General features: G+C 40.1%; 1 protein-coding gene across 6 annotated transcripts; it reads right to left on the reverse strand.

Annotated features, from left to right (window-relative positions):
- Window positions 1-33,595: 33,595 nt before the first annotated feature.
- Window positions 33,596-217,361, reverse strand: LOC126279088 (coiled-coil domain-containing protein 186-like). Of its 6 annotated transcripts, none has more exons than XM_049979547.1 (15): window positions 217,027-217,315; window positions 216,340-216,892; window positions 210,678-210,885; window positions 186,247-186,459; window positions 185,126-185,245; window positions 183,774-183,909; window positions 161,386-161,540; window positions 139,616-139,758; window positions 136,869-137,049; window positions 131,253-131,492; window positions 128,930-129,091; window positions 119,593-119,865; window positions 82,221-82,256; window positions 80,629-80,778; window positions 33,596-38,813 (listed from the first exon to the last, which is right to left on the reverse strand). In XM_049979547.1, the coding sequence occupies exons 1-15, from the start codon at window positions 217,049-217,051 to the stop codon at window positions 38,742-38,744; spliced, it is 2,667 nt and encodes an 888-aa protein (XP_049835504.1). In that variant the 5' UTR covers window positions 217,052-217,315; the 3' UTR covers window positions 33,596-38,741. The 6 variants fall into 6 exon arrangements, with proteins under 6 accessions (XP_049835504.1, XP_049835505.1, XP_049835502.1 ...); XM_049979548.1 differs by having other exon boundaries at window positions 216,340-216,790; window positions 216,893-217,315; XM_049979545.1 differs by having other exon boundaries at window positions 216,340-217,345.
- Window positions 217,362-288,358: the final 70,997 nt, after the last annotated feature.

Here is a 288,358-nt window from a genome sequence, read left to right on the forward strand (position 1 = left end):
CATATCACAAAGCACAATACCCACTTAAGAACAGCTATATCTGCAGAAGACAGGCTCACTGTAACACTCCGATTCCTTGCTAGAGGAGAGAGTTACTCTAGCTTACAGTACAGCTCTCGATTACCACAGTGCACACTAACGAAAATAATACATGAAACGTGTGCAGGAATTTATAAAACACTAAAGGACCAATGTCTGAAGGTAAATAAATATTCAATAAAGTATGAAGCCGATGAGGCGTTTTACCACATGAAGCAACTTTACTTGCATAAATAAAAGAAATAATATGTCGATACGTATTTTTGCTTTCTCGTGGGAGTAGCTTGTGCGGAGGCCATTAATTTTCCTTCTTAATGTCTGCTGCCGTGCAACCAGGCCGTGTCTCATGGCTAATGAGCTCCGCAATATTTTTATAGCTCTCCACTCTTCTTAATCTATTTTAGTTTTCAGGGTGCCTCACATTGTGAAGCGCCTCATCAGCTTCATACATCTCTATTACTTTTGTAGTTAACAGTACACACCAATTGTATTTACCGGCCATGTTTATAAACACACTACAGATTGCAGAACGCTGCAGCGTTGCTAGTGCTCCATGTGGTAACCTGTCACATTGCAGTGAACAGAAGACAAACGACTTTTATTATCAAATCTAGAGCGAGGCCCTAGATTTAATCAAATTTATTTGACGACTGGCGAGATTTGACAAAGTGCCCTTTTACACCATCAAACAAATATTTGACATATCAACTTTGACAAAGAAATTTTATGGTGTAATAACGGCCTGTTCACTGCAATGTGACAGGTTTCCACATGGAGCGCTAGCATCGCTGGAGCGTTCTGTCATCTGTAGTGCGTTTATAAATATGGCCGGTAAATACAAATGGTGTGTACCGTCAACTACAAAATTAATAGAGATGTATGAAGCTGATGAGGCACTTCACAACGTGAGGCACCCTCAAAACTAAAATAGGTTAAGAAGACTGGAGGGTTATAAAAATATTGTGGAGGTCATTAGCCATGAGATACGGCCTGGATGCACGGCAGCAGACATTAAGAAGAAAATTAATGGCCTCTGCACAAGTTACTCCCACGAGAAACAAAAGTACTTATCAACATATTAATTTCTTTTTATTTATGCAAGTAAAGTTGCTTCATGTGGTAAAACGCCTCATCGGCTTCATACTTTATTGAATATTTATTTACCTTCAGACATTGGTCCTTTAGTGTTTTATAAATTCCTGCACACGTTTCATGTATTATTTTCGTTAGTGTGCACTGTGGTATTCGAGTGCTGTACTGTAAGCTAGAGTAACTCTCTCCTGTAGCAAGGAATCGGAGTGTTACAGTGAGCCTGTCTTCTGCAGATACAGCAGTTCTTTAGTGAGTATTGTGCTTTGTGATATGAGGATACACTTCACTGAGCACATACTGAAATGTATGCTCATCCATTATTAAGTAATTTATGTACGACTTCGCGTCCTCCACTACAATGTCACGTAACGAGTTTTGTTGAATGCTTTTATCGTCTCGTCGTAAAACCCATGGCTTCATCCAGGTACTTTCCCTTCCCCCCCCCCCCCCCCCACTTCTCTTTCACATGTGCACACAGTGCAATTGTGGTACAAGCAACTGCCGCTGTTAATAACAAGTTATTGTTGCCAGCCATCTTGAACTTCGACGAAAAATATGATGACAGTGTAATACCCCTTTCTAGCACCACGTCAAAGATCTTTGTCAAATAAATTTGACGAATATTTCATTATATCATTGATCAAATCTTTGACAAAGAAATTTGATAGTGTACTACCGGCCTTAGCAGTCTGAAACAGCAAATTCAGCGATACTGCACTGACTAATGTAGCAAAGGGTGAGGCAAATTTCCACACTGACAGTGACAGCAATCAGTAGCTGCCTGCATATTTACAAGTGCACAACTGGTCATTTTTGTAATAGAATCATCGCAGCTCAGTCTGGGCGACAGGCTCTGCCGAACAAAGATGACACATGGATCTGCCAGAAAAAGTAACTAGTTTGAAGGCACAGTAGGGCAACAACTCTGCAGACTAAGTCCCTCTCCAGGGTTAGTGACATGTTGCGGCTGGTCACACCAGGTCATGTCCAGAAGCGTGACCAACTCCTGCCAAGGGGGCAGTGATTCACTTCCCATACACACCATCCACCAACATTGGACGGGCGTCTCAACAGGATGGGCATCCCCTGTGGTGATGCCACTGGACGGCTCCATGGGCCATAGAGGACACAACAGCCACAACACTGCTGGCGTGGGGTCTGCACAGCTGGCTTGCTTAATGAGGCAACCGGCCTTGTGAAGTACCGTGTCCAGGCAGCCAGCACAGTAGAATTCTGAGCCGTGCTGCGGCTTGCGTTGGTGCTGTTTGAAGATTTCCTACCTCTGTTGGAGGCCAGACCGTATTCTTTAGTTGGCATGTTTACGATTGTTTGTCTTCTTCTCGTCTTGACTGGCGCCACTCGTTTCGCAAGCGTTGCCTGTCCGCTAGTGGCAAAGCGATGGTTATCGACATGTAGTAACTGTTACCCTATCTTTGGGACGACGTCGTCGTTTCCGTGTCGTGTAAGGTGGCAGTTCGGATGGGGACTCAGGAGGAGCCAGGTCCACATAGTGCGAGGACACGGCGGGACTGCTGGCAGTGCGCTTCGACTGCCAGATGAATGACTGTGGTCATGAGGGTGCACGAGCTTGTCGTAAACCAGATCCTGCAGGATTTAAGATGATTGCATTTCAATTCAAGTAGAGAATCCTCCACCATTGTGACATCTTGCAATTCTCCAGTGACTTGAGTTCGTGTTGCTGCTCGTAGTATCGCTGAGGTGAAGAGCAGCGAGTGGAGTGCTTGGCGAAAGCGGTTCTGATTAGCTTTCCTCGACTTCTTATTACTATTTACTGCGTCCAGCTTGTTACAATTTGTTAAGTTCAACCAGCGGTATTTTTCCTGCCTGGTGGTCGCTAACGGCCCATTTACCTGCCCTGGGGGTTAGTGTATGTAACGGCAGTGTACGATTCCTCGTCTTGCCGCTACTGTCCGGTAATGCGTGTAGTTCTGACAGCTTTCTTCATTGTAGGCCGTTTCTTATACTCTGGTGGTAGTGATTCCTTTTTCGTTCCGGGCGCTCTAAGCACAGTATTCTGGGGGCGTAATGCAGTCTGCCGGTTCTGGCTTTGGCATGTTGTTCCATTCTTGCATTTGGTTATTGAACGTCAGGTAGCTTCAGCAAGATTGTCAGTAGTAATTCGTTAGACTGCCATTAGTCTGAGTTACCATCTTGTGAAGTGAATGCAACTCTTGACGGCCTATCTCATCGCTCGCGAAAGTGTTGTCGGACCTTCTCAGAGGTTGATTCCTGGAGCACAGTCTCCTTAAAACCATATTTACTGCCATTCCTGGCGTCTGATACCTTCCACTGTGTTTGTGGCCACTCACTTTTAAAATTTTAATACCTGTAAATTGTAGTTGCAGCGAGTTCTTAAACATTCTTAATATATTGGCATTCTTGGCGTGAAAGCCCTTCAGCCGTGATCACAGTGGCTTCTTTTTTTAAACATTATCTGTAACTGTATTTTATGGTGATTTGCTAAATCGTAACGAAATGCAAACACTATTATTTACACAGTTGTTTATTCCTTCATCAATAACGTGTGGTATTTTTTTATTTATTGTTGAGTTTGGAATTACTGTTTTAAAAATAAATGAGTGTTACTGTAAAAGGCAACCAACTGCTTACGTCCCCGTCCACAATCGTAACCGAATCCTGCCTTCCCTTGATAACCAGGTTTCAAATTCATCTGCCAGCCAGCGACTGACCCAGTGTATCAAGCACCGCAGATGTGTCTTGCAGCTGCCTTTCTTTGGAGCTCCTTAGGCTCCCACCTCGCTTCAGCACCTGCTCACACCAACCTGGCGCGTAGCCATCTCAACCTCGGCCAGGCAGCGCAGTTTTCGGTCAGAGTTTGAGGCGTCGTCTTCACACAACAAGGCATCTGGACCATAACCTAAGGTCTCAACAAGGTAAAATGAGTGATGAACTAACTGGTTATGTTTTGGACAGTGTAATAGACAAGCGGGCTGTGATTGTCACTTTATCTGGAAGTTAAGCTTGTTTAGGCTGGGCGAGCCAACTGATATATCCGAATTTAAAGGTAGCGGTAGTGAACAGTGTTTCGCACTGTAAGGCGTACGCTGTTTAACTTACTTGGGAATTCTACACCATTCACAGAGACCGTGCCTTTAACCTGTTAAACGTACATGTCGTCGATGTCGACATATTACAAGAGAGTGTTGGTGACTCGTGATATGACGTAAAGATTATTTTATAGTCATCTTCTGAAACTCTAATTTTATTTTGTTGTTGTATTATTGTGTGTAATAGAGAGTATCGGCATCACAGTGGCAGAGTCAGAGACGAAAGGTTTACCAGAGGCAGAAGCAGTACGGATATTGTTAGAAAAGTTAGCACAGCTGGCAGCAGACATAGTGCAGCTATATGGGTAGTTGGCAGTTAAAGACAAACAATTAGCAGTGCTTTGGGTACCACAGTATGAGGTGAATCCAGCTACTGCAGGATTGATTGTTCCCTATTCTGCAAAATCATCTAAGGATGTACGAACGTTCCTGGAGGACATTAAAACCTCAGCGGATATAGGTGGTTGGTCTGAAAGTCAGTTGTTGTGGGTAGTAAAACTACGACTGATGGGAGACGCAAAAACATACATGAGGTGTATAGAAGCATTGAAGAATGCACTAAGCTTTGAACAATTAGAGAAAGGACTTTTGAAAAGGTAATAGAAACAGAATAGTGTGAGATATTTTCGGGGATGGTTGACCCCTAGTGTAAAGAGGCATGGGGAAACTGAAGAAAATTTTGCGGACAGGATAAGGAAATGAATGAATACATGTACTAATTAGGACAGAGTGATGGAGCAAACGTAGTTCTGTTGCTGGAAGCTGAGAAATGCTTTTCTGCGTGGATTGCCATCGAATATGTCAAGGAGAGTCTAACAGCAGAATACAGATCCTTTGGTGCATCTGTACGAGCTCTTTCCATGTATTCATTACGTCAGTTAACACTACATTTAAGCCTTGGGCGTGCATATTTCACGCATTCGTATGGTAGCTTTGAACCTCTGGGTCTCGGTAACGGATAGTGATATCGAAAGTAGTTTGAAGGTTCCCTGAGATCATCATCTTAAGAGCATTTGGTAAAACTTTTTCGATGATATGCCATAAATAGCAATGATAGAAATGGCCATCCCTGCAACTCATAATTTTGTTAGCTAGAACTCACAGCTTTTCGGGTGTACCTTGATAACGGATATTGATTTTCAAAAACGGGAAAATAGCATTTCTAGATAAATGTCTAAGGAATGTACAGTAAAAATTTGAGCCATTCGCTGTTGTCAATTATTTAGATAATTGCGGATCACGGTGCAAAAGCGGCTCAAGACCGGTTATTGCTGTTTCCCACATAAATAGGGTAACTTTGAACCTATGGATCTCGAAAAAATCTATAGGTCAGTACAGTTTTGACAGTTTATTTACGTACTCCAACACACAAAGTTTCCAGACAATATCATCTTAAGGACATGTGCCTAATATTCGACGACCTACCAAAAACAGAAATTATCGAAGTGCTCATCCAAGAATTGGTAATTTTCTTATCCAAAAATGATGATTTTTTGGGGTTTTCTCAAGATTCACCCATGAACAAATGACAGTTTTATAAGCCGTCCTAAGTCCACCCCAGACTACACTTAATGCAAAAGAGTAAACCGATCTGCTCGAGCTGCATAAACTGGAGAAAGTTATTATATTTAAATTTTGAGCCTGTACTGCTGTATAGCTACAGTACGCCCGTTCTTGTGTTAGGTATAAAAATGGTCGCTGGCAAAGGTCTTTCCAAAACACTTGACCTTTTACATCTGTGATCAATAGAACCCAATGTCTCTTTTCCATGAGTCAGAAACTTCCGCTGTACTGTTCATCTAAGCTCATGTGAAAGGCCTACTAGCTTTCAAAGCACATTACTTATCTGTTTGTATCACAGCAACCAGACAAGGTACAGAGGCGCACAATATAATCTGCTGATGTACCTGCTGTCGAGGATGGATCCAGAGAAGAACACAATGAGATAGAGTCGAAGAAAAAGCAAGAACATGTGGTTGAGCGTGTAGACAAAGTGCCATATGCATTAAGGTCAAGAAGATGAGGGGTGTTCGCCAGGGATTCTTTTGTTTATGTGTCTGAGTATGTATAGGATTGTAGTGAATAAGCAATGTTAGTATGAAGATTTTCTTCTGTTTTGTTGCTTTTTGTGAGTAGACTCGCAAGTGGCAGCAGTTATCGGAGGAAGAAAGAAAGGGATATTTGTCCCTGTCCTCTGGCTGAAATACGGCAAGGGCAAGATTGGACTTAATACGGGTCTTAGCAGTAATTACATTTTGTCACCTGGACCAGGACTGCTGGTCCGGTGGCAATGGGATGTAAGAATCACCAGCCATCAGTAGGCGTTGAAGGTGGTTTTTAACTCATGGAAAATACAGAATGAGGTGAGGAGGTTGGAAGAACATTTAATGTTCTTCAGCAAAGACCAAGAGTGTGGGGATACTCAAGGAAGTTAACAAATGGGGATAAACTGCGTACATCCTACGAGCAACTAAAAAAACAAATGACACAAATAGTGGAAGTTGTGTCACATACATAGCGGAAGGAAAGATCATTGGATGAGTGGAGAGTAAAATTCTGAAAACGTGCTTGGAACAGTAGATAAAGGTGATAGGGGATTAAACAAAACTATGGCAGTAGTAAAAAATTGGCAGAGGGAAGTAAGTTATTGGAAGAATGGCATGCTACACAGATAGCGAATTTGGAGGGTGAAGTGCTTAACAACACAAGGTTATTATGAAAATTAACGAGCAAAGTAATGGATTACACTAGAGCATCAGAGGGCGTGATTTTGGAATGCCAGAAACACAGAAGTATTCGACAAGGGAATTATAGTGACAAGACTGTTACAAGCGTCAGCAGATATCATACGGAATGCATGAGGGATAGTGTCAAACTTGCAAGAAGCGTTGCATTTCATGTTGTGTTGACAACTAGGTGCTAATCTTTCGTCGCCTGAACAGTACTTGTTGGGCTTACAGAAAGTACGGAGGAAACTGCTGCCTGAGTTGAGGTTAATCATGGACCCCACGGACAAAATCTGACCTCCTACTACCACGCATCATCAGTAGAAGCGAAAACTAACAGAGTGTGATTGTATATTTTAATTCGATTCCTAGTAGGAGGAAGACATACCATTCACACATACCCAGTGAAGAGGGGAGTTCTTGCAAATATCTTACAGATGAGGATCAATAGGATATTATTAACTGCAGGAGATGGTAGTCAACATGCGTAGTGATGGAGGAGGGGTTGCATCAATTTCATAGGGGGAAGGTCATAGTGTGTCCAACCAGGGAAGTACAAACCAGCCAAAGCACATGTGCAGTACAGTTGTTCTTAGCCAGACAGAAGGGACTAGATTGTCTGAGCAATATCAGGAACCCAGAATGCATTTCCAGCTTACAGGTTTTCATTGGATTTATTCTACTTGCAATGATTTAGAAATAATGGTCAGTTGTTCAAGCAGGGGAGGCTTATGTAGGCCAGGCAGACTGAACTAGAGGGAAGTGGGTTGTTGATCAGTGGGACTACATGCAACTTAATTGGTCCTCTTTTCCATCTACCAGTCATAACTACAGGAATCTCCCAAGCGAACCAAAGCTGTATTGTTCAAATGTACCTATGGAGTTATTGCCAGCACCAAATATAAAATTTCTAAATCAAATTCTAGAACCTGACCTTATTTGTTCCCTTGCTGCACAGGAAGGGCGCATTTCAACCAAGCAGTTAATGCAGTGTATAGAGCAGTTCAGAGGACTATAATGTGTAAGAGTGATGTTGAGTACCGCAATACCACTTGCCAGTGTGCGCCAACTTTGCTGCGTGCAGATTTCATTCTTTCAAGGCGGAGAGCCAATCATTAGCATAAACCACCAATAGTCCAGGTTCCAGTAGAGTGTAAGAGAGAGTGAGAGTGAAACATGGTAGTGTAAATGTAGAATACATGTAAATTTGGGGCAAAGAGGGAAGGAAGCCACAGGACATTCTGTGAAGATTGAGTTGCTGGAAGCACAAAACAAATGTAAGAAGTAGACATAAGTAAAAAAAGTAAGTAAGGTTAGATGCCTTATCTAACTCGTATGGGCAGGTCAAAATTGTTTAATTACAAAATTTCTATGTATTCCGTACAAACATGTAGTCTGATATGAAAATGGTTTTAAGACCGACCTTAGAAACAGAGTCTTGTTCATAGAGAGGGGTAATGTAACATAACGACCATGTATGGGCATATTAGTTTTTGCCCGAGCAGTGTATTGCAGCACTGCTGACAGCGAGCGAGTGCATGATGTTGTCACTGTAATACTTCAACAAGGTCAACACAATGTCATGAGGCAGGTTAGCTTTCTGGAACTCAGTGGTACTGCACTGATTTGTGCAGCACGGGGCAAGGCAATTTACACCCTGGCAGTGGCAGAAGTGTGCTAAGATAGTTGACTGGTTGTAGGGCAGATGAACAAATGCACCACTGATGACTATAAGTACTGGTCATATTGGTTATATAATTATTCTGAATCTCGCAGCCCACCCAGCATGAAAGGCCTGCGCTGGACGACGTTGCCAAATGGACGAGATGTGGCTCAAATTCAAAGATATAGTAGCAACAGCAATTGAGATATTCATACCTCATAAATTGGTAAGAGATGGAACGGATCCCCCGTGGTACACAAAAAAGGTCCGAACGCTGTTGCAGAGGCAACGGAAAAAGCATGCAAAGTTCAGAAGAACGCGAAATCCCGAAGATGGGCTAAAATTTACAGACGCGCGAAATTTGGCACGTACTTCGATGCGAAATGCCTTTAATAGGTTCCACAACGAAACATTGTCTCGAAATTTGGTAGAAAATCCGAAGAAATTCTGGTCGTATGTAAAGTACACAAGCGGCAAGACGCAATCAATACCTTCGCTGCGCAGTGCCGATGGTACTGTTATCGACGACTGTGCCGCTAAAGCGGAGTTATTGAACGCAGTTTTCCTAAATTCCTTCACCAGGGAAGACGAATGGAATATTCCAGAATTTGAAACACGAACATCTGCTAGCATGAGTTTCTTAGAAGTAGATACCTTAGGGGTTGCGAAGCAACTCAAATCGCTTGATACGGGCAAGTCTTCAGGTCCAGATTGTATACCGATTAGGTTCCTTTCAGATTACGCTGATACTATGGCTCCCTACTTAGCACTCATATACAACCGCTCGCTCACCGATAGATCTGTACCTACAGATTGGAAAATTGCGCAGGTCGCACCAGTGTTCAAGAAGGGTAGTAGGAGTAATCCATTTAACTACAGACCTATATCATTGACGTCGGGTTGCAGTAGGGTTTTGGAGCATATACTGTATTCAAACATTATGAATCACCTCGAAGGGAACGATCTATTGACACGTAATCAGCATGGCTTCAGAAAACATCGCTCTTGTGCAACGCAGCTAGCTCTTTATTCGCACGAAGTAATGGCCGCTATCGACAGGGGATCTCAAGTTGATTCCGTATTTCTAGATTTCCGGAAAGCTTTTGACACCGTTCCTCATAAGCGACTTCTAATCAAGCTGCGGAGCTATGGGGTATCGTCTCAGTTGTGCGACTGGATTCGTGATTTCCTGTCAGGAAGGTCGCAGTTCGTAGTAATAGACGGCAAATCATCGAGTAAAACTGAAGTGATATCAGGTGTTCCCCAGGGAAGCGTCCTGGGACCTCTGCTGTTCCTGATCTATATAAATGACCTGGGTGACAATCTGAGCAGTTCTCTTAGATTGTTCGCAGATGATGTTGTAATTTACCGTCTAGTAAGGTCATCCGAAGACCAGTATCAGTTGCAAAGCGATTTAGGAAAGATTGCTGTATGGTGTGTCAGGTGGCAGTTGACGCTAAATAACGAAAAGTGTGAGATGATCCACATGAGTTCCAAAAGAAATCCGTTGGAATTCGATTACTCGATAAATAGTACAATTCTCAAGGCTGTCAATTCAACTAAGTACCTGGGTGTTAAAATTACGAACAACTTCAGTTGGAAGGACCACATAGATAATATTGTCGGGAAGGCGAGCTAAAGGTTGCGTTTCATTGGCAGGACACTTAGAAGATGCAACAAGTCCACTAAAGAGACAGCTTACACTACACTCGTTCGTCCTCTGTTAGAATATTGCTGCGCGGTGTGGGATCCTTACCAGGTGGGATTGACGAAGGACATCGAAAGGGTGCAAAAAAGGGCAGCTCATTTTGTATTATCACGTTATAGGGGAGAGAGTGTGGCAGATATGATACACGAGTTGGGATGGAAGTCATTACAGCATAGACGTTTTTCGTCGCGGCGAGACCTTTTTACGAAATTTCAGTCACCAACTTTCTCTTCCGAATGCGAAAATATTTTGTTGAGCCCAACCTACATAGGTAGGAATGATCATCAAAATAAAATAAGAGAAATCAAGGCTCGAACAGAAAGGTTTAGGTGTTCGTTTTTCCCGCTCGCTGTTCGGGAGTGGAATAGTAGAGAGATAGTATGATTGTGGTTCGATGAACCCTCTGCCAAGCACTTAAATGTGAATTGCAGAGTAGTCATGTAGATGTAGATGTAGACGTAGACCTGTGAGCAGAGGGAACTGGTTAGAGGTTTCGAGGTCACAATAAGAGCTCCGCACAGTTGTCCTTCCCCAGACCTAGCGCCATGACGTGGATAGCCATACCAGGTCACATCCACGAAAATGGACATCTCCTGCTTCCCAAATACAGCAGCTGCCATTTGTGATCACTGGACGGGAGTCTCAGCACAGTGGGCATCCTCCACCTTGACACCATTGGGCAGCGCCATGGGTCATCGCATCCACTGCAGCATTGATTTAGCGCACTGTTGCCGCAGTGTCCGTGCAGCCATCTTACATAATGAGACTGCCGGCATGATGTAGAACCGTGTCAGCAATGCAGGGTGTGCGGCCAACCAATCTGACCCATTGTATTAACTGTGCAGGTACATCAGTAAAAGAATTTGTTACAGTTTCAGCTGCCTTTATCTGGGGCCACCAGGGCACCCACCTCGTCTCCATAAACCACTCGGATTATCCTGGCTCATAGCCACCTCACCCTGTACCAAGGAGCGCTATCCTTTGAATGAATCGCCTTCAAATAGTGGAGTTCACCTGGGAGAATATTGCCAAAGGCTGGTGTGGTTCCCCATAGACCTTCTCGCTGATTGTAGAGTAATACGGTGTTTCTTCCATGGATGTAGAGGGAGTAGATCCTCATTGATATCAAATTGCAGATGTTACGATGGACCAATGTTGGACTGCACAGGACTGTCAGGTTCTGGTCAACAGCATCAGACCACCACAAGAGCGAATCACAGTATTGTGCACCAAACACATCAAAACCCCTTTACATATGAGGCTGCCATCTGAGAATAAGTAATGAACTCCTATGACATTATGTGTTATCCTGCAATATTGGTCAGAGACCAGCAGCCACCAGATTAGTGAATTACCGTCCCAGCTGTAGTCTGCCTTTAACACCACAACACATGGTTGCATTTGGATTGCTGCTTTGACTAATAAGTATATACTGTTGATGAATGGCGTCACATATTGTTTGGTGATACAGCACGCTTCTGCACTATTATTGTAGCGACCAAGGGAGAGGTCCCATTCTTCCAATATTTTGGAGAGACACAGCGGTCTTATTCCTGGAGTTATAGTGTGGGAAACCTTCGACTATGACTTCAGGTCACGGCTAGTAGTGACTGAGGGAACTGTAATGGCACACTAGTATGTCACGGACATCTTGCGGCCGCACACGTTACCACTCAAGTGACAGTATCATGGTGCTACTTTTCAACAGGACAATGCTCGTCCACAGATGGTAGGTAACTATTAATTTTCTAGATGATCTTCATGTACTCCCATGATCTGAAAGATACGCAGATCTGTCACTGATGAAACATGTGTGGGACCAATGCGGATGTCAGTTTTGTCCCAGAATCCTGGATGTCAGGACTTGTCACAAAAGTTGTGCGCTAGCTCCTTGACTCAGGAGAGGATACATATGGTTTGTGACATCTTTCCCAACCGAATTAGAGCATTCGCAGAGACCAGAGAGGATGCAGTTTCATAGTGGCTCATATTGCCAAGTTCTTTATGACTATGACTTGATTTTGTAATCATTGAAATAAAGTCATGTACCCTCTTCACTCCTGATGTTTCATTTCGTTTGCTCCTCCCCTTCTGGGTGCAACACTTCTGAAAAGCGACAAACTGATTACTGACGTCACCGGCCCACTCGTGACGTGGTTGGTGGCTGACTTACATGCTGACAAGTGAGCCGCACCCACCACGAATAGTCGATGTAGACGAGAAAGTCGTTCGTGTAAAAAAGACTTTAAGCCATCCTCACACGTGATGAGGCAGCTAATGAAGATGTGGATGGGAAATCCAGTGTCACGAGACACAGTGCCTGCATTACACGGGACGCGCCGGTTAACGTGATTTGTGACTGTATCGCTCTCTGGCGGCAGCTGTCGGCTGTATCTGGCCCCGAAATCACGCAGCGTGTTTAAGAAAATGGATGCGCGTAAAATTCCGACGTTATCTCTATTATAATGCACATTTCCTCCAATGTCTATATGCTAGTCATGTTGCTCCATCTGCAGTATATATAAATAATAACTTCAACATCCATGAACATGCTATAAGACAAAAACGGAATTTCCATGTTGTAATTAACCTTGCTAGTCGCAAGTTTCGCAGGTTAACCGAAATGTTCGATTCGGTTAAGGTGTGGCCAGGCTTGAGTAAATTTTCTTACTTAAATTATATACTCCTCATCTGTAGCTGTTCCTGAACATATCTGATCACCAAAAAACTAGTTTTCTGTTAATATAGTATTATTCATATAGATCCATTTCGTAATATCGATCTTGGACTATGTAAAATTAGTATTCACAATCGTCAACTTAAACTATCTCAAAACGAATTTACAGTAAACATAGTACTGTTATGTTTCAGTTTTCACGCAAACAATGTTTTTGTCTCGTATATATTATTTCTAATTTTATTATGGACAGCGAAATCGATTTTAGACAGTAACAGGTCACTACAATTTTTCGTAAGGTCAGAATTTTCAACCTTTGTTGTTGTCCACTAGGCCCATAAATCTTCATGCAAATAATTATTTTCAGAAAACAATATATAATTTGCACCTAAAAACAATTTCATTTAAGACGTTGTATTAATACTAATTTGGACTGTATCCTGTTGTAGAAGGCACTGGTAGCTGGACTCATAGTATATAACGTATTTTTGGTTTAACCGAGAACGACTAACACAATATGGAGCTTCGCAAGTTCTGTTTATGACGACTGCTTTCTTGCATCCTAGTGCTTCAATCTTTCGCAGCACCTTGCGGAAGTATTGCAGACCTTATTTTATGTTTCGCACGAGGCAATGGTCCTCAATGGGAAATAACATGAAGTGATGTCACAAAGCCGGCCGCTGGTGGCCGAGCGGTTCTGACGTTACAGTGTGGAACCGCGCGACCGCTACGGTCGCAGGTTCGAATCCTGCCTCGGGCATGGATGTGTGTGTTGTCCTTAGGTTAGTTAAGTTTAAGTAGTTCTAAGTTCTAGGGGACTTATGACCTCAGCAGTTGAGTCCCATAGTGCTCAGAGCCATTTGAACCATTTGATGTCACAAAACTGGTACACTTCCACGTCAACGTTAGCTAACGCGCCCCGTGTGAGAACTGCTTTAGGAGCCGTTAAGGCGCAGCCGGCGCAGAAATTCTCTCGATAGCTACTAGCGCTGCGCCGCCTTCAGTTGCTGGGTGTCTGCGGCTGACGGCGTGTTGGGAGATGTTTGCTTACACCCTGTGGACAGGCGGGCCGCGCCTGCACAGGGGAGCACCGCACCGCTTCCTGTCTGCCGGGGGACAAACAGCCTGTTCTCCAGGCGAGGCACCCTCCTCAAAGGAGTCTGCTCTCGCTCCGGTTCCACCATCATATATGAGGTCTATTCGAAAAATTCCGGAACATTCGTAATTTCGCGCCAGTAGTGTGTGGGAGCGATATGCGGTTAGCATCCCTGCAAACGCCTGTGTTTAATGTGTAGCTGCCGGAAGTTTCATTGTATTCAGTTCAGCATTGTGCTGCACAGTTTGCAAATTTTGAGATGGCGGAGTTCGAGGAGCAACCCGACTGTATTAAATTTTGAGTGGAACTCAAGAAAACCTTTCAGAGGCACACCAAATGATGCAGGAAGCCTGCTTGAATTTGCTCGCGCAACGGCCTCATGCAACTGACTCGCAAACCGTGCAAAGTATCGAGTTTTTTCTTAAGATTATTTGTCACAACAGCCTTCTCTGAAACACTCTTACAAGCTTTCCAGACTGTTTCTGACCACCCTGTACATATCGTCGCACTGGTGCCCGATAGAACAGATTTAATTACTTTGCTTAGCTCTTTGCCATAAACATTCCACAATGAATATCCTTCTTTTCATTACCGTTCCCCTTTCTGCCGTAGATTCAACGATCGTAATTTATCTAATAAAGAAACTCAAACAGCTGCTTCTTATCTCGATCGCTGTCTTCCCTGCTCTCAATGTGGCTTTTATACATTTCAACAAATTCAACACTATACTCTTTAGAGCACTGACGGGTATCTGTGAAATGTGCTTACACAGACAAAAAACACTAGACTGAACAAACAGCTGACCCAAACATGCTTCGTGGGCTAAATCTGCAGCCATCTCCTGTCCACAAGCTACGTTTCATCTGCGCAGTTTAAGATTAATGCCCAAAGGTTTGAGTAGTTTTGCTCAAACGTCCGACTCCAACTTCCAGGTTTGCGCAAATCTCATAAATGCGTAGATCTCCTGGCCCCACGCGCAGACTTAATGGAGCGATGCGTACAATTTTTTTTTTGCCTTGAATTCGTTAAATGTGAGTCAATTGTGGTGGTTCAGAGGCGATTTCGCTGTAAAAGCTGCAACAGACAAAAAAAAAAATATAGGGCTGAGATTGGCTACACACGTGGTGCGAAGGAAACAGGTCTGCGCGGACAGTCAACAGAGAAGGTGGAGCGTGTACGGAAACAGTGTAGTGAAGGAATCGATGGCACACGCGAGCAGAGAACTGCAATTGCCGCCTTCAACTGTCTGGCGCATTCTACGTGAATGTCTGCTGGTAAATGAGTACCGGCTGCAGTGGTTACATATGCTAACTACTCGGAACGACGAGCTTCGTTCTCAATTTTCCACTGATTTGTAGAGACTACTGCAGGAAGACGGTTTTTCACAGAAATTTATTTCATGTCTCAAGAAAGGTGAATCGTCATAGAATGGGTGTTTGGGGCACAGAACTTCCACACGAAATAGTGGAACCCATCCGGATTCACCTAAAGTTAACGTCGTTTTTGTGCCATGCCCTCTTCAAAACTCTGTGGGCCATTTTTCTTAACGGGGAAGACTGTGACTGGATTTGTGTATCCGGGCATGCTACAGCAATGGCTTATGTCACAATGACAACAGCGTCCGGCCGTCCTGATTTAGGTTTTCCGTGATTTCCCTAAATCGGTCCAGGCAAATGCCGGGATGGTTCCTTTCAAAGGGCACGGCCGACTTCCTTCCCCGTCCTTTCGTAATCCGATGAGACCGATAACCTCGCTGTCTGGTCTCCTTCCCCAAACAACCCAACCCCCTCACAATGACAGCAAGTCAGTGGAGACTTCATTTTGTAACAGATGGTCAGAGATTTTTTCTTTTCTCTGTGAGGTTTTGGACGGATTAAATAAAAGATTGCAAACATTAGGTGTTTTCGTTGATTTAACGAAGGCTTTTCACTGTGTTGACCACAAAATATTACTGCAGAAGTTGGACCATTATGGTGTAAGGGGAGTAGCTTACAATTGGTTCGCCTCTTACTTTAAGAACAGAAAGCAGAAGGTAATTCTCCGCAATATTGAGAGTGGTAGTGATGTTCAGTCCCAATGGGGCACTGTTAAATAGGGCGTTCCCCAAGGGTCGGTGCTGGGGCCGCTGCTGTTTCTTATTTATATAAATGATATGCCTTCTAGTATTACAGGTGATGAGGTGATTCAAAAATATTTCTGTTTGCTGATGACACCAGCTTGGCAGTGAAGGATCTTGTGTGTAATATTGAAACATTATCAAATAATGTAGTTCATGAAATAAGTTCGTGGGTTGTGGCAAATTATTTGATGCTAAATCACAGTTGGACTCAGTTTTTACAATTTCTCATTCACAATTCAACAAGAACTGATATTTTAATCAGACAGAATGGGCATATTATAAGCGAGACGGAACAGTTTAAGTTCCTAGGCGTTCGGATAGATAGTAAGCTGTTGTGGAAAGCCCATGTTCAGGATCTTATTCAGAAACTAAATGCCGCTTTATTTACCATTAGAACAGTATCTAAAATAAGTGACATTTCAATACGAAAAGTAGTCTACTTCGCATATTTTCAAACGCTTATGTCATATGGTATTATTTTTTGGGGTAATTCTTCTGATTCAAAAAGGGTAGTTTTGGCTCAAAAACGGGCTGTTCAAGCTATGTGTGGTGTAAGTTCGAAAACCTCTTGTCGACCCCTATTCAATAGTCTGGGAATTTTGACATGGCCCTCACAGTATATATTTTCTTTAATGTCGTTTGTTGTTAGAAATATTAGCTTCTTCCCAAGAGTTAGCAGCTTTCACTCAGTTAATACTAGACAGAAATCAATTTCGCATGTGAAATGCACTTCCTTGACTCTTGTGCAGAAAGAAGTGCAGTATTCTGCTGCATCCATTTTCAATAAGCTACCACAAGAACTCAAAAATCTTAGCAGTAGCCCAAACACTTTTAAGTCTAAAGAGTTTCCTCATGGCTCACTCCTTCTATTCTGTCAAGGAGCTACTGGAAGACCTAAAAAATTAAGCAAATTCCAGTGGTACATTCTTGATTTTCTTTATTTAAACTAACGACTTGTCGCCTGAATATGTTTCTAATATTTCATTTTATCTATTTGTACAATCTACAACTGAATATGTTTCTTATATTTCATTTTATCTGTTTCTACAATCGTGTTACCTGTATAATTTCATTTGTTGACTCGTTCCATGACCATGGAGACTTCTCCTTAATGTGGTCCCACGGAACAATAAATAAATAAAGATTCGTCATTCCCTCAACGCCGAACTCCCTCAGCATTGAAAAGGGTGTGCTTCACGTCATGACTCTCTTCTTCAGTGGCGCCAGCCATCACCGAACTTAACTCCGTGTATTTCCTTCTTATGGAGCTGTGTTAAAGACTGTGTGTTCCTGCCTCCACTGCCACTTAATTTTGAAGAGTTGTAAGGAAGGATAATTAATGCGGCCGCTGATATCCATCATGGCGTGTATAGCGACAGTTAGTCATAGTAACGTCTCACTAATCGTGCCCACACTGAGTACCTGTAATGTTAGTTAAAAATTCGGAGACATGCTCTATCCACTGATGTGCGTTTATTTTCTGAAAGTTTTGTAGTTTTCGTGCAGTCGACTTCTGAAGCCTCATAGGTACCTAGGAATAACCGTGTATTGAGTTATATTCGCAGTATATTAAAATTTGTCACGCAGCTTTACAATGAAATTGACATGTAACTACAGTAACAGAAGTTTTCAGTCTTTGAATCTACCCATGAAATTCTTGTAACTCAGTTGAAAGCAGTTGGAAAAATGGCAAGAGCAGGTACCAGAAATCATTGCAAGCCTTTGTTCATTAAGTATAAGATTTTAAGTGAAATTAATTTATATATTCCAGAAAGTGTTAATTACCACTCGTAGGACTACCAAATTTAAGCGTAACAAATCAAAGACCTAATTATAATACAAGAAGCAGTACTACTCAACTACACAAAACAAACAAGCAAAAACAAACAATAGTCATACCAACATGACCATCAAAATACACTAAAGCGCCAAAGACACTGGTATAGGCATGAGTGTTCAAAATGAAGAGATACGTAAACAAGCACAATACGGCGCTGCGGTCGGCAACGTCTAATGACAACAAGTGTCTGGAGCAGTTGTTAGATCGGTTACTGCTGCTACAATGGCAGAGAATTAAGATCTAAGTGAGTTTGAACGTGGTGTTATAGTCGGCGCGCGAGCGATGGGCCACAGCATCTCGAAGGTAGCGATGAAGTGGGTATTTTCCCGTACGACCGTTTGACGGGTGTGCCGTGAATTTCAGGAATCTGGTAAAACATCAAATGGCTGCGGCAGGAGGAAGATGCTGCAAGAACGCAACCTACGACGACTGAAGAGAATCGTTCAACGTGACAGAAGTGCAACCCTTCCGGAAATTACTGCAGATTTCAATGCTGGGCCATCAAAAAGTGTCAGCGTGCGAACCATCCACCATGGGCTTTCGGAGCCGACCGCCCTGGCCGCCCCCTTCCAGAGGTCTGAATGGTTGACTTGTCCGGAAACTTTTGGCATTGGAGAGATCATCGTGACACCTTTTCAGTTACACGTCACATGGCCTCTGGACACACATTATGTGTCTCTAATGCCGTGGCTTCCATTGCCTTCGGCATAGTCGTGCCGTTGATTATTTCTGATTCTTCCGCCTTTCAGGGGCAGTTTCCCACCCAAAGGGCAAAAGAGTGCCCTGAACGTCTGTCTGCTCCTCCACCCTTTTTGACGATGCTGTTGAGAGAACGAAGGTGACTCCTTACGCCGGAAGTCTTCGGCTGCATTTGCTAATGACTTTTATATCAAATTTAAGCAGTGACGGAGTTCGAAACCGGGACCGAGGACGTTTTAATTACTAAGTCGCTACCCATTTTTTTCTTTTTTGAATTTTGTTCGTTATTGTTCGTTGCATTTGGTCGCGGCGCACTTCACGTGACACGCGCTGCAGCCGACCATTGCAACTTCTTCCTAGCTTGTGTCAGTGCTGACTCCCACAGTGGCCAACACAACAAATTCTGCATCAAAATTTATACCAACGCAGCTGGCTGCTACGAGTGGCGGATGCTCGTCATTTGTCGGTCCTGGAAGCCAAACAACGAAATAGGGCCATTACACTTAAAACGTTTTATATACGGTGTTCAAACATTCACTGTCCAAGCTGACAGATATCACGAGATACCCAACAAGTATTTTTCGTTAGATAATCAGTTGTCGAAAACGCATACTGAGTGAGCTCTATGCATGAGTAAGTGCATGGTACAGGAGATAAAAACCATATTCTTCAAACGTCGTTACACCAAAGTTGATCTGAGCTACATAGTATTCTGGCGTTCGCATTGAGGTAGTGAACAGCATGGGGTGCTGTAATGGCCGATTCACGGTCGAAGTATTACATAAAATGGAGCGCTACACATACAGAGAACTGCGAGAATTTATTTCTTTGGGGCTACATAAAAGCTGAATCATACTATACCCCTGCGGACGCACAGAAGCAATTAATTACAAGAATTCTTGCAGCGGCCACACATATACAGAACATGCCACCACACTTTCCGTCGGACTCGGAGTGCCGTGATACGTCGATAATGGCTCTGTGCTGAAGATAATGATGCTCATTTTGAACATTTGGATACAGTCCTCAGCTGTACGCTTGCATGTTGAACATGTATCAAATTTTCCACTGCTCATCACCAGCATTTCTTCAGTTGTACCCAAGGATGCTTGCGCCAGAGTGGGTGAACGTCTTGTCTCTTGAACTTTGGAAGATGACTGACTGGACTTCTATCAAATTATCTACATTTACAGCACACGCATTTATCAGTAAGAATTACGAAGTGTGACTTAGCCCACATTCGTCTTCACCACATATCAATGTTACTGGACTTTCATTGAATGATCTGCATTTACAGCACACACAATTATCAGTTTCAGCTGTGAAGTGTAACCTACCCCATTTTCATTATTTCATGAAGCATATTTGTCTTCACCAAATATCAGTGCTATTGACACAGTCCTCAGATGCTACTATACCCCTCATTCTCCAGAACAGACATCTCGTCCATTGAACACAATACACAATTATGTCTGTCCTCCCAGTCCAGTAGCTAGACACAGACTGAGTCCTTTTTCCACCATTTTTCCCCGGACCGACATCTTGGATTGCATCACAGGGAGGGACGAGAGCATCTATTGGCAGTGCTGTTGTGAACTAGGTCAGTTGGACTCTAGACCTCTACATGAACACAGTGGATGCAGCTACTGTCTATGACAACACAAACTGTTTAAATAAATAGTGCACGCAAAGTAAAGACTTAGTCCATCCTATCCAGCATCTCAGCACAGACTGAGTACTTTTCCCACCTAATTTGCTGATGTCACAAGTTGCCCTTACCCCACGATAGTTATATTGTGCATGAATTGTAATTGCTTATTTTTCTGTTATACATAGGTATGTTTTATTTTTATGTATGTCAATGTGCTAAAAAAAATTCAAATTAATGATAAGTGACAAGAAATAAACTGAGCCACAAAATGTAGAAAAAAATATCATTTCGTTTCACAAAAACTCAATTGCAAAATAAACATTATCAGCGAAAAAATAGGATAAAACGCGATGAGACTTAAAAGACTATCAACAAACAAAATACTTTCAAACAAACAAAATATGAAATCATATAAAACGATAAACTTGTGTCTTTCTTCGAAATATACATAAAAAAGCAAATCATCTGTACAGGAATGTAACTGTTATAAATTGTAAAAAATGTTACGAAAAACATCAAATGACTAGAACAATTACGAAAAAAATAAATTAAAAAACAATAACAAACGCGCAGATCGCTAGCTTGCTAGTCAGGGAGGTGACCCTGATCGAGATAGAGTCCTAGCGGCATATTACAACTGTACACTAACCTCACTGAATGTTATTTTAGGCGGTTTTTCACGGTCATTTGGGCAAATTCTGGGCTGGCCCCCACTCTCTGCCTCTGAAATTCGATACAAGAGCTGATGATGGACGATAACACACAGCACAAAGTTTACACGATTCACGGACAACTGGCCCAGACGACTTCTGCCACCTAAAGAACGTATGTGTTGGGTGAGACTGAACTCAATCGTCGAACTTTCAAGAGTGTGTTAATGCTCCCTTTAAATCGACGTCCAAGTTTGCGTTGAGTACTGCTCAGTGCTATCTACAGTTTTGTTTTCCCGCAGTACTGTATTCTTTGTGCATTAACAGTGATACGCTATATGTTTACTGATGAGGTGTTGCGGATAGTCACCTCGTGTACGGGATGACGTATAGAATGAAAGTGCGGTACAACGACGCAAAGTTGAGCTGCTCCTGCTGCAACGCCACCCATGACAGCTGTACACAGGATAGGCGCCTACGAGAAAGCAAATCCTGTGGTTTGTGAAACGATCATCATCATAGAATGAGAGAAATCAGAGAGCGCACGGAAATATTGAAGTGTTCGTTTTTCCCGCGCCCTGTTCGCGTGTGGAACGGCACAGAAATACCTCGAACGTGGTTCGATGAATCCTTTGCCAATCACTTAATTGTGATTTGCAGGGTAGTCATACCAATGTAGAAGCAGATGTAGCTATTCAGTTTTCTACCTCAGCTACCATTATTTCTGAGAAAATGTCTGCACAACAGTGAAAAAGCGTGCACACTATTGGCCATTAAAATTGCTAGACCAAGAAGAAATGCAAATGATAAACGGGTATTCAAAGGACAAATATATTATACTAGAACTGACATATGATTACATTTTCACGCAATTTGGGTACATAAATCCTGATAAATCAGTACCCAGAACAACCACCTCTGGCCGTAATAACGGCCCCTTGATACGCCTGGGCTTTGAGTCAAACAGAGCTTGGATGGCGTGCACAGGTACAGCTGCCCATGCAGCTTGAACACGATATCACAGTTCATCAAGAGTAGTGACTGGCGTATTGTGATGAGACAGTTGCTCGGCCACCATTGACCAGACGTTTTCAGTTGGTGAGAGATCTGGAGAATGTGCTGGCCAGGGCAGCAGTCCAACATTTTCTGTATCCAGAAAGGCCTGTACAGGACCTGCAACACGTGGTTCTGCATTATCCTGCTGAAATGTAGGGTTTCGCAGGGATGGAATGAAGGGTAGAGCCACAGGTCGTAACACATCTGAAATTGACTGAGACGTGTAACCAATGGCACACCATCACGCCGGGTGATATGCCAGTATGGCGATGACAAATACACGCTTCCAATGTGCGCTCACCGCGATGTCGCCAAGCACGGATGCGACCATCATGATGCTGTAAACAGAACCTGGGTTCATCTGAATAATGACGTTTTGCCATTCGTGCACCCACGTTCGTCGTTGAGTACACTATCGCAGGCGCTCCTGTCTGTGATGCAGTGTCAAGGATAACCGCAGCGGTGGTCTCCGAGCTGATAGTCCATACTGCTGCAAACGTTGTCGAACTGTTTGTGCAGATGGTTGTTGTCTTGCAAACATCACCATCTGTTGACTTAGGGATCGAGACGTGGCTGCACGATCCGTTACAGCCATGTGGATAAGATGCCTGTCATCTCGACTGCTAGTTATACGAGGCCGTTGGGTTCCAGCACGGCGTTCCGTATTACGGTCCTGAACCCACCGATTCCATGTTCTGCTAACACTCATTGGATCTCAACCAACGCGAGCAGCAATGTTGCGATACGATAAACCGCAATCGCAATAGGCTACAATCAGGCCTTTATCAAAGTCAGAAACGTGATGGTACGCATTTCTCCTCCTTACACGAGGCATCACCACAAAGTTTCACCAGGCAACGTCAACTGCTGTTTGTGTATGGGAAATCGGTTGGAATCTTTCCTCATGTCAGCACGTTGTAGGTGTCGCCATCGGCGCCAACCTTGTATGAATGCTCTGGGAAGCTAATCATTTGCATATCAGAGCACCTTCTTCCTGTCGGTTAAATTTCGCGTCTGTAGCACGTCATCTTCGTGGTGTAGCAATTTTAATGGCTAGTAGTGTAGTATGTAATCACCAAAAACTGTGTTGGTGTGCGCCAACAAAATATTTTCACAATCTGTGGATAAAGTTGCTGAGAAACGCCTTTGTATTGGTGATTTCCACCCCAATTCGCATTGTCACATCCGTGCCACTTTCTCTTCTCTTTTGTGATAATACAAAAGGAGCTGCCCTTCTTTGGACGTTTTCGATGTCCTTTGTCGATCCTATCTGATGCAGATCGCATACCGCACACCAATACTCCAGAAAAGAGCAGACAAGCGCAGTGTTAGCAGTCTTCTTAGTAAGCCTGTTACATTTTCTAAGCGTTCTGTCAATAAGTCGGTCTTTGGTTTCCTTTCCCCACTTCTGAGCAGAGAACAATCGACACCAACTGTTCCAAATGGTGCTGACTTTTAAAGATTAGTACTTAGCGGCCAGTAACCGACTTACACCACATTTATTACGGACAATCAACTGGGGCCTCTTAACATACTAATTTATATACAAGTGGCCAATAAAAATATAGAAACACCAAAAACGCAGCATACTGCCATACCTAATATGTTGGAAGAAACCCTTCGGCATTTAAAACAGCTTCCAGTCGTCTCGGAATGGATAAATACAGGTCCTGCACGGTTCTCAAGGGAATCTTATACCATTCTTCCCGCATAATAATCGCAAATTCAGATAACAATGATAGGGGCGGATAGCTATCACGCACCCTTTTCTCCAAATTATACCATAAACACTCAATAATATTAAGATATGGTGATTGTAGTGGCCGGGAAAGATGCGACGTTTCATCCTCGTCTGGGAACACAGTATCACTATTGGAGAACAAACATCGTACTGCGCAATGCACATGATCGGCCAAAATCGTCACATAACGCTCGGCACTAATGGACATTGCAAAGTAACCGTGGGGACCATGGAATACCACAATATGGCTGCCTATATACTCACCAAACCCCTGACATATTTCACTCATCGAACATAAACCACGTCAGAAGTTGCAAACAGCGTGACACAAGATTCGTCTTACAAAAGGATGTCTTCCATTGCCCCATAACTTAGTTTTCATGATATTGGCACCATGTTTTCCTGTTACAGACATTCACATCACTAATGAGTGGTTTTGGAATTCCAACTTGCCCTGCAATTACCTGCTTACAGAGCTTCCTTCATGTTGTTTGGTGCTGATAGGGTTCGCGAGTGCGACATTCAGTTCTGTAGTGATTTTTGCAGCCCTTGCCCTCTTCTTTTTCGTTACAATTATTTTCTGTAACAGTCAGTCACTGTCATACAGCACACACTTTAGTTCACATTGTGACATAGCAGATGATGATTTTCCATTTTCCCTGTATGCTGTATAAATCTTTGATGCGGTGTTTCTTTAAACACCAGACACTTTGGCTTGGTTATGTAAGCAGCCGCCATACAACCCCAACAATTTGCCCACTGTCAAATTCACTTCAATCCGACGAAACACTCACAATTACACAAAACGCTGTTCTGGCCACAAATGACACTTGCAAATGTACTAATAATAGTGCACAAATGCCGTTTGGGGTCAAATAAAACAGTGCAACCTGCAGGCTTGGCTAACATCTGCAGTTATGTTCAGACATCCATTTTTTACCCAACTCCTTTAAATCACGAATTAAGAAAGAAACCCGGACATACACAGCCTGAGGTGTAACTCACAATGTCAATATAAAAAAATTGACAACCACTGACTTACACCATCTTCGACTCCTAAACAGTACAAGTGGAGGATTTGCACCATCTTCAATTTTTCCCCATAATATGGCAACTTAGCTTGGAGGAGGGTTTTTATGACTTTTAGTGAAAGACTTAAGAGGTTATTCCTGGAGACAGCAAGCTACATACAAACTGTGAAACTGAATAGGCAATTGCTAACTGCTGACCGCCTGAGTAATTACTGAACACGAGAATTGGGCTCAGCCTATAGTGTTGCCAGATTTATTCCCCCCCCCCCCCCCCCCCTCCCTCCCAACACCACTGCTCCCCTTTCTTATTTCATTACTTTGTAAGTATTGCACAGCTGAATATTACTTCTATCTTTTCCATCAGAGACTGTAGGTTAGGCCCCTTCTGATGCTATTGTATCACTCAATTCATTTGTTGTAAATCTTGCATGGGTCTTTGCCCTAAACATTGTACACATCCCCTTCCCTCAGGGTAAGTACATGTCTTTGGGGTCCAGCCACCACAGCACACACACACACACACACACACACACAAAATCAATTTTGACAGAATATCTACTTAGGAAGACAACTGACCCAAAGCAGGAACAATGTCATAATTATTATACTGCATTCTGAGTACTGTATACTGTTTGATTAGCATGTGGCAAGTCTGACATTCTGAAACCTTCAGAACATTATGCATATTCTTTCAATGGTGGGGTAACTTTCAAGTAACACTGACATTACTTCAGTAAATAATGAGTGGGAATGCATTAAGTGCCTGTCTGAAGCTAGACGTGTTGGTCAGATTGTAAGATTTGGGACAGGTTCCAGTAAAGGCCAAATATTGAGTTGAGACAAATAACAGTATTAAGAAGTTGAGCAGTTATTAATAATTATATATACCAGGTGCATCTATAAAGGATGGTGAATGGCCTAAAAAATAGGAAACAAGAGCTACAGCCGAAATACCTTTACTGACCTTCAAAGTAATCACCATTAGTTAAAACACACTTCCGACATTGGTTGTAAAGCTATTGGAAATTGTCAGCGAAAACTTCTTATGTAATCTCTTAAAGCATAGTACAATCCACATGTGCAACTTTATCATTCAGTGCACTGTGATCTTTCTTGAGCACCCTCATATTCGGCAGATTTGGTGCCAGTAACTTATTTTGGTTTGCACACTGTAAATTATCCCCAAATGGTGTACGTCGTGCAGATGCTGTGGATCCAACACGTGGCAATGGTGCTTTGAGAAATTCCAAATGAAGCATTTGCTGACAGTTTCCAACAGCTTTACAAATGATGTCAGAAGTATGATCAGAAGTGTGGTGTTTACTCTGATGGCCAGTAAAGGTTTTTTTAAACTCATTTTTTTATTTACAGAGATCATTTCCCAAACTTTACAGATGCATCTCGTATGAAAGTTAAGCAAATGAAGCGAGTATTAGCTTTCTAGTGTATGTATAAAGTAACCACAGTTTAGAATTGACATCAGTTAATGATCAATAGGAACTTTTGATAAAAGTCGAAACTTATATCAAAGAAAGAATCAAAATCTAGTAAATGGTAGTCTCCACAATAACATATTACACTATTCTGCAATTTAAAACTTTTTGGCAAATAATTTATTGAAAGTAGGTGTTGTGAATAAATTTTTTATGCTGATTCTAGAAATAACTATCATTTTCGTCTAACCTGTAGGTTTTTACACAAAAGAAAAAGTAATATATTGACAATTTTCACTTCTGAGGCCAAAAATATATTCTAACACCATTTCACACAAATTGAGTTTTTAATAAAAAAAATATCTAAAAAATGAAACACATTTAAAAAACACTCCTCGTGACTACCTTGCATAAAAACAAGAAGTCAATAGTGTTCCACAAATTTTTAAAATTTTTCTTCTTTGCCTTCCTTGTAAATGATGACTCTCCCTATTCAACATCCAACAGTAGTCGGTTAACATAGCTGCCATCCAGTGCTGCTGGTACCTCCTCTTAATATCTTGATGAAAATATTGACTCTGCTCTTCAATATAGTGTCCCAAATCTCTGGGAAGCAGTCGATATGTGAGGGGAGTAAATGGACTTTCACACTCATTTAACAACCCATCATCTTGAAATTTTGCAACCTTTTTCAACAATGGCCTTGTAATTAGCATCATAGTTATTCCATAGAAAGTTGTCAGCAACTGATTGGAAGGTCGTCAACCACCTTTTACTCTTTTCCTCATTGGCTTATCACAATCTTCATCCTTCACCAATTTCTTTTTTGAGGACTAAAAAAAGAATTCCAGCTTTCAATTTGTCTCATGTGGTGAAGGGAAATTTCTTGGAAAGGTGCTTGATGCAGGGTCCACACTGTGGTAGAGCCTTTAGAGACTACTTCATCAAACCAATTGTATTTGCAGAGGTGGAAGCAAGACTCTTTTTTTTTTTTTTTTTTTTTGTTCTACAGGCTGTCTGTGCAAGATATTTTTAGTTACAGGCACAAAATTTCTCTGCTCTGGTCAAACTCTTACACTCAAATGTCATTGCCTTGACCGTCTGTCCTATTCATATAGAAAGCATGGCATTTTTGTGAAACCAGCTTGTTGTCGCAGTAAAATTCTGATAACTTTGAAGATACCGCAGATAAGCTAAGTGTGTTCCACATACCAGATACTTGTTCAGAGTATCTTCATGTTCTCATACGTCACTTTTCTTTGAACTGAATAGGTCACAAGAATGGACCAACACACATTTCCATTATGCAATAACACACCTTTCAGGCTCCTCATTGATGAAAACCAGGAAAGTCTCCACTTTGTAGGATCAGGTTCGATGCCACAAAAGTGCATTTGCAGTAAATCGTGAGGAAGGACTCATTGTGTGAGAATAAATGAACTAATTCTTTCTCCCTGTCTGTACCATGAGTAATGTGTTGCTGGTTCCAGTAGATTCTTACTTTGTAACTGGGAACTAAGTGGTTCCACAGATTCCTTCGGCCAATTCAATACAAGAGCATTAAGCTCAATCTGAAAGAACAGTTATGGAGTAAAGTCCCATTCAGGCTGGTAGACGTAACTATTATCTTCGGTAACTGCCTCAACTTCTTTTCTTCATCATCTTCTGCCAAGTTCTCTGGAGGAAGAGGAGCAATCAGGTCTACTCCATGCGAAAACTGGCCTAATGGCTGAATCAATGGGTGGATAGACAATTTGCCTCTTATTGTTCGAACTGTATTCCTGAACATTAACTAGGCAGAGATAACAGTCATGAAGGTGATTTTTAGGCTCCCTCCACACCATTGGAATCACAAATGGCAAGCAAGTTTTCTTTCCTTTTGTCCACAATCTCAACCTTTCCACACAATAGTGGCAAACTGTCTCTGGCGTCAATTCCTTGTGCTGATCACCAAGTTTCATTTTAAAATAAGCACGATAAGCTTTTTACACTAAGTCTGTTCATCCACAGTATAATCACCAAAATGTAACAGAAAATATTTAGGTTCTTCACACACTTACATGTTACTTAGTAGTAACTATCAACAGTAGGTGAAGTGTTTTATTAACACTGTCTTAAATACATGGAGTAAGCACAATATTTCACTGGCAATTCAAGCCTGTGAGACAAGCAACACTTGCAGAGTCACACAACAACTAGCATCAACAGGTGTAACAATCTACAGGTATACAGGGCCAAACTGACAAATTTCCCTCCTTATAACCTACTGGCACATCAGTATATCCTTGAAATCAAATTGCGGCGAAACAGTACGTGATAGGAAAAAACTAAAAACAAATTTGGAATCAGCATAGGAAGTTGAGGTACTATCACATATTAGTTTTCAGTCATCTGATACCATTCACACTAGTGTTATCAGTGCTGTTATGAAAGACATAGTTAAGAACAGCCATTGTTTCGAACCATTAAACTAAGTATATATGCATGATCAGGATATAATATAAATGACAAGTCAACGATACTAGACACATTACAAACAATAGGTAGATATGAAACTTCCTGGCAGATTAAAACTGTGTGCCCGACCGAGACTCGAACTCGGGACCTTTGCCTTTCGCGGGCAAGTGCTCTACCAACTGAGCTACCGAAGCACGACTCACGTCCGGTACTCACAGAATCACTTCTGCCAGTATCCGTCTCCTACCTTCCAAACTTTACAGAAGCTCTTCTGCGAAACTTGCAGAACTAGCACTCCTGAAAGAAAGGATACTGCGGAGACATGGCTTAGCCACAGCCTGGGGGATGTTTCCAGAATGAGATTTTCACTCTGCAGCGGAGTGTGCGCTGATATGAAACTTCCTGGCAGATTAAAACTGTGTGCCCGACCGAGACTCGAACTCGGGACCTTTGCCTTTCGCGGGCAAGTGCTCTACCAACTGAGCTACCGAAGCACGACTCACGTCCGGTACTCACAGCTTCACTTCTGCCAGTATCCGTCTCCTACCTTCCAAACTTTACAGAAGCTCTTCTGCGAAACTTGCAGAACTAGCACTCCTGAAAGAAAGGATACTGCGGAGACATGGCTTAGCCACAGCCTGGGGGATGTTTCCAGAATGAGATTTTCACTCTGCAGCGGAGTGTGCGCTGATATGAAACTTCCTGGCAGATTAAAACTGTGTGCCCGACCGAGACTCGAACTCGGGACCTTTGCCTTTCGCGGGCAAGTGCTCTACCAACTGAGCTACCGAAGCACGACTCACGTCCGGTACTCACAGCTTCACTTCTGCCAGTATCCGTCTCCTACCTTCCAAACTTTACAGAAGCTCATCTGCGAAACTTGCAGAACTAGCACTCCTGAAAGAAAGGATACTGCGGAGACATGGCTTAGCCACAGCCTGGGGGATGTTTCCAGAATGATTAAAACTGTGTGCACACAGTTTTAATCTGCCAGGAAGTTTCATATCAGCGCACACTCCGCTGCAGAGTGAAAATCTCATTCTGGAAACATCCCCCAGGCTGTGGCTAAGCCATGTCTCCGCAGTATCCTTTCTTTCAGGAGTGCTAGTTCTGCAAGTTTCGCAGAAGAGCTTCTGTAAAGTTTGGAAGGTAGGAGACGGATACTGGCAGAAGTGAAGCTGTGAGTACCGGACGTGAGTCGTGCTTCGGTAGCTCAGTTGGTAGAACACTTGCCCGCGAAAGGCAAAGGTCCCGAGTTCGAGTCTCGGTCGGGCACACAGTTTTAATCTGCCAGGAAGTTTCATATCAGCGCACACTCCGCTGCAGAGTGAAAATCTCATTCTGGAAACATCCCCCAGGCTGTGGCTAAGCCATGTCTCCGCAGTATCCTTTCTTTCAGGAGTGCTAGTTCTGCAAGTTTCGCAGAAGAGCTTCTGTAAAGTTTGGAAGGTAGGAGACGGATACTGGCAGAAGTGAAGCTGTGAGTACCGGACGTGAGTCGTGCTTCGGTAGCTCAGTTGGTAGAGCACTTGCCCGCGAAAGGCAAAGGTCCCGAGTTCGAGTCTCGGTCGGGCACACAGTTTTAATCTGCCAGGAAGTTTCATATCAGCGCACACTCCGCTGCAGAGTGAAAATCTCATTCTGGAAATAGGTAGATAGTTTATTTTTGTATTGGTTGTGATCTGTTGTGTCTTCCCTAAAACTCTGTTTTCTGAACAACTGAATGAACACTTACAATGAAAAAGGCTGAGCTTAAAACTTCAGAGGAAAGAAGAGAAAAACAAACTACAATCCTATCAGCCTCCACCCTGTGGACAAAACACTCACTAGCGTATCAGCAACCACATAGAGGGAAAAAATATTATTAGATTTTCTAATCAGGCAGAGGAACATGATGGCTTTAGACATGGATACAACAACACAGGACACTTTTCATATCATGGAAAAATATAAGAACATTGTAATAAATGGGAAATCCCACCTCATGTGGAAATCATAGATGTAAAGCTGTAGACTCAGTTTCAACAAAATCTGCACAAATGTTCCTTGAGTAATAATGCACTGAATCAATCTATGTAAGTATAATGAAGAAAACATACATTAGTTAGACTTCATCAGTAAAGTGAGAAATTCAGACTTAAATGTTGAGTCAGGCAAGAAGATTCCATCACACAAAAAGTATTATCAGCAGTCCCACAGGAAATATGAAACAGGAATATATGTTAATGAATCATATTGGAACCACATTTATTTTGCAGACATTATTGTACTGAAACTTCCTAGCAGATTAAAACTGTGTGCCAGACCAGGACTTGAAACTGCAAGCTTTACCTTTTGTGAGCAAGTGCTCTACAAATTGAGCCACCCAATCATGACTCATGAGCCATCCTGACAGCTCTACTCCTGCTAGGTATTTGGTATTGTTAGTATTAATGTATCATGGACAAAGTACATGTACTTATGGCTGAAATGGCGGTCGGCAGGACATGTAGATAGGTGAACAGATATTAGATGGACAAATGAAGCTCTTTGCTGGCTTCCAAGAGGTCAGAGAAAGATTGAGGTGACAATCTAATGCTATGTATGCATGCTGGCAGCAGAAGATTGTAATGCAAGGAAAAAAGTCTATGGGAGAACTTTGAACAACAGTGGATGTTACACAGCCGATAATTACAATCCCTGCCATGTTTCACTGTTGTCTTACGACACATATTTCTAGAATTTTGATTAGCTATCAACATGAATTCAGAATCTACTTCATTTATAAGTTTCATATTAGAAGAAAAAGTCTCTGATTCCAATTTGTGATACACACTGACCTAACAATATTCTGGAGTACAGTTTCTTTTTATTTATATTTTGAAAATCATTCTGACAGCACTCAAGAAATCTCATCATTCTTTAAAAAAATCAATAACAGCAACTCATACTTCATAAATGTTTCATCTATAGAACTTTTGTTTCATATGACATTCATGATCAAGCCCCATTTAACATAAAGCAAGAAAATTGGAATCCATAACCAGTTGAAAAGTAAACTAAAAATGCACTTTATTAATCATTCTTTCTATAAATTATCTGAATATCTAGTTTCACAGACTGAAAAGTCTTGTTGGCTGTATGGCAAGTAGCTGTGTGCATTGCACATCTGGAAGACAAGTAGTAATATACTGTAGAGGAGACTCGGTATTTACAGATGTAGGTAAATATTTTTGAAAATTACCTCTGAAAATAATTAAATATTAAGCTACCAATAACAGACAAACAGCAGCTATTTAGTATGGCAGCAGCTTCCTTCAAAGTAGCAGCTATCTTTATAATTTATTTGAATAAATTTAGCTGGCATAAGCATTAAACAGAGTAATCATAGTTCATTGTTACTGCATTATGCAGGTTAAGTTTCTATCATTTCCTCATCTTTTGTTAGTTACTTCATGTTTCATCGATCATTTTGCACGACATATCATAATTATGTGGAATGAGTGATTTTACATTCACATTGCAAACTAATTTGTACATATGGTTACAATTTGAACTTTTGAAAAGTTTTTATGTATTATAAAAGGAGAAAAAGTCAGTAATTCCTACCCACCATCTTTTACACATTACAGTAACAGAAATTCTTATATGGAATGGAAGGATTTTATAGCACTGCTTCCTGAAAAAAGTAATGTAAATCACTTTATCGATATGTGACTACAATGGAGCCACTACACGTGCTCAGAGAATTGTAATTACTATAATGTCTGTATCGTAGTCTACAAGAAAAGATTTCATTCTCTTCTCTCTTCTTCTTCCGTGCCTGGCTGGTTCTGATGTCGCATTCAGATTGCGGTCAGTAAGGAATTATTTCTACTACATGTAATGTACTTAGAATTTCTGCTAAATATATATGTCAGTATTTAATGCAGTATGCGTTTCTGTTAGTAGCAAGAAAGTACCTTCCCTGTCCCCTTCATTTAATTTATTACATAACAATTAAATGTTGCCCTGGCTATCTGTAATTGCATTGTTGAAGCGACGCCATTGCTGTTAAAACTGATAAAAAATTTCTTCATAGCTATTTAATTCTGAAAGCAATGAAAGGATTTAATCCCAGTAAATGTAAAACGGCATCTCATAATAATTTCATTTTAGGCCAGAGGTACAGTTTTATTGAAGAATTATTTTAATTGTGTATGCTGTCATTGCACATAGAGAGCTATACTGGAGCATCAAGCCTCACAGAGAAACATAATTGTTTAAATATTCTATTAAATTTGCTTACTGCGTAACATTAAAGGAAGATTTTTTTTTTAATCCATAGTGAGTAAGGATGTCTTCACGTTGGAATACGCATGATATTTCTGGTCACAGCGTCCTCAGAAAATTTAGTTGTGGGTTTTAATGCACATAAAAGAGATTTTCTTTACTCAAACATTTTCATTCCAAATTAACAGAACATTTTTTCTCTCTTTTCAAAAAAAGTAAGTTACGCAATAAGTTGTCAAGGAGAAACCTGCTCAGTTTGTTTTGAAATTTTAATTTGCTGATAGTCAGACATTTTATATCACTGGGTAAGTGATAAGAAATTTTTGTTACAGTACTGTGCACCCCTTTTGGACTAAAGAGAACCTTAATGTGGACTAATCAGTATCTTTCTCCTTCTGATATTGTAATTATGAACATTATTGTTCCTTTTGAACTGTAGTAGATTAACATATACTTTCACCCATTACACATCCCTGAGGGTCCTCTCTCTTCTGTAATCTATTGCACACAGTGAATGGATGGCAAAATTAATGTTATTGATTTTAAAAAATGTTCAAAACTAAGGCAAAAGCATATGTATGCCAAAATATTTTAATAGTTTTCAAATATTTATGTAGTTTTGATACACATGCTATACATTTCAAAATAGATCATGATATCACAATAATAACATAATTTATTGTTGAGAAAGTTGCTATAAAACATGTGGCACTGTGGTCTAGTACTAGGAACCTCCTAATCTATTAGTATATAGAAAAGAGGAGGTGGTCTTAAAACAAACAAACCCTATATATATTTTGTACCAAGATTAAAGTGTACTCATACCAATGTCACTGGCCTTATTATAGGACTAGAGATACAGATACAACAGAACACAACCAAATATCCCTTTTATTTTTTCTGGCTATTAGCCCTGTTCAGTTTTAAGTGAGAAGAAACACATTGAAACTTCAAAGAGAGAGTAAACTGACAAGTAAAAGAAGAGTGTCTATGATATAGACACAACAAAGGAGGAAGCTGTAATATGAAACTGCATAAAAACTGTGTCATTTTCTTCACTATTTTAAAAAAAAAGCACTTCTGATAAGTCTTTCCCAACTCTGAATCACTGTTACAACTTCCTTCTGCTAACTGTTTTCATCATGGCTAGAAAGTGAAAATAGAGCAAGTTTACAATTTGTCTCCAAGAAAGCTCGTTAGAACATTATATATTTTATAGTTTTCTGGAAACTGACATATCTGAAACTTTTTCATGAAGATATTTTAGAGATCAATTTACAAAGTGTGTATACAACAATTATACATCAAACTTATGATTTCAAATGTTAATACTGATATATTAGAGAGATATTTACTGCAACTTTCACTAACAACAACTCACATCTCATTTCTAAACTATGCCCCCTATTTGCAACAAACAATATTAAACTCAGTTTGGAAGCACTTCACTGCATTAATACATTATGCATCTCACAATATAATGTCTTCATTCAACACACACCGAATTATCTTTAACTTCAAATACAACAATATTACCCAACAAGGCAAATACAGTACCCAGCCACAATGGCAGTACTGACAAGAGAGAAACTGAGATAAAAACGTGGTTTGCTCTGGTATTATTACAATTGGAGCACTTTAAACTGCTTTTTGACTAAATGTTAACTCAAATGACTGTGAGTTTGCTACAAGAAAAGAAAGGCTCCCTTTTTCTCAGTTGGTCACAAAGTTTCAATAAAGTTTTATATTACACAAGTCAATGTCTACTTTATTAAAATTGGTGAACAGAACTATACTTGCAGTTATTTAATGTGGCAATCATTATCAATTTTGATACGAAATGCCTTAAGCCATGAATGATAATGATGACTTCAAATGGATACTTGCTGCATTATATTACTGTATTTTACTTTTCATTGTCTGTGATCATTCCCTGCTTCTCATCTTACAGAATGACAGCAAAAGCATAAGGCATTATTATCTAAGCCACAAAAGAGATTCATAAGCTGTATAGTGATAATGAAAAATTATTTGCAAGATGCAAATTAATTTCCTCTATATAGCAGTCTAGATGATACAGAGGTAGTCAGACATATTTCAAATATTTTTATTCAACATGTTGCATAACAAATCCGTACATTTCAATTATTTTATTTCATCTTCTTGTTCATCTCTGGAGAGATTTTATTTCCACTCCCCCTTCGCTTGATATTATCTTCTTTATATGTCACCTTTATTTTAGGGTATCAGAAGAATGTTCTTTTCTATTCTCACTCTGCCTTCTTTTACTTGTCAATTCTTAGTGTTAATACCAAGTTGTCATTCTTGCCTATCTTGTTATCATTATCTGTTTGAATTAGGAGATCACAGTGAGTGATGTTCAGTTCTTGCACCAACTGTGTCCAAATTTAACTCTGTTTAGTAATAACATGTCAACAGTTGTTATTTATCTCTTACACTAATTATATAAATATGATTTATTGAAACAAACAACAAATGCATTATATTTGCAACTCTCTTCTTTCAAGTTAATATAAAGACAAGATCACTGTTTTGAAAGCAAAGCTTTTATGCTCTAGGTCTGTAGCTTTCTCCAATGACTCACTATCCACTACATTTCCTTCCTTAAAATGTATTCAGTACAAATATCAGTCTGCCATTATTTCTCCAATGTTTCAGTTCTCCTCTACCTCAGGATTATACAACTCATATTAGCACACTGATTCTTGAAGTCAAAACATTTTGTTTTAAAAGTTATCTGATGACCAATCAGTATTCCTTTCTGTTGTAGACTTTAGAGCACTAGTGCTTATATATCAAACACAACAATAAGAAAATACTATTATTAAAATTCATACAAACTTAATTCACATTAGACGTCAAACAACACATTCAGATGCTGTAATCTTAATATACATGTCAGCTGACCACAAAGAAATAGTTTACATAAGCATGACCAAATTTTATGTTATGAGGTCACATTGGTTTTTATTTGAATTTGGTTGACTTCTATACATCAGTGAATCAATCTATCAAATGGCCACATTTTTATTCACTGTAAGATATTTAACAGTTTTGCTGTGAATAATGCACCAGGTCATAACATAGGTATAAAACACACATTAAATAAATAAACTGAGTAAACCAACATAAAAAACTGTATCATAGACGATGGTCATTTCGTTCCACTTGCTGACCTCTTAAGTAAAACTGTATTTTAAGTACTGTGACAGTTATACAACAGAAATATAACTTCAGCAACAGGCTATTTTTAGATGAGATCTGGACTGTTCAAAATTTTACTTCAGAATTTAACATCAATGAAACTGACAGACAACTGTCTTTCAACAGTAATTTTGACAAACTGGAAACAAAATATTAAATGAGAGATAATAAATAGCAAGTTACCTTTTGACAATAAACATATGCAACACAGGTGTAATCAGTATTTCTGTATTTGAGATTTGTTTTTTCTTGCCTTAGTGGTTCCCATTCTTTTGAGAATCTTATAAAAAGGATTATTAATCACTTTTCTTTACATTTTATTACAATGTTTACTTCTTTGTTTTTCACTGAAGATGCAATCTACAACACACTTCAAAATTCATTCAAAGAAAGTAATCAGGTTTGTTAAAAGCAATATTTATTACCTACCTCACTCTTCATATATAAAATCATCAATAAATTAATATCTTTACCCTGTCTGTTTTTTGTCTCATAATGTGGAGCCCTGGATACTTTTCATACAGGTAATTCCTACCTTTTCTTCTTCCTTTTACTAGAAGTTATCCCAGGTCTGCTGCTCTCAATTTTGTACCATCCGGTAAATACACCATTTAAATTTATTTATAATACCCCCTTTTTAAATAAATGCTCAAGCCCAGGATTTAAGATTTTAAAGGTTTAATTTACACCTAATATGTTATAAAAGGTTTTTTAAATGATTTGGTGGTAAAATCATATTAAAATTATAGATTTAATTAATAATATTTATCTTGTGGTTATGCATGAAGAACTTTTATTGGTGGTTGTTTCTGCAAAAGATTTTGCAATGTATTTAAATGCAAAAATAAACTTACTTTAGTGGTTCCTTTACAAATTAAGTTAAAGTATCTTCAGTACTAGTTTCCCTTCAATAAACACTGTATCACATCTCTACCATGAGACCTGTTATGGAGAACTAAGCATTTATTTTACAACTGATTTTTACAAATGAATATCAAGATAATATTTTTGTGGAGTTTATAGGCAAAGGTCTAAGAAAAGTTGATTTCCCTGTCAGGGAATGAAATGTCATGACCAGCCACAATATATCTGACTTTCTGTAGTAAACTGAACTTAAACTAGTACTGCAATCAGAACTGAAGCTTCCTTGAAAGGCAGTGTGTTTCTTTTTATTCTGGATGGGTGGTTGAGGGTCAGTAAAAAAATGATGACAGTGATTTCTTTACCTTATAAAATCATTTTAATGGAATGATTACTTCTGGCTTCAGTGGCTTAATCAAGTAGGTAGCAAGAAAAAAGAAGATTCATGGTAGAGGACAGGAAGACATTTGACCTAACAAGGGGCATGGGTAGGTAGCTGCTGCCCTTTCAAAATGTACTTGCATCCTGCTCTGCTAAATAGGCAGTGTCAGTGTGAAGAAAGCAAAATAATGTGATGGATATTAGTAAGTAACAAGTGTATGCAGATCCATTAATAGTGAAATCTCAAAAGTGATTTCTCATTCCCCATGAACCAAATATCTCGTCTCAGTCCTTGGTATCCTCTTTGAAGTTACTAAAATAATGGCTGTGCAAAAAGACATTCTTGTATTTTAAACACTTGAAACTGGCATTTGAAACTGAGAGCTGAATCTACAAGCTGATTGTAATTATGAGACTATTGTATATGAGAGTACCACATACAAGACTATTCATGGTTTTTTTTATGTATGCCAGTAAATCATTCTATCACAAACACAGAACACAAAATTACTTACAACTGAGAATGTAAAGTGTTGATCTAAGTAGTCACATAAGTAAAACCTGTTCCATATGTGTCACTATTACTATTTTTTCATACACAATAAATAAATTCTCCTAAAATAAAATGCAATAATACAATATAAAAAGCAGTAATTTGAGGTACAAATCTCATTTTCTGCAGCTGTACCCCACAACCAATTACTAATAATCAGTCAGCATCACAACAGAGTACTTGTACATATATTTAACTGCATTCAATGCAGTATCTTAGCACCTTTTCTAGGGAAATTATTCTAACTTCCATCATTTTCTGTGTATCACAACTTTGGATACATGTTCACACATTCAACACTTGCAGCTAACACACATATACTTTTAAAAGCAGCCATTAAATAATATATAATGAACAAATCTTGCTTAGTAGGTATATAGCAATACTGCTAACAACATGACTTAAAATGAATTTTACATCACAATTCTTCAGCAAGCAATACACTTATGTGTAGATCTTTGAAGTGTCCACTACAAATATTTAATCTGAACTAATTTTGATTACAAAGACTGCCCCAAGAACAGCAAATTACATTTAGAATTGACTTTTGACCAGAGACTGACTGCACTGGACTGCACATCTGTGAGATACCGTATGGTGAGAAATGATAGATTGGAAAATTATGTACATTTTCTAAAAGCTTTTGTTTTCATAGCAACACTGTACTTTAGGTACCAGTTGATTTCTCTGCTTTTCATGTCACCTATGAGGTAGAAACAGCATTCTTCTGAGATGTTAATCGTGCAATTTCTCTTCCAAGTGTGTCTATGTTTTCCTGTAAAGTGAAAATGAAGTATTGTAATAGTTATTGGGGAAGCATACAAAAACACAGCTACTATATTTCCAAGCAAAGACAAATTTATCACAAAATTGTATACTGAATTTTACATGGTTTCAAACATAAAATAATATGCACTTGTATGTTCAAAGTCACCAACTGCACTACAAAAATATATTTTAGTTCTTCATTAGAAGTCATCACTGGGTTTACATCAATCCAAAGATGCTAAGAAGACAGAATGAGAACCAATGATTTCCATCTAAACTGGATGTCAAACTGCAGCTGTCTGAGTAAGACAGCCAAAAATCCACATTTTTTTTTATTTTATTCATTTATTTGGTTCTTCCTCCCCCCCACCCCGCCCCCCTGCTCTGCTGATGCATCTGTAGTACGCTAGTGTGTGCAAATTAATTTTGTTTTATGACAATTTGTGTTATCTTTCTAAACAAAGCAGTGCATTGGCAGTAATGTTACAAAAAAGACAAAAGTAACACTTGCACAGAACAGAAATTTGTATGTTGCATGAGTATCTACATAATTGTGGGATTTTAAATTATATTACATCATACATATATTTTATAGTCCTAGAAGGTTTTTTTTCGCTGTGGCTACGAAATTCAACCAAATGACATTTCCAGAAGAAATTTTCTCAGAGGCTTCCTAAATGTGGACTTGTTATCAAACTTACATTTAATATCTGGAGGGTGAGCATAAAACTTCTGTGTTGGTGTACTGCACACCCTTCTGCACCATTGTCAGATTTTTACAATCATTGTAGAAATCATACTGTATTTACGATACGCACTATTTCTTTTACACAACTTAGTATTTTTACTGCTGAACCACTTGAGGCAAAATATAAATTGAGAAGTAGTAGTAAGAATTTTTAGTGTCCAGAAAACATTTCTGCAACTACACCTACAGCCTACACCACTTGTTATTCGTACAATGTGTTTTTTCCAAGAATATTTTCTTTGCACTTGTTGTCTAGGGTTAGTGTCTTTGATTAGTAATCAAAATGTCCTTGGTCCTGGGTTTGAACCTCAACATTCTTTAAATTTTGAATAAAAATCAACAGGAATGGCAGCAGAAGACTTCTGGCCTAAGTCAACTTTATTCTGCCAACAGCATTGTCAAATAGGGTAGAGGAGTGGACAGAGGTTCAGAGCACTCTCTTGTCCTTGTGGTAGGAAACTGCTCCTAACAGGCTGAAGAATCAGTGGTGATCAATGGCATGAGGCTGCAGAAGGCAATGGAAACCAGTACATTAAAGACACATAATGTGTATCTACATGCCTTGAGACCTATAAGTGAAAAGGATCATGATGATCTCTCCACTGCAAAAAGATTCCCCGACTTCTGGGAGGCAGCTGCCATCAGGGAGGTGACCACGAGAAAGAGATTGAATAACAAATGAAAAGATAACTTTCTACTGGTCGAGGCGTGAAATGTATGAAGTCTGAATGTAATATGGAAGCTAGAAAATCTGAAAACAGAAATGCTAAGAGCAATCTAGATACAGTGAAGTGAAATGGAAAGAAGACAAGGATTTACAGTCAGGTGAGTATCTACATCTACATCTATGTGGCAACTCTGCTCTTCACATTAAAGTGCCTGGCAGAAGGTTCAATGAACTACCTTCAAGCTGTCTCTCTACCTTTCCACTCTCAAGCGGCACGAGGGAAAAACAAACACTTAAATTTTTCTGTGAAAGCCCTGATTTCTCTTATTTTATCTGATGATCATTTCTCCCTATGTAGTTGGGTGCCAACAGAATGTTTTCGCAACTGTAGGAGAAAACTGGTGATTGAAATTTCATGAGATGATCTTGTTGCAAACAAGAAATATCTTTGTTTTAACGACTGCCACTCCAATTCATGTACTGTGTCTGTGGCACTATCTCCCCCGTTGCGCGATAAAAAAAAATGAGCTGCCCTTCTTTGAACTTTTTTTGATGACGTACATCAGTCCCACCTGATGTGGATCCCACACCGCACAGCAGTACTCCAGAATAGCGACAAATGTGGTGTAAGCAGTCTCTTTAGTAGACCTGTTGTACCTTTTAAGTGTTCTGCCAATGAATTGCAGTCTTTGGTTTGCTCTACCCACAACATTATCTATGTGATCATTCCAATTAAGGTTACTTGTAACTTATTGGCAGCAGCAAGAAATGGTATAACAGGAATCTTACTTGTTGGGAAAAGGAAGACAGGGCAGAGTGGGCTACTGCAAACAGTTTCAGTGATAGAGCTGTTCTCATCTGACACGACAGCAAACCAACACTGACAACAATAGAGCAAGAATACATGCCATTATCGCAAGAAGAAGATGGAGAGACAGAGAAAGCATATGAGAATACTGAAACGGTAATCCAGCACGTAAAGAGAGATGACACACTAATAGTAATGTGGGCTAGGAATGCAATTGTAGGGGAACCAGTAGAAGAAAGGGTTATGGGAGAACATGGGCAGTATTAGAAATCAGAGGGGATAAAAGGCTACTCGAGTTTTGCAATAAATTTCAGCTAGTAATAGCAAATACCCTGTTCAATAACCATGAGAGGAGATGGCACGTTCAGAAAAGGCTGGGAGATAGAGGAAGATTTCAGTTAAGAGTACATCGTGGTCAGGCAGAGATGCCAAAATCGGATATTGGATTGTAAGCAATACCCAGGAGCAGAAATAGTCTCAGATCATAATTTAATAACGATGAAGAGCAGGCTTAAGTTTAAGAGACTACTCAGGAAGAAATACTGTGCAAAGAAATGGGATACACAAGCACTTAGGATGAAGAGATACACTTGAAGTTTTCTGAGGCTACAGATACTGTGATAACAAACAGCTCAGTGGGCTGTTCGGTTGAAGAGGAATGCACATATCTGAAAAGGGCAATTACAAAAGTTGGAAAGAAAGACATAGTTACTAAGAACATAACTGCAAAGAAACCATGGAGAAGAAATCCTTCAGCTGATCGATGAAAGGAGGAAACAAAAAAATTATCAAGGAAATTCAAGAACACAGAAATACAAGTCACTTAGGAATGAAATAAAGAGGAAGTGCAGGGAAGCTAAGTGAAATGGCTAAATGAAACACGTGAAGAGATCAAAGAAGAAATGATTGCCAACAGAACCAACTCAGCATACAGAAAAATTGAAACTGGTGAAATTAAAACCAAGGGTGGTAACATTAAGAGTGCAGTGAGAATTCCACTGTCAGAGACAGAGGAGAGAATGAATAGGTGTAAGGAGTACACTAAAGGCTTCTTTGAGGGGGAGAACTCTGATGATGTGATAAAAGAACAAATAGTAATTGATAAGGAAGAGATAGGGGATCCTGTATTACTATGAGAATTTAAGAGAGATATGGAAGGCTTAAGATCAAATAATGCGTCTAAAATGTATGAGACTGCCAATATACCATCAGATGTTTGGAAAAGAAGATTGTAAAAGCTGACAAGTGCAAGAACTATTGCACAATCAGCTTAACAGCTCATGTATCCAAGTTGCTAACATGAATAATACTGAGAAGAATGGAAGAGAAAATTGCTGATCTGTTCAATGATGATCAGTTTGGCTTTAGGAAAGGTAAACACATCAGAGAGGCAGTTATGACATTGTGACTGATAATGGAAACAAGGTTGAAGATATATCAACACATGTTCATAGGAGTTGTCAACCTGGAAAAAGCGTTCAACAATGCGAAATGGTGCATGGCGCAAGATTCTGAGAATAATAGGTGTTAGCTATTGGGAAAGATGGGTAATACACAAAATGTACAAGAACCAAGAGGAAACAGAGTGCTTGGATTAAAAAGAGTGTAGGACAGGAATGTAGTCTTCCACTCCTGCTATTCAATCTATACATGGAGGACATAATTATGGAAATAAAAGAAAGGTTCAAGAGTGGGGTTAAAATTCAAGGTGAAATGATATCAATGATAAGATTTCCTCATGGCATTGCTATCCTCAGTAAAAGTGATGAAGTGCAAGAGTCTAATAAGTGCAGAATGTGAAATGACAGCAAATCAAAAATGACAAAAGTAATGAGAAGTAGCAAAAAAAGAAAACAGCGAGAAACTTAAGATCAAAACTGCCAATCACGAAATAGTTGAAGTTAAGGAATTCTGATATCTAGGCAGCAAAATAATCCATGATGGATGGAACAAAGAGGATGTAAAAATTAGACTACCATGGGCAGAAAGGGCGTTCCTGGCAAAGAAAAGTCTACTAGTATCAAAGATAGGCCTTAACTTGAAGAAGAAATTTCTGATAATGTACATTTGGAGCAGAGCATTGTTTGGCAGTGAGATGTGGACTGTGGGAAAACCAGAATGGAAGAGAATTGAAGCATTTGAGATGTAGTGTTACAGAAGAACGTTGGTAATTACCAGAAGTGATGCGGTATGGAAAAAGGCGGTCTCCGCAGAATTGGCTAGGAAGGGAATATATCACTTGTTTTACAATTCCACCCATTAATAACTAAAGAAACACATGCAACTGCTTGTGTACTCGATAACGGGTCCTCTTCAAAGCGATTCAAGTGAAGGTACCTTTTTCTCGAAGCCACGGCACAACTGTGCAAAACGGGTATGCTATGGAGTTGAATGAGCTTGATAAAGGTGAGGAGCCGCTCTTCCACTGCTACGAACTTAGGCAAATGGAAGGATCATGTTGCTGTAATTTGTGAACATGTACACAGCCATAGTACTCTAACACTAAAACAACACACACACACACACACACACACACACACACACACACACACACACACTTTCAAACAGGTGTAGCATGGAAACAATACATTTCTGGACATGGGTTCCCCATGTCAAAATATTATGTACTCACTCCTCTCTACAAGACCTAGAAGTCTATAACGGGAATTTCCAAACACCTTATATGATGAAACCAGTATATTCAGCAGTCAACCATAACACCCTAGAACTTCATTGTTTCAACTCTTTCTGTTGTCTGTGTGGCACACTTAATATTTAGCTTTGCTCAGTTTTGGTAGTTGCAGTGGAATGAGTATAGTTAGTTTTATTTATGTTTAACAAGAGTACATTGACACTAAACCATTTTAATAAAATAATGAGAATACTGTTAATAGTTCCTTGAAGATTTTCACGTGTACAACCATCAGTCATAATGTTCATGTCATCTGAAAAAATAGTAAAACTGCACAGCAGCTTTGTACATTGTGATAAGTCACTCATTGGGAAAAGTAAATGACTAAGAATGGGAGGTTGTGGCACTCCATATTTGATGCTTCTCCATTCCGATGAAGCCATACCACCACAAAAATGGTCAATACTGTATAACATCAATATCTGTTTCCTATCTTTGAGGTATGACAGTAAACATCTGTTTGACACACCACTTCTTATCTTGAATAACTACAACATGGTGGCACAAAGTGTCACTAGAACACACAAAACAATACTTTATGATCCTGCATGCACATGAGCCCATTACACTGGATGTTCGAGATTTCTGGAGAAGAACAAAATAAACTGCTTCAGAACTACAGGAAAACTTATTGAAGGCTCCGCTGCATCATTTCAAATCTCAATCTGAAAACTGATAGACTGATTAGAAAACTGATTCTGATTTTTTATTTTGGTTTTTCTCATTTATTCCACTGTCATGCAACTCAAGATGCAGTAGGAATCAATAAATTGAACACAAACTTTTAAGTTCATATAATCCTTAAAATGAAGTGTCCCAAACAATGAACACTTCTCTTTCCCACACATACATGATTATTTAGAAAACATGAACAAATATACATTTTCTAAGCAGTTATAATATCTAAAATATTCACATGTAGTTCATGTGTGCACTGCCCACATGAAGGGCACATTCACATCTGCGACATTCAAAACGTGATTTTCCATATTATCTACGATCATAAGAAGAGGCTTTACATCTTCTATACGGGGTCATTTTCTTCTCAGTTGGCATTATTTTCAGTGGAAAATGTCCTAACTTCTGCCTTGAAACCTTAGCGGATTTGTTGCTTTGTTTTGTCATCTCTTACAAACGTTGCCAGGTAGGGCCACATTCATCAACGGCCATTCTGTCACCAGGGCATTTTCAAATGGATTTTCCCACAGAAGCGATATGTCATTCACCCTCCCCCCTCAAACAAAAACAGTTCCCTTTCCTGTGGCTTTTACTCATGTTGTAAATATAATAAACCCCATTCCATAACTGAACAGTAGTGTTGCAGTACATGGGTTTGATTACTGGTAACAATTCTAATTCAAACTAACGATGACTACAATGGGTCAGGTGAAAATATTTGCTTCAATATGTGAGGTCTAAAAGATTTTATTATTTATTTATCTATAAAAAATAAGAGAAATAATTGTTTTACTAGGACACATCACAACAGGAAATAATTGGCATGTGTGATAGTACACAATAACAGAAGCAAAATGTTCCAATAAACATGCTTCTACAATGAAACAACTGTTCCGAGGCAACTGGAAATGTGTTGTTACGAGTCTCCACTGACTTCAGTGTAAAATATTGTCCTAATTAGTATGAATGTATTTGAAATGTAAACTTTTTGATTAAGTCTGCATCTTGGGCTCAAATTTCATGCCCGCCATACCTTAACTTGCGCAGTACTGTGGGATGTGCTCTATTCATGAAGGGGCACCTGCACATTTTGCTGCTGATAGAAAACAACAGCTAACAGGCCCATACAGTCCAAGATAGCTAGCTCAAGCATGACCTATACCTTGGTCTCAAAGGTCAATTGACCTCAATCCTAAGGATTTTTATGTGCCGGGTCACCTAAAAGATGAAGTGTACAGCATTTCTGTCGATACAGTTTAAGAACGAGATCAGCAAATTGCACAGCCTATCCAAGATTTACAAGTTGATCTGGGAATGTTTGAATGAATTTGTAACTCACTCCACAGACAAGTGCAGTATTGCTCCCAAATGCGAGGACAACACATGGACACCCCCCCCCCCCCCCCCCCTTGATAGGTGTAAGTGTAAAGTAAACTGTACCATGTACTCTGCTGAAATAGTATTGTATTTCTTGTTACAGTGGGCCTTGGATGAAATTCTTGCCATATTAGATGGGGACTTAATCAAAAGGCTACATTTCAGATACATCTGTACTAACTATGTCAATATTTTCAAGTTTTGTTTATTTTTGACACTTTCACTTGTTGTAACACAATCATAACAAGTTTTGATCCACAAAGCACATCTTCAGATGCTATAGATGTTGTTTGGTGAACAAGCATTCATACATTGTCAACAGGACAATATTTGATACTGAATTCAGTAGGAGCTCATAACCACACATCTGCAAGTATCTCGCAAGCAACTCATTTGTAAATGTTCTGTGACAACAATAAAAAAAATCTAGGTCTAAGCTAAACTCTTCCCATCTTATCCAACTCTAGTATTATCCAACAGTATTGGTAAGAGGTCTTCAGTTGTTTTTTATTGACTCACTACATAGCAAGAATATTATGGGCTGAGTGCTAGTATTAGTTTTCACTCTGCCACAGTAGTTACACTGATTTGAGGTGGTATATTTTTGCTTGCTGATCTTAAAATCACAACAGCACAAGTGCTGCTTTTTAGCAATTCCATGAACAAGTTGGGAAAGCTGTACAGCTTGTCCATGTACATAGTACTCCACTCCTCTAACACTGCCGCACATATTTTATACACAATTTTTTACCGGCAGGAAATCTGAGAACCACTTAACCACTTTCCTTGTACTGTCTGGTATATTTAGCTTCAGGTTAATGACATATCCATTTTCTGGAGAATATACTTTACAAATCTTTATGCCAAACCTACCTGTGTTTGATAGATTGTACTGAATGATCTGCCCCTAAATTTTATCACATTATTGTCAATATTGTCTTTTCAACCGAGTGTGGAACTGGAGTTACCTTACTCAAGTTTATCATGTAGCACTCCAGGTGAAACAAAAGCGAAGTGTAAATAGCTGTGAATCTTCACAGTCGCACATTTCAGCAAAGACTGGAGTAATTATTTTTTTTCCTTTTTGACCAGGTATCTTGAATGAAAGGGTTCCTTCTGTGGTGTTGTCTGAAGAATGGGGTGCCAAAGCAGATGCCAGACTGAGATTCACTGGAAGAATCCTATAGAAATGCAATCCGCAAACAAAGGAAGTAGGTTACAGCACACTTGTCCGCCCACTGCTTGAATATAGCCCACCAGTGTGGGATCCGTACCGGATAGGGTTTATAGTAGAGATGGACAAGATCCAATGGAGAGCAGCGCACTTCATTACAGGATCATTTAGCAATCGCGAAAGCGTTATGGAGATGATAGATAAACTCCAGTGGAAGACTCTGCAGGAGAGATGCTCAGTAGCTCAGTACGGGCTTTTGTTGAAGTTTCGAGAACATACCTTCACCGAAGAGTCAAGCAGTATATTGCTCCCTCCTACATATATCTTGTGAAGACACCATGAGGATAAAATTAGAGAGATTAAAGCCCACGGAGAGGCATGCCGACAATCTTTCTTTCCATGAACAATACAAGACTGGAATAGGAGGGAGAACCGATAGAGGTACTCAAAGTACCCTCCGCCACACACCGTCAGGTGGCTTGCGGAGTATGGATGTAGACATAGATGTAGAAAGAAAGGTTGGCATCTTGCACCAAAACGAAATAAGAGTAGAGTCACTACATACTGCATTGATTAATGAGAAATGACGGCATAGGCATGTCTGCTAGAGCTTCTCCACACCACCGCAATGCCTCACCTTCTTTTGGTTGACCAGAGGAACACTCATTCAATTCACAATCAAAGATCAAGATGACATCATCATCTTAGATGTCTTAGGGAGATCACTGTGTGAACATGTCAGTTATTCTTCAAGTGAAGAGAGTTGTAATTTGTCTCTGTTACATGAGTCTTTAACACTCGGAGAGAGATGTAAATTCTCAGAAACATGTTATATTTCCACCCAATCCTCTCCTGGAGCAAACCAAAGAACCCACCGGACCAGCAAGAGTATTTTCGTACAACACAGCATATGGTGACTGAGCTGGTTGTAAACTAATTTGCCTCACCTGCTGCATGTTTACAATGTGTGAGTGTGCAAGCTCTTTCACTGACAGCTTTCTGTTCTTGAATTCTATGCATCACAAAGTCTTTCACCATAACTGGGAATTGTCTGTAACAGAAATTGCCCAGTTTCCAGTGCAGCACATTGAATGCCTGTTCCTCAGTGTTCAGCAACTGACATCACTACTCTCTCGCCAAGCAGCACCACCATATGTTGCTGTAGCTAAATTTTGACCATGCCATAGTCAGGAAGATGAATGGTTGGAATATTGGACACAATATTGGAGGCCCATTCTGTTGCTTACAACATGACAACTGTGGGAGCTGAGATCAACCATCTGTGTGTAAAACTGTGTCCAGACAGTAGTCCTGAATCATTCAAATACAGCAACCATGTGAAACCACTAGAAAAGCAGTTCGATAGTCAGGTCCATGTTGTAGCAGCAAGGTGTAAATTTTTTCATCCCAAGCAACAGTCTGCTCAGATGCTGAAACAGTGCACTGCAAAACTCAGATGGCTCACAAGGCACCGAAAGTTTAAGTGTTCTTGTGGTATCAATTATACTGATGTCATGTTAAGTGATTCAATCACACACATTTGCACAGCAATTCTAAAACTGCCAAATCCTTATCTTCAAATTATTCTGTCTATTGTGGAAACCAAACTATTGTAAACGCAACAGAGGTTGATTTTGACACTCCATGTATTTCAGTTGTCCAAAGTGCACAACACACTTCACCTAAAGTAATGTCAGTGTTAAAATGATTAAAAATACAGCTCAGACAAACAGAAAGCACAGAAGTAAAAACTTTCAGTCTCGAGGTACATGATGTGTGCTACAAAATTCTGTGAAGAAGTCTTGTCCTCAATGCTTTTAGAATGATGATCAGACAGCTTCTCCTTACCATGATGCAAAATTCTTCCAGTGCTATTTGTTTTGTAAATGAAAACTGCCTTTTCTTGTTGCACTGTATTTTTTTTTCTCCCAGATGCATTTCACCTTTTTCACTTTAAGGCACCATCAGTGGGATAGTTCTTTGCATTTATGATTGGTATCTGCACTTCCTCTCATCTGGTCACATGCTGGAGGTTGCACTACAGCTCTAATTACAAAGAGGGCAAAATGCACCTGGGAGAAATAAAATACAGTGCAGCAAGAAAAGGAAGTTTTTATTTACAAAACAAATGTTCAAATATGTATGAAATCTTATGGGACTTAACTGCTAAGGTCATCAGTCCCTAAGCTTACACACTACTTAGCCTAAATTATCATAAGGACAAACACACACACCCATGCTCGAGGGAGGACTCGAACCTCCGCCGGGACCAGCCACACAGTCCATGACTGCAGCGCCTTAGACCGCTCGGCTAATCCCGCGCGGCTACAAAATAAGTATTTCTGCACTTTCTGCGGGGGATGCCCACACACAAACAAACTTGTTCTTCCACTATGTTCAGCAAGGTCACATTCAAAGAGTACACACGCCAACCCAGGTTCAGCAACAGACATCACTGGGGAATGCAAGGCCTGTAGCAAAGATGTTAGAAGATGTGTATGGTTACAGTAAAGCCATTCCCAATGGTACAAGCCAAATCTCGCACATCAGCATCACGGAAATCTTCCATTGCAATAAGCAGGCACATGAACAAACTTTTTGTTGATTGCAAGTGGAACAAATGACAAGTTACAGTTGGACAAAGGTACTTCTATTTCCCTATTTAACAAATAGCTATTGATAGCACACCACTACAACAGCCTACTTTTATTTTGTATTCCTACAATGAACAAAAAATTCCAGTCTTTGGCATGTGTAGTTTTTGCTAGCAACTTTTCATGGAGTGACAAACTGTTTTATGTTTCATGCATTCAATTCTAGAAACAGTGCAAATATTTCTGGGTTAGATTTATTTCATTTGCTCAACCTGTATACAAGACAATGTATTACATTTTAGTGTTCAAATGCATTACACTAATGCCTCTGACTTGTGTAGTAAGATCAAGGAACCGTTTGAACCAGATTTATGCAGAACTATAGACACTGAAGCACACATTACTGTGGAACACAATGCAAACCTCTAAATTTTTTGTTCATGGCCTGTCCCGCACGCAATATGTGAGCATGCTGCTCAGTTACTGCAAGATAATCGCTCAAAAGAGGAAAGGCTGCTGGTCCTGATGGGATACCAGTTCGATTATACACAGAGTATGCGAAGGAACTTGCCCCCCTTCTTGCAGCAGTGTACCGTAGGTCTCTAGAAGCGTGAAGCGTTCCAAAGGATTGGAAAAGAGCACAGGTCATCCCCGTTTTCAAGAAGGGACGTCGAACAGATGTGCAGAACTATAGACCTATATCTCTAATGTCGATCAGTTGTAGAATTTTGGAACACGTATTATGTTCGAGTATAATGTCTTTTCTGGAGACTAGAAATCTACTCTGTAGGAATCAGCATGGGTTTTGAAAAAGACGATCATGTGAAACCCAGCTCGCACTATTTGTCCACAAGACTCAGAGGGTCTTAGACACGGGTTCACAGGTAGATGCCGTGTTTCTTGACTTCCGCAAGGCGTTTGACACAGTTCCCCACAGTCGTTTAATGAACAAAGTAAGAGCATACGGACTATCAGATCAATTGTGAGATTGGATTGAGGAGTTCCTAGATAACAGAACACAGCATGTCATTCTCAATGGAGAGAAGTCTTCCGAAGTAAGAGAGATTTCAGGTGTGCCGCAGGGAAGTGTCATAGGACCGTTGCTATTCACAATATACATAAATGACCTGGTGGATGACATCGGAAGTTCACTGAGGCTTTTTGCAGATGATGCTGTGGTGTATCGAGAGGTTGCAACAATGGAAAATTGTACTGAAATGCAGGAGGATCTGCAGCGAATTGACGCATGATGCACGGAATGGCAATTGAATCTCAATGTAGACAAGTGTAATGTGATGCGAATACATAGAAAGATAGGTCCCTTATCATTTAGCTACAAAATAGCAGGTCAGCAACTGGAAGCAGTTAATTCTATAAATTATCTTGGAGTACGCATTAGGAGTGATTTAAAATGGAATGATCATATAAAGTTGATCGTCGGTAAAGCAGATGCCAGACTGATATTCATTGGAAGAATCCTAAGGAAATGCAATCCGACAACAAAGGAAGTAGGTTACAGTACACTTGTTCGCCCACTGCTTGAATACTGCTCAGCAGTGTGGGATCCGCACCAGATAGGGTTGATAGAAGAGATAGAGAAGATCCAACGGAGAGCAGCGCGCTTCATTGCAGGATCATTTAGTAATCGCGAAAGCGTTACAGAGATGATAGATAAACTCCAGTGGAAGACTTTGCAGGAAAGACGCTCAGTAGCTCGGTACGGGCTTTTGTTAAAGTTTCGAGAACATACCATCACCGAAGAGTCAAGCAGTATATTGCTCCCTCCTACGTATATCTCGCAAACAGACCATGAGGATAAAATCAGAGAGATTAGAGCCCACACAGAAGCATACCAACAATCCTTCTTTCCACATACAATACGAGACTGGAATAGAAGGGAGAACCAATAGAGGTACTCAGGGTACCCTCCGCCACACACCGTCAGGTGGCTTGCGGAGTATGGATGTAGATGTAGATGTAGATAATGGGGTTATCCAACCAGTTTGCGTGAGCCAAGGGCATCACCCTTTGTCATTCCCAAGGAGCTGTTTTTAGAGCTACAGTAAATCCACACATTGTCATGTCTGTAGGAATTAATGGATAGACCGGAACTGAGACTGGATATAGTCATATTTACGGTTACCGCTAGATGAGCATTTCAAACAATACTGTGTATTAAACACTAACCTAGGTTTGTTCCAGTTTCAAAGACTACCATATGCAGTTTCAAAGACTACCGTTTGGAAGCGCTTCAGCACCTGCATCTTTTCAATGGTTCCTGGAACAGTTAACAGTGAAAGTACTTTCTTGTACAACTCTTTTACAAGTTATTGCCATCGTGGGTTGTATGCCTGCTGAACATTTAGCGAATTTAATGTGATTGTTTCAAGTTCTTTCTGTGGCTGACTTTCAGTGCAACAAAGAAAATTGTTCCTTCTTCCGAGAAGAACTGAGCTATCTATGTCATCTTATTAGTGCAGAGGGTTCTTATCTTACTATATCACATTTGGCAGTGTTTAGCGATATACCGGTGCCTCGTAACTTTAAGGAGCTCCAATCAATCATGGGGAAGCTCACCTATTATATCAAGCTTATTCATAATACAATGCAAATTGCTGCACAGCTCAACCAGCTGCACCAAAAAATTGTTTCTTTTGTCTGGTCAAAAGAATGTCAGGATCTATTTCAGCAACTGAAGGACACACTATTAAGTCGCCGACATTCAAAAATTGCCCCTGTGTTCTTTATCAGATAACACCCATTTGATAATTTTTCTGACGTTTTCCAGCACAAGTGGCTGGCATTATCAGACCTTTACCCTCGACTGCTGGTGGTGGACAGCAGCCTAGCTCGCAGTCGCGGTTTACGTGCAACTGGCACGCCAATGTCCAAGATCTTTCTTGTGGTCAATATTGCTGCAGTTCTCCCCTTGCTACCTGCAATGGTCATTCACTGCAGCATGGGAATTCAAGTTCCATTCCCCTTGAGGCTTTCCTCCTCCTCCTCCTCCTCCCCACTCTCTCAACTATTTTCTTGTTTTTGTGTTTTTATAGTTCCCCATAACAAGCAGGTGTGGTAGATCTTCTCTATAGCAAGAACTTCTGTATCAGCGAATTTTACTATGTGGTCAGTCTCACACAGTGTATGCTCTGCCACGGCCAATTTCTACACCTATCACAACCTGCAATGCTGCTTGTTTTTGGTGATCATCAAGTAATTTTATAATAGACTTTTACACATGTGCATGGTATGCGCGGCATTCCTGACCTACAAGTCAGTCATTCCTCCTTTGCGAATCTGAGGCATTCTTTGATCATCTTTGTTGGTTCATAAATAGTCTTTATGCCATGCTTGCACAATATGCAGCCAATCTGTCCTTCACTATGGGAATGTACGGCAGAAAGGCCATATACCTGACATTTCTTTTTCCAATTTGTCACTTCGCTTAGTGTCTGATTCTGTGACATTCTTATGTAACTATTACAGTGCCCATTGCTCTCCAGCACCCTTTCTAGGTGTTATGTCTTGTGTCTAAGGTGGTGTAGCTCACATACTCCTCTTGCTCACATTATGAGTGATTAATCATGCCTGTTTTCTGGCTCAGGTGGTGATTTGACAGTTTGTTTTTTAATCCAAACATGTTTTACTGCAGTTGCAGCATCTTCAGTGGGCTTTTATTTTATGGCTGTTAAAGGTAAAAAATGTTCTTTACTCTTTGTATACATGTAAATATTAGTTTTCAAATTGTAATTACAGATATTTGAAAAAACACACAAAATTATGAATTCATACCTTTTTACCATATGGTGTGGTTTTCCTGATGTATTATGTTTGTGACTGTTTTGTTTCACAGTTTGTCATCTGCAACCACTTACACCTCAAAGTAGACATATTATGTAAGACAAAATTATGATTTGAAAATTGTTATGGCTATGACTGAAATTAATTAATTCTGCCTCTGTGTTTGTGTGTGTGTGTGTGTGTGTGTGTGTGTGAGAGAGAGAGAGAGAGAGAGAGAGAGAGAGAGAGAGAGAGAGAGAGAGAGAGGGGGGGGGGGGGGGGTGAGGTTTGAGGATTTATCATTCATTATTATTACTTTTTTTGAGTGTATGTAAATGGAGAGAAGGGGGGGGGGGGGGGGGGAGGAGGAGGAAAGGAGAGTGTGACAATAGGTATAAGGATGTTTGAGGGGGGAGATTCAGGGAGGGGGGGGGGGATAGCTTTATAGGTTGGTCTTGTCTAATAATTATTTGAGGGCAGAGAACAGAGTTCCACAGCAGAGAGCTGTGTATTAATTTATCACTTGTTTTCCTTCCACTATGGCATTTTGTATCTGATAATTTTCTTTGTTAGTTTTTGTGGGGGGGCTGTTGCTGCATTTGATAATTTTCAAATCAGTATTGATGCTTGTTGGGTTATGTTTCTTCTTTTTTCTGATTTGGCGATCAGTTCTACTCACAAGAAGACAGGCTTCCAATGGGGTCACCAGTTAATGGATTCCTAGCCAACATTTTTCTCAGCCACCTTGAAAATAGAATATTTGAAACAATATTGGTATCATTATGTAGATGACATTATATGCCTTCTAGGTGAAACAACAAGTGCATCCAAAAACTCCACAGTGATATAAACAAAGTACACCAAAAAATTATATTCATCATAGAAAAAATACACGACAAAATGTTAAACTTCCTTGACATCACAATATACAGATACAACAACCAACACCAATTCCCCATATTCAGGAGAGAGACCACCACTAGCACAGTCATTTACGAAGGTTCTTATCATCCGATTAAGCACAAATTAGCCGACTTCCAATATATGCTACACAGACTGAACAAAACCCCACTCACTGGAAACAACTACAAGAAAAGCTGTAGAGAATGGATATGACACAAAAACTATAGATAAACTGAACCACAAAATTGAAAAGGACCCCCAACAAACAAAAACAAAAGCCTCCTCATCAACTTACAAACACATCTATGAGCACACATGAACAAGAAACACACACAATGACAAACAAGTTGTTCACTCTCACCTACAGCAACAAAGTAGTCCACAGAATACGCAACTTACTCAAAACACAAGGGCTAAAAATAGCCTACAGGACAGACAACTCAACACAGAGAAAACTAAGGACAACCAACACAAGCACAGACAAACACAACACATATGGTATTTGACAGAAAAACAAACTTTAATACCAGATTCTCAGAACACAGAAGTGCATTAAAAAGTTACAGCTCTCATTCCACATTTGCTGGACACCCTATGGACAAGAAACATACCCAACAAACATCGATACTGATTTGAAAAATCTCAAATGCAGCGACAGCCCCTCACAAAAACCAACAATTGAAGAAAATTATCAGATACAAAAAGACATAGTGGAAGGAAAACAATCATTACACAAGACCAACCTATAGAGCTATCAATCTCTCAGCCATTTGAAATAAAAACTAGTGTTAGACAAGGTGATGGTTTATCACCTTTGCTGTTTAATTGTGTTTTAGAAAAAAATGTAAGGATCTGGAATTTGGAGCTAAAAAGTCACAAAATTTAACCAATAACTCTGGGAAGGAAAACAAATGGAATTAAGATAAACTGCTTGGCTTTGGTGGAGGATTTTGCAATACTTTCAGAAAACCTGACAGATACAGTTATTCAGAACTGGTCTCAAGATTTCAGTTGAAAAAACAAAATTCACGTCAAATATAAAAATGCACCAAAATTCATAGAAAAACAGCTAGGTAAAATAGAGCGAGTAGATAAATTTAAATGTCTTGGAGAGACTACGGCAGACAGGACTAGAAAAATCTGCAATGGATGTAAAAATTAATAAAATGGAAAGAGCATATGGTTTGCCCAAAAATATTCACAACAAGAAATGCAACTCTCAAAAAACAAAACTAAAACACTGCACCACAGCTGTACGACCAGAATGGTTATATGGATCTGAATGCCTAACGATGAACTATAAGATGGACAGACGAGAGGTAATGGAGAGAAGGATTATTAGAAAAATAATGGGCGCAATAAAAACTTCAGATGGTTGGAATACAAGAAGTAATGAGGAGATGTACAAAAATATAGAGAAAATATCTGAATTAACAGCCAAATGAAGATTAATGTTTTTCAGGTACCTATATGAAATGGATGGAAATAGACTAACAAAACAAATACTCCAAATTAATGACATGAAAATAGAGGGAAACATTCCACGTGGGAAAAATATATCTAAAAACAAAGATGATGTGACTTATCAAACAAAAGCGCTGGCAGGTCGATAGACACACAAACATACACACAAAATTCGAGCTTTCGCAACCGGCGGTTGCTTCGTCAGGAAAGAGGGAAAGATGAAAGGATGTGGGTTTTAAGGGAGAGGGTAAGGAGTCATTTCAATCCCGGGAGCGGAAAGACTTACCGTAGGGGGTAAATAAGGATAGGTATACACTCGCACACACACACACACACACACACACACACACATCCATCCGCACATACACAGACACAAGCAGACATTTGTAAAGACCAAATGTGGAGAGTAAAAATCGTAGTTGGAGACCAAGAGATGAATACACTAAGCAGATTCAGAAGGATGTAGGTTGCCGTAGGTACTGGGAGATGAAGAAACATGCACAGGATGGAGTAGCATGGAGAGCTGTATCAAACCAGTCTCTGGACTGAAGACCACAACAACAACAACAACAACAACAACAACAATAATAAGAACAACAACAACAAAATAAAAGCCCACTGAAGATTCTGCAACTGCAGTGAAACATGTTTAGGTTAAAAAAACAAAATTGTGTTTTGCTAAAGGAGGACCCTACCCAAAAACATATGTATTCTTGTGGATCTTTGGTAATCCACAAAGTCAAGGTGGTAGGGCATCTGTGTTGCATAGGTTTCTCTGTTGTCTGTCAGGGGAGAGAAGATACATTGATTAATTGATTTTTATTCTGTTCGATGCACTGCATTAGATCTACACTTAGTTTTTCGTGCATAATTGGATCTAATATGTCCATACTCTCCTGAATGCGAATGCAGTATGCTAACCACTGTGCAACCTCGCTCGGTCACAGGAAAGACCTTGGACATTGGTGCACCAGTTACATATAATCTGAGGCTGCAAGCTAGGCTCCTGTACACCACCAGAAATGGAGGGTGAAGCTTTGACAATACCAGTCATTTGTGCTGTGAAAGGTCAGGGAACAATTATCAAACAAACATCGGCCAACAGTCACCCACAGGAAATTCGTCAACAAGTGGCTATGAAAGCCTTAACAATGATCTTTGATTCATTTTTAACCAGTTAAGCCTGTCATTTTAGCTGCAAAAGCAACTTCTTAAGGGATCAGAACCATATCGTCCTATAAAATTCGTTCTTTGATAGACCTATTGCTTTTGCCTCACAAGCACTTACCTAAGCATAGTATAACTACAGTCAGCTTGAAAAAGAGGTTCTTGCTATTATCTGTGGTGTTATGAAGTTCCAACAATATCTGTCCAATTGGAAGCTTTATTCCCTTACAGATCATCAGCCTTTGATGGCCTCGATTACTTCTGCCAAGTTAGTATTGGGGGGCAGCGTGGAGGGTAAAAATCGTAGAGGGAGACCAAGAGATGAATACACTAAGCAGATTCAGAAGGATGTAGGCTGCAGTAGGTACTGGAAGATGAAGAAGCTTGCATTAGATAGAGTAGCATGGAGAGCTGCATCAAACCAGTCTCAGAACTGAAGACCACAACAACAACAACAACAACAACAACAACAACAACAACAACAAGGGTATCCCACCCCAATCAGTGCAAAAATGGCAATGCTGGGTTCTGATATTGTCTAGTTTTCAGTATGGTACTGGAAGATGAAGAAGCTTGCATTAGATAGAGTAGCATGGAGAGCTGCATCAAACCAGTCTCAGGACTGAAGACCACAACAACAACAACAAGGGTATCCCACCCCAATCAGTGCAAAAATGGCAATGCTGGGTTTTGATATTGTCTAGTTTTCAGTATGAGACATTGTACAGGACCACTGCTCACCTATTGAACATTGAATTGCTGTGGTTACTGATTGGTACAGAAACAGAATTTCATTCACCTGAGGACTCACGATTTCAAACCAGCAGCAACTGCCTCTCTGACACAGGACTTCAGGTTGTTATGCAAAATATGCACCATGACTGGCCATGCAGTTTTAAAGAAATCTCCCTGCTATTTTTCGCATTGTCAGTTGCTAACCGCGTGACCAGGTGTTGCATACAGATCTGCTATTGCATACAGAGGAATGACAATGCATGCCTTGTCATTCCTCACTCCTTACAGCAGGAAGTTATGTCTTTATTGCACCAAGGTCATTGGAACATAGTTTGCTTGAAGCAACTTGCCAAACATCATTTTACTTGGGAGAACATGGACACACTGAGGAAATTACCTCTCTTTACAATGTTTCTGTGGGACATCAATCGGCTCTGCCACAATGCTTGTTTGAGAGGCCACATCTGTCCACACCATGTTGATGCATTCATATTGATTTCATGGGTCCATTCAGTTCTGGAACAAGCGATGGTTGTTGGCGATAGATGCTTTCCTTTTGTTGACTCCTTGACATCCACCACCATGGTAAGTACAGTATCAGCTTTGTCTTCTGTTTCTGTGTTTGTTTGTTTTCTTTTAGAGCACAAAAACAACTAGGTTCATATACACCCACATCAGAACTAGAACTCAAAGACAAAGAGAGGAGTTAAAAATGACAGCATGTTGATGGAAGAGAAGACAGCTACAAACAGGGAAGTGGAGAAAGGTCTATAAAGTATGTGATAGAGAAACGGAGGTCATGAACTAAAACTTAAATGGCCTTCGGCATATTGCTAAGATGGATAAAAAGTAAAATGCGGTCAACAGCCTGCGTGTCGTTTGCTACAACGGCCGATAATTCAGACGGCAAACACAAACGAGAGTAAGTGGTTACAAAAAGGGCATTCCGTCAGGAAAATGCAGACTGTCAAAGGTTGAGTGCAATAAGTACAAAATGGTGGAGGAACACTAGTTAACAAATGGAGATGGCTAAAACAACAGTGCCCGATATGAAACCTAGCTAAAATGATCTCCTTGCGGTGTGATGGCTGAGAGGAGGTTGTGCAAGCCACTAGGAGAGGCTTCATAACCCTCCCATGAAGGGAGGACAAGTGGTGATGCCAAAGTGACACCACCTACTGACACACTGCAACACAGATATCATCGGAGGGAATTTAAGAAATAGTGGGCTGAGGTACGAGGACTGCAGCCTTGGCAGCAGTGGCAGGGGCCTCATTTCCTTTCAGACTGATGTGACCAGGAGCACACATAAAACATCACAGTGGCTCCATCAAGAGTGAGCAAGTGATAGCTTTCCTGGACTTGTTGCACTAATAGGATGATGTACAGAACACAGAGGCTTTGAAGGATACTGAGAAAGTTGGAGTAGATGATGCAACTGAAAAGCCTGTGTCACTGGATGTACTGTGTGGCCTGGTATAGGGCAAAGAGTTCTGCTGTCAATACTGAGCAGTGTTCCGGAAGCCAATACTGAAAAACATAGTTGGCAATGACGAAGGCACACATGGCCAGTCTGAGAGTCATCAGTGTACACAATGGTACTATCGTGGAGTTCCGTTGCGAAGGTCATGAAATTGAAGGCCACAGAGCGAGGCTTGTGTAGTGTCCTTAGGAAGCGAATGAAGGCCATGGTGAACATGGGCCGCAGCACAAAGCTGACCCTACAGGGTTTACACACATCGGAAAATTGCAGGTTGTGTGAAGTTAAGCTGCTGGAGCAAGAGCAGAAAGCAAACTCCAGGAGGTAACAAAGAAGAGGGACACACCCCATACTGACGAACAAAGGAGTATCAAAGAAGAAGGCATAGAATGGGTGGCCATGCATGGCAGACAAATGGCATGCATATCTCTGAGGAGAAAGTCTTGGTAGTAGGACACTGAAGTTCGGCAGCTTCTGCATATAGACTCTCAACCGGACTAGTGTAAAAGGTGCCAGTGTCCAAGTGGATGCCACAATGGTGGATAGTATTGAGACGGGGTAGGAGGGATGGATGTGCAGATGCGAAAATGGAGCACCCATAGTCTAGTTTCAAACGGACAAGGGACTGGTACAAATGGTGGAGGGTGGTTCAATCTCCACCCCAGAGCGTACCATTGAGGACACTTAAGACATTGGGGGACCACATGCAGCGAACTAACAGGTAAGACACATGGTAGGACCAAGAAAATTTCCTATCAAGCAGGAGCCCCATGAATTTCGTAGCTTCAACAAATGGAAAACCAACAGGCCCAAGATGTAAAGACAGTTGAAGAAACCAATTGTGCCACAAGAAATTCATACAAATGGTTTTGTCAGTGGAAAAAAGGAAAGCCACTGTTGATGCTCCATGAGTAAAGACAATTGATACATCGCTGAAGACACTGCTCAATGAGACAAGTCCATGGAGAACTGCAATAGATGGCAAAATCATAAACAAAAAGGGAGCCAGAGATGCCCGACGGGAGACAAGCCCTTGTAGGGTTAATGGCGATAGCAAAAAGGACAACGCTCTGGACAGGACCATGATGTGCACAATTTTACTGAATAAAGGTGTCCAACAAGGCAGAACCCACACGTATATTGAAAATTCGGTCTTTTAAAAATTCCTGAAGGAAATGAGACATGTGGCCTGGGAAGCCCCACATGTAGAGAGTACGGAGGATACCAGTCCTCCAGCAGGTGTCAAACTTTCTCCAAATTGAGAAACACACCCACATCTGAGATTTCCGCAGAAAACCATTCACGATATGGGTGGATAAAGTGACAAGATGGTCAACTGCAGAATGACACCTTCAAAATGCACACTGTGTAGTAGTTAGTAAATTGAGAGACTCTAGCCACCATACTAGTCGGGCGTGAATCATACATTTCATCACCTTGCAAACACATCTGATGAAAGAAATGGGGCGGTAGCTGGAAGAAAGGCGTTTCTCCTTACTGGGCTTCGGAATAGGTATGACAGTGGCTTCACGCTAGCGTCTGGGAAACGTGCCCTCTGCCCAGATGCAGTTGTACACATGAAGCAGAAATTGCTTGTCTGCAAGACAAAGGTGCTGCAATGTCCTGTGGTGGAGGATCAGGATGAAGTGAGAGCATGATCTAGCTCCCTCACAATAAAGGCGACACTGTAGCACTCACAATTCTGAGAAGAGAAGGTATCACCTGAGCCTCCCCTGCTCATTTCCAATGAAGGAACGTAGGATGACAGTGGGAGGAGCTCAAAATTTCCACAAAATGACAGCACAAGATGTTGGAGATAGCAATAGGGTCCACAATGACATCACCTGCTACTGTCAGACCGGAAAGTTTGGACTGGATCTTGGTCCCAGAGAGTCATCGGAGGTTGGTCTACACGATGGAAGAGGGAGTGGAACTGTTAAAAGAACCAGTGAATGAAATCCAGCTAGCTTTCCTGCCATCTCAAAGAATGCGATGACACTGTGCATGGAACTGTTTAGAATGAATGCAGTTTGCCATCATCATAGAATGATGGTTATGAATGCGGAGAGCACGTCTCTGCACTCAAATTGTGTTGGAGCACGGCTCAGTCCACCAAGGAACTGGGACACGGCGTGGTAAAAAGGAAGTGCGAGGAATGGAATGTTCTGCGGCAGTAAGGATAATGTTTGTATGATATTCTACCTGGTCATCGTAACTGGGGAAATGTTCATCAAAGGTATCCAGGGAGGAGTAAAGCCTCCAGTCGGTCTTAGTAAGCTGCCATTTGGGTGTGCACATGGATGGGGTATGTGACAGCAACTGGATAGTACACGGGAAATAGTCACTCAAGTATGTGTCAGAGAGAATGGACCACTCGAGATGATGGAGAAGCTGGGAAATGCAGAAGGATAGCTCTGAATGGGAATAGGTGTGCACGGGTTCTGAAAGGAAAGTGGGTGCTTCTGTGTTTAGGCAGAAGAGGTTAAGTTGACTGAGAAGGTCAGCCAAGAGGGCATCTTTCAGGCAGATTCTGGAGATGGTGTGCATTAAAGTCACCAAGCAGCAGAAAGGGATGAGGTAGCTACCCAGTAAGGTCAAAGAAGTCTGTCCTGATGACATCAAACGATGGAGGGTTGTAAACAGTACAAAGGGAAAAGGTCAAGCAAGGAAGGAAAAGGTAAACTGCAACATCCCATATGAGGAGCATGAGATGGAATGCAATCCTCGGTGGTGGTGGTAGGAGGGGCGGGGGGACAGACCAGGAAGAAATGCAAGAGCTTGAAGCGGTTGTGAGGAAACAATTTTGTTACCTGAAGGCAGAGAACAAATGGATGCTGTGATTCTAACAGCAGCCATAAATCCTCTTTATTGGATCGAAGACCATGAACGTTCCACTGGAGGAGAGTCATGACACAGAAAAAATGAAGGGATGTCACCTCAGTGGCTGCTGAATGCCTGCCTTTTGAAGACCCACTGCTACAGGCCACAGAGACAGGAGGATCCTGCTCCATGAGGTCTACAGAAGCGCCGGCATTCTTCTGTTGGCCTGCAGGGTCTAGAGCAGAAAAACGGTTGGAGGTGCACACTGGTGACATGGAGGTTGACCGGGCAAGGGTATCACTTGGCAACACCGTCGAAGAGGATCTTTGAGTCAGCGAAGGAGAAGACCGTTTGCCTTTGTTTGACTTCTTGGAGCCTTTCCAGTTGGCAGTGGAAGACTCATATGTTGGTTGGCTGGAGGGAAGTATGAAGTCTTAATGGAAGTATTTCTTCTGTCCTTTCTGGCCTTCCAGTTGTTTAGCTGGCATCTTCACCGTGTGAGCCAAAAGTTTGGAGGCGGAGATGGGGATGTTACCATGATGCTGAGCAATTTCACAACCACGGTGTTAAATTTGAGGTCATGTCTGCATGCCCACCTCTTTCGTTGAACGAGATGCTGCAAGAACAGTACTGTAGGTGCCAGACAGTACAATGCAGGGTTTCCGACTAGCCAACAACTTGTGAGCAACTGGGTAAGGCATTTTTCCCTTCATCCGGATCTCCTGGACAGCCCGCACATCAACATACATGGAACAATCACGGGAGGATGTGGCATGGTCGCCATTGCTGTTGATGCAATGGGGTGGAGGAGGCGGACAGTTACTCTCGGAAGAATCCCTACCACAGGTTACACATTTGGCTGGGTGTTGACAGGACTCTCAAGTGTGGCTCTAATGATGACACTGGTAGCAGGGCATTGGGTTTAGAATATACAATCTGACTGTGATAACTTCAAAACCTGCTTTGATCTTTGACAGAAGAACTACTCTATTAACAGTGAGAAAGAGAGTACGTTTGAGCACTAAGGAAGCATCTACTTTTTTCATCACCCAATGGACTGCACTGACACCCTGATCAGAGACGTACGTTTGGATTTTCACCTCTGTAAGATCATCAAACAGCCTAGTGTACATAACACCATGGGAAGAATTCAGCATTCGATGGGCCTCTATACGAACAGGATAGCAAGGAGGAGTGAACCCGCAAGCAGTTGTGTTTGAGAATCAGAAGTACTCTCTAAAAGGAAATTGCCATTGCTTAAAAGAGAGAGAGAGAGAGAGAGAGAGAGAGAGAGAGAGAGAGAGAGAGAGCAGGATTTTACATGGCCAGCAACTGCATCAAAACCTTTCTGAATAATCAATGGATTTACCGTAGTGAAAGACCGATTGTCTTCAGTATGTGAAACCACAAGGAACCATGGTGCAGCTGGGAGGGTCTTCGAATCATTAGCTTCATATCATTTACATTCCGTAGTCATTCTGCAAAGATGATTGGCTCACTGTGAGAAAATCCCCCATATTTGCCAGCTTTCTGATGGTGTGCTCCTTCCTACTGGGTACCCTTTCAGAAGGGGGCACACTCACCTTATGTGACTGTTCACACCTCCGGTCACAGCTCCTGAACACCTGACAGAGGGACCATCAGCAATTTGGGAAGGTAGCAGCTCAGGCAATCACCCTCCCTGGGCCTGGCTTCTACCAGGGGGCATGTGCCAATCTTACCTCTCAGCCTGGGGCCTGTTATGTGTCAGACGCGTGGGCTGGCCCTCAGGAGCGCACAGGGAGGATGAAGAAAAAGAAGAACCTCAAATGCTGAAGCAGAGAAAGGATAGGAGAAGGTGAACGAAGAAAGAAAGAAGAAGTAAAAACAGTGTAGAGTATTCTGTTATTGACCGCCAAAAATGCAGAATACATTTCCAAAAACAGCCCGAACATGATCCCCATGAGAAAGGAAAAAGAACAGCAAGAAGATAGACATGCAGCATGAAAGGGAAAATATGTTGCAATGGCTGGGGCCCCATTGTACCCAAGCACGAACCCGCCAAAGAGCAGCAAGTCCCCTGGGGGATGTTTCTGTGTTGATGCTCTTCCTGAGGTCACTGTCTCAGACATTGGACCACAATACACATCAGCAAAAATCCAACAGTTTTGCACCACCAGTGGCATACAACATGAGACCATAACACCTTTCCACTCTCGGTCTACCAGTGAAGCTGAACAGTTCATTCGAACATTCAAAAGTTACATGGAGCAAGCTTTAAAGATTTTTCTGTCCTCTTACCTCGCCTTGACACGTGATGGGAAATCACCGGTAGAATCCTCACACAATCACAGACTCTGTACCCTATTGCACCTTCTGTGGCCGCCATGAAACAATTCATTCCATCTGGTCAGGCCAAGTCTCACCCACTATATGAAGTCTTCTGCAAATTTTCTGGAAGAAAACAGTGTTTGGAGCATGGAGTCATCACCTAAGCCATCAGACATTGTTCTTTTGTCATTCAAGGTTCTGCTGGGCTGCAGCAGCAGCACCACCAAAACCAGCAGCGGTGCACTTCTGTGAATGTCAATGATTCTACTGCAGATTGTTTGTCCACAGACCCAACACACAGCTGGGGTCCACACCAGCTGTATCTTTCATCTCTCTGCCAATCTTAGCCAGCTCCATCCATTGTGGTGCCCATGGAGGTTGACACCAAGCTGCCACCACTATTGATGTCACTGCTGTCGGCACATGTCCTGCAGCCTGAACTGACGTCCATGGACGTGACTCCCAAGTCATCACGCTGCCTCCGAAGATAACTCTGATGTTAAACCAACCAAGGTGTCTGTCTCTGTGTGTTCATCCTCTGATTGGCTTTTCAGTTGGCACTGTGGTCAGTCACAGGTTAGATACTGGTGTGTATGCAGGGATCTGCCATCAGCTACAGTTACACACTCTCTCTCTCTCTCCTCACCTGCATCCACATGTGTTCTTCCCCTCCACTGTCATCACACGCATTCTCCCTACACTAAGACAGCATGGAGGTTTCGGGTACAGAAATGTGGTGCTGAGCAAAGAGCTGGATGCCAAAGAAAGGTTAGTTCCTCATGCTGAAACCACATGAGAGTATAGTCAGTGCATGCTCCACTGATGAATGAGAAATGCCAGCAGAGCCACACCTCTTAGAGCTACTCCATGACACCGCAATGGCTCATCTACTTATGGCTGAGCAGAGAGACGTTCACCCCAGTTCGCACTCGACAATCAAGATAACAGGATCATCTTAGATAGGCCGCCAGTGTACCGAACTTTGAGTGAACATTTCAGTTATTCTTCAAGTGTGGAATCTTGTAAATTTGTTTGTATGACGTGATACTTTAACATTTGGGGATAGCTGTAAATTCTCAAAACATTCCTATGGAAATGGATTGTACAATGTTAAGTAAGTCTTCATAGCTATTTTTACTCACCAAGGGTGGCAGCAGAACACACACATTAAAGGTATTCAAATTTGCAAGCTTTCAGAGCCTGTGGCTCCATTTACTGGCTGAATGGTTGAAGGGGAAGGAAGAGGGGTAAAGGGGAAAGACTAGTGAGGTTAGGAAAAGGGACAGAGTTCAGCAAAGTTGCCCAGAACCCTGTATCAGGGGAGACTTACCAGATAGGATGACAAGGAAAGAATGCATGACTTACTTTAAATTTTCAAAAACTGATTGTTTTCATTCATATCTATATTGTAATGAAGTGAACTAACATTTTACTTGTTATAGTTCTACTTAATCTCCTCCCAGAGCAAACCAAAGAACCCACTGTTGTGCCCGTGAATGTATTCTTGTACAGCACAACTCCTTCTCTGTGACAAAAGGATGTACCTTCATTACATGTGCTGTACAGGGAACCAGCTTGTGTTCTTGTCTGAATCAGAAGTCATTGATTCAGCTCTATAGGAGTTTGCTTCTCATTTAGTTTTGAATGGTCTGGAGCACATTTTGTTGGTGCACCAACATGTTTCTCATGTCAGCGTGATTTGTTGTGTTTAGCTTCCCCATAGCCAAAAATACATATATATATATATATATATATATATATATATATATATATATATATATATATATATATATATATATAACTGGAGCCATCTACTGTTGTGGCCACAGAAAACAACAAGTTCCCGACAAAACATGTGATGTCCCTACAGTGATGTGACAGCTGTTCCTGGCACTGCAGTGCAATAAACAGAACTGCTATGATGACTGTAGCCATCACTGTACTTGTCTGGGTTAATAGAGACTAAGTATAGGAGGGTGGTGGGTGTGAGAATATGTTGGAGAGCAAATTTTCATCTCTAAAGTTCAGGGAAATTAGTACTGGAAAAGGGTGCAAATGGCCAAATGTTGTAGCAGACACTAAACTCTACCTGAGCCATGTTGTAGAATGTGCTCAACAACTGGGACCTGTGAGGTTCAACACTGCTGCCTCTAGTTCTATATGAGAACAAAAGCAATGTCTATGAGGTGCAACAACATGCTTGTTTGCGAGCCTGTGCCTGTCATTAAAATGGAGTACACAAAGGTAATCGGACGTGAACATTATGTCAGAGGAAGTATTCGAAAGAGAGCCAAAGGAATTTTTTATTTGCATGTCAGGAGACTATTGAATAGTAATTTGCATCCAATATTGGAGCAGTTATGTAAGCTGAAGTTCTATTCAAATTCTATGGTATGATTTTGTTACTATAATTAAATAACACTTTCCAACAAAGGATGTAATAAACTAATTAATAGTTGGTATCTCAACCCACTACACTCAATGAATATCACCCAACCGACTATAAATAATATTAATGATGAAACAACCCATCATCAACAAGTGGAGTAATTATCAGCAAAATGAATCAGTAAACAGGGTCTTCGCAGACCCCAACATGGACAGCTCTTGTGCATCAATTCATGTTCTCACCCACTTAAGCGGTGGGTCTTCCAATGTAAAAATCTGTTAACAAGTGTTCACTGCATACAAGGAAAGTAATGGAAAGGACTGGATGACATGAGACAAATCAGTAATTAATTGAATTTAGAGTCCAGCAGGAAACATTTGGAGCAGAAAAAAAGAAGGAAAAAAACCATTAGAAACTAAAAATATAAAACAACCACAAGTCATGCAAATAATCAAACAAATATAAAATGATGAAAGTAATAATGATTTTGTGTGTTGGGGGAAGAGAGTCGAAAGACGAGAAACAACAACAGCAGTAAAAACTTTTGGGTTTCCCGCTGATTACAGTCACCGTATGAGCACAATATTCTTTCCATATTCTGATGAAGTGTTGATGTATCGCAGTCTGTCCCCTTACATCAATATTGGCAGTAGGCATTTAAATTTTGCAGTGGCTACTCTGCAACAATTTAACAGTGGCCTCCCCAGTTGATCAGTTAATTACATAGTCAGCAACTCATGTCCGCTATCCACGATTTCAAGGTGAAATCATGCTAGAACTAGCATAATACTCGCATAATATTCTGCCAGCATACTCTGCCACCTTCTTCATATGATCTGATGACATTTACACATCACATGCAGATAATAGCATACACAGGTAAATCTCACTATATGTGATGGTTACATTCCGTGGAAATGCTACGAGTACCAAATTCTCGTAAATCAAGCATCATTTTATATGTAAAATATGGGATAGATTCTGGTTTACTCACACACTTAGTTTAAAATCGCAGAGTTACCTAGTATTTAAAAAAAAAAACTAACTGTGGTCTTGGGTGCCGTAGAAGTTGAATGCCTGCCAGAGGAGATGGACCTTGATACCTGGGAGAGGACATCATGGCCACACAGTGCTTGCACTGCAAGCAGTTAACGCAGCAGCAGCAGAAGCACCAGCACCAGCACTACCTCCAGTTAGATTTGTTACAAAAATTGTTTCAGATTCAGGTGAATGAACTTGGAGCACGTGAGTCCCAGTTGCACCAGGCCTCACTGTCTCCCACTACTGACACCTCCACAGATCCTCCATCATACCCACCTTTCAACGGCACTAAAGTGGTCTGGCACACATACTTGCATTGTCTGAAACAGCATTTTTCAGACTTTCAAGTCGTGGAAGCTTCATTCCAGTGATCATTGTTTTTGTCTTAGGCTTCACTAGAAACGTTCTTTCTGCTCTGACAGTTGTCCCTTCTGTCAGATCCTGCCATGCTCTTGTTTCAAGAGATTTGTGTTCTGTTGACTGATTACTATTCCCAGTGATACCATGTGCTTGCCTTCAGGCTCGAGTTCCATCAACACCACAGACAGCTGGGACAGTCACACTGTTCTTAGGTCACTGACTTGCAAAGTCTCGGCCAAAAATACAATTTAATTTGGGCCAATCAAGGCTTCGTATGTGGACTCCTCAATTCGTGATTTGATGGCCCAACTTACAACAGATATGAAGATCTGCAGTGTAGAGTTGAAACTAGATAACCCCTCATTGGGAGACATTTTGTGCATCGCACACTCATTCAAAATCGCACAGCGGCTAATGAACAACTAATGTTGAGGTCACAAGTTGCAGCAGTCCACGCACCTCCACATGATCCACTCTTTCACCGCAAGCACAGGACACAACAGCTCCCAGGCAGCTCTGCCATGATTTGTCCTTGTGTGACGTCTCTATGGCATCTATGGCATCTGAATCTCAGTTCAGATTCATTGCAGATCACAAGGGCTGCTCTCATTGTGACTGCAGAGCTTTTTCACTCACTCCTGGGCAGATTGTCCAGATCACTTGGGTCCTGCATACTCTGTGGCAAAGAAGGGCATTTTCAATTGGTGTTTCACAGCCATACAATCTGCTCTCATCCTGCCTCACGAGAACAACACAACACTGTACATGCCCTGCAGTCTGCAGTTGCATTAGATGACCCTTTCATGTGGAAGTTGTTTCTCACACCCCACATTTATGATATGGACGTTCATTTTCAGGATGACACTGGGGGCCACCATTTTTATGATCAATCTGGCAATGTATGGATGACTGGGCTCATCTGAGTTGTCTCCTTCATCATGGTATTTGAAGGAGTATGGGGGCAGTTCAGTTCTATCCCCCTCCCCCTTGTGAACAGTTCTCAGTCACAGCAGCCTACAAACATGTTACAAAGCTCATTATGCTATTTGTTGTCAACCACCCATCAGGTACTAAGATTTTTGGCCTTGACACTATTGCACTGTTTCTCTCTCTGATGAAGGCAAAGTTGTATCTGCTACAGCCCCTTTCCAGAAACTGGACGATCCTTGTTCGGCAGTTGTGATGCTATTTAAACTGGATTTGGTGTATGCCATGGGTTTTCAGACACACATCACCCTTTGGCCAGGCATCATGCCTGGTGTTTACTATGCTAAGCCCACTCCAGTGGCCTCCTGTGCTGCAGTGAAGTAGCTGGGCCGTCTCAAGGCTGCTGGAGTCATCATCAAACCTGTGAAAGCTAAAGCATGGGCCACCATCATGATAATCAAGAAGCCCAATCACTGTTTTTGGTTATATGGGAATTTCAAGACTATCATCAATGATCAACTGCTGGTTGAAACTTATCCTACACCCCTTACAGACCTCCTTAACAAACGAGCTGGTGGGGACTACTACTCAAAGATCGACCTTGCTGATGCTCACCGCTAGTTGCCTTTAGATGAGGGGTCTTAGAACAAAGTTGTCGTCAACGCGCCCTTTTGACTATGTTAAGCATAAGCGATGTCTATTTGGAATGGTCGCAGCTTCAACAATTTTCCAAAGGTATCTGGAACAACTGACACAGTGCATTCCACTTTGTGCGAGTTACCTGGATGGTCACATTGTTCTGGAACCCTCCAGGCAGGAGCATTTGCAAAATCTCCACACCCTCTTTACCATCCTGCAGGCTGCAGGTCTGCATCGACATTTGAGAAATGTCGAATTTTTCAACTGGAAGTAGTGTATTTGGGGCACTGTCTCACCAGAGACAGAATCAGGCCCACTGACCGGAATGATGGCGCCACTGATTCTCTTCCCTACCTGAAGAACCTAACTGAACTGCACGTGTTTTTAGGCAAAGGCAACTAAAACTACAAGTTCTTGCCTCAGGCAGCCCATATACTGCAATCACTCAATCACCTGCATAAGAAAGGAGTGCCCTATGACCAAACCCCTGCTTGGGACAGTCTTTTAACTAATTAAAAACCATGCTGAAATCTGTTTCTTGTGTCAAGCCTTTTTCTGCCAGGCATCCCTTGGTAGTAGCAAAAAAATGGTTCAAATGGCTCTGAGCACTATGCGACTTAACGTCTGAGGGCATCAGTCGCCTAGAACTTAGAACTAATTAAACCTAACTAACCTAAGGACATCACACACATCCGTGCCCGAGGCAGGTTTCGAACCTGCGACCGTAGCAGTCGCTCGGCTCCACACTGTAGCGCCTAGAACCGTACGACCACTCCGGCCGGCTTGGTAGTAGCAGCTGACAAGTCTGCCTACTGCATCAGGGTGGTTCCGGCACATTGGAATGATGACAGATCTGAATTACCACTTGCTTATGCGTCCAAGATGTTGACCCCTGCACAATGCAACTATTCAAAAACTGAAATGGAGGTGCTAGCGACAGTGTTTACCATTAAAAAGTTTCATTTCTATCTTTTTGGGTCAAAGCCCCCTCTCATTATGGATCACAAGCCCTTGGTTACCTTATTGAGGCCTCATTCAAACCTCCTGGAGTGAACAGCTCAAAACTTACCATGTAGGGCACAATTACTGAGTGCTTACAATTACACCATTCAGTTGAAGCCTATGGCCGATGCCTTGTCATGTCTACCTGCTGGAACGGACACTGATTTTGACCAATTGGAGGTCCTCTGCTTCCACACTGATACTGCACAGCTACATATATTTTATGGGTTGTTATCACTATCACACACTGCGACCCCATCCTGCAGCAGATCCTCCAATACATGACCCATGGCTGGCTGGCCTATCTCACCCACTAATTGGCAACCAAACTCAATACCTGCACACTACTTTCTCATAGCCTCTCGGTTATCAGTGACAGTGAATGATATATGTCGGGTGGTGATTCCCACCGAATTGTAGCAACACATCTTGTGCTTGCTCCACTGGGGATATTGGGTGGATGGATGTCACACATGAAGGTTTTGGCTCACTGCACATGTATTGGCTGGGTATCAATAGTGACAGCAAGCAACTGGTCCATAGTTGCACGTGTTCACCCAGCACCAAGCAGCACCCCAACAATCATTTGCATGTCGGCATACACCCCACCGTCCATGGGACTGTGACCTCCTCGATTTCGTGAGTCCATTTTTGGGATCAATGTGGTTGCCATTGTGGATGCCAACTCCAAATACCCATTTGTGTTAAGCACCATGATCAATGCCACCCTCATTGCCTTGGCCCGAGTTTTGGCCACTAAAGGCTTACCCCACACTTTGGTTTCATATAATGGCTCCCAATTCATGGCATCTGTTTCAAAGAGTTCTGTGAGGCCAATGGCATAAAACATATTCTCAGCCCTCTGTTCCATCCTTCCTCAAGTGGTGAGGCAGAGTGTCTCATTCGGAAGTGAAGAAGGCCGTTGAACCTCTGACCTCACTCTGTTTCTGAGCACATATCCCACTGCATTGGTTGATGGTTGTAGCCCCGCAGAGCTGCTCCATGGAAGGTTGCCCCTCCTGTATCCCACTCTCAGCAATCCCAGTGTTGTACACTTGATGTGGTTGTGTGGGGTCGCCACTGCAGGAGTCTTGTGGCTTTGATACTGGCAAAAGTAGTAGAGACACACAGGCATTGGGCTACATATGTCCAAAAACGGAAGGGGATGAAGTGCTGCCACCATAACCAGTTCCAGTCTTGATAACAGATAGAACATCCACCATTTCCACCTCCCACTCCCTCTCTCCCCACATGAACCAAGGACCTTGCAGTTGGTGGGGAGGCTTGCGTGCCTCAGCGATACAGATAGCCGTAATGTAGGTGCAACCACAATGGAGGGGTATCTGTTGAGAGGCCAAACGTGTGGTTCTTGAAGAGGGGCAGCAGCCTTTTCAGTAGTTGCAGGGGCAACAGTCTGGATGATTGACTGATCTGGCCTTGTAACAATAACCAGAACAGCCTTGCTGTGCTGGTACTGTGAACGGCTGAAAGCAAGGGGAAACTACAGCCATAATTTTTCCCGAGGGCATGCAGCTTTACTGTATGATTAAATAATGATGGCATCCTCTTGGGTAAAATATTCCGGAGGTAAAATAGTCCCCCATTTGGATCTCTGGGCGGGGACTACTCAAGAGGATGTCGTTATCAGGAGAAAGAAAACTGGCGTTCTACAGATCGGAGTGTGGAATGTCAGATCACTTAATCGGGCAGGTAGGTTAGAAAATTTAAAAAGGGAAATGGATAGGTTAAAGTCAGATATAGTGGGAATCAGCGAAGTTCGGTGGCAGGAGGAACAGGACTTCTGGTCAGGTGTCTACAGGGTTATAAACACAAAATCAAATAGGGGTAACGCAGGAGTAGGATTAATAATGAATAGAAAAATAGGAATGCGGGTAAGCTACTATAAACAGCATAGTGAACGCGTTATTGTGGCCAAGATAGATACGAAGCCCATGCCTACTACAGTAGTACAAGTTTATATGCCAACTAGCTCTGCAGATGATGAAGAACTGGAAGAAATGTATGATGAAACAAAAGAAATTATTCAGATAGTGAAGGGTGATGATAATTTAATAGTCATGGGTGACTGGAATTCGGTAGTAGGAAAAGGCAGAGAAGAAAATGTAGTAGCTGAATATGGATTGGGGAAAAGAAATGAAAGAGGAAGCCGCCTGGTAGAATTTTGCACAGAGCACAACTTAATCATAGGTAACACTTGGTTCAAGAATCATAAAAGAAGGCTGTATACATGGAAGAAGCCTGGAGATACTGAAAGGTTTCAGATAGATTATATAATGGTAAAACAGAGATTTAGGAACCAGGTTTTAAATTGTAAGACATTTCCAAGGGCAGATGTGGACTCTTACCACAATCTATTGGTTATGACCTGTAGATTAAAACTGAAGAAACTGCTAAAACATGGGAATTTAAGGAGATGGGACCTGGATAAACTGAAAGAACCAGAGGTTGTACAGAGTTTCAGGGAGAGCATAAGGGAACAATTGACAGGAATGGAAGAAAGAAATACAGTAGAAGAAGAATGGGTAGCTTTGAGGGATGAAGTAGTGAAGGCAGCAGAGGATCAAGTAGGTAAAAAGACGAGGGCTAGTAGAAATCCTTGGGTAACAGAAGAAATATTGTATTTAACTAATTAATGGAAAATCTCATATAAAGATGTGAAACAATTACTAACAAAGAGATAGAGGGGCTGGCCAGTACTTACCTCAGCTCAGTACAGCCGATAGAAACACAAAAAACAACCGAAAATTTAAGTTCCTAGCTTTCGGAATAAATGTTCCTTCATCAGGGAGGAAAGAGGGGAAAGAAAGGGAAGAAGGGGAAGTGGATTTAGTTACTCACAACCCAGGTTATGAAGCAACAGGGAAAGGAAAACAGGGAGGGTAGCAAGGATGGAGGCATGGTTGTCAGAGGGAAGCCCCTCTATCTCTTTGTTAGAAAAATTGAATTTAATTGATGAAAGGAGAAAATATAAAAATGCACTAAATGAAGCAGGCAAAAAGGAATACAAACGTATCAAAAATGAGATCGACAGGAAGTGCAAAATGGCTAAGCAGCGATGGCTTGAGGAGAAATGTAAGGATGTAGAGGCTTATCTCACTAGGGGGTAAGATAGATACTGCCTACAGGAAAATTAAAGAGACCTTTGGAGATAGAGAACCACTTGTATGAACATCAAGAGCTTAGATGGAAACCCAGTTCTAAGCAAAGAAGGGAAAGCAGAAAGGTGGAAGGAGTATATAGAGGGTCTATACAAGGGCGATGTACTTGAGGACAATATTATGGAAATGCAAGAGGATGTAGGCGTTGCAGAGTGAAGATGAAATAGGAGATACAATACTGCATGAAGGGTTTGACAGAGCACTGAAAGACCTGAGGTCGAAACAAGGGCCCCCGGAGTAGACAACATTCCATTGGAACTACTGACGGCCTTGGGAGAGCCAGTCCTGGAAAAACTCTACCATCTGGTGAGCAAGATGTATGAAACAGACGAAATACCCTCAGACTTCAAGAAGATATAATTATTTCAATCCCAAAGAAAGCAGGTGTTGATAGATGTGAAAATTACCGAACTATCAGTTTAATAAGTCACAGCTGCAAAATACTAACGTGAATTCTTTACAGACGAATGGAAAAACTAGTAGAAGCCGACCTCGGGGAAGATCAGTTTGCATTCCGTAGAAATGTTGGAAACACGTGAGGCAATACTGACCCTATGACTTAGCTTAGAATCTAGATTAAGGAAGGGCAAATCTACGTTTCTAGCATTTGTAGACTTAGAGAAAGCTTTTGACAACGTTGACTGGAATAATCTCTTTCAAATTTTAAAGGTGGCAGGGGTAAAATACAGAGAGCGAAAGGCTATTTACAATTTGTACAGAAACCAGATGGCAGTTATAAGAGTCGAGGGACATGAAAGGGAAGCAGTGGCTGGGAAGGGAGTGAGACAGGGTTGTATTCTCTCCGCGATGTTATTCAATCTGTATATTGAGCAAGCAGTGAAGGAAACAAAAGAAAAATTCGGAGTAGGTATTAAAATCCATGGAGAAGAAATAAAAACTTTGAGGTTTGCCGATGACATCGTAATTCTGTCAGAGACAGCAAAGGACTTGGAAGAGCAGTTGAACGGAATGGACAGTGTCTTGAAAGGAGGGTATAAAATGAACATCAACAAAAGCAAAACGAGGATAATGGAATGTAGTCGAATTAAGTCGAGTGATGCTGAGGGAATTAGATTAGGAAATGAGACACTTAAAAGCGTTTCTGAAGAACGAGAAATTTGTTAATATCGAGCATAGATTTAAGTGCCAGGGAAGTCGTTTCTGAAAATATTTGTATGGAGTGTATCCATGTATGGAAGTGAAACATGGACGATAAATAGTTTGGACAAGAAGAGAATAGAAGCTTTCGAAATGTGGTGCTACAGAAGAATGCTGAAGATTAGATGGGTGGATCACATAACTAATGAGGAAGTATCGAATAGGATTGGGGAGAAGAGAAGTTTGTGGCACAACTTAACCAGAAGAAGGGATCGGTTGGTAGGACATGTTCTGAGGCATCAACGTATCACCAATTTTGCATTGGAGGGCAACGTGGAGGGTAAAAATCGTAGAGGGAGACCAAGAGATGAATACACTAAGCAGATTCAGAAGGATGTAGGTTGCAGTAGGTACGGGGAGATGAAGAAGCTTGCACAGGATTGAGTAGCATGGAGAGCTGCAACCAGTCTCAGGACTGAAGACCACAACAACAACTCCCTCTCTGCCTTCCAGTGACCAACACGCGATCTAGTGTACATCCCATTGACATCAACATCATTTGAGACAGAGAACTAGCTTGGATTATATGAAGGATACGGAAGGAAATCGGTTGTGCCCTTTCAAAGGAATCATCCAACATTTGCCTGGAGCGATTTAGAAAAATCACGGAAGATCTAAATCTGGAAGGTCGGATGCTGTTTGAACAGTTGCCCTTCCACATGTGAGCCCAGTGTGCTAACCACTGTGCCACCTCATTCAGTCCAGTGTCCACAAGGCCCCAGGGCCAGTGTCACTGGCGACTGCCAGCAACTCCCCACAAGCACACCAACACTACTTTCTGGAAGAACCCTCCAGCGCCCTCACCTCCAACGACATCATAATGGACACCACCAAGCACCATCCCTTTCCCTATCCGAGAGTCAATGGGTCCCTGTTGTCACCCATATCTTTTCCACCCCCCACGGCACAGTCTGTGGCAGTTTCGCCCATATGCACCTACTTTGGCGGGTGGGGAGGGATCTGGTATCAGGCACTGCAGAGGTTGAATGCCTGCAGGAGAGGATGGACCTTGATAGCTGACAGAGGACATCACGACCCTGCTGAACTTGCAAGGCGTGCATGCCACTGTCTTGTCACATGAGTGAGCCGGCCAATACTATTCCACACGTTCAGTATACAGCACACAGCCAGTCAGTTCAGTGCTTGCACTTGATGCCTGCAGACCAATCTTCACTGTACCAGAACTGTTGGATAACTATCTTGTGTGTCACCTCTCTCTGGTAGTGTTGTGGATTTGTCCTCCACTGCTCTTGATCTTGACATCAACATGGTGGTGATTGCTTTGTGTAGTGTCTTCTTGTCATAAAGGTGTTTGTTCTTATCCTGGTCTGTTGTGTTATCCATAGTCTGTATGTCATGTTTCATTCTCCATACTATTGGGTTGGGTTACTCTTGCACGGGCCACTCTCCCACCTGGTGGCTTCCTTTAGAGTTCTAGGAGTACATCATTAGGGGTTTTTATTTGCAATTACATGCAGCATTTCCTATGAAAAGGGTGAATTGTTTATTGGCAGACTTAAATCCATATGCAGTTTTTTTTTCAACAGAAATGAAAGTGTGATTAGGAATCCGTTTCCGAGCCTATTTCCTCAAGGTGAAAAACTTGCTTTGCAGTACAGTCTTTCTGTTACCATTTCGTTAAAGCTCTCTTTAAACTTCTAGGCTCCAACTTCATGTACTTCCATCTTCAGCTGCCTCTCCTGTCATTTTAATACTGTGAAAACCAAAATGATGCTTGAAGCGATTAAACCAACATGAACTGGTCGACAAGGTGCTGGGTTGTCCTCTTCTTTCGTTAATCTGCATACAAGCTCTTGGCTTTAGCTCGAATAGCACCTCCACAGAGAAGCATGTGCTGTTGGTTTTGGTGCTCAATCCAACAGCTCAGCATTCTCCCCCCCTCCCAATCACCTGCGAGCAAGAATTGGTCACTGTAGTCACACCTAGTCAGCTAAACTGTGATAAGTTTTTGCTTTGATTCCACATTATCATGAATTATTCTCACAGTTGGTTCACTGAAAGTCAACAATATGCTCGTCTCTCTCATAGTGATCCAAAACTTCCCTTTCTTTCAGATGAATTTGACCTTCATACATGCTTCTTTCCCTTGAGAGGCACACTTACTTTCCCTTTACCTGACATTTTAAATACAGATCACGTCAAGTGCAACTTCACAGTGCTACTGACTTGACGATTCACATCTCAACAAACATGACGGAAGATGAGTGTTGAGATCCATTAATACTGCCCGGTATTGTAAACAGATAATAGCATTCAAATCAAAATCGCTTACACATCCTCATATAACATGGTCTACCTATATATGTAAGTATCCCCACTACCTAGTTACATGTCCTGAAGTATTCAATCCCAATGTCAGCTGTCTCTACCTGTTTGCTCATTCACTTATGATGTTCTATCACCCCTCCCCTCCCCCCCCCCCCCCCCACCACCACCAAACACGCACGCACACACACACACACACACACACACACACACACACACACACACACACACACACACACACACACACACACGCGTGCACACACACATGCACACGCGCGCACACACACACAAATGCACACGCGCGCACACACACAAATGCACACGCGCGCACACACACACAAATGCACACGCGCGCACACACACACAAATGCACACGCGCGCACACACATGCACACGCGCGCACACACATGCACACGCGCGCACACACATGCACACGCGCGCACACACATGCACACGCGCGCACACACATGCACACGCGCGCACACACATGCACACACACACACACACACACACACACACACACACACACACACACACACACACACACACACAAACCATTTGACACTTTTCAATTCTAACTCAGTTGAGTCTTGTACACAGAGAATATATATAATCCAAAATATATGCTACATGTCATTACATTACGTGATTAAAGTGGTGGGATGTGCTGGAAAAATATCATTTGGTTCCTATAATTCCAGCAGGCAGATCACCTATGAATCATACAAGGTGCATTCAAGTTCTAAGGCCTCTGATTTTTTTTTCTCCGGACTGGAAAGAGATAGAAACATGCGCATTGTTTTAAAATGAGGCCGCGTCCATTGTCAATACATCCCAGAGATGGCAGCATCGTGCGGCAGATGGAATTTTACCACCAGCGGCGAGAATGAGAACTATTTAAATACTTAAAAGGGCGACGTTTTCCTTACTTGAACAGCGTGCAATCATTCGTTTTCTGAATTTGCATGGTGTGAAATCAATTGAAATTCATCGACAGTTGAAGGAGACACCTGGTGATGGAGTTATGGATGTGTTGAAAATGCGTTCGTGGGTGCGACAGTTTAATGGAAGCAGAACATCGTGTGACAACAAACCGTAACAACCTCGGGCTCGCACAAGCCGGACTGATGACATGATCGAGAAAGTGGAGAGAATTGTTTGGGGGATCGCCGAATGACTGTTGAACAGATCGCCTCCAGAGTTGGCATTTCTGTGGGTTCTGTGCACACAATCCTGCATGACGACCTGAAAATGTGAAAAGTATCATCCAAGTGGCTGCCACAAATGCTGACGGACGACCACATGGCTGCCCAAGTGGCATGTTGCCAAGCAACGTTGATGCGCAACGACAGCATGAGTGGGACTTTCTTTTCATCGGTTGTGACAATGGATGAGACGTGTATGCCATTTTTCAATCCAGAAACAAAGCACCAGTCAGCTCAATGGAAGCACACAGATTCACCGCCACCAAAAAAATTTCGGGTAACTGCCAGTGCTGAAAAAATGATGGTGTCCATGTTTTGGGACAGCGAGGGCGTAATCCTTACCCATTGCGTTCCAAAGGGCACTACGGTAACAGGTGCATCCTACAAAAATGTTTTGAAGAACAAATTCCTTCCTGCACTGCAACAAAAACGTCCGGGAAGGGCTGCGCTTGTGCTGTTTCACCAAGACAACGCAGCCGCACATTGAGCTAACTTTACACAACAGTTTCTTCGTGATAACAACTTTGAAGTGATTCCTCATGCTTCCTACTCACCTGACCTGGCTCCTAGTGACTTTTGGCTTTTTCCAACAATGAAAGACACTCTCCGTGGCCGCACATTCACCAGCCGTGCTGCTATTGCCTCAGCGATTTTCCAGTGGTCAAAACAGACTCTTAAAGAAGCCTTCACTGCTGCCATGGAATCATGGCGTCAGCGTTGTGAAAAATGTGTACGTCTGCAGGGCGATTACGTCGAGAAGTAACGCCAGTTTCATCGATTTCAGGTGAGTAGTTAATTAGAAAAAAAATCGGAGGCCTTAGAGCTCGAATGCACCTCGTAGAGGTGCTCAATGTGCTCTTCGTATTGCCTGTTTTCACAGTTGTGAGGTACTGGTTTCCTTGAATCAATGCCTTCAAACCATGATATTATCATTGTTCTTGAACTATACATTTCAAGACAACAACTGCTGTTTTTTAATGTGTTGACAGAAAACCTTTTAATGTTCTGTGGACAGTTGTCAATGCCATGATGCAGGACATACTTTGGTGGGGAGGACAACTGTTAATGTAGTTTCGTTGCACTGCACCTGAAGGTGCAAGCTTGTTCTCTCGAAACACTTAGTTCAACATGAATAATAATATTGCATGGCTGCATGCAGTATTTCAATATACACTGAATGTTGTAAACCATATCGTTCAGTAAGGTAATTTGTCATCAAGCCAAAAGTTGGTTTGGTACCATAACACTTCACTAGGCACAGTCCTGTGAAGGCACCATGCCTTGGTCTTCCTCCGACCTATGAGCTGACTTTACCAGTCATAGGTAGACTATGGTTTAGTTTGGATACTGGATGACAATGCAACTTGGAATTTTTTCAGATTAATATATAACTTTCAGAGGCAAATGACTTGATAAGCAGTATTTACCTATGAAGCAATCGATATTTCATTGTGTACATTAATTACCTGCAAATGTTTTTACTTCCAGTTTTATATCATTTGAAAAAAAAAGGTAATTTATCTATGACCAATATATTTTTGAGAAAAAGTTGTTCAAGTACTTAGGCTGCTAGATGCAAATGCACTGGAGCCTGAAATAATTTTAAGTGTAAACATATAGTAGTTTCTTAACTCAAGGTTTACAGATTGTAATTAACACTGCTAACAAATGCAAATAGGGAACAATGCAGAATGAAGATACAACACAGATCACAGTCATAAGTTCAATTACAAGTCAAGATAAGAAAACAGTAGGCTTCCATTAACTGACAGGAGATTTGGAAACTTCTGCTCGTCTACAACAGGAACTACTTAAATATCACTTCAGTCACATTTATTGGAGTACTCTTGCAGATGAGACACACAGGTGTACTACAACTAAACATAGAATTATATTTTCATTCAAAAGAAGTTTAAGAGTGGAGTCACTAACTATTTTTTATTATACTATACATCTAAGTGATTGCTCTACAATTTATAATTAAGAGCCTGGCAGAGGGTTCATCAAACCATCTTTAAGCCAATTCTTTACTGTTCCACTCGTTCAAAGTGATAATGTTACAAGTTTCTAGTTAAAATAATAATAATAAAAAAAGAATAGTAATAAAAAAACAATATTTAAAAAATGACATAAAAGACACAGTTACCCGTAAAACAACAGAGTACTGCACAAAAACATAACAATATTATTATTTTAATAAATTTTTCACATTACTGCCAATAAACAAGCACAGACTAACCTTCAGAGTGATATTTTTTAGAAGTGTGTCCTCTAACACTGCCTGCAGTTTTCGATTGATTTCCAATGACAGCTCAAGTGTCATGTGACTGTCAGCTGGCTTTGAACTATACAATGAGGCCATGATACCACCATGCTTAGCGATCTCCATCTACAAAACAGAAAGTGCTGATGTAATTTCTGCAATCATAATAATGAGTGTCACTGAGATGGTACAAAAATTCTCATTTACATTCTGATGTACTATTTTCTTACTCAGACTAAAAATTTAGAAAGAAAGGAGATTACAGTGCAACTTTAAGTGATAGATATTTATGCAGGTAGCAAGAGGTAATAAAATAAACTGCATTGTCATGGAATGATAACCGATTCTAACTTGAGAGAGGCACTAAAATGCCACAGTTAGAATACCTTATAAAGGGATTAGTCTGATAAATTTCTCAGTTAAAAGGTGTACATATTTTAATGTGTATCTGCTATTTTCCCAAATGAAACACAGTTATGTTTTTGGTTTGACAGGAAAATGACAGTTCTAGCTACATGTATGGATTTTAGGAGAACACCTAAAACAATTGATGAATCAAAAAATGAGGAACAATCTGCATTGCAAGTGAACATTGTTAACATTCACTGAAAATTATTTGTAAAACACTGCAGCTGCCACTTTTTGAAGGAATTAAAATCCTTAGTGATATAGTCTCAAACTTCCACATCCTGCACTGAAAACTCTTTACACTGTGTAATCTAGAAACAGTTAAGATATCTCTACATTTATTCACTGTGCAGTGTAAGCATGCAAATGCCAGCACTGCAGCACTTCACATAAATGAAAGTACCAACGTGCTTCAGAACTGTTTGTACAGTTTCATAGATAAGTTAAACTACGTTCATGTCATTTAATATTTTTCTGTTAACATTTCACACTCAAGTAATTCAAATCAATTCCAAAAATTGAAACAACTCACAAGAAAATTTTGACAATGAAATTTTCAAGAGCCTTCTACAAATAACTACAAGATTTCATGACACACTTGGAGGCACAAACAAGCTACAAAAAGTTCAGATACAGATAGGGAATAGCAATAAATTAAAAAGACTGTACAGTGTTGCAGAAGAACACAAAATACCAAAGGTGGAATGGCCTGAAAGAATACAAGAAGAATAATTGAATACATAAACAAAAAGCTTTAAAATCAAACACCAGATGGTTAAAAATTCAACATTAATATAACCATAATTCAATTAAAAAGTAGTAAAAATTCAATAAACGTGCAGAATTTTTGTGACTGCAGTTATAAGGTGGATGCTACTCTTTTATATCACACAAAACATGATATATTATTGTTTGGTAAATCCTGGCCAGCACTTCCATCTCATAATGTATTTTCTTGACTGAATTGTCCTTTGATACTAAACACCCACAGTTGCCATCTTTAATCTACATGAATTCATAGCAATGGTTACTTTCTGTAATAAATTATCACTACTCTTTAAATTTTTCTTCATTGTATACTGTATATTAGATAACAGCTGAAGCTTCAATTGACTAAAATACTAGAAAAAAAGTTAAAAAATGACTTTAAACTAATTTACCTTCTTCCTCCTACTGTCCAGTCCAACTAATGTAGGCTACAAAACAGTAATTAATATTAATAATCTCTTAAAAGAAACAGCATCAGTTTATGCAACTTATTACAGTGGAACATTGCTTAACAAGCACTTTCCATAATGCACAGTTCACATAATGAGCATAAAAAAGGGCTCGCTTAACGAGCGATGTTTCGCATAACAAATGACGATTTGTGTGGCATCACCAGCTCTTTGCGCACGGTGGGGGTTACGTACAACAAGATGAACACCTTTCGTTGTCCGCAGTAGCATATGAACAATGCCTTTAGTATGTACTGCAGTCTGGGTTTAATGCTCTTTCTACTACCATCTTAATACAGCTTCAGGTCACACATTTTTCTAAACTTGTGTTCAGAAAGTGTTTTTTGTGTGCAAGTTTTATAATCTTCATGGAAACGTCCCTGAATATAAAGCTGCAAGAATACGACCATAAGAGAAAGAAAACGACCTTAAAAATGAAACATAAAATCTCTGAAAAACACGAATGTGGTGTGAGAGTTTCTGATTTAGCATGCACGTACAATTGGTCTAAACCAACTATTTGCACTATCCTCAAGAACAAGGACAAGATTAAGGAGACAAGGAGACAGATGCTTCAATGGGAGTGACAAGAGTCTCTGAACAATGGTTTTCTATTCTGGATGATGTCAAAAGGTTGCTCCTCATATGTATAAATGAAAAGCAATTGCAAGGTGACACTATTAACTAGAACATCATTTGTAAGAAGGTGAGAATGATTTCCATCGACCTTGTTAAGAAGATGCCAGCATCATCAGTGGCCAATGAAGTGTTTAAAGGAAGCTGTGGGTAGTCAAGAAGTTTAAGCAAAAACCCGGTATCCAGTGTTGTGAGGCACGGTGAAGCTGCCACCTCTGATACAAAGACATCAGAGAACTTCACCAGCAGCTTCAAGATGCTCAAAGATTCTGAGGATTATCTGCCACAACAAGTTTTTATTTGTGACAAGACGGTTCTATTCTGGAAAAAGATGCTGAAGTATACCTTTATCACAGCAGAGGAGAATGCACTGCCTGGTCACAATCCAATTAAAGACCGTATCACACCACTAAATTGTGCCAATGCAAGCAAGGGTTTGAAAATTAAACTGCTGCTTGATTACCATCCAGAAACTCCACGAGCCTTCAAGAAGTGTGAAGTACGGTATAGCAGGTGAAATGTAATGCAGAGATCCAATCAAACAACAAGACTGGGGTGACATGTGATTTTCTTTGTGATTGGATCAATAAAGTGTTTGGTCCTTTGGTGAAAAAATATTTGCATGAGATGAATCTGCCACTACATGTCTTTGACAACGCTGCCGCCCATTCTTCAAGTCTACAAGGCCGCCTCATTGAAGAATTTAAATTCACCAAGATCCAATTGTTGCTTCCCAACACCACTTCGTTACTCCAGCCTATGGACCAGCAGATTATTTCTAATATGGAGAAGCTCTATATGAAAGTACTCTCCGAGCATTGCTTTGAGTTGACCAAAGCTACCAGTCCCACTCTCAAAGAGTTTTGGAAATATCACGTCATCATCACTGCCTGTATCAAGATCATCGAAAAGGGGTGGGAAGGGGTTACCAAGAAAACTCTCATTTCTGCTTGGAAGAATCTTTGGCCAGAGGAGGAGGAGGAGGAGGAGGAGGAGGCAGTAACAGCAATGCAGCAATCTTGCGCCACAATAAGAGAAATGCTAAAAGCATCGTATATTCAAAATCATCACCCCAATAAAGCAGTGGCTATGATGGCTACAAGTTTATTTGACGATAATGCTGTGTAGTATTTTCACCAAGTGTTGAAGTGTTGGCAGAAACAAATGACTATTGTCCATAATATTGTATGTATAACTTTCTTTGAATAACTAGTGTGAATAAGATACAACGTTTAGTACTGTCTCTGCATGGAAAACATTATTGTATTTTACATTAATTTTCGTGGGACAAATTGTTTTGCTTAACGAGTGTTTCGCGCTACTAGTAAGATTCTGGAACCAATTATGCTCGCTATTTAAGGTTCTACTGTATTAGAAGTTTAAACACACACATGTAAAAAATAATCAATTACTAGGAATTTAGTAACAATATTAATTGTAGTTATTTTGTTGTTAAGTATAACAACTACTTAGACACACATTATGCCGTCTCACATTGGAGCCCCTATCAATCTGCAAATCATCAGGGACTGAAAAGGACACAACAGACCCTTCAGAAATATGGTCACAAATAGGTCAGTCACATTGAAAATAACCAGGAAAATAGGCACATTTTTATTCTCAGCAAAATATTCCTATACTTGTCAGCATGATTTGTGTGTATCCATTAGAGATAAAATAAATGCTCCAACATGGGGACTAGATACTTTACATTTAAGCTGACAACACTATCACTAAAAAAGAAAGAACATGTGTGGAAAGTTCCTTTTTCAAATATGCTGTCTAAAAATATTGAAGGTGAGCAAATTTCAATTTTGGGTGTAAATCAAAAAACATGAAAAAATGGAATATCCCTCATTTCAGCAAAAAGAAAAAAGGCATTCTGTGAAAACAAGGAAAATAGTTTTATCAGTATTTTAAGAGTGAGTGTTAACATGATTTTTTTTGTGTATGTTTGATTTTTGTAAGAGTGAGCCAATACTTGAACTGATAATTTTTTGTGTGCATTTAAACTGATTTCACTTTTAAAAAATTTTGCTTAGAGCCAACATTGAACTGAAATTCCAAGTAGATCTTTGAAATATGTTAATGTCACTTATTTCCAAATACTATTTTTAATTTAGAAGAAATTTTTTCTCTGATGTACGTATTAGTATATGTTTAGTGTAATTTTATAAATTTTCTTCAATTTACAAGCAATTAAATTTGTGTACAACACCTCTGCGCAGCTCAACAGTGGCAGACATCTCTCATAAAACACATCTAAATAATAAGATTCCTGTTTCTACTTTTAAAATAAGAAAACATACAGAATATCAATATTTTTCCTCTGCTGCGTAACAGCATCAATCTCCAAAAAGTCATAATCCATTAGCATAAAACATGTTGCATTATCCTACAATACACTGACATCAGCAAAATAGGCCTATAGTTATGTGCATCTGTTCAAAGACCTTTATTGAATATGGGAAAGACTTGATCCCCTTTTCAATTGCTTAGAACACTTATTTCCTCCTGTGAATTATAAAAAACTGATGCTATGAATGGTATCAAACAAAATTTGTGACCCGATTGAGGATTTCTTGGTTGGCAGTATGATATCTTGGATGGAGAGTCATCAACAGATGAAGTAATTTTACATGTGCTCCTGGGAAGTGTGTCAGGACACTTGCTGTTCTCGATGTATATTAATAACATAGCATGCAATATTAACAGTAAATTCGGACATTTTGCACGCGATGCAGTTTTCTATAATGAAGTACTGTCTGAAAATAAATTGCACAAATATTCATGCAGATCTTGGTAAAATATCAAAGCGATGCAATGATAGGCTATTGCTTTAAATGTTCGGAAAATTAAAACTGCCCACTTTACAAAATTAAAAATGCACAATATCCTATGCCTACTGTGCCTACTGTGTCACAAATTGTATCAGTCACTCAACTCTTACACACAGCTGGGTGTAAAATTTTCTAGGGTAATGAAATGGAACTATCACGTTTAATTGTGGGTACAGTAGGTGGCAGACTTTGGTTCATTGGTACGATACTGGGAAAATGCAACAGATCTACAAAGGAGACTGCTTACAAAACAACAGTGTAATCCATCCTCCAATACTGCTCAAGTTTATGGGGCCCATACGAGTAGGACTAATAAACGATATTCAACAATCACAAAGAATGACAGCACAAATGTTCTAAGATTTGTTTGACCCTTAGGAGAGTATAATGGGGATGCTGAAGAACCTGAACAGGTACACACTTGAAGATAGATCCTGCAAATGTATATTTACATAGTTTCAAAAGCAAGCATTAAGTGAGGGATCTTGGGATATACTGCAACCCCATATGCATCACTCCTAAAGGGACTGGACAAACAAAATTAGACTACCGCTGCTGGCCCAAAAGCATTTAAGTAATTATTTTTCCTGTGCTCTATATGTGAATGAAAGAGGAACAAACCTTAACGCACGCTACAATGGGACGAGCCTTCTACCATGCATTTCACAGTGGTTTTGGAGTATGTATGTATGGATGTAGATGTAGATGTAGATTTGGATACATATATGAGGGCTATCCAGAGAGTAGCAACAATGGGTGGGACTAGGATGGCCATATTTTACTCAAAGTGTTTGTCTGTTCAGTCAGCATCCTTCCATGCCTGGGTGAGGTTCGTGTCATTTTCCATTATTTCACAATCAAAGTTTTACATGTGATTCACAATGACTGGGCTGCCGTTGGTTTTCCATAAATTTCACAAAGACTGTTGCACCAAATTGTTGCACAGAAGCTAGGCTAACACACATTTTGTGCAAGACTGGTACGAAAACTCTTGACAGAAAACCACAATAACTAGCATATGGCTGTATCATCGACATTTTTGGATTCTTACGAAAAAGATGGTGACTCATCACATGATCAAAGCAAAACTGGAGACAAAACTTAAGTGAAACATTTTAATTGTAAGACCAAATTGCTGTCTATTGAGTAGGGGCACACGTATCCACTCAAAAACCAAGAAAATGCTTGCAGATGTTCTCTGCGAGGAAGATTAGGACAACAGTTTTATGGCAGAGGAAAGGTGTGGTTCTTTTCAATTTTCTTGAGTATGGCAGGAAGAGGTATTCAGAATAAGAGTAGAGTAAAGTTGAGCTCGAAAGTTTTGTTCTCACACAACAATTCTCAGCCACACAAGGCAAACTTTATTAAGGAGTATTTGGTGCTTTCAAGTAGGAGGTGTTTCCTCACCCATTTTACAGTCCAGATCTTGCACCTAGTGACTACCATCTGTTTCCTACAATGAAGACCTGGCTCACAAAGCAGCGCTTTGAAGACAACATGTAACTGCAAGAGGGCATGACTGACAAGTTGCAGTCTCAGGCAACAGAATTTTATGCCAATGGAATTGCAAAGTTTCTTTGTCACTATGATTAGTGCCTAAATTCATGCTATGTTGAAAAGTAGTATTTAAGTGTCACTTTCAAATGAATAAAACATTTTTTCCTATCCTTTTACAAAATTATGAAAAGGACAGACTGCTACTCACCGTAAAGATGACATACTAAGTTGCAGACAGGCACAACGCATTGGCCATAGGTAACGGTCCTGTATATATGAGATGTGCCTGCTTGTGTGGATGTGGATGTGTTTTCTTTACTGGAGAAGGCTTTGGCCAAAAGCTCAATGTGTAACAGTCTTTTTGTGCCTGTCTGCAGCTCAATGTGTCATATTTATGGTGAGTAGCAATCTAGCATTTATTGTTCGATTTTTCCTACACTTAAATGTAATCTAAATTCTAGTTAGCCCTCATACATTATTCTTCAAGTATGCCTTCAGGTACAGACAGATTTCCTCAGTTGAGAGCCATTTTAGCTGATTTACTATTATGGAATCACTTAAATCAATAGTTTTGACATTTCTGCAATTAAAAAGAGCAGACGTGAAATTATCTTTCTCTCTGAAACAATTTGGAAGACTGAATTCAGTGCTTAGACCACTGTGTCATCCTTGACTTCAAGATGGATTATCTGCTTATAGACTGTGTAATACCCAAACTACTTAGGCCCTTTTGTCAAAAGGGGACAAAAATGACTGACTTATTTAAGGGGAGTTGGAACACCCTATTCCGACAATGTTAAATTTAGTGACTTGGCTTCCCTGCATATCAGAAACCACTGTAACCATTAACATGAAACTTTTACAGGGCATTAAACTATATCTTCGGAGTCTACTGAAATACAATAATTGCATTTCAGCCACTGCTTTTGTAACTTTTTAGCTACACAGTTAAAATTTTGGGTACTTTTTTGTATGTTATCCTAAATAATTTTAATTACACATAACATTATGTTCTTCTTTTAGTTCAGTAGACTCAGGATATCTATGTTATTACTCCCTGAAAATTTGAATACTCTACTTGAAGTGGTTTCTGAGATTTAGGGGAAAGTGCAACAAATAATGTAAATTTTCAAGAACAGCTTCTCAAGTTTCAAGAGACTGTAACTCATTTAATATATGCTTAATGTTTTTTAATTTTCAGTCACTCAGAAGCACCCTGAACCATACTGTGTATCATCCACTTCATATTTTTCCAAGTTTTTTCTTCTTTCTGGACTCCTTAGTGGCCAACTGTGCTGCAAACTCTGCTTTATCAATGCAAACCTTGTCCATCTATTCCAAGTTCTCTGATGCAGTTTGCTCCAGGATTAATTCCTATATGCTGTAGCACTTTCACTCTACCAATGTTGCCATCATTAAAAGCAATAACAGCATTACTGACTACCCACTTTAGTGTCTTCATTCCAACAAAAACACTTTTTGGTAAGAGAGTCCATACAAGATTACTGAACGACTCATTGGTATTTTGAGTCTGACCATGCAGACACTTCTTCAGTAATTCAGGATTTGCCAGGTCTCTGTAAACCGGTTTTATGATATCCGTGACTGCTGCTGGGATGGAATACTTATGGCTGTATGGACTGTTTGAGTACTTGGCATTCGGGTAATTGCACCATGAATCAGGTCCAGGAGAGCAAAGGTGGTGTACTGGTTTTTCATCAGTTGACAGTCTTTGGGAGAAGGCAGCCCATACTGCCTTCATCATTTTCAACAAATCCTTAGTATTATTTCTGATAGCCATCCTTTAATACTGCTGCATTTCATCAATCATTTTGTCTGTCAACCTGCCTCTTATGTTTTTACCATCAGAAAGTTTCTTGTCTCTCAAACTTGGTTTCATCTTCCTCAACCTGGTGCCCATCCTTTTCTGGACATGACCAACACATCCAGTTTTGTGATAATCTTCTCACCGTAAGGCTGGGTGGCAACTACACTGTTATATGCTTTTGAGTCTCCATTACCTAATAACTTATTGTAACACACTCCCCTTTCATTCAAAGATCAACTAAAAATTTCAATAGCTGCAGAGGCCTCCATATCACCACTCGTTCCTTCATGATTTCTGTCAGAGATACACCTTTCTTCATTCCCTGATTTACACTTATAACAACGTTTGGTTAAAATCTGGAAATCTATTACCTTTCCAGTACCCACACTGGTCACCTTAGCAGGAGAATTCTTAGAACTGTACCCACGCTTCTGCCAAGTGCCATCAAAAGCTACTGGTATTTCAGTCATATGATAATTTATTTCAACAGCTTTGTTTGCAGCACACTTCATTGACTCACATGCAACAGATTCCACAGCAGCCCCAATAAATCCTGTATAGTTGACAATTTTACAAGATGGGCGTGGCATATTCATCATGGCACACATTCTTTTTGCTGCAGTGTGTCCTTCGCCAATAGCTCTCAATCCATAAAACCACCTGACATTTACTTCAAAATAATTATCTTTGCACTTATCAGAATTAAAAAAGGAATGAGTATATTTACAACTGACACAATTAATGATCATTTTCCTGACTAGTCCAGTTGATACCCCATTGTCTTTATGTAAGCTAACTGGCCCTCCACATATTTTACAACACACACATTCACCTAACACCATTGTTAGGATGTGTAAATCTATCAGAATGTAGCTTAACCTACTATTTACGTCACTTTTGTTTTGAGAAAACTGTATCACAACGTTTAATTTTAATCTTCGAAGCACTAATGGTGTTTCTCTAGATAATGATGAGTTTGCCTGTATTTCATTGTCCGTAACTTCACACGCTGTATGTTGAATACAATGTTTCCCTTTATTTGAAGATCTATTACCATGAAACTCACGCTTCTTAAAAACACTTCATTTTGGTGCCATACATTACTTTTTGAGAGATTTACTAATATATTCTAAGTTTTCCTCAGAAAAATGTTAGCACTTAGACATACAACTCGTGTTTATACTATGAAAAGATACTCTGCTGTTTTTGACAGTGCTACCAGTACAAACACATAATTGAACATTTATAACACAGCAATCCACAGCCTTCTATACAAAAAATTACTGATTTTATTAGACCTTGAAGTAACGCACGTAAAAATTTTCAACCGGTGTAGATTATATTAACAAAAACAAAATAAAATACTTCCCATCCATGTGAGTTTATAAGCTATATATAATTTTATTCAGAAAATTGCAAATTTTATAATGAGACAAAAATCTGAAAAAGTGGAACAGAATTTTTTCTATTCTCAGCTCCCCTTAATGCTTCTTATATTGCTCGTCTTATACTCACTTCGCCTTCATTCACCTTTGACAACAAGCATTTCGTTTCATTTAAAACTGTGATGAAGCTCTCTTGCTTCGCATACACCTAATCCCAGCTATAGTGCACAAGTGTCTTTAACTGTCTCCACTGATACTTCATACTTTCAGTCCCAGAGATGAATGTTTATTGCTCAGGTAATCTGTAATTCATTTGTTGTCTCACACAATGAATGCAAATATTTTCCTACCTTTGTTTACATTTCTTTTCATATTTGTTGTCACTGATGCAAGAAGAGACTTAGGAACACTGATTCCCTCCTCTATGTTGGCTAGTGAAAAGGTTCGGATCTGTTGGTACCCAGGAGATTTAAGACATTACTCTCATGAGTTGGTTCTCTAATTGCTCATGGTAATTTTTGTACAAGACATTTGATATAACAGTACAGGAGAGATGGTGAGTTGCAGATAGGCCTTAGTTAAAAATAGATGACATACATGCCCTCCCCCCCCCCCCCCCCCCCCCCCACACACACACACACACACACAACTGCAGTCCCTCGCAACTGAAGCCACATTCAGTTGTCATCTATTTTTGATGAAGGCTTTGTTGGCTGAAAGCTTTTCTGTGACAGTCTTTTTGTTGTGCCTATATGTGGCTGGGCACATCTGCTGTGTGGTGACTAGCAACTTTCCTTTTCATAAAATTTGTCACATCACATCCTGGATTTTCCATTGTTTGACATTTGGTATAACATCAAGGACGTCCTCTCCCTATCAATTGTTCCTGTCAGGGGGGTTTCCCTATCTATAGCTTGTAGGTTTAAATCTCCCTTCATTATGACAGTACCATCAGGAAACCTACATGCATCATTTTCCATTTTTCCCCGGAAACATTCTGAGCCATGTCGGATGTTTACTTTCATCCAAACTATTTTGCATTTACAATTTGTAATACCCTCAAGTGGCATCGGCCTAAGAGAAAGGTAAGTGAGGTAGGGTTACCATTGATCACAATATCTGCGGTATCAAAAAAGGATGAACTGGTTTTAGAGTGTCACATTTATGAAACTGAGGCCACACAAAACATGAAATGTTTGTTGACTGAATGGGTGTGGCCAGAGTTTTAGAGAATCATCATTAGATGTGTGTGTTAAGTCAGTCTCAAGCAAGAAGGTGTCTGCTCAACAGAAGGCACTTCATGTCCTACAATTTAGAGAGAATGAGGCAGTGACTACAGTCCAGCATGAGTTTTGTCAGTGTTTTGGGATTGATCCATCTCTGTCAAAAAACAATCACTGTGAGAACTGCGAATTTGGAAAGACTGTTTAAAGAAAGGTATGAGCTGATGACACATTTCTGATGAAACGGTGGAAACAACTCGGTAAATGTTTGAGCCGAGTCCACAAACGTCTACTTACCTCACAAGCAAAGAAACTTGCAAATCCTCATCTGAATGTCCAGCAAGTGTTAAGGCTATGTTTGATGAATAAAACATACAGACTGTAATTAGTGCAAGCTTTGCTTTTTGCTGACTTCAGAAATGCTCTGCTAGAAGACATGATGAAGCTGTATTTCAAGCTAGCAGTCAAGTGAACCGACAGAACGTGCACATTTGGGGACTTCAGAACCTTCAAGCAATTATTGAGTGTGAAAGAGACTCCCCTAAAGAGAATGTTTGTTGTGCCTTTACTAATGAAATTGTTTATGGCCCCTTCTTATTTTTAAAGAAAACATACTGTTATATATTTCTGACACAGTTCCAGAATGGGGTTGATCAGCAGTGGAAAAAGGGGGGGGGGGGGGGACTTCAAAAAGCCAAGAATGCTAGTAAAGCATTTATTTCGATAAGTTGTTTTGGTAAGACTATGTAAACCTCTTTGGATCTGCAATGGATAGAACCAGGTTCAGAGGGTAACACAAATAAATGCCAGGCCTAACAATGTACTAAATTAATTTTCCACACACTTGGAAAAATAACATATCTTATGCTCTACAGATTCACATAATCTCCATCTGTGCTACGTGCTGTGTCACAACATGGATATGCATGTGAAGATCATTAAAACAACTTATATTGGTATATCAGATTTAAAACAAACAATATCTCGAAAAATAACAATAGGGCATCGAATACAAGTGCTCATGCTCACACAACAGCTGATTACAGACTGAGATGCAAAGAAAGCACAACTATTCATAACCTCACTTGGTGCCAATGTGGTACAGTAGTATGCTTTGCATGCTTGCACGTCATGGCCAGGAATAACATATGAACAGGATATATTAAACATAAATGGATATGCATTAAACAGGCTTCTACAATCAGCATGTTTCACAGATACTGCATATATTTTATGGTATCCTCAGATTTCAAGGGAAATACCTCTGCATCTAAAATACTTAACAGATGATCATACCACAATGAGACATACATTAAGAAATAAGTAATTAGGTCTTATTTTTATTCATCATAATTGTACCTAGGCACTGGCTTTATTGTTGAATCTACTGAAAACTGTAAATGTTATTTGTTATTTCACACAATTTGCTGTGTAATTATGTATTACATTGCATGATTCAATTGATATAATGATAGGATATGTAAGTACACAGTTTGAGTAGTGTTATTGAATTATTAATGTCTCCTTAATATGGCAGTCACCTAGACATCGGGAAACAATATCATGATGCACTAACACACTTTTCATACAGCATCATGTTCATTGTATCAGGAATAAGATACATCACCTCTGAGATCAGTACATTGCCTGAATATTCTTATGGATACTATTGTACTATGTTACAAACTTTTATGTTTCCTTATAATACGTGATGAGATTAATTTATGTACTGAATACCGTAGTACTTTGTTACACTACTCAGAGGATCCTTCTTTACTGATTCATGTATGAACATGTAATGTTTCTTTTAGACATTTTGTAAACTATATGGAAGTTGTAAACGTCTGCTTCGAAAACAATGACTTATATGCATACTTGTCATGTAGTGAAACATTGTTCATTTAATTCATATTGTTTGTATAGCAATATGCATGAACTCAAAATCTATTTATTACCACATTTTCTCCAATAGTGGCAGCAGTGCATACATATCAGATTACCATAGACATTTGTCTGCGATCAATATCTACATTCTGTAAAATTGTACACCTAGACACCAAGAAACAGCTTTACATGTAACGAAATTATTGCACACACTCTTTACTGAAATAGCCTTATTCACACACTACGAACTTACACTTTCTCTATGATGTAAATTAAAATGTTTAACACCCCCATTCAATGTCTAGCTGTAATGTGACTTCACATAAACATTAAGTAAAACATTATGATGTATCCAGACATCATGCCCTACTGATATTCAAGTAACATGTAAAATGCCATAATAAGTATATATACTGCCATTCCTTGGTATGGATTCTGAATACTCAGTAGATTTAATTTCTGAGTTTGTTGTTCCAAACACAAATTTGACAATTTGGAGCCTATTTTCTTAATGTACATTATAGAATACGAAGAATGTTTAGCTTGATTACTTACTGGATTATGTCACAAACTGATTACATAAACTTATTTTACATGTTAATAGAATGGAGTCTTTTACGAAATTCCTCATTGCTTTTTTAAAAAATTGTTATTTTAAGTTCACTATGGTTTCTGATTTGGATATGCTTTGTATACAGGTGTGAATAATGGTCTGTTGAAAGCTCTTTTTTCATTTAGCATCATTTAGCACATCAATAGTTGCTTGGTGTTGTAGAGTCATGCCTTGGTTTACACCAAACAATTCCAAATTCTACAACCAGAGTGCCACCTGGTGTACTTATGGAGCAGTAGTTGTGTTTACTCTGCATCTCAATCAGTAGTCAGCTGTTGTGTGAACATTAACACTTGTATTCAGCACACTATCCTATGTTTGTACATATTGTTTACTTTAAATCTGACATGCAGATATCTAGTGATATTCATGATCTGTACATGCATATTCGTGATGTGAGACAATATATAGCACAGATGCAAGAGATTATATGAATTTGTAGAGCATAATGGAAACTCAACGTAGGAGTATAAATAATGTAGGAAGAGGTAGACTGCTACTTACCATAAAGAAAACACATTAAGTTGCAGACAGATACAATTAGAAGACACTTAGATAAAGCTTTCAGTCACAGCCTTCATAAGCAAAAGAGAAACAGAGTAACACACACCATTCATATACACAACAAGCACACCTCACACACACAACTGCCAACTCAGGCAGCTTAGGCCTGAACACAACTATCATATGGGATGGCAGCAGCAATCTAGAGGGGGCACAGAATGAGAAGGGATGTAGTGTATGGATGAGGGAACAGAGGAACACTGTGTGGCAGAATGTGCAGGGACTAGAATGCCAACAGGCATAGCATCAGGAGGTTGTGGGGCAAAAAGGTGGGGAAAAAGGAGTGAAAGGAGAGGAGCCGGGAAAGATGGGCAAATGTACTGACAGGGGATGGCAAACAATGAGGCTTTGAGACAAGACAGGACTGAGGGGATGGAAACTGTTGGGTGGCGGGTGTACGGAGAGTATGTTATCATAGGTTGAGGCCGAGATAATTGTGGGAGTGGAGAATTTATTGTAAAGATAGCTCCCATTTGTGCAGTTCAGAAAAGCTGATGGTGGAGGGGAGCATCCAAATGGCTCGGATAGTGAAACAACCACTGAAATCAAGCATTTTATGCTCAGCTACATGTTGTGCCATAGGGTGGTCTACTTTGCTCTTGGCCACAGTTTGGCAAAGTCCATTCATCCTGATGGACAGCTGGCTGGTAGTCATGCCAATATAAAAAGCTGTATAATGGTTGCAGCAGAGCTGCTAAATGACATGGCTGCTTTCACAGGTGGCCTGGCACCTGACGAGATAGGATAAACCTGTGACACGACTGGAATACGAAGTGCTGGATGGGTAGATTGGGCAGGTCTTGCACCAGTGTCTTCCACTAGGATACAATCCTTGTGGCAAGATGTTGGGATTAGGCATGGCCCAGGGATGGACTACAATGTTGTGGAGGTCGTGTGAGTGACAGAACGCCTCTTTAGGAGAGATGGGAAGTATCTCTGGTAGAATGTCCCTCATTCCAGGGCATGATGATAGATAATCAGAGGCCTGGCAAAGGGTGTGGTTCAGTTGTTCCAGTCCAGGATGGTACTGGGTGACAAAGGGGGGCACTCCTTTGTGGCCAATTCTTGGGGGTGTGAGGGAAATGGCATGAGAAATCTGTTTGCAAACTAGATTTGGGGGTTATGCCTGTCTGTGAAGGCCTCTGTGAGACTCTCAGCATATAGAGCAAGGGAGTTTTTGTCACTACAAATATGCCTTCTCTGGGTGGCCAGACTGTACGTGAGATATTTTTTGGTGTGAAAGGGATGAAAACTGACAAAATGCTGGTACTGTTGGTGGATGGTGGGTTTAATGTGGACAGAGGTGCAGGTGGAGCAATCAGAGAGGATGAGGTCAACATCTACTAAGTTGAGGAGGATCACATGAAGCAGGTGTGAGAGAAGGTGTTGAGGTTGCACTGGAATAAAGATGTGTTGTCTTGGCCCTGAGTGCAGATGATGAAAATATCATCAATGAACCTGAACAGACTAAGGCTTGTCATTTTGGTAGGCTAGGAAGGCCTCCTCTAGATGGCCCACAAACAAGTTGACATAGGAGGGCAGCTTGCAGATGCCCATAGCCGTGCCGTGGATTCATTTGTACAACTTCCCTCCAAGGGAGAACTAGTTGTGGGTAAGGATAAAGTTAATAAGGTGTGTGAGGAATGAGGTAGTGGGTTTGGAATCTGAAGGATGTTCGAAAAGTTAGTGTTCAACAGTGGTAAGACCATGGGCATGAGGGATGTTGATGTATAGGGAGATGGAGTCAACAGTGACAAATATGGATCCAGGAGGTAAAGGGGTAGGGAAGGTGAAGCGTTGGTGAAGGAAGCGGTTGGTATCTTCGATGTGGAAAGCTAGATTATGAACAGTGGTTGCAGGTGTTGGTCAATGCGAGATGAAATTCTGTCTGTGGGGACTCAATAACCAGCCACAATTAAGCATCTAGGATTTTTGGGTTTTTGGGGAGTGTATAGAAGGTGGTCATGTCAAGTGTCAAAGGGGTTAGGAGTGAAATGAATTCAGAGGAGAGGTTTTGGGAAGGACCTAAGGCTTTGCGTAAGACACCTAAGATAGGATCACTTTAGGAGCATATTGGAAAATAATCACAATTTTGTTAGCTTCTATGGAGGTGATGGACACTGTAACAAAGATGTAGCATCAGGCTGGTTTCTAAAGAGATGGCTGCGAATATCGAAAGGTGAAGTCCAGCATATGACCTGTCATAGATGTACAAAGGAGTTGTTTACTATTGAGATGGAAGACACTGATCTTGGACCTCTAGAGGCAGAGGTTCCAATATTTAAGAAGTAGCTGTACTACTCTCTCCAGTAGTTGACTACCGTCATTCAGCAGTTACTGCTCCATACAGAGCCATTTGTCCCTCAAAATGGGGATATCTACATTTTGTATTTTATAGCCAGTAAGTTATTCTAATGTATCCCTCTAATTTATATCCTGCATTATATTACAGCTAGGTCTAAAGATGATCATGCAGTGGTTCAAAATGGTCACCTTTGAACAAATGTGCCAGTGGTCTAGGTGGTTATAATTATTTTCAAATATTATAACTGAATCACTGATTCCTCCAATAATGTTTTCAATAACAATCCATTCCTGTGACCAATGAGGACATACCGAAAATGACTATATTACACCACTTGGCCACTTTGAGAGTTGCTTTATGACATTTGGCTTAAAAATGTTGTGCAGACATGGTAAAGATTTATAGATTCAATGGTACAAGGTTTGTCATGTTGCTTTGCATACATTGATGACATCCTCATTTCTCCAACCATGGCAGAGGAACATCAACAACACTTAATCAATATCTTTAAATGCCTGGAGAAATACGGTTGTACTAAAGACTGCCAAGTGTGTTTTTGGGAAAATCAGAGGTCTCTCTTTTAGGCTACCTGATTGCACATCATTACTGCTTCCAGAAAAAGTAGAAGGAATACTGAGAATTTCGTGGGTGGAAACCACAAAAGAACTGTGCTGCTTTGTAGAAATTCTCAGTTTTTACCACCATTATCCACTCCATTCAGCAGAGATTCAAAAATCTCTAACCACAGCACTGTCTGGCCCTAAAGTTAAGTGGAAAATGCCAGTACTGTGGACATACACTATGAGCACTGATTTCGAGAGAGCAACGCACAGTACAGCAAATGTGGCAATCCTTATACACCCCACATTAGAAGCACCTCTCATGCTGGTGGTGGATGCACATCAGACTGCAATTGGCACAGCATTAGAACAATATGTAAATGGTGCATGACAACTATTTGTGTTTTATGCATTTTATTTGCACAAGATCTCTCCATGATAACAAAAATGGAGTGCATATGATCATGAACTACTTGCAGTTTACAAATCTGTTAGGTATTTTTGCATGCAGTTAGAGATGAGAGAGTTTGCAATTTGCATAGACCACAAACCACTTATCTACACCTTCATGCACAACAATGAAAATTCTTACCATGGCAACACAATCAATGGAATTTATTGCTCAATATCAGCAATTAAAAACATGGTAGCTGACTGTCTATCTTGCACAAACAGTGTAACAGATGCAGTGGGTTTTACTCAACTCGAAAAGCACAGGAGTTGGACCCTGAACTTCAGGATCTTATGAAAGACACTTCCTCCAAGTTTCAGATGAAACTGATTGACATTTCTGCTATAAACATTAAGCTATATAGCAAAGTCTTGAAAGAGACATCTCATCCATTCCTACCTTCTTCATGCTGTAGATCTGCTTTTGAGAGCTTACACAACTTATATTACCGTGGTGTAAGATCAACAGTTAAACTGATAGCTAGACATTTTGTCCGGCATGGTATGCAGAAAAATTGTAAAACCTGGAGTTGCACTTGTGTTCAATGCCAGGGTAACAAAGTACCTCACCAGGAAAACACAACTGTGGGAAATTTCCCGGACACAACTGTTAGATTTACACATTCATATATCAATGTAGTATGTCCATTACTGCACTCAAATGGACAACGATATCTATTAACAGCAATCAACTGCCTTGCCTGCTGGCTTGAATTGATACCAATAACAATACTTCAGCGAAAATGTTAGGCTGCGTCTTTGCTTCACACTGGATATCCTGTTTCAGTTATTCACTACACATCTCAAGAGACCATGTCTGACAATTTGAATCTGAACTATCTGCCCATAGGAGTAGATTCTATCCGTACATCGCAAGACAATAAGTTATTACCCAGCAAGTAAGGACTTGGTCTGCGAAACACTTTCAAACCCAACCTGGACTCTTTTTGCTAGCCGAGCTACTTTATGGAGAAGTACAACATCCTGGTGAGTTCATTGATCCAGACACAGTGATGATGGAGGAAACCAAACTTCTTTTCTGACCCAAATGTGACCATATAAAGCATCGAGGCATAGAACATCGCAAACCTTTGTGCACCATGAGCTAAAGGCATGCACAAATGTTATGTTACAAGAGATGGAGTGAAACTACCACTGACACCTCCACACAAGGGACTTCATCTTGTCATTGGCAGAACTAAAAGAAAAGATAGCCATTTCAATTAACAGCAAACCCAGTGCTGTCTCCATCAACTGGGTGAAGTCAGACTTCATATTCCCAGAGTTGCCACAAATGCCGAATGTGTTCTAGTCAGCACACATACTTCCTGATGTGATTTGTGGATGACACTGCTGGTGCAATTTGTTCATGACGCTCCACGTTCCCTCCAAGGCGGGCTTCTGTAGCACCACACATCAACACACAAAAACGCTTCACTTAGTTACCCAACAAGCATGTGTGATTGTACTTATCTCACTAAATTATGTATTTGGACTGTGTTGCACGTGCAACAGTGAATTGATTTATTTTAAATAAAATTTTGTTCATAATACGCCATAATCACTATTTTGATCTGTACCTGGCTGAGTTTCAAGCACTTCCTATTCAGTTTGGAAGGCTATCAACTAGCCAACTAGCTCTTTGACACGATCAAGGCTACTTAAAGAGTTAAAGAGTTACTGATGTCATTTTTTGTTCGTCCACCGCCCCCCCCCTACCCGCCCCCCCCCCTACCCCCCCCCACCCAACACCCCCTCCCCGAAAAATTCTCAACAAAAATAGGGATTGATAACTTATTTCTACATCTGCCTTTCAATAAATAAATGCGAGATTCAGATAAATCACTAATACTGACCATGATAGTCACATGGCAGCAATAAACCATCCCATTTATCAAGTTTGGCTAACAAGGGAAAAGTAAAGTTTCACAGAATTATCAAAGCTGCCTCAAGTCTCACTATTTGGAAAGAATTAACTAGATGAACAATGGTAAAAATGTTTAGCAGGGTCACACAATAAATGAGAAATTTACTTCTTTCTTAAATTTACTATGAAATCAGTACTAAAAATTTGGTCAAGGGCAATTACAGCAGAAGCTGAGAGGAGGGTCACAAACATCTGGGAGTAAAGCATCTTGTGTAAGGAGGAGAGAACTAAGTCAAATCAAGATTTGAAAGATCCATTACGAGCAGCATTGTAACCTGTGGTTTCCTGAATGATTGAAATATATAGAACACCTACAGTGAAACCTCATTTTTACGTTCCTGCATTTTAGGTTTCCCCACCTTTTACCTTCATTTTTGGAAGTTTGTGCATTTCAACACTCAGCCACCACCTTTGTGACTATCACAAAAGCAGTGGTTGTGTGCTAAAACATTTGCGTTCTAATGTGAGACTATTAAGGATACTCATTATAAAATTACGGTAAATAAAACTTGTGACACGATATTGGTGAAAACTCTGAAGTTTGCATTTTTCGTATACACAGAACAACAGGCACAAAATCTACAGTTTGTTGGTGACAAGGAGGTCACTCAGTTCAGTGGTCCTGAGTGGGAAGAGGATGGAAATTGTCACCATATTATGGAGCATCTTGAGTAGTAATGTTTATGTCTGACATCTTGTCACACCAAGATAAGACTGCATACCCATAACAGGTTAGTGTATTTCACGTAGAAGTAATTACAATTCTTGAAAGCACATTACAGAGATGGCTATCCTCTAAAGAGATGTAAATTAAATTTAACCTGTTGTAACACAGCACAATGAACCATGGACCTTGCCGTTGGTGGGGAGGCTTGCATGCCTCAGCGATACAGATGGCCGTACCGTAGGTGCAAGCACAACGGAGGGGTATCTGTTGAGAGGCCAGACAAAAGTATGGTTCCTGAAGAGGAGCAACAGTCTTTTCAGTAGTTGCAGGGGCAACAGTCTGGATGATTGACTGATCTGGCCTTGCAACAATAACCAAAACGGCCTTGCTGTGCTGGTACTGCGAACAGCTGAAAGCAAGGAGAAACTACAGCCATGATTTTTCCCAAGGGCATGCAGCTTTACTGTATGGTTAAATGGGGTGATGGTGTCCTCTTGGGTAAAATATTCCAGAGGTAAAATAGTCCCCCATTCGGATCTCCGGGCGGGGACTACTCAAAAGGACATCGTTATCAGGAAACAGAAAACTGGCGTTCTACGGATCGGAGCGTGGAATGTCAGATCCCTTAATCGGGCAGATAGGTTAGAAAATTTAAAAAGGGAAATGGATAAGTTGAAGTTAGATATAGTGGGAATTAGTGAAGTTCGATGGCAGGAGAAATAAGACTTCTGGTCAGGCAAATACAGGGTTATAAATACAAAATCAAATACGGGTAATGCAGGAGTAGGTTTAATAATGAATAGGAAAATAGGAAGGCGGGTAAGCTACTACAAACAGCATAGTGAATGTATTATTGTGGCCAAGATAGACACGAAGCCCATGCCTACTACAGTAGTACAAGTTTATATGCCTACTAGCTCTGCAGATGATGAAGAAATTGATGAAATGTATGAGGAGATAAAAGAAATTATTCAGGTAGTGAAGGGAGACGAAAATTTAATAGTAATGGCTGACTGGAATGAGAGAGTAGGAAAAGGGAGGGAAGGAAACATTGTGGATGAATACGGATTGGGGGAGAGAAATGAAAGAGGAAGCCGTCTGGTAGAATTTTGCACAGAGCATAACTTAACCATAGCTAACACATGGTTCAAGAATCATAAAAGAAGGTTGTATACATGGAAGAATCCTGGAGATAATAGCAGGTATCAGATAGATTATATAATGGTAAGACAGAGATTTAGGAACCAGGTTTTAAATTGTAAGACATTTCCAGGGGCAGTTGTGGACTGACCACAATCTATATGTTATGAACTGTAGATTAAAACTGAAAAAAAAACTGCAAAAAGGTGGGAATTTAAGGAGATGGGGCCTGGATAAACTGACTAAACCAGAGGTTGTACAGAGTTTCAGGGACAGCATAAGGGAACAATTGTCACAAATGGGGGAAAGAAATACAGTAGAAGAAGAATGGGTAGCTCTGAGGGATGAAGTAGTGAAGGCAACAGAGGATCAAGTAGGTAAAAAGACGAGGGATTGTAGAAATCCTTGGGTAACAGAAGAAATATTGAATTTAACTGATGAAAGGAGAAAATATAAAAACGCAGTTAATGAAGCAGGCAAAAGGAAATACAAACGTCTCAAAAATGAGATCGACAGGAAGCGCAAAATGGCTAAGCAGGGATGGCTAGAGGACAAATGTAACAATGTAGAGGCTTATCTCACTAGGGGTAAGATAGATACTGCCTATAGGAAAATTAAAGAGACCTTTGGAAAAAAGGACGCCACTTGTATGAATATGAAGAGCTCAGATGGAAACCCAGCTCTACAGAAAGAAGGGAAAGCAGAAAGGTGGAAGGAGTATATAGAGGGTCTATACAAGGGCGATGTACTTGAAGACAATTTTATGGTAATGGAAGAGGATGTAGATGAAGATGAAATGGGACATTTGATAATGCGTGAAGAGTTAGACAGAGTATTGAAAGACCTGAGTCGAAACAAGGCGCCAGGGATACACAACATTCCATCGGAACTACTGACGGCCTTGGGAGAGCCGGTCCTGACAAAACTCTACCATTTGGTGAGGAAGATGTATGAGACAGGTGAAATACCCTCAGACTTCAAGAAGAATATCATAATTCCAATCCCAAAGAAAGCAGGTGTTGACAGATGTGAAAATTACCGAACTATCAGTTTAAGAAGTCACAGCTGCAAAATACTAACGCGAATTCTTTACAAACGAATGAAGAAACTGGTAGAAGCTGACCTCAGCGAAGATCAGTTTGGATTCCGCAGAAATGTTGGAACACGTGAGGCAATACTGAACCTACGACTTATCTTAGAGAATATATTAAGGAAAGGCAAACCGACATTTCTAGCATTTGTGGACTTAGAGAAAGCTTTTGACAATGTTGACTGGAATATTCTCTTTCAAATTCTTAAGGTGGCAGGAGTAAAATACAGGGAGCGAAAGGCTATTTACAATTTGTACAGAAACCAGATGGCAGTTATAAGAGTCGAGGGGCATATAAGGGAAGTAGTGGTTGGGAAGGAAGTGAGACAGGTTTGTACTCTCTCCCCGATGTTATTCAATCTGTATATTCAGCAAGCAGTAAAGGTAACAAAAGAAAAATTCTGAGTACGTATTAAAATCTATGGAGAAGAAATAAAAATTTGAGGTTTGCCGATGACATCGTAATTCTGTCAGAGACAGCAAAGGACTTGGAAGAGCAGGTGAATGGAATGGATAGTGTCTTGAAAGGAGGATATAAGATGAACATCAACAAAAGCAAAACGAGGATAAGGGAATGTAGTAGAATTAAGTCGGGTGATGCTGAGGGAATTAGATTAGGGAATGAGACACTGAAAGTAGTAAAGGAGTTTTGCTATTTGGGGAGCAAAATAACTGATGATGGTCGAAGTAGAGAGGATATAAAATGTAGACTGGCAATGGCAAGGAAAGCATTTCTGAAGAAGAGAAATTTGTTAACATCGAGTGTAGATTTAAATGTCAGGGAGTCGTTTCTGAATGTATTTGTATGGAGTGTAGCCATGTATGGAAGTGAAACATCGACGATAAATAGTTTAGACAAGAAGAGAATAGATGCTTTCGAAATGTGTTGCTACAGAAGAATGCTGAAGATTAGATGGGTAGATCACATAATTGATGAGGACGTATTGAATAGAACTGGGGAGAAGAGGAGTTTGTGGCACAACTTGACAAGAAGAAGGGACGGGTTGGTAGGACATGTTCTGAGGCATCAAGGGATCACAAATTTAGCATTGGAGGGCAGCGTAGAGGGTAAAAATCGTAGAGGGAGACCAAGAGATGAATACACTAAGCAGATTCAGAAGGATGTAGGTTGCAGTAAATATTGGGAGATGAAGAGGCTTGCACAGGACAGAGTAGCATGGAGAGCTGCATCAAACCAGTCTCAGAACTGAAGACAACAACAACACAGCTCAATGAGCAGAATGAAACCTACTACTAGAGTCACTACCATCAGTTTGCATAAGTTGCCACAACTGAAAACAGAAGACACCTGTCGTGAAATGTTCCAAATTGTGCATACATGTCACAAAAGGAATTAGGTAAGAAGTCTTCCTATCACCAAAAAATAAAAAAATATTCCTGCATATTTAATAAGGAATTCTGAAACAAAATGTGCTACTAGATTGAACTTCACGAACAGTAGCCAGTAAAATTTATATTTTGCCTTTTCTGTATAGTGACTGCTTCTCTGAACACAAGAGCTACAGCACTTCTTATTGAATAAAACAGAAAACCAGTGAAAAACTGCTTTTAATAAACATTTTAAATACAAAAATGCACTCGCGCAATCAGAGAAAACATGCGGCTTTTCTTATTAAGTAAAACAGTAAACTAGTGAAAAAAAAAAACTGTCCCTCACAGGGTACACCCATGAACTTGAATCAGTGCCTATGAATAAAATGATTAGAAAGTTAAGAAATGTATTTTTGTGGAAGAAAAAATTACAATTCTACAACAATCAAACAATGAAAAATCCAGGATGGAATGTAATGACATTATGAAAGGGAAAGCTGCTACTCACCATATAGCGGAGATGCTGAGTTGCACATAGGCACGACCAAAAGACTGTCACAAATAAATAAAGCTTTCATCCATTAAGGCCTTTGTCAACAATAGACGTGGACGGACACACACACACACACACACACACACACACACACACACACACACACACACACGACTGCAGTCTCAGCATCTACTGTTGATGAAGGCCCCTTAATGACCGAAAGCTGTATTTATTTACTTCCTTTTCATAATATTGTTACAATTCTACAACATGTAGATTCGCATGTTGGATCACAAGTTCAATTCGTGAAGGGCCTAGGACTTTCCACTTCCACCCTAAGCACAATTGTGAGAAATCGGCCCAACATCAAAGCTAATGCGAGACAGTCTGCTTCCATAGCAGGAAAGTGTAAATATATTTAGCCATCAGTATACGATCGCTTGGAGAAAACTTGCTGCAGATTGGTTTGTTAGCAGGAGAGCATTGGGAATGGCAACACGCTGAGAGAAAAGGTCCTTCAGTTTGCTGCGAAATGGGTATTACCAACATCACAGCATCAAATCAGTGGACTGATCAATTTAAAACTTACCATAACATTGTTTACAACAAACTGTGTAGTAAAACTGTAAGTGTTGATGGTGGAACTGTGGACCAATAGAAAAAGAACTGCAAAATATCTTTAAAGATTATGAGCCAAAAAATATTCTTAACGTTGAGAAAACTGATCTTTTTATAATATATTACCTAACAAAATCTTATGTTTTAATTGTAGAAATGCCATGGCCAGAAACTGACAAAGCACTGGATAAACATTTTATTTACGGTCAGTGTCGATGGGTCTGAAAAATTACCTCCTCCAGTATTTGGTAAATTTAAAAAGCCAAGGAGTTTTAAAAAAATGTTATAACTCTGCCCACTAATTATGATTCCAGCAGCAATGCACGAATGACCAGTTCCATCTTATATGTCCACCGTGCATGTGCTCGATGCTAAAATTGGGTCAAAAATAAGAAAATAATGCTGCTACTTGACAAATGTCCAGCACACCATGACAATCTTCAGGTCAAAAATATTAAGTTAGTGTTCCGCCTCCTAGTTGTATGAATGAGCTTGAACTATAAATCTGGGAATCATCCACTCATTTAAATGGAACTAGAGAAAAATGCTTGTCCAGAGGCTGTATTTATGTACGATAATCGCGTGGACCAAAAATCTATGACCATATCAATTTTGGATGCTATGCATTCGGTACCAAAGCATGGATGGATGTAACCTTGACTACTTCTAACTGTTTCATGTTCACAGAAAACACACAGGAACAATTGGAAGAAGATTTGTCTGAGGCTACAGTTTTTTCTGTGATAGGCATATGGTCTGCATTTCTAGAGTAAGTCGATGTTGATACTTCAATCATCATTTCAGAGGTGCCAGCCATAGATAGTATCATTACCAAACACGTTGAAGAAGAGAAACAAGAGGTAATTTGAGAAGAAGAAGAAGAAGAAGAAGAAGAGGAAGAAGAAGAAGAAGAAGGAAATGATGATGATCGAGAACCAATTGTGTCAATCAGTAAAGAAGCTACGGAAGCTATTAACATTTGGAGGCACCACACTGCTAGTGCTTCAGTTGATAACAACATGTTTGATGCTTTTTATTCTGTGGAGAGACAAGCAAAGCTAACTGCTTTAGAAACAAACAAAAACAGTTTCTTGTGGTGGCCATTTTTGCAGCAGCTATATATAAATTACAGTAGTTCAAAAGAAAAATGCATTTACATGCTGCACAATAAGTTTTTTATTTTTATTTATCTGGTGCATCCAGAAGCATTTTACCTTATTTACAAGGCATCTTCAGTGGGTGTTCTGAAAGATTACAATTTTTTTTGTTTGCACATAAAGTTGTCATTTGCACTTATAGGCTAAAGATTTAAAATATTTCGTTGAGGTTTTTATAATAAATGGAAACATACAGATCAGTGTCTAATTCATCATTCTTTACCCACACAGCTTTCTCTCAACTGACACACTGGTTGAAAATTTGCATTTTTGCTTTTTGTCACTGTTCTCAACATGTTGTAAAATAGGATCTTTGGAGCAAGAGGTGCGCGCGCTTTCGGAGCTCTGGCAAAAGTTAAGTGTTCAGTAATATAATAATATTAAACTTAGTGTAAATTATAGTTTAGATAGTTAAATTAACATCTGTGTTAGACTGTGTATTGAAGGTTTGGAGTATATTAGCGTATTTTACTTGTAAAGAAGGTTTTACTTAACGGCTGGTTTTCGTCAGTGTTTGTTTACATTTGTAGGCGTAAATTTCGTGCGTGTGTAGACCTATTATTATTACTTAACTTTGCGCCTATAATCTTAAATACTTCTTTGGTCAATAATTAAAGACTTTTTATCGTCGGATTGTAGATTATTCAAACTTATTTGTTCATAGACTTTCCATTTGGCGTTTGTTTACTATCAGGTAACGATTGTTTAAATTCATGTAGCTCGTTAGATTACATCCATTGTAGGTTCATTATCTTACTGATTTAAGAATATAGTTTGTTGTATTAAGAAATCATTGTTTAAATTTTATTACTGTACATTGCCATGAGTACTAAGTGTGGAAGCTGCCGTAGGAAGATAGAATCGGGTGTGGTATGTGGGGGTGTTTTTCATTGGGGCTCATGTAGCGGGAAATTTGACGAGCTTATGCTTTTGGCTCTCCCATGGAACTGTAGGTTCTGTAGTATAGAAAAAAGATTCGTACAACAGGAGGAAAAGATGTGTGCCCTTCAGGCTGAACTAGATTCGGTAAAAACTGAATTAGCTAAGTTAAAGGGGGAAAAAGACTGCGGGAAATGGGAATTGGTAACAAGGAAATCGCGAAAAGGGACCAGCCATGTAGATGTTGTCGAAGTTCCAGTTATGAATAAATTCTCCTTGTTACCTGAAGTAGGAAGGGAGGAGCCAAAAACAGGAGTAGTTAAAAGTAGGGTGCAGCAGACTACTAAAATTGGTAACAGCATTAGGTCGGGAAAATCTAGTAATAGGAAAAGAAAAGTCTTACTGCTAGGTAGCAGTCATGGGAGGGGTGTAGGCCAACTAGTGCAGGAGAAATTAGGAGCAGATTACCAGGTCACGAGTTTGTTTAAGCCAAGTGCTAGGCTTAGCCAGGTGATAGAAGACATAGGACCACTCTGTAGGGACTCTGACAAGAATGATGAGGTGATAGTAATAGGTGGGGCAGGAAACAGCCTGGCTAAGGATAGGAATTATGATATTAAGAGTGACCTGGATAAAATAGGAGCTGCAACAGGATGTACGAATGTGGGTTTTGTTGAGGTATTGCAGCGTTACGATCAGCCCTCGCTTAACCCTTCTGTGTGGCGAGTTAACAGAGAGTTGAGCAAGCAGCTGCTGGACTGTGCAAAAACACACATTTATACAGTGCCTGTTGGTAGCATTGGGAGATGGGGATACACTCGTCATGGCCTGCACCTAAATAGTCTAGGGAAGGATAGATTAGCTGATTTAATTTTAGGTCGTCTAAAGGGGGCCAATAGCACTCAAGGCAAAACCCCTGTGACCCGAAAGGGCATAGGGGCACCTTTTTTAGGTTGAACAATATGTCCAGACAGGCAGCTCTTAAAGGTAAAAAAATAAATGGTTCGAATAAAGGTAGAGGAAACAGTTGTGTTAATATATTTCACCAAAATATCAGGGGATTAAGGAACAAAATAGACGAACTAATAATTTGTTTTGAGAATATTAAAAATACAACAGAAGTTGATGTACTGTGCCTGTCTGATCATCATATAACTACACAAATGAAAAATGTAAATATTAATGGGTATAAACTAGCAACTTATTTTTGTAGAGACAATATGGAGAAAGGAGGAGCTGCCATTTATGTTAAGGGGGAACATAGTTTTAAAAACATAGAAACCGCAAAATTCTGTGTAGAACAACACATTGAAGTATGCGCTTGTGAGCTTAAATTGGACAGTGGTAAATTCATAATTGCGACTGTGTATAGGTCCCCACTTGGAAATTTTCAAATGTTTCTTAAAAACCTAGATCTCTTGCTGCGTTATCTGTCAGAAAAGGGAAAACACATTATCATTTGTGGAGATTCTAACGTAGATTTTCTTAAACCCTCAAGCAAGAAGAACGACCTTGAACTATTACCTTGCTCTTACAATTTGACATCAGTCATTGATTTTCCTACTCGTATTGTACAAGACAGTAGCACCCTGATAGATAACATTTTCATAGACCAAGATAAATTAACAGAAGTAAGCACCTATCCTATTACGAACGGGCTTTCTGATCACGATGCACAGCTACTTTCAATTCATGACTTTGCTCCATACAGTAATGTGAAAAAAACAAACAAAATAATACGCCCAATTAACCATATAACAATTCAACAATTTAAGGAAAGCTTGAAACGGGTAGACTGGGAGGATGTTTATCGGGAACCTGGTGCAAATGTTAAATTTAACTTATTCCATGATAAACTTGTGGGTATATTTGAAAACAGTTTTCCTAAGAAATTAGTGAATCATAATTCAAATAAACTTGATAAAAAACCATGGCTGACTAAAGGGATTAAAATTTCTTGTAGCCGGAAATGGGAACTATACCAAGACACTAGAATAAGTCGAGATGAAGAAAAGCTCAACCATTATAAGAAATATTGTAATATACTAAGGAAAGTTATAAAAAATCCAGAAGTATGTGTATCAAGTCTGAGATTAGCATCTCTGATGACAAAGTTAAAACAATATGGAATATAGTTAAAAGGGAAACAGGGCAACCACGGTCACAGGCCAACAGTATTACTGTTAAGCACAATGAAAAGCTTATAAATGAAAAATCACAGGGTGAAAATATTTTTAATAATCATTTTATAAATGTAGTGGAAAATATAGGCACTAGCTGCTCACCAGATAGGGCAGAACTCTATATGAAAGAGGCATTCCCGGTGCAAACAAATGAAATTGAAATCCTACCCACCTCACCGCTTGAAATTAAGAAAATAATAAATTCGCTTAAGAATAAAAACTCACATGGACTGATGGTATCTCCAATAGAATACTAAAATCTTGTCCACACCTGATAAGTCGAGTTCTTAGCCACATATGTAATAACTCATTGAATCAGGGAATATTTCCTGACAGACTGAAATATGCCATAGTTAAACCCTTGTATAAAAAAGGTGACAAGACAGACGTCATCAATTATCGTCCTATTTCACTTCTGACATCCTTCTCAAAAGTGTTTGAAAAAGTAATGTACTCAAAAGTAACTTTACACATCAGTGGGAACAACGTTTTAACAAAATGTCAGTTCGGTTTTCAGAAAGGTGTTTCAACAGATAGTGCTATACATGCTTTCACTGATCAAATTTTAAATGCTCTGGATAGTAGAACATCACCAATTGGGATTTTCTGTGATCTCTCTAAGGCTTTTGATTGTATGGATCATGAAATCCTCTTAGATAAGCTGAAGTACTATGGAATGAATGGTTCAGTACACAGATGGTTCACTTCATATTTAACTGGTAGAATGCAGAAGGTTGAAACAGTAAACCCACATAGTACACAAAGGGCATCAGATTATTCAGACTGGGGATGTATCAAGAATGGGGTACCACAGGGTTCTGTCCCAGGGCCTTTATTGTTTTTAATATATGTTAATGACTTGCCTAATTATACTCATGAAGATGCAAACTTGGGTCTCTTTGCAGATGACACAAGTATTGTAACCAAGCCTAAAAAGCAAGAATCAGCTGAGGAAAATGCAAATAATGTTTTTCAAAGAGTTATTAGGTGGTTTTCCACAAATGGACTTTCATTGAAATTTGAAAAAACACTGTACATACAGTTCAGTACAGGGAAAGGCATAACACCGGAAATAAATATAGAGTGTGGGGGGAAATCTTTAGCTAAAGCAGATTGTTCAAAATTTCTGGGTGTCTGTATTGATCAGAATTTAAACTGGAAGACACACATTGACAATATACTGAAACGATTGAGCTCAGCTACCTATGCTATTAGTGTCATTGCAAATTTTGGAGACAAGCACATCAGTAAGTTAGCTTACCATGCATATTTTCATTCGTTGCTTTCTTACGGAATCATCTTTTGGGGCAATTCATCACTAAGAAAGAACGTATTTATTGCACAAAAACGTGTTATCAGAATAATGTCTGGGGCTCATCCAAGATCATCTTGTAGACAATTATTTAAAGAATTAGGGATATTGCCAGTAGCTTCACAATATATATATACAGCCTAATGAAATTTGTTGTTAGTAACCCAGATCACTTCAGAATTAATAGCACAGTCCACAGCTACAATACTAGGAGACAGGGTGACCTTCACTACCGTTCATTGAATTTGACATTGGCACAAAAGGGGGTGAATTATACTGCCACAAAGATTTTTGGTCACTTGCCAAACAATATCAAAAGTCTGACAGACAACCAATCGGCATTCAAAAGTAAGTTAAGGGAATTCCTGAATGACAACTCCTTCTACTCCATAGATGAATTTTTAGACATAGGCTAAAGAAATACAGTAAGTATTAACAATTGTACCGTATATAAGACTAACAAAGATTATTTGGGATAAATGAATCTTTTGTACTTTGACACGTTCCACATCATTACGAAAGAATCGTGTTCATGATCCATGGAACAAGTAATATAACTAACTAACTGTCATTTTCTCTGTGATATTGGGATTACTGTCTATTAAGTGATTAATCAATGTAAACAACCAGTAGACAGCCATATTCACTTCGGCATTTAGTAGTATCTTCTATTCAACCTTTGTTTTGTATATGTGGTAATTTTCTTATTCGGTTAGGAGGTGTCTTTCATTATTTATTCTATTTATTCTCATATCTGTCTTTCTTGCAGTAAGTTGGTGATTATTTTCTCTTAAATCTTCTGGAAAAGTTGAATGGCTTGTTCTATATTTCCATGCTATATGTTCTTTGTACTGCTTGTTGAATGGTCTGCTGGTTTGCCCTACATATCGTCTATCACATGTGTTGCATTGTAGTTGCTATATTCCTGATTTTTGGCAGATGTCTGTCTCTTTTGTTATTTTTGGAATGTACTTTTGGACTGAACTATCTGTTTTGAACGCTATGTTTATCTTTTGAAAATGTTTGTTATTCTATGTGAGAGTTTGTACTTGTAGGTCATTGTGTGTATCTTGAATCTTCTTTCTTGTTTTCAGGTATTCTTTGTGTTATTGTTGTTTTGTTGCTGGCTGTGCTTGTTTTTTGTTATGCTGTTATTTTTGGCTGAATATGGTCATGTTTCTTGACTGTGTTTATTGTTTAATTTTTGGCTTAACTTCGTGACTATACTACTAATGTACCTATTGTTTGCTGGGTAAAATTTTTATATATTGGTATTGCAGTTTCAAGCACTGTAGCACAACAAACTGACAAGGAAAGAATATCTCCTGGATAGATCTTTAATGAGCTGTAGCACTGAAACTACATATTTGCGGGTAAAGCAAGCATAAATTCAAAATCCACCAAATATGGCACAATAGCTTCAGAAACGGTGAAATCAATATTGCACTGTACGATGTGCTTTTGTTACACAATTTGGTCACAGGACACGTGATCTCCTCGGCCAATCAGACCACAAAATGAGAGCACATAATGTAACTAGCCAATCATATCATCACATTTTTCACTGTGCAAACACACATATGACGAACAAATTTTAAGAATGAAACACGAGTAAAGTAGACAGTCCAACGTAATGTACAAAATGTACATGCCGCAATATACCAGAACGCTGAGGAAATTGAAGGCGCTAGTTTCCCCGAAAGGCACAGAATAGCGGTCGCTAGTCATGCTTGCAACATTTTCGAAAAAATTACTTATTCACAATACTTCAGGGCGGATTAAGTTTAGCCACTTCAACGAAAAGGTGATGTTATATTCCTTTCTGGTGATATGCTCGACAGAACATACACTGAGCTAGTTACTCCACAAAATCTTTGGTTTTACTGCCATATCATGGGATGGCACCTCTGATGTCCCACCACAATATGACCATGTTCTGTGCGGGGACGGACTGATCTTTCATGTCAATGAAGTCCACACTATGATTCGCTTTACGGTGCAGAAAACCTTCAGTACCTTGAATGCTGTATGAAGCAATCAGCAACAATCATCATCCCAGGGAGGATCTTTTCCTTTGTTATTCTGAACAACACTTCCTTGGTCCGAAATTGAACTGACTCAAGCAAGCATTTTTCAACCTTCACTGAACTGCACCGAATACCCTATTTCGTATGATTTCACAGCTTTTGTTGCATTTCCTTTTCCTGAATTTTGCTTCACCAACTGACAACTAAACTGTTGCATTCTAACCTAAACTAGAGCTCTGGCTATGCTACAGACCAGTCTGCCACCAAACCAGAGTTTTTTGTTTTCACATTCACTGCCTTTGCCAACTCACAATCAAACTGTTGTAATCCAACATAACCTACATCTCTGGATATGTTACAGATCAGTCTGTCACTAACCCAGATATTTTACTTTCACATTCATCGGCTTTGCCAACTCACTGCCAAGCTCTTGTATTCCAACCTAACATTGACCTCTGGCTATGCTACAGATCAGTCTGTCACCACAACCAGATGTTTTCTGACAATTCAGATTGTGCTCTTATGTCCCAGCCTAACAGCACCAGGGAAAATTCTGAGATATTCAGAAAATTCAGCCAAAAACAGCTTAACAACACTCCTAGACATCACGACCTATTTGTAGGATAGCAGCCAAGTATTTGTAACAACAGAGAATATAAAACTCACTGCTTCACTCCACGCAATTTAATCCAAGATCACTAAACCCTCCTAGAATTAACCATTGCCACAGCATGCAAAAGTAGTTTTTCTTTTGAACTACTTTCATTTTTTTAAATGTTTCAGATTTTTTAAGGCAAAATTTAAATGCTTTTAATTTCAATATGAAGAGTGACTGTAATAGTAATTTATTAAATTTTCCTTCTTGTGTTTCTTATGCTTTCCTGTATTTTGTACTTTCCTGCATTTTACACTTTTTTGGGCCAGTCCACTGAAAAGTGTAAAAAGGGGGTTTTCCTGTATTTATAGAAGTGGGGATAAGCATGTGATCACTATGTTCTGGTTGAACTAAATGAGAAATTTTACCCAGCTCGCATTTCCAGTGTGTGATCTTGCCAGCACCTTCAGTTGTGTAAATCATAGATGGGAGCCATTTCTTAACAACGGAAAATGTAGTTTCAAATTAACAAATGCTATAACTTGAGTAGAATTAAATTTGGAGTGCTGAAAGATTAAATACCAGACCACCCAAGTTTTGATGCTTGGTCCAGTTCTGTTCTTGAACTACACAGATGATTTACCATGGATATTAGAATCTTCAAAAATAGATATCTGCTGTTGACCAGTGAGCTGATAAAGTGCCAGAACACATGCATACCAGACAGAGTCAGGAAAATAGTGAAACAATTGGCCACAGCAATCATATTAATCCTTAATCTTACAGATACTCATATAATGCAATTGCAACCAAATAAATATGACTAACAGAGAGCAGAATTAGACAACAATGGACACACACTGGATGAGGCTCCATTTGTGAAGTTTCTGGGTTCCAGATGGACATTAATTGGACATGACACCAATACATGGATAAATCAGCCAAAGAACTCAGTTATTTCTGCTTTGTACTAAGAAATCACTTTCACTGTTGACTTAAAGACAGGATTCCTATTATACTTTGCCTTTGCCGTTTGGCATAATCTTCGAGGACAATGCAAGTGCGCACTAAGAATAATGTTGACCTAAAGACAGGATTCCTAACATATTTTGCCCTATGGCATAATCTTCAGGCACAATGCGGGTATGCACGAAGTGTATTATTTGAAGTTAACTGAACATCTTGCAGAAGACTCTACAGTGAGCTTGGGATTCTTACACTTCCTTATCAATACATATTCTCCCTAATAATATTTCTGTTAATAATTAGAAGGAATTTACATTTAACTGGCAAATTCGCAACAAAAATGCCGTGGGTAAAAATAATTTGCATACAGACTTTGCCTTCTCGTCAAGGATTCAGAAAGGAGATGTAAATTGTGGTTCAAGAGTCTGTTACAGATCATTGGTTGGCTTCAAGCATGAAACTGGAAATGCCCAGATATTTCAAATCAAAGCAATAGTATATTTTATCAACCAGTCTACCAATAACTTAATATAATACTTGGACTTGGAGATGTAAATTTCAGTTGATCCTAATTTTCATGTTAAACAGGTTTTTCAACTTTTTCAGTAAATATACAGCTACTGTGGTCACTGAAATCAGTAAAGCTACACATAGTCTTCATATGATGTAGCAGTAACAGCAGCATTTGAATATTCTAGCTGTAGCAGCAGCAGCAGCAGCAGCAGCACCTTGCTTCAAAGTAGCTACTTTTCTCCCAATATCCTTGTTCTTGACGTGATCCTAAATCTAAAGAATAGTTTGTTGCAGCTCTCCATGCTAGTCTATCCTGTACAGGCCTCTTCACCTGTGCATAGCTACTGCAAACCTATATCTATTTAAACCTGCTCACTGAATTCAAGCGTTGCTCTTCCTCTGCAATTTATAGCCCTCCCCCAAACACATCGTTCTCTCCATTATCAAAGTGACCAGTCCTTGATGCCTCAAAATGTACCGTATCAACCAATCCTTAACATTCCTATATACCTCCTAATATTATGTCACTTTCTTTTGTCTAGTGAAGTGCAGCAATGTGATGTGGCACAGACTTAATAAGTCCCCTGCAGAAATATAGAGTCATGATGCCTCTACAGCCATCCATAATTGTGAAACATTTACCGGCGAAGGATTTTGTGCACAAACTGACCAGACTACATCCCATAAATGTTTGATGGGAATCATGTCCCGGTGATCTTGGTAGCCAAATCATTTACTCGAATTGTGCAGAATGTTCTTCAAACCAATTGCAAACAATTGTGACCCAGTGGCATGGTGCACTGTCGTCCATAAAAATTTGTTGTTTGGAAACAAGAAATCCATTAAAGTCCATGTAGCCAAACATTAACATTTCCAGTCAATGATCGGCTCAGTTGGACCAGGGGACTCAGACCATTCCAGGTAAACACAGCCCACATTATTTGGAGCTGCCACCAGCTTGCACAGAGCCTTATTGACAACTTGCGTCAATGGTTTTCTGAAGTCGGTGTTGCACTTTAATGCCACCATCAGCTTTTACCAGCTGAAATTGGGACTCATCTAACCAGGCCACTGTTTTCCAGTCATCTAGGGTACAAAACAATATGGTCACGGGCTCAGGAGAGCCAGGCAATGCCATGCTGTTAGCAAAGGCACTCGCTTTGTTCGTCTGTTGCCAGTGCCCATTAATGCAGTGTTGCTTGTCTGTTAGCACCAAAACTCTATGCAAATGCAGTTTCCTTGTTTGTTAAGTCAAGGCTGATGGCCACTGCATTGTCCTGGGTGAGAAGTAATGCCTAAAATTTGTGGAAGGAATGAACAATGTTATCCATGATCATCCACTGGAAACATCTGGTAAGGATGGAGTATCTTGACTTACTGGAAGTGATGTACTCACAGAAATCCAACCATGGGTAAACAAGATATCAACACTTATATTTATTGGAAGAATCTTAATGAAGCATAATTCATACAAAAAAAATTGCTCACAAAACTTTTATTCAACTATTTTTTACTGTACTGCTGTTGCATCATGTGGACAGTTAGCACACTAGATTAAACAGGGTGTTGGGGGGTGTACATGTAATGTGGACTTCGGAAGGAAGAACCAAAGCTAAACCAAGACCAGGTAGACCTCATTTACTGACAGATGGAGACCACCAAGCATTGTGGAGATTGGTTGTAAATAATAATAATAATAATAATAATAATAATAATAATAAATCACAAGAAATCAGCAGAACAAATCACTGATGAATTCTGAACTGCTATCAACAGTCCAGCTAGCAAAGTAATTCCATGTAGCAAGTCAAAAAGAATGGGATACAATGGTCAAGCAGCTCTTCACAATTATCTTATGTAATATCTATGTACTTAACATTCATCTGCTTGTGCTAGTCACTGTTGTTATGTAATGCTCTGCATATTGATATTTTTTTGTGCTTCTCATACAAAATATCTATAATCCACACGTTTCTTTATGCAATTCTAAGTGAGGCTTGAGATGGTCTGAGGAGCAACGGCCTTGGACAGTAGATGACCACAAAGGAGTGATGAACCACACTACCCTGTGATGGTCTAAAGGAAGGATTTTGGATTTGGCGGAAGCCTGGAGAATCTTATCTGCCATCATGTGTAATGGCAAAAGTGAAGAGCGGAGGATGTGGTGTTTCGGTACAGGGGTGTTTTTTGTGGTTAGGTGTCATACCTTCAATGCACTTAGGAACACTGAGTAAAGAAGGATATGAACACATTTTACATCATTGTGTACTGTGCACAATAGAAGAACAGTTTGGAGACAATGACTGACTGTATCAGCATGATAGCGCATCCTGTCACAAAGCTGCACCTTTGAGATAATAGTGTGTGGGCAACAATATTCCTGCACTGGATTGGCCTGTCCAAGAGTCCCAAGGTGAACCAAATGGAACACCTCTGGGATGAGTTAGAACATTGAGCTGACACGCTGAGCAGTGTCCAACACCATCACTGCTGCCTCTGGTTTCGGCTCTTGAGGGAGAATGGGCTGCCAGTCCTCCACAGAAACTTCATTGAAAGTGTCCCCAGCAGTCTTCAAGCTGTCATAAAGGCGAAGGGGGACAGACCACATATAATGCTCACAAATAAATTAATAAGCATCCACATACTTTTGAGCTGACGATGTATATTCTACTCACATTTTGAATTGAGCTGCTATTCATATCTGGTTTCAGCCACATTTCTATTCTTAGTAGTTCATGGGCATAACTACCATCACTGCCATTATACAGCACCTCTGTTAGCTAATACCACGTACTAGACTTACTTTCTCTGCTCTCCGAAGTTTAGCGTTTCCCTCTGCTGTCAATCTGGCTGACCTACAACCTCTCTGAAGATACCACATAACTGATGACTGGGCTTGCAAAAAGGCTTCCATAAATAAAATACTCACATTTGCATGCATGTGTACCACCCAAGTAGACACATCTCATGTGTAGCGTGCACATGATTTATTAAAGTGTGTGTGTGTGTGTGTGTGTGTGTGTGTGTGTGTGTGTGTGTGTGTGTGTGTGTGTGCGCGCTACAATTTCCAAACCATAGCTTCTATAAAGAATACCGAAAATTTTGAGTTTTGGTTATGTCCCATGCATGAATCTCTCTTAACCAAATTCAGCCAGTAGCCTGAATGAACCAAGAATGGCTACTGAACTAAGGTAGTGGGTAACATTCATACCTGATTAAGACAAGATTTGCAGTCGACTGTGTCCATAGCCTCCAGCTGAGTCTCCTCCATAGCGTGGATGAGACCCCATGCACAAATAATGAATACACAATCAATCTGCTCGTTATTTTTCTGGTGGCTCCACTGTTCACCTAATTTTGGAGCTACAAACAACCAGTATACCCATCCTGTTTGAAAAATGCCATAGCTACGGGCAAAATTCTGAAGCTATTTGTCTCTGGTCTTAACTAACACAGCTTTTAGTGGTTTATGGACAGTGGCAAATTTGTCCCACGTCTGAACACAACAAGCACACTCCCTGCCCATCTTTCAAAAACTACAGTTATATAATGATTTAGAAAGAATGAATGAAAGCTAGAAAACAAAGTGAGCCCAGGAATCTTTTTCCTTCATTTTGTTGTTCTTTTCCATGACAGTACGAACGCAAGTCACTGTGTATGCTCTGCACTCCACATAAGCAGAAAACTAAACACAAATCACATAATTAGTTTACATTGTGGCTACATTATTGTACATGTACCGTAATATACAGAAAGCAATTGCCTGATGTGATAGTTCATCCATTCACCTTTAATTATGCTACTATCTATGAAAGTGATCAACAAAAAGAAAACCTTATAAAGAGAATGCCATCTATCACGCAGCAACAAATGAAAAATGAAGGCTTTAATTTCAAGCATGAGAAACTTGGGCCCTTCTGGCAAAAGAAGAGGGGAAGAGCTGGATAAAGAGAGACTGATAATTTAAGAGCCCACAAACTTTCACAGCAAAAGTCATCCACAGGAGAACAATGCTAGTCAGAGATGAGTGGGAATATGCAAAAATAGCCGTAAATAGTATTTCACTACAAAATGAGAAATGGCAAGAACTCTTGTCCGACTTGCCTACTGCCCTGTCTGCAAATTCTAAACACTTACACTTTTGAATCTTTTTCATCACCAACAATCTATTTTTCCTTCTCATCCTGCCTGGTATGTATGCATTGACACAATCCTGGATAACTTCCTGTGTTTTTTCCTGTATCCTTAAATCTTAATAATCACATTTTCCTGTGACCCTTTCCTCTCAGCTGCTTCTGCCTGAAATCAGGCAATTTTGTATATCTGCTCCCATTTGGCGAGAAGACTTCCTGCATACCAATTACAAATAATTTTATTTATACAGAAATTTTTTCATTAGGCTACAAGTGCATATCCTATTTATTTTTTGTGTTGCTTTTCTGATGATTTTTAATTATTTTTCGGTGTTTCAGCCAGAATCCCCCATTAATGGAATAGTGATATTGATTTTATGTAATTAAGAGTCATGAAATAATTGTGTGTGTGTGTGTGTGTGTGTGTGTGTGTGTGTGTGTGTGTGTGTGTGAGAGAGAGAGAGAGAGAGAGAGAGAGAGAGAGAATACCCTTCTTACCTTATTGTTGTCAGAGGCCTCTGGTGCAAGTGCTCCTGTCTGCTCCCGAAGAACATAGTTCTGCACAAGACGTGACTTGCGTTGCAATTCTTCCACCAACTGCTTCGTATGCTCCTCTAGAAACTCCAGTTTTTCAGTTTTTCGGGCAACACTACGTTGAAGGCGCACAATGCGTTCCACAAGTGCTTGCCTGTCAGGTTCAGTTGGGGCATTACTGGGACCGCGCACTGCCACACAGACAGCAGATGACTCATCTGCAGCAGGTGGAGTTACCTGCAAAGAAGCTTTTATGAGCATGATGCCTCATTGTACAAAGCATACATACAAGTACTTTTCACTGAGTACCATTGAACAACCTGCAATTTTCTGTTTTTACACCAAATACGAAGAATAAGAAAAATAAAGTTGCATTTCAGCCCGATATGCTGGAGGTGGCAGTCAGGTGTGTATGAATAGTGTGTGTTTTTCTTTTGCTGATGAGGGCTGCGGCTGAAAGCTCTATGTAAATATCTTTTAATTGTGCCAGTCTGCAGCTTAACGTGTCTTCTTTACAGTAAACATCAATCTATCTTTTCCTACAGTGTTAAAGGATAAAGTCTGTTACATTTCAAAGAAGAAATCTTTCCTTAAATAAAATTTTGAGAATTATACATAAAAATAAAAAGTAACATATTAATGATGTAAATAAAATAGAAAGAAACTTCCACATGGGAAAAAATATATTAAAAACAAAGAATCCAAGACTTACCAAGCGGGAAAGTGCAGGTAAACAGGTACAATAAAATAACACACAAACACACACACAAAATTACGAGCTTTCGCAACCGGCGGTTGAAAGATGAAAGGATGTGAGTTTTAAGGGAGAGGGTAAGGAGTCATTCCAATCCCGGGAGCAGAAAGACTTACCTTAGGGGGGAAAAAGGATAGGTATATACTCACACACATACACACACACACATCCATACATATACAGACACAAGCGGGGAAAAAGGATAGGTATATACTCACACACACACACACACACACACACACACACACACACACACACGTCTGCTTGTATCTGTGTGTGTGTGTGTGTGTGTGTGTGTGTGTGTGTGTGTGTGTGTGAGTGTGTGAGTGTGTGAGTGTGTGAGTGTGTGAGTGAGTGAGTGCGCGCGCGCGAGTATATACCTATCCTTTTCCCCCCCTAAGGTAAGTCTTTCCACTCCCGGGATTGGAATGACTCCTTACCCTCCCCCTTAAAACCCACATCCTTTCATCTTTCCTTTTCCATCCCTCTTTCCTGACGAAGCAACCGCCGGTTGCGAAAGCTCGTAATTTTGTGTGTGTGTTTGTGTGTTATTTTATTGTGCCTCTCTACCGGCACTTTCCTGCTTGGTAAGTCTTGGATTCTTTGTTTTTAATATAAAAGTAACATATTGTATGATAAAAATTCTAGTTGTCAATACATTCTATATTTTGTTTCCAATGGAAGGAAGGTTGAGTTTAGCTGCCACATCAATGACTCATCATCAGAAATCTGAAAAAGCTCACAATTGTGAAGGAAGGGGCAAGAAATAGGTAATGGTGTCTTCAAGAGAAGCATCACAGTATCTGCTTGAAGAGTTTTGAGGATGCATCAATAAATCTAAACCTGAATGAGGATTTCGATTTTCACAGGAACAGTGATAGACTGAAAAATATGGAATCTGATGTAGAAACTCCAACAGGTGCAAATCAAGTGTTCCAAAATATCCAAGAACTTTAACCCTCCAGCAGGCACATTGGTATATAAAGTGCACCAAATGTAAATTAAGTTTAAGTCCTCTGAGTTTACATTATTTGTTGAGTCTGGGCAAAGAGCTATTTCTGCATTACTGCTTCAGACATCACATTGATAGGTTTTGTCCATTGTTGAGCACCTGTAGTGCGTCTGGGAGGAGTTTAAAAGTGAGTGTGTTCCGTTTGGCATACCAAATACACCCCGTGCTTGTTCAGGAAAGTAAAATTTCTCCTGTTTAGTTTTTCTACTTTCACTAATAATAGACACAGCCTTGCATCTGGTTTTGTAGGCAAATGGTCTACGAAGTACAAAAGATGTTTTTCTTATTCAGATTGATTGCATGAAAACATCACCGCTGACAAACTTTATGAGCTATTCAATATGAATGCCAATGTTGAAATAGAGTATTTAGATGAGGATTATGGAAGTTCTGATGGCAAAGACAAAGCCATTTACTATAGCAACCACGATTCACAAAGTAGTAGGAATATGATCCTGCAGATGATCGTAGTGAAGGTAATAGTGGCCTTGCAAATCAGATGTATTTCATAGGAAGAGACAGAGAGTAAACGGAAGAAAATCTGCAATCTCACTACAAGCAAAATAAAACTAAACAATATCAATAAAACATTTTTCTTTATTGTAGCAAAGTTAAGAATTGTGAATCTTAACAAAAGAGGCCATTTAATTTAAATAAAAAAAACAAAAATGCTTTATCTCATAAGTTAACAGGCTTTTATAGATTATTTATGGACCCATATACATGATTCTACGTGAAGCACACCACCTGTAGCAAAGATTACCAATTAAACAACTTGAAATAATAATAAAATACAACTAAAAGAGGTATTTGATAGTATGGCACCACTGAAGTGAAGCACATTTGACGGACTGATGTGGAGTACAAAGCACACATCCACTAGACAATTAAACACAAAACCCAGGACATACTAAAGAGCAACAGCATCCTTAATGAAACAGAACTGTCACCTCATCAAACCATTAACTGATCTGCACGTATGACAACATTTAACGAATTACAGCAGCTTGCAAATGCAGAGTTTATAGGTAGATGGGAACTTCTTTTATCTGTTTGACTACACAGAACTGTTTACTGCATGATAATGTATGGTTAAAAAGAAAAATTACAACACACACACACACACACACCATATCCTACAAATCAACAAACTAAACAGGTTTTAGACAGGCACCCTCACCTTAATGAAATTGGCCCTAAGGTGCACATATACCGTTCGACAGAAATACGCGAGTGCTCAATTTTTTTTAATGTCAAGTAGCCTCAGAGATCATGTGACTACCATCAACTATCATTGATTGTTCATCTGATCACTCCAACAGAATTTTGGAGGAATTGAGGTGCTCCATGATCTATGATCTTAGGAGATGTACATGCTTCCAAAAGGTTACTGCAAGTGAACTGATGGATGCATGTGATCTGCCAGAAAGTATATGTATCATTCACTGTAAGGGATAATAACAGATACTACGGTATCACAATTGTCTTAGTTTGTACTTTGCTGGCACGTCAACTCTGTCCTTTACACACTTCTGGAACAGCATGAACCATGATTTCTAATAAGTCTAAATGATCTTTTTTACAAATCTTATGAACCTAACGTCAATTTTCCTATAATAAAACCCTATGGAATTTAGTTAGCACACATATTCATGTGATATGACGGCATCTGTATCTCTCAGTCCGCTGGTCTAGAGCAGTGGTTGGCAAACTACAGTTCACAGGCCACATCTGGCTCTTTGCCCCCTTGAGTGTGGCTCTACCACAAAATACTACATGTGGGCACACCCATACCATGTGAAACTTCATGGCCCTTACACAAATGATTAGAATTGTAGTTAAAATACGCACCCCTGTGGTTGGCAATTTCACCTGCCTTTGTCCAAAGCACTTTGCCTCCCCTCCAATGTTTCCCACTAGGTGCCATTCTATGCATTTAGGGACCACAAAGTTTCAGTCGCCCTTTATGTGCAGGGGGCTCATTCACGATTCATGCATGAACAGAGTGAGCCAGTCTCACTGTGCAGTGGCTAGTGCTCTGTGGGTCCACAAAATGCATATGGTTGACAAAAGTACCTGCTCAAAGCATGAAGTTACCTGTATTTTTCCAACCAGCTGCTATTTTACACTTAAGAATTGTAATTATTTTGTGTTGTTGGTTTTATTATTACAATAACATTGAACAGACCAAGACTTTCACATTTATTCAAAACTTAAATGGCCTTCTGGTGTGCCTTATCTGTCAGGAGACATCGGCCGATGACAAGATGTCAGATTTGAAGAAACACACTACACCTATACAGGTGTTATTTTGTACTAAATATCTTGTCAATGATGCCAGGAAGAAAGCAGCTCATGAACTTTGTAAGAGACAAGAAAAATCTAGTTTGTATTTAATTACTGGATACAATCTTCCAATAATGTTAAAATTGCAAGTTTTGTGATTAGTCAAGAGATTGGTAAGAGAGGAAAACCATATAGTACAGATGGTAAATACATAAAAAGCTGTTTTATAAATGCATCTAAAGAACTATTTCAGGACTTTAAGGGCAAACCAGATGTTTTAAAAAAAGCTGTGTGTTACCTATGTCTGCTAAACAGTGAAAGACAGAACAGTCAAATTTTCTTGAAGTATAACCAACATGGAAGTTGAGTATTTTAAATTGGTTTCAGCTTTATCAACAGTAGTTGACAAGTGCTGTGACACAAATGATACAGCACAGGTTTCATTTTTTGTACTATTTGTAACATCTACAGGTCCTAAAGGACAACTTTTAGGATTACTGCTACTCAAAAGCCAAACATAAAGGGGTGATATAGCTGGTATTGTAATTGTATGCACTGAGAAACATCATATTCCACTCAATAAAACTGCCTCATCTCAACAGATGGGGTGAAAAATATGACCAGCATGAGAAACAGGTTTGTTGCTATTTTCGAATAATAATAATAATAATAATAATAATAATAATAATAATAATGAGATATTTATTATTGCACCATTTGCTGAGATAAGCATGTGGAGACACTTGCAGAAGAAATTTGCATTATAGCTAAAGCTCTTGATCATTGCAAATTTAAAGAACCTGTAGCTGCAATGGAGAATGAGTAAGCACGCCTTCAGTTGCATAACAAAGTATGTTGGCTATCCTGAGGAAACATTATGAAATGCTTTGCTTCCTTATTAACTACTTCTTGAGAAGTGTGTTCACTATTCAGAGCTAACGAACTACCTGTGGATACAAAAATTTTATTTCACGGTAGATGTTACATTTCAGCTACATCAGATTAATCATGAACCACAGGGAGAAAGAAACAGTTTTTCAATCTTAGAATTAGTTATTGCATTTGAAAGCAAATTCTCTCTTTCTACTCAAGATTTTGAAAGACAAACTTCAATTCACTTTCCAAGCCAGTTGAAACATTGCCAAGAAAATAATTTTGACAATGGCATTTGCTGTTTCAAAGCAACGCATAAATACAACAGAAGCCTTTCCAAACAGGTTTCAGGAATTCGGAAAGAGCAAAGTAATGCTGACCTTGGTTAAAAACCATCTGAATGCTACTATAACAGAATTACATTTTTCTGCATTTAATATTGACATTGTCAACTTTGAAATTCAATTGCTGGATTTAAGAAACAAAAAAATTGTGGAGATTGAGAGCTGAATGTTTTTGCTCATGTACAAACATGGAAGAAAAACAAATATTAACTCAGACAGTGGAAACTCCAGATGGAAATATCAACCATGTAGCAAAAGAGAGATTGTTACTTACTGTACAGATAATCTGTTAAGTTTCAGACAGGCACAATTAAAAGACACAGCCTTCATCAGAAAAAGAGAAACACACACTATTCATTTACACAAGCAAGCACACCTCACGCACACATGACCGCCAACTCCAGCAACTGATGGTCCGAACTTCGGGAGGGTTGGTGGTCATGTTTGCGTGAGGTGTGCTTGCTTGTGTGAATAAATGGTGTGCATTTCTCTTCGTCTGATGAAGGATGTAGCCAAAAGCTTATGTGCAAGTGTCTCTCAACTGTGCCGGTCTCCAACATAATGTGTGATCTTTATGATAAGCACACTGTAAAGTTCAGAGGACAAATGCTCTCCTTTCAAAGACCTAGTGTAAGAAGATAATTTGATTGGTAACACCTAGGATAGTATTCCTGACTCATACAATCAGTTGTTCTTTCCTTATTCAGCTCTACAGGTCCATACGAACAATCATTTTGAAGCATGAACTTTATCAAGGGTAAATTGAGAAGACATTTTATTCATCAGACCATCGAAATATGATTAAAATTGGAAACAACAATATAAAAACTTGACTTAGTCAAATATTCCAAGAAGACACAAGGCTATATTAGTGTTTATGAGTCACTGTCCTCATTTAATTTTATGGAAACCTTACAATTTTTACCAGCTAATAATATTGTTATTACATATTATATCAATTTTCATTCAAGCAACCTATAGACTTAGAACTTTACTTAAAGTTTACTAAGTTAATTTATGGAGCATTGTAGAATGAAAGAAGATGTGGTAAGTATTGAGAAAGGTATGCTGAGACACTTTGGGCACAAATAAAGGATGAATGAAAGAAGATACTTGAAACAAATATAGAAGACAAGTGAGGATGGGAGAGTTGGAATGGGTCGTCCTCAGCCAACTTATCTTAATCAGATTGAAGACCTTTTTAGTAAAGGCCAGTTGAAAACCTTTTTAGTAAAGGCCAGCTGAGAACCTTTTTAGTAAAGGCCTGTTTAGGAGTGCCCTAATTAGCTTAATTATAATGTACCTACTCAGAAAGTTTAAACTGAAAAAATCTGGCTCTCAAAAGAAACTTCAACTGTTTTACTTTTGATATCTTGCTCTGTTGACATACGAGTTTGTTGACTACTGGTCTAACACTTTATGGTTGCTCAAGGTTTTTTGTTGTACGGTACTGAACTAGGGACCAGTCTGTTGCAGTGTGCTGTCTCTATGCAGTATTATTATGTGACAGAGATAATAGTGACCTTTGTCAGCCAGATGTTGCTGACTAGGGCAATTGAGGTCACCAGCAGCAGTTTTACTCAAACCAATCTTGAAAGAGTAGTACCTTGACATAATGGCCTTTGAAAAGCAATATGCCTAAATGATTCCAGAGCTGGAGATTCCACAGACCTGACTTAAGTTATCGGCTATGATGAAATGTGTTGAAAACTTTTATTTGGATTATTGTGTATTTTACCATTATTCATATCAGCAGCACATCACAATGCCGTACACCACCATCTGTTAGATAACAACAGCATTCAGTTTACTACATTTAATTCAATTGTTGAACACTATGTGGTTGTAACAGTAAAACATTTAGAAAACACTGCATTCTGGCACTCTCTGATACCTTAGACTTCATCTATGTGTCTGTCCTCACTATTGTCCCTCTCAACTTTGGGTGTGAGTGATCTGCTCTCCTCTCCATCTTTCTCAACATACCTGTTTCCTCCCAGAGGAAGACAAACAGAAATTCCAAAAGATAGAATTAGTCTTCTCTTTTTTTACAGTTGACAGCACTTGGAATTTTGCCTTCTGAAGGTAATTAAGGGCAAGCATTCACTTTGCTTGTAATTCAACAGTTTTCCAACAGAGTATTCATGCTGATGCAATTTACTTATTTATCACGACAATAAAAAACTGAGGAGTGAATAGTATCCTCTGTAATCATCAAGAAACTTGTTTAAGATATAAGAGTGTACATGTCACAGACTTTGCACTGATAATCATTACACATTAATGTCATTGACTCATGACCTTCAAAAATTGTAGACAAATCAAATTAAATTATTTTGAGAGGCAGGATGGCTGTTTCAGTCAACAGAAGAATGTAACATAGGTTGGTGGACATAACCACAAGATTTACTGGAGTATCACATCAACAACATCATCACACGGCATTTCAAAACCAATAGTCAAGATACGATAACAGGAATATTACCACAATCCTAGAACGGAAAAAAATTGTCAGGTGAGCCTCTGTGGTGTAGAGAAACTACGAGGATGAAATAAGATAGATACAGGTAATTACAAATATACATACTATTCTATGTACCTTACACTATTGACAGTATTGAAAAGGATAGTTGCTACTCACCAGATAGCAGATATACAGAGTTTACAGATAGACACAACAAAAAGACTGTCAAACAAGCAAACCAACAAGGCCAAACAGGCCTTCATCAAGATGAGACAATGTGTGGGCGAGGGTATGTGCGCACACACACGCGCACACAATCCTGGATTTTGATTTTAGCCTACACTATTTTTCCACATAGTTCCCACACTGATTCAGACATTCTGTCTCATTGCAGCACTGAATCTGAGATGCCCTTGTGGCAGAATTCAGGGGGCTGACTGTGGAACCACCATCAGACTGTTGTCTTAGCTTCACTGTTGCAAGTGAATCACTGTCCTGCCAAGAACTTCTTCAGCAGGCCAAAATCATGGAAATCACTTGGAGTGAGATCCAGGCTGTACAGTGGGTGGTCCAGTCACTGCCAGTGAAATGACCAGAGCCTGTCAGTGGTTCTGATTATCACACGTGGTCTCGAATTGTCTTGGAGGATAACCACATTGTCCACATTGAGAATGTTTTGGCACTTCATCCTAATGGCAGCCCGCAGATGTGACAGTGTGGAGCTCTTGGCATTAATGACTTAAGCTAGTAGCACGAAGCACAACAGGAGCAGTCCATGATGATAACAGAAGACCGTTATTTGTCAGAGATGAATCCATATGTTTCCACTCCATACTCTGCTGCTTTGATTCCAGTGTGAAATGCATTATCCACATTCCACTGCCATAACAATGTGGTCCAATAAACTGTCATTTACCTCAGTATAACATTGCAGATGATTCAGTGAAGCAATCATTCACTTGCCTTTCATTGTGTCATCCAACTACTGAGGCACCTTCCAGTAGCATAAGGACCCATAAACAACCACTGCATCCATGAGGAAAACGTTGTCTGTCAGCGACAAACGCAGCCTCCCTAAACATTCATGTCAATCAATTCTTTGCGGCCTTTTGCAAACTCACACATCATCACCTCACACTTCTCAAAGTGACTTTCCCTCATAAGTGGGCTGCAGTTCTCTGCTGATTTTGGTGCTCCATAAAAAATGAATCGCACTTTGTTGCTTGTATACCATTGACATGTCAAGCACAATGTCATTTTCAACAACTGACAATATTGCCATGCTGCAGAGCTACTGGAAGCTAAGGGGACACAGGTTCGGTTTGAGTAAGGTCCACCGCATACTGTTTTAATCCATTACATAGTTTCAGTACACACTGCAGACAAAAATGTTACTTGCAAGTGACATTAATCTGCAGAGATCATTTATAGGTAATCATAAATCTCTGAGAAGTTTTAAAATGAAGAAATTTCTGTTGGTCTGTAAATAAATTGATAAGTCAATGGACTATTTAATGGAACAAATTCATGGAAGTTCGAGTAAAATGCAATAATGTGCTTGCTATTACCTGTATGGCTGTACTTGCTGTCGCTTGGCCATTTGCATTAATCTCACATCCTGAACCTGGGAGTGATGAGCATGAGCTGGTACGAGAATGCGACCCTAGGAGACCTGGCGATTCACAGCGCTCATACTTCCTCCGTAAATGCTGGAGCTCACGATTCAACTCCTGTGTATCAAAAAAGAAATAAAGCTGAACCCATTATGTGTAAATGACAGCATGCAAAGCAGCACATACATTCTATGATAACTACTCAAAACTTTTTCATTCACCGAGATATGGAAGTAACTCATCTGCACCAGTAAGAGGGTCAAGGGTGCAGGACAAGTATACATGTCAAAAGCACTTAAGAAAAACTCAGAGACTGTATTTACACTCTTCCTCAGTACCTGCAGAGTGACAGAGCACAACAAGTCCATAGCAGTTAAATGGTTAATATGGCCACTTCTGTTAACCTCTTTGTCACAAGGTCAGTTCAATGAGTACTCATGCTTGAAGACAAATGTAATTGATAATGCTATTTTCTACACTTTTGTAGAGGAGTTAGAATATGGTAGCCACATCAGTAAGCTGCGATGTGTGACTTTCTTGAGATGCAAAGGGTGCCAATCGTTCAGTGCTTTGTCTTTATTCTTTGGATGGGAAAGTATGAAGACAGAAAAGAAAAAGTGGACAGCGCTTACAGCAACCCTGTATATCAACGACAACAGTTACATATTTGTTGAACAGACTTAAATTTGACAAGACTCTGTTTTTAATGATGAATGCCCAGAATGTATGGTAGATTCAATTACAGAAAAATTATTGGAAAAGCCCAATCTGACCATCAAATGAAACTGTATAAAGTAGCAGAGGCCACAGGTGTGTCAACAACAAGGGCAATTAATATTTTACGTTATAAACAGATACTGAAAACATTGTCATGACAATGGGTTCTGCAATTGGTGCAGTTTTCAACTTGAAGACCTGTATGGAGCAATTTAAGCAAGATTCAACTCGTATTTTATGTTCAGTTGCCACCACTGATGAGAGATGCCTTCACCATCATACCCCGAAAACCAAGCAACACTCAAAATAAGGGTTGCTTCAGCCTCAAACAAGAATAAGGAGATTCCATTTGACAGAAAAGTTTGGTGAACATTCATGCAAACTGCATCACACTTAGTAAAATGAAAAATATCATTGAATTATATTACATTAAAGCATCAGACCACAACAACAACAACAACAACAACAACAATGAAGGAAACACAGCCATATTTGATGAACCATAATTTCTTGTTTCACCATGACAATGTGCTAGCTCATTCATCTGGTGCAAATGGTACAACTGCTGGAAATGGATTATGAATTATAGCTACAGCCCTTGTGTTCACTCAACATGGCTCTACAGTAATTCTTCTTGATCCTAAACCAGAAGAAATTGCTCATAGGTATGAAAACTCTGCTTAAATTAAGAGACTATTTTAGAGGGCTTGACAGTTTCTAGAAAGGTTGAAGATATGGCTGGGACATTCGGAGAAAGTATACAACTAAAATGAGACTGTATAACAATATAATTTTTTAAGAAAAAATTGCGTCTTAGTTAGCCGTACTTAAGGAAAAGGCTTCATATAAAGTAGAATGTAACTGTTTTTAAAGAAATAATCGTATTTTGTCTAGATCATTTCTCAGTTTCATTGACTGAAGCACTTGTGTTGGTCGTATGATATAAGATGCTTGGGAGTAACAGAGCATTGCAGTTAAATATGGTAAGATTACGTTGTCCTTCATGCTGATACCATTAATTTAAGTGTGTAGATTTGAGAACGAGTTCCCTGAGAAAGCCAACCAGTTGAAGTCATCCTAGCTTCACATTTATTTCCATCCAATGAGAGTTATCTACCATAGGCATAATTTGCTAATAACCTAAAGTAACTCTCTACAATTGAGCTTTAATTCCCTCGAAGATTCTGCCACCTGACCACCTTGTATGCCTTCGTCATGTTAAGGAACACAGCATTGGCTAGGTCTGTTGGGATTCTGTAGAAAGTCATCTTTATAATTTCTAGACCTCGTACCTACTTTTATAAAGTAGTGAGCATCAGGTGAACTATGCGTGCCTTTGGAAACACCCTACATCTAAATATATACTCCACAAATTATCTCAGAGTACATGGAGGAGAGTATTTGGCACCGTCAACAGTCACTTCTCACACACAAAATCAAGGAATATCCTCACAAGGAAGACAGAATAATCTTCATCAGCACACAGCAACAACAGCTGTACTATAAGCCCAATGGTAGTTTCTCTCAATACCTCCAAAACCAATAAACACTGTAAACAGACCTTAATGGCAGCTGCATGTTTCCGTGCGGCGATCTCCTGCTCCCCTCGGAGATCATTGCACTGTTGTTCCAGCTTTTGAGTATATGCAGTGCGCTCCGCCAAGGCTCTCGCCAGTAGCTCTGCTTCATTCTGTCGTGCGGATCTCTCAGATTCCAGTTCTCCTGCGGATGCTGAGAGGCGCTGCTGTAATTCCGAATTCTGACGCACTAAACGAGCTGCTTCTAGCTCCAGCTCCCGAGCCTGCAATAAGAAAAAGGGCCATATAATAAATGAGAATTTAAAATATAAGGGGGGGGGGGGGGGGATGTTGTACAACAGGGTGGAGGGTACCCTGTACCACTGTTAGTGATTTCCTTTCCTATTCCTCTCGCAGATACAGCAAGAGGAAAATGACTGTCTACAAGAATCCTTAAGAGCCCTAATTTCTCTTCTCTTATCTTTGTTGTCCTTACATGAAATCTTTGTTGTCCTTACATGAAATGCATGTTACCCGCAGCAGAATCGTCCTGCTATCAGCTTCAAATGTCGGTTCTCCAGATTTTCTCAACAGTTTTCCTCAAAAAGAATGTTACTCCCCCCCAGGGATTCCCATTTGAGTTCCCAAAGAATTAAGTGTGTGTCTTGGTCACCTAATATAAAAATGGTGGGTACGAACCAGAACTTTTACAGACAGGAACATTAGTAAGTATCTGTCATTTATGTCTTTTGACACACACACACACACACACAACCAAATTTAAAATCAAGTCCATTTCATAAGACAAAAATTGTAGTCATAAATAAATAGCTTCCATTAAATTTTTAACATAGGTAGCAAATAATGTAATTTTACTAACTGTGTGCATACAGTATAATACAAAGAATGAATGAATGAACATGTAGGTGATCTGGGAGTGTGGCTGGCTGGAGTGGCCGAGCGGTTCCACGCGCTACAGTCTGGAACCACGCGACCGCAGGTTTGCAGGTTCGAATCCTGCCTCGGGCATGGATGTGTGTGATGTCCTTAGGCTAGTTAGGTTTAAGTAGTTCTAAGTTCTAGGAGACTGATGACCTCAGCAGTTAAGTCCCATAGTGCTCCGAGCCATTCGATCTGGGAGTGTATAGGGTGCAGCAGCAGCTCTAGGCTGACTCACCACAAAGTTGAACTGATTTTGGATGACAAATATGGATATGTCATTCCATACAGCTTCGATGTATCGGGTGTTCAGCAGTTTCTGTCTTCAATGTGAAATGTTACTGTATCTCCTTGCTACCTATCAGAATCCCTCGGAGGGCATTAAAGATAAACACCAGTCCTAACTGTCCAATTGTAAAGTGACCTGTTTCCAAATTACATACAAAAATAACCACTATTTCAGTATACATTATACTAATTCGAAAATGACATTTTGCTGAAACCATGTGTGTAAAAGCCACCGTGTGTATTTTGAATGTGCCAAAAGCATTTAACATTGTTTTTATGTGAGAAACACAATATAAATGTGAAATTAATACTGTAACTAATCGAAATAAATAGAGCACATGGTCAGGATGTACCAGTACACCTATCATTATAAAATAACTACAGCAAATTAAATAGAACATATAAATAAAGCACGTTAATTGAATATCCGATATATGTTAGCACTAATATTCAGGCACTAGTTGATTTGTTATAAACAAGTTTAGAAATGTAATTGTTACCTGTAACATAATTGGTCACAAAATGTTATATCAACTCATAACAAAGTTGAAAATAGGTTCACCTTGTTCAGCACTGAGATTGTAAATTTTTAGCAATGTGTAGCTCATATTCGGTTTAACTTTTAATTGTGATTTTAAATAAAATTGTGATTTTCATTGTATGTAATTGTTAACAAAAGTATAAATAGAGGTCACGCAGGCACCCTTGGGGCACTCGTTTTTTGGCTAGGGTTGCGAGCAAATGTATTGTAGGCCCACTCGTTTGTTGATTGTTGTGAACTCTGTGTCGTTTGATGACAACTTTGGGTATATGTGATGTAACAGGTACAGTTCACCAGGCTCGGACACCAGAGTCCTGGAAATATATTGGTATTAAAACCGCACTGTACTAATTTATTTGGGAGTCTTCCGCAATCCTTTTCATAGGCTGCACAGCGATGAGACATGAATCCAGGAATTTTACAAAACCCCAAAAACTAGACAACTCTCAATGTTGGTAGAATTGATGTGAAAACAACAGCACATCGACTGGGCATTTCACTCAAAACATTTGCAACGCGGACGTGGGAAAATATAAACATCTCAACTGGTGTCACTTTTCTATGAAGAGGGCATAAAAATGTTGGTTTCCAGCTATGAAAAATGTCTGAACAATACTGGCAACTATGTAGAAAGATACTTTAAGAAATGCTCTTTCCTGTAAAAAATTTTTGGATGGAATATATGTTTTTATGAGTTTTTTTTCCAAATGGTGCTTACTTTCTGAATATCCCTCTCATACATGACAGAAAAATTGTCTCTACTACTTTATACTCTGTGCAACTTAAGCTTAGAAATGGGGGTACATAGCTAAAAAAACTTTTTGACAATCTATATGGGGAAATAACGTGTTCCAGACAACACAAATATTTTTAAAGCAAAAGATTAGTCTTAGGACAGTAGTAAGTAACAAAATATACACATAAGTTTGTATTAATGATACATTTTGTAACAAAGTCTATAATTATAATAATATATGGAACACAAAACTGATACACTCGTCAGGAAGTTGTGGGATAAAATCACTGTAATAGTAAGATAATGTTCCATTCTTCAATTTGCTTTGGGTACAACAAAAATTTTTGACTCTGTACTACGATCAAGATTCTATACTAAAATACGCCCATAGAAGAGATCATACACTGATTCATCTTTCTATTCTTACTTAAAAGTATACAACCATACCATTTACTGGCATTTCAATGCGGGTTTCCTTGTTGCTCCAACCTCATCTGCCTAGTTTGTTCCAGTGGCCTGTAATATTTCCACACAGAACCCTCTAATATCATTGATACCTTCAACCTTTTACTCTCTTTAGCTGACTGAAGCAACCTTCGTTTCCAAAAAGTAGGATTTTTGTCATTATTTGGCCATGCATACACCTTCTGTCATATGGTTAGATATAAGTCTTTACCCTTTAATTAACTGGGGTATGATTTTGGAGACCTCTTTCTTATTACAGTAAAGAGGCACAACAGTACCAAACAAATACTGAAGGTGGGGCTATCAGGAAAAATTAAAGTATGAAAGTTGCATGTAATTTAATTGAAAAGTTATGATTCATGAACACAATGTTATGGAACAATTTTGGAGACTGGCCACTTAGAAGAATATCAGGCCCAGGAAGTCAGCCATTTGTGCTACTGTTTAAACTGTTACCGGCACCTATGTAATTGTTGTATTTTCAAGAGTAATACATACTAATACTCAAACTTTCTTCTTTCCTTTTTTTATTTATTCTTTTTTCTTAAGGATAACTATAATTCCTGTCATCATCATTTTAAAATCTGTAATCTATTAAAGAACTAAAGTAAATATGAAAAATAAATCTTGGAGCTTGGTTTCAAGCTTCAAATTTTATTTTTCGTATTTACTTTCGTTCTTTGATATATTACAAATTTTAAAATAATGATGACAGAAAGTACAGTTATGTTTAAAATAAAATAAAAAAATAAAACAAAAATGAGGGAGGCATGTTACAGAGCAATTTCTGCCTCCTGATATTTCGAAATTTCTTGCTCACTCAACAAACTTGATGTATTTGTAGCAGAATTATAGCAAACTACAAAACCAATGACTACATGATGAAATTGCACCAGCCTGATTTTACTGGCTGAGCCACTCATGACAGCAGCCGTTATGTTCACTAAGTTTTTTTTAAAAAATAATTCTAGAAACTGACAGCAGAAGGCAGGACCAGTGAAAGGACAAGTAATCAGATGTCCTTACATTGTTCTGATATGCAACTGAGTCAGTTTTGAGCAACGTATGGCTCATGCATTGAGAAAATTGCTGCCCAATCTATGCCTGAGTGCAATCTTTTTAATACAAAGTTGTGCCATGGACTAAGCTTGCACTTAGTCTACAAAGTGTTAACATCAGCTTGTACATTGTGGGCAAGCAGCTAAGCCTGAAGAAACATCTGTATATGTGGAAGGTATTTTAAAAGAAGTAAGTTGTTCTTTATACTTCACAAAATTATACCACATTGTTTTTGTTGATTGACTGATTGAAGAATTTAACTAATCAATGTAGTTTGAACCAGCTGATTTAATTTCTAACATACGCCTATCATTTACCCTGTAACCATACATCACATTATAACTACCAGTAATTGGGAATAAGGCTACAAATTATTGTTTGCTTTAAATATTTTACTTAATTTTAAGGTTTCAGTTTGTCCAGTGACTGGACCAGAGAACATGTTTTTTCTGTTATACATTGAAATAAACTGATGTAAAATGGCTTATATGAAAAGTCATTTGGCAAATGACTGCAAGATTAAATATTTAATCTCCAAACACACATTTCCCATGTTGGTGCAAAACAAATATAGTGACTCTGGACAAAATCAAATGCTAAATGAAACCATGGATGAGAATCCTAGCAACAACTTAATTCCAGTGTATGTGACATTTTACTTCTATTCACTACACCGTGTTAGTAACAATGGCACAGTTCTCTTGTTATCTAAACATGTCATTCGAAAGTCAATGTTAGTGATGGACTACTTGCGGACAGCAGTGCCTCATGATGAGTTTGTCCAAAACTGGACAATGATAGATGGATTCCAGATATTTTGGAAAGTCTATTCCAAGTATAGAGAAGCTCTCAATGTAAACCAGCTAGCCTCTGGACATACTGTTGGCTTTCTGATGCTAATGCCGTTTCTCAGGACAATCTTAAGACTGGTTTTGACCTCAAGAAATTTTTCTTTACTAACACAGCTAACTCAACCAATCTACCAAGAAGTGATTGCAAAATTTCAACAGGCATTACGCTGAAGCTCTGATTTCTGAATTGTCACACAAAGTATATACCAAAGTCAGAAATTGCCATTTGAGAAATTTTCTTATCTGGGGGGGGGGGGGGGGGGGGGGGCGCACAACAATGAGAAAAGCTTATTCACTATCAGCAGTTTTCCCCAACTCGAAACCATTTCAACAGGGAGTCAGAGCTAGCTCGCTCTTTCTCAGTTCCTCAGCCTCAGCCTAAATCACTGGAAGAGGTACAATATGGTGAAGTAGACATAGTTCCAACGTCTGATCCTCAACAGATTATACTTAATTTTTTACATGATGAAATGCAGTACAGTAAAATAAACGGTATATATTTTTACTCCTTTGTCTGCCTGACAGGAATTAATCTTTTCTTTGTAGAAGAACAAGGGTATTGGCAGTCCACAATTCTGTGATAGTTCAATAATGGATTAGTGTCAAAATGCAAGCTACCACAGCATCTCTTTAATATTTTGATGGCATAAATGGACTAATCGATCCACAATTAACATAAACTGATTACAATGTATGAAAATTAACACATTTAACACACGATAATATAAATTAACAGTTCTGCATAAGCTTTACTGCAGTTATGAGCATCACAGCAACACACCTTAGCTTCTGTGGCTGAAAACTCTGACTGAAGACGTACATTCTTGTCAGTGAGACGCTGAGTGAAATCGAGCAGCTCTGCCTCCCGCTCGCGGCATGCCGTGGTGTCCTGCTGGAGCTCTTGGTTTGTCTGCCGTAGCCTCTCCACTTCCTCCTGGCTTGCAGATAGCCTCTCCTGCTCACTGACAACACCACCATGTGACTCAGCTGTGGCATTTACAGAGCATTAGCATTGTAATTACAAAACCTCACATATGATGTTTGGCTTCTCAGTATTTCTGCTTTATTTGGACTATGTAATGCTTAGCAGCTGTAATACACAGCTCCTTGCAAATAAAAAAAAAAGAAAAAAAAAGATAAATTGCATGTAGTGCTGACTCTAACTGTATGAATTTTTTAGAGTCACGAATAAAGGAAAAATATTATCCGAGTAAGTGAATTGTCAGCTGAGAATCTACAACATTCATAGTAACTGTCATTCAAACTGTGGAGCTTCTCTGTGGCACTGATATCTGAGCTGAACAAAAATAAAAGCAGTCTAATCAAATGTGCACATCTCTGCAAATTTGCCAAATCAAAATCTGCTAAGGTAAGATTCAAAATGGTGCCGCTCCACCCAGTTGGATCCTCCTTGTTGTGCTGTCCACAAGGTGGCTGAGATGTTACAGCTCAAATTCATCTCAGTCTGCAGCTGCAGTTCTCCTAAGGTCATCCAGTGTCAGAGAGGTTTCCTCTGACAATGCACTAGATGTTAAATTGGTTTCAAGCAGCTCAATTGAGTTCATGTCAGTAGATACTGCAGGCCATTCCATTCTTATTGATTCGTGCTTCCTGGAGGAAGGTTTTCACAAGGCACGTGTAGTGTGCTCAAGTGTTATCATCTTCAAAGACTAACCCATCACTGAAATGTTGACTGTAGGACTGGACATCATGTGGGAAGATACCATCCTAACACTGGACATCCCTAGAATTAGCAATGAGATGTGATGCCCAAAAAATATCCATCTCCTTGCTGAATTCATGGAACTGTATGGCTGGTTGTGTCCACACTCTTCTACCACAATGATCAGGTGTCTAGACAAATCTTATCATTGTTAGTGAAGAGAATCGGAAGTCACTGATCCAAGTTTCATTCCAGGTGTTCCCTTGACCATCTTCTTCAGGCACTGTGGTACTGGGGGTTGGGGTGGGGGTTGCCTACTGTATTGAACATATTGAGAAGGCTAAGTGGTATCTGGGTTGATACTGACCACCCAGCTGCCTCCGAAATGACAGTGCGCAATACAGTTGTATTCTTCTAGCAGTATCACCACCACCACTATCATTTAAGACTGATTATGCCTTTCAGCGTTCAGTCTGGAGCATAGTCCCCCTTATAAAATTCCTCCATGATCCCCTATTCAGTGCTAACATTGATGCCTCTTCTGATGTTAAGCCTGTTACTTCAAAATCATTCTTAACCGAATCCAGGTACCTTCTCCTTGGTCTACCCCGACTACTCCTACCCTCTCCTGCTGAACCCATGAGTCTCTTGGGTAACCTTACTTCTTCCATGTGTGTAACATGCTCCCACAATCTAAGCCTGTTCGCCCTGACTGCTACATCTAGCAGTACCTATAAGACATAATTTTTAGGTAGCGGGCATATTCTTGTGTTGATGTTCAAGGATGTTCACTGCGAGGCAAGTCAACGTTTTTGCAACTGAATGTTTGAATGACATCACTGTTGAGTATGCCGATCTGGTAGGCAACTTCCAGTGCTGAAAGCCATTCTTGCAACAGAATGCCAATGAGCACACGTTTTGAGCTCAAGGTGGACCTTTAACACACTTCAGCAGCCTGAACAGTGCACAGAAGCTGCATTATCCCATTTACAAATGGAGACACAGTGCACTTAGTTGTACACAGTGACTTCCTGGGGTCAAAAGAGTACTGGAAAAGTGATGTTGATCAAGAAAGCACAAACTAATCAAGTCATGAGGGTAGCGTGAAATTTTTTGAGCAATTTTAGACAGCCTTTATGAAAGGAAAGGTGCTCATTTGACACTGAAAAAATACTGCAGAAATGAACCATGCAAAATATGAAACTGTGGTATGACAGCTTACAGTAAAGGTTCAATAAATACTGTTATAAAAATGTCTATTCACTGAATACAGACTACATACAGTTGTCACAGAGACAGTAAATCGCATGACTTACAACTGCACCTCACTGTGACTGTACTTCTAGACTTCATAGTCTATATGGAAGTGAGTCACTGATTGCTACACAAATCAATCATGCCATGTAATCCATATCACTAGCAGTACTTCCTCATCAAAATGTATACATGTGGAGACAAGACTGTCACAAGCAGGCACATCATATACCCAACTATCATAAACTCTTATATGGCATTCGCCATCTCTGCTGTTTCTTTCAGAGAATTAATGCATAACAGTCATGCTGGAAGTTAATATCTGCCATACTTCTCAAGCTGCAACTATCTAAACTGTCTCGATTTCATATTGTAATATGTATCAGGCCACTTTCCTATGCTTATCTCCATTATTCTAGATACATACTGTATTCACATTTCTTTGTGTTAGGATTTACCTTGCACCACAATGCCGAAACACATTTTTATTCATAATTTCTCTTGAATTTACTATCTACATTTAATCTCTGACTTTCATAAATTGAATAAAATATTAATAACCACTCCGAATTTGCATCTGTTAGGTTCAATCAGGTTACAACACTACTCACTGATTTAGCTGCATCCGCAGAGCACTCATCTCAGCTACCTGTGCACGTAAATCTGCCACATCTTGCTGCTGGCTGTCAGCAGCTTGCCGCAGTCGGGAAAGTGTCTGCTCTCGTTCGAACCTCTCCTTTTCCAGGTTTTGAACCTACATAACAACATAAATTTTATTGTATCTTGTATTTAATAAATGAAAATATGTAACAACCACTGTACTGACAAATTCTATGATTCCCTCTGGGGAAAAGATGTTAGCAGACTGGTGGGGCGTCATTTTATACTAAACCACACTTAACAAATGGAAGTACATGAGAATCCGAGACAAGTGTAAATAGTGGAACACAGAAAGTGGAACATACATCTCCAATGCATTTAAAGATGCACTATGCTGATACATGTTATTCCATTATTGTCTTTCACATGATACATTTTAACACCTGCATCCAAGGAAGACACAAAACTACTTGCCATCCATCGCACCACTACTTATTCACTTTTCTTACAGGCTTACGAGTTTCTCAGGTTCTATACTTTGTGACCTTTACAGATAAACCACATTTTTCCTAAAATTCTCCCAATAAAGCAAGTTGATCATTTGATTTTCCTGTCACAATCCTCAAATGCTAGTTTTGTTCCATACCTTTTTCAACACTCCACCAATATTTAATTGATATGACTTTGTCAAGCAACTGAATACTAATGCTGTTTTCAAACATTATGGGCTTGTTTTTCTGACTCATCTACATTTCGAGACAGCTGCCATTCGTCACACCAACGAGAAACTTCGTCACAACCATCTTGCATCCTCCTACAGTTACTTAATAATGACACCTTTCTGTACACCACTGCATCATCAGAAAACAGACACAGATTGCTGGTCATTCTGTTCATCACATCATTTTTGTATATAGAGAATAACAGCAGTCCTATCACACTTCCCTGGGGCACTCCTGATGATATGATACCCTTGTCTCTGATGAACACTTGCTGTCAAGAAAAATATACTGCGTTCTATTACTTAAGAATTTTTTGAGCCACTCACATATGTGGGAACCTATACCATATGTCATATCAGTTGTTTGTGAGCTACCACGTCAAATGCTTTTCTGAAATCAGAGAATATGGAATTTTCTTATTACCCTCCATCCATGGTTCACAGGATATCATGTGAGAAAAGGATAAGCTGAGTTTTCATGCAATCGATGCTTTCAAAAACCATACTGATATGTGGACAGAAGCTTTTCTGTCTCAAGTAAATTAATTATATTCGAACTGAGAATACGTTCAATAACTCTGCAGCAAACTGATGTTAAGGATATTGGTCCATAATTTTGCATGTATGTTCCTTTACTCTTCTTATACGCAGGAGGCACCTGCGCTTTATTCCAGTTGCTTGTGACTTTGCGGCGGGCAAGAGATTCGCAATATATGCCACCTATGGCCCAATGCCATACAGTACTCTCTGTAAAACCAAATTGGGACTCCAAAGGAACATGGTGACCTACTTGTTTCAACTCTTTCTGTTGTTTCTCTGCACCAGGGATGCCTATTATTTCCTCCATACAGGAGATAAGCAATGGTCAGACTATAATATGTATGTACAATCCTCCTGGGTGAATGATTTCTTAAACACAAAATTTAAAACTTCAGCGTTCCTTTTGCTATCTTCTACTGACACACCAGATTGGTCAATGAGTGATTGGATAGAGGCCTTTAATGCATTCAGCACTTTTACAAGGACCAGAATTTTCTCAGGTTCTCAGCAAGGTCTTTTGCTAACTTATGATGGTGGTAGTTATTGTATTCTTCACATATCAATCTTTTTACAGATGCACTAATCTCTTCTAACTTTTGTGTATCATAATTTGCACACTCTCTTTGAACTGAGTAGGCAACAGTCTTTACTTCCTCAGCAATTTCCGAATTTTGTTTTTAAACCACGGTGGGTCCATTTCCATCCTTAGTTCTCTCTTGGCACATATTTCTCGATACGGTGATTTACAATCTGTTTAAACTTTGCCCACAATTCCTCTATATCCATCATAATGGAACTAAATGAAGTCCATTCACAGTTTAAGTGGGATCCAACCCTGCTTACCTGCTCTTTCAGAAAAAGTACTCTCCTAACCTTTTGGATTGATTTATTAACTTTAGTATCCACTATCACTATGAAGACATCATGATCACTAATACTTGTCTATACTGACACCGTCAAGGAGGACAGGTCTGTTTGTAGCAATAAGGTCTAAACCATTTCCAATGCATGTGGACTCTCGACCTAATTGCTCAAGACAATTTTCAGAAAATGTGCTCAAAAGTATTTCACAAGACTACCTGTCTGTACCCTCTGCAATAGGCATCCCAGTCTATATTCAGTAGGTTAAAGTCACCTCCAAAAAAACTTATAAATGTTCAGAATGTAGCAGTAACTACAAGTTATTTTGTATTTTGAGTGTAAAATGACTTGTTCCACATCATTACAATTTGTCATACAAAATGATCTATGGAACATGAAACTAACTAACTATTGCATGATCTGGATATTTCCACACTACTGGGTACAGACCTTCTTTGGATGACTTAAACTCTCATGATGAATTAGGTGGCCAGAAAAATCAGCCAACAATTAACTTGATTTCACCTAGACCAGTTGTACGCCTCCAGTAACTACACTGTCAACAATCAGATTTGGTTGCAAGAGAAACAGTATTTTTGTCAACTGCAATCAACACTCCCCCTCCTATGGTGACTAATCTGTCTTTCCGATATACATTTACTACTTGCTAAATATTTCAGCCAGCTAATATTTCAGTGCTCTCAGTCCTGAGAATAATTCGAGCATGACAAATTTCCTGGGGGGCAATAAATTCAGAAACTTTGTTAGGAATACTTTTGCCAATTTACTGATACAATTTTGATAGTCGAAGTGTCTTTACTCTGAAAGCAATCCGATTCAATTATCTGCATGTCAACTATCAAGTGCTCATCACAGTACTTACGACCTCCTAGCCTAAAATAACCCCACACACATTCCACAAGTACTCTACTACCAGAGTTGCTGTTTCCTTTGTGTAGTACACCCCTGCCCTGACTTGACCTATCACGTGGAATCCTTCGATTCTCCATTCAATAGTGCAGGTACAAGAACTACAGTGAAGACTGTCACACAGTTGATGAACCTCCAGCTGAGACCCTCCACTCGGGTCCAAATCAAAGGACCCCGATCAACTCTGTGTACACTGCTCCAAATTGCAAGCTCTGCTTGCACACCATGCTTTAGGCCAGCAGACTCTGCTGCTTTCACCAGCCCCCCATATAAACTGAGGATGGATTCAGAACCTGAGCATGAATGGATCTTGCACACTTCACAGCTTCAAGTAAGACCATTTCCACAACTCGAAAGAAGCCCCAGACCAACATACTCAGTACAAATTGGATTTCTTTCCAGCTCTGAATGCTATCTTTCTACAGGGCTCCATAATGTGCCTAACACCGAAGTTCTAGATAACTAGCTTCCCAGTTCCCCCCCCCCCCAACCCCCCCTCGATCCTCATATGCCTGCTTGAACCCTGCTTAAAGAGCTTCTCCATCCACCTGTCCACTCACAGAGTGAACGGGCGAGGCCAGACACTCAGCCTGTACATAGACTCTCCACCTTGAGCGACGCAAACATATTACCGTGCACCATTCCCCCTGTGGTGGTGAGGATGGATCCATCATAAGGTACAATGAAAGAAACCTCAGCATCAGAGCCCGAGGGTGAAACAAGTGACATTTTAAGTGTCCCATGTGATGTGCCAGATTCTCCGCCTCCACTTGACTCCAAGGAAGCAGCCTGATCATGGCTGACAGTGGCCAAAAGCACCTCCTGCTGTTCATGAAGTGCGGCCAGCTGCTCCTGCATCCACACACTAGCATGTGCACATCCCAGCATGACTAACTTGTAAAACATATAGGCACACAAAGAAACCTAAATATCCAACTCACTATCCTCATGATGTGTCACCAACAGATGCTGGTGCCTTACTGGGGCGTGTAGCTGGCTTTTCAAAAGAAATAACAACTGTGCTACAGGCTGCATGATCTACACTTTACAGTTTCTAAAACACAAAACTAAACCTCTTAAATAGAGAGCCACACAAAGAATTTAGGAATTAGGCTATGAAGAAAATACAGAAAAAGCTAAATAGGTAACCTGCTCCTCTGCTGGTACTTAATAGATGACAGCTGGAACCTGACGGAATGACTGGACTGAACAAATGGTTGCTGCTCTTCAAAACAAACAAATGAATTAATGACAACTCCACTTCAGACTGCCTGAATCTACACTTCACAGTTACAAAACCAGGTATGGAATTTAAGAATTAAACTACAAAGAAAATACAGAAAAATTTAAACACGTAACTTGCTGCTCCACTGGTGTTTTGTTTTGTTTTGTTTGTTTTATGGCACAAAAACAACTGAGATCATAAGCACCTATGTCATAACCTTAGAACACCAAGAAGTAAAAGAACTTAAAAGCAACTACATATTGAGCCCAATCAACAGAAGGAAAATGAGCTAAGAACAAGGACTTCCTTGTGTAGAGGTGTCAACCATAGATTAAATGCCATTCGCCACATTGCTTTGGTGGATAAAAAGTAAAACACGGTCGACAGCCTGTACGTTGCTTGCTACAACAGCCGATAACTCAGGCAGAAAACATATATAAGAACATAAGTGGTTAAAAAAAGGGCATTTGGGCAAGAAATGGTGAACTGTCAAAGCCTGACGACAATGGGTACAAACTGGCAGAGGATCACCTCTTAACAAATGGCAATGGCTAAAATGGCAACACATAATACACAACTTAGCCAAAATGACCTCCTCGCAACAAGAGTGCCAAGATAAGGTCAGCTAAGCTGCGGGGAGAGGCTCAATTCCCCAGAGCTTGTTCCTGTGAAGAGAAAACCAGTGGTGATGCCAAAGTGACACTACCTGCGCAGAAGGAAGGGATGGAAGAGCTAGCGGACCAGGTAGGTGGATTGCAGCCTTGGCAGCAGCATCAGCAGCTTCACTTCCCATCAGACAGATCTGACCAGAAACCCACATAAACATCACAGTGGCTCCCTCAACGGAGAGCACCTGGAAGCTTTCCTGGACCCATTGAGCTAGGGGATGGACTGTGTACAGCCCAAAAAGGCTCTGAAAGGCACAGAGAATCGGAGCACATGGCACAATTAAAAAGCCTATGCCACTGGGTGTACAGAGTGGCCTGATAGAAGGTGAAGAGCTCTGCTGTAAATATTGAGCGGTGTTCTGGAAGCTGACTGAAAGTGGTTGGTGACATTGACGAAGACACACCCAAAAGCACAGTAAGTCTGAAAGCTATCACTGTACATGAAGGTGCTATTGCTAAGTTCCATGTGAAGGTCAAGAAACTTACAACAATAGATTTAATTCAGATTGGTTTCCTTAGGAAGTGAATGCAAGTTGAACACAGGCTGCCACACTAAGCCAAGGTGGTGAAGGGGTCACACCTATCGGGAATGTGGTGGGTAGCATGAAGTTAAGCTGCCTGAGCAATAACTGAAAGCGAACTCTGGGATGTAACAGAGAAGAATAACGCAGGCAATATTAGCAGTCGAGGGAGTCATCGAAGAACGAGACATAGGATGGGTTGCCAGGCATGACAGACAAACAGCATGCATTTCCACTGAGGAGCACATCACACCAGTATAACAGCAATAGTTCGGCAGCTTCCGCATACTCTCAATCGGGCTAGTGGCCAAACAGTTTCCACGATGGTGGATTGTATTATGATGGTGAAAGGTGGTCAAATGTGCATAATCATAAACAAAACACCCTTAGTCTGGTTTCAAATGGACAGGGGCTCCCCAGGAAGTACCGCTTAGAACACTTTGAGAGACCAGGTACAGCGTGCAGCCAGGTAGGACCAAGGGAGGACCAAGAAAGTTTTCTATCAAGCATGAGCCCCAGGAATTTTGTAGTTTTAGCAAATGGAAGAACAACAGACCCAAGATGTAAAGAAGGAAGAAGTAACTGATTGCACCACCAGAAATTCATACAAACTGTATTGTCAGAGAAAAAGCAAAACCAATGTTTATGCTCCATGAGTAAAGACGATCGAGACAGTGCTGAAGATACCACTCAAGGAGACAAGTCTATGGATAACTCCAATAGTTCACAAAGTTGTCGACGAAAAGAAAGCTGGAGATGCTTAGGGGGGGGGGAGGGGGGGGAGGGGGGGGGGGGACAGGCCATAATAAGGTTAATGGCTATAGCAAAGAGTATGATGTCAGGACGGAGAAAGTCATAGGATAAACCTTAAACTACTTAGCTTGGCAATTAAAGTGATGCAGGAGATGGCACTAAAATGTGAAAGAATTGTGTGTTTAACAAAATAAGTGGAGGCTGGGAAAAAAATAGATGTCAAATTTATGAATAAATTGGCAAAAGATGATTGGGTGAAGGCCCAGCAGCGTAGTGAACTGTAAACTGTTAAATGCAAATTTGTAAATAACAATGGAATTATTATATGCAAGTAATATTAGTTTGCCACCATTGATGCCACCTCCCCCTATACCAACATCCCCCTTATATATGGTCGGTCTACTGCTGAACATTTCCTCAGTCAGCATCCACCTGATTCCAGACCTATGGCATCTTTCCCACTCACGTTAATCAACTTTATACTTACCAACAACTACTTCACCTTTAAGGAGCAGACATACAAACAGATCAGGGGTATGGGCCATGGGAACCAGGATGGCTCCTTCCAATGCCAACCTAGTTATGGGTCACTTAGAGGGGGCTTTCCTGGGATCCGTAAGTCTGGTTTGGCTTAGATACACTGATGAAATCTTTACCATATGGACTCATGATGAAGCTGACCTTTTAAAATTCCTGGAATCTCTGAATACCTTCTCCCACTTACATTTCGTATGGTCCTTATGTTGATCTGATCCTCACTGAAGACCAGCTACACACTTTTGTCCACATTAAACATACTAACAAACAACAGTACTTACATGACAGTTGCCATTCCTTCCATGTCAAATGTTCCCTCCCATACACCCTTGGCAATCGAGACAAATGTATTTGTTTGGATGCAGACTCTTTACAGCAGTACATCACCATTCTCACCTCAGCCTTCAGTGGACATAATTAACCCACCAGTCTAGTTCAAAAACAGATTTCCCAGGCCATCACGTCCAATCCTGGCACTGCTGATCCCTTCAAAAAACAACTTCGAAGCAAACCACTGCTCGCTCAGTATTATCTTGGTCTGGAATGTATTAATTAGCTGCTTCGATAAGTTCGTGACTTCCTAAAATCATGCCCTGAAATGAGATCCACTCTGTCTGAGATTTTGCCCACCACACCTAGAATAGCTTTTCATTGGCCTCCAAATCTCTGCAATATTCTTGTCAGAACCTATGCTTCTTCTGCACCCATCTCCCTACCCTATGGTTCCTACCCCTGTGACTGTCCCTGCTGCAAGACTTTCCCTATACACCCTCCTACCACTACCTATACCAGCCCTGTAACTGGCGAAACATATAGTATCAAAGGGATAAAGACACGTCATATACCAGCTGTTATATAAACACTGTTCAGCCTTTTGCATCTGCATGACTACCACCAAATTATCCGTTAGGATGAATGGGCATACGCTGACGGAGTACACTGGCAAAACACAATAATCGTCACAGAGCATGGACTACAACATGACAATCATGACCTTGGTGCCTGTTTCACTACAAGCATCATCTGGATTTTTCCCCCAGACACCAGTTTCTCAGAACTCCAAAGGGTGGACTAGCACTCGAACATGTCCATGGTTCTCGCCACCCATCTGGCCTCAATTTACATTAATTCCTTCCATATCAGCATTTCTTCACAGTATCTACTCTTTTCTTCACCCTGTTTTAGTTTTCTACTGCTTTCATTGTCCTACCTATCTATTTTTCACCACTTCCCTCCCACTTCTTTTATGTACAATGCACTTAGCTTTTCATTCTTATTAGCTCATGCACGATGTTCAAGACGTAATCTCTGACTTGCATATTACCCTATCTTCCATCTTTAAGCTCTCAGGTTTTCAAATCTCGTCCGATGCAGTCCCCAATAGTCAGTCTTTCCTTCTCATCCCAACTGTCTAGTCTCCCCTGACCTGCAGTTCTGAGCAGCTTTTCCAAAATCTACCCTTTTTCCCTGGACCTCTCCAATCCTTTTACTTCTCCCCTCTCCCTTCCCCTTCAACCCTTCTGCCTGAAGAAGGAGCCACTGGCTCCAAAAGCTTGCCTGATTATAATCTTCTTTTATGGGTGTTCTGCCACCACTTGGTGAGTAGATTTATCATCTATCCAATTAAATTATTTTTTCAAAAATGGATGGTTTCTGGAGTATCGATGTAGATGTAGATACTGCACACACAACTGTTTATAACGAATACAGTTTGCCATTATAGGCTGATGCTTAAAAATGCAGAGAGCACATCTCCATGCACGAATCACATCATAGCACGCCTTAGTCCACCAGGGGACCGGGACACAGCACAATGAAGATGAAGTGCGAGGCGAGGAACATTCTGTGGTGGGAAGGATAACATTCGCATGGTACTGTATCTGGTCATCAAAAACTTGGGAAATGTTGTTCATTGAAGGTCGCCAGGGAGGAATAAAGCCTACAGCTGGCCTTAGAATGCTGCCAATTGTGCTTACACATAGCTTGGGCAGGAGTCAGCAAACACACAGTACACAAGAAATGGTCAGTCACATATGTGTCAACGAGAATTGACCACTCAAGATGATGGACAAGCTGGGCAGTGCAAAATGAGAGGTCCAAACGGGAACAGGTGTGCGTAGAATCTGAAAGGAATGTGGCTGCTCCAAAGTTAAGACAAATGAGGTTGAGTTGATTGAGGTCAGCCAAGAGGGGACCTCTCTGACTGGTTCTGGAAGATCCCCAAAGTGGGTTTTGTGCATTAAAGTCACCGAGCAGTATGAAAGGATGAGAGAGTTGATCAACAATATGGAGGAAGTCTGCCCTGGTGACACCAAATGACAGAGACATTGCAAAGAGAAAAGGTGAAATGAGGAAGGATAAAGCAGACTGTGTTCAGTGAGGTCGTTCAGTAATGAGCATCATTCTGGATGAGCAACATGACTCTCCCCATGAGATAGAATGCCATCCTTGGGGGGATGGTCAAAGCGGACCAGAAGGAAATGCGAGACGTCAAAGGGGTCACAAAGACACAATTTTGTTTCTTGGAGGCAGAGAACAAGTGGGCACTGTGAATCCAAGAGCAACCATAATTCCTCCTTGGTGAGTCTAATGTTGTGAATGCCCCTTGGAGAAGGGTCATAATGGGGACTAGGGTGGAAGGAAACAAAGTGTAGTCACCTCAGCTGCTGCTGAGTGCCGGTCTTTGAAGACTGGTTGCTACAGGGTGCAGAGCCTGAAGGTCCTCTTCCACAAGTTCAAGTTGGGGAAGGAGAACGTTTGCCTTTGTTTGATTTCTTAGAACCTTTGTGGTTGGCAGATGAAGACTCAAATGTTTGTTGGCTAGAGGGACATAAAAGGTCTTCGGAGGAGTATTCCTTCTGTTCTTTCCAGCCTGCCAGTCATGTAGCAGGTGATTTCGTCGCTAGAGGCAAAGATTTGGTGGCTTGTTGTACAGCTGGAGGAGGAGAAGGAGATGCGGAGGATACTGTGATACTGCACAGTTGTACAACTGCAGTGCTGAATTTGAGATCGCAAGCCTTTGTGGCCATGTCCTTCATAGAGCAAGGCGTAGCAAGAAGGGTGCTGTAAGTGCCACATGGTAGAACAGGGGGCTTTTGAATAGCCAACAACTTGCAAGCAACACGGTAAGGCTCATTTTCCTTCACCCAGATCTCCTGGACATCCCACTTATCAAGATACATGGGACGTTCTCAGGATGAGGCTGAATGGTTGCCACTGCAATTGATACAGTGGGGAGGAGAAGGAGGAGGAGGTCGGCAATCACCCTCGTGAGCATTCCTACCTCAGGTAACACATTTGGTAGTGTTTCAACAGCACAGGTGACTGTGGTTGTAACGCTGACACTGGCAGAAGTGCATTGGGTTTAGAATGTACAGTTGGACTGTGATGACTTCATGGCCTGCTTTGATCGTACTCTATCAAACATGAGAAAAAAGAGTGTATGTGGGCATTAAGGTTGCACCAACCTTTTTCACCAATGGACTGCAGTGACGCCCTGATCAGTGAGGTCAGTTTTGCATTCTCCCTCGGTCAGACTATCAAGCAGTCTAGTGTAGTTAACACTATGCAAAGAATTCAGCACTCGGTGGGCCTTGACATGAACAGGACAGCCCTGGAGGGTGAAGCTGCAAGCAGCTGTTAGGCTTGAAAACCACAACTGGTTACCAAAAGCATTGTGCAATTACGTAAATGAGAGCATGATTCCACAAGGCCTGCAACTGCATCAACACCTTTCTGAATAACAAACAGACTAACCATAGCAAAAGACTGACCTCCAACATGTGATACCAAGAGGAACAGAGGTGAAGCTGGCAGATTCTTGGAATCTTTAGCCTCATTCTGATTACATTTAGGAGACAGACTGAGATGGTGATTGGCTCATTGCAAGAAAATCGCCCTCGATTGCCAGCATCTCCGATGGGGTGCTCCTTCTAATTGGGGGCCCCATGAGAGGGAGGCTCGCCTGCTTTAGGTGACAGTTCACACCTCCTGAACTCTTACGACAGGGGCCAATTGGTAGTTTGGGAAAGTAATGCTCAGGGACTCACCCCTTCAGGAGCACACACAGAGGAATAATAAGCAAAGAGGAACGTCAAATGCTGAATTGGAGGAAGAATAGAAGATTGAGAACGAAGAAAGAAAGAAAGAAAGAAAGAAAGAAAGAAAGAAAGAAAGAAACAGTTGTGGGGCTGTTCTAATGTGAGGCTACCAAAACTTCACAACACATTCCCAAACATATCCCAGACATGTTCCCCAAGGGAGAAGAAAAAAGAATAACACGAGGACAGACATGCAGCACAAAAAGGGAAAAGCTGCTACAAAGGCTGGGGCCCGTGGTAGCAAAGCACAAACTCACAAAAGAGTGGTGAGTCCACTACGGGCTCTGCTGGTGTGTAATGGCTGACAGCTGAAACCTGACAAAGCCAACATAACTCCAAAACAAAAGAAAAAGGCACAAAAGTATTAGAAAGAAATGGCAAAAATAGTGAGACTTGAAAATGTGAGACTGTAAAAACTGTAGTGACAGCAAACCCACCAATCAGGAGTATGGGAAGGAGAAATAGAAAATATTTTGAGGTGAATATTGGCAGTTAATTGAAATGAAACTAATACCCAAAGGTACAAAGGATAAAAAAATAACAATAAAAACACCATTGACAGCATTGTATGCCCTTGGTGCCCCGTCATAACAACTAGTGCCTTGCAGTTCCATACTACTTCTATTTACATTCACCCCTCAGTAATGGAATCATTTTTTAAAATTAAATACAAAAAACTTGGACAAAATTTTCAAATACAGAATAGGGCCTTACAAACAACAACTAAAAATATTACTTAACCTAAGACGTATATGTTTAAACATTTACTAATTCTAGCTGCACCATTTTAGAACAGCTATCAATCCATTGCTAGCGTTAAAGAGGAACGCTAATAATTACTTCACTACCTTGTAATGGAACATCAGCCAAACTTAGCTTACACTTTTCAAGAAAAAATAAATGAAAAATGTGTTTTACAATACAGAATAAAATTTTACAATAAATTCCCCTAAACTATTGAAGAGAGAAGAGACAGCTGCGTGTTTTAAAAAAATTGCATACAAAAGAGACATGTGTAGTCAATAATTATTTAGTTAAAACATGAGAAGTTCAAAAAGAAATCCCTCAAACTAATAATAATTTTGGACATTCTACAACATACTTTTACAATATAATGCAACTACTTTTAATAGAAAATCTGGTACAGAATAACAACAATATGCAATATGAATTAATATAAAATGTTACTCAACAACCGAGAAGACATTGAGTGGCACACAGGCACATTTAAAAGAAAATTTAAAGATAGACTAAGTTAACAGACAAAGGATTTTGTCCAATAGGTTAGTATACTTTAGTTGTTTTTTGTTGTTGTGGTCCTCAGTCTGAAGATGGGTTTGATGCAGCTCTCCATGCTATTCTATCCTGTGCAAACCTCTTCATCTCCGAGTAACTACTGCAACCTACATCCTTCTGAATCTGCTTACTGTATTCATCTCTTGGTCTCCCTCTCGATGTTTACACCCTCGATAGTACAAAGTACCTTGGCTTACATATAGATAGCAAACTAAACTGGTCAAACCACATCTTGGATCTCTGCAAAAGGCTGAATTCGGCAACTTATGCTTTACGCATTATCTGCTCTTACAGAAATACGGAAACCAGTAAATCAGCTTATTATGGTTATTTTCATGCCATTATGGCATATGGAATCATATTCTGGGGAAATCAGCCACTTGCTAGGAAAGTGCTACCTGCACAGAAAAGAGCCATAAGAATCATGAGTGGAGCCCACCCTAGAGCCACATGCAGAAATCTTTTTTAAAGAACTTCAAATCTTCACATCCATTGCACAATATATATTCTCCTTGATGTATTTCATAAGGAAAAAAAGCCCCTCTTCAAACCTAATAGTGTTTATCATAATCATGATACTAGAAGAAAAGATGATATCCACTATGAGCATGCAAACCTGAGTAAGGTACAGAAGGGGGTCCACTTCAGTGGTTGTAAGATTTTTAATGCCCTCCCTTCACAAATTAAGTGTTTAGTAGATGATGAGTTCTCGTTTAAGAAAAGCTTAAGGCAGTTCCTATTGCAAGGGTCATTTTATACTATGGAAGAGTTCCTGAACCATGATGAATAGTACCCTAGTACCTGTACGGATAAGTCTCAGATACATTTCCCACTCTTCATTTGTGATCCTGTATATCTATTACTTGTAAGCATCTTAAGTTTTCAGTAGTATATTTACTGTATGTACGTGTATAGAGTCTGTAATACTTAACTTTGTAACATTTATTTTTTTGTGATTTTAATTTGTAATGGTAATCTAAGCCATATAATTTTAATATGAATAATAGCAATACTTACAAAATACCATAAAAAGTTTGTAAAACTGACACGTTCCATATCCTGTGATGTATTCACAACATGGATCACCGGAACACGAAATAAATAAATAAGTCTTCCTGCCATTACTAAAGTGGCGATCCCTTGATGTCTCAGAATGTGCCCTACCAACTGATCCCTTCTTCTAGTCAAGTTGTACCACAAATTTCTTTTCTCCCCAATTCTATTTAGCACCTCCTCATTAATTACATGATCCACCCATCTAATCTTCAACATTATTCTCTTAGCACCACATTTGAAAAGTACCTATTCTCTTCTTGTCTAAACTGTTTATCGTCCTTGTTTCAGTACCCAACACAGCTACACTCCACACAAATACCCTCAGAAAAGACTTCCTGGTACTTAAATCAATACTTGATGTTAATAAATTTCTCTTCTTCAGAGACACTTTTCTCACCATTGCCAGTCTACATTTTATATACTCTCTACTTCAACTATCATCAGTTAATTTGCTGACCAAACAGCAAAACTCCTTTACTACTTTAAGTGTCTCATTTCCTAATCTAATTCCCTCAGCATCAAGCGATTTAATGCAACTACATTCCATTGTTGTCCTTTTGCTTTTGACATTCATCTTATATCCTCCTTTAAAGACACTGTCCATTCCATTCAACTGCTCTTCCAAGTCCTTTGCTGTCTCTGACAGAATTACAATGTCACCAGCAAACCTCAAAGTTTTTATTCCTTCTCTCTGGACTTTTATTCCTTCTCTAAATTTTTCTTTTGTTTCCTTTATTGCTTTCCCAATATACAGATTGATTAACACCAGGAATAAGCTCTAACTGTGTCACTCCCTTTTCAACTACTGCTTCCCTTTCATGCACCTTGACTATTATAACTGCCTTCTGGTTTCTTTACAAATTGTAAGTAGCCTTCTGCTCCCTGTATTTTACCCCTCAATTTGAAAGAGAGTATTCCAGTCAGCACTGCCAAAAGCTTTCTCTAAGTCTACAAACGCATAAACATAGGTTTGCCTTTCCTTCACCTATCTTCTATGAGAAGTAATAGGCCAGTATTGCCTCACATCTTCGTACATTTCTTCTGGATCCAAACTGGTGTTCCCTGAGGTCAGCTTCTAACAGTTTTTCCATTCTTCTGTGAAGAATTCGTGTTAGTATTTTGCAACCATGACTTACTAAACTGATAGTTCGGTAATTTTCACACCTGTTAGCATACACCCTCTTTGTAATTTGAAATACTATATTCTTCTTGATGTATGAGAGTATTTCACTTGTCTCGTACAATTTGCTCAGCAGATGGAAGAGTTTTGTCATGGTTGGGTCTCCCAAGACCATCAGTAGTTTTAACAGAGTGTTAAAAATGTGGGAATCCAGGGCCTTGTTACGACTAGGGACTTTCAGTGCTCTGTCAGATTCTTCATGCAGTATCATATCTCCCATCTCATCTTTATTTATGTTTTCTTCCATTTCCATAATATTGCCCTCAAGTACATCACCCTTGTGTAGACCCTCTACATACTCCTTCCACCTTTCTGCTTTCCCTTCTTCATTTAGGACTGGTTTTCCTGGAGTCTCAATATTCCGTCAGGTAGTTATTTTTTCTCCAAAGGTCACTTTAATTCTTCTGTAGGTGCCATCTATCTTTCCCCTACTGATATATGCTTATGAATCACTATATCTGTCCTCTAACCAGTCCCACTGTGACGAAACAAGCTGGGATACATATGCCTCCCTAAAATTCTTTTTTTTTTCATTTCTGACTAATTACCATTAACATACATGAATATAATCTGTATTTTCATATAAGAAAAAGGCTGGCCCTCAGTTTTAACGAATATAACACTACATCAAATTTCATGTTTAACCTGTTAAGTGGGTAGTTTGCGCGCTTCTTCCACAGTGGGTAATATACGCCAGCACGCCCGTTCGTGGTGGTGCTGCGCACTGTTCTCACGTTTTCCTTCGCGTTTTCATTGTTGAATTTAAATTTATATTGGGTGGAAATGAATGAAATATATTGCAGAAGTTAACAAAACTGTATTTTCACATTATTACATATCGTTTTCAGTGTGATATATTTTAAAACAAGGTGCTGCACACAAGGAAACTTCGCATTCTGCGCACCAGTATGAAGTCTCTTTGCGAAGGCCTTTTCTCGTACACACCACACACCTCCTTGTTGGTCTTTTCTTCGTTGTGGGTGGCAAAAGGTATAGAAAATGCCTTGCTGTAAGGTGTGTTGATTTTGGTGTTCAACAGTTCACCTAGACTAATCAGGAAGCTCATTCTACTTTGTTCGCTACCATGCTTCCTGTACAGAACGTATGCATTGTAGCATGCAATGTCCAACAAGTGGTGGAAATGCTTCTGATAGTATTTTTTCAGCCTGCTTCTGGCCATCTGGTAACTTTGTAACTGAGAATCGCACCTATCCACCCCCCCCCCCCCCCCCCCCATATTCTTGTTGAACCACAACTACGTCTCTTTTGTTTTTCCATTTCATTACCATCTACTTGCCTTTGTACCCTGTTATGTACTCCCCTTTCTTCAGTTTTTCCTTTTTTTACAAAGTCAGGGAACCCCTTCCTGTCTTGCCGCATTGTGCCGACAACATCGGTGTTATTGCTGGTTAGTTTGTCCACCAAATCTGTACTGGTGTACCAGTTGTCAAGATAAATACAGTGGCCTTTCCTGAGTAGATCGTGTGCAAGCTACAAAACAATTTGATAGGTTATTTTTTCATCTGGATAGTGGCTACCATAATTAGTGTTTTTTCCAGTGTAAACAATAAAGTCCCATACATACCCGGAACTGCTTTCACAGAGTTCATACAATTTGATGCCAAATCTGCTACGCTTTGACGGAATATATTGCTTCCATACAAGCTGTCCTTTCCAGAGCAACAACGATTCATCAACGGTGATGTTCCTTTCTGGCATGTACACTGATCTGAATTTACCCCGCGGATGCTCCATAATGGGGTGAATTTTGGGTAGTTTTCTGCTGATAGTGCCTAGTGGATCATATGAGGTATTGTCAGCAAAGCGGAGGAATTTCAATAGAAGATGAAACTGCTTTTAACTCATCACGTTCCTGAAGAAAGGTGTATCAACTGATTCCCTCTTTGAAAAGTACATTTTGTGGTCTGGTTTGTGAAGAATTCCTTGAAGTACAAGCATTCCACTGTGAACCCTGGAGCATGCTGCTAAATTGAGATGAGAAGCTATGAACTGTTCTGCATATAAGTTCGTCTGTTCAGCTATCATTGTGCACAAAGCATCATCCACAAAACACACAAAACAACTCATCACATTGTTTTGTTTTAAAGGCACAACTGTACCACTATTACCACTGAACAAATATTGAATACGGACTGAACTAGCACGCACAAATTAACTAGGTACCATCAGCTGCAGTAGTGTCTCATCATCAAATGTTTCTGAATCGAAGTCTCTGTCACTGAAATTATCGTCACTTTCTAAAAGCAGCTTCATCTCTAAATCTGATAAATGACTTCTTTTCGCCATTGCAAAAGATCACTCACTAACGCTGCGGTAAACACAGACGAAAAAGGCGCGCTTTTGCGGCTGCTTCACAGGACGCATTTTCTCGACGTGTGCTAGGGTGAACAATGTTGTAACTAGCATAGAACACATTGTGTTGCGTGACAAGAGCTGCCATCTAGTGGACGAAGCTCAACTAATAGCACAGTGTCAACGGCAGGCCGATAACTCATCATTCCCACTAGCTACTAGCCACAGAACACAGTGGACGGATATATCCATCGAACCCACTGTGCAATAGCAGAGCATGGACAGATATATTAGTCATGCCCACTTAAAAGGTTAATTTTCTGTGTGTAATTGATTTTCTAATTTATTTTGACTATTCCTAGTTAATACTTTCATTATAGGGTGAAATCAGTGATTGTTTCGTAACTTAAATTCTAAGCAAATATAAATTTTGTAATAATTGTAAACATTTGGAGTAACAGCTAATAGTATTCTTAAAGGATCTATTTGGCTCTATCTGAAAACATGGTAGCACAGCCAGCTCTTAATTAATTCAAGGTAATTTCCAGTTTAGTAAAAAGTACTGCTTGCGTAACTGTTAATTTCATGATTTAAACAAATAATACAGCTTAACCATTGTAGTAGAAGAAACTGTTAAAAAGACACAATTTATCGATTTATTCAGTTAATTTAATGAGTTAAGTCTTAATTGTGATTTCTGTAAATTACAACATCAAACGATGTGTAGTTGCAGTGACTATTATTGTGATAATATATAAGGGACTGATTTTTGGTCCCGACACAGTCAGTCCATGACTGAATTTCAGACGAGAAACCCATAATGGTTAAATCAACAACAATGCATCAAATCATCAATAGGCCATGTGTTAAAGCAATGACAGTGTCTGTTCAATGTATTTGAAAGACTGTGAAATGTGTGGTTAGGTTCTTACTGCTAGTAGATGTTCAACAGTAAACTATTGTAGCACTATGTGGATGTTTGCCTGCTACCTATTAATGAGGCTTGTTGAAAGTTAAACAATAATTAATTGGCCATATTAAATATGTATATTGGCGGGGGGGGGGGGGGGGGGGGGGTTGTTGACAGTGAAAGTAAAGAACTGTTAAATGTGAATGTGTACCTGTTGACTACATCATTTAAAGTAATCAGTGTTCAACTTCCACTCTACAACCTCTGGTTCTTCAGTTTATCCAGGTCCCATCTTCTTAAATTCCTACCTTTTTGAAGTTTCTTCAGTTTCAGTCTCCAGTTCATAACCAATAAATTGTGGTCAGAGTTCACGTCTGACGCTGGGAATGTCTTACATTTAAAATCTGGTTTCAGAATATCTGTCTTACTGTTATATAATCAATCTGAAATCTTCCAGTGTCTCCAGGTCCCTTCGACATATACAACTCTCTTTCATGATTTTCAAACCAAATTATCTATAATTAAATTATGCTCTGTGCAAAATTCTATTAGGCGGCTTCCTCTTTTATTCCTTTCCCCTAGTTCATATTCAGCAACTATTTTTCCAACTATCGAAAATTAAATTTTTGTTGCCTTTAACCTTCTGAATAATTTCTTTTATCTCATCACACATTTCTTCAATCTCTTCGTCATCTGCTAAGCTAGTTGGCGTATAAACTTGAACTACTGTGGTGGCTGTGGGCTTGATGTCTACCTTGGCTACAATAATGTGTTCACTAAGCTATTCATAGTATCTTATCTGCATTCCTATGTCTTTTATTAATTATTAAATCTGCTCCTACTTTACCCTTATCCAATTTTGTATTTATAACCCTGTATTCACCAGACCAGAAGTCCTTTTCCTCATGACACCAAACGTCACTAACTCCCACTACATTTGACTTTAACCTATCCATTTCTCTTTTTACAGTTTCTAACCTACCTGCCCTATTAAGGGATCTGACATCCACACACTGATCCATAGAATGCCAGTTTTGTCTCTTCTGATAACGACATCCTCCTGGGTAGTCCTTGCCCAGAGATTTAATGGGGGACTATTTTACCCCCAGAATATTTTACCTAAGAGGATACCATCATCATTTAACCATACAGTAGAGCTGCATGTTCTTGGGAAAAATTATGGCTGCAGTTTCTCCTTGCTTTCATCCGTTTGCAGTGTCAGCACAGCAAGGTTGTTTTGGTTGATGTTACAATCATCCAGACTGTTGCCCCTTCTGATGCCCCTGTTCAGGAACCACATGTTTTTTGGCCTCTCAACAAATAGCAGTCCATTATGGTTGCACCTACGATATGGATATCTGTATTGCTGAGGCACACAAGCCTCCCCACCAATGGCAAGTTCCATTGTTTTAAACAATGGGAACACCAGGTAGGAATGCCAACAACATAGGAAGAGACAGATTGCTACTTACTGTAAAGAAGACGTCTTAAGTTGCACACAGGCACAATTAAAAGACATTTGTACGAAGCCTTCAGCTACAGTCTTCATCAGCAAAAGAGAAACACACACAATTCATACACACAAGCAAGCATACCTCATGCACAAATGACTGCCAACTCTGTCAGCTCAGGTCATGGCAATCTGGCTCGAGTTGCTGGAGTTGGTGGTCACGTGTGCATGACATGTGCTTGCTTGTGTGTATGAATGGTGTGTGTTTTTCTTTTGCAGATGAAGGCTGTGGCCAAAAGCTTTGTTTGAGTGTCTTAATTGTGCCTGTCTGCAACTTAACATGTCTTCTTTAAGATGAGTAGCAATCTATCTTTTCCTATATTGTTGTTAGTCTACTTTTAAACATGCTTGTCTGCTGCTCAATGCCTTCTCTATGTGGTGAATAGGAACCTCTCCTAATTCATATTACTGAAAAACGTACGATCAAGACAAGCAGTGGACCACCTTCAATTTTCCTGAACTTCAAATCCTAACCACTATGAAGGGATGTTACACAGACAAAGGAATTAGAAAGCACTACGGAAATTTGGGCAGCATGGTATTACCTACAGCCAAAATAGTATCTGAGCAAGTGAGAGGGGCTGTGTGTGTGTGCGCGCGCACACACACACACACACACACACACACACACACACACACACACACACACACACACACAGTGGACACAGTGGTTAGTTATGATATGAAACTTTAGTTTTGGCATTATTAGCTAAGTTGTTGGCAGGTATGTGTATATAAAAGAGAATTGTGCAGAACACAGAAAGAAGTCATTGCCAGAATAATTTGCTAATTGCCACATGCCTTTTATGAGTTCAAAACATGTCACTCTTCTTCTTCTTCTTCTTTTTCTTCTTCTTCTTCTTTGCCATATCTGTCTTACAGAAAGTATTGACTGGATGCTGTCCATTTTTAACAACATCCAGGTTTCCAAGTGGTGATGTTCTTTCTCCTCTCTTTCAGAGTTATCTTTCCTTCAATGACTCTTCGTTACAGGCAATTACAGGGCTCATTCTAGAATATATCATTTTATGGCAAGTCACTATTAAAGATTTGCTGTCTATGTTTGTTTTTTAACACTGGCAGCTCATTAGATGTCATGCTGGAAAAGGAAGCTGAATGGTGTCCACATGTCATGACACGGATCATCTAGCTGATGGCTCTCTTTGATGAAGTCAGTTTTATTAGTGATTAGTGAATAGACTAAGTAGTGGTAGGAAGTGTTACAGAATAAGTTTAGCAGACAGCTAAAGTAAAAGAATGACGGATATGGGGATTTATTTATGTGATTGCATACACCTTCACCAGCACACCGGTCAGCACTAGGAAACATTGTATAACGAGCATTCAAAAAGAAACGAACTGGAGCAATAATTACAGAAACCAGTAACTGTATGTTAGAAGTATTGACCCTGGCTGTTGAGACACTTGTCCCTCTGTGACAAAGGTAGTGAATGGCTGTCTCATAAGATTCCTGGGGCTGTGATGTGAACCAGTTCTGCACGTACAGCTGGGCATTGTCGTCCACGAGTGCAGGAAAGGTTAGGCTGAGGTTCTTCTTTGACCAAGGTGGCCCCCTTCTGATTCACTTCCTGCAGTATGGAACAACAGTGAATGCCCAGAATTACTCCCAATCCTTGACCACACTTTGCCAAGCAATCAAATCAAAACAACCATGCAATCTCACCCATGGGGTCATTCTGCTCCACCTAATACAGCCAACACAGTCGCAGCACTCCTGCAGAAATTCAAATGGGAGATTCTTGGCCACCCTCTATACAGTCCAGATCTCTCTCTGTGATTACGCTATTTTTGATCCCCTTAAAAAGGCACTGAGGGGCAAATGATTCACCTCGGACAATGACATCCAGTTGTACATGTAGAACTGGTTCACATCACAGTCCTGGGAATTTTATAGACAGTCATTGATTGCCTTGTGTCACAGAGGGACAAGTGTCTCAACAGACATGGTCAATACTTCTAACATACAGGTACTGGCTTCTGTAATTATGTCTCTGACTCATTTCTTTCCAACGCCTCTCATATAGCAGGCACTGAACTAAGTGCACCTATGACAAGAGAAGACTATGACATGCCCTCAAGCTATGCACCGATAACATCCCCTGGGAAACATACATATAGGCTGCCACCGCCGACTGATCTATCTCAATCTCAGCCCTCAGTGCGTAACAACAGGACTCAGCTCGCATTGCACCTCAATACGTCGCACTGTGCTCTAGTCTTTCACAGTAATAGTCGTCACCTCGCACCTTAGCTAGCTAAAAGGGAACGTTAGTTATTGTGATATGGATAGGGACAAGATTCAAGAATTAGTACATGTTGACCGCTGTTAACCACAGAACTTCACTCAAGTCAAGTACTCAATTGGTTCCAGTAATAAAGTGTACCTGAACCACATTTGTATATTGTGTTGTAGCAAGAAGAAACTGGCCACTCACCTATCATAGCATCCTATCCTTATCCAGCCACGAACCACAAAACATTACAAGATGGCACAGCCCAACAATTTACATAACACTTAGATCATAAACACTGGAATTATACAGTACCTGCCATATTAAAACTAACACCTTGAGTGTCAAATACTCAGTATGGACCTAGGCATCAAAATATGGAAACTACAAGCTAACAAAATTTATTACCTTTATTGAAAGTGTATTATTTTCAGCAATCATTGTTTCATGCTTAGCTTTCAGAGCCTCCAGTTCTTGCTGTAAATGCTTCGATACTTCCTCCTTATCTTCTCTTTCATAGCGTTCTAGAATTAGCTTAGCTTGTTCTTCTTTCAACTGTTGATCTGTAATAACGTCCATTATATAAATCAGAGTAACAATAATAACATATTCAATCCATATATATCAAAGTGTTTGTTCAGAACAATTTCAATCATATGTCTTACTAACTGGTAAAAATTACTATGTACGTGAAGATCACTAGCTCCCCTAGTTATGGTTACAAGATCATACAAGTAATGGAAAACAAGTGACACTGGTTTCAGCTCAAAAGTGTGCAGGTCACCTAACCAGTCTAATTGGCATTTAAGTTTACTAATTTTATTTTTAATTTTAATATCTACCTGAAATGTTCAAATATAATTAATTGTGCTAAGTAGGATTGTTACTTCAGCGGAGGCTGTTTATTCCTGTGGAAAGTGATCTGTTGACATGCTCATTATGTATCCACTGTGGACAGCCACTAGGGAGCATGGGAAAGAAATTATGTTAACACCTTTTGGTCACCACATGGAGCATCGACTTCAGGCTGGACACACTCTCTGGCACTGGCTTCCAACTAGTAATGGCATGAATCCTTTCCTACATGTTTTTTTCAGACTTCGTTCCAATACACAGTTAACTTCATTTTATGACTGCGCAGACTGGTCACACACACTGGCACTGGCTTCCAGCTATTAATGACATGAATCCTCTCCTACACCTTTCTTCAGACTTCGCTCCAATACAAAATTAACTTTGTCTTATGGCAGTGCAGACTGCTTAACAGTTTCATAGCCCAACCGGGGCATGCCCAATACAATACATATATTGCTTTTTCTTAATTTTTAACCCACTCTTTCATTGGCAATAATCCCTTCAGATGCTCACATCCTCACTAACTTGTCCAGCCCCCCTCGGCACCTGTACAATAGTTTTCTGGGCTGCAAGGTTGATTGGTGACCATTTCAATGACATTTCACTCCTAGAGATAGGAGAGGGAGTGAGAGTGAAAGTGGGAATAAAAGCAAGAAGAGGGTGACAGTGATTGCTTGAATGCAACAGCAACCAATTGTGGTACATCAGTGAGTTACTGCCTGAGAAAAATTCTGTGGGGATAAAACACCACTGGCATGCCTAGGTGTAAGGACTGCCTTGAGCAGTTTTAACCAACATTTGGATACATATGACTTGCTGTCTGTCAGGAAGTGTAGAGAAGTGAAAAAAACTCATGAACAACTGAAAGTGACACCAATCTACAGGGTGTCTGGTAACTCACTTCCTATTTTTAAACAGTTATAATTTCTTCATTTATGAACCAATTTTCTTAGAGCTATTATTGTTAGGAGGTTGTATTTAACATTTTTTTCTTTTGTTTAAGTTGGAAAATGAAATGCTGTCTGTGTTGACTGTGGAAGAATGGGCCAAATCAGCAGCTTGTTATGAGGTCTGGGGATCTGTGATGCAAGTGCTAAAGTGGTGGAGAGCTGAACAAGGAATCCATACAAACCAAACAACACTGGATACAAAAATAGTTAAAAATTGCTATCTGAAGTTACTAACTGGGAATGTAACCGGTGCAAGATGATCAGGACAACAGAGAATGTTGACACAGTTCATGAAATGTTCACGAGGAGCCATATGAAATCACTGCGTCAAGGATCCCATGTAAGTAGTCTTTCACGTTATGCAGTTGCAACAATTCTTAAGAAAGATCTCGCTTTTACATCTTGGAAGCCACATTATGTGCAGTAATTGTTCCCTGATGACTGTGACACAGGAATCGTATTTGGACAAATTTTCTTAGGTTCGAATGATGATTGGCCTCAACTTTTTGAGAACATTCTGTGGACTGATGAGGCAGTTTTCCACGCTGGAGGATTTGTAAACAGGCATAACTGACATTATCTGGCAGCCAAAATCCCACACAAAAGTGCTAAAAAAGCATAGGAGTGTCCAATGGTGACAATATGGTGTGGTATCACATCATTCAAACTTGTTGGTTCTTTCTTTCTGAGGAACACAAAAAATGGCAAATGATACCTAGAAATGCTGAAACATCGTGTATGGACAGTAATTTGACAACGAAACAACCCACAGCTCCACTTCACGCAGAATGGTCCATCTGCATATTTTGCAAACAATGTCCACAAATGGCTGCATAATCATTTCCCAGGTCATTGGATTAACAGAAGTGATGCACATGCATGGACTGCCCGCAGCCTGATTTAATGCCTTGCAATCTTTTCTCTGGGGATGGGCTAATGAGGAGGTTTACAAAGGAAAACCACGGAATTTGGCTGCATTGAAAGCAGTAATATCTGATGTGTTAGCCAATGTTCCACCTAACATGTTGCAGGCCGCAGTCTCCCACGTACCAGTTCACTTTAAAAAAACAAATGCATAGAGAAGCAGGAACTAATGTGGAGGTTTAAAATAATGTTAAACACAACCTCAGGGAGTGCTGTTTCCAACAAAGATATATAGAGAAATTACAACTGTTTAAAAATAGAGAGTGACTTATCAGTCACCCTGTAGTAAAGTGTAGCACACCCACTTCCCCGCTTATAATGGGAGCAATGTAACAAAGCATGTGCTACAGGAGACACAAAATATCTGGGTGTCACCACTCGGAACTCCAGCAGATTCGTTGGAGTGAAGTGCAAGGAGTACAAGTCTTGTTTGATGGTGCCGGAGAAATAGGACTGATGGCCATAGAACAACACACAAACCCCATAATGTAACACATTGAGACAAACAAATATTAGACCACAATACATCCATTTAAGGAAGAACACTATGCAATTTTTGTGATGCACATAAATGTTCATGAACATACATTACTTTTATTTTCTGCTCATTTTGATTATTATTCATTATGTTATATGGAAAGTTGATAAACAGTTTCTTTGCCCAATTTTTGTAACAGCAGCGATTGGTTATCATATAAATACAAGCTATATTCTTAGCCTTTTTACACGCTGACTAAAGAAAGTTGAGGCCAGGAGCGTTACAGGAACATAGTATGTATTGCAAGGAAAGTTGCTACTTACCATATAGCGAGATGCTGAATCACAGTAGGCACAACACAACAAAAAGACTGTCACAAATAAAGCTTTCAGCCAGTAAGGCTTTCATCAAAAATAGAACACACACACACACACACACACACACACACACACACACACACACACACACACACAAGGGTGCGCAAATGCAACTCAAACACACAACTGCAGTCTCAAGCAACTAAAACCACACTGCGAGCAGCAGCACCAGTGCATGATGGGAGTGGTGACTGGGTGGGGTAAGGAGGAGGCTGGGGTTGGGGAGGGGGAGCAATAGTAGGGTAGGGATGGCACACTGTGAAGCGCTGCTGGTTGGTGGGGGACAGGGGAGAGATGGGGAGGCAGAGGGACTAGCAAAAAAAGGAGATAAGTAAAAAGACTAGGTGCGATGGTGGAATTAGCGCTGTTTAGTGCTAGAATGTGGACAGGGGCTGGATGTGTCAGGACAGTGACTAAAGAAGTATAAGGCCAGGAGGATTACGGGAACATAGTATGTATTGCAGGGTAAGTTCCCACCTGTGCCATCCAGAAAAACTGGTGTTGGTGGGATAGATCCGTATGACACAGGCTGTGAAGCAGTCACTGAAATGAAGGATGTCATGTTTGGCAGCGTGCTCAGCAACAGGATGGTCACTCTTTTCTTGTCCACAGTTTGTCGGTGGCCATTCATGTGGACAGACATGGTAGTCATGCCCACATAGAATGCAGTGCAATGATTGTAGCTTAGCTGGTAGATCACAGGGCTGGTTTCACAGGTGGCCCTGCATTTGATAGGGTAAGTGATGTTTGTGACCTGACTGGAGTAGGTGATGGTGGGGGGAAGTATGGGACAGGTCTTGTATCTAGATCTGTTCCACAGGTATGAGCCATGAGGTAAGGGGTTGGGAGTAGGGATTGTGTAGGGATGGACAAGTATAGTGTGTAGGTTCTGTGGACAGGGGAATACCACAGTGGGAGGGGTGGGAAGGATAGTGAGAGCAGGACATTTCTCATTTCACGGCACGACAAGAGGTAGTCAAAACCCTGGCAGAGAATGTAATTTGGTTGCTCCATCCTGGGTAGTACTGATTTATGAGGGAAAGTTCATCTGTGGCCAGACGGTGGGACTTTGGGAGGTGGTGGAGACTGGAAGTATAAGGCACGGGAGATTTATTTTTGTATAAGATTGAGAGAATAATTACGGTTTGTGAAAACTTCAGTGAGACCCTTGGTCTCGTCACTGCAGATGCGACAAGCATGGGTAGCTAGGCTGTATGGAAGAGACTTCTTGGTATGGAAAAGGTGGCAGCTGTCGAAGAGGAGGTATTGCTGGTGGTCAGTAGGTCTGATATGGACGGAGGTACTGATGTAGCCATCTTTGAGGTGGAGGTCAACATCTAGAAAGTTGGCTTGGTGGGTTGAGTACAACCAGGTGAAGCAGTTGTTGAGGTTCTGGACGAATGTGGATAGGGTGTCCTCACCATCAATCCAGATCGCAAAGATGACATCAGTGAATCTGAACCAGGTGAGGGATTTACGATTCTAAGTGTTTAGGAAGGATTCCTCAAGATGGCCCATGAATAGATTGCATAGGATGGTACCATGCTGTTGCCATTTGTTGCTGTTGGATTTGTTTGTAGATAATGCCTTCAAAGGAAAAGTAATCATGGGTGGGGATGTAGTTGGTCATGGTGACCAGGAAGGAGGTTGTGGTCTGAAACCTGTCAGGTGTTGGGAAAGGTAGTGTTCAATAGTGGTAAGCCCATGGGTATTAGGGATGTTAGTGTAAAGGGAGGTGGCATCAATAGTGACGAGCAGGACACCGTGTGGTAAAGGGACAGGAACGGTGGACGAAATGCTTGTTATCTTTTATGTAGGAGAGTAGGTTCCGGGTAATAGGTTGAACGTGTTGGTCTATGAGAGCAGAGGTTCCTTCGGTGGGGACACAGTAACCGGCCACAATGGAGCGACCTAGGTGGTTGGGTTTTTGAGAGATAGACTCTGGGGACAGGTTCTGGGATGGGTCTAACGATTTGAGGAGTGATTGGAGAACCTGCTGGATTTCTGGAACGGGGTCACTGTGGCAAGGTTTGTAGGTGGAATTATTGACAGCTGGTGGAGTCCTCCAACCAGGTGATCCTTGCAGTTCAAAACAACAGTGGTCGAGCCTTGGTCCGCAGGTAGGATTATAAGGGCGTGATCAGTTTTTAGATGGTGGACTGCGGTTCTTTCTGCAGATGTAAGGTTAGTTTGTATGTTGAGGAATTTGGAGAATGATGGTGTGGCAAGGTTTGAGGTTAAGAAATTCTGGAAAATTTAACGGGGCGTGATTTGAGGGCAGCGGGGGTGAATCACCGTTGGATGGAGGAGTGAACTGAGTTAGGCGGGTTTCAACATTGGTCTTTTGTTGAGTCTGATTGGTAGGGTTGGTGGTGAAAAAGTGTTTCCACTGTAGAAATTGGGAGAAGAAAAGGTCTTTAATAAGTCCTGCATGATTGAATTTGGGAGTAGGGCAAATGGTGAGGACTTTGGAATGGACTGATATTTCTATGGGGCTAAGGCTTCTGGAGGAAAGGTTCATGACTATGTTAAGGGTCTGTTTAGGTCCTGGATTCTGTGTGGTGGTGGGAGGGAGTTTTGGAGGGTGGGGTAAGTGTAGTAGATCTGTGAGACAGGGTTCGTCAGGTATGAGGGGATGTTGGGGAGGTTTGCAGGTTATTGTTGAGGTGGTAGACAATGGTTCTCCAAGGCGGGAGTGCATAGTAGGAGATTTTGCAGATGGAGAGAAGGTACTGCAAGGAAATTTGGGCTTGGTTGATATGGTTTTGCTGGACTATGTTGGTGAGGGCTAAGGATTGGCGAAATCTGAAGAGGTGGATGTCATTGTGGAAGGAGGGGTGACAGCCGGAGATAGGTAATTTGATAGTAAGGCCATTTGGGGGGATTCCACGAGCCAAGCAACAATGCATGAACAGTATGTGTGACTGGTTTCTGGCTAGGGATAAGGAAACATTTCTGTACTGACACAGATGGAAGGTGCAATGATGCATGGTGGTGGAAAAAATGTGAAAAATTACTTAAATAATGTAGAATTACATCTGGAAAAATTTGCAAAAATACATGCAAATACGTGTGAAAAAAGACAAGAAGGATGAAACAGATGCAAAAGGAGGGAACAAGATGAAATCAGAGGGAGCTGACAATAGCGAAAGGCGAAAACACAAAGATATCAAAGAAAAGATATATAACTGTAGGTAGCAGGTCTGAGGGTGGATAAGTGTGAAGAACAGCAAATGTGACTGGATGAGGTGGAATTAGTGGGTGCGAACTGGGATAGAATGAAGAAAGAGTGGGGGGAGGGGAGGGAGGAGTTCAAAGGATGAGGTACAAGATCAGATGGCACCTATTCAACACAACAAGCCACCTTCCTAGAAGTTGACCTCCATTTCATAGATGGCCGCATCAGTACCTCCGTCCACATCAAACCAACTAACCATGACCAATACCCCCCACTTCAACAGCTGCCACCCGTTCCATACCAAGAAATCCCTGCCATACACCCTTGCCATCTGTGGTTGTTGCATCTGCAGTGATGAGCGGTCCCTCTCAAAATATACCAAGGGTCTCACTGAACCCTTCACAGACCATAATTATCCTCCCAAACTTGTACAAAAATAAATCTCCCGTGCCTCATCTTTCCAGTCTCCCACCACCTCCCAAAGTCCCACCGTCCAGCCACAGAAGAGCATTCCCCTCTTAACTCAGTACCATCCATGACTGGAGCAACTGACTTACGTTCTCCGTTAGGATTTCGACTACCTCTCATTGTCTCCTGAAATGAGGAATGTCCTGCCCACTTTCTTTGCCATCCCTCCCACTGTGGTATTCCGCCATCCACCGAAGGTACACAATATACTCATCCATTCCTACACAACCCCTGCTCCCAACCTCTTACCTCATGGCTCAAGCCTCCATAATAGACCTATATGCAAGACCTGTCCCATACATCCCCCCCCCCCCCCCACCACCTACTCCAGTTCTGTCACAAACATCACCTATCCCGTCGAAAGCAGGTCTACCTCCGAAAAAAGTCATGTGATCTACAAGCTAAGTTGCAACCACTGTTCTGCATTCTATGTGGGAATGACTGTTATGACTGTCCACATGAATGGTCACCAACAAACTGTGACCAAGAAACAAGTGAACCATCATGTTGCTGAACACACTGGAAAGCATGACATCCTTCATTTCAGTGACTGCTTCACAGCCTGTGTCATATGGATCCTTCCCCCCAACATCAACTTCCCTGTATGGTGCAGGTGGGAACTTTCCCTGCAATCCATCCTATGTACCCATAACCCTCCTGGCCACAACCTTCGTTAGTCACTGTCCTCACACATCCAGCTCCTTCCCTGTTCCCTTTCCAACACTACACAGCCCTCATTCCACCATTGCACCCAGTCCTTTTACTTCTCTCCTTTTTCACTAACCCCCCCCCCCCTCTCCCCTGCCCTCCAACTAACCTGCTGCACTTCACAGTCCTCCACCGCTAACCTACTATCCCTCCCCCTCCCCGCCCCAACCTCCTCCTTACCCCCTCGCATTCGCCACTCCCATCATGCACTGGTGTTGCACCTCGCAGAGTGGTTTTAGTTGTTTGAAACTGCCATTGTGTGTGTGTGTGTGTGTGTGTGTGTGTGTGTGTGTGTGTGTGTGTGTGTGTGTGGTCTTATTTTTCACAGCTTTACTGGCCGAAAGCTTTATTTGTGACAGTCTTTTTATTGTGCCTATCTGCACCTCAGCATCTTCGCTATATCGTAACTATTTTCCTGCTCATAATATTGTTACATTCCATCCTACAATTGTTTTGTTTGAAACAATACATTATGATAAGAACTCAGATACAAATATTAACACAATGAAACCTAAAGTAATTACATCTTTATCTAAGACTTTATAATTTTAATACAATGCGATTTTTTTATTTGAAGTAGCACAAATTTATTAAATCTTACAATAGAAATTGTAATTATATATTGTCATACGCATCAATGTGTTTTTCAAAAATGTTCAAATGTGTGTGAAATCTTATGGGACTTAACTGCTAAGTTTACACACTACTTAACCTAAATTATCCTAAGGACAAACACAAACACCCATGTCCGAAGGAGGACTCGAACCTCCGCTGGGATCAGCCACACAGAATGTGTTTTCCGATAATTTTGTAATAATTACTATATGTAATTATCACTAAATGAAAATGTTACTGTCAATAATTCATGTGCAGATTCACATTGTTAGAAATACATTTATGCTTGGGTGACTACTTCCATCAAACGAGTACAATGCAAGCCAGCACCAACTTATGTTTGAAGTTGCACGCAAGTAATTTTTGTTTTGTGAAACAGCAGTTACAAAAGTTATTCAGAACAAAAGAGTGAATTTATTTGAGGTACATGTGGTTGTGAACAGAATACTGTGCATCAAGCAAGTATTATTTTATAAAGTATGATATTTGCCCGCTTTAAGAAACTAACATTACAGAAATCTTTGTAATAATGTAGAAGAAATTGCAATTAATTTTCTGGATATGCAGGTCCTGCACTCCTGTGAAATGTTCTGTGAAATTCCGACGCACCCCGGGAGTGAGATGGTGGTGCATTGACTTGCTGAAGGTACGTATCACCTGTGGAGTAGTATAAGCAAACACATTCATTTGTGCTTCTAAATCTACATCTACATAGGTGCTCCATGAGCCATCGTACTACTACTCATTTCCTTTCCTGTTCCACTCACAAATACAGTGAGGGAAAAAAGACTATCTATATGAATCAGTAAGAACCCTAATTTCTCGTGTCACATCTTTGTGGTCCTTAAGCAGTAGAATCATTGGTCAGTCAGCTTCAAATGCCAGTATTTTCCCAATAGTGTTTCTCGAAAAGAACCTTGCCTTCCCTCCAGGAATTCCCACTGGAGTTCCTGAAGCATCTCCGTAACACTTACACGTTGTTCAAACCTACTGGTAACAAATCTAGCAGTCCATCTCTGAACTGATTTGGTGTCTTCCCTTTATTTGACCTGGTGGAGATCCCAAACACCCTTACAGTACTCAAGAATAGGTCGCACTAGTGTCCTATATGTAGTCTCCTTTACAGGTGACCCACTCCTTCCTAAAATCCTCCCTATAAATTGAAGATGACAATTCACCTTCCTTACCACAGTTCTCACACACTCGTTCCATCTCATATCACTATGCAATGTTACATTCAAATATTTAGACAACTTGGCTGTGTCAAGCAGGGCACTAGAAATATTGTATTTAACATTACAGGTTTTTTCTTCCTACTCATCTGCATTGACTTACATTTTTCCACATTTCGGGCTAGCTGCCATTCATCACAACAACTGGAAATTTTGTCTAAGTCATCTTGTATCTTGCTAGTCACTCAACTTTGACAGCTTACCGTACACCATCAGCAAACAAACCCATATTGCTGCCCACCCCATCTGCCAAATCATTTATGTATACAGAGAGCAACTGCCATCCTATCATACTTCCCTGGGGCATTCCTGATTACACCATTCTCTCCGATGAACAATTGCCCTCTGGGACAACATAGTGGATTTTATTAATTAAGAAGGCCTCGAGCCACTCTCATATCTGTGAACTACTACATTCATATACCACAAGCCACTTTACAATGTAAGGCAGAGGGTATTCTGTGCATCACACTCACCTCCCTCCTTCCCTGAAATGCTAAAAAATACATAGGGGACAAGGTAATACTCCATCTCCAAAAATGTTGTGGAAGGTCGGGGTGTGAGGAGGAGGCCAAATGTTGCAGTTCCAATGACATTATGTCAAAATTTTGTCAGAGAGAACGAATAAAACTCACAAAATTTTAGAAGGGGACTATTTTCCCATATTTTTACCTTTTTAAAAACTGTGCCAAACAACATATTTGACAATGCCAGGCAATCATTGTTTGATATAAAAATTTCTGAAACCCACTCAATATTTATAACATCAAAACAGACAATATTAAATGTACAGCCACATTTTTCATAAATTTGCACATTTTCTCTTTTTAAGATGAATCTGAAGATGATCATAATGTTTGAAACTGGTAATTGAAGTAACAAATATCTGTGATCAGTGACTGTTGTGGTATTTACAGAATTTCACACATCTTTGCCATGGTCGTTCCACTCAAACCATATAATGAAAAAACAAGGTATCTAAGTTGAGTTTAAAGAGATAACATACTCGGTCAATAGAACTTTCCAGGTAATTACCAACAGGCCTCTCCAATTAAAACAAAAAATACTAAAGGCTGAAGTTGAAGTAATGGTAAGACGATGGAAGTCTTTACAATATATTCCTTTGATTCTGATCTCGAGCAACATTGAAAATTTTCTGTTTCCAGGTTACAGTGGCTCAAAGTAACTCTATTTGAGCATGTGAAACACAAACACAAAATGCAGTGTGAGACGAAAATGTAGTTTATAAAGTGACACATCACAGAAAATTATGGTATAGTGTTTCAGTCATCATCGGAAGGGTAGTGGGAACTACACGTTGTTGTACTAAAGTACATGCAAAATTTTTGTGCACAAAAATCCGATCTCAGGTGTAAATTTATTTTTGAATTATTTCAATATCACAAAGGTAAAATATCAAAACTTTGCTGATACTCAATTTCTTTTCACATGAGGGACATGACCCACCATGGCATGAAAATGAAGAGAATCAGCAGAAAAATGCTCCTACTGGAACATAATAAACAGTGAACATGCTCCTCTTTATTAAGAGATGGAGAAGTAATAAACACTGGAAGATAGCAGACCACATTTGTGGTATAGAAAGAGCAAAAGAGATAATGGCAGTGTGAGAGAAAAAGAGGGTCAATGGCAGTGGAACATAGTAGACAATGAGAGAACAGTGCTAGGAAATGAGTGAAGCAGAAAGTGCCAGTGGGAGAGAAATAAAGAGAAGAAGAAAGTAGAAGGGAGTGGGAGCCAATGATAATGAGAAAGATAGTCTACGACAATGACCATAAGGAAAGAGATATAGTGACAGTGAGAAGAGACAGCAGAATGGGAAGGAATGAATGACATAGTAACAGAACAGAGAACAAGAGGGAGACAGTGACAGTGAGATGTGACAGTAGTAGTAGTAGTGGTGGTGGTAGTAGTAGTAGTAGTAGGAGGAGGAGGAGGAGGAGGAGGAGGAGAAGGAGGAGGACAGAACGAAGGTGACTGTGGCTGAGAGACAGAAGACAGTAACAGCTGGAGAGCCACAAAGAGATAAAGACAATGAGTTGGTCTGAATGAGTGAGCGAGAATGGGCAGTTATGAGTGGATGAGCATGGTAGACCTACAGCAGTGGACTAGTGGGTGTGTGGCGGCCTTTCGCCACACAGCTGTCTTAGCAGTTCCCTACACTCACAACTCGTTGTGGCCACCTACTAATGCAGTGAGTCTCACCCCTCACACAGTACTTCCATTCATTGCTGTCGATCTTGCCGTATGACAGGACACTTCCCTGCTACGGTTGCTGACTACCCATGTGGAACAATAGCTACCCCTACCAAGGCTTCTGCCGACTGAGTTTCATTAGACTTTGTCCGTCCCTTGTAGCGTCCACTTCAGTTGCTGCTACGTGCCATGAGGAACTGGCCACATGGCAACACATCTGACACTGGTGCTTTCATGATGCTGCAAGATGCCCACGCTGTGCCATCTTTACACCTGGCACACAATCACCCATAATATTGTGTTTTTGTGTCACAACTCCTGTGCAGAATATAAATTTTGATTTGCTTGTCTTAGTGCAGGTATCATAAGTGCAGATATTGTGTAGTGAACATTGAGACGAGACAAAGATTTCGCTGACTCCGCCATTTCTAGTGCACCATGCTGGCTAGTGTTTTTGCATCTAGGGTGAGTGATTGATTTACATTTTGAACCAGAGGCTCTGTGTGTTACTCCAGCCACATGCAGACTTGGTCTTTATGTGTTTCTTAGTTCAATAAAGTAAAGAACATTCCTGCACTGGTTATCCAACGGTGAACTCAGTCAACATAATATTCTATTTTGGCATGTTACTGGCGCATTGCCCCATTAGCCACACCCTCCGAACCCTGCACATTGCACTTGACAACTTCTATTTTCTTGCTATGGATGCTCGTGTGCTTCTCACCATGAACTCGTTCCTTTATGCTTGTTTCGCCACCTCTTATCAACCTAGCGGCTACCACCACCAGTCCAATCGATGCCCCACTCCACGCAGCTCCTATGCCAGCACCACACGACATCACCACCAAGCTGACCACGTGCCTTGCGGAACAGGAATGCTACAATGCTGACCTTTGCATGCAACTTGTGGTGACACGATCACTGGCGGCCCAGCCCACCAACACCAAAAACAACACTACTGCCTGCACTGGCCCCAATCTCTGCCACCGCTGCACCTTCTGGCCTCAGAGTGCCACTGTCCAATCTACTACACCTCACCAACACTCTGTCCAGCCTTCCTGTTGCTAATCTGCTGCCCTTCAACTCGCGGGACCCATGCCTAAGGTTTTCTTTGGAGAACGCTATCTTCGCCAGCTGTGGCTTCACCCAGAACACCACAAAGTTCACCAAGGTGATCAGCCAGCTTGAGCCCACATATGCCATGGAAGTCCACAGCATTATTACATCACCCCCAGCTGCCTACTGCTATGAGACACTCTGATGCTGCCACATGGTGCATCTCACCTCTTCTGAAATGCTGTGCATCCAGGTCCTGCTCTCCCTCAAGCAGTGTGTGGACTAATAACCCTCTCAATTCCTGCAGCACTTCCAAAATCTTAGGGAGCCACATATGGTCTACAAAGGTTTTCTTTGTAACATCTGGTTGGCTCACCTCCCAGCCCTAATACAGACAGCAGTGGTGTCGCACGCTGACCTCTCCCTCACTGACACCACCAGCCTCGCTGCAAGGGTGCACGAGACGCTGGACACACTGCCCACAACCACCGCTACCACGTGCCAACCTCACCCCCATTCGGCACAGCCACGCAGCTAGCCACCACCTTGCCAGTCATCGCTCCACAAGCTCACCCTCGCCGCTCCATGGTAATGATGTCACCAGTCTCGCCGTTCCCTGCCTGCCCACAACACAGGGCTCTCAGCAGCTGGAAGCGTATGACATGCTCGCCTGCCTCAGTGCCCATGTGGAAATGCTGCAACTGACTGTGGCCTGCTCCAGCCACCCTGCCAATGCTCCCCATGACAGCCAGCCTCTGCTAGTGCCCTAAGTGCTTTGGCCCTGAATCCACAAACTGCAGAGAATTCTGCTCTTGGCCATCAAATGCCAATGACCACCAGGATTAGGTGCACCCAACTGATGCTTGGTTTCCCAGTACCTGTTTGTCCATGACACCCGTTCTGCCACACCATTTCTCATAGACACTGGCTCCAAGTTGTCTGTCTTCCCACGGTGGCTCATATGGAATGCTGGTACCCGTCAGCTATTCTCTTGATGGCAGTGAATAACTGCATCAGCACTACCTACGGCATTCATCACCGCATCCTCCATATTGGCCTGCAATACGACTTGCCCTGGATGTTCAACATCAGACACTTCCACCCGCTCCCTGGCGTTGCGTCCAGCAGCTCGTTGACAGTAACACCAGGAGATCAACAAAGTGCACCACTCATTTTGCTCTTCTCTTCAATGTGAAGTAGATGGTGTATTCTGGCCCACATGCCAACCTCCTGGCATAATGCCCTGCTCTCACATGCCCGTCAAGAGCACCTCTGAGCCTGCCATTCAACTGTACACTATGTCAATACAACCCGTGGACCACCCTTCCACTGCCAGCCATGCTCTCTGGCATCGCATAAACTGAAGATCACCAAGGCCGAGTTTGATGAGCTGCTCACCACCGTCATATTGTGCCCTATGAGGAGACTGGGTCAATCAATATGAAGTGGTCCTGTGATGATTGCTTGTCCGTTTTTAAATATTTTAATTTTTTTATATGTGATCGCCCTATATTTGAGAAGTTCAAAACAGTTTTTTAAAATAATTTATCTTGCACCTTTACTGGATGGTGGTCACTTTTTAATTGTAGGTGCGCAACTATTTTTCAGTCTGGAGACATTAGCAAAAATTTCAATATCTCTGCACTGGGTTAAGTTACAATATTGCAATTGACATGATTGTTTTTAGAGAAGTGTCCTCTACAACATTGTCTTTTACACAAAATACCCTAAATACAAAAATAACCAGTCAAAATGACCTCCAAAGTTTGGTACCCAAATTTTGAAGTTTTCCTCTAGTTAGATATCACACAGTACTAGCCTCATATAGAGCAAGAACACTTACAAATGCTTCCTTAATTTTTTATGAATTTTTGAAATTTGAACATTTTCATTTTTTGTAAAGTTTGGGGTTATTTATCTCAGGTGGGACTGAATATAAAAATATGATTTTTGCACAGTTTGTACACCTATATGATAGCGACGTACTGTAAAAATTTCAGCATTGGTATCTGACTGAACAAAGATATAAATTTTTGAAAATGAGGAAATAATTCACATTACTCTACAACTGATCTTATGGCTGTTACCTATTTAAATGGTTTATTGTTTGATTGTAATAACATTTAATTGTGACATATACTTAGTTAACACTATCACCAATATTCATTTAGTTTATTTATTTTTAATAATGCAATATTAAACAATAAAAGCTTTTGCTTTTGTTCTATGGTAATAAAAATGCCCATTAACATTCAGGTTTATTGTCAATAAAAAAGTACATTATTGCTGGGTGCGGCATTTTAGAAGTACATTATTGCTGGGTGCGGCATTGTTGTAATCAGCCTGTTCTGAAATCACAAATCACAAATCACAGTTGATGTACATACTTCATTGAAAGTGTAGAATGTGTTATGTGCTTTGTTCTGTGTGTAATTTGTAATTAATTTTGAGAGATTAACTGGAATGCAATACCAAGGATGAACAGTGCTCTGTTGGACAGATAGCAAATGGAGTGTGTCACCAAACAGTTTAAGGTTCAGTTTCAAAAAACTTGAAAAATGTCAATGACTTTGATGAAGTTGGACAAACTTTGTTTAAATTTCGAGTAAGTTCTTCTGTAACATCAGTGTGTGAGTATCATGAGAAGAAATATATTCTGAAGTACAACCACAATTTTGGAAGAAAGTGCTGTGATTCACTTAAGTTTCATAAAGAGCCTATTACTAAAGGTTTGAAGGAAATAAAACTTTAACATTTGTCCTTGTTATGTGAGAGTGAAACAGTTTCCCAAGTGAAATGTAATGTGATTCCTGGAAATTCCCTGTGCCCAAATTGTCACTCAAAAATATTTGTTGTGAATCGAGAACCAGAATCATGTAACCTTCTTAATGACATTTATATCCCTAATGAGGAAGGTGTTAGCATGTTGGATTTTGCTTGTTCTAAGTTAGACGTATCTCGTGATTCGAAAATAATAAAATTAAGTAGCAGAAAAAGAAAAGCAGCTATTGAAACTAAGGTACAACAAATTTCAGACAACATTAGAAAAGACTTGGAATCATGCTTTAATAATACAGATACCAACATTATTTCTAAAGAAGAAGAAAACCTACCAATAGCATCATCTGACACTGAATATTTTAGTTTAATAGAAAAATTAAAAATTTAAAGAGGAAAAAGTTAAAATTTTAAGATTGCTCCCTGACTCATGGTCAAGAGAAAAAAATAGTTCATGAAGTCAACATTTCTCATTATTTGGTTAAGCTAACCCAAAAATTAGTGAAAGAGCAAGGCATTCTTCCAGTTTTAGTAAAGAAGAAAGGAGTTGGTATAAATGAAGAAACAAAAAGATCCAGCAGTTTTTTGAAGATTATGAAAACAGCAGAATGTGCCCAGGTTGCAAAGATAGCAAGAGAGTTGTTATAAAAGGAGTTAGAGTAACAAAGCAGAAATGACTAGTGCTGCCAAATTTAAATGCTTTCAAAAATTCTCACTCTGAATGCAAAATTGGAAGCTCAAAATTTTGTGATCTCCGCCCTAAGGGGTGTATTTTGTCTGGATCCTCAGGGACACACTCTGTATGTGTTTGTTTATAACATCAAAATGTCAAACTGATGATTGTGGGTGATAAACACAGTGATCTTTACTACGAAGAGTTACTAGATTTAATGGTCTGTGACACTAACAGTTATAACTGCATGATGAGTTTGAGTAATAAAGGCCCTGATGAGGAAACTGTTACTGAATTGTTTCAAGAAGATGACAAGGAAATGCCAGACAGTATTACCTTCAAACAGTGGGTTACAACTGACAGGGCAGAAATGATAACAGTGGTTAAATTTGAGAAAGAGTGCTTGGAATCTTTAACTGATAACTAACAAAAACTCCAAAGTCACCACTATGTTTCTAAAATCCAAAGTAAGTTTCTGAAAGACAAAAAAGCACAACTTCAAGAAACTGAATGCATAGTGCTAGCTGATTTTGCAGAAAATTTTACATTTGTGATTCAGGATGCAATACAAGGGTACCACTGGGTCAATGACCAGACAACAGTGCAGCCATTTATTCTCTACTTTAAAAATGACAAAGATGAAGTTCGCAGTTCTTCAATTTGCATTCTAAGCGACTACTTGAAGCACAACACTTTGGCTGTATGTGCGTTTTGAAAGTATGTAATAAATTACATAATAGACAATTTTCCCAAGGTTGAGAAGCTAATATACTTTTCAGATGGAAGTGGTAGTCAGTATAAGAACAAAAAGAATTTTTCAAATTTGTGCAACCACAAAGTAGACTTTGGTTTGGAGGCTGAATGGCACTTTTTTTGCATCTTGTCATGGTAAAAATGCATGTGATGGAGTAGGATGTACAAAAATATGTGAAGTAAGTAAACACAGCCTACAAAGACCAACCACAGACCAAATTCACACAATACAGGACATGTATGTCTTTTGCAAGGATAATATTAAAGGCATTACCTGTTTTCTGATCAAGAATATGAAAACAACACTTCAAACCAGATTTGAAAACTGTATAGCAATAAAAGGAACAAGACATTCCCACATATTCCTTGGCACTGCAGGAAATTTAGTTTGATGCTACGTAACATCAGAAACCGAAATTTATGAGTATCATTGTGTCAGTAAAATTACGTCTCTGTCTTTAGTGTTGAATGACATAGTTGCATGTGCGTATGATGGACGGTGGTGGAGTGCAGAGGTTGAAAGAATAAGTTTGGAAATCAATGATGTTTTTGTGCATTTTTACCACACTGATGGCCCAAGAACAACATTCAAGAAATCTACTACTGACAAAGTTTGGATACCAATGAAAAATGTTTTAAGGAAACTTTCAATAACTAGGAGGTCTTATTCTATATCACAGAAGCTGTCTGAATAAATAAGTGTTCTCAACATTCACCAACAGGTTTAGGAACAGTCGCATCTTGAAGAATGTTTATTTTTTTTTAAAAAAAATTATTTTAAGTATGGCAAAATAATATAAATGTTAATTTCAGTGATGTTTCCACTATTTGTATATAATTCAGGCCTAACTTCAATAATAACTGATTACATTCCACCAATATCACACGTGAATAGGCAACAGCCATAAGATCAGTTGTAGAGTGATGTGAATTATCTCCTCATTTTCAAAAATTCATATCTTTGTTCACAGTCAGATATCAATGTTGATATTTTTACAGTAGGTTATTATCATATAAGTGTACAAACTGTGCAAAAATCATATTTTTATGTTTAGTCCAACCTGAGATAATTAACCCAAAACTTTACAAAAAAATGAAAATTTTCAACATTCAAAAATTCATAAAAAATTAAGGAAAGGAAACATCTGTAAGTGTTCTTGCTCTATATGAGGCTAGTAGTGTATGATATGTAACTACAGGAAAAAAAATAGACACTCACAAATCACTCCTTTTTGTTATTTTTGGGCCTAAAAAGTGGATTTTTGAAAATTTGGATACCAAATGTTGGAGGTCATTTTGACTGATTATTTTTGAATTTAAGGTATTTTGTGTAACAGGCAATGTTGTAGAGGATGCTTTTCTAAAAACAATCATGTCAACTGCAATATTGTAACTTAACCGAGTGCAGAGATATTCATATTTTTGCTTCGTCTCTAAGCTGAAACATCGTTGCGCACTTACAAATGAAAATGGCCGCCATTCAGTAAAGATGAAAGGTTATTTTTTTAAAAAAAAAAACTGTTTTGAACTTCTCGGTTATAGGGTAATGACATATAACAAAATTAAAATATTTAAAAATGATCAAGCAACCAACTTAATAATTATTGGAGCACTTCATTTGGTTTGACCCGCCTGTGTGTGTCTGCCTTTCAACTCGCCAAGAGGAGGATGGTTCCTGGCTCCCATGCAAGGATTACTGGAAGCTACACACCCACACTATTCCTGAGCGGTACTTGGTGCTGCTGTTCCTACACAGCAACAACAACACACTGGCTGAGGCTACAATCTTTGCCATTACCTACTGTGCCAAGGCTTTTACCCAAGGACGTCCAGAAGACAGACATCATCACACCACTCAGACACTAAGAGAGAACCTCTATGACCTTTGGTCTCCATAATGCTGTCCAAACATGGCAGCAGTTCTTGGATGGCATCCTGTGAGGCCTGTTCAGCTCTTTCGCATACCTGAGTGACATACTCATTTTTTCCGCGACATCAGAGGAGCCCCAAGAGCACCTACACAGCATTTCTGAACATCTCCAAGATGCTGGCATCATCATCAACATAGCAAAATGCCCCGTGCCTGGCGCCATCAAGATGGAATTCGTGGGCCATGCTATCTCCACTGCCAGCTCACTTCCATTGCTCGGCCAGGTACAAGCTATACTCTATTTCCCATGCCCAAAGACATTCAAGGACATCTGTCATTTCCACTGCCAATGCTGCTGCCATGTATGAGCCGCTCACAGCTGCCTTCTGTTGCATCAAAACAAAGGGGAATAGCCAGTGCCGTGGACATCACAAATGGACGACAGCTTCTTGGCCATCAAACATGACTTAGCAGATGCCACCCTGCTTATGTCGTCCTCCCCCCCCCCCCCCCTCCCCCTTCGACTGCCCCACTTGCCATCAAGATTGAAGCCAGTGACACAGCCATCGGTGCTGTTCAGCAGCACATGGGCAAAACCTCGCAGCCACTCGCTTTCTTCTCCAGCAAGCACTCTCACCCTCAAGAGTGGTGGAGTACATAGAATGGAGAGCTCCTTGCCATCTACGAGGCTATCAAAACTTCTGGCCATCAGTGAGGTCCGTCATTTCATGGTCTTCATTGACTCACCCAACTCTGCCACCGGCCTCCACCTCCACTGCACACTGGCTTCCAGTTCCGACAGCAGTATCTGATGTGACACATCCCCCAGCTCACCGTCGCCCTTCTCACCTGACCCCAGGATGCACACACCCGCTGCTACAGTACCACAGCACGTCGTGAGGCCAGTTATTCAGGGGACTGCACGACCTGGGTCCGCACCTGCCTCGCCTGACAGCACACAAAAGTTGGCCACCACATACGCACCATCATCACGGTTTTCGCAGACGTCAGGCATCAATTCATCCACGTACATGTTGACATCGTCAACCCTCCATTTCATGTAATGGCTGCCACTGCCTCCTTACCACAGTGGACAGGTTCACCTGCTGGACTGAGGCAATGCCAATCCCAACATTAGCACCGCCACTGTAGCAGATGCCTTCGTCTCCATGTGGATTGCCCATTTCGGCTGCCCAATACACATCACTAGGAGCGTGGGTGCCAATTTAAATCGGCCCTTTTTCGTGCCCTGACAGATCTGTGTGAGGCTCACCTGCACCTGACACTGGGCTACCACCAAGCTGCCAGTGGAATGGTGGAACAGCTACATCACACCTTGAAGGCTGCCCTCATCTGCCACAACACACTGAGCACTGTCCTGCTGCTGCCTCTCAGTCTCTGCATCACTCAAAAGGCTGACTGCAAGCGTCAGCTGCTGATCTTGTTTACGGCTAGATGCTTGCCGTCACAGGCGACATCCTTGACCCTGCTGGCCTGCTCGTGGGTGATGTCATCCCCAAGCTTGTCGCCGGCTTGCAGGACTGCATGGCCCACCTGCGGCGCATCCATCCCCAGCATCAGAGCGAATGTAGAACTTTCATTCACAGCAACCTTGTGTCAAGCACCCATGTTATGTTGCACATCAATGGTCACCAGCCTCCCCTCTGACAGCATTACTCAAGCCCCACTGGGCCCTGAACTCCAAGATGTTCGCCTTGCATCTGAATGGCAATACAACTAGCACTTCAATCGACTAGCTGAAGCCCCTACACACTGCCCAACCCCATGCCACCCAACTCGACTACCCTACACATCAGCAACTTACAGACACATGCCACTGCCACCATGTCATCCAAAGACATCAACACCACTGTCGACACCACACCAACAGCACCCCTCATCAAAGTCCACGAGGCACCCGCCCATAACACTACAGCCAAAAACACTGCAGAAAACTCACCGTGCTATGCCAGCATCATACCCGATTCACTACCTGTTGCAATCACAGACACACAGGATGCTCACATCCCAGCTTGTTTACCTCTCCCGCAGCCTATGACTGACCCAGTGATTTCCCCTCCAGTGCCGTCAACTGCCAGGTACGACCCTGATGCCACATTGCAGCCCCCGACACTTCCACAACAGCATTATTACATGCAATCCCAGTGCCGCACCACTGACCTGCCACCCCCATCCTGACAGCAGAACCACCAGTAAATCACGCTCACAGTGCCAGACAGGCTGGCAAATGCGGCCATCCTGCCAACATTACCTCGAAGCCAAGCCCTGTGCCTATGCACACCTGCGTGGACAGCACCGAACACAATATCAGACTATCCTGGGACAGCACCCCAACTCCTGGACCACTGCATGCTGTCATGCAGCAGATCAACACTACTGACAGCCAACCGCCCCACCTTCCATGCCTTCACAAGCAATGCCTGCCTGCGCCACAGAGCCAACATCATCGACGCCACAGCCCCAACCTCACCGCTGGCATAACATGACCCTTTATCGGTATTGGCCTTCGCCATCAGCAGTTCCATATTCTGACAACTCTCTATGGCCATCTGCTAAGGCAGCGAGTTTCACCCCTCACACAGTGCTTCCTTTCACAGCTGTGCAACATGACACTTTAACGCTAAGGTCGCTGTCTACTGGTGTGGAGAACTGACGCTGGTGCTTTCACAACACTGCGAGACACCTGTGCACACTGTCTTTATGACTGGCATGCAATTGGTGATGATATTATGTTTTCACATTGCACTTCTGTGCAGAATATAAATTTCGATTTCTTTGTCTTACTGATAGTGTCACTAGTGTGGATATCATGTGGTGAACAGTGAGACAAACAACACTTTCTCTGACTCTGCCATTTCTACTATGCTGTGCTGGCTAGTGCACTTGCATCTAGAGCCAGTACCTGATTTACATTTTGAACATGAGGCCATTTGTGTTACTCCAGCAATGTATGGATCTGGCCTTGTGTGTTTGTAACTTTGTGTACAGTACAGTATGGAACATTCCTACAGAAGTGAGTGAGTTACAACTAGGGCAGCCTGTGGCAGTGAGAGATGCACATTAAATAGGGCATGAATATGTTTGCGTGCCAATATTTTTGAGAAAAATTTTAAAAGTGCAGAGGAAGATAGAATGATGGAACTGGTACCCCACTTTTCAATCAGAGTCTTTCATTAAAGAGGGTCATATTCACTTTTTCTGAGCTCTGGTAGGAGCATTTTTCTGCTGATTATTAAAGATGATAAGCTTCTAAACAAATTGCTACCCTGTCTGGAAGTATTGTAGTGTCATCTCCTATTTATCTTTAATTCCAACTTTCCAAATGTTCTCTAAAAAGAGCTCTTTCATGAACTAGTTAGATCCAATTAGTGGAAGAGATGAAGGAGGAGACTAGTGTTTAACATCAAATCAACAATGAGGTCATTAGAGACGTAGCACAAGCAGGTATTAGGGAAGGAAACTGGCCATGCTGTCAACGGAACAACCTTGGCATTTGCCTGAAGCTGCTTAGGGAAATCACGGAAAACCTAAATGAGGATAGTGACACACGTTTGAACTGTCATCCTCCATTGTGCTAACCACTGCACCACCTGGCTTGGTGAGATCCAATTAGTGTTTACTGCGATGTTAAAAATATTCTTACCTAATACAACAGCTCTGTTTTCTTCAGATTGTTGATATGCTCTTATCATTTCTTGACAATCCTTGCGAACTTGTTCGCATTCTTCCTTTGCTTCAGCGAGACTCCTCATCAATTTATCAACCTTTGCCTGAGTTTCCTACAATGGGAAAAAGCTAACATAAGCATGTATTTAAAATGCATACTAAATGCATTCTGAGCAGTTTCGAAAATATAATTCATAATTGCAATGACTGTTCTCAAACTAAAACTTTGTAGTCAAATCAAATTGCATTATTCTTAACTTACTTACAGGTCTGTAACGCTCTTTCAAATTATTTGTGAGACCATTAATGGTTTACATTTCATTCTGATATTCATTTTGCAGCAACAATTAGAAGTGAGACATTAAACCAGTCATACTTTTTCCATATTCTGTAGAAAGCTTCAGTTTACTTTTTGCCAAATAGCATGTAATCTATTAAGACAAACTTTCCACCATTTTAGCACTTTATCACTGACAAGGAACAACAAATTTACAATACTCAGATTTCCTTTGACCACCAGTCAGAAGAGCAAAAGATAATTCTGTACCATACACATAATATCCTGCGCAAATCTAAAATTTATTTAGCCATGTGTGTACAGTTTCTAGTGCTTCATGGTATTTTTTGATTTATATGGGGTGTTAGGTTATTCTTGTATGAAATACTGATTTAGTACCATTGTTTTACTGATAAAAAGTTTCCATTATTTAAGGCAAATTCACGTTAACATATATGAAAAGAAACACTCAACACATATTACTCAGTATAAGACAAATATTTACACATTTAGTGATATGCACCATAATGAAAATATGTACTTTTTGAACGACAACTAAATTTTTGCTTTTATTTTACTTGCCTTAATTTTTTCATATGAATACTTCTGATAAAATGAGCATATTACCACAGAATTTATTATGTGTTATGAAGTACTGTCATAGAGGACAACAGGTACTATTCCACAAAATCGGATTATTAAGTACAACATTAGGGAGTGGTTTTGAGTGCTCATCTGGCACACAGGTTTAATCTGTCAGATCTGTATGTCTGCTAGTAGATATAATCAAACAATGGAACATACAGGATGTAACAAGAAAAGGATAGATTATTACTCACTACATACAGGACACATTGAGCTACAGACAGGCACAAAGAAAGACAGTTATACATTTGACCTTTCAGCCAAAAGGTCTTTTTATCAATAGAGAGCAAACATGCATTCATGGAAGTACAACTCAGACGCACATGACCACTGTCTCTGGCCACTTAGACTGGACTGTTAGATGTAAGTTCCTTAAATATATTATGATTTTGGAGTTTCATTTTTACCTTGTGTGTCTCTGTTTCTGATCTGAGTTTATTCTGTAACCATTTTATTTTAATGTCTCGATTGTTCAGATCATCTTTAAGTCTCTCAGTTTCTTTCTGCATGCTGGTTAACTCATGGCACTGAAACATTGCACACAGAGTAATTTCCCATATATATATACTATCATTAAACATCTTAGTGAAAGTGTGATAATAACTAATTTAGTATCATTTGGCTTGATTCTGTAATTAGGTCTGTAAAATTTGCTTAACAAACATTAAGTTATGAAATGAATTACGAAATTCAAAAATTTTACCTAAAATTTATATGTATGTATAAGATGCACGGACCATTTATAGTTATGAAGACGAAACCAAGAATGGTCAGTATAGTCAGCCGTAATGAGAAATATTAGAGGGAAATTATTGTGACTCATAAAAATTAATTTAATTCAATTTTATCATTAAAAAACTGCTGCTGTTAGTATAATTTCCAAACATTTTCACTCAGCAATGAATTCTGTATAACTGGTTGCTTCATGGTTTAATTCATGACAATGGCAATGTTGACCTAAAAGTTAACTACTGTGGCTGATGTTGAGGGTTAATGTTTGTTGTTTACTTTTATAGTATTCAGTGTTATAGCACTCGAGGTACATGGTCATCTAAAAGATCTGCAGTTAAAACAGAGGTTTCCACTTGACAACAGTATCATTTTCATTTACAGTTCTATAATTCTTGGTGTATCCACAATTTTGATTGGCGAATATATGGGCAGTCAACCAGTTTTTCTGACAAGCAATGACCAAGAAAATAGTGATGGGTCTAATAGAATCCAGTTACTAGAGAAGTATAAGGTCCCTTGCTCTGACTTCAGCAACATGGTATTGTTGTGGGAATTTAACAATAATGACCACTAACAAACTCAAGAACAACTACTCAGAAGGTCAATTTTTTAGTGTATAATAAGATGACAATGGTGCAGATGGCTTCGTGTGTGTGTGCAGCAACGAAAATGATAAAAGAATTAATCAATTAAAATCTCAATTAAGAATAAAAATGTGTATATTTTGGATGCAATAGTTTGTCATGTCACAAATTAAAATAAAAGTTTAGTGTTTGCAGGTACCAGGTAGCAATACCTTAGTATCTAACATCTGACAAACACGTGTTTTCTCAGCAGCAGCTGTACGAAGCTTCGCTGAAAGTGCTTCTCGCTCCTTGACTGCGTCCTTCAATCGACGGTCAGCTGCCTCTCGTTCTTTGCGTTGTTCCATTAGCTCTTTTTCACTAACCGCGTATCGTACTACAGCTGCCTCTGTTTCACGTTTAGATGCCTCCCACATTTTTGTCATCTAAAACCAAATGATAAATATAAATACAATATAGATTTATCAACTAACTATTTTTATTAGTTTGCTAATTACATGTTCCACTGACTGTCTTAGTATAGTCCAGTCAAATCAGACAAAACATCGTCCCAACCCAGACATTTTTTTAAAAAAAAAGCTGAAAATTGGCAGAAATGTTCAAGAAGATATCCAGATCAAACTCTCTTAAGTCTCCAAAAATCCACATTGGGAAAACCATTATCTTGGAATTTTTTATTTTTACCCACAGTAACTAAACCAAGCACCCAATTGGCTTAATTCTTGTGCCAAATTGTTTGTTTCGATATATAGTATAACCAAAAATAAAGATTAAAGCATAAAAGCTATAATAATTGGTCGTGGTGATAAAATGTCACTTTGTATCCAAAAAATTAGTCAGAAAGAGTTAATATTTTGTATACTTTGACACTATATTTATTCTGTGTCCTTGTGATTAAAAGCAATAATGCACACTCGACATACTTTCTTGGGTTCATGCATACCATCAGTGTGATAACTGTTGACAGTGTTTCCTACGATGATGCTCTTTCCCTCCATCAGTGACTCAATAATGTCCACTTAAAAGAGAAAGAAGTCACGACTCTTCCCCTTGTGTTTAAAACAGCAAAGACGAAAAACTCTGTCATCAAAACAAATCCAAATAAACTTTTTCATCAACTGCTGTGTGCTATACGCAATAACGATATGTTTTGTGAATACCTAAAACATGAACTAGCAGCAAGGCCCCCCTGAGCTGTTTGATGGGACACTGACGTGAAAAAGCATGAACTCCGCATTAATTGAAGAGGTGGTACCGCCCAAATGGGTCACGTGGTCATGTCTCAAAATTACAGCACAATATACCTCCAGTATGATAATAACCATTTCAGTGGAAAGTCACTGTGGTTTTCAATGGCAACAACTCTCCAAGAACCAAGGATGAAGAACACACCAACACAAGAGGAGCAGTGGTAGAAGCTTTAATTGTCAATGCTACACCGTTAACATCTTCTCAAGGAGCCTTTGTGGGTAACGTTAAAAACAAAGCAAGTCTCATCTCTCTGTTATTGAGACACCTGACAGTGTTTGCATCAAGTTTATCACCAATGAGGAAGGAATTATCTTCATCAGTTTCCCCAAACTTAAACACAAACCCTCAAAACTACTTCCAGCAAAAGACAAATCAGCATTGAAAGCAAGTACTTCTCATTATATCCTGTACTTGTAAATCTGGTTATGAAAACAAGTGTATATGCAGAAGTTGCACAAGTATGTGTGGCTACTGCACTGGCTACGGGTGCACAAATCAAGATGGATTTCTTCGCAGACTCCGACATCAAAGATGACTTTGAAACTTTGACTGGCATTTTTATATAACAACAGTAAATAACAACAAAATGTGACAAGTCCTGTCCATTGTTTTTTTCTTCATTCTAATAAAAGCAAATCAATGTTAATTTTTCTAACATCTTCCCGTTAATCTTTTGCCAGGAGTGAGCATCGCATTGGTGAACCATTCAAGTTTACAACAACTCTGTCCACTTCCATAAAAAACAGTGTATGATTGTAGTTGTATTTCTCATCTCATGTAAATTATGTAAATTGTGTTTCATTTTTATTGTACATTACACGCAACATTACTTATAATAATAAAAAAAACATCCACAGTGTATGATCCAAAGTTCTAAAATTTCAGGTCAATTTTTTTTCCAACACCAGTTGAGTTAATATTATCGCTTCTTGAACCGAAAAACTGACTACAGCAAAGAAATTTATGACTTTTGGTGACAGTGGCACATAAACTCATTAATTTTGCACAAAAATTAATCCAATTGGATGCTTGGTTCAGTGAATATCGTAAAAATTAAAAAATTCAAAAGTGGAGGCAGTCTTTTCAAGATGGCGGTTTTTCCCCAAAGTGGATTTTTTGGGGCTTTAGTGATTTTAATCTGGACATTGTCCTGAAAGTTTCTGCCAAGTTTCAGCTTGTGTGTTTAAAATGTTCCACTTAATTTCTAATTGGCTGGACTAGGAGTACTTGTGATCTTCAGTCTGAAGAGTGGTTTGATGCAGCTTTCCATCTTTTTGTCCTGTGCAAGCCTCTTTATCTTTGCATAACTACTGCAATCTACCTCAACTTCACCTGCTTACAACCCAGATTTTGAATCCCTATATAGCTGGTACCCTTACACTTCAATCCATTAAAAATTCACAATATACTGGTGCCTTGGGGTGTGTCCTATTAATCAACCTCTTCATTTAATCAATAACCCATTAACTTTCTTTTCCACCCAATATGATTCATTACCTCCTCATGTGGTCTACAACAATAATCTCTGGCATTCTTTTATAGGACCACATTTTAGAAGCTTCAATTCCCTTCTTCTCTGAACTGTTTATCATTCTTATTTCACTTCCATAGAAGTTCTATTAAAAATCAAATTTATCTCCCTCAAAAACAAAGTTTTAAAATTTATTATTATTATTATTATTATTATTATTATTATTTTTACTCTGGCTAGTCCGCTTTTCACATCCTTTATACTTTCACTATTAGTTGCTCTGCTGCCAGTATATATACAAAAAAATCTGTATTTTAAATGTCTCATTTCCTAATTTAACTGCCTCCTCATTGCCTGGTTAAATTCAACTCCATTCCATTAATCTTGATTTACTTTTGTTGATGTTAAAACACATATCCATTCCATTTGCCTGATCTTCCAAAACTTTTGTGAACTCTGACAAAATTACTGATTATATGCTTGGTAACTTGTAATGTCAAGCAATATGTCAATTAATTGACAAAAGTAATGATTCACCAGTCTGCAAACAACCATAATAAAGTAATTCCTGCATTTCTGTCAATGTAATGGTTCAATAACTGGATCAAGAAGAGTACTTTGGGTAATCTTAAACCATTACAATGAAGTAATGGCATGGAAAAAAATAAAAATCCCGATATGGCAATGGAAATCAATAGAATTTTAGCAAGTGAGGGGCCATATAACGAAAGTAATGTTAGTTAGAGAGAAAATGTGATAGGCCTATGTAAAACGGAAAGAGGTGATAAATGATTGGTTTGTTGGAGTGAAATAGAAAAAAAGGGGGAAATGCAATGGAGAATCCAGAACAACACAGCAGTGAAAACTGTCAATACACACATAAAGAGGTACAACTGAACAAAACAGAGAGGAATTAAGGGAACAAATACAAATTAATTGAATTCCCCATTGGTAGTTGGCAGAATTTGATAATACAAAGAAGAAAGAAATCTTATTGGTGTTGAAATGAAATGAAATGAAATGAAATGAAATGTCGTGTGACGAGTGCCTCCCGTCAGGTAGACCGCTCGCCTGGTGCAAGTCTTTTGATTTGACGCCACTTATGGCGACTTGCGCGTCGATGGGGATGAAATGATGATGATTAGGACAACACAACACCCAGTCCCTGAGCGGAGAAAATCTCCGACCCAGCTGGGAATCGAATCCGGGCCCTTAGGATTGACAGTCTATCGCGCTGACCACTCAGCTACCGGGGGCAGACTTATTGGTGCTGTAAAATAACTTTTATTGAGTCACTGACTGACAAACAGCTTCCTAAATGTGTACTGAACAGAATTATTTCCAATTCAAGAACTTTCTTTTTAGCCAGTCATATTTCCTAACTATATATCCCTACTAACTCTTTACTATTCAATAATTATAGGGGCAGTTTGGTACTAGTATTCATAGATACAGAGTCCCCAAGTTGAAAATAGTGACCACGATTATTAACAAAGTACAAAGGACAACTAAAACAAGCAGAAAGTTATAAAAAAGATAAAAAGTCAGTATTGTCATATCTCATTGAGCAACTTGAAACTTTCAGCACAGGGCAGGATCATGTAGAGGAACTCTGGGTCAAGTTTAAAAGAATAGCTCACCATGCACTGGACAGGTACATACTCAATAGAACAGTTAATGATGGGAGAAACCTCCCTGGTATATAGTGACTGTAAAGTAACTTCTAAAGAAACAGAGATTACTGCATAATAAGTGTAAAACAAAGCATAGGACTATAGATAGATATATGATGGATGAAACGAGTTCAGCTGTCAAGAGAGCAATTCATGAAGCCTTCAATGACTACCTCAGAATAATATTGTCAAGTGACCGTTCACAGAACACAAAGAAATTCTGGTCATATGTACAGGCTGTTAGTGGCACCAGAGTCAGTGTCCAGTCCATAGTGAATGAGACAGGAACTGAAACTGAGGGTTGCAAAGCAAGAGCTGAAATGCATAACTCCATTTTCAAATTTTCCTTTACAAAGGAACACCAAGGAGAATTGCCCCAATTCAATCCTTGCACCACTGAAAAGATGAATGAAATAAGTATTAGTATCCGTGGTGTTGAGAAACAGCTGAAACCATTAATACTGAATAAAGCTCCGGGCCCCTATGGAATCCCTGTCAGATTCTATACTGAATTTCCAGCTGAATTAGCCCCTCTTCTAACTATGATCACAGATCCCTCAAACAAAAAACTGTGTCCAGTTCTTGGGAAAAAGCATAGATCACACCCATCTACAAGAAGGGTAGTAGAAGTGATCTACAAAACTATTGCCCAATATCCTTGACATCAATTTGTTGTAGAATCTTAGAACACAGCCAGGTATCTTTAAGAGAATGACCTTAATGCCAACCAGCGTGGATATCGAAAACCCTCGCTGCTCATATGGTATATTAATGACCTTGCAGACAATATTAATAGTAAAATCAGGGTTTCCGCAGATAATGTAGTTATCTACAATGAAGTACTGTCTGAAAGAAGCTTTCAGTCAGATCTTGATAAAGAGTTCAACATGGTGCAGAGATTGGCAACTTGCTCTAAATGTTTAGAAATGTAAAATTTTTCACTACAAAAAAAGAAAAAAAAGTAGTATTCTATGACTATAATATCATTGAGTCATTGCTGGAATAGGCCAGCTCATAGAAATACCTGGGTGTAACACTTTGTAGGGATATGAAATGGAATGATGACATAGGTACAGATGTGGGTAAAGCTGGTGGCACATTTGGTAGAATACTGGGAATACAATCTCCTACAAAGGAGATTGCTTACAAATCCCACTTGCAGCTGGTTCTAGAATATTTCTGAAGCATGTGGGACATGTACCAAATAGCACAGAGGCATTCAAACAATCATTCTTTCTATGTTCCATACATGAATGGAAGAAACCCTAATAACTGGTACAATGTGATGTACCCCTCTGCCGTGTACCTCATGGTGGTTTCCAGAGTATAGATGTAGATGATGCCACATGTGCATAATCATCTCTACTCTACTAATTTTTATAAATGTCATGTCAAAAGATACTCTTCATTTTATTGAACATTAAGGTTCTTTTAGTTTCATTGATAAACAGACCATGAAACAACTGACAGCTCCTATCCCCCTGTTATTAAAACTAATATCAAAGTTACAACTCATGGAAATGCTATCAAATGAATTTATCACAAACTCTCAATATATCCACGGCTTTTGACAAATATACCTGGCTGTATCCCCTCAAGTTATTAAAACATTGTATGCACCAAGAACAGCCCAAAGTTTACTCTAACAACAACGTATGTCTTCTCAAGCTATATTGGTAGAGTGTGTGTAGGACTGAAGAATATTTGCAGGTGCTCCTATGAAAATCATTTCCTGGAATTTTCCAAGCTGGTTTTCATGAGGTATTGATTATTTGTCAGTAAAAACATATTTGTTTTCCTGTGACACTTGGTCCACAAATCAAACAAGCATGGAGTATCTGTACTAGAATTGTTCTCACTCAGTCTCAACTCTTTACTGGACATAATAAGCACCCTACAAAATGGCATAAATCTAGTATTCATTGTACAAACACAACATGGCAAAACTTTCAATAGCAAGTTGCATTTTGCCAGTGGTCCACTTTGGTTTCTTAACTTTTTTTTAATTTTTTGTAAACTCTTTTTGGTTTTTATAACTGCATATCAAATAATATTTCAACAAGCTTTCAGGTTTAGGCATATTTTGGAGATAGAAGCAGGCTTCCTGAATCAATATGATTATGACAAGCTGGTCAACTGTCATGACTGCAGCACCTATTCCTGTGTGATTTGAAGCCACTCAAGATCACCACATCAGTATTTATGATATTCACAACACTGAACAACTGTTTGACATGAATTAAAAGAACTCCATGTGACACAAAACCTATTTACGGTCTTATAATTTTATACTTTAAGCATAAGAAGTCAGTAAGGAGACTTTTTATCACTACAACTGTTATCAATAGCTCCTGGGGAAGTTTCCTGATTTGAAACTCACAAAAGGAAGAAGTAATATGTGACTATAACATATCTGAACCATCTTTGTTACCAACTTCAACAACTAGAAGAATTAAATAGAGAAAGTCTGGAAGTAACAGCACAAAGCAATTACAACATTACAACACTGTACAATAAACGTACCAGTATCAATAAGAAAGTAGTACAAATTAATGATGAAACTAGGAAACAATTGATGAGTTTTTGTCTTTAGGGCAGTTGAAGGCAACAACTAGATGGACAAAAATAATAAACTTTATAGTGCTTTTAAAAATGAACTTTTTTTTCCTCCAAAACTAATAAAAGTTAAAAACCACTGAGTACTAGCACTTCTGATTTACTTCATTGAAACAATCATTTGAAGGAGAATATTTTATCGTACTTTTCAGCCTTGAGTGACAAACTCACCTCTGATTTTGATTGGATGGGACTGACGGTGTAAAGGGGACCAAACTATGAGAGGAAGGAAAAGACCAATCCTAATACACCCAACTGCAACTGAGAATCAACGAATCCAAGAGATAGAAGCAAGTGGACATGAGAAAGGGATGATAAGGATTAAAGTGGGTGAGTTGCTCCATCAGAAGGCAGCTGGAGGTCCCTGGGACATGTTATGTGGTGGGAAATGCACAATCTGCAACTGACCAGTGTTTTCCTCAACCTACATCACAATAAGAAAACTAGTATTTTCCTCATTCTCCATTACCACAAGCAAATTAGCAATGCAGACAAGTTGATAAAATCTCAGGAAAGAGAACGGCAATGAGACATTAAAGCAAACAAAATGTAAAAGAACAAGAATAACAAAGGTGGGAAGACCAGAAAGCATGCAGGATCATCAAGCAAGAGCAGCCATAGGCCCCGAGTCACAGCAGGCTATGGGACACTCCTCCATCCCTCATGTGGTCCACAAGGCCAAAGTGCCCCATGTCACAGAGAGGAGTGGACCCCACTTTCATGAGTAAAATTTAAAACCAAATAAGCCACTCTGGCATCATCTGCTAGCACCCAAGGCAGCATGTCAGCAAGTTTAAGATTTCACAATTAGGTAGCCAAAATTAGGGCAGTAAAGTAGGGCTTGGTCACTGTCAGACAGGCACCATGCTGGCAGTCGGGTGGATCCTCACATCGTGTGATATTGCTATGTGGCCAATGTGAAGTAGACAGAAAATGATGGAGTCCTTAGGAGACATATGAAGGGAAGAGTGCTACATGATTGTGGTCCCCTTTACTGCCCACAGCTTGTTTGGAGAAACCACGGCATATCATTCCATGTTCTAAGCTTCCAACAATTGATGGTGTAGACTCAGCCGAAGGTCCAGTTCTGGTACTCCCATCTTGAAAACATTCTACAAGCCAACTTAGCCAATTGGTCAGAAAGTTCATTCTCTGGGATCCCAACATGATCAGTGGTCCAGGCAAAGAAAACTGACTGTCAATACGATGAAGATCAGGAACAAGATCCTGGATAGTCACAGTCAATGGGTGTCAAGGGTAGCACTGGCTGATAGCCTGAAGGTTACTCATGGAATCAATGCTGATTAAGAACATCTTGGGTGCAAGAATGAACATGACTGACGGCTTGATTGATGGCCATCAGTTCAATAGTGAATGCACTGCATCCATTTGGCAGAGAGCATAGTTCACTGCACTTTGTGTATGTGTAGGCAAAACCAGTAGGTCCATCAACTGTCAAGTGAACGGTGTATGCCACATCCAAACCCAGAAAAACTCAAGGATGGCTAGGAACGTGCAGCGAAAAACCATCATGAGGTTCATAGTCTTTCAGTCTGAAGGCTAGGTCAAGACAGATCCAAGGTCAGGCTACAAATCATGGGGGTGTACACAGCCACTCTCTCACAAGAGGTGACAGTGGATGAAGGTGGAGTTCAGAGCAGAGACACTGTCTGTGAAGTGTGATCCTGACTCCAGGCCTGGTCCTCTGTTACAGGCACTGCAATGCCTAGCAGGAAAAAGAACATGGCAGTTCGTATGCTCAGGGGAGTAGCAAATGTATATCACATATTTGAGCAGCAGTTGTAGGCACCTGATCTGTAGTGGACAGAACCCAGCCTCTGCAAGTAGGCTGGTTACAGGGCTAATCCAAAAGGCACTTGTCACAAGTCACACCTAACAATGGTGTATCAGGGCCACCATCCACAATGCTGAAAGTGATACAGAGCCATATGCCAAACTCCAATAATCAAGACAGCACAGGATCAGAACTTTGGAAAGAAACAGAAGTGTAGAGTGGTCTGCACCTCAGCTAGCATTACTGTGACAGTGAAAAGTATTTACAGTGTGACCAGAACTTTCACTTAAGTTGGTGAAGATGAGGAAGCTACGTCGCCAACTGGGCATTGAAGACCAGTCCTAAAAACTGATAAACTCCACCACATTGAACAATTGATTGTTGTGGTAGATTTCTGGATGCGGATGGACAGTATGACGGTAACAGAAATGCACGATGCAAGTCTATGTGACCAAAAGTTGAAAGACATGAGTGAGAGCCCATGACTGTGCCTTTTGTACGGCACCCAGCAGTCAGTGTCCAACAACACCTACAGTTGAGGAGCAGTAGTAAAAACAAAAATTGTCAGCATAGAGGGAGGGTGACACTGCAGACCCCTTAGCTGTAGCGAGACCATTGATGGCCAATAGAAAAAGGGGCACACACAATAAGAAGCCCTATGGGACCTTGTTCTCTTGTATATTAGGTGAGATTGGTGTGTGGGGGGGGGGGGGGGGGGGGGAGTTACTGTGGGAAGCATCAAGCTGAACATGGAAAGTATGGAATTATAAGATGTTCCATGCAGAAATCAGGAGCAGACCCCTGCAATAGCACTCATGTAGGATAATGAGGATGTGGTGACCCATTTGATGACACAAGCCTTTCGTAAATCAAAGAAGACACTGATGATGTGTTGACAGCAGGCAAAAGCCATCCAGACAGCAGATTCCAGGCAGACCAAATTGTCAGCAGTAAAACATCCTTGCGAAAAAGCACCTTGGGACAGAGCCAAAAGGCCCCAAGACTCAAGTTACACTCAAACAACTTGCTGAGAATATTAGTGAGACTAATTGGGTGATAGCTTCCATCTCAAGAGATGTTTACCAGATTTCAGAACCAGGACTATCATGCTGAGATGGAAACTCCAGATATCGTTGAAAATGTCTAGGACATGACACTAGCAATACGACAGGTTTTTGAGCATCTTACTATGGACAAATTTCCAACTCCTGCAGTTATGTCAAGGCAAAGGGCTAGAGCACTAAAGAATTCCCACTCACTGAATGGAGCATTTTATGGCTCCAGGTGGCATGCAGTGAAAGGTAAGAAAATTACCTTCACCTGCTGTTTGAGAACATGAAATGTAGGGTGATAGTTCTGCGACAGGGTGTGGGTAAATGAAGAAACACCATTCAGGGATATACCAGAAACATCTGTGGTGGGCTGGTGTCCACACAGGTGCTGAATCTTTTCCCAAGCCTGATAAGGGGGGTACACAGTCCAATGGTAGTAACAGACTGTTTCCAGAGTTCTTGTTTCTATCGTTTTATTAGGTGGTGAACTGAGGCACAAAGTTGTTTAATGGTGATAAGATGCTCCATTGATGGGTGACATTATGGCAGTGGACAGCCCTCCAGTGATGTCTAATGGCCATGGTGATTCAGAGGTCCACCAAGATAATGTCTTCCAATCAATGAGGGGACCCTGTGTAACAGGGGATTGCTAAGTCAGCTGTGTGGATGCCCAGGTGAGTGATGCTGAGTGAGGGACAGGACAACTGCAACGTGATCACTGTCACACAGGCCGTCATGGACTCTCCAATGGATGAAGGAGGGAAGACAAGGGCTGCAAATAGGAAGAGTAATGGTATGAGACAAAGACTGAGCTCTGGGGACAGTTTTCAATAACTTTGCTGTGGTCAGTAACTGTGGTTCCACCCCACAAAGGATTGCGGGCACTGAAGACATCAAAAACGAGGAAGAGTGGGGGAAGCTGAGAAATCCGTGCAGACAACATGTTCTGAGACAATTCAATATTTGGAAGGAGATATACATTACAGACGGTAAAACCCAGAGACATCCTCACACGAAAAGTCACAGCCTCCAAAGGTGTATTGAGTGGCACATGTATGCTGTAGACAGAGGTCAGAATTTATGTGCAAACTCTGCCCAACACTCTTTCAAAGTCATCGTGATTCTTAAAATAGCCTTGATAGCCATGGAGGGTAGGGGTCTGCATTATGGGAACCACGTTTCCTGGAGGGTAATGCAGAAAGCAGAGTGAAGAAAGCAGAGTGATGCAGAAAAGACATCGAAGCTCTGCAAGTCATGCCCCAGGGCCATCAGCTGCCACCAATTGCAAGAATGTGGCATCAATACACATTGGTTCTGAATTAGGTTGTGTGTGGGGATTATGTGCCACAGGAGTTGGCAGGAACCCTGCCTCAGATGGAACACACGAGGTCCTGTGAAACAGGGACCACTATAGTCTCCTTCTTGGAGGAATTCTTCTTCTCCTTCTTCTACTTAGATTATTTCGATATTTGTACTTGTCTGCCTTAGGCCAGTATTACACTGTCAAATTTCTTTGTCAAAGGTTTGATCAAACAGAGATCCTGAGTTCGAGTCTCGGTCCGGCACACAGTTTTATCTGCCGGGAAGTTTCATATGATCAAATATTCGTCAAATTTATTTTACAAAGATATTTGATGTGGCACTAAAAAGTATTACATTGTCATATTTTTCGTTGAAGTTCAGGATGGCTGACTACAACAACTTGTCATTAACTGCAGCAGTTGCATGTACCACTATTCCACTGTGTGCACACGAGGTAGAGAAGCGGATAAAAAAAAAGGAACGTACCTGGGTGAAGCCGTGGGTTTAACGACGATATGATAAAAGCATTCAACAAAACTTGTTACGTGAGCTTGTAGTGGAGGACATCAAGTCGTACATAAATTACTTACAAATGGATGAGCATACATTTCAGTATTTGCTCAGTAAAGTGTATCCTCATATCACAAAGCACAGTACTCACTTAAGAATTGCTACATCTGCAGATGACAGGCTCACTGTAACACTCTGATTCCTTGCTACAGGAGAGAGTTAGGTTGCCTTACATTTAAAGTGTCTCTCAGATTCATACATCTCTATTAATTTTGTAGTTGTTGGTACACACCAATTATATTTACCAGCCATATTTATAAACACACAACAGATGGCAGAATGCTGCAGCGATGCTAGCGCTCCACTTGGTAACATGTCACATTGCAGTGAACAGAAGACAAGCGACTTATGACCAAATCTACAGCGAGGCCCTGGATTTGATCAAATTTATTTGACGACAGACGACATTTGACAAAGTGCCCTATTACACCATCAAACTTCTTTGACATAAATTTTGACATATCAACTTTGACAAAGAAATTTGATAGTGTAATACCGACCTTAGTTTCAGGGACAGATGAGGTACATCAAGTACTATGACCTGCAGCCCATGACTTCTTCAGCAACTGGCTGGTCTCTGGTTGCAGATCAGCAGAAATCTGCAAGGGGAGCATCCCAAGGGGCACTTTCCCAGTGAGATATGTTGGAGGAGGATGATGATGCTTCTACAGCTGGTGGCTGTGGATTGACTTCCCTGACAGAAGAGGAGTCAATGCTCCCAAAGTGCTTGTGGAGGGAAAGAGTAGGTGTGGAGGGGGGGGGGGGGGGGGGCATCCACCATGGAAGCGAGTGTATCTGAGTGACCCTGAGGGCCCAACATAGAAGGCACAACAGGCAAAGGTACTGTTGCTAGAAGGATGACATTGCAACCATATCATGCATCATTGTCATATTTTTCCCTAGTCTCTTGATATGTCAGTCAATTAAGAGTCTTATATTCTTGGATCTTTTTTCTTGTTGGAAAATGGTCCGGTACACACTGGTGGGAGGGTAGGGGGAAGAGGGGAGGGGGAGGCAGGAATTGGAGGAGAGGTGACAGGGGGCAGCACAAGGAATGTTTGTGTGCAACTGACATCCATAAATCCCAACAGACAGGGCTAGTGTTACAACGTGGAAACATGTGCCTGAATCTCATAGATTTGAAGTCCCACATGATAGGGTACACAAGGTTCTACATCACATCAGTACACCATCACCTTGTACGGTTCACCTTCAAAGACCAAGATGAAGTCCCAGTAGCAACACTATTGTCCTTTAGGCCCTACTGGACATGACGGAAAAAATGTATGCCACATCACTCTAAATTGACAAATAACTCGTCACCTGTCTATAAAAGGAATTTATGGTGGAAGATGATACCCTGTACCATACTGAGACTGTTATGGGAAGATATAGTGACAGAAATGTCACTGAGCTTGTGACATGTGAAGAGTGCTAATGACTGGCAGGGGATGCCGTTTTAATCAAAACTGAACCACTCTTCATTTTCGAGGTCATTGCTACTTTCCCACACCTATCCTAAAGCTGCTAAACAAAGAGTAATGACTTTGTGGGCAAAAAGGAACCCCATTGGTCCTAGAGCAAACTACATATTGGAGGGAGTATTTCTCCCTTTGTCTCTTAGCCCTTTCTGCCCATGGCATAGCCAGAAAAGGAAATATTTTGGGGCTATATTTCTCAGCATTGTAAGAATCTTTTCCTCCAGAAGAGACTGCTGGGGTCATGTGACCACCAGCAGAGGAAAGCCTAATCCGCTTCATATGCGATTCACCTGCCATTGTGCCTTCTACTCCGAATGGGTGCTCTCCCCATAGGTGCCACCCAGTCTCAGCAATTTCAATAGAGACTATATAGTTTAGGATGAAAAGGTGTGTAAAGTGCTGGGGCACCTGGATGGGGAAGGGGGGGGGGGAGGGGGAGGAATGTCCAAAATCAGAAACTAAAGCCAAGTGTGGTTGGCACCAAAAAGATCATCCAATGGATAGGCAGAGGGGAAGCAGCATAGTAGCAGCATGGGCTTGCAGCACATGAAAGGAAATAGCACTGCAATGGTTGGGGCTCCCTGTTGGCGAAGCACAGACTCAATAAAGAGTTGTCAGCCTCCTGGAAGTCTGGCTTCAGGTTCTTAGCAAGTCATCAAGGCTGAAAAGTATAGTTCTCTATTTATATTGTGTATCTGAACCAGGGACCTAAAAACAACAGAGATGCTTCATCCCTGTCACAGCCCTCCCCACACCAAACACAGGGTTATTGTGCAGTTCGGCCCCCAGTGGACCCCCTGGGAACATCTCATACCACACAAGTGTAACCCCAAATGTTTGCGTGGTAGAGTAACTATGGTGTACACGTATGTAAAGACAGTGTTTGCGTGTCGACTGCCGTCATTGTGTAACTCAGGCAGAATAAGGGGAACCAGCCCGCATTCGCCGAGGCAGATGGAAAACCACCTTAAAAACCATCCACAGCCTGGCTGGCACACTGGACCTTGACACTAACCCACCGAGCAGATTCGTGCCAGGGACTGGCACACCTTCCCGCTCGGGAAGGAATGCGTTAGACCGTGCAGATAGCCAGGCAGGTTTGTCTATTTATAACTTTCAATGCAAAACCAATCTGAAAAATCACAAACATTCAGCAAGCACTAGAGAAATGCATGTTTAAGATTACCAAGGGAGCCAAAGAAATGGACGAATGGGTCAGAGCATAGACTGGAGTGGAAGATGTGATTATGACCGAAATAAAAATGAAAACAAAGGTGGGCAAGACATTTTGCCGATTGAATGGATGGTAAACTGTTTATTAGCTGGATACCAAGAGATAAGAAAGTACTGTGATGATGATCTCTTGGCAGGTAATTTATGACATTTTAAAACATACAAGAGAATCATGGATGTGTAAAGCTTAAGATGATAATTCAGCAAAAGCCTAGAGCAGGCCTCTATCTAGCAGTGAATACTGATAAATTGCTGCTCCATAAATAACTGAAAAATCATATTGAAGATTCTCCATTTCATTATAATAGTTCAATGATGACTTATTTACTGCCAAACAAACTGATACAAATTTATGAGAGCTGAATGTGGCTGATAGTTAATAAAATAAATAGATGATAGCATAGTCAGCTAGACTAGGTTCAGAGTTGCATAGAAGTTAGTAGTTTCCCCAGTGATTACCCACTGTAGCCATTACATCAGACAGGCTGTGGGTATGAATCTTTCAGGTGGAGTGTCGCATTACAAATGAACTGAAGCCTCCTATTTACTTCACCATAAGCCTATCTGTTATGTATACATCAGCTGTTAATTACAGAATAAGGTGAAGAGTGAAAAAATTTTTTGCTGTGTGTCCTGTGAGATGATCAAAAATTTTGTCATGATATTATTGGAGCATTCCATTATCTGGCATGCAGAGCACAAGAACAAACACTGCATCATTTTCTCACACAGTTGTTTGCATGCCACAGATTCTAAATTAAGTGTATGTAGGTAGCTGGAATTTTCACCCCCACAATACTGATAAATTGCAGTTGATGATCATCAACTCTGAGTTAGGAATGGGTTAAAAAGATTGATGGGACAATGGGAGGAATAATATATCTCATCATGACACATCTCATTAAAATTCTTCTGGGTGCAATGCCACATCATCATATAAAATTCTTAAACTACTAAAATAACCAACATTTCAGCCATGTTGAAGCAGCCTTTCTCAGGGCAATTCTAATGGTGTAATAAGGCCACTGATAACAGGGGCTCACTGATGTCATAAGATCACTGACTGCTTCATATCCACATGTTATTCTCTGGTTTTGCATAGCACTATGAATCCAAACTGTAACATCCATGATGTAGACAAGGACATATACATTTTCGCATTTCTTGAAGTGATTATGCACATATTTTTCTACTTTTACAGTCAGCTGCTACCTCTTTCACCAGGTTAATACTCACTCAAGAAAATTGTGTCATACGTGAAGATATAGGTTTTGCAATTAATAATCAAGTGATTAATCTATAAAATAAATAATACTGACATATCATACATCACAGCTGCAGTCAAGAAATATCTTTTCTCCAAGTACATGACTAACCAAGAACACGTGTTGCATTTTGGGAGTAAGAAAGTCCTCGGTATACTTGCAAATCTGATTATACACCTCATGTGGATAAGTCTGTCTTTAATTATAATCAACACTATACAGTATCAAAAGTATTCCATCTGTATAGAAAAACTGCAACCACCTGGCTATTTCTACATATATATTTCAGGATGTTAAATGAGTGGTACTTGTTTTTCACTTCACTGGTGTTCTTGTAATCATTTCTAGTTTAAATTGATAAGATGACATTTGAAGTCAGAATTCTGCTACAGGTAGACTCTGTAAATAATACTATGTGGTACTACTCAGGTAAGCTATGCTTTTTGTAGCTGTTTCCCCATGCTCTGTCCCAGAAACTGGATACAAGTTATCTGCTCGACATATCTGCGCAAAACTACAATTTCAATTTCACACAATTACCTAGGAAATCTAATAAAGAATGTCAAACTAATTTCACCTAATCATGAGACCTTCCAGAATCCAAGCAGTTTCAGCAGTTTAACTACCCTCTAGTTCCATCTGCATCAATCATCTTTATCACCGTATCACATTTGAATGGGAGTAGCATCTGCGCTCGGTCACTTTTAGCACACCTAGCGCAGGTTTGGTAACTATTTGGTACTCCTCTGGAGTAAGCTGCTTCCTTCACTCATAGCACAGTATCAATGAGGTGCCGCAAGCAGTGGTTAAGTTCATCTGCATCAGCCATTAAATTTGATGATTAATTGCTACATACAGATTTATCACTCAAAAAATTTAAATAGAATGTTGGTTTGCTAATGACCCTAAATTAAACACAGAATCAGGATAATGAGATTAATCACTCCATGTGACTGTCAAAATATTATCACAGAAGGGCATTTGCCACTGGACAACACAGTGAATATGACAATACAATTGTGTTGTTGAAAGTCAGTTCCTGTATTCTGCACAACAGGAAATTAAAGAATTTGCACCTGTTCGCTGGTGCATAGGGTATTTTGTGAATGGGGGGGAGGGGGGTTAAGTTAACCATCAGTTACAGAATCTCATCTTGGATGAGCACGGAATACTTTGCATGGAATGTCATAACTGTTACTAGCTGCGTTGTGAAGAAAATTTTAATTCAGAAAACAACATGGTAGTGACAGATATTAAGATGTTTAAAATGTTTCAGGCTAATGTCACAAGCTGTGGTTCAAATTATGCATCAACTTCCAGTATATAGGTTACACAAGTGTCACTCCTTCCAACATTGTGTAACGATGTACATAGGACACACATTTCTATAAAGAATTGCAGAAGATTGAATTAGGCTGATGACAATGACTACATTACTCTAATCATATGAATGGCTGCCAAAACCACTTACCTAGCTAGAGATTTAGTCTGCCCTCAGATTTGTTGAGAGAAATGGAAAATGTACTCACACAGACAATGACAAAGGAATTACACTTTTATCTGCACATAACAAACTACAATGATTCCAGAATGAGATTTTCACTATGCAGTGGAGTGTGCGCTGATATGAAACTTCCTGGCAGATTAAAACTGTGTGCTGGACCGAGACTCGAACTTGGGACCTTTGCCTTTCATGGGCAAGTGCTCTACGGTAGAGCACTTGCCCGCAAAAGGTAAATGTCCCAAGTTCAAGTCTCGGTCCAGCACACAGTTTTAATCTGCCAGGAAGTTTCAAACTACAATGACTTTACAGTTAAGAGTGTGGTGAACTTATCAACCTCAAAGATCATCAACTGAAATATTTTAACCATCAAGTGCCCCTACTTCAGTGGACTGTGGAAAGCGGAAGAGAAATCTATGAAGTCACAGCCATACAGTGCTGAGATCTACAGAACTCGCTATGGTACCAACTCAGGTATAAACCAGCTTGAATTCAAGGACACTGGGTGCTGTCTTCAATGCTGACATAAGTTCTCCCACTACTCTCAGTACTGGGTGTATACTTTGGGCAGTCACTTTGTGTCCTATCAGAACCTTGTAGCTTTGACATTCTGGCCATGCACAGGTGGCAACAGTAACTGAGGCAGTCCCTTTGGAGGAAGTAATCCACTGAACATCTGCATCAGCTATAGTAACCCACACATGGCATCAGGAGGAGCATGGCAGTCCCAGATCGCGAATTTTGTCATGTGAAAGGTGGGTGGGCCCCATTAAGCAATTGTTCCCTGGCATGTTGATGCATTTATGGTGAACATTATCAGTGGGTAGACTGAGATGTTCATACTGAAACTGCATCCTCCCTTTGCGACTAACCAGTACTTCAGACCTCCACATGTATGATAATGCATAATGAATGCTAACTGTCACATTACAGTTTAAAGCAAACACAACCTTAGCTACTACCTTAGTTTTACAAACTGTTAATATTTGCTTGCAGACTGACTTCTTGTCAGTTTGAATACAGTATTCTTGTATTGTACTCTCACATGTTTTAGACTATGGCACTGTGTAATATTTCTGATGTTTGGAATTGTGTATGGTTTGAAGACTCTAGTGCTGCTGCAATAAGAGCCTCTAAATATGGTTGCATAGAATTGAAGACACGTTCCTTGGGACCTCCCTCCATGTGCTTTGCATGAGACTTTATAAATCATCAACAATGGTTGGTGGAGGACTTCTAATATGTTGCCAACCAACCAAAATGGTCAATATGCCAGATGAATGAGCAGTTTGAGAAGCAGTGTGACCACTTACACTTCAAAGATGGCTTGCACATTCTATGCCTCCCAAATGCCATTTGACAGTGTCATCATAAGGAGTTGCCTACATGAGAGGCAATAACTCAAGCTTTACAATCTTTCTGGTGTAGCTGATCAGACTACATTCGATACACAGGGGCCACAATTGATTATTGAAACCAATGAAGTCCCAATCCACTTTCCTTGGTGTTTACCTGGTTTACTAACAAATTAAGTAATTATGCAGAGAGTGGTCACTTAGCAGAACTTAACCTATATGCAGTCTTTACTCTAGGATCTATCAGAGTTGTACTTGACTGAAAAGTTAGAATTTTGTCATTCAGCATGTTAGTGACAGCATTCATGTGCCCAATGCAGTGTTAGGCATTTTTCATTTCTAGACAATGGAAATAAGTGCAATGATGACTGCACCACAAGTCCAGCTCACAGATGACAGAATCGATCTTGAATTATATTACACTAAGCACGTTCTGCACCTCTACAGGACTGGGAAAGAGAGTTTGATGACATTAACTGGTGAGGGTATAGCAGTTGGGTGTGGGGCCACATGTGGTCAGAAACCTATTGTCATGGATAGAAGGACTAGGCCTTTTTACATTGAAACATGACACCAGGTTCCCCTCTCAATCAGTTTAAGAGATTTCTTCATTACGTAAACAGAAGATAGAATGTACTACAATGAAGTGCACAAATACCACTCAAATTTTCTCAGCATTATCTGTTATTCAGCAAAATTAAAATAAATCAATTGAAAATAAAGTACACCAGTTTGAAGTTGACTTACAGTCTTGGAACAGCACAGTGTGCATTACAGAGCAGTGGTGCTGAAATAATGAAATACAGTGTGTTGTGATATCATTATCTGAATATGCAAGTTGCTACTTTAGAACTGCATTAAAGAATGGGGGACCAAGTACTTGTATCAGAGATTACACACATGACAAAGCTAGATAAGATGTAACCACAATTAGAGTAGATAAACATTTCAATTGGCAGCCACTGAACCAACAAAGCTACACCATCATAGGAAGTTATTTATTCTGTGTGTGTATTACTCAGTAATGTGGACATTTTCTTCAACAAATTAACTGAGGTACTGAAAGAAAGTCCCAGTCACCAAAACTAACATAATAATATGTGGAGACATGAATATTAACATAGCTGTTGAGTGTGGAATTAGAAATAATTTCATAAATACTTTGGGCACTTTTGGTGTGGCACAAGTGGAAAATATTGCCATTAGGGTATCAAAGAGTCCAGCGTCATTCTTAGGCCACGTGCTTACATATATTGGCACCTAAAATTGTAAAATACTTGTTGAGATCTTGGCCTTTTTGTAGATCTGCAAAACTGCAGGTCTATAAAAGGAACTTCTCAGATGGAAAATACATATTTTTTTTCTAGGGCCTTGACAAATCAAATCTGGGATAAAGTTTATATGGAACACAATAAAGATTCTACGATCTCTAAACTCTGCACAATGTTTAAAATAATTTTTAAGGAGTAGCCACTTCTGCAGCAGCATCCAAGGAAAATAGATGGACGACCACAAGTATCAGAAAATCCTCCCAGTCCTTATATTTGGCAGTTCTTCATAAAAGATAAACAATAATTTTCAGTTCCTAGATTACTATCAGAGGTATAAAAATTTACAAGATGGTACTGCTTGCTGCAAAAAAGTCGTTCACAAAAAACAAATATATAATGCTGGGAATGAAAGTTTAGTAGCATGGGATGTCAAAAACAAGAAACTGCAAAAGGCTCCTGTTTCTGTTCTAGAGGCATGCACAGAGAGGAGCCCTATTATCAAACATAATAAATCAGTCCTTCACTTCAAGTGAGTCTAAAACGTATGAGCTGTGTCATTACCAAGAAAAAGTAATGCGGAGTGTTTGAAAACTACAGACCAGTTTCACTTCTGCCTGCATTCTCAAATATAATTGAATCAATCATTAATAAAAAACTAATAAGTAATACAAGTTGCACAATATTTTTAACTTGGCACAGTTTGGTTTCTGAAGGGGAAAAAGTACACTATTGGCCATTACAGAGCTCACAAAAGTAGTACTTTAAGCTCTTCACAAGGATGGCTGTGTTTTCATACTTGTAGACTTGTCCAATATTTTTAACATTGTTGACTAAAAAATACAAAAGCAAGAAGTGGTGCCAATCTTATTTGGAAAATAGGGTGCAGGAGGTAGAGATAGTTTACACATTTGTTGATGGTAAAATTTTAGTAAAAGGATTGTCAGACGAGAAACATACATACTATCTGATCAATAGTATCCAGACACAGATATAAAGATGAGGTGTGTCCACATTTTGTCTCTTTAATGGCTTTAACTCTGCTGGGGACATATTCAATAACGTGTCCGAATGTCTGTGGAGAAATGGTCACCCATCCTTCCACAGGAGCTGAAACCAGCGACAGTAGTGATGACGTGAGAGTCTGGAGCGAAGTAGACATAACAACTCATCCCAAAAGTGTTCCACTGAATTCAGTTTGGACTCTGGGCAGACTAGCCAGTCCATCGCAAAAATGTTACTGCCCACAAACCATTGCCTGACATATGCTGTTTTATGATAGGGCACAGTGTCATGCTGGTACAATCAATCATAGCCCACAAAATGTTCCTCTGTTAAGTAGTACACAACGCTGTCAAAGGTATTCCTACCATATATATATATATATATATATATATATATATATATATATATATATATATATATATATATATATATAAAGAAACTTCCACATCGGAACTAATATATTAAAAACAAAGATTCCAAGACTTACCAAGCGGGAAAGCGCCGGTAGATAGGCACAATGAATAAAACACACACACAGAATTTCGAGCTTTCGCAACCGGTGGCTGCTTCGTCAGGAAAGAGGGAAGGAAAAGGAAAGGTGAAAGGATGTGGGTTTTAAGGGAGAGGGTAAAGAGTCATTCCAATCCCGGGAGCGGAAAGACTTACCTTAGGGGGAAAAAAGGATAGGTATATACTCACACACTCTCACACACACACACACACACACACACACACACACACACACACACACACACACATCCATCCATACATACACAGACACAAGCAGACATATTTAAAGGCAAAGGGTAAGGGCAGAGATGTAAGTCGAGGCGGAAGTGTGGAGGCAAAGATGTTGTTGAAAGACAGGTGAGGTATGAGTGGCGGCAACTTGAAATTAGCGGAGATTGAGGCCTGGTGGATAACGAGAAGAGAGGATATATTGAAGGGCAAGTTCCCATCTCCGGAGTTCGGATAGGCTGGTGTTGGTGGGAAGTATCCAGATAACTCGGACGGTGTAACACTGTGCCAAGATGTGCTGGCCGTGCACCAAGGCATGTTTAGCCACAGGGTGATCCTCATTACCAACAAACACTGTCTGCCTGTGTCCATTCATGCGAATGGACAGTTTGTTGCTGGTCATTCCCACATAGAAAGCGTCACAGTGTAGGCAGGTCAATTGGTAAATCACGTGGGTGCTTTCACACGTGGCTCTGCCTTTGATCGTGTACACCTTCCGGGTTACAGGACTGGAGTAGGTGGTGGTGGGAGGGTGCATAGGACAGGTTTTACACTGGGGGCGGTTGCAAGGGTAGGAGCCAGAGGGTAGGGAAGGTGGTTTGGGTATTTCATAGGGATGAACCAAGAGGTTACGAAGGTTAGATGCACGGCGGAAAGACACTCTTGGTGGAGTGGGGAGGATTTCATGAAGGATGGATCTCATTTCGGGGCAGGATTTTAGGAAGTCGTATCCCTGCTGGAGAGCCACATTCAGAGTCTGATCCAGTCCCAGGAGGTATCCTTTCACAAGTGGGGCACTTTTGGGGTTCTTCTGTGAGAGGTTCTGGGTTTGAGGGGATGAGGAAGTGGCTCTGGTTATCTGCTTCTGTACCAGGTCGGGAGGGTAGTTGCGAGATGCGAAAGCTGTTTTCAGGTTGTTGGTGTAATGGTCCAGGGATTCAGGACTGGAGCAGATTCGTTTGCCACGAAGGCCTAGGCTGTAGGGAAGAGACCGTTTGATATGGAATGGGTGGCAGCTGTCATAATGGAGGTACTGTTGCTTGTTGGTGGGTATGATGTGGGCGGATGCGTGAAGCTGGCCATTGGACAGATGGAGGCCAACGTCAAGGAAAGTGGCATGGGATTTGGAGTAGGACCATGTGAATCTGATGGAACTAAAGGAGTTGAGGTTGGAGAGGAAATTCTGGAGTTGTTCTTCACTGTGAGTCCAGATCATGAAGATGTCATCAATAAATCTGTACCAAACTTTGGGTTGGCAGGCTTGGGTAACCAAGAAGGCTTCCTCTAAGCGACCCATAAATAGGTTGGCATACGAGGGGGCCATCCTGGTACCCAAGGCTGTTCCCTTTAATTGTTGGTATGTCTGGCCTTCAAAAGTGAAGAAGTTGTGGGTCAGAATGAAGCTCGCTAAGGTGACGAGGAAAGAGGTTTTAGGTAGGGTGGCAGGTGATCGGCGTGAAAGGAAGTGCTCCATTGCAGCGAGGCCCTGGACGTGCGGGATCTTTGTGTATAGGGAAGTGGCATCAATGGTTACAAGGATGGTTTCCGGGGTTAACAGACTGGGTACTGATTCCAGGCGTTCGAGAAAGTGGTTGGTGTCTTTGATGAAGGATGAGAGACTGCATGTAATGGGTTGAAGGTGTTGATCTACGTAGGCAGAGATACGTTCTGTGGGGGCTTGGTAACCAGCTACAATGGGGCGGCCTGGATGTTTGGGTTTGTGAATTTTAGGAAGTAGGTAGAAGGTAGGAGTGCGAGGTGTCGGTGGGGTCAGGAGTTTGATGGAGTCAGGTGAAACGTTTTGTAGGGGGCCTAAGGTTCTGAGGATTCCTTGAAGCTCCACCTGGACATCAGGAATGGGATTACCTTGGCAAACTTTGTAACCTTCGTAACCTCTTGGTTCATCCCTATGAAATCCCCAAACCACCTCCCCTACCCTCTGGCTCCTACCCTTGCAACCGCCCCCAGTGTAAAACCTGTCCTATGCACCCTGCCACCACCACCTACTCCAGTCCTGTAACCCGGAAGGTGTACACGATCAAAGGCAGAGCCACGTGTGAAAGCACCCACGTGATTTACCAATTGACCTGCCTACACTGTGACGCTTTCTATGTGGGAATGACCAGCAACAAACTGTCCATTCGCATGAATGGGCACAGGCAGACAGTGTTTGTTGGTAATGAGGATCACCCTGTGGCTAAACATGCCTTGGTGCACGGCCAGCACATCTTGGCACTGTGTTACACCGTCTGAGTTATCTGGATACTTCCCACCAACACCAACCTATCCGAACTCTGGAGATGGGAACTTGCCCTTCAATATATCCAATATATCCTCTCTTCTCTTTATCCACCAGGCCTCAATCTCCGCTAATTTCAAGTTGCTGCCACTCATACGTCACCTGTCTTTCAACAACATCTTTGCCTCCACACTTCCGCCTCGACTTACATCTCTGCCCTTACTCTTTGCCTATCCTCATAAAGTATACTTTTATATTCTGTGTGTATGTATATTTTTGAGGTATTAATTTTAATTGTATTATAATCACAAATGCTTTATCATTGACAAATGATTCCTGTATAAATGAGTAAATTATGCACACAGGATCAGGTAACAGAGCATGATCCAGCACCTGCTTGCACACTGTACAACAATAGTACTACATATGCACCATTGTTGCAGCAGCACCTTGTGAGGGGGCCAAAATAATACCATATGGCAAGCTATTACCTAAATACCAAAATTCAGCCACCTTTGCAGCTTTCGTGTTGTTGTGGAACACTGGTAGCAGTTTTTGTGGTTGCAATTTACCTACTTTCCTTAGACTGAGCTTGGCATACCACTGACAATTCTGGTCATGCAAGAGAAGGCACTGAGATCTCCTTACACGTTTTTGGTACAGTGTTCTACACATACTCCGAATTTTACTTCCTGTGTCTTTTCTTTCTAGGTACTAAAATTATGGCATACATTAAAATATCTGTATGTTTTTATTCCATACTGCATTACAGCTCACTTTGTGGATGACATCCACAGCAGTAACATTTATAAAAAGAACGGTACTTACTTTGTCTAATTTTTCTTGGAGATCACGTATAACGGAAGACTGCTGTTTTGCTGCGGCCTCTGCCTGCACTGCCTGTTGTTTTGATGTTTGTTCTGCTCGTTGTAGATCAGTTTTGTACTGCAATATAGACTTTTCGAGTGCCTCCAACTGAACAACATATATCTCATGGGATCTGTCTGCTTGTAATCGCTGGTTCTCACTTTCTAATCTAATAAGAAATGTAAAAATAAACTAAATGATTACATTTATTTATTCACAGAACAGCTGCAAATGTTTAAAAATTGAGAGAGGAAGTAAAGAATCACCCTTATTCTACCAATTGACATAAATTACAACTACACATATATAAAGTTAGATGAAGTTTACAAGAATTATACATTTTCCTTCTGAGGCTAAATGAAGTATTTACACGTGTCTTCTGAGCCTCTCAGCTTATCTGACACTTCTGTTTTTGATCTACACAAAACTGTAGCTAGTGATGGATTTAATTACATTACATCCAGTCAAAAAATTAACCTAACAATTTTTTTTTTAATTTACTGAGATTTTCCTCAATACAAAAGTTTTTCTCCAACATAACAAATACCTGGAAATTATTACATCTATCGCAAAGATCTTAATTTATCTCCTCAGGATGTCCCTCCACGTGTTTCAATCTAGTGCATCTTCTTCCTCTGTGCCAAATCTTCTCATTGTTAATTGTACATTTTGGAGCCACGTGATTATAGGGCGCCCTCTCTTCTTCTTCCCTTCAGGTTCCCATTCCAGGATCATTTTCGGAATTCTGGCTTCCACCATTCTCCTTACATGGCTGTGCCATTGTAACTTCCTTCTAACCATCACATCATGCATTCTTTCTCTTATTTCCATTCTTTTTACTATTACATCATTTCTTACTTTCTCTTTTCTAGAAATTCTTGCTGAACTTCTAAAAAGTCCGTTTCTACTGCTTGCAGTTTTCTTAGGTGTTTCAAATTTGTAATCTAAGTCTCCACTCCACACATAACTGTGACCTCTAGTATTAATTTATATGTGATTTTTTTGGTTCGGTTTATTATATTTCTGCTTCATAAGATTGAGTAGAGCATCTCAATGACCTTCCTTCCACTGCTAATTCTTTTATTAATTTCTACCTCTGATTTTCCCTGCAACTCTAAAATGGATCCCAAATAACAGAAAGTATTCACCTTCTTAATTTTCTTTCCCTCTATGTATAAGTCATCTGGATCATTAGTGAGGCATTCTGTTTTCTGGTAATTAATCTTCAATCACCAGTTTCTGTATTCCATTGTTGATTGGTTACAAATATAATTTGCATCCTCCCCATCTTGTGCTATAACTATTTGATCATCAGCAAATAGTAGTTGATGTAAATAAATGCACTATTTCATTTCTAGTCCCAACCTATTGCATTTACGAGACCGTATCTTAAGACTGATATCTACATAGATTTTAAATAATGTTGGTGACATGGGGCAGCCTAATAACAGACACTTGTTTGTTCTTCATTTCTGTGAAAGTGTACCACCAGTTTTCATTTAATTTATGTTATCTTTATATATTTCTTTTATTACTTTAAAGGACCCTTTATGTTTGTCAAATGTAATGCTTGCCAAAATAGTTTCCTTGGGACTGTATCATATGCTTTTACTAAATCTATAATCTATGACAATTAATCCCATTTTTCTTCTTCCCCCCCCCCCCCCCCCCTCTCTCTCTCTCTTTCCCCAAGCTCTTTTGTAATGTGACAGTATGGTCTATGCATGATCTACCAGCTGTGAAGCCACATTGTTCTTCCTGGATTTTAAAATTTATTTCCAGCTTCTTTTTTAATGATTTTCCCAAAAATTCTCATTAATGTATTTATAACACAAATTCCTCGGTAGTTCGAGCAGCTTCTGCAATCCCCTTTCTTAAATATAGTATTAATATAGCCCAGCTTTACTTCCTTGGGCATTGAATCTCCATGTAACATTATGCTGAATAACTGTGTTATTGGTTTCATGATTTTGTCACCACCATATTTTAAGAGCTCCATATTGATACTGCCTGGAAAAGGCGATTTACCATTCTTCACTATTCTTAATACCTTACTCACCTTGGTTTCTAAAACTTTGATGTCCTGCCCTTCCTGCTCCTTTTCTTTCACTGTTCCTTCCTAGGCACACTCTTCTCTACCCTCATTCAATAATTTCCCGAAATATTATTCCCATTCTTTTGGTGTTATCAGCTGAAGATTGGTTTTGCCTTTTGTCTCTCATCGAAGTCCTTTTAATACTGACCACACTTGCTTCGCTCTCCAATATCTCAGTTTGCTACTGACACTGGCACATATCCTTTTTCCATGCTTCATTCTTTGCTATCCTTTTTTTTTTTTTTAATCACATCATTCTTCTTTTCCTTGTAAATGGTTTTGTTACTTCCAATTTATTATTCAGCCACCAGTTGAATGTGTTTCTCTTTTCTCCAACTGCCACTTCTATCTCCTACGACCACCATTCTGCTGTACGGCTCTGGTTGTTTTCCCTTACACGCAACACCTCTACTCACGGATTTAATTGCATCACAAGCAGTCAAAAAATTACAGTAACAATAAAAGGAATAGAACACAAAACTATCATAGCCAAGATAGACTCAACATCCTCAGTACAACAAATTTATCTGGTTACTAGTTGCATGTGTAGAGATGAGATTGAAATAATGTACAATGACATATTTATTTATTTACTTATTTAGACTGATCAGATTAGGGCCATCAGGCCCTCTCCTACATCAGACCAGTGTTCCACACATGCAGCATTTCACACATCAGAGTTACATCATGACAATAGTTTTAATAAAAAAATTAGATTACTCTAGTGACAATATGAATAAAGATTAAGACCTAATAAAGTAAATGCTGGCAGTATTTTTACAACAGGTGCTATACATACAGATTATGATAAAAGCAATAATAATAACAGTAAAAAAATCTAATAATAATGATGAACATGAGAAAAATTGGCAATAGTAATGAAGATTTGTGCAGATGTACATTGATATCTTGGTGTGTAAAGTAGATGTTTACTAGTGTAGCGAGTTTTGGGGAAGGGAGATTTAAGGAGGGGGAAAGAAGGAAGTAATGAGATGAAGTGCATTCATGTACAGAGGAAGGTATTACTGTTGCTAAAGTAGATACGTCATTAACTGTTTTTTGAAGCTGGACATGTTTTCAAGTTCTCTAACATAACAAGGGAGGATATAATTCTGATTGTTAATGGATAAGAAAATTCAGCTACGATCGGAGACTTGAGTTCAATAGTAGGAGAAGTAACAACAGTAGGAGAACATGTACTAGAGGAAAGAAATGAAAGGGGAAGCCACCTACAGAATGCAACTATCAGCTGAATTAAATCAAGCACTGCTGAGTGAATTAGTTTAGCAAATGGGACTCTGAAAATATTTGGGTCTAGATGAGTTTTACTATTTCGGAAGCAACAATAACAGATGATGTCCCAAGTAGAGAAGATATACAATACAGACTGGCAATAATAAGAAAAGTCTATTTTCTAACAATGAATATAAATGGAAGAGTCAGGATCTCTTTTCTGAAGATATCTGTGTGGAGCATAGCCTATCCTTGTATGAAGTGAAATTTTAATTATAAACAGTTCAGTCAAGAGCAGAATAAAAGCTCTTGATGTTTGGGGCCATAGAGGAATAGAAGATTTGACGGGTAGATTAGGCATCTAATGAGATGAGAAGATACTGGATCAAATCAGGGAGTAAAGAAATGTATGGCACAACTACTTCTGAGGCATCAACGACTCATCAATCTGATAACAGAAGGAAGTGCGCGAGGTATATATGGTATATGGAGACCAACACTTGACTCCATTAAACAAGTTCAAATGAATGTAGATTTGCATTAGTTATGCAGAGATGAAGATGCTTGCAATGGATTGATTAGCATGGAATACTGCATCAAAGAGTTCTTTGTTAGTCACTTAGTTTGTTGAGATTCTGACTGAAGACGACAACAACAACAACGACAACATGTAACAGAGTAAGATGGGGAAAAATAAATCTCACAACCAGACACTAAGGAATGCCAACATTACATGTATCAGCTTTGACCACGAGGAATCATAGCTTTTACTTATACATTACGAACTACTGCTACTGCTAATACTACTACTAATGCTGCTCCCGCTGCCATTATCCCGCACAGACCAAAGAAATGCCCTTTAGAACTATTTTATCACAGAGCATCTGATTAGTACAAAAGGTATATAGTTTATCTAGATTCAAAAACTGACTCTATATTAGCTGTAAAGCATGAGTAATGATCACTGTAAATAAGTCACTATCCTTGTTATTCACTTGTTGCTCTAGAATAAATAAAGAGATGGTCATGTAAGTTTGTTTAGTTAGTTAGTTATGTGTTCCATCGATCAATCACACGGTACAGTAACCGTTATGATGTGAAACGTGTCAAGTGCACAAGAAATGCACATATGAGACTACATATATATATTTTACAATACAGTGTTATTTCTATTATTTACCCCATTCCCTTAAATGGCACAACATGCATATACTACATTCATAGATTTCTTTATTCCTATTCAAGAATTCGTCTATGGTATAGAAGGAGTTGTCATGGATGTATGATTTCAATTTATTTTTGAAGCAATTACTGCTGTCATCACATACTTAATTTCATCTGGTAATCTGTCAAAAAATTTTATAGCAGCTTATTTTACCCCTTTCTGTGCCAAAGACAGATTGAGTAAAGGATAGTGTAAGTCTTCCTTTTTTCTGGTATTATAATCACGAAAGTCACTGTTTTCAAACTGGTTCATGTTGTCAAGAACAAATTTCATTAGTGAGTAAATGTACTGTGAGGCTGTTGTAAGAATTCCCAATCTTTTCAAAAGATGCCTAGAAGATGTGCGACTATGAACCCCAAATATTATTCTAACCATTTTCTTTTGAGCAGTGAATACTTTTGTCCAAGGGCAGTTACCCCAAAAAATTATTCCGTATGACATCGGAGAGTAACTAATTAGTTAGAAACAATAAACTGCATCTACTTAATATTACAAAAAATGTTGCATCCTTTTTCAAGGTAGCATTTTTCTGGTAATTTCATTGTAAGACTTTTAACTTGAATATACAAATACTTTCTGACAGTTTAACAGCAGGAAATAATCAATACTAGAAGATGCCTCATTTTGCCTTTGATAACTTCGATTGTTTTATACCCTTGTAGGTGTGCACTTGTGATGACTAGTTCACAGGATGACGGAATAAACAGTGTGTGTCTAACAAAAATTGAAAAAAAGGATTTATATGAAAGACTAACTCAAAATTTTGGAGATGAATCATAGTCAGGGGCTATTTCACTGCATGATATTAAGGTTGCTAAAAATATTCCATTTAACAAAGTTGAGGGCATACAGACACAAGGATATTCTTTCTTGAATGTGGCCATGAAAGGAAAAGAAAAGATAAACTACAGTAATGTCAGCTCCTCCCCACTGTAGAACTGATAGAAGTAACGTAGCTATATCAAGTAAAATTCTTGGAGATGACTGTAAACATTTTTTTCTGAAAGTGACAGAGGTACAGGAAATAAAATCATGTTTTTATTGTATGTATATGAGCTGACATTACTTACCTTGATATTTCCGCTTTTAAATTTGTTATAGTTTCACTTAGATGTGTTACTACATTAGAATGGGCCACATCTCCTTCAGAACTATCACAATTCACTCCATTAGCACCAGTAAAACATTTTCCTACAAGAACTTTCGCACTCACTACGTCATTTGAAAACTGTTCACTTTCTTGTTGAATACACACATTATTGTTGTCATAAACAATGTGTGGAGACGCAACGGAGTCACTCTCCTGCGACATTTCATTATTTTCAGCATTAACATTAGTACTAAAAAAGTGTCTGCTTTCGGGTGATGGACTTAACCTTTCTAATTTTTCTGAGTCGGCATCACTAACATAACACTTATTATTCGAATTCAGCGGAGTAATGTTTGCTGATGGATTTACGGATAGGTCAGCTTTTAGCTCTTCATTCTTTTGGTCTTCAAACGGCGCCAATGTGATGAATTCTGGTGAAGAGTTAGAAGTACTGTTCGGGTTATCCGTTTCACTTTGATCATGCTGAGAGTTATTACTCCAATTTAATGCAACCATTTCTGGTGACGAATTACCTGAAATGTTTGACTGTTGTTTACAATTCTCTGAATTAGCATGTAATGTCATGATTTCATTGTATTCATTATTTTCTTCACGACAGTGAGACATGTTTCATTTCAGCTAAAAACTAATATTGTAGGCAGCTTACATCCTGTACACTCGTAGGATAACATTACTAGAAATATTTTAAATCCATTAAGCACTTCGGCAAACGCTAATTACTTGTCTTTCTGCTGCCCTATTGTGATGTCAATATGCTACCATTACGCATTATATAATAACCTCCGACCAACGATGGGCACAGTAGTTTGCCACATTAAGACACTACATGTACCTCTTGTGAGAGAAGAAACTTTCATTTTTTTGTCCTAAACTGTAACGTAAACATAACCTACATACTAAGTTTTGACAGCCAGAGATGCAGTTCATTGACTGCCACCCTGATGACGTCTACGGTACTTAGTCGACGTCTGTCGATAGTCTACAGCTCCCACCAGCATTTTCTTTTTATGTAGCTCTTTGACACTCATGACGTATTAAGAAAACAACGTAAAACATAACTTAAGCAACGAGGATTAGATTATGGAACTCGAAACAAACTAAACACTTAGAATATTATTTTTCATCACCACTTGCGAATCAACCGAAAAGTGTGGCACGGGTCGTTGGCGTTGCCTCGTGGCTGTGTTATGTTACTTGACTCCGGCAGTGTAAGCATGAAAATACTGTTCCTGTGGGGAAGAAAATAAAAACCTTACCTATGTGAATTGTCCTTGGGTTACGTGATGACGATATTCTGTGTCTTCTGCGAGAAAATTATTCTCGTAGCAGGTCAGGCCAACATGTTGTCGGCCCAGGCCACAGACGAGCCGGTTGCAGTATTGTCCGGCTTTCTCATAGAATCTGTCCTGTAAGAGCGGAATGTCTGTGTGCTTGTGCAGTAGGCGGGTCGAGTATTCTCTCACAAGACATAGAGCAGTCTACAGAATTCATTTCTGGAACTTTTGTACCGCTGAGACGAGTTAATAAGGGGCATTTTCACACACAACAGCTGCATATTCCAACACTGGTCGGACCAGTGTTAGGTACAGCGTGATGCCGTGTTGCAGCGGCAGTGTCCGCTGTGGGTTCAGCAGAGGGTAGAGAACGTAAAGGCGCCCTATGGCTCAGCTTCTGATGTCTCAGATATGAGGCGCCCAGGAGAGTCGATGGTTTATGGTAACACCTAGGTACTTCACCGTCTTGCTCCATGGGACCGGTGCTCCCAATATTCTCATGGGCAGAATACTTGGCGGCAGCATTCTTCAGCTCAAGATCGCTGCCTGGCTCTTCGCTGCCCTGAATTTCAGCCGCCATTTCGTTGACCATGATCCCAAGGTGTCGCACCCGAGTTGGAGATGGCGTTGCAATGTGGTCGCATTCATTTTGCGGGTGTACAGCACTGTGTCATCGGCGTAAAGTACCAATTCGACATGTGCCACCGGTGGTATGTCGGCAGTGTACAGTGAGTATAGCAAGAGGCCGAGCACCGACCCCTGTGGACATTTGATCCACTAGGTAGGATCTGAGGAGGACTGCTTGGATCGTGGTATCCCGAGTGCAAAGAGTTTGTACATGAGACTGCCGTGCCACATGCAATCGAAGGCTCTGGACATATAGAGGAACACAGCTCCAAGGTATTCTCTTGTTTTCAGTGCTCTCATCGCTGGCTCTACCAGTCTCAACAGCTGGTGTTGGGTTGAGTGCCCGCTAAGAAAACCAGATTGCTCATCTGGAATTACACCCTCTTGGCTGATGTGTTCCATCAGCCTTTTCACGTACAGTCTCTCGAAAACTTTCGAGATGGTTGGGAGCAGACTAATAGGTCGGTAGCTGGCACAGTCTAACATAACAATCCCGACACTTCGCCTCGATTTTGTTGCCTACCGCGCCAGCAGCGCGCCAAGCGGTCAGTAACTTAAACTGTGAGTTCGGCGCGATCGTGAAAGCGAATAGTGGTTCTTTATTTTGATTTATACAATGGTTTTTACAAGCGGGACAGTTTGTAGCACAATAAATTGCAGCAACAACAGGAAGAAGACAACACAGCTGTCTTTTTTTAGGTTTCATAAGGATCCTGAGAGGTATATACCATCATGTTACTAAACTGTATGGTCAGAATTCACTTGCAAACTATATGTGTATTAATGAGTAATGTTTCGTTTTAGGAGAAGAAAATGGATATTTAATAGCAGACGAGAAAACCTTATGAAAAGACCCAGTTTACCTATATAATAATATTAGGTTTTGTTCGCTATATTTCGAATAAAACCAGTTCATGATCGCAGACAATAATAAACTCGCGTGGAATGTAGTACCCACACTGTTTGACATACCCAATAAGCCTCCTCAACTGACGATGAAGAGGAAACTGCCACAAAGATTCGACAATCCATATAAGGCTGTAAAACAGCCCAATGACACAGAAGGAGCCAGTTCAGCTCTCCATGTGTCAGTGGAAGATTCGTGTAAATCAACACAGACATGTTTTGACGATGAAGTGGTTACATTAAGTGCAGTTATCCGTGTCTTACAAAAGTGTAATGTTTGGTATGTATTTCTTTTACTTCTGTTGTTAGTCACTTAATTTTCCTTGTTTCCTTCATATGATGACATTATTTTGTTAGCACCTTGTTCGCTGACAGATTGTTTGAAAGTTATTCAAATATTTGGTTTTACGTGAAATGTAATGTAATCAGCTCATTATAATATTTTCGACATATTTCACCCTCTATTTGGTAGTTGCTTGTCCCACTTAGAGTAAAATAAAGATGAAAATCGTACTTGCGGCAACAGGCGACAATGACAAAGACAGTAGGCCTACCTAACGATAAATGAGCTGTCGATCGCTTCTGCGTGTAGAGGTACATGTCTGTGCTTCTTATATGTGAATCTGTGTGCTTATATTCTTTTGATGTCAACGAAGTAAGCCGCAATTCTAACGTCACAAGTGTTTCTTCAAGAATGTGTTGTAGCTAGCCACTCGATTCATGATTTTTGTCCATACTTGCGCTTATTTTAGAATCATTTTTAGAAATATTTATGCTTCCTAATACTACACAAACCCTTGGAGGCAAGAAAATAACTCAAATATTTCGTAAATTACGTAGGAAATGGATGCAAAACAAACATTATGCTTACGACGCTTCTGATGTTCACCTTACTCGCCGCTTGGAGCACTAGTGTCCGCTCCATCTGTCAAAGGGTAACAACTTTTACAGCAGTGAGTTATGTTAGACTGTGGTAGCTGGTGATCTGGCATGGATCTTTGCCAGGCTTCGGGATTGCCACAACTTCAGCGTGTTTCCACGTTGCCGGGTAGCTGCATGTGTGAAGAAACTCGTTAAACACGTCAGCTAAATGCTGGTGTGCTCCTGATTGGAGATTCATCAGCAGCTGATTGTTTATTCTATCGTCGTGTCCTGCCTTCCTAGTGTTCAGAGAACAAGGTTCAAATGGATCGTGTTTGGTTCAAATGGTTGAAATGGCTCTGAGCACTATGGGACTCAACTGCTGTGGTCATCAGTCCCCTAGAACTTAGAACTATTAAACCTAACTAACCTAAGGACATCACACACATCCATGCCCGAGGCAGGATTCGAACCTGCGGCCTTAGCGGTCGCGCGGTTCCAGACTGTAGCGCTTAGAACCGCATGGCCACCACAGCCGGCCGATCGTGTTTGGAGAGCGCATTTTAAACCATGTGCTGGCAGTATCTAGTGTTGAATGTGGATGTTTCGAAGTTGCTTTTGAGTCAGTGAGTGGACTGGTACAGTGTTGTTTGTCATGTTGTAAGTAGGCTGTTTAGGTTTTTTTTATTGGTAACGCCGCCGCCACGTATCGCTCTGTATGAAAATCACTGGCTGTGCCGTGTGCAGTCTGTGGCTCGTTTGCATTGTTGTCTGCCATTGTAGTGTTGGACAGCGGCAGCTGGATGCTAACAGCGCGTAGCGTTGCGCAGTTGGAGGTGAGCCGCCAGCAGTGGTGGACGTGGGGAGAGAGATGGCGGAGTTTTGAAATTTGTAAGAATTGCTGTCATGAACTGATATATATATATATAGAGAGAATCTCCTTTGTAGTTGTAGTCTTTCATTGTTGTACAGTAGAACAGTTGTGGCATGCATGTAGATTTGCACCAAGTATTTCGCAGCTGCGCTTGAAATTAACTAGATATTATTTTCAGTGCTATGTTAATGTGTTCTCTTATTTTTGCTCTTCAAATTGTGTTTTTCTGTGTTGTCGTGTGAAATATTGTGACAATAATGGCGTGTGAAAAACGTAATACTAGGCTCCAAAGTAAACTGAGAAATGACAGTGAAGACGAAAGCAGTATGTTAGCGCCACCATGTAATGAATTAACTAATGTTCAAAGTAGTAATTTGGTAATTGTACATAGGGAAATGGAGCGGGCTGCAAACAATGGTGTAGACAGTGAAACAATTAGTGAACAGGGAAGCATTATCGATCGATCGGTCGGCAACAGCTCTCCTCAAGATTCCGAAATGACAGGACACAATCTGGCAAATACTGTAGATTCAGATTTTGTGTCCTCACCGTTTTCTCAAATAAATCAAGACACATTTACTCCTTTTCAAAATGCGAATATTGCCGGTTCAAATACATTGCCGAATAGCACTAAGGAACATGTTTCAGACACCAGTGCACTGTTATTACAATTAATGCAACAAATGGGACAAAAGCTTCAAAAGTTAGACACAATGGAACAAAATCAGAGACAAACACAGCAAAAGCTTCAAAAGTTAGACACAATGAGACAAAATCAGAGACAAACACAGCAACAGTTGCACACAATGGAACATAATCTTCAAAAGTTAGACACAATGGAACAAAATCAGAGACAAACGCAGCAAAAGCTTCAAAAGTTAGACACAATGGAACAAAATCTTCGGAAGTTAGACACCACACTTGAACAAACACGTGAAGATTTAACTACTGAGTTACATAACATTGAATCGAAATGTCAAAAAATCTGTAATGACGTAAAAACACAAATTTGTGAGCATTTTCAACCTATTTTTTCGCGGCATGAAAACGCATTACAGAATCACGAAGCAGCCATAAAAGAATTGCAAACTGTTGTTCGTGAAAATCACGACACCTTGCAAGCTAAAATGGACTCAGTTGCATCCACCGATTCGGTTACGCAACTTCCAAGAACTCAGGAAAACTTAAAGGACACAGTAGATTCGATTTCAACACAAATGGACACTCTGAAACTTGGTTCAGAATAACACACTGAGGAAATGTGTTCACTATCGGAGAAAGTAGCCGAACTTTCGGATCAGTTCACTAATTTATCTACGAAGGTAGATGATAATCTGAATGACACAAGACCTGTAGCCATCACTGACACAGAAGAGTATGAACAAATTAAGAGATTCAAACAAAATCAGAATCAAATTAATACGCAACACCAAAGAGAAATCCAGGAAGTTCAAGCTCAGCTGACACAGGTAATACAATAATTACGTATTTCAGAGGACACTCGCGCTCCAACACGGGAAGAGGGACTTAGAAATTCTGAAAAGCCACAAAATAATAACAAAGGGCATTTCGGAAGTTATGAAAGAAATTGGCAAGGTGCACCGAATGTTGAGATGGAACCGCCGACACGACGTAACAATGACCGATATGCTACTCGCCGACACGATGATTTTGACTATAAGCTGTTCATTACTGCACGTAAATTGAAAACATTTAAGAATTCTGGCAACGACATTCATCCACAAGCGTGGCTCCATCAGTTCTCTCATTATTTTCCTTCCAACTGGTCATTACACCACAGATTAGAATTTATGTGTGGCTACTTGGAGAATGAACCAGCTGTAAGAATGCGATCGGTCATTCACGATTGCCACAGTGAAGGAGAATTTTATCATGCTTTCCTCTCAGCATATTGGTCTCAAGCTACACAAGACCGAGTAAAACATAGCATCATAATGATGAAACATTTCGAACAATCTGAATTTTCCAGTCTTGTGAAATATTTTGAAGACATGTTGCACAAGAATCAGTACCTGTCAAACCCATACAGCCCCTCAGAACTCATCCGCATTTGCTTAATCAAATTACCGGAACATTTACGGCATATTATTTTGGCAGGACGCTGCAAAGACGACATTGAAGCTTTTCAGGGGCTCTTACAAGAATTAGAAATTGACACTGACAATCGCAGAATGCGAAAACAGGAACACAACAATCCCTACAGGTCACATCCGTCGCAATTCCGCGATGAAAGAAACAATAACTGGACACGACAAGGCCATTCTCACAACACAAATAGTGACCAAAACAGACACCACCCACATGACAACCACTGGCAGAGTAATAGTTACAGAGAAAGATAGCATTTCCGTAGTAATGAATATCACAGACACAATCAGAGAAACAGACAATACGGGAACCAAAATAATTATTATGAAGGGAGACGGAATAACTTAAGGAGCAATGGTCCAGCGCGCAGTTACGATTGAGGGAGAAATTCTCCACCACGTGACCGACAAGAAAGAAACTATGGAATCTACCGACATGACGACAGACGATATTATCGTAACGACAGACCTGAATTGCATCAGAACTGGCGGGATTCAGACAGAGCAGGGCCCTCTCGGCAAGGTGAATTTGTAGAAGTTAGGTCTCCTAATCCCAATAACGACGCGCGCCAACAAAGAAACAGACAATGACTCGCACCGCAGGCAGCCGCGTGCGCCGGCTGGCTCAGAGAAAAATAACATAAGCTAACCTTGAGCAAAATTCCAGTGTTCCTTACCGACGTATAAAACATGATAATTGCTTTTCAGTTGACAGTCGGCGTACTAGGAAGAGTAAAGGTTTACATCACATTTCACATGTAAAAGCGTTTATTGAAATATAATCTGCTTTTTAACTTTGTCTTTGCCATAAAATTTTTCACTTCACGCTACTAGTACAATTTGTCAGACTTAGAATCTGTTAACATGCAACCATGTTTGAAGTTAAATATCCAGTCAAGAACCAAGAGAACTTATTTAAACAGAAATTACGAATGCATTGTTATAGTGAACAGACGTCACAGTGTTATTGCGTGTGTACATTCTTGCTTGTTAGTTGCACGATTATGTAACGACTATAAGGCTGACATACTTAGAACATTTACCAGTACTGCTAATGAGATTTTAATTCAACATTTTGGTTTACTTGAAAATAAATTCTGGATTTAAAGTACTTTCTGTGAGATACCAGATGACTCAGTGGTTAGTTTATGTGACAGCTACACGATTTTATCACGACGCTACTAATGAGTGACAATTTACAATGTTGCTTTTGCACTGTATCTGTTTTATATCTGCACAGTTTTTCTGTATTATTCTGGGAAGTAAAACATGTTTTAGTAGTAACTTTGTGGTATAGCTACAATGAGACAGCCTTTTCTGTAGCACAACAATACATTACAGTACAGTACTTACTTCATCATGGCAATAAGCGTAGTAACTACGATATCTATACGCAAAGCATTTCACTTTTGTTTATCATGAGGTAAGTACATTGACTTCTGTAGAACTTAGCTTTCGGAGGACTACAACTACGACACTTCCACAGAGATTATCTTACAACACGACGCACAGTTTAGCGCTACAGTACGCGTATTTGAGTGACTAATTTTGTACTTAAAACATTTATATTTAAAGATATTTGAAATACAATGATACAAATAAAGTTTTCCGTGATACATTTCATTCCATTGCTGTAATCTGTAACACCTGAGGATATAATTACGTTAATCCTCAGGGGGGTACACGCTTACTTTGTGTACCATGTGTTTGGCAAGTACAAGGAGCCCCAGCTAATATGGTATTTGCTTATACAACTTTACACATTGGTACCACATTTATCTAACACATAAATTACACAGCTATCTGATCATTTAACTGAGAGACAAACATTTTTTTTTACTACATCAGTGACACATGTTTACGTAATTACACTGTTGGATAACTTCACACTTACGAAATTGTATTTTGTCTGTACTTTGTGAACTGTTCATATTTTTTCGGAACCATTGTGATACTATGAGAGCTTTGAATGACATATTTGGTATGGGATCATGATTTTTAAAGTACGTTTGAGGTAGATGACACTTTTGACATGAGCAGAGAATTTTTTTTAGGTTTTGAAATTATTGGAGGAAGCTACGACGATTTTGACAGTTGACTGAGGTGTTATCATGTTATTATTACGATGACTATGTGTATTATGCTGCTGAGGTATGTTTATGATCAATAAGCTGATGCTATATGAGGAATTTGATTATGCTACTTATTTATTATGATGAAATATTGAAGAAATGTCTACAAATATGTATATTTGTAATAAAGCAAGGAATAATGAGTAGTGGTTAGGGACTCTGGTTTGTAAAAAAGGATGTTGGAAACCGAGAATCGTACTTTAAGTGTTATGAAATGTGTGTATATGGGTGAATGTATCACTATGCTGGTGAAAATTGTTTGGACACTATTCTATTTAAAGGATTTTGTTTCTACATATTTGTAACCCAAATTCTTGACCTGTTAATTTTTTTTATATGAGACTGCCACTGTAGCGAAAACTGGTGTCATAAATATTTCGGTAAGACAGTTAAGGGACCACCTGCACGTAATGCGTCGTGGGCACCCAGCTGGGCGACAGCCACCTGGAAACAAGCCATTAGTGTGTGCCTTTCAGAGGCACAGGTAAAAAAAAAGGGGGGGGGGGCATTATGCTCGCTATTGACATTTCTTTGTAGAAAGCGTCGCAAATACGACACGCTCAAACTTGAAAACATATGATTACACTTTGGAGTTCTTAATTTATGATATTTACTGAAATGAAATGATGAGAAACATTCCATGTCTATTTTCTTGCTAGTTGGAAGATTGTTTACTGCATTATGAAATGACTTATGGCTAGCGGATGACGTTTCACGCCTTGCTTCGCCTATTTTGTTTAATATCTAGTTTCTAGCTGCACTGCAGCATTGGTTACAATAAAATTTAATGGATGTACTAATATAGATATTTTATGCCTACAGATCCAGTAAATAATAACTTTATGATGTACTTAAAAACGAAGGAGCACAAAAAGACTTCCCTTCACAGGAACTGCATACATAATTTTCTTTTCAAGTACTTGGTAATTTGTATGGTAGGATAAGTTGTGGTCCACCACTTTAATTGCATAGACATTAAGATGTGAATAGACATTGTCTTTATCTGCATTGTTGTCTTTAGTGTAACATTTTTTTCTGCTTGAGCTTTGTCATGTTTAGGTATGTTATAGCATTTGCTGCTGCTGTTTGCCATGCATAGTGCTACTGAATGTAACTTTGTATTACTAGGTTAAGCCAATTTTATAAATGATTTATTTTTCTTGTTTGCTGCGCATTGTCTTATATTAGTTGTAATATTGCTGCCTTTTTTTGCCAATTTCCATTTTTTTTATCATTGCTGTTTGTGTTAATTGTTTTGTGCTGCTACATTGCCTCGTCCCTTAGTTTAGCATCTGAGCTCAGTAGATTTAAGTTAGCTTAAGAGGGGGTAGCCTATATAAAAGAATGAGTTGCGATGAATTGGAAGAAATGCACTGAGAGGTTATACGAAAAATGTACAGAAAGCAGGAATAGGTAGGATTCTCTTGGAAATAAACGATGAGGTAAGATACTAGAAAATAAATGATGAGGTAAGAAATATGTAAACATATAAATACAGAAAGCATGCTTTGATAGGATTTTTTTGGTGGTAACAAATGTTGAGATATGACGAAAGATTTACAGAATGAAGTTTTGGGTTGGACTGCAGCACCAAATGTCTTACTGAAAACAAACTCTGTCCTTTCCTTGTGTTATCCCACTATGTGTTTGTGTATTTATGTTCTACCGGTCTTTATATGTTTATCTGATAAGACTTATGTTGCAGAATTTTTGTAATACTAAGCTACATTCACTATGATGAGGAATACTGTTATCCTCAAATATAATATGAATTAATAACATGTTATTTACTTTGTAAAGATGTTTACACGTTATTTATTCTGTTTTGTTCTAATGCTCATGTGTGAAGTTCATGTTTCAAAAGTTATTCTTATCTTTTATGTATGTACTTATGTCGTAATTTTTGTAACACTGATGTATTTGCTATTTCGATTCTTTTGTAAAGCCTGTACTACTGCAAATGTTATCTGTATTGTTATGTTCTTTAATGATATATTTTGTACCTTTGTTATTGTATTCTTATGTTATAAAGTTGTAATTGACACCAGTTCATCAAATTAACTAACTTGTAAATTACATTTCACTGCACACATTTCTGTTGGCCATAGTATATGGACAATATGTGAGAAGCAGGGACTGATGCACGTGTGTTAATAATTCAGCAAGGGACTGGATAACAGCATTGCTGGTTCTAAGGACATTTCAAACAAATTCTTTGTGAGTGGACATGTGGTGGTTTATGGACTTGCTGTATTCTCTGCAAGACTCTTCAATGGTGATTGTGCACCTGCACAGTTGCAACAGATGGCTGCTGGCCGTCTCTACAAGGACTACAGTGGGTCTACACCTTTGATGACTCACCAATACCATTATTTCTACAAGGACTGCAGAGGGTCTGCACCTCTGGTGGCCCACCAATACCGTAATCTCTACCAGGGCTACAATGGGTCTACTCTGTGTTGATCTACCTACCAATATTCTTCAAAACTCCGACTGACTCTGCTGTGGGCTTGCTCTGTTGTGGCCCATTATCTGTCTGCATGTCAAGAGTCAGCACTGTTTTTCCCTTGGAAGGACAACACTACTTCTTCTAGACTGCTTAGAAATCCACTACTTCCAAGAGCAATTTCTTTTATTGCTCAGACTTTGAGAAAACACTGCAATTTTACTGTGATGAACGTTCAGGACTGTCTTTATGGACTGTGAGAAAATTTTAGCTTTTGACAAACATTGTATCAATAAGTGTGTGCATTTGATATCTTTGTTATTGTAATTATGAAAAAATTTATCAAATCATTATTGGCCACTGCCCAAAACAATTTGTAAAATTTTTTGTGGGGAGCATGGGGGCTATGTAAGTAGGCTGTTTAGGTTTTTTTATCGGTAACGCCGCCGCCACGTACCGCTCTGTATGAAAATCACTGGCTGTGCCGTGTGCAGTCTGTGGCTCGTTTGCATTGTTGTCTGCCATTGTAGTGTTGGGCAGCGGCAGCTGGATGCTAACAGCGCGTAGCATTGCACAGTTGGAGGTGACCCGCCAGCAGTGGTGGACATGGGGAGAGAGATGGCGGAGTTTTGAAATTTGTAAGAATTGGTGTCATGAACTTATATATATATATATATATATATATATATATATATATATATATATATATATATATATATATATAATGACTATAAAGGCAAATATATTGTTTGTTCTCTATTAAAATCTTTCATTTGCTAACTGTGCCTATCAGTAGTTAGTGACTTCCGTATTGCAGTAGTTCGAGTAACGAAGATTTTTGTGAGGTAAGTGATTTGTGAAACATATAGGTTAATGTTAGTCAGGGCCATTCTCTTGTAGGGATTACTGAAAGTCAGATTGCGTTGCGCTATAAATATTGTGTGTCAGTTTAAGCACAGTCGTGTACAATTTTTCAAAGGGGACGTTTCAATGTATTTTATATTACTTGTCTCCTTCGTACTGAAATTGTGTTTTTGGTTCCAATGAGTTAGGCTACTGTGGGGGTAGTCATTGGAATTGTAATTCAAGCGTTTTGTTAATGGTTACAGGTTTAATTTTTGATTTGCATTTGTTATTAGTTATGGACATGACGAGAAAATTCCCTAGTAGGTCGTTCCATGCTGAAGTGGGCGGTATATGGTGACAATGCTGAGATTCCATCAGTTGTATGGCCTGCAGGCCGAGATTCTTGAGAAGTGTAAGTTAGGCAATCATGATATTGTTTTGTTAACTTATTATTGTTTTGGTTTTAATTTTTAGTATGTATGTATATGTGTGTGTGTGTGTGCGTGCGCTTTGGCTAATTTTGGTTGATAAGCTGTTTTTTATGATTTTTTTTTTTGTTTATTGTAAGAAGTTTGGCAAGGTGAATTGGTCATGCCGCTAGAGCAGAAACTAACTTAGTCACATGGCTAGGTGCAACCACACTCCGATTAAAGCAGTAAACTTTGTTGCTTTGCAGTGCAAGCTTGGATGGCGAGCACAGAGAATGTCTTCACTGCCACGTGGTATGACTTGTGGTTAACGTGATTAAACTTGTTGTCAATGAGAAAGATATCGGATTTATTGTTGTAACGTAGAAGGTGATGGACATGGAGTTCAGCAGAGTAGAATTCAAGTTTCTGTTCCAATAAAGAAGAAGTAAGATGCTCACAATAAGCTTTCCATTCATGATATGGATAAATGTTTTATAAAGCAATAATTTGTACTCTGTTACGAACAATATAAAGGTATATCAACTTTGCAAAAACTAAACAGTCTTTATTGCACAGAACAAAATTTCAAGGCTAGCAAGGAAACTCAGAAAAATTGTTCTGTCTATTGGATTTGGTTTAAAGAGGTACCAAAATAAACATTCTGTTACATGTGAGCGAGACAACACAGTTGGAAAAGGCCACAGTACATTAGGTTTTCACAGAAGAATGAGGCATCAGAATCAAAGCAGCTAATGGTTTACTTAGAGGAAACATTGATTCACACAATTTACATCATAAATAAATGTTTACAAAGTGACTGTGGACCTGCAGTATTGTCAAACAAAAGTGCCAATCAGCATTTAATTGTGATGCATACAGATGGTGACATGGTTTAACTGCAGTTGCACTTCTCACATTTGAATCAAAAACCAAAACATCAGACAAGCACTCATAAATGGGCTGTAAAACTTTTCAAAAATATACATCATCCCAGTTTATACCAGGCTTACCTGCAAGAAGTATTGCCACTTTTGACAGTGCTCCACATCACAATAAGCAGAAGGATAAAACCCATCTGTTAGTCCTTTTAAAGACAGAAATACAATTCTGGCTGGCAAATAACAACATATATTATAAGCCAGATCTATGCAAAGCCGAACTTTTGGTATTAGTTAAGGAGGACCAACTTTCTCCTGTTTGTTGCAAAGACAAAATTTTATAAGAAAATATATTCGTGTTCCTCCAACGCCTGTTTACTGCTTTAATCGGAGTGTGGTTGCACCTAGCCATGTGACTAAGTTAGTTTCTGCTCTAGCGGCATGACCAATTCACCTTGCCAAACTTCTTACAATAAACAAAAAAAATCATAAAAAACAGCTTATCAACCAATGCCAACCTAAATCCCATAGCACCGGTTGGAATTACAGCAAACAATAAAATCCATTGTCTGAATATGTCAAGTACCTTGCTGTCAGAGCCAGAAAAAAATGATGGAAAGGTGAGTGGCTGCCATGTTTCCATTATGGAAATTCACCTGTTTGCAGGTGCCCACCAACTGTTAGCAAAATATGTAATAGGCAGTTTTGAGGCTCCTACTTGCCTTTTAAACTGTTTATTTTTTGAGGAAATGGTTTTGTGTGGAGTAAAGGAAGTATTGTGCTAAGTCTTTATTTCCAGAATGAGATTTTCACTCTGCAGCGGAGTGTGCGCTGATATGAAACTTCCTGGCAGATTAAAACTGTGTGCCCGACCGAGACTCGAACTCGGGACCTTTGCCTTTCGCGGGCAAGTGCTCTACCATCTGAGCTACCGAAGCACGACTCACACCCTGTACTCACAGCTTTACTTCTGCCAGTATCCGTCTCCTACCTTCCAAACTTTACAGAAGCTATCCTGCGAACCTGCAGAACTAGCACTCCTGAAAGAAAGGATATTGCGGAGACATGGCTTGGCCAAGGTGTACATAAAGTCTGGGAACACTTTCAATTATTTATTGCACAGGAACCAAACATTGTACAGATATCATACATATGTCATTCTGAAACTTTTTTCATGTATACTGCCATAGTGTAGTTTGGTAATTTACTGATAGTCAGCACTAGTTGAAAACATGGCGAGTTCAGGTGCGGAGCAAGCTTTCAGTGTGTTGGAGTTAAACAAAAAGAAGTGTGCCACAGTTGGTCAACGGATGTTTAGAACCAAGTACAGTAAGAAGCATCCAACAAGGAAGGCCATTTACCACTGGCAAAAACAAATTTGGTACAACGGGTTGCTTGTTCCTAGCAAAGAGAAGGGATGTCCCAGTGTGAGTGAAGTGAATGTGGAGAGACATTCATAAGGAGTCCAAAGAAATCAGTGCATCATGCATCCTGTGAACTCGAAATGGCTCCAATGACAGTGTGGAAAGTCCTGCAACAGAAGCTGTCTATGAAACCATTCAGATTGGAGCTAGTGCACAAGCTCAATGATGACGACAAAGACAAGCGTTTTGAGTTTTGTTTGTAGTTACAACAACTGAAAGAGAATGGGGATTGCATTGTTGATCGCTTAATTTTTAGCGACGAAGCCACTTTTTACACTAATGGGAAAGTGAAAAGGCATAGTAGTCGAGTCTGGGGTACAAAGCATCCACAAGAATGCCTTTAATTTGAGTGTGATTCCCCACAGGCGAATGTCCTTTTTACCTTGTCACGTCGAAAATTGTACAAACCATTCGTCTTCACCAAGAGCACTGTCATTGGATATTTCTATTTGGACCGGTTGCATCAATGGCTGATGCCTCAAATGCAGTCAGACTCTCCGTTCATCATTCAGTAGGATGGGGCTCAACCCCATTTTCATTGTGAAGTTCTTGGGTACCTGAACACAGACCTGCAGCATCGATGGATCAGCTGTGCTACAGAAGAGGACAGCTGTTTCATGAAATGGCCTCCCCGATCACCAGATCTCACTCCGTGTCACTTTCTTCTGTGGGGACACATTAAAGATCTGGTGTATCTATCACCTCTACCACGAGCTGTAGCAGAGCTCCAGGAGAGAAGACAGGAAGTAACTGCCACAGTCGCCAATGCCTCGGAATAGTTATTCTGTTACTAAAGTAAAACTTGGATCTATTGGGATTATATGACTTGTTCACCACCTTGGCTAATCTTGATTTCACAGTGTGTATTTTATGTAAATGTGTACATGGAAGATGGTTGTATGGAAAAAAGGCTGTAAACCAATAAAGAACCAGTAATAATAAATATAACCTCTGTGGTGTTCGACAGTACTTTGTTAAGCATCTCTGGTTTCAACAATGAGTTTTACTGATGCTTGTTTCTGTGTGCACACCAGTTCTTCGTAGTTAATGTGGAATCTTCAGATGTGATCAGTCATGAACACTCAGTGTGAGGAAACACTTGAATGAAAGCCAAGTAGTGTACTGAATTCCATGGTTGTGTGCTGGAACAAAATTGCACAGTAACTGTTAAGTAGGAAATGTTGTCCAACATTAAAGCATTCATGACACTGGAAGCTTATTCGAATCCTGTGGCACTATTTCTTTACAATAGTTCAGTAGTACCGTTCAACAAAGGGTATAATAAACTATTAGCGGAATCTCAATCAATTAAGCTTAATGAATTTCGTCTGACCTATTATCAAATAATACTGATGGTGAAATGAGCCATCGTCAACAAGGTGACGAGTAGTTATCAATGTAGTGAACAACAAAGAGTAACTTCGCATCTGGTGATGTGTTTGTTAGATGATGACATCATTGCAACCTTTGAAGACAGCAAGTGCACCAGAACTACAGTAAATGGCGAATATGCAGCTTCCCAGCATAGTGGCACCTCGTTCTTCTATGGACAAGGCTGGAAAGGACTGATAACTTGTGAACTATAAACTGTGAATACGTGTAAGTTTTTAGAAACAGTAGAGGATGTTCTACCTTTAACACTGAGTGTTAACAGTGAAGATATTGCAATAAGAGTAGGCTATATCATAATACAGGACAAGTGAACCGTAAATGTCCGTCATGAAAGCAATTTGGGATCCTTGTTAAATAGCTGTGGCTTAATTTGTGCTAGTAATGTTCCTGGGGATCAGTGGAGGCTTCCACAACAATGTTTAGCCATGAACCAGTAACAATTGTACTAAGTATATTTTTGAGTACATCAAGGCAATGAATAATGATCATTAACAGCAGACTGCTGATAAACATCAAACTAATGACGTTAAACAGCAATTTTCTGACATAAATCAACAAACTAATGATCTTAAACAGCAAAATAAAAAGCTAATTGATGAGCTTAAACGCGAATTAAATCAAGTGGAGCATAAAGTCGAAAAGAATGCACAAGAATTCCGAAATCGTTAGAAAAGTCGTTAAAGGAGCTCACCAGTATGTTCACAGAAAATCAGGTTGAATCATATAATGAAGTTATGACAGAACATTCCAACCTCAAGTAAGACGTTGCAGCATTACCGTCTAAGCAAGGCAAGGATCGTGTGCAAATCATATAATGAAGTTATAACAGAACATTCCAACCTCAAGTCAGATGTTGCAGCATTAGAGAGAGTCTAAGCAAGGCAAGGATCGTGTGCACAATAAACCTGCACTCAGGCAGGTGGGAGATAAAAGAACTGTCACTCACTAAAATAGTGTCTGGCATACTGGAGCAATGCAGGGACCTAACTGTCAAATTTGAATACATGCTTGAACCTCCGTTTGACAAACATATAATAGAAGAAAAACTCAATACTATGGTAGAAGGAAAATTTCACTGTGTGCTGAGTACAATGACAAACATGACTATTGTTGCCAGTATTGGTATATGCAAGTTTGACAAACCAAACTTTTGTACAGATGTGGATCTTGAACTAGATGCATTAGTGTTATCAAACATTGATCTTACTGTTATCTCTGTACATTATTCACCTGATGGTAACTTCAAAAATCTTATTACACTGATGGACAACTGTTTATATTACCTTACACACCTTAAGTCTAAACTCGCATTGTGTGGTGACTTCAACATACACATAGGAAGTGGAAGTACTAAAGAGAGGGTTTTCATGTACTTAATGAACAGCCATGGGTTGTTTGTAGCAAATCAGCTCTCAACAAGAGGTTGACACAGTTGTCACCAATCTCTGTACTTGGAAATATAATATCAGTGTAGCTGAACCAATGAATGCTGGCCACAGTGAATTAGTAATGGAGCTTAGTATGGAGAGCAAAAGTAAATTGCAACCAATCACATGGCTCTGAAGTTACACATTCAGTAAAAGGGTTATCAAAGAAGAAAGATTTAATGACCTTCAAGCAGCACTGTCTAGTGTAAACTGGCAACAGAAACTTCCACAAATGGTGTCCAGTGACTCATTTCAATGTCTGTTCCAAATCTTAAGAACAACATTTGATGACATTTGCCCAGAAATTCCCAAAAAGAACCCTGCAAGCAAGTCACAAAGAAGGAAAAACCCATTAAAGGAAAGATATGCTATACAGGTGATCTAAAGAAATTACAATGCATCATCAACATATTCAGAAACCAAATGAAAATAGCCGCAGATCTTCCAGCTAAAGACCTGCATCACTGTAACTATTTAATAGCCAAAAACATCTACAAAAGGGTAATGGAGGATGCAGAAAAGAAACACAATGACAAGTTCATTAAAGAGGCTCATAATCCGTGCAAAGCAGCATGGAATCTGGTAAATGAGCACAGGAAGAAGCCTACTTTCGTCTTAAATTCCGGTAGTCCTGATGCCTTCAACAAGTACCTTGTTAGCATATAGGAAAGTACAGTAAATGAAATTCCACTTTCAGGCTTAGATCCCACGGCCAACATAAAAAGTTTAGGCTGCACATTTTAAAACTGGGAGGAAATACACCCTGAGAACTTTGTACATTTAGAGAAGGCCTATAAGCATTCAGAGAGTCCAGATATCTACTGCACAGTACTGAAGAAAATAATACCAGAGCTTGCTCAGCCACTAGCCACAGCAATTAACAAGTGTTTATCTTCTGGTGTCTTCCTAGATTTCCTGAAGGTGGCACAGACAGTACCAGTCTACAAAGAAGGCGACCCATGCAAAGTGTCCAGCTTCAGACCTATTTCAATAATACCCATTCTTGCTAGAATCATAGAGTCTGCAATGAAACATAAGATACAAAATTCCTTTGTAAACAGTAAACTCTTCCAGGACATACAGCATGGTTTTTGGAAGGGAAAGTCGACAGTTACAGTAGTACTGACTTATTCCACAAAGATAAGGGAGGAGTTTGAAGATAGAGAGAGTGTGGCATTGACACTATGCAAATGAACAAGGCATTTGATTGCATCTCAAGCAAGATACTGATTAATAAGCTCTAGTGTTATGGTATTGAAGCTCTTTTGGCAGCAGATGTACTCTTTGAAAGCATTAAAGAGTGGTTCATCAAAAATAAAATGAGAATGGATCAACAAAAACCCAACAAATGATTTGTAGTCTCAGAAACATTGGCTGCCATGATAACATGAAGGCTGTCAAATTACTAAGCTTCATGATAGACAGCAAACTGCCAATGAACAAGCATACAGAGTATGTGCATTCCAAGCTATATCGTGTTACATGCCTGCTAAGAAAACTAAAAGGTATATTAACTGACCAGTACCTATTAACAGTTTATTATGCACTCTTTCACAGCCATATTAATTATGGTCTGCTGTTATGGGGACACTCTGCAGGTTTTAAGGAGGTGTTAATGCTCCAAAAAGCTGTCAGGATCATTTCATCAAGTAAAAAACAGGAGCACTGCAAACCTATATTTACCAGGTTAGGGGTAGTGACAATATTCATCCAATATGTGTTTCTATGCCTCACCAGTGTAAAGGAAAACCAAGGTGATTTCAAAATGAGGCAAGACATTCATAATCATAACACCTGCAACAATTGAACATTGAAGTACCAAGTTGTCATCTGACTGGAATGCAAGACAGTTTTCCAGTGGTAGCCCTAAAAATATTCAATACAATGGACTGAGAAGCGCAGTCAGTGCCACTAGGACTGTTCAAAAGGATAATTACACAGGACTTGAAAGAATACCCATTATATACTATTGGAGAATTTTTCAATATTGACCAAAGTGAACGGACAAAATAATATGGTCTTAATATGTTATATCTGGCCTTACTGTAAATACTTTTCTGTATGTTGTATAAAATTATAACCAAATCTTATATATGTAACCCTGACACAGTCTGTCCAGTCATGACTGATAAATGATGCAGACCTAGCAGTAATAATAATAATAAAGTAATATATCTGGATGAGCCTGTCAAATAAACAGAAAACATAGAGGTTTTTCTACAGCAATATCCATTGTCTGTCCACAATAAGTTAGCTCTCAAAAGATACAACATTGAAAATCTATATATGACTGTACATTGAATTGAGGCTCTTGACACCAAAAAAATATGACATGAGGAAAATCATTCTGACAAAAGAAACAGAGACAATCAAGCACTGTAAAACTATAATTCCAATGAAGGGTATTTCAAAGCACGATGTAGAAGAAGTGATGACCCAATTCCTCTTTGGGATTTGCAGAAAAACTGATTTTAATTTTGTATGTAACCCACTCTGAAACTGAATACATGGACATTGAGTCATCTATAGCAATATAAATTAACCACATAGACAACAGACATGACATTATAGAAGACTTACGCAGAGAAGATGAGCAATGTAATAATGGTGCTGTTAAACTGATTGCTACAACGGAAGTATGCAGAGTTAATGTTAATATGTTATTGGATTTCGCTTGGAGATGAGCGCCATAACAGAGAAATTATTTCAAGAGCTCCATTATTGTGCAAAGGTGCCTATTTTTTTCTGGTAAACAGGCTAAGAATTGTAACTGCAGCTTGGAATCGCATAAGTCAATCAGAGTACAAATTGCATTGAAATATGGAAGAAAGGAGGATTAGGGACAATGTCCTGCTGACATTGAGGGCAATAGAGATAGTCAAATACTGTGTCAGGAGAAGATTTTGAGCAGCTAGTCTCTGTTCTTCTGTTTTTGAGTCTTGGAATAAAATTTGGTGCATACTGGATGATGAAAAGATTTTGTCGATTTGATTTTGCGATTTTGAAAGCACTGTGGGTATGAATCTGTGTTTTATTAGTGACAAAGAAGATACAGGAGTTGCTGCTCTGCAATTTCGAGGGAAAGATAATGATTTGAAAACGTGGGCTGTCGTGAATGACGTTGCTGCAGATATCCAAACGAAATTAAGTAAATTAACAGAACTTACTGAGTATAAAAAAAAAGAAGTGTTAAGAAAGGTACTGTGGTACCAGTACGATTTATTTCCGTCCCTGCCCAAACTAATGAAAGGATGTGCTTGCAAATTAAAAGTAAGAATTCATGAAGCATGCCGTATAAAATATTACTCTATGCCACCAGCCAAGAAGCCTTCCATTGAGAAGGAGATACAGAGAGTGCTAGATATGGGAATTACCAGAAATCAGAGAGTGAGTTCAGCAGTTACAAGGACACAGTCATGAAGCCAAACGGAACTGTCAGAACTGTATTCGATGCCAGAGCAATCAGCAGGTTCATTCCTCCACAATGGAATCAAGCCGAGAATTCGGAGGAGGTATTACAGCGGTTTAAAGGCGTGAAGTATTTGTGCAGTTCAGACATCACAGGCAGTTAGTGGAAACTTTTATTGCACCCAGAAAGCCGAAATTACACCACATTCCTTTATAACGATACAATTTAACAGAACCCAATTTCATCTGTCCTACTTTCTGCCAACTTTATGGGAGCATTTGAACAAGTATTAGGCCAGGGCCTCCTGTCTTGTAGGTATCTTGACTGGTTCAGCATCTGGACATCTTATATTGTGTGCTAAGCGCATTTAAAAGATTTGGTGTCAGTGTAAACTTGGTAAAGTTGGAAAGAAGCATAGAAGATTTTTCAGTCATGTGGCTATGCAAATAGTGATTGAACCCGAGCCACAGGATATGAAGACAACAGAGAACTTCTCTGTAGCCACATATCGGAAATAGTTAAAGGGTTATTTAGGGTGCACTGCGTTTCACTGTCACTTGTTCACTGGAGACGGTCTTCGTCAGTTCATATACTGAATTGACTAAAGAAAGAGGCAGTATGGGCGTTGGGAAGAAGCAGCAGAAACTTTCTGAAAATATTCGTACGGACTATTACTAGCACCAATTTACACCAACCACATTTGACACAACAGTTTTACCTAGGGCTCAGATGGTAACCAGTTTGGGATCAATTCTCATCCATTTATAATGTATGGAGTCAATTGTCAAAGTGAGCATTGCACGACTGGTTCCACCAGCAAACCAGTAACTCCATGAGAAAGAAGACACACCATTACAAAGCAAGAAATGTTGGCCATCGATTGGAGTCCTAATAATTTTCGATTCTATCTGTTTGGAAGATACTGTGCACACAGACTACAATGCATTATCAGTTTTAATGACTTGTAAACTAACACACAACCACTTCATAAGATGAACACTCATACTTCAACAATACGACCTTGTAACTGAATATCTACCAGGGAAACAGAATATTATTCATGATGCTCTGTCACAGTTACTTGATTGTCTAGGTGTCGATTGTATAAGGCATTTAACCTTAGGTTAAGACAGAAAATGACTTCAGATCAAGCCTAAGCTGGAAATCGGCGTTGTACAAATATTAATCCCAGATTATATCGCAGTGAAATCGGATCATATTTGACTGGCGAAAACTCGCGGTGAAAAGTCAGGCTTAGATGTAAGGCTTAGCTGTAACCGTCAGTTCATAGTGTAGTGGCGTGACAAAACATCGCTGCTGTTTTTAGCAAATAAAAATTGAAATAATAAAAGAGGTTGTCATTAAGACAAAAAAAATTAAGTACCGGTAAGTATGTAAGTGCGCCTCTCCCACGCCGCTGATGCTGGAAATAATTTTTTTTCCTCTGTAAGGTTAGGTTGAAGAGATTCCCAGTACTGTGTGTATGTAATGATTAATCTCATAACAGTTCTTGGGAGATGGCTCGTAATTTATGTGATTAGTTCAAAGGCATTTTATGGACACTTACCAGCAGAAAAAGAATTGAAAATTCGAAATATTTGCAGTGAACAGTTAAGTGTGAGAATTTTGATGCGGCCAATAAAAGTTAAATACGCTCATAAATTAAGGATAATTGCAGAATGTGATGCCATACAACGTGACACTACACAAAACTGGCGTTAACAGCATAGGCACACAGGCAACACACACGACACAGATCTGTAAGTCCACGGTATTGGTGACTAGTTTTAAAAACCGCCCCGAAACACATGTGCTACAAAACGCCACTGTTTCCTGCGCATGAACCTGGACATCAATATGGGATATGATCACCAAGCACATGTACACAGCCTGCATAACGAGTTGGGATACTCTGGATCAGGTGGTAGAGCAGCTGCTGGGGTATGGCCTCCCATTCTTGCACCAGTGCCTATCGGAGCTTGTGAAGTGTCATAGAGGTTTGAAGGCGTGCAGCGAGAAGTCGACCGAAAGCATCCCTGACGTGATCGATGGGGTTTATGTTGGCCTGATATCTTCTGTTTCAAGGTACTCCTCCTCCACGGTGGCAGCTTGATGGGTCCGTGTGTTAACCATCAGCAGGAAGGTGGGACCCACTGCACCCCCGAAGAGGCGGACATACTGGTGCAAAACAACGCCCCGATACACTTGACCTATTACAGTGCCTCTGCCAAAGACATGCGGGGGTGTAGATGCACCAATCATAATCCCACCTCACACCATCAAACCACGACCACAATACAGGTCCCTTTCAAGGACATTAAGGGGTTGGTATCTGGTTCCTGGTTCACCCCAGATGAAAACGCGGCGAGAATCACTGTTCAGACTATACCTGGACTCGTCCGTGAACATAACCTGGGACCACTGTTCCAATGACCATGTACTGTATTCTTGACACTAGGCTTTAGGGGCTCTCCTGTAACCAGGGGTCAGTGGAATGCACCTTGGAGGTCTCTGGAAGAATAAACCATGGTTGTTCAGTCGTCAGTTGACTGTGTGTCTGGAGAAAACTGTTCCAGTGGATGTGGCAAGGTCCCAAGCAAAGCTACCTGCAGTACTCTGTGGCCAACTGCGGGCACTGATGGTGAAATATTTGTCTTCTTGTCATGTTGTGCACTGTGGGCATCCCGTACTGTAGTGCCTGTACACGTTTTCCTGTCTGCTGGAATCATTGCCATAGTCTTGAGATCACACTTTGTGCACAATACTCTGCCATGCACCAACACACCTCTGTGTATGTGGACTGCTGCCAGTGTCACTGTGCGAAGACTGCAGGTCAAATGCACTGCATGGTCATACCCCGAGGTGATTTAAACCCGAAAACTGCCTGCCAGAGCGTTTTCCACCATGTATCAGTATTACTTTAATTTCCTATTAAATTTTTGATTACCCGAATTGTCCTGAAACTGCTACCACTTTTCATTATGTCATTGCCAGTAGAATGTAAGCAAGCATGGTGAGCCTTCTTACTTGGCTATTGCCAGCTGTGGGGCAGTCGTTATGTATGATGTCCAGCCGTGCACTTGTTCAGGTTGTGGCCAGGAAGGTCATCGCCATTCTGAATGTGTCTGATGTAGACTAGTTCCAGCATTTACTAATATAACACTAACCATACAACAATTCGTCAAGCATTTTGGTGGCTCAGAGGACAGTCTGCCTTCGACAGTGGTGAGGCAAGCACACTTTGTTTGCATCTTGCCTGTTGTGCTGCTTCCAGTGAATGCGTATTTGTTTACTTCCACTTAGCAGCATGCCTTCTTGTCTGAATTCATCGACTGTCATGGCATTTTCCTATCGCCAGTCCACGATTACATTAAGTTTTCCATCGGATCGTAAATGACCAAAAACATACAAAGTAGAAAGGATTACATGGGACGAAATTCGTTTCCCACCATTAGGTGTTCTCGGAATTCACCTTTCTATCTATAGCACCACTGTGTACATAAAGCTAGTGAATTAAGAGCTTTGCGCCGATGTTTTGCGGCGCCATGACACCAAACTCAAGTTCTGATACTCTGACGGCCATATAAGGGCTGTTGTGGTTGATCACGCTGGTTTTGGTCTCCAAACATCGAGGTTTTCCGAACTCTCATTTGAAGTGCCATCGGACGCTGTGGTAGTCGCCTTTAAACTTTATTGCAACAACATCAGTCACGTTGTTGAAATGTAGAACTTGTTTGAAACTTACCATGTCCTGAACTAACACTTTCCTTCTTACTTGGTTATTGCCAGCTGTGGGGCTGTCATCATATATGACGGCCAGCGGTGCACTTGTTCAGGTTGTGGCCAGGAAGGTCATGTCCATTCTGAATTTGTCTGATGTAGACTAGTACAAACGCCGATCAGAGAAGTCACTCTCCCTGCGGCACCCACTGTGTTACCTCTGTCGTATATGTTCGCAGCGAGGCTGCCTGCTGAGCCCACTCTGAATCAGTCAGCACTGGGATCGACTCCTCTCGACGACGAGATGAACATTTTGCTTGTCACTCCTACAGTGCTGCTGAAGACAGTACCAACAGAAGATGGCCATCAACAGTCGCAAGAGGTCTGTCTCCACCCAATGGTTGTTGATTCTGGAGCTGCAGCCTCCGCTTTTCTGCCATCTGGCTACATGTCAAATGTCAATTATCTGCCATCCAACATGGAACAACATGTTAAAGAGTGACAGTCAGTAAGGAAACAGGAGAGACAATTCTGTAAGCGCTGTACCCCTTCTGATGATAGTCTCCATCAGATGTGCCCACTGGTGACAACTGTCCTCATGATGATGCCATGGTACAGGAAAACGTGATGTCTCTACCTGCCTCTGTCTCAAGTCAGCATCCCCCTACAGAGACCAAACTTCCCCATCTGTGTCTAATATGGTAGCTCCTCTTTCTGTGTCTGACGCTACCTTTGGGTGCACCTCTGACAGTTTACCATTGAACTGGCCTAGTAAGATATCTGTCTCCTGAGTGGACAATGTTGATGCTGAAGGTGGACATTCTGGAGGTGCAGAGAGCAATGGAACCACCTTGATAGGGTCGACTCCCTACCTGCCACAGTTGTGTGCCCTTCCACAGGGGTTTATTAGGCAGCTTTCCAGGCTTCCTCTGCATCACTCACCCTCGAGGTTGCGGCAGCTTTACAAGCTTGTAGCAGGTCATGGTCAATCTCAATACTATTCATGTGAGACATAAACTGGCATTGCTCCATAAAATGCTGTATGCTGTGGACACTGACATTTCCCTCCTTCAGGAGGTGCATATTCCAACATTTTGTGCTCCCCATGTCTCTACAGCACACATCTCTCACACTTCCCCTACTAGTAGTGGTCAGTGATCCACTTACGTGACAGCATGCTTGCTGCTACTGTTGCTTATCTCCCTGATGCCACAGGTATATCTCTCACATATAGTGGTGTTAGGATCATCAGTATCTATGCATCAATGCACCACCTGTTTTGAGTCACCACTGTGAGCTATACACTTCTTCTGCGAGACAGTCACACCTCGCTTCCTGGGTTATCAGGATAACCTAATCATGGGAGGTGACTTCAACTCAACCCAGGCGCCCAAAGACCAACTGCTGTGTGACTCTCCATGCACAGCACTAGCAGCAAGTTTTCAGCACCTCAGCCTTGTGGACTCTTGGGGTCATGTTCATGGTGATCACGAAGGATTTACGCGTTTCACTAGCCATTCTTCCAGTTGCCTTGATTGTGTTTATATCTCTCGATCTCCCGCAATGTTGTCAGTAGGGAGCAGGCTAATGCAGTCTGACCCATTGAGTTCTGTGACCATGATGTGTATACATCTGTGCCATCAGTCTCTGCTGTCAAAGGATGTCGCACACTTGGGGACCATGGAAATTGAACACGATCCATCTTACTTCACCTGACTGCTGGTGGCTCATAGATACCATGTGGACAACCTGTCGTCGACACCATGATGTATAGCACTCTGCACTGTCATGATGGGTCATCTGCATAAAGTCGGTTCTCTGCAAGGCCTTGATTGGTTATGGAAGGAAGATCGCAGTGTTTGATGATGAATCCAGGATTTCTACTTCACCATTCTCTGGGAATATACATTGATGCTGTGTTAGCCAGAGCATTAGACGATGGTGAATGGTGCCAAGGCAAAGCTCACAGTCCTCTCTCAGCATCACGTTGAAGGAGCTATGGTCAGTGTGCAGACACACAACGGGTTAGTGTAGGTGAGTCCTTCTGTGTACCACTTGATAGCGGAATGGTGCCACTGTTGGAGAACTCTGATTAATGATCTTATGACTGGTGATGGGCAGGTGTTTGATACACAATGCGATATAGGGTCTGCCCTCCATGCACGCTATGGATGTGCACAGAAAAAAAAGCAGGCTACCTGCGCAATGTGAGCGCAGTGTGAGGTGGCTTGACCCACAACGGAAAATAACGCCTTGTTACCTAATGAAACAGCACACAATAGAAGCCGGGTGGTGACACGATTGGTGCGGTCCCATGTCTGCTGGCGAACTGGAACGAACGAGACATTCATTGCCCACATTCGGTGCGCCGGATGGTGATCCGCCATGCTGACAGAATCGAGGTACACGCTCTGCAATACATCACAAATAATTTTACACAAACCAGGCGGTATAAAAAATTGATTTTCAAATTAGGTATAGCTTAATATGTCAGATTCATGGGGAAATGCCCAAAATTTCGATAACTGTCATACTAAACGTGATATTAACATCTAAGAGGACACTGCGTGAAATTCGAAAAGTGAAATGAAAAATAGAGGTCCCTATAACTTTGTGTTTGGTGCATATTACAGCATATGAATGAAAATTGGGTAAGATATTGAATTTTTCTTTAGACTTGGGAGGAGGTCTCTTTCTGTCTCCAGTCTCAGGAAAATATCGTTTATGTAGCACACTCACTTTGGATCCATGCGCGTGAGAATGAAATATTCGTAATATCCCCTATATATCCTAAACCTGTCGAGATATAGTGATAGGACACAAAGTGGAGAGTATTTTTGCTGTATGGTTATATCGAACTTTCTTATCTACTTTATTTTATTTTTTCAATCCAACAGTGTAATTATTTTAAAAGTCTTCAACAGCTATTGGAATGAGAATTTGCTAGTATGAAAATAAACATGAAATATCTTCTCTTATGTTACTGTAAACTCGAACAAAGAGGTTTCCGTAAGCTATTGATGTCTCTGGTCGTCAATTGATGTTTAATAGGACACTGTTTCAGAATTAAGTCGCTGAAGCTACTGCAAGGTGAGTTTGTCCAAATTATCTAGTGTTTTGGCAAAAGAAGTAAAATTAAACTTGGCAACAAGGGAAACATAGATTCTTTAAATGAGAAAAAGTTAACAATTTAGACAAAAATAACTCGTCAATTTTGGCAGTCTCCCTTAACCCATTGCCTTTTCAATAATGAACTACTGGAATGGAAACTAATCAAATATGAAAATAATTTACAGAAAATAGTGTATCATCTTTTTGTACTTTGCAGAGTGATCGGTTGTCTTCATCATCTTAATTGTCTTTTGATGTGTTAAGGCTAGATTATATATATATATTAACCTCAGTGAATAGTCTCAAACGATTCAGAAAGTAATGACTATCAGTTTTTTCTGACTTTGTTATCCACAAATACAGAGGCACGAAACTTGTTTTTTTTTCTAATAGAACAATGCTGCATTTTTGCTGCAGCGTAGAACTGACGTAATAAAACTGTAATAAGCTGTGAACACACTGATGACCTGCCGTACCTTGCCAATTTTTTGTCACAGTCACTATCACTGATGAATTAAAAGATATTTGTAGTAAGAAGATTCACTCGCTCTCTCTGTACAGGGATAGGAATGGATAGATGGTATGCTATTTGTCGTTTTTCTTCATATGTCAAATACAACTGAGGTGTAGAAAGAAAACACTTTAGTAAGTTTCAGTCCCAGGTGCGTCCATTTGCTGTAACATTTAAGAAGAAATTTCACTTTTACTTTCGTACATAAAATTATCTTTCCACTAACTATGACTTTTCCAAGTAACGGTACTGGATTGAAAAAAAAAAGAAATAAAAACTGTACCTGTGGCTGTATCGACTTAGATAAGAAGGTTCCAAATGTTAACCACATGGCAAAATACTCTCCTCGTTGTGCGCTATCATTTACCAAAATCTCGTTTCAGTACCTCGAACGGTTTGGGAGATATTAGGTATTACGATTATTTTCTCACGCGTGTGTTGTCGGAAGGAAACGGGCTAAAACATTTTATTTTTCCAAGGTTAGAGACAGATAAGAAACCTCCTCCCAATTCTAAAGAAAAATGCAATAGTTATTCACAGCAACATTTGGTGTAATATGCACCAAATGCAAAATCATACCCACCCATATTTTTCATTGCAAAATTTTTCGGATGCCGTGCGAATATCATATGGCCATTAGCGATATGATATTCGCATTTCCTTGAAGCTGACATAGAAAGCCACATATAAGGTAAAAATAAAATTTTTGTGTTGAATGGTTTCTGCAAAATCGCGTGAGAAAGACTTCAGAGTTAACGGAGCTCGCTTGACATTGTATGTATAATGTGACTCCTGCACCTTGGCTAGCAGCTAACCAGCGCTCTCTGTGGGCATTTGTAGGCATGTGCAGCTGCGCTGGACAGCACGGCGAGTCGGCACGCGGAGTACCGGCTTTCTTTCCGTTCTTGCGCTGTGTTATGTTGCACTCTGCACAACATCGCTACCCTGCCCACCTTGCAGCGGTCTCCCGAACTTGCTTGTGGCTCGGTTCCTAAGGATGCAACGACGGATCTGCTTGCCGATGTGATGGAGGACGAAGCTCATGGTGGTATCCAAGCGGTTCTAATGAACGAGTCGCCTGCCTTGGCCCTGACGGACCCCAACCAGAGTTTTATCGGACATTTCGTGCCCTACTGGCGCCGATGTAGACGGAAATTTGTCGGTTCCTTATATCACCTACCGTGCAAATCCCAGATGATTTCCACGATGCTCTCCTCAGTCCCATTCACAAGCGCTGGGGTGCATCACAGACATTTAATTACTGCCCCTTGACATTGCATAATAGCAACACAAAGATGCTTCTCAGCTGTTGGCTGCACAGCTTAAACGGACGGCCTGGTACGTGGTTTTCCCCTGATCTATCCTCTTTAAGAGGTGCCAATAACATGTCATTGCTCTTGCTTACACTTGTCATGCGCCTGGACTTTTGGATGATCTTGACTTCAATCAGTCATTCGAATGGGCCGATTACAACTACCTGAAGGGGGTGCTTCGCAGTATGGGGTATCCTGATACGACTGTCGACGTCGAAAAATGTCTCCTTCACGGAGCGGTATCCTGTGTACTCTACAATGGCCGACTCACTCCTCCCATTGAAATCCGTCATTTACTGTGTCATGGCTGCCCACTCTCTACAACGTGGTATGCTTTCGCCATGGAACTGTTGCTCTGCATTTTCCGTCAACGCCTCTCTGAGATATCTCTTGGTGGCCACGTGTTTTGTTGCACTGCTTACGCTAATGATCACATCCTTGTTCTTCATTGCGGAGCTGAGGTCAGGGAGTCATTGGCATGGGTTATCATCTACTGCAAAGCTTGTGGTAGCTGCCTCAACATCCACAAATAGAGTGCTGTGGCTGTAACTGTGGGTCTTCCTACAGACAGCGGTGCTCCATTGCATGTAGCTGTTACTATCCAATGCTTAGGACTCGATTTTGCAAGTGATCTGGGGTGCACGATTGCCCCCAACTGCAAGCGCCTACTGTCCCAACTATGACCTGGGCTCCTAGATCATTTTACAGGGTGGTCCATTGATAGTCACCGGGCAAAATATCTCACGAAATAAGCATCAAACGAAAAAACTACAACGAACGAAACTCGTCTAGCTAGAAGGGGGAAACCAGATGGCGCTATGATTGGCCCGCTAGATTGCGCTCCCATAGGTCAAACGGATATCAACTGCGTTTTTTTTTTTAAATAGGAACCCCCATTTTTATTACATATTCGTGTAGTACGTAAAGAAATATGAATGTCTTAGTTGGACCACTTTTTTCGCTTTGTGACAGATGGCGCTGTAATAGTCACAAACGTATAAGTACGTGGTATCCCGTAACATTCCGCCAGTGCGGACGGTATTTGCTTCGCGATACATTACCAGTGTTAAAATGGACCGTTTACCAATTGCGGAAAAGGTCGATATCGTGCTGATATATGGCTATTGTGATCAAAATGCCCAACGGGCGTGTGCTACGTATGCTGCTCGGTATCCTGGACGACATCATGCAAGTGTCCGGACCGTTCGCCGGATAGTTACGTTATTTAAGGAAATAGGAAGTATTCAGCCACATATGAAACGTCAACCACGACCTGCAACAAATGATGATACCCAAGTAGGTGTTTTAACTGCTGTCGCGGTTAATCCGCACATCAGTAGCAGACAAATTGCGCGAGAATCGGGGATCTCTAAAACGTCGATGTTGAGAATGCTACATGAACATCGATTGCACCCGTACCATATTTCTATGCACCAGGAATTGAATGGCGACGACTTTGAACGTCGTGTACAGTTCTTCCACTGTGCACAAGAGAAATTACGTGACGACGACAGATTTTTTGCACGCGTTCTATTTAGCGACGAAACGTCATTCACCAACTGAGGTAACGTGAACTGGAATAATATGCACTATAGCGCAACGGAAAATCCACGATGGCTGCGACAAGTGGAACATCAGCGACCTTGGAGGGTTAATGTATGGTGCGGCATTAAGGGCGGAAGGATAATTGGCCCCCATTTTATCGGTGGCAATCGAAATGGTGCCATTTCTGCTGATTTCCTCCATAATGTTCTACCGATGTTACTACAAGATGTTTCACTGCATGCCAGAATGGCGATGTACTTCCAACATGATGGATGTCCGGCACATAGCTCGCGTGCGGTTGAAGCGGTATTGAATAGCATATTTCATGACAGGTGGATTGGTCGTCGAAGCACCATACCATGGCCCACACGTTCACCGGATCTGACGTCCCCGGATTTCTTTCTGTGGGGAAAGTTGAAGGATATTTGCTACCGTGATCCACCGACAACGCCTGACAACATGCGTCAGCGTATTGTCAACGCATGTGCGAACATTACGGAAGGCGAACTACTCGTTGTTGAGAGAAATGTCGTTACACGTATTGCCAAATGCATTGAGGGTGACGGACATCATCTTGAGCATTCATTTATTTCATCAGTGTGGTATTTACAAGTAATCACGCTGTAACAGCATGCGTTCTCAGAAATGATAGGTTCACAAAGGTACATGTATCACATTGGAAGAGCCGAAATAAAATGTTCAAACGTACCTACCTTCTGTATTTTAATTTAAAAAACCAACCTGTTACCAACTGTTCGTCAAAAACTGTGAGCCATATGTTTGTGACTATTACAGCGCCATCTATCACAAAGCGAAGAAAGTGGTCCAACTAAAACATTCATATTTCTTTACGTACTACACGAATACATAATAAAAAATGGGGATTCACATTTAAAAAGGGCAGCTGATATCCGTTTGACCTATGGCAGCGCGAACTAGCGGGCCAGTCATAGCGCCATCTGGTTTCCCCCTTTAAGCTAGACAAGTTTCGTTCTTTGTAGTTTTTTCGTTTGACGCTTATTTCGTGAGATATTTGGCCCAGTCACGGTCAATGGATCACACTGTATATGAGCTTTAGACCTTCCACAACACACACAATATGTAAATGTCTATTTGGCGTCATGTATCCCACACATGTCTCCTGGCAGCGTTGGGTACATACGTTTGCCATGGCGTGCTGTTCAAGATTCGGTATGAGATCCTCACCTTCCCAAGGTGCGGCGTGCTTTAGGCCCGTATCATGTGCGTTCAAATGGTGCTGTGGCGCCGCTGTCTCATCTGCATTACCAGCTTGTTGCTGGAGACCCTTGCTCCACACTGTCTCTCAGCCCCTATACAGCTTTCGGATGTCCCGCCGCTCTTCTTCCGTCTCTGCCACTTTTTCCTCAAACTGAGCTAAGTCCCTAGTGTGATACTGCCAATACGTTGTTCTCCTTACCTTACTACTGGTGCAGTCAATGAGAAGCAAGTCTGCCAGTCACACGTCCATGGAATCGCATTGCAGACTCCCTGTTGTGTGTCACCTGTGGTGTACCCGACACAGGCAAGCATCGCCTCATGTGTGGATCGGTAATAAGGTCTGGATCTAGGCGCAACAGATCTCATGACTTATGAAATACCCCCTCATCTGCTCCTCTTTCCGGACTCGGGATACTTCCCACAAATGAAGACGACTCCATGAAGTGGATTTGTGGATATGCAGTTCCCCACATGTTTTCTGATGATGAGAAAAATGTCGATGATGTATGGCACTTACTTAATGCACGACATTGTGCAATTGTCCACAAGCCCAAACAAAGACAATTTTTCTCCAGTTTTCTTTGGAGTGTCGTTCTTAACCTGCCCTGGAGTTGAGGTGTTATTCCAATGAAGAGTTCGTCGATGACTTTTCCACTCTTAGTACCCATTATTCTCTGGTCTTTGGAACGTTCCACCCCGAAAAATTATGGAGCAATAGCTCCACCAGGTGTAGTGATTTACCGCTCCCTCTTCCTCGAAATGTCGGTGTCCTGATATGATTCATGGTATAAAAATAGATAAATAAATAAACGTAATCTAAAAATTAAGTAAATTAATTAAAAAGAAAACAAAACATCAACAAAACAGAAAATAAATGAAAAAATCATTTTTGTGCTTTTTACCTTTACTTCACATTCCCTAAGCTTTCCTTGGTTCCTGGGATAGGGAACAAGACGTGATGCCCAGGCCTTGTGTTGAAAGCTCTGCCCACTTTGCCTCCACCCCATCGTTTGGAATCCTTAGAAAGAAATTGATTAATTAAAGAAATAAAAATAGAAAATAATTGAGTAATTAATTAATTAACAAAAAGAAGCTTTGTGGACTGCGGTGTAAAAGATCTCATGTTCTAACTCACATCAATTCTTGGAATTTTTCCCCCTTGTTTTTACTTTCCCTACTTTACTGACCATAAAGATAATTATAACAACACTGCCAGACCATTGCATCCACACCACTGAAATAAAACCATACTGTCCGTTTTCTACTTGTTTTGGACCACTATTGGGTAGAATCATGTGTGCAACAACCCAACACAATACGAATTATGTTGTTTCCTTTCATTTACTTTACAGATACGTGAATATTCGGATGTGTCTACTGAGTACGACGAAACAACGAGCTCCCAGCACATCCCATAAAAGGGTGAACCCACTCTTGGAGTTAAGTAACAAGTCATTTAAGACAAGATTTCGCTTGGAAAAAAGTACTGAAGAAGTTGGAAATAAGGTTCATAGAGTTGTAAGTAGACTGTGTAGGTTCTTATATTAGTAACGCCAGGTAGCGCTCTGTTTGAAAATCACTGGTTCTGCTGTGTACAGTCTGTGGCCGGTTTGCATTGTTGTCTGCCATTGTAGTGTTGGGCAACTGGATGTTAATAGCGCGTAGCGCTGCGCAGTTGGAGGTGAGCCGCCAGCAGTGGAGGATGTGGGGAGAGAGATGGCGGAGTTTCGAAATTAGTAAGACTGGATGTCATGAACTGCTATATACATTATGACTTTTGAACACTATTGAGGTAAATACATTGCTTGTTCTCTATTAAAATCTTTCAATTGCTAACTGTGCCTATCAGTAGTTAGTGAGTTCCGTAGTTTGACTCTTTTATTTAGCTGGCAGTATTGGCGCTCGCTGTATTGCAGTAGTTCGAGTAACGAAGATTTTTGTGAGGTAAGTGATTTGTGAAACGTCTAGGTTAATGTTAGTCAGGGCCATTCTTTTGTAGGAATTATTGAAAGTCTGATTGCGTTGCGCTAAAAAATATTGTGTGTCAGTTTAAGCACACTCTTGTACAATTTTTTTAAGGGGACGTTTCATATGTCAACCCTTAGCCGAGGATACCTCACTGGAATCTTCTGATTTTTTTCTTGTAGTTTGTGTAATTAGTGTACATTTTGTTTATTGCTAGCGCCTAATTGTAGAGAGAATCTCCTTTGTAGTTGCAGTCTTTCATTGTTGTACAGTAAAACAGTTGTGGCATGCATGTAGATTTGCACCAAGTATTTCGCAGCTGCGCTTGAAATTAACTAGATATTATTTTCAGTGCTATGTTAATGTGTTATCTTAGTTTTGCTCTTCAAATTGTGCTTTTCTGTGTTGTCGTGTGAAATATTGTGACAATAATGGCGTGTGAAAAACGTAACACTAGGCTCCAAAATAAACTGAGAAATTATAGTGACGACGAGCTTAGCTTATCAGCACCACTGTGTAATGAATTAACAGACGTTCGAAGTAGTAATTTGGTAATTGTGCATAGGGAAATGGTGTAGACAGTGAAACAAATAGTGAACAGGGAAGCATTATCGATCGATCGGTCAGCAACAGCTCGCCTCAGGAATACGAAATGACAGAACACAATATTGCAAATACTGTTGACTCAGGTTCTGGGTCCTCACCGTTTTCTCAAATGACTCAAGACACATTTTCTGCTTGTCAAAATGTGAATGTTGCCGATGAAAATGCACTACCAAAAAGAATAGAGAAACAGATTCCAGACACTAATACATTATTATTGCAATTAATGCAACAAATGGAACAAAATCAGAGACAAACACAGCAAAAGCTTCAAAAGTTAGACACAATGGAACAAAATCTTCAAAAGTTAGACACCACACTTGAACAAACATATGAAGATTTAACTACTGAGTTACATAAAATCGAATCGAAATGTCAAAAAGTTTGTAATGACGTAAAAACACAAATTTATGAGCATTTTCAACCTATTTTTTCCCGGCATGAAAATGCATTACAGAATCACGAAGCAGCCATAGCCATTGTTCATGAAAATCATGAGACCTTGTGGGCTAAAATTGACTCAGTTGCATCTACTGATTCGGTTACGCTACTTGCAAAAACTCAGGAAAACTTGAAGGACACAGTAGATACTCTGAAAATTGGTTCAGAAAGACACATGGAGGAAATTAGTTCATTATCAGAGAAATTAGTTGAACTTTCGGATCAGCTAAATAATTTATCTACGAAGGTAGATGATGATCTGAATGACACAAAACTGGTAGTCTTTAATGACACGGAAGATTGCGAACAAATTAGGAAATTCAAACAAAATCAGAATCAAATTAATAGGCAACTCCAAAGAGAAATCCGGGAAGTACAAGATCAGCTGACTCAGGTAATACAAAAATTACTTATTTCAGAGGACACTCGCACTCCAATACGGGAAGAGGGACGTAGAAATACGGAACAGCCACAAAATAATAACACGGGGTACTTCGGAAATTATGAAATAAATTGGCAAGGTACACCGAATTTTGAGATGGAACCGCCGAAACGAAGTAACAATGACCGATATGCGACTCGCCGACATGATGATTTTGACTATAAGCTGTTTATTACTACACGTAAATTCAAAACATTTAACAACTCCGGCAACGACATTCGTCCACAAGCGTGGCTTCATCAATTCTCTCATTGTTTTCCTCCCAACTGGTCATTAGAGCACAGATTAGAATTTATGTGTATCTGTTTAGAGAATGAACCAGCTGTAAGAATGCGATCGGTCATTCACGATTGCCACAGTGAAGGAGAATTTTATCATGCTTTCCTCTCAGCATATTGGTCTCAAGCTACACAAGACCGAGTAAAATATAGCATCATAATGATGAAACATTTCGAGCAATCTGAATTTTCCAGTCTTGTGAAATATTTTAAAGACATGTTGCACAAGAATCAGTACCTGTCAAACCCATACAGCCCCTCAGAACTCATCCGCATTTGCTTAATCAAATTACCTGAACATCTGCGACATATTATTTTGGCAGGACGTTGCAAAGACGACATTGAAGTTTTTCAGGGACTGTTACAAGAACTGAAAATCGACACTCACAATCGCGGAACGTGAAAACAGGAGCACAACAATTACAGGTCACATCTGTCACAATTCCGCGATGACAGAAATAATACACGACAAGGCTATTCTTACAACGTAAATCGTGAACAAAACAGACACCACCCACATGCAACCACTGGCAGAGTAATAGTTACAGAGAAAGATCGCTTTTCCATAGTAATGGATGTGACAGAGACAACCATAGAAACAGACAGTATGGGAATCAAAATAATTATTATCAAGAGAGACAGAATAACCTCAGACGCAACGGTCCACCACGCAGTTACGATTTCAGGAGAAATTCTCCACCACATGACCGACAAACAAGAAACTATGTAAACTACCGACTAAACGACAGACCTGAATTCCATCAGAACTGGCGAGCTTCAAACAGGGCAGGGCCTTCTCGTCAAGGTGAATTTGTAGAAGTTAGGTATCCTAATCCCAATAACGACGCGCCAACAGAGAGACAATGACTCGCACCGCAGGCAGCCAGGTGCGCCGGCTGGCTCAGAGAAAAATAACATAGACGCTAACATTGAGAAAAATTCTAATATTCCTTACCGACGTATAAAACATGATAATTACGTTGAAGTTGAAACTCTGCGTACTAGGAAGAGTAAAGGTTTACACCACATTTCACATGTAAAACCGTTTATTGAAAGATAATCTGGTTTTAACTTAGTCTTTGCTATAAAAAAATTTCACTTCACATTACTAGTACTCTTTGTCACACTTAGAAACTGTTAAGATGCAACTATGTTTTAACATTAACTATCCAGTCTAGAACCTAGGGAACATATTTAGACTGTATTTACGAGTGCATTGTTATAGTGAACAGACGACACAGTGTTATTGTGTGTGTGTACATTCTTGCTCGTTAGTTGCGCTATTACGTAACAGCTATAAGGTTTACATACTTAGAACATATACCAGTACTGCTAATGAGATTTTACTGCAACATTTTGGTTTACTTGAAAATACGTTCTGGATTTAAAGTACTTTCTGAGAGGTACCAGATGACACAGTGGTTAGTTTATGTGACAGCTACACGATTTTATCACGACGCTACTAATCAGTGACAATTTACAATGTTGCTTTTGGGGTGTATCTGTTTTATATCTGTAGTTTTTCTGAATAATTCTGGAAAGTAAAACATGTTTTACTAGTAACTTTTGTGGTATAGCTACAATGAGACAGCCTTTTCTGTAGCACAACAATACGTTACATTATAGTACTTTCTTGATCACGGTAAGGTACGTAATAACTACGATATCTATATGCAAAGCATTTCACTTTCGTTCATGATGAGGTAAGTACATTGACTTCAGCAGAACTATGCTTACAGAGGACAATAACTACTACACTTCCACAGAATTATCTTACAGCAAGACGCACATTTAGCGCTACAGGACACGCATCTGAGAGATTAATTTTGTACTTGAACCATTCATTTTTCAAGATTTTTGAATTACAAAGAAAGTTTTCCATGATACATTTCATTCCATTGCTGTAATCTGTAACATCTGCGGATATAATTACATTAATCCTCAGGGGGGTACACCCTTACTATGTGTACCATGTGGTTGGTAACCACAAGAAGCCCTAGCTAATATGGTATTTGCTTATACAACTTTACACATCGGTAACATATTCCTCTAACACAGAATTACACAGCTGTCTGATTATTTAACAGAGAGAGACAAATATTTATTTTACTACATCAGTGACAGATGTTTACGTAATTACACAGTTGAATAATTTCACACTTATGAAATCGTAATTTGTCTGTACTTTGTGAAATGCTCACATTTTTTTCGGAGCCATTGTGATACTATGAGAGCTTTGAATGATGTATTTGGTATGTGATCATGATTTTTAAAGTGCGTTTGAGGTAGATGACACTTTTGAAATGAGCAGAGAATTTTTTTTAGGTTTTGAAATTATTGGAGGAAGCTACGACGATTTTGAGAATTGACTGAGATGTTATGATATTATTACAACGACGATGTGTATTATGCTGTTGAGATATGTTTATGATCAATAAGATGATGCTACCGTATATGAGGAATTTGATTATGCTACGTATTTCTTCTGATGAAATATTGAAGAAGTGTCGACGAATGTGTATATGTATAATAAGGTAAGGAATAATGAGTAGTGGTTAGGGACTCTGATTTGTGGAAAAGGATGTTGGAAACCAAGAATCGTACTTTAAGAATTTTGAAAGGTGTGTACATGCGTGAATGTATTACAATGCTGTCGAAAAATTTTTAAACACTGTTATATTTATAGCATTTTATTTTCTACACATTTGTAACGCAAATTCTCAACCTGTGAAAATATTTTTATATGAGACTGTCACTGTAGCGGAAACTGCTGTCGTAAATATTTCAGTAAGAAAGGTAAGTGACCTTGACATAATGCGTTTTGGGTGCCCAGCTGAGAGGTAGTCATCTGACAAAAGAAAGCCATTAGGTGGAGAAAAAAAAGAGGCCATTATCCTCGCTATTGACATTTCTTTGTCGAAACCATCGCACATAGGACACGCTCAAACTTGAAAACATATGATTACACTGTGGAGCTCTTAATTTATGATATTTACTAAAATGCCTAATGAAATGATGAGAAATATTTTTACATCTATTGTCTTTCTAGTTGAGAGAATTTTTTGGCCTTTGGAGACGCCATTTGCCTAGTGAATGACGTTCCATATGTTGCTATATATATATATATATATATATATATGCTCATTTTGTTTAATATCTAGTTTCTAGCTGCACTGCAACATTGGTTAAAATAAAATTTAATAGATGTACTAATATCACTATTTTCTGTCTACAGACCCAGAAAAGAATAATTTTATGATGTACTTTCGTAGAAAAGGGAGCACAAATAGACATTTCCCTTCACAGGAATTGCATAAATAATTTTTTACAATTTGGTAACTCGTCTGCTAGAGTAAGTTACCGTGATGCATCACTATAGTATAAAGTTGTGACTTAGGTATTAAACATGGTCATTTTTACTGTAATATTCTTTCTGTTTGAGCTTTGTCATGTTTAGGTATAAGTTATATTATTTGCTGCTGCTGTTTGCCAGGCATAGTGCTACTGAATTTTAATTTGTATTACTCTGCTGAGCCAGTTTTACTACTGATTTATTTTTCTTGTTTGCTGCACATTGCCTTATATTAGTTGTAATGTTGCAATTGCTTTGCTAATTTATATTTTTTTGCTGCTTGCTTTGAGAATTTCAATTTTTTTCATTGCTGTTTGTATTAATTGTTTTGTGCTGCTTCATTGCCTCATCCCTTAGTTTAGCATCTGAGCTTAGTAGATTTAAGTTAGCTTAAGATGAGGTTGGCTATATAAGGGAACGAGTTGTGATGAATTGAAAGAAATGCATTGAGAAGCTATAAGATAACGGTTTGGCCAAACAAGTATTTTGAAAGAGGATACAAACAAAAAAGTATTTTGAAAGAGGATAGGAACAAAAAAGTAGGGTTTAGGGATAACAGGTTTAGATAGGATCTTCTTGGAAATAAATGATGAGGTAAGATAATGGAATATAAATAATGAGGTAAGAAATATCTGAACATATAAATACAGAAAGCCTGCTTGGATAGGAATTTTTTGGAGGAAACAAATGTTGAAATAAGATGAAAGATCTATGGAATGAAGTTTTGGGTTGGACTGCAGTACCAAATGTTACACTGAAAACAAACCCTGCCCCTTCCTCTTGTGTTATTCCGCTATGTGTTTGTGTACTCTTGTATATTTGTGTCCTTCCTGTCTTTATGTGTTTAGCTAATACGATTTATGTTGTAGAATTTTTCTAGTACTTAACTACATTCACTATGATGAGGAATACTGTTATCCTCAAATATAATTTGCATTTATAATATGTTATTTTCTTTGCAAAGATTTTTATAGACATTATTAATTCTCTTCTGTTTCAATTCTCATGTGTGAAATTAATGTTTCAAAAACTTTTCTCATTGTTTTATTTATTTACTTATGTCATAATTCCTGTAACACTGATGTATATGTTTATTTCTATTTTTTTGTAAAGTCTGTATTACCACAAATGTTATCTGTATTGTTATGTTCTTTAATTATATATTTTGTACCTTCGTTATTGTATTTTCATGTTATAATATTGTAATTGACACCAGTTCAGCAAATTAAGTAATTTGTAAGCATTCATTTCACTGCACACATTTCTGTTGGTCATAGTATATGCACAAAATGTAAAAAAAAGAGGACTGTTAGTGCTCCCACGTGTGTTGATAAGTCAGCAAGGGACTGGTTAACAGCACTGCTAGTTCTAAGGACAATTCCAAAAACTTTGTGAGTACACAAGTGGTGATTTATGGACTTGCTATATTCTCCGCAAGACTCTTTGATGGTGATTGTGCACCTGCACAGTCGCAACAGTTGGCTGCTAGCCATCTCTACAATGACTACAGTGGGTCTACACCTTTGATGACTCACCAATACCATTATCTCTACAAGGACTACAGTGGATCTGCACGTTTGATGGCCCACCAATACCATTATTTCTAAAAGGACGTCAGTGGGTCTGCACCTCTGGTGGCCCATCAATACCGTAATCTCTACCAGGACTACAGTGGGTCTGCTCTGTGATGACCTACCTACCAATAATCTTCAAAACTTCGACTGACTCTGCGGTGGGTTTGCTCTGTTGTGGTCCATTACCTGTGTGCATGTCAAGAGTCAGCACTGTCTTTCCATTGGAAGCACAACACTACTTCTTCAAGACTGCATGGAAATCCACTACTTCCATGTGCATTCTCTTTTACTGCTCAGACTTTGAGAAAAACACTGTGATGAACGATCATGACTGTCTTTATGGACTGTGAGAAAATTTAAGCTTTTGACCAACATTCTATCAAGAAGTGTGTGCATTTGATTTCTTTGTTATTGTAATTACGAAAAAATTTCAAATCAGTTAATTGAGTCAGGGCCATTCTTTTGTAGGGATTATTGAAAGTCAGATTGCGTTGCGCTAAAAAATATTGTGTGTCAGTTTAAGTACACTCTTGTACAATTTTTTTAAGGGGACGTTTCAGAGTATCTGATGAAACTAACCAAAATAAACCTTTCAAACAGTGGCTGATGATTGTTTAAAGCAGATGTGGCAACAGCTTGCAGAGCTGTCCAGAAGGTATCATCCTGCAATGACTCATTGTAAAATGAATTTATCGATATGACTAGGGAATAAAACGACGTTCAGCACATCCAGCATTATTTTTAACAAATAGCGCATTTCCCTGGCGTTTTAGGCGGAGCAGGAGTAATTCTGGAAGACATAATTCTGGGAGTCAGTGCTATGGGTGTTGCAGGTATTTATTGATGCCGGTACTTCATGAAGAAAAGGCGGCTGGGTGAATCTACTTATAATCGTGCCCACAAGAAAACCAGGTCAGCATTTGAAAGAACCTTTCGAGCAGTAAAAAGACGATTTCCCTGTTTGAATATAGCCCTCAGAGTAAAAGTAAATCATACAGCAGTTATAACAGTTGCAACATTTGTCTTGGTCAATATTGCTATCAATGCAATCAGAGGAGGTTCGTGAAACTCATGACAATGTATTTGCCAGGTGAAGAGTGTACGAAGAAATTCCAATACCTGCTGAACATCAAGCCAGCAGGAATTATAATGCAGTCAGGACGGCATTTGTTAAAAATGTATTTATGTAAAAAGTTAAATAATTGAAATAAATGGCCAAAGTGTCAATTTGAAAGGTAGATTTTCTTTACCTGTCTTTCAGTTCTAATAACTTCTATATCTTATCGTTATTGAATTCTGTATCAAAATAAGAACACTACAAAAAATATTATAAACTACCTTTTACGCAACAAATTCGTCTCAAGAAATATACAAACAACGCTTATAACTTCGGGATGAAAGTCTGTCTACGAAGAAATTCCAGTAGGCTGTACAGCAACGTGAATGAAGGTTACAGCAGCCACAAGGTATTTATGCAAAAATTTACAAGAATATAAGAAACGTACAAAGTGTCAGTTTAAAAAGACCGATTGTCTTTTGATTTCTTTAGGTTCCAGTTATTTAATTTCTTTATTTATTTTGAGGGTTGTCATTCTTATTTCCTGTTCTGCAAGGAAGTGCTGTACTTTGATATTATGTTCACGCTTAAGGCAATCTAATCTTCTCTTGTTAAACTGGTATTTGTTATCTAGAACATTTTCTGTTCCTTCGTTTCTGGAACGAGATTCTTACACTGTAACATAGCCTGGTTTCAGTGCAAAATACGTGATGCTGTGCTGGCACAATAAAGTTAGTACATTATTTTTGCGCATTACCGTTCTTACCAACTCAATGTAAACATTCTCTACGTTTTCATTTTCATCAACAAGACCAGTATTTTCGGGTGCAGTTACAGTTGTGTCCTCATTTACTTATGTTGTGAATGAACTGTAATCTGTATCAGAACAAGAACGTAACGAACAACGTTATAAACTACCTTTTACGCAATAAATTTGCTTCAAAACATTTATGCGATCGCATCAAAGTGTTTACAAACGATTGCACATAACGTTGGGATCAAAATCTGCATCGTCATCAGACCTGACGAAATAACCACCTCCAATTTTATGCTTTTCAACCTTGAAAAATTTCGTCACTGTTTTAGCTCTAGTTTACATATAACATTCAGAAAAAAATTAAATGTAATAATTATACAGTACATCTTAAAATTATATCTTGTCATGTGGGAATACTTTCTTGGTCCTTTTTTTAAGAATTTCGTAACACATTCTCAAACTTCCAATCACGATACGTCATGATGTTACGAGAGTTAAAGTCAACAGCAGCTTCTCTCTATGCCTTTACCTTGTTGGCCGCAGCGACTTCAATATGTTACTGTTTTTTCCTTGTTTTTTCACTCAGTTTGACACCTTCCGTAATGGATATATGTATCTACAGGTATGATGCTTGAACGCATGGTCGAAACGCAATAATCGTGTCGATAGACGATTTCAACTGCGTTGCCAAGCACGTTATGTATTATATTATCGTGTATACAATCTGGGCCCGCTTTGGTGGATACAAGTTTACTGTCAAACAATAGAACTGAGTTGAAGATCTGATCTAACGTCAAATTCGATCACCAGTCAGCGATGTTAATACAGTCGGCTCTATGAGAAGTAAATACAACATGACCAAGTGAGAAAGACATTACGAAGTAACGAGAAACATTAAGTTCGGACAGTCTGCAGAAAATCTTTTAAAAATATTTTTACTACTGTATAATTTATCTTCAGTTGTCAATTTAATTTGTAAAACGACTCCCAACCTTAGAAAATTAAGGTACTACAGTCTTATACAATCCCCATGCCCTCTACCAGCATTTACTAGCACTCAGCAGTAGGCACAGACCACTGTCCATGTCAGTTTCCGCTATGACTTACTAGAGGCTGCATCTGTACAAAATGTTATCACTTGGTGAAGAGTTCTCGGACTTCCAGCCTGGTGGCGGTGTCTTCAAACTGCGACGTTTCGACGAGTGACATACTCATCATCTTCCGGCGAAGTACTGAGACTTTGCGGATGCCAGTCCCTTTATACCTGGGGCGTGCCCCCCACCACCTGGCTACGGGAGGCTGGATCCAGAGGAGCCAGAGGGCGTGGTGGAGGGGGGAAGCGGGTGCTCCGTTCGTGTCTCCGTCAGAGCATTCCGGTCGCGTCTCGCGAGCTGGACGGTTCTTGTTGCGTTCACGGCGTCTTGCGGCTAATGCTGGATTCCAGGCCGCGCTAGGTTGATAACCTTCGTCCCTGTTACAAGATTCTCGTGCATCCGTATTTCAATCGATTCTTAAATGAGAATCGGCAGTGGAGGGTGAAGCTTTGACGATGCTAGGCACGCGTGCTGGCGAAACGTCAGTAAAATCATTAGAGGAACGTCGGCCGAAGAACCCGAGACAGAAGCCAATAGGCAGTTTGTCAACAAGTGGCCACGAAAGCCTTAACAATTTTGCACATCTATGCACTCTACAAACATAATCTGCTTTATAAAACTGAATCAGACATGGCACGTCCATTACCTGCGTCTTGTAATTTAAAAACCCTTAGAAATATTAACTACTTTGAGTGTGTGTCTACATTTTCAGATGTTTGAAGACTGGTAAAAAAAAGAGAACAAGCCTCTCGACAAATTTGAACAGCCCCTCCATTTTATTACCAATTTGGGAATAATATGTATAGCAGTCTTCTCGTTGGGCCTGTCTGCAATTTGATAGGTCATCTTTTGGGTGATTAGCAATCTCTCCTGTCCCTCATATTGTTGATATTCCAACCTGGATACTACATTGTTGATAGTAGTCTAACCTTTCTCTAATATTGTTGGGTAATATTTTTCTCGTTGTGCCTGTCTCCTTACTGAATCTTAAAAATTTAACGTGACACCCCCTCATTTTAAGTTATGGAAGAGTAAAAATAAGATGTGAATGATTAGAAAATACACACATAATACCAAGAAGGAAATTTAAAACCAGAATTGCCCACCCATTTACCCAGGTTTGTAACATTTACTTGCAACTGTCACGTGGTTTTTTGGAGGCTTGAAGAAAAGTAGAAAACTGCAAATTCGTCCAAGAATTCTTTAGCGTGTGCGCTATGCTATTAATGGCTCTCTTTAGTGTGAGCGCTATGCTATTAAGGGGGCCTCCCAGCCAACAATGCCATACGATCATTTCCATTTCCAATGGCTACTAAAAGAGGGCACCTTTTCCTCGTATAAAACGACCTGACTGGATGTTACTGGCTCTATACTTAAAATAATATGGGACAAAAGTACCATAGGAAACTTCAGTTTGGGGAACAAGCAAGAGACGGCTGGGGCCAAATTCGGCGAATATGTCAGTCAGGTGATGCATGACTGGGATCCGGTTGCTAGCAAAACAGTGGTGCACCATCTTCACTTTGTGAGCTGGGGTGTCGCCGTGGAGGAGTTACTAGGACCCTGCCTCTAGGTATTTGAGTCCAATTCGACAAATTCACTGGCTGATGTGCCTACTTAACTAAGAACATGATGTTGCCTCGTTGCTCTGTCACCATTTTCCGACGAGTGTCAGACGCATACTGTTACATTGGCAGCCAGGACTCCTGCTGCAGTGATGCTAGTGCTTTCACCTTCTACAAAGTTGTTGTTGAGACTTCAAGGACAGTAATGCGGCAACTCGCTCCAAGATATCACTGCAATTTGGAATTTCACACAAGTTGTGCTAGTGGAACTGGGACACACTGTGTATGCTCCAAGATATTTTCCATCATGATAGTGAGGGCAACACTACGATAGTAAATAGGGCCCTTCTCATGTTTGAGAAGAGAAATTAACACATCTTCTTTCCACAAGATGCGGAACTAATGTGTTCCGTTTATGAGAATACACAAATCCTAGATTATTCTGTTAGCATTTCCATTGAGGTGGAGCAGCATGCAATGATGGATAGTGTCGTGGCCTGTTGATGTATCACTTGCAATAGACATGCTAATCGCAGGTTCCATACTGAGAATGTGGTGATGCAAACTTCGTCGTTGACATCTGAAGTTAGAAGTGACCCTCATAACGATCAGTGTTGAAGGAAAGATGGATCCTGGCTTATGGTAGAGGTTAGCAGTAAAATTAGCTGAGTTGATGCCTCACCACAGTCTCATTGTTTCCTTTCTTGGTGTGGAGATTCCTTGATACAGCAGTCAATGGGAGTCTTTGACTGACATCCTCCTTATGGGCTTCGACAGTAGTGTTGGTTTAGTTGAATGATTTATGGATTTCAAGAATTAATGAAACAGTAAGTTTACTGTTACCAGTCATCATTTTATTTATTGTTTCAAAGGTTTAAACCTCCATCATCAGGTGGATTTCCGTTACTTAGTATGACATTTGTGTGTGTGTTGTGTTACGATTTTTTGGAGGAACTTGTGGCTCTGTCTATCGGAGAAATAAGACACTATTTCAGAACATGGTTTTGGGTTTCTTCTTGCAAAAACTTAATCTGATATCTAATGGTAAACAGAAAATAAGTAAAATAGAGTACCTCCAGTGGTCACAGGTTCGTTACACTGTAGCAACACATCACATGTATACTGTCATATTTGTAAACAAATATGGCGTCTGGAATCAGGTTCGTATAGCAGAAGAGAAGATACTATCGCAAAGTACAAAGAATATAAATCGTAACAACGTTATTACAGAATAATTATTTAAAGGATTTGGAGGTGTTAGTTTTGAGGTATCGAATAGATGCGTGTATACTTCAGGTGGCATATAAATCCGATTTTGACAAGTTAAATCAGCTTAAACTCCATGCTCGTTTATACAGTCAGGTGAAATGTTAAAATGGCTTAAACTTAATACCCGTCAATTACAATCAGGTGAACTGTTACAGACTTTAAGTACAATAATCATATTGGCTACAGCAGTAAAATTATACATAAATAAAAATATTTGATTGGGAGTCATAGACAGATGTGAGAGGCTGGAGGCAGAAGGAGAGAAAGTGAGAGAGAAAGTGTGTGTGTGTGTGTGTGTGTGTGTGTGTGTGTGTGTGAGAGAGAGAGAGAGAGAGAGAAAGAGACTGGAAAGAGTGATTATATGAGAGCAAACTTTACATGGTAAGGGGTCTTAAGCTTACATGTTACATACATTATCTGCCTGAAGGTTGGGGTAATACATTGGTTAATTCTTAAATATATGCAGATGGATAAATAAGTTGATGTACATATAGTTTCAAGCTGACAAGGGGTACAAGCTGTCGGTGTGATGAATTATCTGTAAATGAGGTCAATGTCTTGTACTCTTGACAGCTGTCAATGTTTATGGTTAATACTAAGGTGTGTGTTTGTGTGTGTGTGTGTGTGTGTGTGTGTGTGTGCGCGCATTTTTAATGTTGTAGGCAGTTGCTGAAAACGGAGATGATACTACTGAAAATATTGTCATTTTTGTCATTTAAGATGGATTCAGGTTGTTTTGGTTGGTGTTTGTATATCGTAACACAACACACACACAAATGTCATACTAAGTAATGTAAATCCACCCGATGATGGAGGTTTAAACCCTTGAAACGCGTCGTAGAAATAGATGAAACGGTGACTGGTATCAGTAAACTTGTTGTTTCACTGAATGTCAATAACAGTCACTGTAAAGCTTAACCTAAAATGTTCGGATTTAAAGATTTCAAGAATTCTAGCCATATTGTATTTCAGCACTCTTTTGTAATATAATGACGTTTTGGCTGTGAGCTTCTCGGCTGATGCCCTGCATTTGAATCCCCACAGTGCCACACACCTGTCGCTTATTATATATTGGTTCAAATGGGTCTGAGTACTATTGGACTTAACACCTGAGGTCATCAGTCCCTTAGACTTAGATCTACTTAAACCTAACTAACCTAAGGACACCACACACATCCATGCCCAAGGCCGGATTCGAACCTGCGACCGTAGCAGCAGCGCGGTTCTGGACTGAAGCACATAGAACCGCTCGGTCACAGCGGCCGGCTTATATTTTGGCACTAGTATTTCCACCAAGTAATCGACTGTCTTTTCATTTGTCCTGAGGAGGTTGGTATAGCATGACTGGAGGGGTGGGTCATGCTGATGATGTCATTCATCCATTCCTGGAAGCTGGCTATATAATGTCCAGTGTGCTTTGCTGAGCGTGTCTTAGTCAATGGCGCACATACCTGAGGCCAAGTCCCCCCCCCCCCCCCCCCCTTGCTCTCAGAGAAAGGAGAAACGTAATCAGGTGCTTTTCTTTCAAGACAATAATTTAAAAGTCGGGTTGTTAAAAGGGCTAGAACTGAAACTTCTGTATGGCTACTTACAGGTCACCAACCGCTTTGCAAAATTTAAAAATAAACCACATTCCCTAGGTTTAGCCCCCCTCCTCCTACAAACTACCGCATAGGCGCCCTTGATAGACTCTATGGCAACAATGTAGTATATGTCCTATTACATGATCATAAGACAAGGCTCTCAGTAGTTCGACCCTGCGGGGATTTGGCATCAAAGCCACATAGACCATGATGTGCTTAAAAATCTCCACAGTACAGAAGTGAACAAACTTCGGTCCACGTCCAGTAAGTGCGCAGTGCAGCCAACAGAGGCTTGTGCACTGAGCTTCCACGATTTCCTGATAACTGGTTTCCTTCTCCGAACTGGAGGCGAAGGTAATTCCTGCGACGTGCCAACAACGGCATTATCACTCATTTTCGGAAAAAAAATAACTGAGAAAATAGCGCCACAAAAATAGACATCGACAGAGCAGCTCAGCAACAAAGCAGGCGACAATTCAGCCAACACCGGCTAATGGCACGTTGGCGCAGTTGAAAACGAACATCACTAAGGCCCGAATTCCCCACGCAGCCGCCGACTGCTACCGATCAGTACTATGGGTTCGCCTGCCAAATGACAGCTCCCATACAGTACACCGTGATACCAACTGCTTGTAGGCTGATTTTGACGGAAAAGGCGAGGAATGGTATGCAGCATCTACAGAGATGGCTACTTCTTTTTTCTCCCTCTCTTTACTTTGGCTGTCCTTTCTCTGGAACTATAAGCCCATAGCACAGAGATGTCAGACATCACAAAATTTATTGCTTGGTCATCTCTGTTCTAGAAGTTTGACTTCCTCCACATGTGACTGAGCCCATTTATGTTTGGCTGTAAAATATAAGCCTTGTCATCGGTCAGATATTTACTTTGCAGGGTTGTTGGAGGTACTTGCCGATTTCGTTGAAAAGATTTCGGTCTCCATGGAAGGAATCGAGAGAATATCATCTGTACCAAAGGTTTTCAAACTGTACACCATGGCTCTCAGAGGCGACGCAGCCCCATAGTAGGGCTGTCACAGTGGTTTCATAAAAATAGTGATTTGGTTTATTTCCTTTCTGAATAAAGAAACAACGTGTGATATCTAGAGGGCCGACAAGTAAGTGTTGTTTGTATGGCAGTTTGGTAAAAGGCGTCGAATCGTACAACGCGCTCATTTGTTTTATTCCGTAATAATCGATTTGAAGGTTAGTTTTGTCGAATGCAAACAGTTTTTAATGGTTGTCTGTTATCTGTGATTTGTGATTCTCTGTTAGCATGGGCAATTTTTCAAATGTGAGTACAGAACGTGATGTTACAAGTGTGTCATGCAGTTCTGAAGACATGAATAGATGAAAATGCAGGATGTATGACGACAGTTAGTGAATTGCGGTATTACGTGTAATACTGTTGGAAATGAAGCACGATCACAGCATGTAATTTCTTTCAAAGTCCTAGATACTAATAGTATGATTCGCAATAAAATGAAACGACAACTGGAGTGAAATCACGGTAGTTTGATAAACAAACCACTAGAATACTTTTCCTACATGTTAATGCACTATACAAATTACGATTCCTACAGACGTTATTCTTTCATCTTACAAAGTTGTCCGCCATATAGTAAAGAGCAAAAAAACTTCAAACATAGCGGAAGAACTTATTTTACCAGATGACATGGACACGGTATCTATTATGATAAGCAAGTCAGCTGCCGAGCAATTAGCAAGTGTGCCTTTGTCAGACAATAACACTCGATTTGGTTGATGGTATTAACGATCATTTGGTTGAAAAAGTCAAAGGTAATGGTGCTTTTGCTTTTCAGTTGAGTGAAATTGCAGACAACCACAATGATGCACATCTAATTTGTTACGTGTGGTATACAATGACAAAAAATTCCATGAAGATCTTTGCTGTAGGAAAAAAGCTATTATTTCGGATTGCAATGTTTGATCTGTAAAGAAGCTTCCCATTCTACTGGAATACATTGTCTTATTTAGTGGGAAGCAATATTATCAAAAAGCACTACCCTTGTACTTCGTGGGGTTCTTCAGCCAGTGCTCGAAGAGGTAAACTTTACTAAAAAGCTTTCACTTAAGTAGTGATGTTTTCACAAATGCACATTGATATCGGGGCTGTGAGCATATCCCTAATTCATTACTATAACCTTACGTGGAAATGTACTGAAACGTGTGTACGAACCCAGGAATGAACTATACTTTTAACCTGTTTATCAGAAATATTTGAAAGGCGAGAAATTCGTAGACAATGACTTTCTTTTGAAGTTGGCGTGTCTTTCTGTCATCTTTGAAAAACTAAGTCACTGAATGTATCCCTTGATGATAATGACACCAATATTCTGCAGTGGACGAACTTTTACCCTTCAGAAAGAAATTGCCAATGTGGAAGAAAGAGCTGGATGATATATACGTATACATCACTTTTCCATGTTTTTCACGCTGTTTTGGAGGACAAATGACCTTCAGTTGAATGAAGAACTGAAGTCTGTTTTTGTGGATTGCGAAACTGAACTCAGTAATTACTTTCTGAAGTGCTTTCCGAGAGAAACTGATCAACACAAGTAGATCTAAGATCCTTTCTACAGAACTTCCATCAACACTTAACACTGAAGAACAAGAGATATTTATTGACATTTATTCGGACGCCTTGTTGAAATCGATGTTCCTTTCCTTACCACTGCTTGAGGTTTGCAACTTGTTGAGCTACTAGTATTTACAAGTAGGTAACAAAGCCATATGGGTACATCCTGTTTATGTGAGTTATATCGCTTATGAAAGAGGGAAAACAGATGGGAGTCGTAATTTCTCATCTTGTGCTGAGATTTGAAAAACTCATAATGAAGAAGAAGACTTATCTTTCCCATCGACATCATTGCAAGAATAATATGCAGTAACATTAAAAGTTTATCAAATTGTTTTATGCCAACAGATAATAAAGAAATAACTGCCCATATAAATTGTTTTCGAAACTTAAGTTCATTTACCATTCACTTTGAGTCAGGTATCATGAGCAAATGGAGATGCAGGTGTTCATGTTCAGGTCAAGGGGACTGCGTATCCAAAGAGTTTGAAAACCAGTGGTCTCTATTACCATCTTCATCGAATTATCTCACAAGAGATATTTCTTTTGTTTCTCACACGTGATATTTTTCGAAATTAAGTAATCCACTGCATGAAGCTCGAATAGTTTGCAATGAAAAACAAGAGTCGATATGAATTTGTGTTTGGTGCATATTAAGTCATCCACTGCTGTATATGAACTGTAGATGACACATTAAATTTTTCTTCAGAATTGCCTGGAGATCTTTGTCTTTCTCAACTTCTTCTTCGTCCTTGCCTTCTCCTGTTCAACTATGGGGTCGGCATGTGTTGAACTGTTGAAGCAATGTTAGTCACAATGTGCGGTTGGAGGCCCCTTCTGACGCCAACCCTCCCTCTGAGATAGAATTCGTGTACTCCATCTGTCTGCTTCTAGGGTAAAGCACATATTCAAGTGAGGACGTATTATAAATGTTTGTGCATCACATATCTGAGGTGAGACGTGGGAACCAGTCCAGTATTTTCCTAGCCGAAAACGCTTAAAAACCACATATAGACTGGACAGCACACTTATCCTCATCATAACCCTGCCAGACATATTCGATTCAAGGCTGGCATCCCCGCTGAATCAGAGGAACAACGTATTAGTGCACTCTGTTATCCTGATGGGTCAGATCTTTGGATATCTCTAATCTCAAGAAAATAGATTGTATGTGTGGCATTCACTTCGGCCACACATGCAAACGATACGGCGAGAATGAACTATTCATAACTTTCTTCATATCTCATAAATGGTGCAAGATATTGAAACTAGGTTTTGGGAAAGGACAGCACCCAAAGAGCAGAGCATTTCCTCATATTGTTGATACGTGAAACTTCCCTGTTGACTGTGATATAAGAGTAGCTACAAATTGTTTAAAGAGAAAAACGGAGTTTTAGAGGGCCACCAACAGCTGGTGAAACGAAAAATTCTGTTGGTTTGCAACAAAACAAGTGAAGAAATTACACGTTTATTTTTATGGTGATAATAAGCTTTTCAATAATCTGTTTGGCTACTCTTGTTCTCAGTAGTTTGTTGAATAACACCTCCGTTTCAGTATTTCTCGCAATTGGAACTACATTGACATGTTAGTGAGATGAAGCTTTATAAGCTCTGCTGTGTTTCGGCAAAACGTAAAAATAAACATTTGCTGTCTACATCTCAACTGCCTGAGAAACGTAAAAGAGAATCACGCCGAACAGGGTACCATCGTTTTGTACAGAGTGAAGTACTGAACTTTCTCCCTCAAAGATCTTTTAATTCGTCAAGGACATTGATAATCTATTTTCCCTTTCATGGGTGGTCTAAAGGGTTCTGCAAGTGGTCAGAGTGATCACAGCTTTAGACCTCCAAAATAGCAGTTTAACTGTCCCAAGTAGAACTATTGTTCTGGACTCACAAAGTACCTTAATTGTATTTGGAAAAAATGTTGTAGAAGATACCTGATATGAAAAAGTTTGGGAATTCACTGTAAATGGGGAAAGGAAGAAAAAGATGGTCACCACATGCCGTGAATAGTTTTCATGTTTCTCAGACGACTGAAGTGCAGAAATAAAATCCTTTAGTAAGTATCAGTTACAGCTATTTATAATAAAAATGCACTGATTTGACTTATAGCATTCTGCCGAAATTGCAACAGTAGTCGCACATTATTTTCCACAGACTTGTTAACCTTTTTTTTCGGTGAAGCTTCATCAACGACCAGTTTTAAGTAACATTTACACTTCCATCCTTTCCATCTTAAAATTTACTTATGTTCTCAGAACACAACAGAACTTACAAAGCTTCACCTCAATAACACATTAATGGAGTTACAATTTTGATGGCATCCTGAAACACTATATTATTAAAAGATAGGTCAATATCTTATGATAAAGCCCATTGTCAGCATAAAAATAAATGTGTAGTTTCTTCACTTACATTGTTACAGAAACGCACTAGTTCTTCGGCCGTTGCCAGTTATTTTGCTACCCAAATAGGTCTCATTTTCAAATCGGCTACTGTCGGTATCGCATGATTTAATTCGAATACATTTCAATATGTAGCCTAGTTTTAGTGTGGTCAACATTAATCTTATAATCTCTTTACAAGGCACTATCCATTCCGTTCAACTGAATTTCCAAATCTTTTGCCATCTCTGACAGAATTGCAGTGTCATCGACGTTTATCCAAAAACTATACCAAGCATAATTTTATAGATCTTTATGGATTATTTAAGTTTCCCATTGATGACTGCCTCACTAAGTCAGATTAACGTTTGCAAATTGTTTGTTGTATGTTCTTGTTCACTACATTATTTACAGACAGTGCAATGATCAATGATTAATTATTTACTTTGTGAACATCAGTTACTTATGAATGGGAAGAGTGACAATAATCCCACGACACTACTCCTATAAAATAACCACCAGCATTTTTCCAGTTCCATTGACTTCATTACTCAGAACAGATATGTGACTCAGGGATAACGAAAAGCAGTGCATTACATTCTTTATGCCACCATGTATTTTCACTTCAGTTGCGACCTGTGTGTAACCTCGTGGTGAAATTTACGATGTAACATAACTGACGAAAAATCTTTAACAAGAAAAGGCAAGGGCTCAACGACGGAACCATATGGCCACTTTTAGGTAAACTATTTTGTTTAATGGGCATATGGAAATTCATCTCTTCATTGGACTTGGGAGGAATACCGTTAACTTAAAATAACTCTCATTTATCGTTCAGTCTCAGTTGCATATTTTTTAATTAGATGAGTCTTTCGCTCACTGTGCATATCTTCAGGTCTAAAACACAGTAAATTTAAATATGTACCCTCTAATATTTTACAATATGTAGAAAAAAGAATTACACATACAGAGTTTACCTAAGCAGTTGAAAAAGGATCCCGTTTTGTCTACTCAGGAACTCATGTCAGACTACTGTGTTTTGCGACTGCAGTCATTGTTTTAAGTAGGTATCTGGCGGAGGTAAGAGAGTGTAGTACATTCCTCGACTATACAAAATCGTTTTAAGTTTTTATGGGATGTAGCACAAAGTCACATGAAGATATACAACCAGAATCGACAGTCTTCTGCAAACGAAAACAGTATTCCATCATTTCAAGAGTGCCGAAAATATATATTATTCATGATAATATATGATATCTCTATAATATCTTCCGCATTAGAAATGGAAAACGTTATTCTCTTGTCATGTGTTCTTACGATGCAATCTGATATGCTATCACTGTCAAGACATGAATAAATGAGGAAGTAAAATAGCGTCACAATTTTACTTGAGGTATAATTTTGAAGTGATAGCAGCAAACTGTGAATGTTGTCACAAATACAGTGAAGGAATGAGTATAAAATGGAACAACAAAGGGACTAATAGTAATAATGCATTCATTATAATTTTGAAGCTCGTCATATCTGGGAACATCCAGTACAGAAAATATAATTTTTTTCCTTTTTTTAGAAAAGAGCTATGATTTGCTGTTTTGGGCATTACAGTCCTTACAATTCAAAACAAGTCTTTTCAGTATAGGGATCACAAAGATTCTGTTCATTTATTATTTCCAGTTTTCGAGGAGAAGCAAAACCAGCCATAATAGATAAAAACAACTACTGTGATTCAGACTGTGAAAGCTCTGCTGTAAGTCAAGTCTTTTTGGCAATGCAGGAAGATTTTGCACTCTCATCACGAAGGACAAATAAACTGTATAAACACGACTGCCATTAGCAGATGCAGCATATTCGTATTCTCAGAATATGACAATTTGAGCAATGTGTCCCGTAACTTCAAGAGTAGGAGGTTGTCTTGAGAACTGTCTTTTAGGACACTGGCAGATGTTTGGGGTAAACTGATTCACACAGCATGTGAGGCAGTAGCGCTGAATAATTCCAGAACGTATCCTACATGATGCAGAAGAATGTATACTATTCTGAAAGTGTGTGCCATACCAGATACCTCACGTCGATTCTTTTTTTCCAAGGACACTAACGTTATTGGCCAATCTACCCCGGCACGACTCACAGCCTATTCCACAGCTTTTTAGTATGTTGGGACCTCTGTTCTACATTCCATATTCCAAAGAGGATCTCTTGCATACCTTTCGAGAAAATATAAGGCTGATAATGGTCACCTAGAGACGGTGTGAGAAATACCTTTGACAGGAAGGCCTGGGACAGAATTGTGGCCTAGAACAAAGTTTTAATGTATCAGTAAGTTCCAGTATGACTAATGCTACAGAAGTAGAGCAGCAGTTCCCAACAAAAACGGCGTGTGAATGCTGCTGATTGCTCTTCTGAGTGACTGCAGTATTTATTGAAGCCTATTGTAACTAACAGCTTCCTTCTTACATGTGTACATAGTTATTATTATCTTTAACAGTTAGATATTTTCCTGGAAGATGTACACATATTTTGTGGCTTATGTGGATTTCACATACTTATAATGGTAACATTAAGGTTTCACACTTATGCATCTAAGTTAAAGTCAGTCACATAAGGACGTTAATATTAGATCAGATGAAATAATGTTCTCACCTTTGCTCAAACAACTGAAGTGTAGAACTTCTATACAGAATGTTGATGAATTTTGTAGTGCACCAGATATAATAAAATATCTTGATCACATTTGGTGGATTTATTGTACTTACCAGTTTCAATTCTAGAGAGTCATCACCATCAGAACTGAAAAATAATGATTAAATTACAGTTCTTTCAAACATACATAACTTTTTAATTGTACTGCTCACACATGTAAGCCAAGGATGCTCATGTGCCCCCTACAAACATTACTGTTCCAGTTTTGAAGTTCAACACATGAGCAGACACTCCAGTAGCTTTAGAGTGACCAAAATGCGTTTTGTGGCTACTTTACTTGTTACATTCTTAACAAGGTACTGGATACATATTTATTTTTCTCATCATCCTACACATTTTGGTATTTATGTAACTGTTTATATGTACTAGAATTGTTGCCTTTTCTGCACAGTTTACAGTAGTCCACTCACCCCACCGCCACCCCAGACCGAACCTAGGGTTATTGTCCAGTTCGGCTCCCAGTGGACCTCCTCGGCAACGTCTCACACCAGAATACGGTAACCTCAATGTTTGCGTGGTAGAGTAATTATGGTGTATGGATACATGGTGAAAGTGTTTGTAATGCCGACACAGTGTAACTGAGGCGGAATAAGGGGAACCAGCCCGCATTCACCGAGGCAGATGGAAAACCACCTTAAAAACCATCCACAGACTGGCCGGCATACTGGACCTCGACATTAATCCGCTGAGCAGATTCGTATTGGGGACTGGCACGCATTTCAATATGTAACTCTGTGGATATTATATTGTATTACATACAAATATATCTATGTATATTACATCACAGCTGCACAACAATTCTTGAATGGGTAAATGATAAGCAAACAATGTCCAAGCAAGTTGTATAGCACACAAAACAAATAAAAGGTTCAAAACTTGCAATGCTGAGGGTACAAAGTGATATAATTGTTACAGGAAATATCGGTTTTAGTATGTTTCTTCTTAAGGGCACAGCATTAAAGTTTAGTGAGGAAAAGTCTGAAGAAAGTTTATTGAGGAAGAGTAGGAAGAAAGTTTACCTCCAGTACATTTATTGACAGCATGTGCTTAAAATACAGATTTGGACAGTGGTTTCAACTTAAGTTTAGGTAAAATAAAATGTATGCTTTGACATGATGGATTTAAAAATACGTGTTATTCACATTATGTATCACAAAATTGCTTTGGAAATATAAGTCTTTTAGTCTCTTCTTTCTTCTCAACAGCAGGAATATAATAAGGTGTTTTGTGGGTGCATATAAATATAATACATCTCTTTGCAAAACCCAATGCATGTTTGGAAGCTGTAGAGAAAGACATGGCTCATAATACGTTTTAATGAGAAAGTGTAAAAGAACAAAATGATGCATTCCTTACAAAATATAAAATTTAAAATGGATTCTTGACAAGAATACAGTCAGAATAAAAACATTGATGAAAATTGTTTAAAAGCGGAATATATGTGGGAATGTTTGAAAACATCATCACAACACTCAAAAACACACAGCTTTGACAATAATAGTTTTGTTGATTTTTCAATTTTTCAACACATATAATGCATTTATGTTTAACTACATGCTTATGACTCATAACATGCGTTTACAATGATAAATGAATTTAACAATGCACAAATAATACTTATCTAATTTGAGATGCACAGTTATCTACATAAATTTATAGTAGTACAAGCCACAATAATATGCTATCAAATGAAGACAATAAACATCACTTGTCACTACATCAGTCTTCATCTGTTTATCACGTTAGAGACTTTACATAAATACATTATACAGTCAGACAACAATTCAGTACCACACTTGCATAATGTGGTATTCTATATTCATACATAAGTGTGACTTCATAATGTGACTATCAATCAAAACAGTGTAACATTGGTTACATTCACATGTTTAAAAAGGAATATCTCAGAGTTATGTTCAGCTTACAGACAATCTGAGTTTAGCTGGAAGCTTTTTCTGGGAGAAATGCATTGCATATTGATGCCTCTGCAAAATGTTGGCACCATTTACCAAATGATAGCAAGTATCTATGTTAGAAAATGTTCTCATTTTTCTGGAAACTTCTGCTTATTGCCTGCTGTAAAGCTTTGTTTAAGAGAAATTTGGAGTATTTTTATGTATCAATACTTTAAGTTGATTCCTGCTATAATACATGAAGCTGGATTTTTTACCATAAACATGATGTTTGATTCTCTCTGTGTACTGATTGCTCTTATATGTATTTGTATGGCAACTAGATATAGGAGATTGGCAATTGCCACACAGCTAGTAAATCTATTGCATAGAGTTGTTCTGGGTTTTGCTACAGTCTGCTTAAATGGCGATGATCTTAAAAATCGAAACTGATAATACCGAACTGGTTTCATTGAAGAATGTTGAAACCATGACGTGCAAGTTTGTTGTGTACTTAGTAAAGTTTGAACCACTTGTAACGACCATGTATATTGATTTATTGGGGGTAAGTCTTGTTTTCAGAGTCAGCTGCCAATTACATTAACACATTTTCAAACAACATTCATATTCTTGATGTTCTTCAGGATGAAATCTAGATGACAGTAACAAGCACATTCACATGGATTATATCATATATTAGAAATTTTCATCAGTTTAGTTAGTATAGTAAATGTTAAGTACTTTGAAGAATAATATGGAAATGACAGGAGATCTGAATTAAGAAGAGATCTAAATCTGAATTTATTTGACTTTCATTGAGGCAAGTTGTAGAAGTGCAATGGCTGTCTAGAGCTTTGTTAAAGATCTTGAATTGGATGTCTAGTCCATATGACTACAAACAACTTAGAATAGTTCTACAATGAAAAATAACAGAAAGTGAATGGAAGTTTTTTATCGTTTTTCGACTTGTATATGACACAGAAGGTTTTGTAAATTTCAGAATATCGTTGGCTGTGCCATTACTCACAGTCCCTCACTTTGTGAGAATTGTCTGTATGAAACGAATATTTTCATTGATTTCTTAACACTGTAACACAAGATTTACAAAATTAATTGATCAAGAGAAACCTGTAAATGGTAAAGAGATTCCAGAAATATTTTCCTTGGTTTATTAAGACAGTAATGCAAGATTTACAAAATTAATTGTATAAAGAGAAACCTGTAACTGGTACAGAGATTCCAGAAAGTTTTATTGGATTTACAATTAGTATCAATACAGAATTCTTTGTCTTTTCTTGTGTAAAAAATGGTGAATATTGAAACCATTTGTCCAACTCTTTGGGGTTTGTGAAGGGTGAAATCTCCAAAACAAATGCAGTTTTTACTCTAATCAGATTCTATTATGCAGTCATCAAATCAGCAGAGTACTGTTGATAACTACTAATTCTATTGTTAAGCTGTTGATTATGATGATGAAGATAACATGTAGTTCTTACTAGGTTTCTCAGGTGAGTGCTTTAACTGTACACATTAGACAGCAACAGAATTATAGCTGGAAGACAATAAATACATTATTTGATGATGTTCAATTAACAGAAAAGGAAACCACTGTTAGTATGAAACAATTATAAAAATTTTGGAAGTGATTGTAAGAGATAGGTAATGTAATCACTCAAAGAAGTGCATACTAAGCTGAGTGCCTGATACAGGTATATAGTTTAATAGGAAGGAAATGTAAACATTTTTACGCTGATTATAACTTGTTATAAAGGCAATCAACAATAAGAAGACATGCCACATGCCATTAGATGTTATGAATATCAAGCTGAATGTCCATTCAGCAAAAAAAAGAAAAAAAAGGATTGGGGCTTCATTGGAAATAAATGCTACATTACACAGCAGTTTGTCATACAAGATGATACAAAAGTGTTAGTAACAGCAAGTTATTACTTTCACATGACGTCCAGTGCATAAGAAATTAAAGAAGCTATATGCATAGTGTTTCCTGCAGCAAAGGAAGTCTCTGCTCTTCATGACGACTTTTGAAGCAAATCATGTAGTTTTTTCTCATTATTTCTATACACTTTAGTTTCATACTATCAGAATTAAGTGACCAAAACAACAAAAGGTATGAGCAAACAACTATCAAGCACATCCTAATAATCTGGTAAAAGAGAACAATTATATCAAAATTTTGTTGTTTCAGTGAGAAGGGGTCACATTCTGTCCTAAGCAACTGTTTGGTATTTTCATGACACAAACACAGAAGAGTATGAGAAGTGCAAATGATCTCACACTAGGCAGAACAGTGTGGAGGTCAACGTGTAACATAGGCCTTTGAATTATAATATGATTTTCTGAATATGACCTCATCTTTAATTTTGAAAACTGTCATATATTATGTTCTCCATACCAATGCATACAGCACCAATAATGAATGTAACAAACGGTCAGGAGTTGGTAAGCTAGCTACTTAAAAACAAATAAAAATATAGATTGCTATATTCAATAGGTTCTGCTCTTTGAGTCGTTGCATGACTTAGATGGAAAAGAAAATTGAGTTTCATATTTTGCCTATACTTGATTCACTAAATTGTTGCAGAACATGCTTGTGGGCAATTCATCTTTAAGACAAATTACATAGCAGGAACATATGCTATAATATTAATATATCGATCTGACCCATGATTATTTTGTTGAAAAGTCATTAGGCAGGCATTAGGTACAATTTCACAGCAGATGTGTTCTGTAATAGCATTAGATACAAATTCTTGATGAAGAATCATAATGATTATAGAATACTGACTGGAAAAGTTCTTTATAACTTTTCATTAAAGTTAGCTTTTTTTAAAAGAGGGTAATGAAGCAATGACATCGTTTTTCAATCAATTTCCCAATTATTTGAAAAACTACCATTTAACTTTTTGAAAATAGGACAAAATTTTTCTTTAAATTTTGTCTGTTTCATGGATGAATATATTTTGCATAACTTATGAAATGCGAAAGAATGACATTTCTAATGCTGTTATGAAACTATTTTATGACAAACATTCATTTTTAAATGGGCAATGAGCACCTATTTATAAAAATGAATAACATTAAATATCAATGAACCTTCATGCCCCATGTCATTATGAAATGTCACCAAACTGTGTGACTTACCAACGAAGATAGTGTGCCATTACAACCAAATACCATGAGCTTTTTGTTTTCTGCTTCTTACATCTATGACAGAGGGGATACTGAAAGAGTGAACTGTCTAGAGTAATAAACGATTATCTGTGCCTGGTATTCTTAACACAAGTGCACGGGATGCTTCCCCTTCCATCACTGTAAGGTTTTGTTTCAGTAGAAGTGGCTCACTCTTTGACTCACTCTGCTGAGATCTAATATAGTATCCAGTATGACGCTGCACTAGGAAAAGACCAAACACATTCTCAATCAGAACAGATGGAGACACGACAAAATGGTTGTGTGTATATCATGTTTATATAGCAGAATTTCTGTACTACATGTTTTCACAATTCGAGCTACATTATCAGAAAGGTCACTCCCAGCTCATGTAAAAATTTCTCAGCTCGTGTGTCGTAGCACTCATAAACCGTAAGTTCATTTCCAGAATGACACTATATTTCCAGTTCCAGTTCAGGAAACACCATGATAAACTAAATAATCAGTACGGTGGACAGTCACACGTGTCTGGTCTTAATCAATGATTAAAGTTCAAGTTTAATATCTCACCTTTAATCAAAGTTGAAGGTGCTTTATTTTTGAGTCACAGTGCTCTAAGTTCATGTAGACGACAGTCTCTAGCACAAGGTCTCAGTCAGCATAAAATCACACTAGATACCGTCAGCACTGCTCACTGATGTTAGTGCAAAACAAAGCTACTGCTACAACTGAAGATTGGACAGGTGATACTTGATGTTCTATTCAACTTTACGATCCCTTATTTGAAATCCAATTTATCATTCGCCTGCTCTGAAGGTAAATCAACAAGTTAATTTTTGGATAGAAATAAAATGAAGTTAAAAATTATGTGACTATTGTTGTGATCTATCTGATGAAAATTAAATCTTATACACCAGAGAAGCTTCAGTATTCAGTTACATTGAAAGTACATAACTGTGGCATCTTGTGTTCGTCCTTACATGATATTAAACATTCTATTCTGACACTCTAAAACCAATGACTGGATAGAAGCAAAACTGTCTGAGACCTATATACAATTTTAATCACTGGCTCAAACATGTTATTGATCAATCAACTCTCATCAAAGTTAAAGATTTCCAGTTACAATGACTTCTGGATTCATAATGATAATGAAGTCTACTGCAAAAAAGTTTTTGGGTCACAAGGGCGCATATCATCAAAAATAGCCTGGTCTTTGTTACTGACATTCACTGCAAGCTATGCAATGGAATGATCTTGCTATGTTTGAATAATGGATAGAGGATACTTGATGTTATGCATTCATTCAACACCTTGTCACTTTTTTAATGCACTGAAGTTTCTCAGTTCTTTCACCATTAAAGACAACAAGCCAAGAGATTTCCACAGCCTATGCCGTATTACTGCAGCTGTCTGTGTTCGCTGTATACATTGAGTCACAGGCAAAGTGAGAGACAGAAGCACAGTCGTAAGTCGTTCGTGTTTGGTTCCGTCAGTTCCTGAAACACCCTTTCTGTAAGCACCATTCCAAAGACGCTTCTGCTTGTTTGAGTCACAATTTCGATTTCTGAGAATTACTAGGGATTGAGGACCAAGCCTGAAGAAAAACAAGCTGGGCTTTGATGTGTTGGATGCAAACCTTACTGTGTGACACACTTGTTGCTTTGGAAGTCTAGACTGTTCAGCAGACATATCTAGAAACGAACCAGCCCATTTGTTTCACCACTACGTTTCTCTGAAAATGATGGCCCAATAACACCATTTGGAGCAGTCCATGACTGTGTGAGTACTGTTGTAAGGACAGTCCACCGGAACGATGTCATGTATGTCATCTGTTTGCTTGTGGGTTACTATGGACCAGGTGGCTCAAACTGGATGGATTATAAGACTGTCATGTTGATGTTGCATAGAAAGGCGTGCCTCTCCCTCTCCTTTTCTGACTGCAACGAAAATTCTCTGTTCTCTTACCATTAAAGACAACAACCCAATACAGATCTTGTCACGTTACTACGGGGCTCTGTGTTTGAACCAAAGTAGTGTCCAATTGTTGGCTGAAGCACCATTTCATTACATCGCCGTTCATCAAATTGGAGATCTTTCTTCGGTCATAGTGTACCTGATTTCTGAGGAATCCTGGGGGTCAAGGACTGAGTCTGGAGAAACAGAAGCTGGACTCAGACGAGCTGTGTGCGAGATGATGTTGCTGGGAGTCCAGAGTGTACAGCAGAACCTTCCCAGTCGCTTTACCGCCGGATTCCTCCGAATGCTCAACAATTTCCTTCGGAATAGTTCACGACGGCGAGAGCGTTGTTGCGAGGCACGTCCACTCAAAGGATGTCGCGCGTGTCCGTGGTTACTTCGGAGCGGAGGGATGTCGCGCACTGCGGCCCCTACTGGAGGCCCTCGAAGGCGGAGTCGTCGAGCGTGTGGAGCCAGTTGAAGATCATCATGTTGCGCTCGTACTTGGAGAGCGGCTTGCCGCGCTCGCGCTCCACGTCGCGGATGGTGAGCGGCAGGTTGGTGGTGGCGCGCTGCTTGACGACGCGCAGCACGGCGGCGCTGGTGCTGGCGCCCGGCACGGTGAGGTGCTGCTGCGCCGCCGGCTGCGGCGCCGCCCCCGCGCCCGCCCCCGCGCCCGCCACCGCGGCCGCCCCCTGCTGGCCCGGCTGCAGCTCCTGCGCCGCGCCGCCCTCCGCCGACGCCTGCGCCTGTGCCTGCGCCGCCGCCGCCGTCGCCGGCGTCACCTCCAGCCGGTCCAGGTTGAACTCGCTCTGCGACAGCCGCTCCAGCGCCTTGTACGTCGTCAGCAGTCGCCGCCGGATGTAGTTCTGTCGCACCTGCGGACAAAGAGTTGCGCCGTTACTCGCCTTGCATAGGCGGCCGGAACAGGTATCTCCTCCACTATCCGAGCTAATTTATTTCCCTCGTACAATGCTCCACAGCTTGCCGGTCAGATCTACATCTACATCTACGTCCACACACCGCAAGCCACCTGACGGTGTGTGGCGGAGGGTACCCTGAGTACCTCTATCGGTTCTCCCTTCTATCCCAGTCTCGTGATGTTCGTGGAAAGAAGGATTGTCAGTATGCTTCTGTGTGGGCTCTAATCTCTCTGATTTTATTCTCATGGTCTCTTCGCGAGATATACGTAGCAGGGAGCAATATACTGCTTGACTCTTCGGTGAAGGTATGTTCTCGAAACTTTAACAAAAGCCCGTACCGAGCTACTGAGCGTCTCTCCTGCAGAGTCTTTCACTGGAGTTTATCATCTCTGTAACGCTTTCACGATTACTAAATGATCCTGTAACGAAGCGCGCTGCTCTCCGTTGGATCTTCTCTATCTCCTCTATGAACCCTATCTGGTACGGATCCCACACTGTTGAGCAGTATTCAAGCAGTGGGCGAACAAGCGTACTATAACCTACTTCCTTTGTTTTCGGATTGCATTTCCTTAGGATTCTTCCAATGAATCTCAGTCTGACATCTGCTTTACCGACGATCAACTTTATATCATCATTCCATTTTAAATCACTCCTAATGCGTACTCCCAGATAATGTATGGAATTAACTGCTTCCAGTTGCTGACCTGTTATTTTGTAGCTAAACGATAAGGGAACTATATTTATATGTATTCGCAGCACACTACACTTGTCTACATTTAGATTCGATTGCCATTCCCTGCACCATGCGTCAATTCGCTGCAGGTCCTCCTGCATTTCAGTACAATTTTTCATCGTTACAACTTCCCGATACACCACAGCATCATCTGCAAAAAGCCTCAGTGTACTTCCGATATCATCCACAAGGTCATTTATGTATATTGTGAATAGCAACGGTCCTATGACACTCCACTGTGGCACACTTGAAATCACTCTTACTTCGGAAGAATTCTCTCCACTGAGAATGACACGCTGCTTCTGTTATCTAGGAATTCTTCAATCCAATCACAAAATTGGTGTGATAGTCCATTTGCTCTTACTTTGTTCATTAAACGACTGTGGGGAACTGTATCGAACGTAAGATCTGTTACAAGACAGCTGGTGACTCTGGAATATTGCATAAACAAATTAGCTGTCGAACAAAAGGGTCGCCACTAGGCTTTATCAGGAAAAGAATGAAGGACATTCGGATGACTTTCATGTCCAACTTCGAAGAGTGAAGTTGTACTTCCTTCAACGAGTTACTACACTGAAGCGCCAAAGAAACTGGTACAGGCATGCGTATTCAAATACACAGACATTTAAACAGGCGGAATACGGCGCTGCAGGCGGCAACGCCTACATAATTTATTTAATAAAATTGCAGCCAAATAGCCATATACAGTTACTTTGCTTAACATTTTACATTTACATTTACATTTTACATTTTTGCATATTCATTTATCGATTTCACTCTTTTACTGCACAGTTATATGTGATATCGTTCACAGGCTTCGTTACACAGTTCACATATACATGTTGTGATTGGGTCGTGATAAGTTTTGTTTTTGCAGATTAGATGATGAAAGCCGTGAATAGAAAGTCTACTTACGACATGTCGCAGTTGGAAGTTTGGTGCTATCCATGAGCGGTTCGTCATTGCTTCGGTGCCATATCGAAGTTTGATGTCTTCAATTAGGAATGTCTCTTTCGCTAGCAGGTATACTAGTCTAGAACTTGTTGTCTTTGAGAGACCTAGTGCTCTTTTTAGATAAGTCGATTTTTCCTTTTCTAGTGTTTCTACATTTTTTTCTCTCAGGTGGTCCCATATAACCTCCATCCCATAGGCCAGGATTGGCAAGACTTTTATGTTGAATAATTTCATGGTTGTTTCTAGACTGAGTAGGCGAATGTTTTTGATGTCCTGTATTGCTATTATTGCTTGGGCTGCACGTTCGGTTGTATGTTTTGTGAAGCATTTGGCTGTTGGAAGCAACGTCACCCCTAGGTATTTGAAGTCTGATGAGATTTTTATTTTTTGTCGTCTGATGCTGATTTCCGCATTGTTGGTTGTTTTGCCTCCTTTTCTGAAAAATTACGATATCTGTCTTTGTTACGTTTATGTGTAGTTTGTGTTGACTGCCACATTTGTCTATTTTCTCAATGATTTTCTGCAGCTTCTGTATATCTGTTGAATCTATGGCTATTTCGTCAACGTATGCATATACATATACATCTTCTTCATTTTCTCCAATTCGGAGTGCTTCTTCAGTGGCAAGAATGTACAGCAATGGGCTCATTGGGTCACCCTGTAAGACTCCGTTCGATTGCAGAACGAGGTTCGAAAAAGAGAGGTTGTCTGATATTGTCATTAAGTTGTATTCGAGGATTGACTTCATTATTCTTGCCCATACGCTATCTTCCCCCATTATGTTTTCCAGTTTTCGGACTATGAGATCTCTTTCCAGTAGGTCAAAGGCTTTCGTTAAGTCTATGAATACTGTGTAGAACGTTTGTTTCTTTGGTAGCGCTTCGTCGATGTTGTTTAGAAGAAGCCTGACTGCCGTAAGCGTTGATCTTCCAGATCTGAAACCCATTTGTTCTGGGAGATGACTGTCCACAGAGGCTTTGATTTTTTGTGTAATTATCTTTGAAAACATCTTCAACTGAGTATTTTCCAGGGCTATGCCACTGTACCTTTTTGGGTCCGTTGGGTCTCCTCTACCTTTGTAGAGTACTTTTAGTGTCGGAATTCTTCCAAGTTCCAGGCATTTGTTAAATAGTTTGGTCCATACCTGTTGGAGAACCTCTTTTGCATCTTTTATATGTTTATTGTACAGGGTGTTACAAAAAGGTGCGGCCAAACTTTCAGGAAACATTCTTCACACACAAATAAAGAAAAGATGTTATTTGGACATGTGTCCGGAAACGCTTAATTTCCATGTTAGAGCTCATTTTAGTTTCTTCCACCTACGCTCAATGGAGCACGTTATCATGATTTCATACGGGATACTCTACCTATGCTGTTAGAACATGTGCCTTTACAAGTACGACACAACATGTGGTTCATGCACGATTGAGCTCCTGCACATTTCAGTCGAAGTGTTCGTACGCTTCTCAACAACAGATTCGGTGACCGATGGATTGGTAGTGGCGGACCAATTCCATGGCCTCCACGCTCTCCTGACTCAACCATCCTGACTTTCATTTATGGGGGCATTTGAAAGCTCTTGTCTACGCAACCCCGGTACCAAATGTAGAGACTCTTCGTGCTCGTATTGTGGACGGCTGTGATACAATACGCCATTCTCCAGGGCTGCATCAGCGCATCAGGGATTCCATGCGACGGAGGGTGGATGCATGTATCCTCGCTAACGGAGGACGTTTTGAACATTTCCTGTAACAAAGTGTTTGAAGCCACGCTGGTACGTTCTGTTGCTGTGTGTTTCTATTCCATGATTAATGTGATTTGCAGAGAAGTAATAAAATGAGCTCTAACATGGAAAGTAAGCGTTTCCGGACACATGTCCACATAACATATTTTCTTTCTTTGTGTTTGAGGGATGTTTCCTGAAAGTTTGGCCGTACTTTTTTGTAACACCCTGCATATATTATCAGGTCCTGCTGCTTTCTTGTTCTTCAGTGCTTTTATTACTTCTTTTACATCTTCTTCATTTAAAGGTTCTCATATATTGTCTTTTCCCTTAGTTTGATGTTGTTTCTCTTTCTTTGAGGGTGTTTTGATTCATCATTTCTTCAGTATCTTACTGAAGTGAACAAACGAGGAATCAAAACACCCCCAAAGAAAGAGAAACAACATCAAACAAAGGAAAATGCCTATATAAGACAACAAGAGTCTGGCGCAGTTGTTGGATCGGTTACTGTTGCTACAATGACAGGTTATCAAGATTTAAGTGAGTTGAACGTGGTGTAACAGTCGATGCACACGTGACGGGACACAGCATCTCCGAGGTAGCGTTGAAGTGTCGATTTTCCAGTACGACCATTTCACGAGTGTACCGTGAATATCAGGAAACCGGTAAAACACTAAATCTCCGACATCTCTACGGCCGGAGAAAGATCCTGCAAGAACGGGACCAACGACGACTGAAGAGGATCGTTCAACGTGACAGAAACTCGACCCGTCCCCAAACTGCTGCAGATTTCAGCGCTGGGCTATCAACAAGTGTCAGCATCCGAACCGTTCAACGAAACATCATCGATGTGGGCTTTCGGAGCCGAAGGCCCACTTGTGTACCCTTGATGACTGCACGACACAAAGCTTTACGCCTCGCCTGGACACTGGACTGTTGATAACTGGAAACATGTTGCCTGGTCGGACGAGTCTCGTTTGAGAGTACATCGAGTGGATGGACGTGTACGGGTGTGGAGGCAACCTCATGAATGCATGCACCCTGCATGTCAGCAGGGGACTGTTAAAGCTGGTGGAGGCTCTGCAATGGTGTGGAGAGTGTGCAGTTGAGTCTGAAAGGTAACACGTACGTAAGCATCCTGTCTGATCATCTGCATCCACTCATGTCGATTGTGGATTCCGACGGACTTGGGTAATTCCAGCAGCACAATGCGACACCCCACACGTCCAGAATTGCTACAGAGTGGCTCCAGGAACACTCTTCTGAGTTTACACTCTTCCGCTGCCCAGCAAACTCCACAGACATGAACATTATTGAGCATATCTGGGAGGCCTTGCAACGTGCTGTTCAGAAAAGATCTCCATCCTGTAGTGCTCTTACGGATTTACGGACAGCCCTGCAGGATTCATGGTGCCTATTCCCTCCAGCAGAGGTTCAGACATTAGTGGAGCCCATGCCACGTCGTGTTGGAGCACTTCTGCGTGCTTGCCGGGTCCCTACATGTTATTAGGCCGGTGTATCAGTTCCTTGGCTCTTCAGTGTAGGAACAAAATAACTGTTGAACAAAGGGGTCGCTACTAGGCTTTATTGGGAAAAGGATGAAGGACATTCGGATGACTTCCATGTCCAACTTCGAGTAGTGAAGCTGGACTTCCTTCAACGAGTTATTATGATGGTTGGTTGATTTGGGGGAGGGGACCAAACAGCGAGGTGATCAGTCCCATCGGATTAGAGAAGCGTGGAGAAGGAAGTTGGCCGTGCTCTCTGAAAGTAACCATGACAGCGTTTGCCTGGAGCGATTTAGGGAAATCACGGAAAACCTAAATCTGGATGGCCGGACGCGGGTTTCAACCGCCGTTCTCGAGAATGCGAGTCCAGTGTACTAACCACTGCACCACCTCGCTCGTTGTGTTATTATGACTGTTGTGTGTGAGACCAAGTAAAACATTTGTTAATAGAGAACAACAGCACATTTATTGGTTTAAGAGCAAGTAATACCACCACATGTTTCTGGCTACGGTTATCGGAAGACATGGTACTAAATATAATTAAATCCTGCAGGGTGGTCCAGGAGCAACGGTCATTATCCAGGGATATAACAGTAACGATCATTTGAAGGAAAAATGTCAAGCAAAAACGGGCTCTATATTGCATATCTCAAGTGCTATGACCACTTCTTCATCTCCGTTACTGTGAAACAAATCTCTCCTACTAAAGCTCTTTGCTTTCTATATTCTGCGAGATAGTAATATGGACTAAAACAAGAAGAAAATGTGTAGTAAACATGGTCTCTAAAGTGCATACCTTATTAGCTACGAGCATTTCTTCATCTTCATTACTCTGAAACACATCTCTTCTACTGAACAAGTGCTCATAGCTCTAAAGGTATGCATTTTAGAGTCCATTTTTACTAGACTTCTTTGCTTCGATTGATTGTTCCCGTCATACGCTGAATACTGACCATTTCTCCTGGGATATCTTGTAAATGGGCAAAAACATGCCTTAAGCAATTTAATAGGCCTAGATACCCGTCCACGAATGCAACCGCAATTCCATGGAATATAAAGTTCATCCAGAACTGTGCCACTTCTGGGGCACATCCGTGGTTCTTCAAGATTCACCGAGGAGTTAGGTTCTGTCTCACTGTTTTTAGCAGGCAGGCGTCCATATTGCATCGAAGTCCTCGATTTCGAAATGAGCCAATAGACGATCGCCAAATATGCCCCCCCCCCCTCACGCACACACACGTCAGGCCTGTTCCTCTTGTCACAAAACAATACGGTTTTATTATTTTTCATTTGATATGTTCGTCTCCTTATCTGTCCTTTTTTTCTTTTTATTAATTAAATCAGCTCACTGTCTGTACTAATGGCTAACAGCTTAAGAACTTGCGATTTCACGCCATGGTTACGCTGTCCGTTTAAAAAGATTCCTCCTTTTGAGCCTTCGCGAGCGGGAGGAATTACGTGCCCATTCAGCTATTTCAGGAGAAACACCTCTGCCCACATTCTTGTTACCTAACAGAGTTCTTTCCCAGACTGCCGCGCGGGGTAGCCGCACGGTCTAGGGCGCCTTGTCACGGTCCGCGCGGCTCCCTCCGTCGGAGGTTCGAGTCCTCCCACGGGCAGGGGTGTGTGTGTTGTCCTTAGCGTCAGTTAGTTTAACTTAAAATAATAGTGTAAAAGCTTAGGGAACGTCGTCAGCAGTTTGGTCTCATAAGATCTTACCACAAACATCCAAATTCCAGACATGGACCCAGACAGTCAATGTCCAAATTGCATTTAATCTGGGGGGAAGGGAAAAAAAACTGGAGCAAATATCTCCCACAAAGACGTGATCTTCTGGTGCAGATTCGGACTGAACATAAGTAAGGTAAGATTTTGGTCGTTGTTTTTTCGGTGGAACCACTTCGTCCCTCCATGACGAGATCATTAGGTGCAGAGTGCTGATTCAGATTGAGTAAGGATGAACAGGAAATAAGATTTGTATCGTTGGTGTTAAGTGTTTTAGGGAAAACATGAAAATTATCTTAATGGTCAGATGGTGAACTGAACCGCGCTCCTGCTCTCCCCTAACGCAAACCCCAGTAATTAAGATTGCGATCTGAGGGGAGCAGAAGTAGCGACACTGGTTGGCACCAACGTATATCGTGCTTTCGAAGAGATGGTGATTTTCTGACATCAAGGCATTCTCCTTCTTCTTCTACACTTAGGCTGTAGGAAAACAGGAAAATTACAATCCGCAGTGAGATATCAGGCGCAGAGTGCAAATACAAGTTGGAACAACATGGAGTAAGAAATCAGCCGTGTCTTTCTTGAAGGAATTACTATAACTGAACTATATCACAAATTGATGAACCAAAGACATTCGAGTCTGCAAAGCCTTTCAGTTACCTGTCTTTTACATGTAACCAATCTATCATGTATAAAAGTGAGCCTATAACTGGAATTATATCACAAATCGTATAAGAAAATCTGCAAACGTTAATGCGAAGAGAGAAGAATGAGACGCCCCATCTAAGGGCTCCAACATTTCGGGCTTTTGTATGCGTCAGAATATCGACTGATTGCTATTAAACATGAAAAATACTGTGATGTGGTGGGCAACGCTTTTATGTTACTTCATGGTTATTAATCACCTGCGAATCAAGGCCAAAGATTTTAGGCGATCACATTCGTCGTATAGGGTAGTTGCCGCTCTCCGGAGTGGACTACTGTGTTAGAGACGGCAGTGCTCCCTTTCATTCACAGTGCTGTCTTTTTTTTAAGGAGCTTGCTGTATGGTTAAATGATGATGGTGTTCTCTTGGGTAAAATATTCCGGAGGTAAAATAGTCCCCCATTCGGATCTCCGGGCGGGGACTACTCAAGAGGACGTCGTTATGAGGAGAAAGAAAACTGGCGTTCTACGGATCGGAGCGTGGAATGTCAGATCCCTTAATCGGGCAGGTAGGTCAGAAAATTTAAAAAGGGTAATGGAGAGGTTAAAGTTAGATATAGTGGGAATTA

The sequence above is a fragment of the Schistocerca gregaria genome, chromosome 6 (genome assembly GCF_023897955.1).
Source record: "Schistocerca gregaria isolate iqSchGreg1 chromosome 6, iqSchGreg1.2, whole genome shotgun sequence".
Taxonomy (NCBI): domain Eukaryota; kingdom Metazoa; phylum Arthropoda; class Insecta; order Orthoptera; family Acrididae; genus Schistocerca; species Schistocerca gregaria.

Excerpts from the sequence above, each read along its gene's own strand:
- LOC126279088 (XM_049979545.1), bottom strand. The coding sequence starts at position 216,986 with ATGTCTCACTGTCGTGAAGAAAATAATGAATACAATGAAATCATGACA. Across the intron at positions 186,460-210,677 it reads TCCAAGAAAAATTAGACAAA|ATGACAAAAATGTGGGAGGC; the intron begins GTAAGTACCGTT and ends ATTTGGTTTTAG. Across the intron at positions 38,814-80,628 it reads TAAAAAATATCACTCTGAAG|GAAAACATAGACACACTTGG; the intron begins GTTAGTCTGTGC and ends TTCACTTTACAG.